The sequence below is a fragment of the Phacochoerus africanus genome, chromosome 6 (assembly GCF_016906955.1).
Source record: "Phacochoerus africanus isolate WHEZ1 chromosome 6, ROS_Pafr_v1, whole genome shotgun sequence".
NCBI classification, from domain to species: Eukaryota; Metazoa; Chordata; class Mammalia; order Artiodactyla; family Suidae; genus Phacochoerus; species Phacochoerus africanus.
The window spans coordinates 85,613,730-85,902,087 of record NC_062549.1 but is presented as its reverse complement, the minus strand read 5'-3'; the positions used below and the strand labels follow the sequence as shown (position 1 = coordinate 85,902,087).

General features: G+C 44.8%; 1 protein-coding gene across 1 annotated transcript; it reads right to left on the bottom strand.

Moving 5' to 3' along the window:
• Positions 1 to 75,451: 75,451 nt before the first annotated feature.
• LMX1A (LIM homeobox transcription factor 1 alpha) lies at positions 75,452 to 243,724 on the bottom strand. Its single transcript, XM_047782979.1, has 9 exons — positions 243,456 to 243,724; positions 242,585 to 242,682; positions 240,174 to 240,360; positions 127,203 to 127,435; positions 88,142 to 88,314; positions 84,372 to 84,449; positions 82,843 to 82,912; positions 80,499 to 80,669; positions 75,452 to 77,618 (listed from the first exon to the last, which is right to left on the bottom strand). Exons 2-9 carry the CDS (start codon positions 242,658 to 242,660, stop codon positions 77,458 to 77,460), a joined length of 1,149 nt encoding a protein of 382 aa, XP_047638935.1. The 5' UTR covers positions 242,661 to 242,682; positions 243,456 to 243,724; the 3' UTR covers positions 75,452 to 77,457.
• Positions 243,725 to 288,358: the final 44,634 nt, after the last annotated feature.

Below are 288,358 nucleotides of genomic sequence, written 5' to 3'. Positions count from 1 at the left end.
AGGTCGCAGATGAGGCTTGGCTTCTGAGTTGCTGTGGCTGTGGCATAGGCCAGCAGCTGCAGCTCCATTTTGACCCCTAGCATGAGAACTTCCATATGCCGTGGGTGCAGCCCTAAAAAGCAAAACAAACAAACAAACAAACAAATAAATAAAAGAGAAGAAATGTAAATCAGATGGGTTCATTCCAACTTGAAGGCTGAGGATGATATAAGCATATAGGACCTGTGCACACACTTATTCTCACACAAGCAATACACACGTGCGTGTCTATGATGAGTCCAATGGGGTATCTGTCCTCTAATATTCCAGGTCATCAGATATATTCCTAACAGCCCCTCCTATCATGCATTGCCTATTTGTCTGTACCACCTCCCTCAACTATTGGCAGAATTCTAAGGGGGGCAAGGATTGTGTCTTATCTTTTATTTTATTCCCAACAGTTAGCAAACTACTTAGCTTAATAAATATTAGTAAAATAAATAAACCATGAGCATGGCCACTCTCATCTTCCTAAAAGAGAATTTACCAAAGCATTAGAAACATAGCTCTTTTGCAGAGGTGGTTTGAACAACCCCTCTCAAGGATGATTTTAAAAACAGAGGAAAGGGAATCCTCATCATGGCTCAGTAGTAATGAACCCAACTAGTATCCATGAAGACACGGGCTTGATCCCTGGCCTCACTCAGTGGGTTAAAGGATCTGGTGTTGCCATGAGCTGTGTTGTAGGTCATGGATGCAGCTCAGATCCTGTGTTGCTTTGGCTGCAGTGTAGGCTGGCAGCTGCAGCTCCAACTTAACACCTAGCCTGGGAACTTCCCTATGCCAAGGGTGCAGCCCTAAAAAGGAAAACAAAAACAACCCTCCCCAAACCAGAGGGAATACCTCAGAGGTTGTGAGTCCCATTGTGTTAGAAGGAAGTGGCGTAGTCTAAACCCATGGACCATCTGTATCAGAATGAACATTGAGAATTTAGAAAATACAGATTCCTGAGCCCAAGACCTTGGGCTTTCTGAGTCAGCAGATCTGGGAAGTGGCCCTGAAATCTGTAGTTTTTAAAATTTCCATTGGTGATTTTCATACATCTCCAGGCTTCGGAATTACTAGACTAGGGGACACTAGGCAGCTCAGGGTGAGTTCAGGTTTTATTTGAAACTAAGTCCTTCTCTGTCTAGATTCAAGCCAGAAAAGCCTGCCTAGTTAGAGCTCAAGATGAAACGTAGATGTTGAGCAGTTGGCTGGTTCTTCTGGATTTAAATACTTGAGATTACCAAGTGGGGTTAAGCCTCTGAGGGGATCATGAGCTCAATCTTTCTCTGAGGCTCTCAGATTTAAAAAAAAAAAACAAAACAAAAAAACCCTCAAAACTCCCTTCAGAGCTCAAAACAGGTCTTGAGATGGAAGAAAAGAGGATGGAATTGGAGTTTTAAAATTTAAAAATAAGAGCTAAATGCACAGAGAAACTTCAGAAAGATAAGTAGCATGATTTTCTTGCAGTCATTTGTAGGGCACAAGTGGAATGATTACCTGTCACTTAAATTGTTCTGTATCCTAAATTTTTCCTCTGCATCCATGTAGGAAGCAGGGTTATTCAAAATGTCACAAAGGAAGAAACTCAGGGATGTAGAGGAGAAGTGACTCTTAGTTGTAAGCAAACCAGATAATGTCCTCTTTTTCTTTGCTATTATTATTAGATAATGATAAGCAGAGAAAAAAAATCATCTAGACGGAGTGTTTGGTCACATGGACCCATTATAATACTGACATGCCAGATTCAGTAGAGTATAAGTATTCCGTTATTCAGTCAATATTTATTTGACAATAAACTCTTTATGTTTCTCTCCAAATGAGCTCGCCTTTCAACCTTCCCTAGCTTAGTAAATGGCCTTTGCAAATTGCTCAGGTCAAAAACCTTGGAGTCATCTTGATTCCTTTCTTAACCCTCAATGCATTCAATCCTACTGGATTTACTTTTAATCTATATCTAGAATCTAACCTCTTCTGCTGCTACCACCTTGGTCTAGACCCCCATTATCTCTCATCTAGACAACAGCAGTAACCTCTTTGCTTCACTGTTAAACCCGTGTGATCTATTCTCAATATCTAGCTGGAGTTAAAGGACCCATTGAAATTTCTTTTTAAAGAACTTTCTGTAAAAGGTAAGTCAAATCAAATCACCCCTCTTCTTGCTTCCCTCCAATGGCAACTATTTGCTCAGGGTAAAAGCCAAATCTTTATACTGTCACTTTCCCCTTCCTGACCCGCCTTTACCCACTCCTCTCCCTCACTTCTGTGACAGAATCTCTGTTCAGCTACACTGATCTTACTATTCTTCCAATGCACTAGAAATGTTCCTGCCCCAGGACCTTTGCACTGCTTGTTTTTTATGCTTCAAATGCTCCTCCCCAAATATGTTCATGACTAATCTGCTAATCTTCCTCATCTGCTTCAGGCTCCCTTTCATAGTAAGAACTAGGCTGATTATTTAAAATTTCAACCTGCAACTCTCCACACATACTCTCAATATTCCTTTACTCTGCTTCACTTTTTTACATAATTCTCATTTCCTTCTTGCATATTATGTAATTTACATATTTATTAAGTTTTCTGTTCATTATTTTCTGCTCCCTGGGACAATGTAAATGCCCTGAGGCCAGGGAATTTTGGTCCAACTTGTGCACGGTGATATTACAGGCTCCTAGAATAGTACCTAGCCTCTGGGACTGTTGACCTATAAATGATCATAAAATGTGTGAGTAAACTTTACTGAGTGCTGGGTTTTGGGTTTTTTTTTCTGTCTTTTTAGGGCCATACCCACAGCATATGGAGGTTCCCAGGCTAGGGGTCGAATTGGAGCCACAGCCATAGCAACATGGGAACTGAGCCACATCTGTGACCTACAGCTCACGGCAATGCTGGATCCTTAACCCACTGAGCAAGACCAGGGATCGAACCTACATCCTCATGGATATTAGTCAGATTCGTTTACGCTGAGCCACGACAGGAACTCCTACTGAGTGCTGTTTTTAAGCATTGACGTCTTATCTCAGCATTACCATACCACACAAGGTTATTATTATCCCTACAAAGGAGGTAATATTATTTATCCTTAAAAATATAAGAGAACTGAGTTACAAAGAGAGTGAGTACTCAGCTCTGAGCCATTAGACTCCAGGACTATACACTTAGCCATTATAATGTAGTTGGAGTGTGAGAGAGGATTATGGAACAGCATGTTAAAAAGAAGTAGAGTCCAATTTAATGAAGCAAGAAAAGGAAATAAAAGGTGTACAGACTGGGACGATACATGCCTTTGATCACAGATGGCATGGATATGATCATCTTTGCAGAAAGTCCAAAAACTCCTGGAACTAATAAGCAAATAGAGCAAGCTTGCAAGACACATGGCTAATATACAAAAGGCAATTGCTTTTAGACATACCATAAAGACAAGCGGATTTTGACATTAAAACACAATACCATTTACATTAGAATTAAATGTGAATCTAACAAAATACATGCAAGATATATATGAGTAAAACTACAAAACTATAATGAACAAAATCAAAGTGTTAAATGAATAGAGAAATACTTTATGTATATGGATAAGAAGACTCACAGAATCAAAGTGTTAAATGAATAGAGAAGTACTTTTATATATGGATAGGAAGACTCAGTGGTGTCAAGATATCAGTTCTTGGAGTTCCCGTCATGGCGCAGTGGCTAACGAATCCGACTGGGAACCGTGAGGTTGCAGGTTCGATCCCTGGCCTTGCTCAGTGGGTTGAGGATCCGGTGTTTCCATGAGCTGTGGTGTAGGTTGTAGATGCAGCTCAGATCCTGCGTTGCTGTGGCTCTGGCATAGGCTGGTGACTATGGCTCTGATTTGACCCCTAGCCTGGGAACCTCCATATGCAGCGGGAGCGGCTCCCCCACCAAAAAAAAAAATATATCAGTTCTTGTAGATTCAATGTAATCTCAAACAAAATCTCAGTAAGTTTTTAAATGGATATTGACAAACTGAGGCTAAAGTTTACATAGAGAGGCAAAAAATCCAAGATAGCTGATACAATTTTGAAAGAGAAGAACAAAGTTAAAGAACAGATGCTCCCCAACTTCAAAACATAACATAAAGCTACAGTAATCAAGAAAGTGGTATTGGCAAAAGAATAAATCAGAAGATCCATGGGACAGAAGAGAGCCCAGAAATAGACCCACATAAGTATACTTAACTAATCTTTGACAAAGGAGCAAAGGCAAAGCCACAGAAGAAAGGTAGTCTCTTCAACAAATGGTGCTGGAACTACTGGATAGCCACATGCAAAAATCATCATCATTGTCGTCATGATCATCTAGACACAGAACTTACACCCTTCACAAAAATTAATCAAAATGGATTGCAGACCCAAAGCAAAATTCAAAACTATAAAACTCCTAGAAGATAGTAGGTAAAATTTTAGGTGACCTTGGATGTGGTGATGCCTTTTTAGCTAAACCCCAAGGGAGTTCCCTTCGTGGCTCAGTGGTTAGCAAACATGACTAGGATCCATGATGAGGGTTCGTTCCCTGGCCTCTCTCAATGGATTAAGGATCCAGCATTGCCGTGAACTGTGGTGTAGTTCATAGACTTGGCTTGGATCCCGTGTTGCTGTGGCTGTGGCATAGGCCATAAGCTGTAGCTTGGATTTGACTCTTAGCCTGGGAACTTCCGTATGACATAGGTGTGGCCCTAAAAAAAAAAAAAAAAAAAAAAGGCTATAACACCAAAAACAATCCATGAAAGAAATCATTGATAAGTTGGCCTTCATTAAAATTAAAATCCTCTGCTCTGCAAAAGACAATGTCGGGAGAATTGGAAGATAAATTACAGACTGGGAGAAAGTATTTGAGAAAGATACATCTGATAAAGGACTGTTATCCAAAATATACAAAGAACTCTTAAAACTCAACAGTAAGAAAACAAACAACCCAATTTTTAAAAATGTACCAAAGACTTTAAAAGATATCTCACCAAAGATACACAGATAGAAAATAGCATATGAAAATATTCTCCACAACATATGTCACCAAGGAAATGCAAATTAAAACAACGAGATGCCACTGTATACAAAATCAGAACACTCACAACACCAAACAGTGACAAGGATGTGGTGTAACAGCAACTCTCATATATGGCTCTTGGGAAGACAAAATAGCCACTTTTGAAGACAATTTGGTGGTTTCTTACAAAACCAGAAGTACTCTTACCATAAAATCCAACAATTGGGTTCTTTGGTGTTTACCTTTAGGAGCTGAAAACGTATGTTCACACAAAAACCTGCATACGATGTTTATAGCAGCTTTATTCATAATTTCCAAAATTGGAAGCAACCAAGGTGTCTTTCAGTAGGTGAATGGATAAATTAACTGTGGTACATCCAGACAATGGAGTATTATTCAGCACTAAAAATAAGCTACCAAGCCATGAAAAGACATAGAGGAAACTTAAATGCAGATTATTAAGTGAGAGAACAAGTCTGAAAAGGCTATGAATTCAACTGTTTGACATTCCAGAAAAGGCAAAACAATGGAGACAATAAAAAGATCAGTGATTTCAGGGGTTTGGAGGGCTGGGGGGAGATGAATAGGCAGAGCATAGATTTTAGGGCAATAGAAATACTCTGTATGATATTATAATGATGGACATATGTTATTATCCATTTGTCCAAACCCACTGAATGTACTACACCATGAGTGAAGTACACCCTAAAGTAAACTATGGAATTTGGGTGATTACAATGTGTTGATGTAGGTTCATCCTTGGCAAAAACATACCATTCTGGTGAGCAATGTTGAAAATGGGGAAGATGTACACAGGTGGAGTGGGGGTGGGGGTGTACCGGAAATCTCTTTTACATTTCTCTTAAGGTTTTGGTTAACATAAAAGTTCTCTAAAACTTATCTTTAAAAGGAAGAGGACTAGAGTTAGAAAGCTTATTTTGACACATAAGAACAAGCAGAGTTTCTAATTCTTCCCACAAGTATTGGTTTCCCAGGGCTGCTGTAACAAATTACCACAACGAAAACTGATTATCTCACCTACCTCAACATAATAAAGGCCACCTATGGCAAACCCACAGCAGACATCATTCTCAAGGGTAAAAAGTTGAAAGAATTCCCCCTAAGATCTGGAACAAGACAAGGATGTCCACTCTTGCCGCTTGTATTCAACATAGTTTTGGAAAGCCTAGCCACTGTAATCAGAGGAGAAAAAGAAATAAAAGGAATCCAAATTGGAAAGGAAGAAGTAAAATAGTCATTGTTTGCAAATGGCATGATACTATACATAGAAAACCCTAAAGATGCTACCAGAAAACTGTTAGAGCTCATTGATGAATTTGGTGAAGTTTCAGGATACAAAATTAATACACAGAAATCGACTTCACTTCTAAATACTAACAAGGAAAGATCAGAAAGAGAAAGTAGGGGAACAATCCCATTTATTATCACATCAAAAATAATAAAATACCTAGGAATAAAACTGCCTGAAGAGAAAAAAGACCTGTACTCTGAAAACCATAAGATGATGATGAATTGAAATCAAAGATGACACAAACAGATGGAAAGATATACCATGCCCTTGGATTGGAAGAATCAATATTTTTAAAATGATTATACTAGACCCAAGGCCAGACTCAATGCAATTCCTATCAAATTACCAGTGGAATTTTTCACATAACTAGAACAAAAAAATTTTTAATTTGTATGGAAATGCAAAAGACCCTGAATAGCCTAAAGCAATCCTGAGAAAGAAAAATGGAGCTGGAGGAATCAGGCTCTTTGACTTCAGACCATACTACAAAGCTATAGTCAGTGAAACAGTATGGTACTGTCACAAAGACAGAAACATAGATCAATGGAACAGGATAAAAATTGATTCTCTCAGAATCTGGAAGTCTGCAATCAAGGTGTCAGCAGGACCACACTCACTTTTATGGTTCTATAAAGAATACTTCTTTTGCTTCTCATGGCTGCCATAAATTCTTGGTTTTCCCTGGCTTGTAGCTGAATCACTTTGGTCTCTCTCCATCTTCACAAAGCCTCTTCCCTCTGTGTCTCTCTATGTCCTCTCCTCTTCTTATAAGGTCACCCGTCGCTTGATTTAAGGCCCACCCTCATGCAATGTGACCTCTTCTTAACCTTATACCTGAAAGACCCTGTTTTTCAAAGGTCACATTCTGAGGTTCTGAGTTGACATGAATTTTGAAAGGACATTATTTAACCAGTGCTGGAGCAGTTGTTGATTTTATGTTATTTTATCTTGTGAGGTTTGGTTTATTGGTCTGGTCTACCAGTGCCTTTGGGATTCTAATTTTCTCACTTAGCGTATTAGTTTTTGTTTTTGTTTTTTAAACTGACATGCAGCTGTAGGCCTATGCCACAGCCACAACAATATTGGATCCAAGCCACTTCTGTGATGTACACTGCAGCCTGAGGCAAATCCGTGTTCTTAACCCACCGAGCAAGGCCAGGGATCAAACCTACATCCTCACAGAGACAATGTCAGGTCCTTAACCCACTGAATCGTGATGGGAATTATGGCATATTAGTTTTTGTGGATAGTTTGTAACCATACTAATTTGTCAAGTATTTCATTGAATATCTGTAGAAATCCTTAAGAAGAAAGGAGATGAGCCTCCGGTATCACCTGTCCATAATACATTTATGCTCATTAATTCCTTGTCCAAGTGCTTATAGCTTTCCAAAGATCATTTATTTTAGGATCTCTCAAATTATGCAGGGTCTTTCCAGCCAGCTCATATGCAAGTTCTCTCCTCCTCTGAAAGCAGTCTGTTCATCTCAGGAGACTTGCATACACATAGGTTGTTTCTCCTTTACTGCTTCTCCCTCTCTCCAGGGCTTGCATCCTCTTCTAACAATGCTGATGTTAACCTTCACGGTTGTACAATCTTCTTTAAAAAAAGTATAGAAGCAAAATAGGTGTGGAGGAGTTCTGTTTTCTCTGTGACCTGTTAGGATTTCGACACTGATCTTCAGCAGAGGAATATCCTTTGTTACTGAATATTCTTGCTCAAATTCTAAATCTAAAGCATTTACCTTTTTATCATTTGATGCCTTTTGGTTTACTTGCAAATTCCTCCCCTCACCCCGCCCCAAGGTCAATGGCACCATGTTCTATGCCTCAATGTTTTTAGGCGCCTATCTCTAAGGGTTTTTATGTATGAACTTGCAGATATACTCCCCAAGGACCACCCAGTTCAGATTCCTAAAGTATAAGGTTCATGTCTAAATCTGCCCAAAGCTTTTTGGTGCCAGGAACAGTCAAGTGCCCACAATTTGCAGCTTGTAAAGTCGAGGTGGTCCTCACTCTTTTTTTTTTTTGTCTTTTTGTCTTTTCTAGGGCTGCACCCACAGCATATAAGAGGTTCCCAGGCTAGGGGTCTAATTGGAGCAGTAGCCACCAGCCTACACCAGAGCCACAGCAACACAGGATCTGAGCCACGTCTGTGACCTACACCACAGCTCACAGCAACACTGGATCCTAACCCACTGAGTGAGGCCAGGGATTGAACCTGCAATCTTATGGCTCCCAGTCGGATTCGTTAACCACTGAACCACAATGGGGGCTCTGGTCCTCGCTCTTTAGACAGGACCTTGGCTTTACATCACCCCGATCCCCAGCACCTGGAGTAGCAAAGGAATCTCCTCCCATCCCACAGGGAGGGCTCTCCTTAGCCCCAGAGGAAAGGCAGATCCTGGTGGGCTGAAAGCCCAAAAGAATGGCTCCTCTCTTCCCTTGCTATTGTAGATTTCTTTGCTCCGAAGCTCAGAGAAAACTATTCCCTGGTTAAAAACCTATGGTAATTTGCTTTCTTTCTTCTCTGTACTGTCCTTTGCTCAACTGCCACTTGCATCAGGGCTGAGGAGCCATGAAATACAGTGGCAAAGAGCCTTGCTTTGGAAGCGGACAGACATGAGGTTAAACACCAGGCTTTTTGAGCCTTAATTTTCTCATCTGTTAACAGAATCTGCCACAGAGGGATAACATGAGAACTAAATGAGCTAACACCTGGAAACCACTTAGCTCAGTGTCTATAAAATAACAAAAGCCAATGAATGCATGTCATTATCATTCACTGGAAATAGGTCTGTCCCATGTAACTGTGAGTGCTTGTGTCTGGTAATTCAGGCCACCTAAAAGTCAGGTCCAGCCACTGTGTGGTCCAGGCAACCCACAGTGGAGCATCCAGCCGTTACTGTGACAATGGAAGAAAAACAAGAAAAAGAACAGACTACAGAGTGGTAGGTTCTGTGATCCATTTAAAGATAATGATCTCATATATATGCTGCATTGTTTATAAGATATGAGGGCCAGAGCTCAGCTTGGCTTTTTCCATAGAGCTAGGAATCAATCCATCAGGAAAACTCAGTGATTCAGTTATTTGACTCCATTGCCCAGTTATTCCTGGGTAGTAAGTATATGGCAGTTTTTGGTGGAAAATATCCAAGTTGAATCAGTTTGCAGAGAGGGGAGGGAATGGTGAGGGGTGTCTTTTGTTTTTTAAATCTCGGCACACAGATGGATTGGAGAGAATAGAGTTGAGGAGGATGGCAAACACAGCTTCCCTTTGTCCATCCGTCAGAACTGGCACCAAGTTCTTGGCAACCTTTTGGGAGCCTCTGTGCTTGGGCTGGGTTAACCTGGCCCCATCCATTTAAGAATATTTGATTTGATTGCACAGCAAAATGCTTTTGAAAAGCGGGGCTATTATCCCTGAAATAGAAAAATTAAAAAAATTTGAAAAGCCCCTTTGAAGTCAGCTATCCAAATGAAACTTGTGACATCAGAGCGATGGCAGATAAGTGGGGGGCAGAACAAGGCCGTCATTGACTGCTGAGCGGGCCAGGCCGATGCCACACTTTACACCCTACCAATATAAGTCAAAGATGAAAGATGCTCCGGGCAGCTCGCCTGACCCCTGTGCCTCCGTTATCTCCAGTTGATTGCACAGGGTTTCGCTCTGAACAATCCCTCACTGTCTACCTGGTGCAGGTGAATCTCAGCAGGACAAGGGCTTGGGCAGCTTGGCCAGGTTATAGGGATGCCATGCATAGCAAAGGGGGCCAGAGGAGGGCTTGCTCGAATCAAGCACTGTCTTTATTACTCCTCTTGGCCTCTGGATACTGAGGACAGAACAGCTAAGTGCAAATCGAGGGCAGCAAAGAAAGCCCAGGGCGTGGGTGGTGACAGACAGGCAGCTCTCTCTCCAATGGATAGAACATCAGTGACTGAAAACAAACTCCAGCTGCCACCCTGCACCCCCCCCCCGGGGGCATATTTACCTGCAATGTACTAGAACTGGGTTATAGCATGATTTTGAACAAACCTGGATTGAATTCTTGCCTCCCTTAACATATAACAACTAGTTCCTGGAAAAGTTCAAGTGCTAAGAAGCATCCATCAGTGGTTCTCAAACTTAAGTGTACATCAGAATCACTGGGAGATTTGTTAAAAATGGACTGCTGGGTCCTGACCCCGGGGTGTCTGATTCATTTCTAACAAATTTCCAGGTGATGCTGCTCCTGTTGGTTCAGGGCCCACACTCTGAGGGCTACTGGTCTTTAAGGTAAAATCAGTCTTATGTTCAACAGCCTTATATTCAGTCTTATATTCTCTCCACTATATATGAGAGCCACTTGAGTTTAGTACAGTTCAACAAGAGTCAGGTGCCATACTAAGGGCTGAGGGTACAAAGGTGAATAACAGACTGCAGTTGAACAGTTCAATACAATCTAAGTTCTATCTAGAAAAAAAGTGAGATCAAATAAAGTCCATGGGGATCAAATACACCCCTATATTGAGTCTCTTTCCCCAACAGAGCTTTTGGGAATCAGCAGTGTGGGTTTGCAACTCTAACAGAGAAATAAAGATAATCGTGTGGCTATCAAGAACTGATGAAACATGCAGTTTAGGAAGGCAATTTGACAGATAAATGATTTACTCTGTTTAAAAAAAAAATTTAGGGAGTTCCCGTCGTGGCACAGTGGTTAACGAATCCGACTAGGAACCATGAGGTTGCGGGTTCGGTCCCTGCCCTTGCTCAATGGGTTAACGATCTGGCGTTGCCATGAGCTGTGGTGTAGGTTGCAGACGCGGCTGGGATCCTGTGTTGCTGCGGCTCTGGCGTAGGCCGGCGGCTACAGCTCCGATTTGACCCCTAGTCTGGGAACCTCCATATGCCGTGGGAGCAGCCCAAAGAAATAGCAAAAAGACCAAAAAAAAAAAAAATTTAGGGTAGAAATAGAAGTATCTTTGCATGCCTAGGAAATATATGTGAGAATGGAAACCCACAAAACTGAGGGCAGGGAAATATGGACGAAGATGAAAGGACAGAGGGAAAGAAGAAGAGTCATTGTCAACTTCACCATTAGATGGAGGACATAAATAAAATAATTCTGATTCCCTTTTCCACTGGAGTCTGACTTAGGCGCCCATGGAGATCAGGAGTCCCTGGGGGTCTTTCAAGCCTTCCTCGTCCATGCTCTTTCACCTTCTCTCACTGCCTTGGCTACTCTACACATCCCAGTAGCTTCCCTCCATTTTCTACGGAAGTTGAGCTAGAAAGGAAAATCCACTCTTAACCTGACGATAACCTGATAGCTCCCAGTCTTCCTTGTCTGAGCTCGCCTCCATGCACTCAGCAGCACCATTGAGGGAGTTCCCTGGTGGTCTAGTGGTAAGGATTTGGTGCTTTCACCACGGCAGCCCAGTTTCAATCCCTGGTCTAGGAATTGAGATCTCACATCAAGCTACTGCACATGGTGGCCAAAATAGTAACAAAACAACAACAAAAATAATAATAATAGTAATACCAACACCATTGAGCAGCTCCTGTGTTCTCAGTAGTGCGCTGAGCTCAGAGGGGGTAGGCTCTACACACAAGAGCATGTGACATCATCTCCATCTTCAGAAAGCTTACAGGAGACAAGAAGGTACTCCTAAGAAGTTACTTATCCTTGACTAGCAACTTCAAAATGACTCTAAGAGATGCTACAACATATAAGTGGTTAAGGGTCCTATGAGTAATTCAGAGTAGGAAATGTAGGGCTGTAGAAGATGGAAAAGTCTCTGCTAAGGAGTAAGATGGAAACACAAAGTGACAAATGAGTAGATATAATATGGTTGGAGAGGATAAGAGGGGAAAGAAAGAGGGAGGAAGAAAGGGAGGAAGGAAGGGAGGGAGGGAGGGAAAAAAGGGGGTGGAAATGTATGCAATCTACTGAAAGGCAATCACAGAGCTTGTCTCAGCAGAATCAGAGGGTTTAAACCACATAGGTCAAGTTAAGAAGAGGCCTCATAAAGCACTGAAGGCTGTCCTAAGGAATTCTGACATTATTTTCCAAATAATAGGAAATCAATTTTATATGTCATCCATTCCTCTATTTAATCCACACTTACGGAGTACCTACTGTGTGCCAAGAACAGGGTTCACTTTCAGGCTTAGAAACCAGTAAGACTAATCCTTGCCCTTTAAGTGTTTATTGTCCAGTTGGGAGACCCCCCAGAGTAAGATAATAACACAAAGCAGCAAATGCAAGGATTGATGCTTGAACAAAGACAATGGAAATCAGAGGAGATATCAGTGGGCTCCCCTTGAGGGCACTTAGGAGAAGCTGCTCAAGGCCAGACGTCTTGGTTGCTATGTCAGCTGGAAGCTCCATGACCCTTCCTTCAAAGCTTAGTAGCTAGCTTCTATAAGGTGAAAGAGGAGTTCCCATTGCGGCTCTTTGGGTTTCACGAGAATGTGGGTTGGATCCCTGGCCTCACTCAGTGGATTAAGGATCTGGCATTGTTGCAAGCTACAGTGTAGGTTGCAGATTCAGCTTAGATCCTGTGTTGCTGTTGCCATGGTATTGGCTGGTAGCTATAGCTCTAATTCAACCCCTAGCCCAGGAACTTCTATGTGCCACAGCTGTGGTTGTAAAAAGAAAAAAAAAAGGGGTTGAAAGGAAGGAGACGTAAAAGGTGAGCCCTCCATGAGTTCCCTGGTGGCCTTGAGGTTAATGATCTGGCGTTGTCACTGCTGTGGTGTGGGTGGCTCAGGAAATTCTGCATGCCATGGGCAGCCAAAAAGAAAAAAAAAAAGGTAAGCCTCAAAAGGAAATGTATCCTGCTATGAAAGCTAACCTAGGACCACCCTGCCAGTGAGTAATGGGAAGACTAATTTTTTTTTTCAAAGCAACTAACGTCTCAAAGCCCAGCAAACAATCTATCTGAATAGATCATTTCTGTGAAAGACAGACTTTCAACAGCTAGAAGATCAAAGGAGTGATTTTAGTTCATAAGTGGATTTCAACTTTCTTTTTTCATTGGTATATTCCATGAAGCATCATTCTTCAATCTCTTATCACCCACTCCTCCCCCTTCCCTAAGTGTAACCCTGCCTAAGAGAGGAGATAGATACGCTGGCCTGGGACTCTGAATTAAGGTAACGCAGGGGTTATGTGGCTTATGTACCCTCCCCCAGCAATTTTCCCTGTCAGTCAGTTTCTTCCTATTAGCAAGAAGGACCCCCAGTATGGCTGCTCCTGTGGTTGGATTCCAGGTCACCACTGTGCCCCGTGTAATTTAGGAACCTCTTTGATTATGCAGGTGAATAGCTCTACTTGTTTCCCCAGCAGATGTTTGGTTGAAGTTCCTTCCCTGTGATTATGATTTTCTTTGGTCAAAAGGAGAGTAACTTGAGAAAGCTGGTCCAGGAATGAAGAACAGGGAGGCAGCCACGAGATGAATTTTTGAACTCTTCAGACTGCATTTTTTGACCATACGATTCCCTGAACCAACCTTATTATTAAGTGTAATTACCAGCCCCAGGCACAAGCTCCAGGGCCCCTCCAGAGCACCTGAGCTCTCTGCTCTAGGTACCCCCCAAGTTAAACTATACTTTTTCATGCACAATCATCTTACCAATTGAGGGGTTATGAAGCCCTGGGTGATCATGGGGTCAAGGTGGCGCCAAATGCCCAAAGACCTTGATAGGATCCTAAAGAATGTAAAACATCCATCATTAATGAGAACCTGAAAAGTGAAACATATCTAGGCTCCACCCTGAAACGCTAAAGATGTGTTTAAATGAAACATTTTTCCCAATATTCATTGTTGGAAAATAACAAAAGCTTATCACCCCGAATTAAAAAAAAAGACATGCATCAGTTCCAGGCTTGTTAAGTTGATGATGCTCCTAGGAGATGGGAATAAGTATTGCTTTGAGGATTACTGGGCTCTATTTCATATAAGCCACAGTCACTAATCAGATAAATTGTTGGCCATGAGCTGCTGTTTTGTTCAATGTTAATAGTGAAAAGCATGAGCATTTCTGTAGTAGCACAGTATTTTCTCAATAAGGTACCTCAGGTTGCTCCATGGAAGTTTTCAAAGAGCAGAAGAGAGTGAGAATGTGTACCTCTGGACGATGAGAAGAATGCCAGGAGGGAATTCTCATCCTGGCTCAGTGGTAAGAACCCAACTAGTATCCATGAAGACGCAGGATCAATGCCTGGCCTCACTCAGTGGGTTAAGTATCCAGCATCACTGTGAGCTGTGGTGTAGGTTGCAGACGTGGCTGGGATCCTGTGTTGCTGTGGCTGTGGCGTAGGCTGGCAGATGCAACTCTAATTCGACCCCTAGCCTTGGAACTTCCATATGCTGGGGGTGCACCCTTAAAAAGCAAAGAATGCATGCCAGGATCCCGGGAATGTAAGCTGAACTACTCCTCCATAAGAAAGACGTGAGACACTTCTGTGAAGATGAATATTTGATCTTAGACATGTATGATGATATTATAGTCTACTTCCTAATACAACTGTGTTCCACCTCCAACAATGACTTCAATCACTTACACCCCTAGAATTGATGCTCCGGGAAGGTCTCTTTTTTCTTTTTTCTTTTTTTTTTTTTTTGTCTTTTTGCTATTTCTTTGGGCCGCTCCCGCGACATATGGAAGTTCCCAGGCTAGGGGTCTAATCGGAGCTGTAGCCGCCTGGCCTATGCCAGAGCCACAGCAACGTGGGATCCGAGCCACGTCTGCAACCTACACCACAGCTGACCGCAACGCTGGATCATTAACCCACTGAGCAAAGGCAGGGACCAAACCGGCAACCTCATGGTTCCTAGTCAGATTCGTTAACCACTGCGCCACAACGGGAACTCCCAGGAAGGTTTCTTATGTTTGCTCTGGAGCTACCCTTCGGTACCCCAGAGGACTGGTCCTCCCACTTGAGAAACAGAGTCACAAAGGACACAATGTCCTGGTGGGGAGACAGGCCACCAGCCCCATTCTTCTTAAGGGAAAGAGACCAGCCCAGGAAATTTTGACCTACAGAGGCCATGGTCCCCGAGTAGATATCTTAGCTAATCTTAGATATTTGTGGCCCCAGTCACTCCCTGCTGGAGACAAGTCAACTGGCGCATTCTAACTGAAGATGTGAATGTAAGAAAGTGATATTACCTTATTAACTTATTATACAAACCAGAGGTCTGGTGGTTCTAAAGGGTGATTGAGAAGGCGCGCGCGCGCGTGTGTGTGTGTGCGCGCGCACGCGCGCGTGCATCCTACATATGAAATCAGTCCCAGCAGTGCATTAATATACCACTGTGGCAAGAAATCAGTGGAGAACCTGAAGGAACCATGAACCCTGAGCAAAGCAGTGAAGGAATGAGGCAAGGGTAACAGAGGAGGAGTCCAGAGCACCATCTAGTGGCAGAAAATGGCAGGTTGGACAGGTCAAGCTGGGTAGGAATGCAGTGAAAGGGATGAGGATCCACAGTGCATTTTCTGGACTGTTGCAGAGATGACACACAGAGAGCACAGGTGATGAGGACACAGCCTCCAAAGGACAAGTTATTTCAAGAAGTTATAAGACTCCCCCTGTGGCTCATGACATAACTATTCAGTGTTTCTGCCACGATTCTGCAGGGAACTTCCATATGCGGTGGGTGCAACCACATTAAAAAAAAAAAAAAAAAGTTTTATTTACTGAGTACATTTCAAGCAAGGTAGGTATAATTCTTAATCTCATTTTTCTGTTGAGACAACTGAAATTTAAGAGAGTTATCTCATTTTCCAAATTTCCTTTCATCTTTTTTTCTTCCTCCCTTCCTTCTTTCTCTTCTTTACATTTTGTGTGTCCGTCACTGTTCTAGGCACAACAGAAAACAAAAAAGACAGTCCTGGCCCTTAGAGAGCTCACACTCTTGTGGAGCAATAACTAACTTTATATAGAATATAATATGTACAGCATACTTCCAGTAAAGAGAGCTATGGAGAACTGTAATGCCTGAGAGGAAGAGAGAGTGATGATGGGAGAAAGGGCTTTTATTAATACAGATGCTCAGAGAAGCGCTCTCTAATAAGGTGACATCTGAGCAGAGAGCAGAATGAAGGGCAGGAGGGAACCATTCTGACATCTTTGGAAAGGGTTCCCTAGATGAAGAGACTGGCAGGTGCACGACATACTTGTGGGCTTGAGGAAGATCGAGGAGGCTGCTTTTTTTTGGAGCAGAGAACAGGAGGGCCAATGAGGAGGGAAGAGGTTGGAGAGTAACTGGAGCATGTACATACAGGATCTTATAAGCTATGGTAAGGACCTTGGAATTTAAGTGCGATGAGACAGTATCAGATTATGGGGCAGAATAAGCTGTAAATGGACAATCGTGGAAAGGGATGGGGGCTGTGGTGGTGATTCAAGTGGACAGTAGTGATCCAGTTCTTGACTGGATCCAGGTTATATCCAGTAGGGCCAACAGGATTTGGCTTTAGGATACAATGAAGTCTAGCTTTAAACCTAGAAGGTGAGCCGTAGCCCTGCACCTATCCTCTGGCCAATACAGGGTGCAGTAGGCTGGCCTTGCTACATCAGCCCCCTCCATCCTCCCTTTCTCCCATTGCCTCCCTGCTCTTGGCTGCCACCCAGTGACCATCTGCCTCAGAATCACCCCAGCTTGTCCTGAGTGGGGGACTGGGACTGATATATACACATTACTCTATACAGAGTAGGTGGGTTACAGAGACCTACTGTATAGCACAGCAGAATTTACTCAGTACTATGTGGCAACCTATACGGGAAAAGAATCTGAAACAGAATGCAGATTTTATATCTGATTTACTTTGCTGTATGCCTGAAATTAACATAACTTTGTAAGTCAATTATATTTCAATAAAATTTTTTAAAAATTGTCACCTCTCTGGACCTCAGTTTCTTCATCTATAGCATGTCAGGTCTGATAATTGTCCTCTAAAGTCACTTTCAATTCTTATTTTCTATGTGCTGTGATCTATTTCCCTATAATGTAGGGAGGGGAAAAAAAAGGTAAGATTATGGATAGCTAAGGAATTTTTTTCCTTCAGGAGTATATTTTTATTGTTATTTATTATTATTAATATTATTTGCTTTTTAGGGCCACACCTTCTGCATATGCAGGTCCCAGGCTAGGGGACAAATCAGAGCTGTCACCACTGGGCTGTGCTACAGCCACAGCAATGCAAGATCCAAGCCACGTCTGCAACCTACACCATAGCTCACAGAAACGCTGGATCCTTAACCCATTGAAATGAGGCCAGGGATTGAACCCACAACCTCATGATTACTATTGGGATTTGTTTCCACCGCACAGCAATGGGAACTCCAGGAGTATATTTTTAAATACAGCCTAGATAATTCTTCAGTGTCCTGCTCTATTGCTCAGAAGGAATCAGGGTGCCATAGAATCATTAGGTTTTTTGTTAAATTTGTATTGATATGATTGAAACAATTGAATTGTAATTGTAAACTATAATTCAATTTGAGGTACTGATACCTGCTGCAACATGGATGAGCCTTTAAAACATTGTGCTAAGTGAAAGAAGCTAGTCGCACAAGGTCATATATTGTATGGTTCCTTTTATATGGAATATCCAGATTAGATAATCCCTAGAGACAGAAAGCAGTCTGGTGATCGCCAAGGGGAAGGGAGGGTGGAGATGGAAAGTTACTACTTAATAAATACTGGACTTTCTTTTGAGGTGATGAAAATGTTTAGAACTAGATAGAGGTAGTAGTTGCGTGACAATGTGAATGTACTAAATGCCACTGTATTGCATAATTTAAAATCACTCATGTTATATGAATTCCACCTCAATAAAAAACAAATCAGAAGTTCCCACTGTGGCACAGCAGAAATGAATCTGACTAGTAACCATGAGGTTGTGAGTTTGATCCCTGGCTTTGCTCAGTGGGTTAAAGATCCAGTCTTGCCATGAGCTGTGGTGTAGGTCTCAGACGTGGCTCGGATCTTGCGTTGCTGTGACTGTGGCATAGGCGGTCAGCTGTAGCTCCAATTGGACCCCTAGCCTGGGAACCTCCATATGCCGTGAGTGCGGCCCTATAAAAAGAAAAAAAAAATCAGTTTCTCAATCTCACTAGCCACTTTCAAGCACTCAGTTAAATTCCATCACTGTAAGAAAGTTCTATTGCATGGCACTGACTTAGACAATGCATGGTTTCTAAAATGATTTGTGGGGGAGTTTCCCGTCGTGGCGCAGTGGTTAACGAATCCGACTAGGAACAATGAGGTTTCGGGTTCGGTCCTTGCCCTTGCTCAGTGGGTTAATGATCCGGCGTTGCCGTGAGCTGTGGTGTAGGTCGCAGATGCGGCTCGGATCTTGCGTTGCTGTGGCTCTGGCGTAGGCCGGCGGCTACAGCTCCGATTCGACCCCTAGCCTGGGAACCTCCATATGCCGCTGGAGCGGCCCAAGAAATGGCAAAAAGACAAAAAAAAAATAAAATAAAAATAAAAAATAAAATGATTGTGGGGAGATTTCAGGAGAGGAGAAGAATGGGGAGAGCTGGATCCCATTCCCTTTGGTCCCTTCACTTCAAAGAAATTCCCTGCACCACGCCATTGTCTTGTGTATTCTCCATCACAAAGCAAGGAGGCCCCTCAGCGCAACATTGCCAGCCAAGTGCCCACCAGAGGGCACTCATGTACCCCAGAAAACAGCACTGAAAGAAGACCATAAGGATCAAGATATATTTTTACCATCAGGGCTGAACCAGTGGTAACAGAAATATATGGAAAGCAAACACTAATATGACAGATTCCATGTGAATGCTCCCATTTACACTTGTGAAATTGTTGGTAGTTGGGGGAAATTTTCCTCCTTGGTCATCTGGGATCTCAGCTCAATGGGAATTTGATGAGTATGTAGAAAGCTTAAGCTAAAGTAATATAGTGTGTTTTATATCAGTGAGGGAAAACATGCATACTGCACATTTATATGTGGATATACACAGGCAAATACTTCAAGCAGAGTGATGTGAGCACACACAGATATTGTGCAAATATCAAAGAGGATGTCCTATGGCATAGAAATTGTCCATTCCTACCCTCCACCAGTAAATACTCCCGGGAAACCCAAACACCTTGCTTCATCAGCATTTCCGGGAGATAACCCTCTAATTAAGACAGCAATCCCTTTGTAAACACATATCGCCTCTGGGATAAGAACTTTACCCAAAACACAATGAAAACATCTGAAAACCACCATCACTTTTGGGATGTTAGCCAGTGTAAGCATTTATGTTTCATTGTTTGAGCTGTCATGTGACTTATCTCACAGGAAAAGCTATTGTAATCAGAATGTTGACTAGGATCATAGTTGGGTGCTGGCATTGCTGTCATTTTGCAAGTCTCAGTGTCCAAAACCAATCTGTCCATTTTACACTGGCAGAATAACATCGCACAGGACCCATCTATTGCCTCTACCATTTGGCACTTGGAGGAACTAAGATCAATTTCCTCCTTTCCTGAATAGGAAATGTTTCAGGTTAAACATATAAACCCCCAAGCTTAGGAAAGTGGAAAAGCTGATCCTTGCTACAAGCCCATCAGGACAGGTATGTAAGTGTAACCTACCTTTATGGTGGTTGTTTGTTTTGTCCCATGGATATCAATGTGGGTTTCCTCCCTCCCGTCAGCTCATTCTCCTTCCCATTCTACTCTTTTTCCTTAAATCTGAGATAGAGTTCTCAAAATTGGAACAGTCTTCCCTAAATTTCAGCTCTCCAGAAAAAGTCGACAAAGCCAGACTTCAGTCTTACGTTAATAGTAGTCAATGGGATTCAAAGGGAAAAATTTCTATACCTTCTTCCACTGAATATTTAGAAATGATATGTCTCTTAAATGTCCTTTTATGTAGTACTTTTTTTTTTTTTTGCCTTTCTAGGGCCGCACTCACAGCATATGGATGTTCCCAGGCTAGAGGTTGAATGAGAGCTATAGCTGCTGGCCTAAGCACAGCCGCAGCAATGTGAGATCCGAGATGCATATGCAACCTACACCGTAGCTCACAGCAACACCGGACCCTTAACCCACTGAGTGAGGCCAGGGATCAAACCTCATGGATACTAGTCAGATTCATTTTCTGCTGAGCCACGATGGAAACGCCATACTTTACTGTTTTTATTTTTTGTAGGTATACAATTTTATCTTTACTTATTTTGTTAGCATACATGTTCTTTAGGTCTTTGAAATCCTAGATCAAAATGCCATTGAAATTCCAAAGGACCATCACTCTCTCACTTTGCTCAACCTTAGATATATCCCACTCTCAAAAGTATTACATAAAATCAGCCTCATGCAGGCCAGTCAGTTGGAATGTACTGTAAATCAGGGCATTATTGGCCAGCCCAAACCCATTTACACAGTCATAATCTTATGTCTCCTTTTAAACCACTTAAAACAACGCTTGCAAGACCGAGTAAAATATAAGCAGCATTTCCAAAAGAATGGTTCACAGAAAAACCAGTAAAGAGCAGAACTGAAGGAAAAAAAAAAATGCACTTAGTGGTCAAATAAAGACCTCCAAGATCTCTTTATGGTGCTTCATGCTCATCCCCAGCCTCTGTGTCTCTCAGAGAACTAGTGGGGGCCCTGAGAGCCAGAAGTATTGTGTTCATGTTTCCCTGGAAGTCTCCTGTGCAGGAGTTTGGAAGCCTAGCTCCTGGCCTTGAGGTAGGACAAATTCTGTCAAGTAATTTTAGCCTCAGAGTTGCCTGGGGTTGAGACTGAGGCTGAGACTTCACCTGAAACTATATAGCTTCTCCTCCTCTGACCCATTTCTTATCTCCATCACTGCCTTCCCCAGGGGGCACCTCCTTCATAAATTCCCACCCATATGTCCTCACCTCAGAGTCTGCTTCTGGAGAAACTGACCCACCATACTCTTTTTTTTTTTTTTTTTTTACTTTTTAAGGCCACACCTGTGACATATGGAATTTGCCAGGCTAGGGGTCGAATCATTTTAGAAATCGAGCACTAAGTTAGCTCTGTGCAATAGAACTTTCTTAGAGTGATGAAATTTAACTGAGTGCTTGAAAGTGGCTAGTGAGATTGAGAAACTGATTTTTTTTTCTTTTTAGGACCACACCTGTGACATATAGAAGTTGCCAGGCTAGGGATTAAATCACAGCTGTAGCTGCCCACCTACACCACAGCCACAGCAACACAGGATCTGAGCTGTGTCTGCAACCTACACCACAGATCACGGCAACACCAGATCCTTAACCCAAGGAGCCAGAGCTGGATTCTAGCTGGGTTGGTTACCTCTGAGCCACAACAGGAATTCCCCCACCATACTATTTAGCTTTCTCACTCAGGATTTTGTTTATTGATGCATTCATTCAACAACGTTTTACTGAGTTTCTGTTGTGTGCCAACATATCCTGAAAGTCCTTGACCACGAATGGCTAATGGTTGGCTGGTTTGTCCCAGCAATCATACACAGGTGAATTTTCTCTCCCATGCAGCATCTGTCCCATTTCTGGGAAACGAGACTGCCAGGGAACTTACTTTAGAAAATGCTGGCACAGAGAACTAGATTCGACACACATAAATCTCCCTCTTAAACTACAGTGTGTATTCTTCCAGGCAAAACTGTTGAGTGTATTTCTTTGTATCCATGTGAGTACTGTTCATGCTTGTGCCCTGAAAATACTGTGGACATTTAGTCAGAAGGCCTGAGTTCTCACTCACCGTCATGAAGTAAGGAGAAACAGGAGGAGACAGCTCACTGATTAAGATATGACACCAGTAAACTTGGGAGGGCTAATGTCAATTTTGTAGGATGAAAGTGATTTTGGCCATCTGGCAATTCTGGACACGATTTTCAAGAATGTTGAGTAATAATTTCTCCCAAGAAGCTTTGAGTTCATTCCCAGATGGGGTATAATCTATTTCCAAATATCCACAGGAAACAGAAAGCACTTCAGAAGCTCACAGTGTAGTTAGTAAAGGTATATCTGCCCAGGATTGAAACATTTAATCAATTCGTAGAACTTGGCATTCAAATCTGATGTTCCCCATCACAGAGGAAAATGATCTAGGAGTTCCCATTGTGACTCAGCCGTAACGAGTCTGACTAGGATCCATGAGGACATGGGTTTGATCCCTGGCCTTGCTCAGTGGGTTAAGGATCTGCATTGCTGAGCTGTGAGCTGTGGTGTAGGTCTCAGATGTAGTTCAGATCCCGCATTGCTGTGGCTATGGTATAGGCCAGCAGCTGCAGCTCTGATTAGACCCTTAGCCTGGGAACTTCTATATGCCTTGGGTGTGGCCCTAAAAAGAGAAAATACAAACAAACAAACAAAAAAACCAAGAAAAGGATTTAGGTGTTCTGAGGCTGAGTTGACTAGCAGAAAAGAATGTGGAGGTGGAAATTGAGTCAGGAGACATGTTTTCTGTCTCTCCTTTCTATCCACCCACCTTTCTCAAGTGAACAAAGAATTTACCACTTCATAGGAGTTCAGTGGTTTAGGATGGTGGCTAAACCAGGAACTAATCTTGGTCAGCAACGAGCAGAAGAAGGAGACCTGCTGGCTGATCTTAGGATGGACGCAATGAACACGGTGCCCAGTGCTGCAGACTGAAACTAAGCACTCTGTGATACTTTGTCCTTGGTCAGGGAAGATGGTTAAACAACAGCAACAACAACAAACAAAACCAAAACCCACTACCGGTTCCTAGTACTCCTAGTAGAGTTAAGAAGAAGGAGGTGATTGACATTACATTAAAATGGTATGTGTGTGTATCGGCATCTTGATTACATTCTCAAAGGTTAGGAAGGCCTGCCTCAGATAAATGGTGGAGGAAAAAGACTAAGGACAGATGATATGTGATTTGACTTGGGTGAGGGGCCCAGATGATCAGAGGATTAAACATTCTGAATAGCAAGACACTGCGGTAGGAGTAAGACCATGAAAAGCTATGTAGAAAAATCAAGGCTTACAATGGGCCTTGGTGGAGTTAAATCTGGGAAGTTTAGTCACAAGTTTACAAAATCTTATCCCAGGACATTCTCTGCCTTCTTTAGCCTTGATAGAAATACCTCTGAAATTCTAATCTTGACTCTTTCAAGCCAAAGAGTCTAGAACTATAGACAGTGTGAGTATTTTCTGGACCTGTACCTTAAACCCATCACCAGGGCCTGTAGTTGACTTTCCCATTGGCTCATCTCCAGCCCATCCACTTGCCTATGACCCTCACTCACTGGTAAGAGTTTTATTGCTTGGGATTGTAAGGCAGCTACATTCACCATGATACCACCAGGGCAATTACTTGGGATTGAAGAATTTGAAAAGAAAGGAGCTACGGAATTTAAGAAGCTAAATGTATCCCAAGCTGCTAGTCTTTTACTTAATGAACAGCCAGAAGATGTGGGCGTGTGTGAGGGAAAAGGGACCCAAATCTGTGTGTGGTAAAGTACAGCCTCTGACATGGGTGTGATCATCTACAAGATAAGTATTAAATAGCACAATGCATATGACACTGTGCTACACCTTGGGAGGGTCTCTTCCAAGACAGGTGCTGAGGTCAAAGTCATGACCTTAGTGCAATGAGGAAAGCTTGGTACTCCAGGTTAGAGTGTCCAGGTCCTGACCTCTGCAATTTCTAGTTCTGTGACTTTGAGAAATGCCCTTAAAGTATCTAACATGGGTTTCCTGTAAAATACTTGCCTTGCTTAGGTCATAAAACTGTTGAGAGAATCAGATGAGGTAACGAATGTGAGAGTATGTATGTTGCACGTGCTGAAAAAGTACACAAATGGAAGTTCTCTGAATATAATGGATAATTTAAATCCCCCCAAGTCAGTGTAAGATGAGGCAAAGATAATCATCATCATAATAGTTAAATTTTTTATGTTATTTTTATTTGATATACTTTCAAGTTATAGAAAAGTTATGAGAAAGTACAAAGAAAGCCACACGTCCCTTACCCAGATGTATCAATTGATAATAATTTGCCCCATTTGTTTTCTCTCTGTCTGTCTCTCTCTTTGTCTCTTTCGCATTGCAGACATCATGGCCCTTTATCCCTAAGTATCTTACTATGTATTGCCCGAGAAAAAGATCATTCTCTTATGTCATTAAGGTACAATTACCAAAATCAGCAGATTCAACCAATTGCAGATTATGTCATTGTTGCATGTATTCATAGAAAAAAATCTGTCTGTAAGTGGATCCACATGGTTCAAATCTGTGTTCAAGGATCAACACTACATATACACAGTGTATAGCATAATATACAAATAACGAAAACATGAGTTTATGCTGGTACTTCCATTCAAATAAGCATTCACTGTTCATTCTAGATCTCTCCCTTCCTACATTTATTTATTTATTTATTTGTGTTTGTTTGGTTTTTTTTTGCTTTTTAGGGCCGAACCTTGGCATATGGAGGTTCCCAGGCTAGGGGTCAAAGCGGAGCTACAGATGCCGGCCTTCGCCACAGCCACAGCAATGCCAGATCTGAGCCGCATCTGCAACCTACATCACAGCTCAAGGCAACGCCAGATCCTTAACCCAATGGTCGAAGCCAGGGATCGAACCTGCAACCTCACGGTTCCTAGTCAGATTCATGGATTCATCTCCACTGCACCACGACAGGAACTCCCCTTCCCATATTTGTAACTTCCTTCTCTGACAGTGAGTAACCTGGCTTCCATTCACAGAATACTTACAGCAGTTCCAAAGGGGCCAGTCCTATCTGGCTTACTTTACTTAGTATGATAAATATCACAATCACTTATATGTGGAATCTAAAAAAAATGATACAAATGAACTTATTTACAAAACAGAAATAGACCCACAGACATAAAAAAGAAACTTATGGTTACTAAAGGGGTAAGGGTGGGAGGGATAAATTAGGAATTTGGAATTAATATATACACACTACTATATATAAAATAAATAACCTACAAGAACCTACTGTATAGCACAGGGAGCTATACTCAATATTTTATAATAACCTAAATGGAAAAAGATCTGAAAAAGAATATACATGTATGTGTGTGTGTATGTAACTGAATTACTTTGCTGTATACCTGAAACTAACACAACATTGTAAATCAACCATACTTCAATGAAGAAAAAGAAAAAATTGCTACCCACATCACTATGTAAAACAAACCGAAGTAGGGTTCAATATTTATTTATGGTTCCTTTTGACTTTAGACTGAAGTTATATAGTGAAAATACTGTGGTCAAATCTTACTTGGATTAATTTTATTTCCTCCTTTGGTGTGATTATGTTTTTCATATGAAATGTAAATAGATCTATTTGTTTCTGTTTGTATTCCATTTTATGTTTCTTCCTCACCCTTCCTGATTTAATTTTTTTGCATAGTAAAACACTGACCTGGTTCCAAAAGTTAAAATCATACAAAGAAGTGTTTTTAAAGTGTCACTCCTCCTAATTCCTTGCCCGCCATTCCCACCACTTCCTGCAAACGACTAATCTTGCTAGCTTTTGGTTTATTCCCTCTGTGTCTCTTTTGGCAAAAATAAGCAGATGCATGTATATTTCCTTAGAATAATTAATAGGATTATTATTCCTAGTTTACAGAAAAGACACAATCCGTACACACCATAGAGTCCATCAGATCAGGTTGCATCTCCTACTGACTCGGAGGAGCCTGCAGGGGTCAGCAGGGGACACAGAGCAGCTCTCATGAGCTGAGTGGATATTACAAGTTCACTGCAGTCTGAACCCACATCCATCAACTGGCTGCTAATCCTTCTTGACAGACATCCCAGAAGAAACCTGATGTGTTAACTAGTTCCAGAGTTTAACGAGTGTGAAAGCCAAGGTTTGTGCTTTAGAGGCTGGAGGTAAAGTGATTTCTTTCTACATTTGCCTGACCAGGAGAAGTCACTAGGAAAGTGGCTAGACTCTATTGCTTCAGTGCTCTTGCCCCCGCACCCGCTCAGAAAAAGAGCCTACATTTTCAAGTTTCTTCCTAAGTTTGGACTTAGGAGACCCAAGACTCTCAAGCCCCAAGCCCGTCTTAAGATGCATTTGATATACCACCCCGTGCAGGCGACAATAGCAGGTCTGTCTGGCCGCCCGTCAGTGGGGCCTTTCAGACCCACAGGTGAAGAAAAAGGACGGTGGCTCCACCTGAGTGCACCTGTGCTCACCTGAGCAGAGTCAAGAATGTGAACAATTCAAGCATTCTCCAGCCGAGAAACTCAGCTGCGAGGCTGAGAGGCTCTGGATGCACTTTCGGGGAATTTCCCCTTTGTCTCCATTGCCTTTCTTGGCGGAAGAGCACAGTCTGTGCTGGATGGCAGCGGAGCGTCTCAGATGGCTGTGGAGCCCCTCAGATGGCTGCCTTGGCCCAGGTGTGCAGATCTACAGCAAGGGAGGCAGCCTCAGTTCTTTTGTACAGCCAGGAGAAACAGCCCACCTGGGAATAAGGGGACTCCCCGCCCACAACTCTGCCACGTGTGCAGAGGAGCAGGGCTTTCTCCTCCATCCCCACTTCTCCTTGATTTCTCGTTCAATTCATCCTTTTTTTTTTTTTTTTAGGGCTGCACCTGTAGCTAGAGGTCGAGTGGCAGCTGTAGCTGCCAGCTTACACCACAGCCACAGCAATGCCAGATCAGAGCCGAGTCTGCGACCTACACCACAGCTCACGCTCACAGCGATGTCGGGTACTTAACACCCTGAGTGGAGCCAGGGATCAAACCCACACCCTCATGGATCCTAGCCGGGGTCGCAACCACTGAGCCACAATGGGAACTTCTCATTCAGTCCATCTTGCTTTTCCCATGTCACTACACTGAGTTGAGAATTGTAAAGAGATACATACACTTAGGGTAGAGAAAAGATAAATTCTGCTCCTTCCTGATTCCAACTCAAACCCTCTTGAGGTTGACAGCAGCTCTCCTCTAGCCCCACAAGGCAGGGAATGGAGAATAGTGTGTTGATGGATGGTAACATATATGCGAGTACAATAATGTTCTACTACTGTGGCTCTTTCACAGAATCTAGGGTTTGGAAGGGGCTTGAGGTCACTCAGGCCAGACTCCTATCTTCCCAGCAATCCTTCTGCAACACCTTTTGACAGGTGGCCATTCAATCTCTGTCTGAACACTTCCAGTGATAAGGAATTTCATATCACTGAATAGCAGACTCCTACTCATCCTTCAAGGCCCTGATCAAATGTCATCTGCTAGGTGAAGCTTCTCCCAACTCCCCCAGGCAGATCAGTTGCTTCCTAATTTGTCATCTCTCAGCACTTTTCCTTCAGTCCATCAGAGCTTATTGCATTGGAATTTATCTGTTTACACCCACATCTGTCTCTCCTATTGGTCTCTGAGTTTTTCAAGGGAGTGAGCTCTACATAATATTCATCATTGCATCCTGAAATCCCATTACAACACCTGACATGTATATGATGGTCCCATGGTAGTTATTGATGATGTAGATGAGTTCATTCCCCTAGGATAGCTCATACCGTATTTGAAAAGCCACAATTATTTAAAAATCTATCCTTATGTTGAACCCATGTCTTCTTTCCTATATTTTCCACACAGTGATCCTTATTTTGAAAGGAACAACAGGAAACTTGAGCTTATCAAATTTTTTTTCTTTTCACAGCTGCATCTATGGCATATCGAAGTTCCTGGGCCAGGGATTGAATCAGAGCTGCAGTTGCCAGCCTACATCACAGCCACAGCAACACCAGATCCTAGCTGCATCTGCCACCTACACTGCAGCTTATAGCAACATTGGATGCTTAGCCCACTGAGTGAGGCCAGGATCAGATCCATGTCCTCACAGTCACTATGTCAGGTCTTTAACCCACTGAGCCACAATGGGAACTTCTAGAGCTTATCAAATTTCTACTCTTGGCTAGACACTCTGCTGGACAGCTTTCCATGAAGTCTGTTTATTCTTTCACTAACCATCCTTCTGGTTAGAGGCAGTCCTCATGTCTCCCATGATCCTCTCTATTTCAGGCTAACACTCTCTGGTCTCTTCCATACTTCCTTAGCTGACATGGCTTTAGAACCTCAGCTGTCCACTCTCCTTACTCTGCATGGGTTTGCCTTGGAAAAGCCTAAGAAACCCAGAACTGTGTGGTTAGTTTCATTATCTGTCTTAGGAAGGCATTGGCTTTCCAGACAGCCTATGACAGCTCTTCAGTCTTCAGAGGGCAGACACAAAGTCTTAGAAGAAGAGGGCAGCAGTTTTCTCAAGCACCAGCCATAGTACTTGAGTGGGACGACATTTGGTTTTCCAGCAAGCCAATCTCAAGAGAAGATACTTAAATCATCTCTGTGCCTAATTCTACCCCAAGCGACCACTCCTATCTTGGGGCCTGCACTGCATCTTTGTAGAAATTACTGTCCTTACACATGATTCAAATTATTTATTTGTACCAGTATCTCCCATTCTAATAGTCTCTGGGCTTCTTGAGAGCAGCAACTTGTTAAGTCTTAGAATTTCCTGGATCCAGCATAATCTCAGACATGTGGGAAGCATTCAGTTGGTGCTAATGAACTCCTTGTGTAATAGTCCCAAAAGTGCTGTGTCCGTGTGTGACCTCCTCATGCCAGTGGCTTCCAATCACCTAGAGAGTTTGTTAGAAATACATACCACAGGAGTTCCTGCCATGGCTCAGCAGAAACGAACCTGACTAGCATCCATGAGGAGGCAGGTTTGATCCCTGGCCTTGCTCAGTGGGTTAAGGATCCAGTATTGCTGTGAGCTGTGGTGTAGTTTGCAGACATAGCTCAGATCTGGTGTTGCTTAGCTGTGGCATAGGCTGGCAGCTGCAGCTCTGATTGGACCCCTTGCCTGGGAACCTCCATATGCCATGAGTGTGGACCTAAAAAGACAAAAAAGGAAAGAAAGAAATGCACATCACAGAGCAGGTGACTCTTTTTTTGGCAAAGTCTAGAAACGTGCACTTTCAGATAAGCATCCTAGGTGATTCTGATGATGGTTTTCCTCATGCCACACCTTGATGAGCAGTGATTAACCTGCAGCCTTCTTCCCCACAATGCTCTGGGTTTAGGGGAATTTGCCAGTTCATGCCCAAAAAATTATTAGCCTGGTGGGTCAGTGACAAATCGTAAATATCATATATCTGGCGTTTAGCAAGACAGATGCCAAAATCTCTTACTAGCACAATCAGGTAAATGAATAGCTGCTGAGACACTATCAGTCAGCATGGGCGAGGGTAGGCTGCAATAACAACCATACAATCCCAGTGACTTAATGTTACAAAAGGATACTTCTTCCTCAGTGGACTTGGCAGGAGACTTTGTTCATTTGTGGAGCCAGACTGATCGAAGTTTTGTATTAACATGTGTTGCCAGAAACCCGCTGCAGGGAGAAAAGATGGCAAGCCCTGCACTTGTCCCAAGGCTTTGGGCTGGAAGTGACACCTGATCATGTGTCATTAGCCAAAGCAAGTCCAACGACCACATTCAAACTCCATGGGGATGTGTGATCCTCCTACACATCTGGAAGGAGAAGAGAACCTAAAAACTAATAAATAGCAATGATGACTACCCACTCACTCACACCTAATATAAAACCAGGGAGATGGTGTCAGAGAGGCTCGCGCAAACTTCATGTTCAATAAATATTTACTGGATAAATAAAATGAGAAATTGTAGAACCCATGTGGGGAAACCACTATCATTATCTTTCTACTTGCAAAGTTAGTTGTATTGTTTTAACATACGTTGAAATGCATGAAAAATTGACATTAGAATTATCCATAAAATATTGTTGTTGGAAAAAGCCAGTTACAAAATTATAAGAGCAAAATGATGTTACTTGGGAGTAAAATTGTGTGTGTATATATAATAAAATATGCGTAAGAGTATGGAAGAACATATAACAAAATGTTTACCATGGCTTTCTCTAGGAGATGGGTTCACAAATAATTGCCATTTTCTTCTTTGGCCTTTTTGAATTGCCTTTTAAAAAATATAAATATTATGCATGTATTATTTTTGTAGGTAGAGAAGGAAAATCCTTTATTTTTCCTTTTATGGAAAAATTATGAAAATAAAATGCCACCCAGAAGCCTATGGAGATTAGAAAGAAATCTAATGTGTGTTTATGGCAAATTCCTAATGAAAGGAAGGTTAGTGAGGCTTTTGTAACATTATGGTTATGCCTTTGGGGATTGAATGCAGATAAACCTAGGCATTCTTCTGATCTTAAGTGGTTCCCTCATCCATAAAATTTTAACTCACAAGGTTAAATGAGAAATTCATGAAAAGCATTCCACCCAGTACTGAATTTAGTTTAATAAATACTAGCTATTATCACTTATTTAATCCTCCCAGCAAGCTAGTTAGGAAGCATCATGATTCCCATTTCTTATATGTGGAAGACAAGTCTGAAAGGAGTTAAATTATTTTCCCAATAAGAGGTTAATCCAAGATTTTCACCTGTTTGTCTGATAGGAGAGCCCACACTCATGGCACTGCACCACACTTCAGCTTAAGTCTGCATACCTACTGCAAAAGTCACTATTAATTTCCAGGGCATGGAAGAATGAAAAAAAAAAAAAACACTAGAGCATTTCTTGATATAAAAGAACTTATTCACAAAATAGAAACAGGCTCAAAGATTTCAAAACTATACTTATGGTTACTAAAGGGGCAACATTGAGGGGAGGAATAAATTGGGAGTTTTGGATTAGCATGTACACACTACTGTATACAGAGTAGATAATAAACAAGCACCTACTGTATAGCACATGGAAATCTATTCAATACTCTGTGATAGCCTGTATGGGAAAAACCTGAAACTTTTTGCTGTATACCTGCAACTAACACAACATTGTAAGTCAACTATATGCTAATAAAATTTATTTTTAAAAAATTAGAGCATTTCTTCCCTGCTTCTATTTTTAGATTGATGAAGGGGATGTCTAGAATCACAGAGTAAGAGAGTTGCAAGTGTGCTTAGAGACCTTAAAAATAAGGGAATCAAGATCTAAGAATGTCAATGGCCATTGCTAATGTCCCGTGGCTGAAACTAGACTTGACAGTCCATCCAACTCCATCTTCACTTCACCCACTAAGTCAGGTCCTCATCCTGATCCTGGTCTTGCACCTGGGCAGCCATGTGGGACCTCCTCCTCCTTTCCCCGGGGGAAAGAGCACCAGTTCTTTTGGTTTTCTTCTAGGGCATTTATCCAAGTCTTTCATCGTCGCCACTGGCCTCTCTGGATTTTTTTTTTCTCCTGTTTTAGCTTCTTAAGCTCAACTAAGGAGCAGTTTCATATAAAGAGTGATTCTTGAATTAGGACAGAAATAAAAATTCATCTATTCCTGGGCAGCTGTGGCGAGGGAAGAGGGAAACGCATCCCAACTGCCTCCCCCTAGGTCATGTCTCCTGGTAAGGGTCAGTGGGCATGAGGGCTGGCCAGCCAGGGGGAGTGGGAGAAGATATGAAATCTTAATTTCCAAAGAGCCTGGGAATAAAGCTGCTGGGGAAAAATGTGATCCTTGCGAAGATAAGACAGGCAGAGGAGAATCAATAAAACTACTCGCTCACTATGAAAACATCTGACTACTCTGTTCTCTACACAGTCTTCCCCAGCACACTTCATGAACCCCGCCTCCCCCTACCCAGAGCTGATCTTATTATCATCATAACAACACACTTCAACTCCAAGTATTTGAGAATTGCTCTCAGTGCTCTGAGTTCAGCTGGGCATCCATTCTTTTTTTTTTTTTTTTTGGTCTTTTTATGGCTGCACCCATGGCATATGGAGGTTCCCAGGCTAGGGGTCAAATCGGAGCTGTAGCTGCTGGCCACAGCAACGCCAGACCTGAGTCTCATCTGTGACCTGAACCACAGCTCATGGCAAAGCCATGATCCTTAACCCACTGAGCAAGATCAGGGATCAAACCTTCATCCTCATGGATACTAGTTGGGTTTGCTAACCACTGAGCCACGATGGGAACTCCTCTTGGGCATCCATTCTTGTCTGAAGGACACTTCTATATACATTTTCCCACTACCCTCCAGTCTTCCTAATCTAACCCCCATTAGAAAACCACTTCGTAATGAGGATGAAGTTAGTTAGGTTGAATTAAACCAAAGAGAAACTGATGCAGTGGTTTGATGGTTAGTAGAAAGCTCCTTGAACTAGAAACCGCCAGATTCAAGCTTTGTTTCCTCATGTCCTAAAATACTGTGATCTCAAGCCTCTACATAAAATAAGGACAATGGTGCAACTTTGCCACCTCTCCAGGTCACACCTGCCTCTACCAGAAAATAAGGATGATGGTGAAACTTTGCCTACCTTATGACAGGTGGCCACATAAAATAGATGAGTTTATGAATCCTTTCGTTCCACAGTTCATTTTTTTCTATATCTACTTTTTATTTGTTTTTAACTGCCTATTGAGATGTGATCAGCATACAATAAACTGTACATATTTAAAGAAAACAATTTGATAAGTTGGAAACATACAACTATGAAACCAGCACCACCATTAAGATAATGAACACATAGGACAACCCCAAAAGTTTCCTCTTCACATTTTGTAATCTCTTCCTCCTGCCACTATAAGATTATTTTGCATTTCTGAGAACTTTACGTAATAGGATCACAAAGTATATATTCATTGTTGTCTGGATATAGTTTATTTAGTCAAAAGTATTTCCCAAACTTCATTAGCTCCAGACTTGTGAAGCTAGTCCTTGTCCTCAAGGTGGATGGTGAGAACTAGAAGAAAAGAATGAGCAAGAAAGGGGATGAAAGGAGTTCCCATTGTGGCTCAGTGGGTTAAGAACCCAACTAGTATCCAGTAGGTCACAGATGTGGCTCAGATCTGGCATTACTGTGACTGTGGTGAAGGCTGGTAGATGCAGCTCCAATTCAATCCCTAGCCTGGGAACTTCCGTATGATGCAGGCGAAGCCCTAAAAAGAAAAAAAAAAAAAAAAAAAGAAAGAAAGAAGAAGAGTAGTGAGAGAATGCTATTCTTGGTAGGCTGATCACTCTGGAGCCATGTGGTTGTCTGTGGGAAAGCCAATCCAGGAAGCAGGAAGAGTTTATGAACTCCATTCTGCATATACTTCCAAAGGGGCAAAATGTCCTGCCAAAGTCTGCTTCCCTTAGAAACTCTAAAAGTGTGAAAGTGTGGTCAGCTCTGTCTTGGAAAGACCAAGTATTGAGAGTTAGGAAAACGGGACCCCTCCTGTCCTTGCTTGCTCCTTCTAGGACCGGTTGGAATGTAGCCACCTGTCTGTGGGCAGGGATTTTTCAAGAGCCCAGCTGCAAATGGGTCCTCTTTGTTCCAGCAGATCTGTCATGCAGAGCACCCTGGGGACAACCCTACTGGCCCCTTCCAGCTACTTGGGGATGAAGACACTTTTTCCAAAGCAACCCAGGAAAGCAAACTTCCCACTGGTTACTCCCCACTTGGTTCAAGAGCCATATTCTCTCATCCTCAGGCAACCCTGTCTTATCTCCCCAAGTGGCACTTATAAGGCAGATCACTTGGTGTGATCAGAAGAAAATAAACAATCAAGTAAAAAACCCTGCTTCAAAATTCTCCACAGACCTGCCCGTGAGTATGTCCAACATTCCTGCTATGTATCATTGATTTGAATTAAAATGGTGAAGACTTTTTTAAAAATGTAAATATGGGGAGTTTCCATTGTGGCTCAGCAGTTAACGGAAACTGACTAGTATCCATGAGGATGTGGGTTCGATCCCTGGCCTCACTCAGTGGGTTAAGGATCCAGCATTGCTGTGACCTACAGTGTAGGTCACAGACACAGGCTTGGATCTTGCATTGCTGTGGCTGTGGCATAGGCAGGCAGCTGTAGCTCCAATTAGACCTCTAGCCTGGAACTTCCATATGCTGCAGGTAGGGCCCTAAAGGGACAAAAAAAAAAAAAAGCAAATATGTGGGTTTCCCCTTGAGGCTCAGTGGGTTAAGAATCTGACATAGTTATATCTGTGAGGATGCAGGTTTGATCCCTGGCCTCGCTCAGTGGGTTAAGGACTCAGGGTTGCCTCAAGCTGTGGTATATATGCCTCTCAGATACAGTGTTGCTGTGGCTGTGGCTGTTGTGTAGGCTGGCAGATGCAGTTCAGATTCAACCCCTGGCCTAGGAACTTCCATATGCCACAGTTGCAGGTGTTAAAAACAATATATATGTATTTATATATTAAATAAAATACAATACATTATATATATTATGTTATAATTATATATAAATTATATATAATTTTATATAATTATGGCACAGTGTTGATAACCTATTATAGTGTTACTTGCTTTTAGTCCCTGTAGTGGGTTAGAGCAAATGGACGTTCATGTCTTAAGCCTGTGAGTAGAACAAGTGCCCCTATAAGAGAGAGAAGGGGCAAAAACACACACAGAGTACAAGGCCAGGTGAAGATGGAGGCAGAGAGGGGGTGACATGGCCAAAAACCGAGGAATGCCTGCTACCCGATGCTGAAAGGGGCAAAGAAGGCAACTCCCCTGGAGACTTCAGAATGTCAGCACCTGCCATCACCTTGATTTTGGACCTCTGCCCACCAGAATTGTGAGAGAATATTTGTTTTGCTTTGTTTTAACCTACAAAGTTGGTGGTAATTTGTTTTGGCAATCCCAGGAAATGAATACAACACCTTAGCTTTATCAGATTACATAAACTTCTGCTGCTCTTCTGGCGCTCGAAGCTCTGGGATCCGGGGTAGTTTCATGTTTCACAGGGAAGGGGAATGGAGCACGAGGATACATTGGTGAAGGGGACTGTGACAAGCAGACTGAGGTGGGGCACGTAATGTGGCAGAAGGGTCACATCGGGACACTCTGGAAAACAGAAGGACGTGGGCCCCATGGTGAGTGGTGGCAAGATGGGGCAGGCAGGGATGGGGCCACTGGGGGGGTGATGATAGCTGACCTCACAGCCTACACTTGATGTCCCTGCAGTTTTATGTCATTGTACCTTCTAACCCAAGGCTCAGAGAATGGAGCCATTCCCAGGATGGACTCCAGCTCTCCTCTGATAAGCAGTTGATCCAACTCCGTCTCCTTGGAAGAGGCTGTGGGCTGAGCTTAAAGCTTTATGATAAGCATTCTCAGGCTGCATTTCTCTGAGGGGAAAATCTTGTGGAATGACCTGACTTGTGCTCAAGGCAAAATCATGGCTGTTGGCTTCAGATAAAGAAGTCACAGTCAACCCAACCCTAGTTTGGAAGCCAGTTTGCTTGTGATTTGTCACCCCAAGAAGGCTCCAGGGACTAAGGAAGCATCTGGATTAGCAAGCTGGCGCAGGTCCAGCTGCAGGTAGGAGCACACACACAAACCCCAGGCAGCTGATGGTAGAAACATCTTGCCCAGATTCCTTTTCTCAGCCGAATTTGATGGTGGTGATCAAGCAGTCTCTTTGGGAAGCTCCTGGAGAAACTTCCTTTGGGATTTCCAAAACACTCCCCTTTCATGCTTGTTTTTTCCTTAGTCATTGCCTCCCTCCTGGCCTCCGGCACCGAGCCTGCATCCTGCTGCCCCAGGTAACCAGAGCCCTGAATGTGCACAAAGCACCACTATGCCCCAGTGATGTTATCAGGGCAGGCCTGGTCTGCTCCACAAGGTAAGACAGCGGCCGAGCCAGGGTGGCCGGACCCTGAGCTGAAACAGGATTCCCATGCTGCCGACGGAGGACAGAGTGGCCTTTGTGAGGGACAAATCATATTTAGGCTGGTTCCTTATTAACATTGCAGTCATCAGAGCATTTTCTTTACTGACTTCCAGTGCCAAAACTCTGTATAGGCGTCTATAGGATGAGGATCAAACCCTGGATGGAAAGGATGATGTGACCTTATGTCTTCTGTCTTTGTGGACCCATCAGGACGCTGTGTACATCATAATATATGATGCAGAGCAAACCTTGTGTCCCAACCATGGGACTTAATTGAAAGCTTGATAGAGCCGGGTTAGACCAGAAAAGACGTGGTCATTATAGAGGGAAAGAGTGGCTTTTACAGGAGAGACTGCAGATCTGGAACTTTATAACTTGGGATTACTGAGCCTTAAACTGACTTTCCCACTGACAGCAGAACTGAGCCTCCTACTGACAAAGATTACAGGCAGCTGGCTTCAATTCTATGAGTGAGGAAATCCACAGCATTCATGTCACTGATGGCTAGAAGCTCACTATCTCCTTATGGCTATGTGGGACCTTGATGGCTATTTAAAATCCCCTCCTGGCTGTAGAATCCTCTTATGATTCTGCAAAATGGCTAAAACTCATTGGTACATAAATGGTTAGGACACTTAACAGAAAATTTCATCCTTCATCAAAGCCCAGGCTCAAACAACATCTCTTCAGCCAAAGCTTCAACTCCCCCAGGTCATAATAGCCCAGTGTTTACACAATACAGGTGGTCAGAGCAGATCAGGTTGTCTGAGAGTAAGTTTATACAATTTAGGAAAGGTAGAGGTGAGGAAGGGACTGTTCAAAAGAAAGAATCCAAATTTACTTGATACAGTACTACAGCCATAATTTGTTCCTATAAGCATACAATTCAGGAATTCCAATAAATTCTACATTACATAATTCTCATTACACACCCATACCCCCCCCACATTCTCCATATATGTGTACAGTGGGTGTGTTTATAATTGTATATATTCCACCTTTAGATCCTGATCTAAAAGAAGTTCCTTTTTTTTTCTTTTGTCTTTTTAGGGCTGCATCCGCAGCATATGGAGGTCCCAGGCTAAGTGTCTAATCGGAGCTGTAGCTGCTAGCCTATGCCAGAGCCACAGCAATGCAGGATCCAAGCCACATCTGCGACCTACACCACAGCTCACGGCAGCACTAGAGCCTTAACCCACTGTGCAAGGCCAGGGTTTGAACCTGCAACCTCATGGTTCCAAGTTGGATTGTTTTCCGCCGCACCATGACAGGAACTCCGAAGTTCCATTTTGATCAGTCATTGACAAAAGCCAAGCCCTCCACTTCCAATCTGATGTTTGGAAGATTTTTTCAGAGACTAGTTTCTGGGTCCATATATTTCAAGTCTTCTTTGTCTCCCGCAGTCTACATAAATCTGGTGTTAGGCATGAGGTGACCTCTGTTCCTACATCTTTGTTTCACCAGTGAATTGGAATGTGGGCATATTCCATTTATGTACCTACTTGGCTAAATTCACAGTACACAGAAATGACTGTGGAAAGCACTAATCCCAAAACAAATGTAATCCCAATTCAACTTTCCCTTTGCCAAATCTCAAAATTGTTCTTGCAGCACCCCAACACTGGGGGAGATGGGATGGAAAGAAAGGCAGAATAGAAGAGAAGGTCTTAACTGACTTTCGTTTAAACATGTTAATTATGCAAATTTATCAAAATCCCATGACCACTTGAACATACCCGTAGAACTTCTCCAAGCCTCTTTGAAGGTACCCATGGAAATGAGCTGTCCTAAGACTGAAGATTCATTAGCTTCACAGTAAATCTATCCCTTTATTAATTAACCTATTTTATTGTTATTGACCATTACTCTGAATTTATGCCCTGACTTTACCCCTTACTACCTATGTGGGTTGAGTCTATCGACCTTACTGAGTTTCAGTTTCAAAAATCTGTACAGTGAGGGCGAATTAGAGAATATTCCTGGGGCTCTCGGGAGAATGGTATGAGATTCTCAGAAAGGGAGCAAGTAGTTCACATGCCCATGGCAGATCTGGTGATGAATGTGCCAATGGAAGTGTCCTTCACACTCACTGGTGATGACATAGGGACAAAGAAGCAAGCAAGTCTTTGAACCGAACTTGGATTGCCCTCAGAATAATAGTCAATTTAAAAAAAAAAAAAAACAAAGCTTATGAGGCTCTTTGTGGGCTGGCCCTGCTCAGATCTCCCACCTTGCCTCATCTCTAGAACTTCCCTCTCCAGTACCCACCTACTCCATTCTTGCTGCTGAACTTCTAGAGATTTCTCCACCATGCAACCTTTCTCTGGTCTTTGGGCCTGTTCTCATGCTGTTCCTTCTGTCTGGAAGATTCTTATCCCTAAACTCCTTCCTTTGCCTCACTGCCTTGTGATAGTCCTGCCTGACACAGCTGAGGTGACATTTCATCAAGGACATTGTCTCTGAAACCCTGGTCTGTCTCCCACGTATTTCCTAGTCCACATTCCCCTCCCCCACCCCATGGGTCCCCATTAGCATCCTGTTCTTCCTCTGTCTCCACACTTTGCACACTGATTATACTTGCCTGCTCGTTTATTAGCCTGTGGGCTCCCAGAGGACTCAGAGCACTTAGCGCAGTGGCTGGCCAAACACGAGGTGTTCAGTGTGTATTTTTCAATGAATATATAAGTGGAAATAAGAAGAAAAGCGGACCCTCCAATCCCTTGGTGGCACCTGGAAGAGTCAGCATAAGGATGAGGCTCCTCTGGGCTCCATGTCTGGGCAGTTGACTGGCTCAAGAGCAAAGTAAACTTTCTCCTATCTGATGACAGAAGGTGAAAGCCTTACTCCCTAAAGGCACCTCTTCAAGGAGCATGGACGCTATTTGCTGGAGTCATTGACCCCAGACCTCAAAGCTTTTGCAGAGGTGGTGGGACTGAATGAAGGAACCTTGTAAAGGTCAGGATGAGCTGTCCTGATAACAGAGGCCTCCCTGAATGCCAGGTGATCAGCACATAAAGGAGTTGCAGGTGGCTGTACGAGGTGTGGTATTTATTCAATGGCCAGCCCTGGGGCTATGCTGAATAGGAAGAGGGACTGTGCCTTCTGTGGGAGCAGCAGGAATAGAAGTGGAGGAAAGAAATGGGTCATTAAGCAGAAGACAATGGCCTGAGGTCAGCCTTCTTTTAACCCCAAAATTCATCTTGAAGACTCAGGATATAGCTGACAAGCCAACTTTTCTTCTGGAAAAGTGTCTAACCTATGCTTGAATAATGCCTCATTCTCCTATGCAGTAGGCAGAAAGAGAGCAGGAAGCCTCTATCGTGGTGTTTTTGGTTTTTTTTGATTTGTTTGTTTTCCTTTTAGGTGCAATGGGGAGGCTACTTTATCAAAATTAATTGTCCATTATGATCTGAAATTCCATAATTAGACATGCATTCCTTTGGCTTAGTATTTCCTTTCCTGTTACAAACATGGCAGCCTGTGCTTTGAAATGTAGCCATCATTTACACTTTGTATTACTTGATATAATCCACTCTTGACCTCAGGATTTGCTATCTGAGTCAGGGGAGTTGGGAGTGCTAAAGAGGATTTCAAGCCCCCAAATCACTGTCACCTCATTCTCAATTTTTCCCAGTGCCTTTTTCCTTACCCCAACTGGAATTCATATTAATTATTAAACCTTTAATACTCTTAACCATGGATACTTTTTTTTTCTTTCTCTGTGTTTTCTACCTCTCTCCCCCCATTATTTCTGTTCCTTTGTCCAATTTCTTCCCTGTTTTTCTCTCTACTTCATCTACTCCAAGTCTACAGAAATATTCATACTTATGTTCATGGTCATTCTTTAACACAGGGGCAGGGTGGTGTACGATAAACAGCACAAAACTTTATTTATCTAGCTTCTATTGTTTAGCAGCTGTAAGACTTTGGACAAGTCACTAGTCTTATTTTTCTCCTTTGGAAAATGGGCATAATAAGTTATACCAACCTAGCAGAGAGCTGTCAAGACTCAATATAGCCGTGCTGATAAGGTTGAGTCGCACCAAACCCTTTCTCCTTTCCCCTCTATCTTTATCGGGGCCTGACAAGAGCCATCAGTGAAACTATGGGCTTTGCTCAGCTATGGGGACTGGAGATCATTAACCTCTCTTGTAAGCCATCTTGCTATTATTTTTTCATTCTCCCTGGCTTTAACCTTCCTCCTATAATAGTGTTATTAATTAGGTTGCAATAAATCTGTAACTTGGCAGCCTGATCTTGAAAATACAGGTGCCCTTTCTGGTCAATCTGAATGGAAATCCCATAACTTTAGAGCAATGCTTCCAAAAGTACGATATTCAGTCTAGCTGCATGTGGATCTCCGGGAGGCTTTGCTAAAATTGCAGAATCTTGGGCCCTATCCCAGAGCTCCTAAACAGAGACCTCTGGAAATGCGACCTGGAAGCCAGTGTTTGCCAAGCATGTCAGGTGATTTACGTGTGCTCTAAAATTTGAAAGCTATTGTCTAACAGGTTAAGCTTAGTATCTAAACTAACTATTGCAGCCAAGAATAGATATGCACTCATTAAATCCTACTGACTGCTCATAGCAGTAAGATAACCTTTTTACACTGGCCTTTGGGACCCAACGTAATGACTTGCTGGAGTGCTCACAGCTGGTTGGGGATAGAGACAGAAGGAAACCCACCTTCCATGTTTCCAGGTTCAAGTCTGTCTCTATTGCACCATGCTATCTGACTCTCTGTCAGTCCTTCCTTCCAAAGAGTTCTCACCACTTAATAAAAGAGTTCCAGAATCTAGTCAAAAAGAGTAAAATGTGTGTGTATGTGTGTGTTAGAGAGACAGACAGAGAGACAGAAAGAGAGAGAGAGAGAGAAATCTCTTTTACTTCCTGCATTCATTAAATTTTCTCTTATTTTCACATTCATCATAAAGGTTAGATGCCTGATATGTTCTTTTAAAGTCCCAAAAATCCAAGTGCAGGTGAGTATAATCATAATTAAATTCCATTATGGGGAAGGAATGTAGATGACTAATGACATTTTTTTCTTGATACTGAGATTTGATCTATATGTCCATTTAAGTATCTTATGTGCTTCCTTATAGTTGGAAACTGTTCTATCAAGTTTCATGCTTCCACCTGATAAAAGATTTTTGGACCAAGGTAATCATTTAAAATATTAGCTATTATCTGGCAGAGAAATTAATTTAATGATGCCTCAGGAAGAGTGAAGTTGAAAGAGCAGTGATCTGAATGGCAACAGATGTTGCCCAAAGAATGAGCTTGGAACTCTGGGTAAAGTGGCTTATACTTCTAAGCCTCATTGGAAAAATAAGGAAATGTGAATGCTTCATGCACTGTGTTCTGCAGAACAGTGTTCCTTGATATATTAGTAATCATTCATGGGAAATGTTGCTATACACCCACCACACCCCATCTCTGAGAATCTTTGACATACATTCTTGTAATAAATGCTGTGAGAGATTCCGAAGAAAAGAATCTAGCTTGACTTTTTTCAACACAACATTCCCAAGCTCATTTTATTCTCCAGTCAAAAATCATTTACTGCGAACCTACTTTGTATGAGGCAGTGTTCCAGGAGCTAGGGATTAAGCAGGAAACAAAACATACTGAAATGCCTTCCCACAAGAAACTTATATTTTATTGGGGGAGACACTAAAAGTAAAATAAAAAAATTAAAATATGTAGCATAATCAAATATGAAAAGTGTTATGAAATCAAATAAATCAAGGAAGAGAGTTAGGTAGAAGGAAGGTGTGAATGATCAATATTCTTTAAGAATAATTCTATTAACTTCCCTGGATCTGACATTGTACAAAATTATAACTTGGGCAACCCTGTACTAGAAAGTGTCTAAGGGCCTATCTACACTGAAATCAGGTTTCTCTGTGATTGATCACACTGGGAAATTTGCTAATTAGTGGGAGGAGATAGAGTTGGTCTTTGGCTCCATAACTGGTTTGATATGATGATGTCACCTTGAGTGTAATTAGGTCTCCTACCCTTTGTTTGCCTAGAACTACACTAAGTGCTATTACAAGACACTAAAGTGTCTTGTCCTAAGGCAGCTAAGAGTCTTACTGGGTAAAATAACTGAGAAGATAATTCTAGGTCCATGTCTGCAGTGCAGTAGAATATAGTAGAGGAGAATTATTAGACAAAGAATTATTAGGTTTGTCACCTAGTGGCCATTCTGCCCCTAGTCAGTGGTTTTGTACCATCATGTCACCAGTCTTGGCTCGATTTTGTTACATTTAAAATTCAGATGTTGGACCAGATGGCCCCGAAAGTTGCTTACATTGGTGAAATGCTATTTTATTTATTGGTGTGAAATAGATTTATTCATGCACTTAATCAACATCTATTAAGTTCTCAGTGCTACTTGGCTCTGGGGCCAAGATAGATAATGCAAGAGTTCTCCTTTGGGGGAAAACAAACTCACAATGAGATATCACTTCATACCTGTTAGAAAGGACTTGTGGTTGCCAAGGGGGAGGGGGAGGGAGTGGGGTGGTTGGGGAGCTTGGGGTTAATAGATACAAACTATTGCCTTTGGAATGGATTAGCAATGAGATCCTGCTGTGTAGCACTTGGAACTATGTCTAGTCACTTACGATGGAGCATGATAATGTGTAAAAATAGAATGTGTACATGTATGTGTAACTGGGTCACCATGCTGTACAGTAGAAAAAAAATTGTATTGAGGAAATAATAATGACAAAATAAATTTGCACCAAAAAAAAAAAAAAAGAAAGGCTGTTATCAAAAAGACAAAAGAGGAAGTTCCCATTGTAGCTCAGTGGCACCCTGAGGCCTAGAGATCTAATGTATAGGCATGATGACTATAGTTAATAATACTATACTTAATGCTTAGAAATATGCTGAGAGGTTAGATTTCAGGTGCTCTCATCACATGACAAAATGATAACCATGTGAGGGGATGGTATGTTAATTATCTTGACTATCATAATCAGCTCACTGCATATATGTATCTCAAATAATCATGTTGTAAGCCTTATATATATATACTACTTTTATTTTAAATTACATAATTCAAAAAATTGCTCTGGAAAGTGCACAATAGACTACTCTCCAATGTCTATGTTTATTGGTGCCAACAGGCAGTAGAAACCCAGTGCCAGCAATTTCCCACCATCTGAAATTTAGCTATTGTTTCATTTTTGCAGGACCAAGCAGGCATCTGAAACCACAGAACAAGACCATTTTCATTCTGCCTAGCCAAACTGTCTTTATTTGTAAGACAAATTTATTTGTAAACCAAAATAAACTTGCTCTCAGACTAAGTAAATATATGCCAAATGTCAAAAAATAAAACCAAAACCAAACAGAAATCAAGGTCTCTAATCAACTGATCTTAAGAAAGGGAAATTACCATGGGTAAGCCTGACCTAGTGAGATGTGACCTTAAAAGTTATTGGGCAGTTCCTAAGGTGATTCAGAATATAAGAAGGGTTTATTCTTCATTGCTAGCTTTGAAGATGGAGGAGGCCACTTGATGAGGGAATGTGAGCAGCATTTAAGAGCTGAGAGCAACTTCCTGTCAACATCCAGCAGGAAGGCAAGAACCTCAGTATCACAGTCTCAAGGAACTGGATTCTGCCAAAAACCTGAATGAGTCTGGGAGCAGATTCTTCCTTAGTCAAGCATTCAGATAAGAACACAGCCCAGCCTATACCTTGATTTCAGCCTTGTGAGACCCAAGCAGAGTCTGAACCAGTCTGTGGTTCAGACTTCTGAAGTCTGTGTTCAGACTTCTGAGCTGCATAACTTTGAGCTAAGAAATTGGGGCTGTTTTAAATTGCTGAGTTTGTGGTGGCTCATTGTGCAGCAATGGAAGATTAACATACCCATTTTATAGATTAGAAAACAGAGACATAGATAAGTAACTTGAGTAAGATTGTACAGCCAGCCAGTGGCCAGGATTATGAACCCATGTCACCTGGTTCCAGAGCCTGTGTTCTTGCTTTATGGTGTGCTGTGCAGCAGGAAACTAGATCAGTAATCAAAAGCCTATAGTACAGTTTACTAAAAACAACAACTAGAATTAGTTGTTAAAACAATAGCAAGAATCCAGCATAGAGAGAGAGGACAAGATGGCGGAGGAGTAGGGGGACACGCTCGCCCTCTCCCACAAACACAACAAAAAAAAGCACATCTACAGAATAAATGACTCGCACAGAACAGCAACCAATCGCTGGCAGAAGAACCTAAACTCCAATAATGGCAAGAAGTTCGTGACATTACGGGGCAGAACGGGAGAAAAGAGGAGAGTGAGAGAAGGTGAATCCTAGCGGGAAGGGCGCTCCCGAAAGGGAACTGCGGAGGAGAAAGGGATCCCACACCCTGGAAAGTTACCTACATGGGGGAAAGATCAAACGAACCGGAGGAATCTCCAGATGCAGGGAAGAGTGTAGCAGTAAGTTGGAGTATGGAAAAGCCGATCAAGAACTGAACGGACCATATGAACTACGGGCACAGTCACCAAAAATTGAGATGCCTGGGTGGGGGCTGGGCACCGAGTCCTCGGCTCCAGAGGTTAGTCCCCGGGAAAGGGCCGGGGGACGCCTGGGTCGGGGCTGGGCACCGAGACCTCAGCTCCAGAGGTTAGTCCCCGGGAAAGGGCCGGGGGACGCCTGGGTGGGGGCTGGGCACCAAGACCTCGCCTCCAAAAGTTGGTCCCTGAGAAAGGGCCGGGGGACTCCTGGGTGGGGGCTGGGCACCGTCACATAGGCTCCAGAGGTTAGTCCCCTGGCTGGGGGGGCGGGTGGAGTGGAAACTGCTTGGGAGGTCTAGAAACCATTTGACCCGGCAGAGACTGCCTGGGAGACTAGAAAACAAAGCTGTTGCAGAGGAAGGGAGCAATACTCTAGGGGCGGAGAAGTGGAAAGCCACATCAGAGGGAACCTGGGAGAAGAGCCTGGTCTGCGCCCGTGCTGGGGAGGGGAGAGAAGAAGGGGTGGGTCCCCATAGAATACCCCCCACGCCACAGCAAGCTTACAGGCCCGCTAGCTAGCAGAAAGCTGTGCTTCCCAGTGCATCCCCTCCCCCCCCCACCCCCTACGCTCTCGCCGAACCTGAGGCTGCCTGCCATCCAGGAGGGCTGGCCTCAACAATTGCCTGAAGCCTACCCCCACAGGGGCTGTCCCTGCACAGGCCTGCTTGCCCTTTGGAGGGGCTACACTTCGCAGAGTAGCACCAAGCACCACCAGCCCCCGAGAAAAGGCCTGCAGCCCAGAAAAGCTAGAACAAGCCTAGCCAGGCAGTGAATAGATCTGCCTAATTCCCGGACGGTTTTTCTGAGTCGGGCTGCTCCGGGGAGGAGCCTCTTTGGTTTCCAACGGCCCTGCTACCCGCCCAAGCCCCCAGGGGGTGCCCTAGTGGATCAGCTGCATAGGACTGCCAGCTCCAGGCAGGACCCCCTACAGCCCAGAAAAGCTGCAACAAGCCTGGCCGAGTCGGGAAAAGATCTCAGATGGTCTTTCTGAGTCAGGCTGCCCTGGGGAGGAGCCTCTTGGGTTTCCAGTGGCCCTGCTACCCGCCCAAGCCCCCAGGGGGCGCCCCACTCCCGTGGAATAGCTGCTCAGCACCACCAGCCCCCTAGAAGAGCCCCTGCAGCCCAGAAAAGCTGCAACAAGCTTGGTCAGACTGTGAAAAATCTGCCTACATTCTCAGGCCATCCTTCTGAGTTGGGCTGCCCTAGGGAAGAGCCTCTTAGGTTCTCAGTGACCCAGATAGCTGCTCCAGCCCCCAGGGGGTGCTGCACTCCTGAGGAACAGCTGCCCAACACCGCCAACCCCCTGCAAGAACCCCACAGCCTAAAAACACCAGAGCAAGCTCTGCATGACCAAGTGAAATCTGCTACCATCGTGGTGTGGACCTCCCAGTCCTGTCTGCCCTCAGGAAGTCCTCCTTTGCTTCAAAGAAACACTGTTAGCCCCATCAACACTCCAGAAAAGCCACACTGTCTCAAAAAAGATTGACCAACAACGCCAGCCCTCAGGAAATATTCCATGGCAGTGACAAGGCAAACACTGCCCGATAACGGAGAGTACAACTCCCTCAGGAGAAAGAAAACAACAAGCAAGATGAAGAAGCAGAGAAACCACCCCCAGTCAAACCAACAGGAGAACTCACCTAAAACAGTCAACAATGAAACAGATCTCTGCAGTCTGACAGACCTGGAGTTCAAAAGAGAAATAGTGAAAATACTGAAGGAATTAAGAGAAGATATGAACAGTAATGCAGATACCCTCAGAAGGGAACTAGAAAATAGAAGGAGGAGCCAAGAAAAACTAGAACATTCATTTGCAGAGATGCAAACTGAACTAAGGGTAGTAAAAACCAGAATGAGTAATGCAGAAGAACGAATCAGTGATATGGAAGATAGAATAATGGAAATCACTCAATCCAGTCAACAGACAGAAAACCGAATCCAAAAACTGGAAAGCAATATAAGAGACCTATGGGATAATATAAAGCGGGCCAATCTACGCATAATAGGAATTCCAGAAGGAGTAGAAAAAGATAAGGGGATGGAAAATATATTTGAAGAAATTATCGCTGGAAACTTCCCAAATCTAAAGGATGCTGGGTTCAAGATTCAAGAAGCACAGAGGGCCCCAAACAAACTGAACCCAAATAGACCCACAGCAAGACACATCATAATAAAAATGGCAAAAATTAGTGATAAAGAGAGGATCCTAAAGGCAACAAGAGAAAAACAGAATGTTACCTACAAGGGAACCCCCATAAGAATATCAGCTGACTTCTCTACAGAAACACTACAGGCCAGGAGGGAATGGCAAGAGATATTTAAAGTGCTAAAAGGAAAAAATATGCAACCTAGAGTACTCTATCCAGCAAGAATATCATTTAAAATAGAAGGGGAAATAAAAATTTTTTCCAACAAACAAAAACTTAAAGAATACTGCAACACAAAACCCAGGTTAAAGGAAATATTGAAAGGGCTTCTCTAAACCAAAAAGAAAGTAAGGAAAGGGAAGAAAAAAGAAAAGAAAAAAAAAGAAGAAGAGGAAGAACTAGGACTGAGGAAACCGCAATCAGAGAGCAGTCACTCAAATAAGCCAGCATACAGATTTAATCATGAACAGGCCTCAAACAAAATAAAATTAAAAAGAAAAAAAGAAAAAAAGAGTCATCAAAACCATAAAATGTGGGCAAGGGATGTTAGGAAGTAAATAACCCTTTTTGTTTGTTTGTATGTTTCTCCTCTTAATTTTAATATAGTAATGAAGTGTTTGAACTTACAGGACCATCAGGCTAAAACACCCAATTATGGGAAGGGGTTAGCATACTTAAAAACGGGGCAACCACAAGCCAAAACCAAATATTGCATTTGCAAATAAATGAAGAAAAAAAAAATACACTCAAGCAGCTAATAACAGGAGACCATCCAACCAAAAAAAAAAAAAAAAAGAAAGAATGGAGAACCATAGAATCAACTGGAACACGAGGTTCAAATGGCAATAAATAATCACCTATCAATTATCACCTTAAATGTCAATGGACTGAACGCCCCAATCAAAAGACACAGAGTGGCTGAGTGGATAAAAAGGCAAAAACCTTCAATATGCTGCCTACAAGAAACTCACCTTAGGACAAAAGATACATATAGATTGAAAGTGAAAGGGTGGGGAAAAATATTTCACGCCAATAGACAAGACAGAAAAGCAGGAGTAGCAACGCTCATATCAGACAAAATAGACTTTAAAACTAAAGACATAAAGAAAGACAAAGAAGGACACTACTTAATGATTAAGGGATCCATCCAAGGAGAGGATGTTACTATCGTCAACATATATGCCCCAAATACAGGAGCACCCAGATACATACAACAAATATTAACAGACATAAAGGGAGATATTGATGAGAATACAATCATAGTAGGAGACCTTAATACCCCCCTCACACCAATGGACAGATCCTCTAGACAGAAAGCCAATAAAGCAACAGAGATCCTAAAGGAAACAATAGAAAAGTTAGACTTCATTGATATCTTCAGGACACTACATCCAAAAAAAGCAGAATACACATGCTTCTCAAATGCTCATGGAACATTCTCAAGAATCGACCACATATTGGGACACAAAGCGAATCTCAATAAATTTAGGAGCATAGAAATTATCTCAAGTATCTTCTCTGACCACAATGCCATGAAATTAGAAATCAACCATGGGAAAATGAAAGAGAAAAAACCTACTGCATGGAGACTAAACAACATGCTACTAAAAAACCAATGGGTCAATGAGGAAATCAAGAAGGAAATTAAAAACTACCTTGAAACAAATGATAATGAAGACACAACAGCTCAAAATCAATGGGATGCTGCGAAAGCAGTGCTCAGAGGGAAATTTATTGCAATACAGGCCTTTCTCAAAAAAGAAGAAAGATCCCAAATTGACAACTTAACCCTCCACCTAAATGAATTAGAAAAAGAAGAACAAAAAAGGCCTAAAGTCAGCAGAAGGAAGGAAATTATAAAGATCAAAGAAGAAATCAATAAAATAGAGATTCAAAAAACAATAGAGAAAATTAATAAAACCAAGAGCTGGTTCTTTGAAAAGGTAAACAAAATTGACAAACCCCTGGCCAGACTCACTAAAAAGAGGAGAGAAAGAACCCAAATAACCAAAATTAGAAATGAAAAAGGAGAAATCACAACGGATACAGCAGAAATACAAAAAACCATAAGAGAATACTATGAACAACTATATGGCAACAAGTTTGACAATCTGGAAGAAATGGACAATTTTCTAGAATCTTACAGCCTGCCAAAACTGAATCAAGTAGAAACAGACCAAGTGAACAGACCAATCGCTAGAAATGAAATTGAAGAGGTCATAAAATCACTCCCGACAAATAAAAGTCCAGGACCAGATGGCTTCACAGGTGAATTTTATCAAACATATAAAGAGGAATTGGTGCCCATCCTCCTTAAACTCTTTCAAAAGGTTGAAGAAGAAGGAATACTCCCAAAGACATTCTATGATGCCACCATCACCCTCATTCCAAAATCAGACAGAGATACCACCAAAAAAGAAAACTATTGCTCAATATCATTGATGAATATAGATGCAAAAATTCTCAACAAAATCTTAGCCAACCGAATCCAACAACATATCAAAAAAATTATACACAATTACCAGGTTGGGTTCATCCCAGGTTCACAAGAATGGTTCAACATACGCAAATCAATCAGCATCATACACCACATTAACAAAAAAAAAAGTCAAAAATCATATGATCATCTCAATAGATGCAGAAAAAGCATTTGACAAAGTCCAACATCCATTCATGATCAAGACCCTTGCCAAAGTGGGTATAGAGGGAACATTCCTGAATATAATCAAAGCCATTTATGAGAAACCCACAGCAAATATAATACTCAATGGGGAAAAACTGAAAGCCTTCTCACTCAAATCTGGAACAAGACAGGGATGCCCACTCTCACCACTGCTCTTCAACATAGTTTTGGAAGTCCTAGCCACAGCAATTAGACAAACAAAAGAAAAGACATCCATATAGGAAGAGAAGAGATAAAACTGTCACTGTATGCAGATGACATGATACTATACATAGAAAACCCTAAGGACTCAACCCAAAAACTACTTGAACTGATGAATAAATTCAGCAAAGTAGCAGGATATAAGATTAACATTCAGAAGTCAGTTGCATTTCTGTATACCAGCAATGAAACATTAGAAAAGGAATACAAAAATACGATACCTTTTAAAATGGCACCTCACAAAATCAAATACCTCGGAATACACCTGACCAAGGAGGTAAAGGACCTATATGCCGAGAACTATAAAACTTTCATCAAAGAAATCAAAGAAGATGTAAAGAAATGGAAAGATATTCCATGTTCCTGGATTGGGAAAATCAATATTGTAAACATGGCCATACTACCCAAAGCAATCTACAGATTCAATGCAATCCCTATCAAATTACCCATGACATTTGTCACAGAAGTAGAACAAGCAATCCAAACATTTATATGGAACAACAAAAGACCCAGAATCGCCAAAGCAATCCTGAGAAACAAAAACCAAGCAGGAGGCATCACTCTCCCAGACTTCAAGAAATACTCCAAAGCCACAGTCATCAGAACAGCATGGTACTGGTATCAAAACAGACAGACAGACCAATGGAACAGAATAGAGAATCCGGAAATAAACCCTGACACCTATGGTCAATTAATCTTTGACAAGGGAGGCAAGAACATCAAATGGGAAAAAGAAAGTCTATTCAGCAAGCATTGCTGGGAAACCTGGACAGCTGCACGCAAAGCAATGACACTAGAACACACCCTCACACCATGCACAAAAATAAACTCAAAATGGCTGAAAGACTTAAATATACGACAGGACACCATCAAACTCCTAGAAGAAAACATAGGCAAAACACTCTCTGACATCAACATCATGAATATTTTCTCAGGTCAGTCTCCCAAAGCAATAGAAATTAGAGCAAAAATAAACCCATGGGACCTCATCAAACTGAAAAGCTTTTGCACAGCAAAGGAAACCAAAAAGAAAACAAAAAGACAACTTACAGAATGGGAGAAAATAGTTTCAAATGATGCAACCGACAAGGGCTTAATCTCTAGAATATATAAACAACTTATACAACCCAACAGCAAAAAAAACCAATCACTCAATGGAAAAATGGGCAAAAGACCTGAATAGACATTTCTCCAAAGAAGATATACAGATGGCCAGCAAACACATGAAAAAATGCTCAACATCGCTGGTTATAAGAGAAATGCAAATCAAAACTACCATGAGATATCACCTCATACCAGTCAGAATGGCCATCATTAATAAATCCACAAATAACAAGTGCTGGAGGGGCTGTGGAGAAAAGGGAACCCTCCTGCACTGTTGGTGGGAATGTCAACTGGTACAGCCACTATGGAGAACAGTTTGGAGATACCTTAGAAATCTATACATAGAACTTCCATATGACCCCGCAATCCCACTCTTGGGCATCTATCCAGACAAAACTCTACTTAAAAGAGACACGTGCACCCGCATGTTCATTGCAGCACTATTCACAATAGCCAGGACATGGAAACAACCCAAATGTCCATCGACAGATGATTGGATTCGGAAGATGTGATATATATACACAATGGAAGACTACTCAGCCATAAAAAAGAATGACATAATGCCATTTGCAGCAACATGGATGGAGCTAGAGAATCTCATACTGAGTGAAATGAGCCAGAAAGACAAAGACAAATACCATATGATATCACTCATAACTGGAATCTAATATCCAGCACAAATGAACATCTCCTTAGAAAAGAAAATCATGGACTTGGAGAAGAGACTTGTGGCTGCCTGATGGGAAGGGTAGGGGGAGCGAGTGGGAGGGATCGGGAGCTTGGGCTTATCAGACACAATTTAGAATAGATTTACAAGGAGATCCTGCTGAATAGCATTGAGAACTTTGTCTAGATACTCATGTTGCAACAGAAGAAAGGCTGGGGGAAAAATGTAATTGTAATGTATACATGTAAGGATATCCTGACCCCCTTGCTGTACAGTGGGAAAAAAAAAATAAAAAACAATAGCAGTGATCAGCTCTATTGCAGGAATGAATCAGGGATGTCCTCTGCTGAGATTAAATACCCAAGACTTTGCTACCTGCTTGTTAACTTTTGGCTGCTTGAAATCGGCCATGAAGGGAGTACTAATGGGAATTGACAAACTCTACAAACCAAGAGTTTTTATTAAAGGGACAGCAGATCAACCAGCACAGAATTGAGTGGCTGGATCATCAGACACAGTACAAGTAGAGAATTAGCATCTATCCAGGATGGTTAGTATTCAGAGAAAAGAAAGAACCATTGCATGATGGGGTCTGTGTAGGACAGCATCACGAAAAGTAACTATAGCTGTATCTGGTTCATGACACACAGCAGAGACTGGGGAAGAGCACTTTAAACGGAGGGACAGCACATTAGTACTGCGGCACAGAGGTGGCGAGGAATGTCATGTGTGAGAGCACCTGGAGCAGAGGGTCATGCTGGGCACATCAGTCTCCATCATGAGAGGCTGGCACAGGATGGCGCCATGAGAGCAGAAGGTGCTCTGCTAGGGAGGGGTCTGGATGGATCCCAGAAACCTCCAGATGGGGTGGGGGTGGAGCGCTCACAACTGTCCATCAAGCAGAACCCAGAGGCCCAGGGCACAGTATACTGGAATGGGAATGTGGGGGATCGGGCCCCATCAAAAAAGAAGAGTGCTAATATGAACCCAGCTGGAAACTGACTCAAATCAGCTGCCACAGCACTGGGTGTAGCCACTCAATAGAACAGACACATTAACTGGACAATGGAGGCAGGAACTGCCTTAAGGAGTTCGATTTAATTTCAGTACTAAATCGACTGGTGGAAAGAAATGCAAATTTCTCAGCACTGAGTTGTGTACCTTTTCTCGGAGCCCTACAGCACATTGTCAAAGTTACTGGTTGAAAAGATTTCAACCCTTCAACCCAGGTGTATGGTGTACTGTATACAATGAAAACATTTACTGGAAAGTGTGTTTCATGTCCTCTGTTGGATGCCCCCTTTAGTATCACTTCAGCTACTCTTGACCTAATTGCGGCAACCAGCTTCACATAGGTCTCACTGGACAGTCCCTCCCCTCAGACCTCCACCACTCACTTGCCACCTCCAGCTTCTCTGTTGATGCAGTGCTTTGGGACACCTCAGAAAACCCCCTGGAGCCCCAGCCTACTCAATCCAGGAGCGCAAGAGAGTTAATACCCCAAGTGCAAAATTTGGACCATGTGATAGACGGGAGTCGGTGGGTAAATGCTCCCCTTTCCTCCCCACCGGGATGGACTTGAGATGCACTTCCACTCTTCCGAGGGCTCTGCAGACTGCCCAGTGGGGATCAAGCAAGTAGTCAGGTGTATTGGTGACCAACTCACTGCTCCCAAGCTTTGCTCTGCCTGTGCCTCACTCCTGCTTCCTGTGACCCTTTTCTTCTATTAAATCTTTTGCTCAGCTCTGCTATCTGAAGAACCCAAGGTGAGACATGTATAACTGAATGTGTTATCTTATAGACATAAATAAGAACAACAGAGATCTTAATGCCCAATCTACCTACCAGGAATAGATTGATAGAAAAGTTCTCTTTTTTGTTCATGCTTGCAGCATGGAAGTTCCTGGGCCAGGGATCAAACCTAAGCCAAAGAAGGGACCCTGACCCCAGCAGTGACAACGCCAGATCTTTAATCCACTAGGCCACCAGGGAACTCCCGGAAAACTTTCCTAATGAAAAGCTGCAAGTAGGTTTTTTTCTGATCCTCAGATTTCCCTTAACCTAGAGCTATTTGATTAAGTTGAATAACATGCAGCATCCTCACCATAGTTTGCAAGAGAGAAAATTTCAAAGTTTGTTGGCTAGGTTAATATGGATATACATACTGTTTTAGCGGGCATAAGAAATATCTTGTTTGGGGTATATTGGTAGCCATGTGCTCAGAGCAGAGCCACCAATACTGCTGGAAAGAGGAAAATATAGTTACATTACCCATCACAATGACTGAAAATCTCTGACATCACTAGTCTAAGTCTAAGGATTACTTGCTTATTTTCTATTGAATTTCATGGGTCATTCATTTTCCTCATTGTTTCAGAAATATACACAGAGCTTAATAACTAACTTTTTGGAGGGTATTTTTAATGCTCTCTGCACAATTTAGAGTACTATAACGGATTATCACTTTTAATATTTGCTACTCTGATGTGGGTACAGTACTATTAATATTACCCATTTTATAGGTAAGAAAGCTGAGACCCAGAGACATAAAATAACTTCCTGAAGATCACACAGTCCTTTAACACCATAGAATAGAGCTGAGACTTGGACCCAGTGGAGGCTGACTGCAAAGCTTGTACTCTTAACTTGGTCAACACACTCCCCCATATTTTGATGCCCTGCTATGTTCAGACAGAAAAGTAAATATTGTGTAAATATTTGGTGAGTTGGGAATTAACTCAGTTAATGTTTGACTTCGTTTTGTTTCTAATGGATTGGAAAAATCAATCATTTGTCAGGGTTGTATTGATACCAATCAATTTGATTTTAAAATGCATTAACTGATATGATAAGTCCATTTATGTCCATCCCTAACCAAACGTTTGGCATTTTAACCAGCTGTTTGGCTTGATTAGGATGCAGACACAGATCACTGACTGTGTAATTTATCTCAGCTTCTTGTCTAAACTGCTTTATTAAAAATTTTTTTTTCTATTATAGTTGGTTTACATTGTTCTGTTAGTTTTCTACTGTACAGCACAGTGACCCAGTCACACATATATATATACACTTTTTTGTCACATTATCTTTCATTATGCTCCATCACAAGTGACTAGGTGTGGTTCCCAGTACTATACAGCAGGATCTCATTACTTATCCATTATGAACTGCTTTAAAATGGTTACTGGCAAAAGCTGTATAGAACTGAGAAAAGGGTTCATCAACTTATGACTAAATCACACTAATCTGAGTATTCTTACGTTTGGAAAATTTTTTTTTCTGTTGAGAAAACTGAGTTCCTAAGCAGATTGAAATCTACTCCTGTGACTGAACTCCCTCTGCCTAGGACCATGTACTTCTGCAAAGGTCAAAGACTGGATCTTGAGAACACTGGAGAAAATTAATTCCTCTCTTATTTGTAAGAGTAGGAGAAATAAAGAATCTCACAATCCGTTTTTCTTAATTTTCCCAAAGAGCCGATATCCAAGAATCTGTGATTTTTCCTAGTTCTAAGAACCTCCAACAATGGAACACCAGGCTGGTCATGCCTCATATCTAGTGGGGGTGGGGAGTGGGGGGCCCATCTGTAAACCTATTTGCTCAATAAAATATAGAGGAAAGGGCCTTGGACTCAACTACAAGATTCCCAACTTCATAGTGTGACAATGAGCAAACCATGTAACTTTTCTCATCATCGTTTCTCATGCATGAAGTAACTGACACAAGGTGGTTGAGGGGATGGAATGAGTTAATACATATGAATATTGTTAAGGATGGTGCAAGGGGAAGATTTTTATGATATCCTTCCACGCCCAGGAGAGGATGACACACCCAGAGAGAAGGCACTTTGGAAGGTATGGTAGACTGACCGATGGCCCCAAAGATATCCACATCCTCATACCTGGAGCCTGTAAATGTGACCATATATGGCAAAAAACAAAAAACAAAAAAAAGCCTTTGTTTAAGTTCAGGATCTTGAGAATTATTTTGTACAACTGGGTGGATCCCAAATACAATCACAAGGTCCTTAGTAGAGGGAGTGAAGGGAAATTTCCCTAACAAAGTAAGAGATGGGACAATGGAAGTGATGGACTGGAGTGATATGATGGACCACGGAGTGCTCATTCATGACGGCAGCCTCCAAATTCTCTCCTGGAGGCTCCTGGAAGGAACCATCCCCACTGACCCCTTGCTTTTGGCCCTAGAAGACTCATTTCTGACTTCTGATCACCCGAGCTGCTAGAGAGTAAACTTGTGTAGTTTTAAGCCACCAAGTTTGTGATCATTTGTTGCAGTAGCAATAGGAAACTAATACAGAGTGCATGTGATCTGGCTTATGGTCCCCGTTGCTGCTTTCCTGCTCCCCTGCCAAAATGGGATACCCTGCTCTCATGTGTCTTCCAAACATGGGGCTCATATCATGCTTCAAAGCAAACCTTTCTGGATGTCGTACGGTTTTTCCAAGGAAAGCCGTTATTCCATTTAACTCTAACACTGCATATGCATACAAGAATCCAGTCCGGTTTCTCTCAGTCAAAAGGAATTTACATCAGGTGTAAAGAGAAGACACAGTTAAGAAAAACTCTAAAGTGCCGCCTGTAATACAGGTGGCGGGATCAAACAACAAATCAATTACCATTTGTTGGACAACATGTATGAACAGCTGTATATGTAGACAATTACTGTGCAAGTTAATAAAAGGGAGCACAGCTTTTACAAAGAAGGAAGCAATATGGGGGGGTGGGATGTGAGTTCACAATAAAAATATAGTCAAAAGAAGTCTTGCCTCTAACTGATCGTGTGGTTTTAGCAAGTCGCATCCTCTCTAGATCTTGGTTTCCTCTTCTTTTAAGAGTAGGAGGTGCACTGTAGATGATATTTGTACTTTGTGTCTTGCTTGCTATGTGAACTTCCCTGAATACCCACGAAAACACTCTAAGTGAAGTATTGCTATTTCAAGGTAAAGAACCAAGCCCTAAGTTCACCACACCTGCCAGCCTCAGTACTGCTCTGACTGTGGATGCCATGCTCCTCTCTCTGCATCACAGTGCAAAACCAAACTCCATCTCCAAGCTCCATCTCACCTTTAATATTCTGTAGCTCTCCCTGATTTTCCCCAAATAGTTTGTTCCCTCTGCCTTAAAATGCTCTTACCTAACCTTTGTATAATGAAGCCCATCATTTAAGGCCCAGTTGAAATATCAGCCTCTCACTTGGAGTTAATTCTCCCTTTGTCACATCTCATTAAAAACTTGCTTGACATTTGTGACAGCATGGATGGACCTGGAGGGCATTGTGCTAAGTGAAATAAGTCAGATGGAGAAAGACAAATACCATATGATATCACTTATATGTGGAATTAAATAACAAAAATAACAACAAACCAAGCTCATAGATGGACATATTGATGGTTGCCAGAGGTGGGGGGTGGCGTGGGAGAAACAGGTGAAGGGGGTCCAAAGGTAAGACCTCCAGTTACGAAATAATTAAGGTATGGGGATGTGGTGTACAACATGGGATTATCATGAATAATGCGGTAGTACATATTTGAAAGTTGCTAAAAGAGTAAACCTTAAAAATTTTCTTTATAGAAAAAAAGTTTTTGTAACTATGTATGATGATGGATGTTAACTACACTTACTGTGGTGATCATTCTGAAATAAATGCAAATATTGAATAATTATGTTGTATACCTTCAATTCATATAATGTTATATGTCAACAATACTTCAATTTTAGGAGTTGCTGTATGGCTCAGTGGCTTAAAAACCCAACATGGTGTCCGTGATGATTCGGGTTCAATCCCTGGCTCTCTCAGTGGGTTAAGGATCTGGCATTGCCACGAGCTGTGGCATGGGTCTGGGTTGTGTAGATGCCATTAAGATCCAGTGTTGCCAGATCTGGCATTGCTGTGGCTGTGGCAAAGGCCGGTAAGTTGCAGCTCCGATTCAACCCACAGCCCGGGAACTTCCAGATGCCTCAGGTGCAGCCACAAAAAGAAAAGGAAAAAAAACCCCTCAATTTTAAAAAGCATGTCAACATTTTACACTTTGTGCTCTTTATGAACAAACGCAATGGTGAGAGGCTTGTTCACCATTGAGAAGTCTGGAAAACTAAAATGTGATTGGTGTTTTGTAAGGATGGAGATGTTCTGAAGAGTGAGACGAGGAAAGTATTCTGAAAGGGACAGTGTCCATGGGAGGGTGGAATAAGCATCTTTAGGAATAAAAAGAAATAATGTTAACCAAGATCTCAGGAAAACCTTGAGGAGAGCTACCTTGAATTCTGACTCATTGTTCTTGAAAGAATTCATTCATCTACCCCTGATGCCTGGGGACACCAAATACACCTGAGTTACTACCTTAATGCAGTCTTAGGTTAAAGGAAAAAAACAAGGGGGTAAAATAGGCAAGGACCGCCCTTTGCAAAATGCACCATCAGGGAATGAGGTTAGGGTGCTGGGGGGAGCCTAAAAGAGAGGGGCCCTATTGTTTCCTGGGGCCAGGACTACATCTGAAAAGCAGTGATGTCTTAGCTGAATGTTGAAGGTTGAAGAGACGTTGGCCAGGAACATATTACAGAGAAATGTTCCAGAATTTGGAGCAGAAGGATCAAAGGCCTGAAGTGAATATGATTGTGGTACCTCTTGAACACGAAATTACTGAGCACCCTTCCTCACAGCTGGAGCAGAGGGTGTGAGGTGGGTGGGGTGAGAGATGAGCCAGGAAAATCAGGAAGGGCTGAGGTCATGATACACCTGTGTGTCCCTAGAGGGATGTCACCCAAACTGATAGGCCAGGGAAGCCTCAGTCCAAGCCATGGTCCTCCTTCACCAGAGATGCTGTGATTGCATCCTTCCTTTCTTTTTCCTCTGCAAGCTGTTCCCACAGAACAGCCAGGAAAGACCCCAAACCCCAAAAGCTTGCTTGAATCTTTTTTATGGGACTTATTTAAGTCTACTTTGTAGAGAAATGTTATGTAGGGGGTTAACGTCCCAATCATACTATGAGATCAGGGGGTGATTCTCCTTGTACCTTCCCAGCACCAAGCACCAAGCGTCATAGTTTTCACCTAGGGTATGTTCATTACCTCTTGAAGTAAACATACAGCTCTCAGGACTCAGAATTAGAGTGCCTAATGTCTAGACCACCAAATCGCATGACTTCTCTTGTGGGTGTTATGCTGTTCAGTGTATTCACGGACTTTGCCAATTCCTTCCGTGATCCTAAGGCCTGAGTTTTGCTGATTCCCTTTGGAAAGGGGTGTGTGTGTGTGTGTGTGAAAGAGAGAGAGAAATGGGTTGAGAGAGAGTCAAAGGCAGCCTGTGGCAGATGGGACTAATATGTATTTATGGAACTCTAAGGAATATCTAATTAAAGGCTTATTTTTGTTATGTTCCAATTGTGAAATTAAGAACTGGTTCTTTTCCTCTGACTGCTATTTTGCAGAGGCAATATAAACTCACTAGAATGAGTGAAACAGGAACCAGAGTTACAAGTTCTCACCACACCAGTGGGAGTACCACATACACTGACATCAGTGAGAGGTTGGGAGGGAGGTGTGTGTCCTTCCAGTAGCCAGAGCATCCCTGTATGTGTCTTTTCTAATTAGACAAGGAGACCCACAGGGGATTCTGGATTATAAAATAGTAAGGATTGTGTGTATGTCCCAGGGGAACCATGGTGCTCCTTCCCTTATGGGGCTCATTGGACATACTCATGACTCTTAGTAAATGTGAGCAGGAAACATCCATTTCAGACAGCATGGTATACTAAATAAATTGTATAACCTCACCAAAAATAACCAAAAAATTGTAGGAATATTTTTAAGCACCTTGAGATGCATTCAAGAACATACAGGAGAGTAGGGAAGCCTCAGAGGTGAAAACCTAAAGGAAAGATGTGAAGAGATAAGCAGTGCTCTGAAGCTGACATTTTCTCTGAAAGCGTTTGCCTAACCCTGGTACCCATGGGTTTTAGATCATATACCACACAAAGCAGGGAGGACAGGAGACAAACCTGGGAGTGTACAAGCTGGGGAGACCAAAGACCCTAAGAAAAGCTGGAACCACTGATGGTTATAGCCTCAGTGAAGAATGTGATAGAACTTCCCCCACCCTGGGAAAAGGAAGAAAAACTCATGTTCCAACATGGGAAGTAGGTAAAGGAAAAATTTTCTCTCCTGAAAACTTTTAACCATTAGCCAACCCCCATATTACCAGAATTGGCTGAACTTCTTAAGTCAAAAATTGCATTAGAAAGTAAGCTCAGGTGGGTAATGTACCCTATCACCTGTTAGAAGGATATATTCCTACCCTCCTTTTCAACTCAGGCCTCAGATAATCCCCCCAGACATGTTCCCAAAAATATAATCTCGTAGTGAAATATATATATAATCCTACGAGAAAACAAGGTACCATGAATGAATGCCTGTAAAAACAGACTCTCCATTCGATCAAGACTTTAGCTGCTGGAATTATCAGGGGCAGATTATAAACTAAGTATGTTAAATATATATATTTAATAAATAAAATGAGAGCAAAGAGTAAGAGACCATTTACATTGCCAAACAGACTTGAAAAAAAGGTAAAATAGAATTTGTGGAAAGAAAATATAATGTGACATGTTTAAGTGGTTTTCATTTCCAGCAGCATGATGGATTATGTATCTGAACCAACCCTCCCACTAAATATAACTAAAAATGCTAGATGAAAATCTCAATCCTTTTAAGCGCATTCATGAACTGGTAAAATATGTAAGGAAGAGTCAGTCAATATCTAAGTAGAGGAGAGAACTCAAAACAGTAAGGGGAGGGCAAGTTTTGTGAATTTGAGCATCAATTTTCTCAGCTCTTTTAAGAACTGAGAAACAGTTTGAGAGAGGGTCTACCCAAGTTAGACAATCTAACAGAAGATGCCTCCAGAGAGTCACATGCTTAATGTAAAATAAAATCAATTGTATCAAACTCTGGATTTGAATGGAAGTGGGGATAATTATCACCCTTAAACATCAAAGCACAGGCAGATCCTCTTTCAACCTGGATGGTTAAAGACCCCTCAAGGTCAGAACTCAGTTTGGTCCCAGACTGACAGAAGTAAATGTAAATCCACTCCAGAGAAACCCGCCCTCTATCCTAAGCTCCAAATTTCAAAGAACAAGTACCAAAGAAGAGAAAGTGCTTTTGGTGAAAAATTATTGAATTAACATGGAAGCAGGCACCAGTTTGTGGAGATGAAAGCCCAGGCTCTAAACTTGAGAAACTTAGGCAAGTCAGCCAAGTATTGGGAATCAATTTCTCCCAGTTTAAAGGGAACAGGTCCCATCACATGACAGTGGCAAGAGGACCAAGGGCAGCAGTGTTTGGAAAGTGGCTGGTCACCTACTAAAGCTTTATGCAAATGTTAGTTGGTCCTGAATGCCTTGGCCCCAAGGTCTTAGACCTCCCTGTAAACATGTTTCTGGATCATTTGCTTCTGGAGGCCTCTAGGGCTATAAACCCTTCCTCTCCTGCTGCCCTCTGTCTGTACCCCTTGAATGGCAGACGAAATCATTCTCCTGCAATCAAAGATAAGGATACAGAAAGGGTGTTGACAATAAGCTTCACCTGCCTCAGGTCCTGTATCGCTGAATGAGTGTGAATGAAGAGTGTGATGAGGGCAAAGATACCTGCTTCCCTCGGGGGCAGAGCTGGGTCATGCCTGGGCCCAGGTCAAGAAATTGAGAGGGCCCTGGGGGCTGGGGGTGCACTGAAATGCAAAGCCATTGTTCACTCTAGGAGACAGGCCTGCCCCCGGGCCACTCACTGACTCTCTCCCCCCAGTCTAAAAGGTTGGAGGTTCAGGAATGTCATCTAACCTGAGCATAGGCACAGTCAGCAGGCATGTGGGCCACTAGGGACATAGGGACCGGAAGACGGCCTTTGCTTCCATACAGTAGAGGCCATGTCAGAACAACTGGGGCAGCCCTCCCAGCATCATATGAGCAGAAGCCCACCTGCTCCTAGGTGATCTGCCTGAGGCCAGCAACTGGGTGGAGACAATGCTGGAATACCAGCCCCACTCCAACCCCCACCAGACAGTGCCTGTCCTGGGACAGCAGGTGTGCTTCAGACCCAAAGGGCCAGGAACTGGGACAGGGCTGAGAAGCTTCCAGGATCCATGGGATCAGGCTGCCATGCTGTGGCAGCAGTAACAATGGCTGGAGCTCAAAGTCCCCAGGAGGGCAGGATATAGAGCTACCTAGAGGGTAAGTCACCTGGAATTCCCATCTTGGCGCAGTGGAAATGAATCCGACTAGGAACCATGAGATTGCTGGTTCGATCCCTGGCCTTGCACAGTGGGCTAAGGATCCGGCATTGCCATGGGCTGTGGTGTGGGTTGCAGACGCGACTCAGATCTGGCATTGCTATGGCTGTGAGGTAGGCCCGCAGCTACAGCTCCGATTCGACTCCTAGCCTGGGAACCTTCATATGCCACAGATGTGGCCCTAAAAAGACAAAAGACAAATAAATAAATAAATAAATAAACAGAGGGTAAGTCACCTAATTCTTTCACCTTAGGTGTAGGCTCTGGCTGTATCCCCATTGTCCTGAGGCACAGAGTGCTTTGTAAGGTCATGAGATAAGTCCCGAGCTAGTCTTATGAGCTCAGGGTGACTCCAGCACCCACTCCTCACCATACTGCTCTTCTGCCTGTTGAGAACAAAGATCTGTTTCTATGGTTGCTTTTCTTTTTCTTTTTTTTTTTTTGTCTTTTTGCTATTTCTTGGGCCGCTCCCACGGCATATGGAGGTTCCCAGGCTAGGGGTCGAATCGGAGCTGTAGCCGCCGGCCTACGCCAGAGCCATGTTAACCCACTGAGCAAGGGCAGGGACCGAACCCACAACCTCATGGTTCCTAGTCGGATTCGTTAACCACTGCGCCATGATGGGAACTCCTATGGTTGCTTTTCTGATCTGAGACCACAGGGTACCAGACCCTGAGATTATGAAGCCAAGAGCAAGGCAGAGCCAAAATAGGGACAGGACAAACCCTCACATTTTGGCAGTCCTGACACCAACTAGGAACAGGGGGAGTGGCTGTTGTGGCTCAGCAGGTTACTAACACAACTAGTATCCATGAGGACATGGGTTCAATCCCTGGCCCCTCTCAGTGGGTTAAGGATCAGGCATTGCCATGAGTTGCAATGCAGATCTTAGGAGCGGCTTGGATACAGTGCTGCTGTGGCTATGGTGTAGGCTGGAAGCTGCAGCTCCATCTCAACCCCTAGCTTGGGAACTTCCACATGCCATAGGTGTGGACCTAAAAAGAAGGGAAAAAAAAAAAACAAAAAAACCAAAACCCTAGGAGATGGGCTACAGAAGTGAAAGACAGACTGGTTCCTCCCTTCCTCCAGCCCATGACACAGTCCAGTGGAGCTCCGAGAGCCCGTAAGGAGAGCAGAGGCCTGGACATGGAGGGAGGGTCAGTGGGCTTCCCGGAGGATGTGCTATCTAGTCTGAAACCTGATGGATGAGTGAGTAAGCCAGGTGTGTGTGTGTGTGTGTGTGTGTGTGTGTGTTGTAAGACAAATAACCTATGCAAAGACCTGGAGGCAGGAGAGAGCAGGCAGGCTGGAGGAAGTGGAGGGCTGGGGACTAGAACTTGGAGGGCAAGGGGAAGGGGGAGAAAACAAGGCTGTGGATATTGACATCCAGCAGAGATGATGTCCAGTTTGGTCACTCTGGCTTCAGGACACACAGAGGGAAAGAGCAGCCTTCCCAGCTTGCATGGACAGTAGGAGAAACATCCCCTTTAATTATGGGTGCAGGGGCGGGTCCTCAAAGCAGGGTCTGGGGAAGGGTCCAGAGAAGCCTGGCAGAGCCTCCTTCTACTGCGCTACCTGACAAACCAAGGCTCTAGAGCACACCATTCGGGAAAGTTGGACCAGGCCTTTTGGCTAGAGGCTCTCCGGCCAAGAACCCACAACCTGCTTTGTATTTATTGAACCATGTGCCCCTTGGCAGGTACACAGGCAGGACCACACTGGGACAAGTCCAAACTGTGCAGAGGGCAAGCCCAGAGCAGTTGTTGAGGCAATCATAGCTTGCGTCTCTTCCCCTCTAATCTATTCTCCCTGTGGCAGCCAGAGGGACCTGGTCTGTAACATATTCTCTCATGTTACTGCTCTGCTTAAGACTCTTACCACTGCTAGAGTCCTGGCCTGAATCAAGGCCACTGTGTACAAGCAGTCATTGCATTCTTCACTTCCACACATTTTTTTTTGTTTTGTTTTGCTTTTTAGGGCAGTATGTGTGGCATATGTTCCCAGACTAGGGTGGCCTACGCCACAGCCACAGCCTTGTCTATGACCTACACCACAGCTCAAGGCAACGCCGATCCCCGACCCACTGAGTGAGGCCAGGGATCGAACCCATATCCTCATGGATACTAGTCAGATTCATTTCCGTTGCACCACAACAGGAACTCCCCACACACTCTATTTTTACTAGTAGTCATTGCATTTTTCACTTCCACACATTTCCATTTTTTTTTTTAAAAAGCCACTTTCCCTTGAGAATGTAATAGGTGAATTGGTGAAAATGATTCATTTCATTAAATCTCAACCTTCACGTACATATCTTTTTAAGATTCTGTGTGATGTTATGGGAAGTACACACAAAGCACTTGGCTGCTCACTGAAGGATGTATGTCCACACAAAGCTCTTATGTGATTGTTCAAGTTATGAGCTAAACCAGCTGCTCTTCCAGCAGAATACCATTTTCACTTGAAAAAGTGACTGACAAACTATGGTTATACCTATTTAGGTATTTGGTTTTTGTTTTTTATGTGTGTATGTATGTATGTATGTGTTTTTATGGTCACGCCTGCAGTATATGGAAGTTCCCAGGCTAGGGGGTCGAACCAGAGCTACAGCTGCTGACCTGCACCACAGCCACAGCAACTTGGGATCAAGTCACATCTGTGATCTATGCCACAGCTTGTGGTAACACTGGATCCTTAACCCACTGACCAGGGCCAGGGATCGAACCTGCATTCATATAGATACTATGTCTGGTTCCCACAATGGGAACTCCCCTATTTAGGTATTTGTTAGATGTTGTCTCAAAAATGAGCAAAGTGAACTAGAGGTTAAAAGTGCAGGTAGGGAGATTATGTCTTACCAGAAACAACTAGTTATGTTGATTTTTGTCCCTGATCTGACTTCCATAGTTAAGGGCATCCAGGACCAGTTTACATAGAATAATCAGTTGCATGCAAATGTAGCCCTAATCCTGGAATATAAATAGGCCAAGGAGCAAGCAATTATCCAGTGAATTTCAAAAATTGTAGGCAGTTACTCTAGGTATGAGATGGAGATAATATTATGCAGACTGGTGGTCAGATTTACCTAGATTTAAGAATTTTTTGCTATAATTCCTCTTCAATAATGATACACAAACTTGATGAAGTCCTTGTTCTCTCAGTACTCTAGCTTTTTTTTTTTTTCCTGGCAGGTACAGGGTAAAAGGAGGTAGAAAGAAGAAAAGAGAGAGATGGTACGAGAAAGAGAATTCAACTTATGGTACTCTTGGCCAGGAACATGCAGCTAAATGCTAATACATTGCAGTTACAATGGAGCCATTTTTTCAGATATCTCAAACTAGAACCACAACAGCTTCCTTTTTGCCACTTACTCAGTATCTAAAAATTTTTTTGACCCCAAAATTATCTAGATATGTGCTGTCCAATACCTTAGAGACTACCCCAATGTGCCTGTTAAGCACTTGGATCGTGGCTAGTGAGGTGTGTTGAAAATAATACTTGGAATATACTAGATTTAATGAAATACATTATTCAAATTAACTATCACCCATTGCTTCTTACTTTCTTGAAAACCTGGCTGGTGGAAATTTTTAAATTACACAAATGGCTCACATTATATTCCTAGTGGACACTGTAATATGCTGCAGCCCCCCTTCATCATCTGACATTCAGGTCAGCAGAGGCCCTGGTTCAAGTCATTTCTCTGCCCCATAATGACCATTCACTTGGCCAGAAACTCCTCCATTTAACTCCAAGCCACAGTCTGCCTGCCTCCGCAAAGCGAGGTAATTAACATAGGATCACTTGGAGCAGGCTCTGCCCTCTCTTGATAACATCACGTGGAACTCCCCACCTGAAAAGTAATCTCCCAGCCAATCTCAGGCTGGCCATCAAGCAAGATCTGAGGACAAAGGACAGATTGTTGATGGAATGTTCCAACCCCTACAGGAAGGTCAATCCCAAATTCATCCTTTCTCCTCTCCCTACCCTCCTGCACCAGCGGAGACCTTCATTTCCCTTTGAAACTCCCCGAAAACACCCCCATCTCTGGGCCTCCATGGCTTCCTGCTCTGCCTGAGTTCTCAGCAGCAGCCCTGAAATAACAGCAGGCACAGAGCAGCCTCCCCCAAAAAACTCCCTCTGAGTGTCATGGTTTATGCAAGCAGGTCAGAAAAAGAATTTTCCAGCATAGCGAGGTGAAGAGAAAGAAGAGTTTATTGAGATAAGAGATGCTGCTAGCACAGCAGCATGACTTCCTGATAATCAGGGAGAGCTGATTCTGTGTTCATGTCTGTTCTTATAGCCCAGGAAGAGGAGAGCTCTTGCAATACACCTGCAAACCTGCTGCTTGGTTGGGGGAGTATAAGGTCCCCATAGGGGCTGGGCGAGCAGTGGGCCACATAACTTTCCTAGCAGGGGGTTGCTTTGGAGGAAGTTGCTCAGGTTGCTCAAAGCAGAGAGGTGAAATTACAATAAGACAGAGATGATGATAAGGTTCTGGTAATTCTTGTCTTTGAGTTCTATCTCCTTGAAGGGGCCTTTAAGTCCAACACTGAGCTGCTTCACTGACCAGGCTGAATCCCAGACTCAGAGGCCTGACATCCTATACAGGCTGGTTCAAATCCAGTTGCATGTTCTGAGTTTGTATTCATCAAAGGCGATCTTCCTTCATGAAGGAAGACAGGATGTGGTAAGATTTACTTGGTGTTCCCTATTTTTAAAGGTATCACCCCGTTTCCATTTACTCAGGCCACCAAATGTCTTCAATCTCTCTTTTTCCCTTGTCCAATCACTGATCAAGTCCTCTGACCTTTGCAACCAACCTGGTCCCCCAAGTAGTACCCTTTTCTCCCCTTTCCCATCCCTCTGCACCAAGCCATCACTTTGCCTAGAGCAACTCTAATAATTCCATGCTGCTACTGATCTTATGCTTCCACTGCTCATACCAATCTGTCAATCAGGCATCTTTATCCCAATTTAGTGACAAGAAGCAAAGATTTGAGGAGGGACAGAAATGTGTGGCTGGAAGGGGCAAAATAACAATGTAAACACATTTGAGTCCAAAGTACTGTTGTGCTCTTTCTACATTGGTTTCCCCAGCTCCATGCAATGAGAAATTAAGAATTGAAGTCATGTCTGTCTAAACTGTGTCTGTTTCTCCCTTGATCAATGTCTGAATGAAAATTGAAAAGTATAATCCATCACAGTAGGTGCTCCAAACATTGACTGTTGGGGGTTGTAGGACCCAGTTGGCTGACGTGTTGTCCTGACGTGGGTCTTGACCTGTTGGGATCTATACTTAGGTCTCTGTTATGCTTTACATTTATATTATATATTATCTATTTTATATTTTATTTTGTTTTGTAGCTGTCTTACGTAGATTGTTAAACACATTGTCAAACATTTTCTTAAATAAATAGACTAAATTGACCCCTGGCCTTGCTCAGTGGGTTAAGGATCCGGCGTTGCCATGAGCTGTGGCAAAGTTCTCAGATGTGAGTTGGATCCTGTGTTGCTATGGCTGTGGCATAGGCTGACAGCTGTAGATCCAATTCGACCCTTAGCCTGAGAACTTCCATATGCTGCAGGTGCAGCCCTGAAAAGGGAAAAATAGACTAAAAATATTAAATAATGTGTCTTGCCTCCTTACTCACCTTTCAGCCTTATAAGGACAGAAACTATGCCTCTATTTTCTGGCATCCCATAGTTGTGCCTCTTTCTCATAGGTGCTCAGGAAATGTTTGTTGAATAATTCCTGAGGCCTGGTAGATAAAGTCCCATCCATTAAGGAGGCATCTGAGGTCCTTCCCAGTTTCCATGGCCATAATTTAATTTCACAGCCCTGTGTCAGACAATCCCCAAACCCTCTTCCCCTGCCTCCAGTATTCTAGACCCAGTAGCCTTCTTCCCCTTAAAGACTGTGTTCTGCTCTAATTATTTCCTCTTTCTGGATTGTCCTTCCCTGTAGTCCTTGCATTCTCCTCATTGGATGGAGATGATGTTCTGATGAAATATCACCTCCTCTATGATGTCATTCCTACCCTCTTGCTCCACTTTCTCTCTCTGGAACTCTGCATACACCTTTGTTAGAAGTCCAATTATATCATAAGGATCTATTTACAAACCTTTTCTCACCAGCTAGAATTACGCTCCATGGAGAAAAGATTAATTATTTCTAGAACCTAGTAAGGCAGGAAAATATGTGGCTCTTAATTATTGTATGATAGGAGAATTTTTTAAAAGACAAAAGAGTAAGGGTTCAGGATATGGAGAAAAAAATGTCTTGATTGAACACACAATGAAGGAAAGCTTTTACTCAGATTAAAAAGGGATCCCTGGCTTAATTAGGAGAGGAAGAAAAGGTGTGAGACCATACAGGCTTCCTAGTGATGTTATCAGAAGATGCAAAACAAATCACTGCCAGGTGAGTCAGGACCATGACAGCTATGAGAAAGATAAAGATGGTTTTGATGGTAATGGCACCTTGAGATGACAGCATCAGATGGGCCCCTTCCTCTTAGTCTTCAGCTATGTTGACTCTGCTCAAGACCCAAGAATATAACATGGTTGGGGAGGGAACCCAGCCTCATGGAAAAGGGACTGAAACTAGACAAAGTTTCCATATAGAAAATAAGTCAGGCTTCTTATAAAGCTGAGTTTTCAAACTAAAATCCATACTCACTACCCTAACAGTGACAGGTGCCAAGACAGTTCTAAAAGAGTTTGTTTTAAATGTTGGGTGGATGATCGTATAAATAATTTATTAAATTTGCCACACAATGCTGAACTTTTTATGGTAGGTCTAACGGGTTGGAGTTTGGGGGAATAATACATAACATCATTGGTTTTGCTTCCCAGCTCTGTAACTAACTGGCAAATATTACAAAGGAATCAACCAAATGGAATTTTTTAAAATCAGCTCTATTGGTAAAACTAATTAAAGGATGAAGCTTAGATCTGAGGCCATATTCAGGATCTTTAACACAATCCTCTTGAAAGGAACTATTCCTCATACTGCATTTCTGTCCCAGTAACCTCCCGCTTGGATGAACAAGGAACACCTAACACTGAGTCCAGGGCACAGAGAGACACCAAAGACCCACAGACTCAGTAGGGCTGAGCCATGCATGCTCGGCTCCTCTCCCCAAAAGGTCAATCAGATACTTTAGTCCTCCTCCTTTCGGGAGAAGAAAGTTAGGGGAGGAAAGAGGCCAGGAGTGTGTCTCTAGTGGATTCTCCTCAAGAAACATGAGACCAGGGTTCCTTCTGAAATCAATAGATAGCTTCTTGTTGGTGTCAAGTAAGGCTTGTGATGAATCAACTTCACTGGCCTTTCCAATGCCTAAATCCTTTCCTAATCCTACCAGACTGGTCCTCCACCCAAACCTATCTGTTGAAGGCAGAAGCTGGTAGACCTGATGATTTAGGCATCTTTATGTCCTTTTTCTTACTTCCTTAGAGTAAGAGCTCAATCTCCTGTTTTCTGCTTTCTCCCCCAGATTATAATAAGCATAAGCATATCATAGGAAATAAAAAGAACATTTTGATTTTCTTTAACCCCCTCATCTCCTGGATCCCCAACACGCATATATAACCATTCTCAGGACTTGTCCAAATTATAGTTTAGGGCTGGGATTAAGAGAAAACACCTGGCCAGCCATGAGAGTGTGACTTCTAGCCAAACCTCCTTGTAAATATACATGTATATTTACATGTGTATACATACTATGTACATACATATATGTATGTATATAATGTAGTTATAGGTGTGTATATACATATATATATGCATGTATATATATACACATAGATATATATGCACACATACATAGATACATATGTGTGCATAATTTGGATCATGTGTGTGTGTGTGTGTGTGTGTGTGTGTGTATAAATGATTTCTAAAGTTGCACTACGGCTAAAACTGGGGTATGAAGGAAACAGTGTGTAGAATTGCCGGAGGCTGTGTAATCTGATCAAGTTCCACATTGGTTGTAGACGCCCAAATATATGTAAAATATTTAGAGAAGTTTTTGATGAGGTGAGTAAACAATCCAACCACCTTGACATCCTTTTTTTGTTTGTTTGTTTGTTTGTTTGTTTTAACGGCTGCAGCACAGCTCACAGCTGATACTAGTCGGATTTGTTTCCACTGTGCCACAATGGGAACTCCTCGACATCCTTTTCTTCAAGGGACACGAGAACCCAACACTAAAGTTTGTGCTTTTTAGATTATCTGTATATTCTAATGTCACAAGATCATCATTCCACCCTTTATCTGCCTTGTTTCTGTTGACTATCATTATCTAGAAATATATTGCCTAACATATTGTCTGGACAAGGGAACAAAGTGGGCCTAGATTTCTTCCTAATTTGGTTAGAATTAGATTTGACTTTGAGCCAAAGAAACACAAAACAACAGTAACTCATAAAAAGAAAGAAGTTTATTTTTCTCTTTTCTCCTATATGTTAGGACGTAGATAGTTCCAGGTTTGGCTCTCAGAATTCATTAGGAATCCAGACTCCTTCCGCCTTGTGTCACAATGTACAGCCTCCATTCACAAATTCACCTCATGACCTCAGATAGTTTCTCCAGTTCCAGCCATTGCATCTGAATTCCAGCCAGGAAGAAGAAAGTGACACAGAAGAATAATGGATGGGCACATGCCAGTTATCTTTTAAGGAAGGTACTTCAAAGATGCCATATGACACTTCTGCTTAATCTCACTTGTCAGGATCTAGTCCAATGAACACACTTAATTGCACTGGAGTTTGAGAAATGTAGGCTTTATTCCAAGTTTTGTTGTACCACCTAAAGATGGAGGTATTATTTTTGGAGAGAATCGATTCAAAGGAATGACTAGCAGCCTCAGCCACACCTTGAAACAGGATGTCTTTATCCAACAGTAAGTCACTGGCAACAAGCTCCTGTTGCTAACACCTCCACCATAGCCTCATTCAGTGCCTCAAATTCCACCATTAGTCAACTCTCCACTCCAACCAGAATGGTTTCTACGCATTTGCACTGGGACATCTGGGACATGTCTTGCATCGTTTCCTTCATACTAGTACCCACTCTGGTCTTTTGTTTAGACTATCCTCCCTCTTTCTCGCTACCTTTCTAAATTCTACCCATTTTTGAAGGCTTGCTGCAAGTCCCACCTTCTTTGTAAAGCCTCTTCTCTCCTTCCCTTTCCCCAATAACTTCTCTCTTTTCAGATGCCCAAAGAACACATTACCTAGGCCAGTGCCCTGACACCTGGCATGTACAAGCATACATGCTGAGTTCATTAGCACATCATTTACCTTCAACCGAATTGTAGGGTCCTTGGTGGAGAAAAGATATCATGACTTCTCTGTACCTCTCACAGTCCCTGGGCATGCATGTGCTTCTAAACTTCTGTGCATCCAGACACTTAGAAGCCAGTGTTGGGGGAACAGGCAGAAAATTACAAGCCAGGAGAAATGAATTAGAAACTGAACTCTGACCCTAAACCAGCTCTACAAACTTGTGTTTAATTTCTCTGAGCTGTAAGTTTCTTATCTTTAAAAGAAAGGAAATAATACCAGCCCAAACTTGTCCAGAGGGTTGTAGTAAGGACCACACACACACACACACACACACACACACACACACCCTTTGTGCAGTGCAAAACACCACACAACTTGTAAGTATGTAGCTTTGGCCAGGGTGTTTTGGCTGCAAGCAACTGAAACCAACTCAGGCTAACTTGAGCAAAAAGGGTCTTTATTGAAGAAAAAGAAGAAGAGCAGAAAAGAGCGCTCACAGAATCATAAGGTTTCTGGAACCTAGTCTTGGCCACAGATGGGGAGCAGGGCAACTCTGGAGTCCAGACAGCAGAAACTGTCCAACCATCTCGTCAGGAGCTCCTCCAGAAATGAACTAACTCCAAACATATTTCCAACTTTGTGCCACTCCCTTGGATGTGAGTCCTAGGTAGGGGTGGGGGTTGTTGGCCCAGCTTTTGTTATGTGTCCCTACTCCTCGCTTACAGCAGCCCAAGTCACCCTGATTTACATTCCTACAGAGTCTACACAGGATGGAGAAGGTCAAAGCCGTGAAAGAAATCAGAGTGATAATATCAGCAGAGTGGATGGAGGCTGGATGGCCAGAAAACAGCAAATGTCCACAGTCGGCTTAATAAACAGTGTTGACTGAGTGACAGTGGCCCATTCCTTTGACTCTGGAGATATTTTGAATTATAAGATACTATAAGCAACTTCTTTAGACCTTATCAGTGAACACCTTGGAGGGTACTACTTTATCAGATTCTTCCTACACGTGGCAGTTCGAATAAGACCTTATAAACAGGAGACACAGAAGTACTTACTTGGGGGGTGGGGGAGGGCTCTAGGGGAGATGAATGAAGTCTTAGCTCTGTCATCACTTGTTCAGAGACACCTTGTCTGACTTTCCCCGACTAGGTCATGCCTCCCTGTTTTCAACTCTCTTACAGCTCCTGGTCTTCTTGATGCCTCTTGATATGATGTGAGTTACATTTATTAGCATTTTTGATTATTGGCTATTTTCCCATTAAGTTGTAATCTCTGTGAGGGCAGGGCCAGTGTCTCTTTCTGCTCACCTCTATCTCTAAGATCCTTTCCAGAACCTGGCACATTCTCAATAAATATTTACCGAATGAATTAAATATATAAATAAATAAGGGACTAAAAGGGCCAGATTGGTCAGTTGCCTAACTATCTAGGGAGGGTCATTCCCACCACCAATCAGGAGCAGTTTCCACTTTTCCCTTCCTGGGTACAGAGGGTGACAGGTAGGAGATTAAAAACAGTGACAGTTTAGCTGGGCCACTCCAGGTTATTTTTGCTTCCACAGAACCCTTCTCTAGAAGCAAGAAAGCCCATCGGGCAGTAGCAGAAGTAACACACTGCTTCTGGGAGAGGAAATAAGATAATCTCACTCTGATCCTCCATTCACTGTACTGATAACATCACTCTGGTTCCCTTCGGGGCCTTCGCTGCTGGGGACATCTGCCCAAGCAGAGCACTGCTCCTGTGGGTGCCACCATTCCTAAGTGGTCCATCTGCAGGTGCCTCCTGAGACAAGATGCTAAGAAGCCCTCCTATTTGTAGAGCCCTTCATGGTCTACAAAGAGCCTTCCTAATTATCTCCTTTGATTGCACACACAACCAGCCCATAAGCACTGACTCCACTTTACAGCTAAAGAAATGGAGGCTCAGAGCTCTGCTCAAGGTTATTTAGGGAACTTCCAATATGGCATAAACTGCCAGGTTAGGGAATCTCCAATTGTCCACATCATCCATGTCTGGAGGGACTATATTTTTATTTTTTATTTTTGGCTCTTTTTTTTTTTTTTTTTTTGCTTTTCAAGGTCACACCCACGGCATATGGAAGTTCCCAGCCAGCTACAGCCGACAGCACATGCCACAGCCACAGCAACTCTGGATCCAAGCCATGTCTGTGACCTATACCACAGCCCATGGCAACACAGGATCCCTGCCCCAGTGAATGAGACCTGGGATTGAACCTGCATCCTCATGGACACTAGTCAGATTTGTTTCCACTGTGCCACAATGGGAACTCCTAGAGGGACTATATTTTCAGCATAAACATCTCAAAGTTCTTTTTTTTGAGCCCTAAAGATAGGTCTCTCCTTTTTGTTATTGAACAGAATGTTGCAACATGATAAACAAAGTGATGCAGGAAAAGGAAGTATAGCAATGCCCATAGCATGTGCAAGTTCCTAGGCCAGGGATTGAACTGGAGCCACAGCAGTGACAACACCAGATCCTTAACCCACAAGGCCACCAGGGAACTCCTTCATTTGGTTTGCATTCTAGTTAAATCATGTCAGTTTCTAGGTCAACTTGGATCAACTGAATATATATGTGTTTGTATAGGGGGTGGGTGGGAAAGAGGAGAGGAGAGAAATATTTTGATTTTACTTGAGGTTCAATTAACATTTTATTTTGTCTTTGAGTTTGAAATTGACAAATTCATTCCACTTGCTTCCCATTTTTCATTCATGTTAGATCAACTCAGAACTCTCTAGTCCAGTAAAGGCTCAGCCTGTGAATCCGGCTCTCACTCTCATCTCAGTTCTAACGTCTAAGCCATCGAGCAACAGACAGCTAGAGAAATCACCTGTGGCCCGACTGCTTCTCCTTGGAGGTCAGAGTTCTTCATGTGTCTTTGGAACTAGAATTTTATCTGCATGCCTCTAAAACAAAACAAAACAACACAACCAACCACTCCCCGACAACTGTGAGTTAGGCTCTGAAAGACCCACACTGAAATTTAAAGAAGCCGTGGGCCATGGCTAGGAACCTCCCTATCTCAGGTAAACCAAAATGTGTTCTTTTTTTTCCTCAAATATGGTCTAAGACTCCCGCAAGCCTTTTGTCAATGACCAAACCCCGGAAGCAGGGTCTGGCCCCTGGCACAGCAGCTAACACACATTGGGCACTCACCATGTGCCCAGGGCGGGGCTCAGTGCTTTGCCTGAGTTTTCTCACTTGTCCTCATCACCCCTCTAGCAACAAGTACCCTGTCTGTCCTGTGGATGAGGAATCAGAGGCTCTGCAGAGGAAGCAGCTCACCCAATGCTATATAGTTAGTAAGGGGAGGAGCTGGATTTGTATCTAGACATGCCTACTTTCCACTAGAGAGGGAGAGAGTAGAGAAGAATGGAAATAATCCATGCCTATTGAAATCTTGGATGGAAGATAGGTGCCCTTTTTCTTTTTCTTTTATTTTGGCAGTGCCCATAGCAGTGGGGATCAAACCCACACCACAGCAGTGACCTGAGCCACAGCAGTAACAATACCAGATCCTTAACTGCTAGGCCACCAGGGAACTCCAAGAGGTGCCCTTCTCACACCAACTCCCTTCCGGGTCTTTCAAATGAACACAGTATATCAATTTCTCTTGCGTTCAAGCTATGATACAATTGGGAGGGGTAGGCACAGCAGGTAGCATAGGCTCCGTTCCTCCACCGTGGTACCTACCCCAGCTTTGCAGACTTCTTTGAGGATACCAAGTCTGGGCTGATGCTGAAGGATAAGGAGTTGGCAGGTAGGCAAACATGACAGTGAAGGTCTCACGCCTAAGTTCTCTCTGGAGGCTGGAGATGAAACCAGGGCCAGCCCAGTGGATGGCAAGCAGAGCTAGAGGCTTCCTGGGTGGGCTCCACCCTCCCTCCCCTCTTTCCTTCCACCCTCAGTGAGTCAGAGGTGGAGATGAAGGGTCTGAACCACTGCAGGAGGGTGAGGAAACACACAAAATAATGGGCTCCCCCTTGGAGTTATGTCTTATGGTCTTACAGCCATACTGTCTCCTGATTTCTTTCCTCCATAAGCATAATCTTCGCCCACCCATATATCCTGTTTTAAAACTGTTGAGTATTTTAGGAGACTCTATCAGGGGAGCCACTGTCTGTGGCTCTGACCCTGCTCCTGGCAAGGCATCTGCCTTCAGTCCTGCATGAAGAATCTCTCTCTTGTCCCATGACTCAGCTCTGATTTCTCCACCAGTGTTCTCACAATGCATATCCCAAGGTACTCCGCCTTGAGCAAACTTGCTGGAGAGCGTGAAATGTTCTCATCTGGAGCGGTGTCTGAAAGGACCAAAGTCTCTGAGTCCATCTTGGCAGTGGGGCAAGAACCGCCTTCTTCTCATGTTTTGCTGTAGTCAATTAATCACGCTTTCCCTTCAGGTAAAGCTTCCCCCATTATTGACAAAACATCTCAAGTTCCCTGCCCACCACCCCTGCCCCTGAATAAACACCAGCTCATTTGTAAGAGGTTTTTAATTTCATCTTGGTATGCCATTAAGGAGTGGAATCAGGATCTCTATTCATTTTCACTCACATAGTATCTGCTACTTTCTCCAAATGATCCTCACCATGGAAGCCGGTGGAACCATACAGTATCTGCACCAGTTTCACTCACCAGACTGGTTTGGGTTGCTCGGTGGTTTGCATAAATTATTTAAAAACACACACACACACACAAACACACACATACACAAGTCACACAACATAGACTCTACCATGAGGGGGCGTGTTCTCTCTGGCCTTGCAGAGAGTAATGGGGACCAGTTGCTGTGTCTGAGGCTCTGATGACCGGTGATGACCCTAGGAGTGAGGCCAAGCCTGTCCTGGTCCCTCTGGGAAGAGTCCTCTGTCTTCCCCATCACCTGTTTCTGGAGGCCTGCTAGCACAGAGGTAGCCCCTCTTAGCACCACGATGGGAGGACAGGGTGTGGAACTGTCCCTGCGCACAAGGGCAGCTGGGTTTTCTGTGCTCAGCATCAGAAGGAGGCCTGGGTCTCCACTCCCTGCCTCTTTGAGCTCCAAGAGGCTGTGTGCAAACAGACCCTCTGGAACAGAGTTCAGCAAACGTTTTATGAAAAGATCCAGACAGTACAGATAGTAACTATTTAGGCTTTCCAGTCCATATGTGGCCTGTTGCATATACTTTTCCTTTTTTTTTTTTAACAAGACTTTAAAAATGTAAAAACCCTTTGTAGAGGGCAGGCCATAACACATAGGCCTGCAGGGTGTAGTTTACTCATCCCTGGTTTAGAACATGCCATGATCATGCCCTCTCCAACCCATCAGTCACAGTCTCCTCCCCGCTGAAGGCCTCTGGCATCTTCCCAAGCTGCCTTGAGCTGCTACCTGCAGCCCAGGCTTTGCAGAAGGGACCAGGGCAGGCAGGGTTGCCCTCAGGTTCCTGCTCTACAGCCCCACGTAAGTCTCTGCAGACCTTTGCCAAGAGACTGGTCTGGTTGTATTTTAAGCAAATATCAGATTATTAGTCTCAGCCCTGCTCATGTGTCCTGGGGGTGAATCAAGCCTCAGTGTCCCCAGTGAGGTAGGTACATACTATCAGCCTCGTCCCACCCTTGCAGATGCTGAAGTTCAAGAGCAGAACTGACCTTCCCACTGCTGCCTAACGGCCACGTGTCCAAATTTCCAAAAAAGCCGAAGGGTCTAGGCTTTAAATTTTCTAAGGATGTGACCAGGAATTGCTCTGACCCACCCAAAGGCCAGTGATTCAACCTCAAAGAGCAAGAATCCACCAGTGAAAACTGTCAGCCACACCGAGTTCCTTTCCAGTCCTCAGTGACACTCTCTGAAAACAGAATTAACTCAAGCACTCAAAGCTATGGGTCTCAGTGGAGCAGCGCTCTCTGCCCTGCCCACAAGTCTCTTCAAACTAAAAATAAAGTTTATAAAAGTAAATTATCTCATTTTATAACTTAAGTGCATCAAGCATTTCCTTAAATATAGTTCACACTGAAAATAAAGTTACTTTTTGCTGTACAGTTGGTGTCTGTTATAATTAGGAATAAACTTTGATGATACAGTATGGAAGGGTACACACTCACGCACACATCTAGCTATCTGTCTGTCTGTCTATGGGTGTGTGGACGGGTGGATGTTTGCACCTCTAGACAGGAGCTTCCCCTCAAAAGGTGGGAAGTTGTTAGGGGTCTCTAGGTATCTAGTTTGCATGAGAATGCCTATATTAAAAGTCCCTGTCCTTAAAGATAAACACATCTTCAGACCTAACACTAAGACTCTTATTAGAAACATTAAACTATGCAATCCGTAATGTATTCGGTCTTTGGAAATGCCAAGCTACACCATATCATTGTACAACAGCATCCCCAACAAAACTCCCTCCCCGACCCACCTCTTCCCTGGCCTCCCCACCTAGAGCTGGCCAACCCCTCATAGAGTAAGGCTGTTCCAGACCAGGAGCCCAGCCACTGAACTCCAGGGGAGGGCTCAAGAGGTGAAGTAAGAATTCTGCATGGAGTACAGGTGGTCAATGGGGTTTCCCACTCTGGACTGCAGGGGCCCAGCTTCCGACGTTGCTAGGAAACAGTCACCCAGGTTACTGAGGGAGGTGTCATCACTATCCAGGTCATGGAAAAGGGGCTCAGCACCTGAAATGGAGATGAAACACTGGTGTGAGGGTCTGGAAAAAGCGATTCCCTCAGGGCTGGTACATTCAGCTGAATCCAGCCTGCATGGTCTGAGCACACCCCTCCAGGGGAAGCTAGGGAAGGGGTGGGGGTAAGAGGAGAGCTACCTACAAGAGGAGAGGGGGCATAGTCCCAGTGCACAAAAGATCTATGTTCTCCTTAGGGGGCTGATGTTTAAAGTGCAACAACTGAGGAGTTCCCGTCGTGGCACAGAGGAAACCAATCCAACTAGGTTACAGGTTTGATCCCTGGCCTCGCTTAGTTGGTCAAGTATCTGGCATTGCCAGGAGCTGTGGTGTAGGTCACAGACGTGGCTTGGATCCTGTGTTGCTGTGGCTATGGTGTAGGCTGACAGCTGTAGCTCCGATTGTACCCCTAGTCTGGGAATCTCCATGTGCCACGGGTGTGGCCCTAAAAAGCAAATAAATAAATAAAGTGCAACAACTGAAAATAATATAAATTAGGATATGACAAAGTACTAAATTGAGTACAGCATAAGCAAATGTCAGTGTCTAGACAGTGAGGGTGGGGAGTGGGCAAGATAGCACCACAGGCTGGAGACACAGGTGTAGGGCTCCTACAGGACTCTGGCCACAAAAATGGTTTTAAAGGAGGGATGGTCAGAAAACAAATATCAGCTCTGCAAACAATGCTCCAGAAACCTCTGGTGACAACACTTGGCCTATTTTCAATTAGCATAAGCATATGGAGTGGCAGCTATTTCCCCTAATTTGTACTGCAAAGGTAAGGAAGGTTAGGTGTCCACACTCAACTAATTTATGTCTTTGATGAAGAAACCAGTACTGCAAATTGAGGAACAGCTGGGGGGCCACTGGGAACAGAACCTTGAGGCATGTACACTTCACTTCCACTTTAAGGAAATGAGAGAGATGAAAACTGCAGTTTATAAGACTTGTCATATGGCTTTAATTATTCCTTTTACTAAAGGGTTCATCACAGGAATCCCTTATGTAACAAGACCCCTAGGACACTGAAAATGTAACAATTTGCAAAAAAAAAAAGTCATGGGCCCTGTTTCTGCATAGTGGTGAAGACTGGGACAAACCTTACACGTGTCTTCTAAGGGAACAGAGGATGGCTGTCACTGGAGTGTGCACATGTATGTTTATGAGTGAATGAATGAGGTTGGTGCGTGAAGTCCCTGCAAAGGGCGGGATCTTAATAAACGTGTGCTGAACGCATCACATGGGAAGATAGGGCTGATTTAACAATATAGATACTTTTTTTTTTAATGAAGGCAAAAAAGAAGTTGACAGAATCTGCGAGCTGAGGGATATATTTGCTGATACTAATGTTTTGAAGACTGGTTGATTAAAACTTTAGTCTTAGCTGTCAGGGTGACTGATTGAAGATTTCACAGTACAGATAAATGTATTACACAGGCTACCTACCTTCTCCGATTAAAAAGGTAGTGGCCTATATTGGGCCCTGAGATTGAACTTCAGCCTTCCATTCTAGAGCTTGGCCACCCCAGATCCTATCCATCAACACAAGCAGCAAGCCAGGCAAGTGGGGGAGCCTCAGCTGTCCCCACACCTAGCATTTAAAGCAACCCCAGTCTGGCTGGGGTGGAACTTGGGAGAGGATACTTTTTTTTTTTTTTTTTTTTGCTTTTTAGGGTTGCTCTCGAGGCATATGGAGGTTCCCAGGCTAGGGGTCCAATCATAGCTACAGCTGCTGGCCTACACCACAGCCACAGCAACATCAGATCCTAGCCATGTCTGCAACCTACACCACAGTTTATAGCAACGCCGGATCCTTAACCCATTGAGGAAGGCCAGGGATTGAACCTGTAACCTCATGGTTCCTAGTCAGATTTGTTTCCACTGTTCCATGACAGGAACTCCCGGAGGTGGGGGGTTACTATTAACTTCACAAGTCAATTTATGTTTTGGGAACTACATGAGAACACTGACTAATATCCATAATCAGATAATATTTGGAACATTTATTTTCTGTGCTTTTCTATATAAATTTTTTACTATGTAAGAGTTTACTTAATTAAGGCCTCTGCTTATATCACTGCTGATAATGCTTATGAACATGTATGTGTGGTATCTGGCATAAAATGAAAGACTTGGGAAGTTCAATCCCAACAAATGGGTCTACAATGAAAACACAACCTCCTATGCAAACTAACAAATAAGAAGCTTTGAAAAGGGGAATAAATGTCCAATAAATTTTTTTTTAAATGCAGAGCTTCCTTATCTGCCTGCGTGTATCCCTCACAAGCATCCTCTCTTAATAAATCTATTTCTTGCCTATCAAAAGAAATTTTTAAAAAAACTCTTTGAAATACAAGAAGAGGAGTTCCCTGTGGCACAGTGGGTTAAGGATCTGGTGATGTCACTGCAGTGGCTTGGGCCACTGCTTTGTCATGGGTTTGATCCCTGGTCCAGGAACTTCCACATGCTTTTATTTTAAAAATAAAAGTAAAAATGAAACACAATAGAGACTGGACAAAAATCACAACTGTAGTAAAGATCTTTCTTGAAAGCTGACAGACCCAATGGACAAAATGTAAGGTAATAATACATTTGAAAAACACAATTTGAACATAATAATCATTAAACAGTTTGATCACATATGTTAAAAAAAAAAGAAAAGAAAAGGGAAGTACATGGAAGCATCACTCGTGGGCACGTGGACTAGTCTTTCTTCTGTAGCCATCAGGGGATTCAAGCCATATTTAGGGGGACACTTATTCTGCTTTGGAGCTTCAGTGAGCATCTAGGAACTGTGTAGAGGTGTCTGGGAGGGAATGAAAAACTCACGCAAGCAAGCTGTGCGAGGTCCCTGCGGGGCTTGAGTCCTTCTTACCATAGGGGTGCATGTGGTCTCCAGGCATCTGGGGCGGGGTGAGACCCTGTCGGAAGGGATCTGAGTTGTAGACGCTCTGCTCAATGGCCAGGAGCTGCTGTGGGGTAGGCAGAGCCGTGTAGGGGTTCATGATCCCTTCCATCCCAGCGCTCCCGCCACCATTTGTCTGAGCTGCGAGACAAAGAAGAAGGCAGATCACTCTCCATGTGCAGCTGTGAGGGAGGGCCACTTCACATTCCCCATGTGACCATGGCCAATATCATTTTACTTCCTGGGTCTTGGTTTCTTCATTTACAGAATGGATGGGTTAAGGTGACATCAGTGGTTCCCAGCCTGTGCCCTTCAAGGGATGACTTTGAAGGACAGGGATAGGAGAGCAGGTGTTGAACTTGGAGAGCTTCTTTGCTTCTTTTTTTTTTTTTTTTTTTTTGTCTTTGTAGGCCCACCCCTGCAGCACATGGAGGTTCCCAGGCAAGGGGTCGAATTGGAGCTGTAGCCGCCGGCCTACACCACAGCCACAGCAATGCCAGATCTGAGACATGTCTGCAACCTACACCACAGCTCACAGCAATGCTGGATCCTCAACTCACTGAGCTAGGCCAAGGATTGAACCTGCATCTTCATGGATACTAGTCAGATTCGTTTTTGCTGAGCCACGAAAGGAACTCTGCTTCTTTGAACTATATAATTGAAACAAAGGCATGTGATGCTACACATGGGTTTGGCAGCCAACAGAGTGGATGCATCTAAAGATCCTTCCAGCATTACTCTACTAGGAGCCCATCAGTCAAATAAGGTTCATGACCCAGCAGACCCTGTGGAACTGATATAAAGACTCCATGAGATGGTATCTGCTTTGAAACTACAACCTGTTCTGCTTATGTACAGAATTTTATCAGAAAAGGGGGACTCAGTCCCTGTTTCCACATCCTGCTGTGGTTCTACTAACATGGGTCCATTAGTTCTCAAAGACTCTTTCTTTCACCAGCCTCTGCCTTTCTAAGTCTTCCCTAGGAAGATTATCTTGCCATTAAGATACGGTTTGGCCTAGAAGGTAAGAAGCTACAAGAACATTTGGCTGCAAGAATCAAATTCTCAATTGAGCCTAACCCAAGTATCAAATACAAGGCAAGATCCATGTCAGATAAGGGGCTCTGCTTAAGGGTCAGACAACCAATGTCACATTCCACAGCCTTCCAAGTGTGGTCCACATACCAGCATCAATGAAAGCTTGTTAAAAATGCAACATCTCCAAGACCTCAGGAACTGGAACCTATACTTTACCAAATACCAGGGGACTTAGGTGTACATTAAAGCATGAGAGTCCCTGTTTAAAGGTGCAAACAGACTGCTCAGGAAATTCTGCTGGATAGCTGAGTTGTGGGGGAGGGAACATCCCTTTAAGAATGACAAGGTTCTAATATAACTATTCTTGCTTTTTTTCTCTTAACTTCCTTGAAGGGCCCCCTAAGTTGTCCCTCCTCACGCTCTCCCCAGTCCTCACACCACCCCTATTTTTTTTTCTTTTTTGGCTGCACCTGCAGCATGTGGAATTTCCCAGGCCAGGGATTGAAGCCCAGCTTCAGCTGCAACCTACGCCACAGCTGTGGCGATGGCAGATCCTTAACCTGCTGCTCCACAACAGGAACTCCACATCACCCCTATTAAAAACAACAACAAATGGAGGTACATGGACATAGGGTGCAGTTAAGTGGAACTTAGCATCAGAGGGATGGGTTTCAGCTCTGGCCCCAGCTCTTACCGATCTAGGACCACCGTCAATCTCACAGAGCCTCTATTTGCTCATCTGTAAGATGGAAATATTAATAACTTCTTGGCTCACCTCCAGGGTTTGTGGTTGTGAGTCAGGTCAGCATGTGTGAGGGCTAAAGTGCTCCACAAAGCAGGGGTTGACGGCTTCACTATCATTAGTTTTACTGTGTCATGTTACTTGGGAAAGGGGCAAATCACTGTGGTGTCATCTATGAAACTGATTTGCCCAGTAGGAGGAGGACCAGACAGGATGAGCCCCTGGGCATGTCTTTGACTTTGCAGGTAGTCCTGGCACAGTCCCCTGTTGTGGTGGCAGGGTCCAGGCAAGGAGGCTTTGGATAGGGTTAGGGCCATTTGCAATCTTCAATTCTGGGTCTGCAGCTAGTGCCTCCCTGCCACCCTCTCACAGAGCTCACGGTTCAGTCCTTCCTGGAAGGTCCCATCTCCCACGTGGGTATGGACTGGACTTTGTGGAGCCCAAAATATCATTCCAAGAGCCAGGTGATTGGAGGCCTCTGGTAGGAGAGGCCTGGCCTCAGCAAGGCCTGGCTGGGTGGGGCTGCCAGCTTACCAGAATTCAGCCTCTGTGTGTTCTGCTGATCTTGTTGCTGCTGTTGCTGCCGTCGAGCCAGTTTCTTCATCTGATGAAGAGAGGACCACAGGATTAGCAGTCAGGGGGCCTGCAGCAGGTGTCCACAGCAAGGCATTGTGGGTAAAGCAGAGGGACCACTTCCATAGATTTTACTCAGGAAAGAGGCCATGCTTAGGGAACGGCGCCTTGAGCCTGATGCATGGTGGCTGAGGGCCTTTTACCAGGAGGCCGGGGAAAGACAGCTGGCTGGGAGTGTAGCTGGTCTTAACAGGAACAGGGATATCTTCTCAGCGAATATAACTTAATGCTTGTGTAGTGACTGTTTGATGTGAGCTGGGAGTGAGGGGATATGGGGTCTGCAGCCCAGCTCAGATGTGCAGCAAGGGCCTCCTGACAGGTGGTGATTTGGGATGAGCCGAGAGGCTGTTCCCTCCCCCTCCCCTATCTGCCGGCCCTTGTGGTGGAGGCAGTACCAGGAGACACCTACCAGGGAGTCGGGGGCGGGGAAGGTAAACGAAATGAAATGTGCCTCTAGGTACTCTAGGGAAGGAGCTTGTCTCCCAAAGCACCCTGTTAACACGTAAACTTCCTGGAAGGAAAACCTCCACCCAATGTTACTCAAACTGTATTCTGTGGAATACAGACACTACTAGATACTTTGAATGTGTGTGTGTGTGTGTGTGTGTGTGTGTGTGTGTGAAACACTAGATTTATTTACAGGTTCTTTATTGTGAAATTCCTCAGACCTTCAAATATGCTCTCTGCTTATGAATCCACAGGCTATAGGTCCTTTCAGACCTACTGAAGCAGGAAATCCTTTCATGGAAAGGACCTCAGAATACACACTGTCAGCTTTGGTTGGAGGAACTGAGTTAAGAAAATGGTAACTTAACCAATCATGATCAACTAATGAGATGTATCACCCACTAAAGGTTAGGACTCTGGAGAAACTGGCCACTAACAGTATGTGTAAGGGTAGGAAAATAAAGGTCTAAAATAAATAAAAGGCTGTAACAGGGAGATAGAGACCTTGGTAGAACCCAGAGGACAACATGATGGGTTGGGGCTATAATAGGATGGGGGGTGGGGCCCTGAGAAGGTGAGTGAGAGCATCCATTCCAGGTGCCATAATGTTGTCTTAGATCAATCATACAGGGGCAATGTCAGGTTTGCTCTGAAGTTTAAAGGGCACTCTGGTATCTGGGTCAAATGGATGGGGATTAAAGAGCCTACTTTTACCAAAAGACAGAGAAAGGCATTTCTTCCTGCACATGGCTGGCCAGAATCACAGTCATGGCCTCTAGGAAAATAAAAGCCATCTCACTAAAACAGAGGCCCCATCTCTCCCCTTCTGTGGGGCTACTCTGGCTGCAATGATTGCTGATCATAGAATTTTTGAATCAAGAGAGCTACTCTATCTAAGGTGAGAAAACCTGCTGGCAAGTACAAGGTCCTTTTCTTGTTTCAGGAAACCAGCCACACAGGGACAGACAGAAGAAGCAGATTACCTTAGCTCTCTGGTTCTGGAACCACACCTGAACAACACGGACGCTCAGCCCTGTCTCTGCAGCCAGGGTCTCCCTCACCTTGAAAAAAATGGAACATTAGAAATACAGAAGCATTGGCCTCTCAGCATAGGAGGCAGAACATTTCCTGTGTGGTACATGAGGAGGCCAACAGGCTACATCTTACATAGGAGGTGGCTAGTGTTGACTGTTTAGGAAAAGTCCAGACATGAGAACACTGCTTCCCTTGGGTGGTGAGAAGGTCCTTCCCCAGGTACACAAAGAGAGGAATCAGCATTTATTTAAATGTGTATTCAAAGAGGTGTTTCTGGGTTTCTCATTCTCTGGAAATTAGGCCCTCAGGTGGTTCTCAGACATTAGCAGTCTACTCTGTCTTAGCTGTATGCCAGGTACATGCATTTACCTACACAGGAAGGACCGAGGGTGAAAATCACTTTGCAAAAACAAATGGCTCTCAGGAGTTCCCTTTGTGGCTCAGAGGTTAACAAACCCAACTAGGACCCATGAGGATATGGGTTCAATCCCTGGCCTCCCTCACTGGATTAAGGATCCACCATTGCCATGAGCTGTGGTGTAGGTTGCAGACATGGCTTGGATCCTGTGTTGCTGTGGTTGTGGTGTAAGCCAGCAGCTGTATCTCCAATTGATTTGACCCCTAGCCTGGGAACTTCCATATGCTGCAGGTGTGGCCCTAACCCCACCCCCCGCCACAAAAAAAGGCTTTCTCTTGCTGTCTTCTCCAGTCTAAAATCACTGATCTAAATTTTCGGTTTTGTCCCTCCTAGCTGACTTTGGGTGTTTCATGAATAGTCATATTTACTGTGAACCCCATGCAAAGAAAATAAGACAAGAGCCATCTGGGATGCAAGCTCAGGCACCAGGGCCATGCAGAGAAGGTACCATCAGGGTCCCTAATAGGAAGAGATGTGTCTAAATGTCTGCCCTCCAGATAGCCACACAGTGAGGGGCTGGCAAGGTGGCTAGAAGGGAGGAGGGAAGAAGCACGGACTCTTCTCAGTGGCTCTGAGAGACACTGCCCCCTCTTGCTTAGATGCTAAAGAGGAGATGAAATCAAAGGAGCTCTTTGAATGAACACAGAAGTAGAGCATACTGGAGGCCTTGGGAAGTACTCACCTTTATCACACTACTCGGGCTGAGGTTTAGGAGAAGTAGGATGACTAGAGCAGATTTTTAAAGCACATCCTCTGCTAAGCCAACTGAAATAGCAGTGTGCCTAGGGGCCCACGTCCACCTGCTGAAACCCTATCCGTCCTACAGGGGCCCAGCTCAAAAGCCACCTGTTCCACAAAGCCTCGCCTGATTCCCCAGATAGAACTAGCGACCTTTCCCTTCCTGCTGCTCCTGGCTGCCCCTCCCTTCCAGTCCTCAGAGCTTTCTCCCCGCTGTTCCCGTGCACACATCTCCTCCCTGCTGGGGCCTGGCAGTGGCCCTGGGGACAAGTGAGCACAGGCCACACAGAGGCTGGGAGTTTAGTACAGGGAGAACGAGTAAGCCAGTGAGGGACACAGTCACTGGTCCTTGTGCAGGCCAGCTTTGGGACTATTTCACTTTCTACTGGCTCCTCCCCCCCCCCCCCCAGCTTAGAGGGCAGCAGGCACAGAGAAAGGAAGAGTCCTACCGGTAGAATTTTTTAAAAGTCAGAAGTGGTGGGAGACTGCACTACTGTTTAGCAGATATCTGTCCTTCCCAACCCTGCTCCCTGGGCCCTTGCACCCACAGTAGGTGTGGCCACATGACTTGCTTTTGGCCCAAGGCTTTGTGGAACAGGTGGCTTTTGAGCTGGGCCCCTGTGGACAAGAAGTGTGCTATGTCCAAGGACAGACTTTTAAGGAGCCTACCTGGTGGGACTTGGCCACTTGCCATCTGACATTGTCATAAAGACCATGTGCCCCAGGTGGCCACTGCTCCTTTGGCCTGGACCCTTTAATGAGAAAAAGGTGGGCCAAGCCTAAGCCTAAACCTGAGCGCAGCTGGGCCCCAGCCGACCCACAGCCCAGGAGCAGGAAATAAATACTGGTTGGGAGCTGCTAAGATTTTGTTATTGAAGCAAAAACTGATTCATACAGAGAGGGAGGCAGGAAAAACAATGCTAAAAACTTAAAACGTTTTTCTTCTATGAATTTCAATTCGATTTCCATTTTAAGGCAGGGTTTTTTTTGTTTGTTTTTTGGGTTTTTTTGTCTTTTGTCATTTAGGGCCACATCCGGGACATATGTAGGTTCCCAGGCTAGGGGTCTAATCGGAGCTACAGCTGCTGGCATACGGCACAGCCACAGCAACCAGATCCGAGCCGAGTCTGTGACCTACACCACAGCTCATGGCAATGCTGGATCCTTAACCCATTGAGCAAGGCCAGGGATCGAACCTGCAACCACATGGTTCCTAGTTGGATTCCTTTCCGCTGTACTATGACAGGAACTCCAGATTTCTTATTTTTATTGCATAAAAGGCTGTACCCTGCATATGGCAGTCAGTCAATACACAATAGGCACTTAAGAAATGAATGCAGCTATTTGTGGCAGAGACTACTAATTGTGCCCAACATCCATTGTCTCCTTCCTCCTATTAACAACTGAATCCCCAAATTCTTGCAAGGCATAGGGTCACCCAGATAGACTCATTTCTAGGTCCTCTTGCAAGAAGTGTAAACATGGGATTAAACTCTAGCTAACACATGCAAATGAAAGTGATGCAAAAAATCCCAGGGTAGGAGTTCCCATTGTGGCTCAGCTGGAAACGAAGCTGATTATTATCCACAAGGACTCGGGTTTGATCCCTGGCCTCACTCAATGGGTTATGGATCCGGCACTGCCGTGAGCTGTAGTGTAGGTCACAGACATGGCTCGGATCTGGTGTTTCTGTGGCTGGCAGCTGCAGCTCCAATTTGACCCCTAGCCTGGGAACTTCCATATGCTGCAGGTATGGCCCGAAAAGGCCCCCACCCCCCCCAAAAAAAAATCCCAAGATATACCTTTAAAAAGGCAGCTGCTTGCCACCAACTTCCTCTTTTTCCAGCATAGTGGCTAGAAAATGAAATAACCTGGAACAACCCCTTGAACCCATGTGATGGAGAACAAAGCTCTCACCCCGTCTTGGGTTGCTCATCTCTGGACTTTGATATAAGAGAGAAATAAACTCCTATCTTATTAGATCACTATTATTTTTTACCTAACTGTTCAGAGCAGCCCTAACTATAACAGCCCCACACTGGAAACAACCCAGATAGAAATAACCCAAACACCCATCAACAAGTGAATAGATGAACAACCCATGGTCCATCCATGGAATACCATTCAACAACGAAAATGGATGAACTAGCACATGGATGAATGCCAAAAGCATCACCTCAGGCATAGCAAAATGGACCAAAAAAGAATACATGCTACAAGCCACTATATCCTTCCTCTGTTGTAACATCTTGGTCTATATCCCAGCTAGAAACTCTCATTATTTTTCTTTCCATTGCTCTTCATGAAACGGAAAGTATGAGCAAGTAGCCGATTGCAGTGGATGTGCATGCACAAAAACACAGGAATATTCTACCATAGCCGTGGCCACAGTTTCTGTGATCCCTGGAGTCTCCAAGGGGCCCAAGGCCACCTGCACAGACTCTGTCCAAACAGCGTCCCCCACCCTGACCCCCAGATACCCTTCGACACCCTGGGAGGGGTCCAGGATACACACAGAGAAGTGGGGCCTGGTCCCGTTTCCTCCCTTCCTCCCCCCTGTACCTTCCTGCATGGCTTGGAGGATACTTCAAAAGAAGCCTTGAATGCTCTCCTCTGTTGGGTTGTCAAGATGGTTCTGGGACGTTTGGGGCGCTTATGGTCCTTGCCATCCTCAGGGGCTCCTTTCCCCGCCCCATGGGCTGACTTGCAAAGACTTTCTTCATCATCACTTTTGCCTGAAAGCAGTAGAGAACAGGTTTAGTCCCTCAAGGCCCCTTGCTGGAGCTGCACATTATTCCATAACAAGACACCCAGGTCCGTGTTCTGAGGATGAATTTGGATATGAAGGAACAACCTGTGTGGTATTGATCCGAAAGCCCCTAGGGAGGGGCTCAGGAAAAAACCTTCTAAAACCCAGAGACAAGAACCAGGAAATCCTCCATCGCAGCTGAAGACTTTCTCCTGGGATACTGTCCTAGCTCCACATTTTCTATCTGTGTGACCTTAGGCAAGTGACTTAACTCTCTATTTCCTTATCTTGCACAATCAGGATATAGGAGAACCTACTTCATCAGGCTTGCTGTGAGGATTAAATGAGTTTATCAAGAAGGCATTCAGAAGGCTGCTGAGCATATATAAATGCCCAGAAAATCTTGGTGGCTAATATTATTTCCTAGATGTCATTTTTCAAGTCTAGACCTGGATAAGCTATGTATAACTTCCTAGATACTATGTCTGAAATTCTAGCCACTGCCAGGAGGTACAAAACAACGCTGTTTAAAAAGTCACAGGAAGGAGTTCCTGCTGTGGCTCAGGGGGTTAAGAACCTGACGTAGTCTCCATGAGGATGCAGGTTCAATACCTGGCCTCGTTCAGTGGGCTAAAGATCTGGCATTGTTGCAAAGTGCAGCATAAGCTCAGATACGGCTCAGATACTGCTCAGATCTGGCATTGCTATGGCTGTGGCATAGGCCTGTAGCTGCAGCTCTGATTTAACCCCTAGTCTGGGAACTGCAATACGCCATGGGTGCTGCCGTAAAAAGAAAAAAAAAGTCATAGAAGACCAGCATTAGCCTACATGCAGGTACAGATAATTGAGAACAGACAGATCACACAGGCAATTAATCAAAATTGGTTGTCTGTAAAATAATTAACTCTATAAAAGTAACTATTTATATGTATGTGAATTACTTCAACACTATAAGTGATAATCAATACAATTTCCTGCAATAACTTTTGAAGGAGATAAAGCCTCCAGCATACATCACATTCTTTCCCAGGCTGCCTCTTGCATCCCACAGACTTTGCTCTCCTGAGAAGATGCTTCTAGGGTTTGGGAAATACCCATGTGAGAGACGCCTTCCTACTTTCAGCATTAAAAGCCATAGGCATTGAATGCTCAATTACCCTAACAAGACCCTTGTTTCTCTCTGGGTCCTCACAGAGCTCAGCTGCCTTCTTTCCTCCAGTGGAAACCTCTGTCCTAGGAGTTCCCCCCAGCTCTTGTCCCCTGATTCTGGTCCTCTTCTGGCCACTTCAAGAAATCCAGGATGAAGGGACCCTCTGCGTGTGAGTTACACATCCTTGTTTTTCATCCCGCCTTCCTCCAGAAAAATGCTCTTTGCAGACAATGTCTGAGTTTAGACTTTAGTTGAGTTCTAATTTTTGGCTCTGCCAGAGCCAGAAGATCTTGTTTAATCTGAAAGGACAATGGCTAAGATTCTGTCTTCTATGAACCTATAGGCCTACAGTTTGAACATGAAGGAAGATGAACCTATGACTTCCTTGAGGGCACGACCCTTGCAATGTAACTGAACAGGGTCTGATGTAAGCAGAACTGGAGCTCCATTCAGCTCTGCCCCTCCTTTTAAGTACAGTCCTATGCAAGTGATTTCCTGCACTGAGCCTGCTCTGGTGATGATATTACCCACCAGGAGTAGTGCTGCTGTGTGCAAAGCAAACAACACAGCCCTGGGAAAGAGAAGGCTCCTATTAGATATTGTGGAAAGAATGACTTTCCCCCTCTGCCTCATTCCCCTCCAGAGTACAAAGGAAAAAAAAAAAACCCAAAAGATGAAGAAGAGATTAAAGAAGAATCCTCATGGCCAAGGATGGCCATTCTGGCATCTTCAATTCTGAGGCTGCTCTTTCCACGGGGGAAGTTCAGTAAGTTGATTCTCAGTCAGATTTCAGTATGGAAGGGGTTTTAGGATCTTCCCAGAAGAAGGTTTTCAGAATAGCAAGGAAGAAATAAAAGTCTCAGGGAACTAAGAAAATGCCACAAGAGAAAAGGTAGCAAAAAGTAAGCCACTGACCATGCAGCTTCATCCTTGCTGGGCCCTGTTTCCTGCTGCTTTGAGACCACCCACACCACCCAGCCACCAGAGCCCAGTCTTTAGTGAGGCCAGGAATTCTCTCTGCTGGGGGACTCCCTGGCATCTGAAGGATGCTCTTCTGTACTGGTGATGACCCCAATGATACTTCTGAGGAAATGTGGCTGACACCCCACCCCAAGGATTGTATAGATCTCCTACAAGGCAGGTGATTACCAGGGGCTGAGTCTGGAACAAATGAGTGGGAAGTCCAAAGTACAGAATCTTTTATTTTATTTTATTTTATTTATTTTTTTGTGGCTGCACCTGTGGCATATGAAAGTTCCCAGGATAGAGGTCAAATCGGAGCTACAGCTCTCAGGCTACACCACAGCCACAGCAACGCAGGATCTGAGTCACATCTGCACCCTCCACCGCAGCTCAGCTATGCCAGATGTTTAAGCCACTGAGTGGGGCCAGGGATCAAACCCGTATCCGTCAGCCAGTATGTTGGATTCTTAACCCAGTGAGCCACAATGGAAACTCTTAGACTTTATTTTAAACCACAATTGTTTCATCTTCAGAAACCACATGTCTTCTGCCAGTTTTGTTCATAAAATGGTACTTGCAGATGCTCTACAGAGTCAGTCTGATTCTTTTACAGTCATTCCTCACACTGTTTGATGTAAGTGTGTACTGATGACTAATATAATGTAATGAATGAAGATGCAAAATCTACATAAATGCCAGCTTCCATGATAAGGGCTCATATATGTTGATCCCATTCAGGAAAGTGGCACGGTGTCCATAAGCGTGAGCTCTGGTTTACAAACTCGGGTTTCAATTCTGGCCTTGCCCATTATGATGTGTGATTCTGAACAAATCCCCAAGTCTCCATTTTCTCATGGGAGAGAATAAGTGTTGCCTGAATTAAATGAGATGACATACGCCATGGGTTTAGCGCTGTCTAGGGTGTGATGGGTGCTTAGCAAATCATCACCGTCATCATCATCATTTCAAGAGACGTGTTCTCAATCCGAGACACATTTGCTGTTAATAATAGCTGCACGTTGATGGGAGTCTGAGTTAAGGCTTTACAATGCAAGCACTCCTTCCTCTCTCTTTGTAGACACGACCCCAGTTCATATGGAGAGCTGGTTTTATAGACAGTGAGCGTGTGAGTAAGGAAGAGAGAAGGAGAGGGGGTGGCGGCTGGTTCCAGAAGGAAGATGGAATTTCCCAAGTCTGTTCAGAGCCCCAGAAGTGGATGGCTGAGGCCCCTGATGGCTTCTTACTGTCTCTGGACTTGGCCTTGCCTTGAGCACATGTGTAATTCCCAAGATCTACTCTTCCATCATGGAGCAGCAGTGGTGGGGAGAGCTATCTCCTAGGGCAGCCCTTGGAGCCCATTTTTGGAGGATATGAAGAGCACCACAGGCAGCTGCTTCTTCATCCTCTCTCCTCCCTGAGAGAAGAGAGAGATGAAACCATTTGTTTTTCAGGGGTCTGGGTTGGGGGAGGAGGGGCAGGAGGTGAAGCAGAAGGAGGATGAGATGAAGATTTATCTCTGAGGGTTTCTATCATTTTTTCGTGGTGCATTTCTCCCTCTGATTCTTCCTTGTCGCTATTTAATATCACACTCTCTCTTCTGTCTCCTCAGGGGCCCCATTTTGCCTTCCAAGAAGCACACTAGAAGCTCTAGACCAGGCAGCTACAAACTTGTTTTTGTAAAAGGCCAGAGAGTAAAATATTTCACTCTTTGCAGGTCATACAGCCTCTACTGCAACCACTCACCATTGCCACTGCAGCACGAAAGCAGCCTCAGACAGTATGAATAGGCACGGCTGGGTTCCAATAAAACTGTATTTCACAAACAGGCACCAGGCCAGATTTGGCCTGCATACCACAGTGTGCTGACCCCTGCCCTAGATCCCTCCTGACCTGCTCTCCATCAAAACTTCCACAGGCTGCGTTCCAGGCTTTCAGGCTCTGATTTGGGGGGTGGGGATGGGGAGGAAGCATTGCTAATCTGATATACTGAGGAGTCAGTGATTAGCTGGCATCCTTTTCCACAGTCAATACCACAGAGAGGTTGAACAGGAAATGCCTCCAACCAAACAGTCACCACTGCGGAATTTCAGGTGTCCTGGCAGATCTGAGCAAGAGAGATTCTGAAGAAGGAGGTATGGAGGGCCTCTGGGCACCTCTCAAAGTACAGACAGATGCAACCCAGCTGCCAGGTGGGATACAGACCATCCCTGACCATCACCTGGCTTCTGTCTGCTGGGTTGTATATCAGGGGCATAGCGGTGCCCTCTGACTCTCTTGGGGAATTTTCAGGCTGCTCCTGGGAGCTTCACTGAGGCTCCTACCTCCTCTGCTGGGGGGCAGGGCTGCCTCTGATGCCAACATCTCCATGACAGTACACAGTGCCTGAAATACACACTTACCGATCTGTCCAGGAGAAAGAAAAGTTCTAAACGAGCCAGGAGATTTCTCCCCGAGCCAGCAGGAGTCCTGGACAGCAGAAGGGGAAGGAAAACCTTCCAACAGCAGAGATGATGAGAGAGAGGAGGGAGGGGTGGCCTCTGTGTATCACCAGAGGCTCCCACACCCAGATGCAGGCCAGAGCGATCCCTCATAATTTAAGCTGACACCCCTCAGCGGAGATGAAAGGAACACCACTTGCTGTCTCCAACAACAAATGTCAGCATCCCTGGAGGCCATTTAGACACAAACGCCGCATAAATCTGACTCCTACAGGGGAGTCCAGAGATTAAGCTCCACGCACAGCCTACCAGAGTGAAATGAATTTGCTTGGCACAAAGTTGGAACATGTTTCTCAGGGCCTTTCCTTCCCCTTTCTTGTTAAAAAAAAAAAAAAAAAAAGAAAGTCTGGAATGGCTCAGGGGCCATTGCTTCCCCCTTGCCCGGTCCTCCCACTCGTTTATGACATAAGCAATGGCAGATGAAAGACCCAGCGATGGTTTATGGCCCTGAGACAGGCTGTACTACCTGTGGGGCCTCACAGATTCATTTCAGGTTGCTGGAAAAATCCCAACAGCCCATAAACAGGGCAAGAGATATCTGAGCCTGGTGCAGGAGGTGAGGGCAAGGGAGGAGGACCAGAGACCCTCATGCTAGGGAAGGGAGAGGCAGGAATAGGTCTCAGATGCTTCCCCCGTGATGGGCCTCATAAACGTCCTTCAGGCCGGGGGAGTCCAGGAAGGATCTGGGACCAGTGATGGGTGGAGGGAGGAGGGAAAGAAGGAAGGGAGGAATTTATGGGGATCTATATGGGATACATAGGAAGTTATTTCAGTTGCTGCCCTGCACTATCGGATCAGAATTCCATTCTTCTGGAGAATACCCATAGTCAGTTCTGGATGCAAGGCAGCATTTCACGTTCTAGAGGCAGTAGCTAAAGTTCTCTAGAGCAGCAAGGTCCTGGCAACTACTGTTTTGAAACTGTATTACACATTGTCCTTCGAGGAGGCCTCAGCTCAGACCCAAACTAGGTTCCCATAAATGACTCATCTTGCAAGCTATTCATCTAATCATCTGCTCAGTAAGCATTTGCTGTGGGCTTGTTGTTGGGCATGGCACAAGGATAATTCTGAGCTACAGAGATGATGAAGATTCAGTGTCTGCCCTAACAAATCCCAGGTTAATAGAGGAAAAAGATCCAGCACCAAAATGATGCCTCTGCTCAGAGGGGTAAGTGGAAGGGACCGGGAAGGTGACATAATGCAGGTGTCACTTGAGGTGAAAGTGAATGATAGACACTGAACACAAGTTTCCAGGTAGAAAAGGACAAAGAGGGTGCTTTATGCCAAGAGAGAGCTTCTAATGGCATGGGAGTAAGACCTTGACCTGGAAAGGGGAGCACATCTAATATAATGTCCTCTTGCATGTCCCTAGGTACTCAGCACCATTTGCTGCACTGTGAGGTGATGACAAAGATCGGAGAGGATCCCTTTTGCTCTCAGGGAACAGAACTGTGTTAGAATTAGCATGTGTGGAACAGCAAATATAAAATAGTATTTAGTTATGTTCTTCAGGCATGGTAAAAAACAAAACAAAACAAAAACAAAACAAAAACAAAAACAAAACCCTGACAATAAAAATGCAGGCCTAAGAGTTCCCGTTGTGGCGCAGCAGAAACAAATCCGACTAGGAACCATGAGGTTGTGGGTTCGATCCCTGGCCTTGTTCAGTGGGTTAAGGATCTGGCGTTGCCGTGAGCTGTGGTGTAGGTCGAAGACGTGGCTCAGATCTGGCATTGCTCTGGCATAGGCTGGAAGCTATAACTCCAATTAGACCCCTAGCCTGGGAACCTCCATATGCCATGGGTGTGGCCCCAAAAAGACAAAAAAAAAAATGCAGGCCTATAGAAGGAGAAAGGGGGGTAGGGATAAATTAGGAGTTTGGGATTAAGAGATACATACTCCTATATATAAAATGGATAAACAATAAGGTCCTGCTGTATAGAACAGGGAACTCTATTCAATATCTTATTAACCTATAATGGAAAAGAATCTGAAAAAGAACATATATGTGTATAACTGAATCACTTTGCTATACACTTAAAACACATTATAAATCAACTATACTTCAGATTTTTTTTAATTTATTTTTGTCTCTTTTTTGTCTTTTTAGGGCCACACCCATGGCATATATGCCACAGCCACAGCCACAGCCACGCCAGATCCAAGTCACATCTGCAACCTACACCATAGCTTATGACAACACTAGTTCCTAGTCAGATTTGTTTCCACTGTGCCGTGACGGGAACTCCAACTTCGATTTTTTAAATGCAGGCGTATAGGAAAGAAGAGTGTCAACTAGCCAGAGAGGTTAGTGAAGGCAGGAGCCTAAACTCAAGGGAGGAGGGGGAGTGGATCTGAAAAGGCAGAGGGGAGCAAGCAAGGGTTCCGAGAAGGGCTCAGCCTCAGGCTGGAGAAGAGGGAAGAGAATGTGCATGCAGATCAGAAGAGGACCTCGGGGCTTTGGCAGAGGCTGCACATCTATGGGAAGAAGAAACACAGGGTGGAGAAGCCATGTGGGGCTTACTCCAGCCATCTTGCTCTTCCAGAGCCCATGTCATCATGAGATGACAGCAGGGATGAGACCTGGCCAAGGTTCTGTGGCTGCAGCAACAGAGGAAAAGTGTGGACCCAGAACAAAGAGCACTGTGGACCAGGAAAAGCACAGACACTAGCTGCTAGATGGCTGTGTCCATGTGTGGGTGACACCACCAGGCCACCAGGTTCACTTTGCAGACTAGGCTAAGGAAATCTCTTGGAGCTTAGCACTAGACAAGGGCCCTGAAAAAGAAGAAGAAAATATCCACATCCCAAGCACCAGTTGTGAGCCAGGCCCCATGTCTGGGGTAAACAATTCATCTCATCTTCATGACAACCCAGCATGGCAGGTTTTTGTTTGTTTGCTTTTTGGGGCCACACCTGCCTATGGAGGTTCCCAAGCTAGGGGTCAAATCGGAGCCGCAGCTGCCAGCCCGTGCCACAGCCACAGCAACGCAGGATCTGAGCCACATCTTTAAGCACACGGCAACGCCAGATCCTTAACCCACTGGGCAAGGCCGGGGATTGAACCTGCATCCTCATGGCTGCTAGTCAGATTCATTAACCACTGAGCCACAATGGGAACACCAGCATGGCAGATATTAAAGGAACTCCTCTCCCACCTAAGGAATAAACACAGCCTCAGAGAGGTTAGGAACCTGTCCCAACACACAGGCCCTGCCTGGCAGGGCCAGGTTTTGAGACACTTCTGCAAGGAGCAGAAAAACAGGCTTTTTAACCAAGTCAGGCATCAACAAATGACAGTCACCTGTGCATGTCCTGGCCCAGGAATGAGGGCCATCCAGATGCTATGTCATCAAAGACCATGGCAGGATCATTCTTTCTATCAAAAGGGCACACAGAGCAGTGGAGAGGAACTCTGGCCATGAAATATGAGACCTGGATTCTAGTTCTAATTTTGCCACGAAACTATGTACCTCTGGATGAAATTCCTCACACTTCTGAGACTCAATGTCTTCATCTACAAGATGACATAAAAAGCCCTTTGGCTTACCAAATATACTTGATATGGCTTCACTTGACAATTGCCTTGTTTCACTGTTTCTGTCAGAACACTAGGAAGCCAGAAATGCATTATCCTTTCCTTTTTTTTTTTCTTTCTTTTTTTAATATCCTTTCCTTTTTGAATTGCAGATGGGTAAAGCAAGGCCCCAGGGTGGAGGGTGATATTTTGCCCAAGGGAACTCAGCTGGGATGCTCTGTTTTCCCCTTTTCTGCCTAAGCTGCCTCAGGAAGATTGGTGTTGTTGTAAAGATCCAAGGATCTTGAGACTTGCAGAATATCAGGTGAGGCCCAACTGCAGGCAGCATCATTGTTATTAAAGAGTGAGGAAAGAAAAGGTCAGGCTTTCTGGGGGGATGGATCATCCACTCTGAGCTCCTGCTGGAAAAGCCTTTCTTTTCAGTCCAAAAGGGACAGAACTTAGCTTTTTTTTTGGGGGGGTGGAGTCTTTTTAGGGCTGCACCTGCAGCATATGGAAGTTCCTGGACTAGGGGTTGAATTGGAGCTACAGTTGCTGGCCTACACCACAAGCAAGGCAGATCCAAGCCACAACTGCAACCTACACTGCAGCTCATGGCAACACCGGATCCCTAACCCACTGAGTGAGGTCAGGGATCAAACCTGCATCCTCATGGATCCTAGTCAAGTTCTTAACCCACTGAGCCACAGTGAGAACTCCTACAGAGCTTATTTTAAATCCTGGTTCCTCCCTACTCCTTGCCACCCTCCCCAGGAACACCCTGCCACTGCAGCCCCACTCTGGGACTATCCCTAATCAGAGGGCACTAAGCATTTCATTTCAAGGGCAGGACAGACAGGCCATAGGTAAAAGTATCAAGAAAGACACCTTTGTTTACGGATGTCCACTGTGAATGGAGTCTCCTGTGCCAGGCGGAGGAAGGGGCCAGCAGGTTAGAGCCCTGGCCCCCAGCTTAGATGTCCAGGCAGACCCCCAAGGGAAGCTGAGTCTCCACTCTGGGAGTGCTGGTGCCCGTCACAGCCCGGATGCTTTCCTTGGCTGGTTGGTGCCCCTCCCTAAAAGGGAAACCGTGTACCTGGGAGGTTTGTAGGGAAATGAGACCATATTGGGACTGACTAGTAGAATTACTGAGAAACTGCATCAGGTTGGGGTCTTTTCACATTTGAAAAGGCTTTATGCTGACATAGACCCAGCCTCCCTCCTTCTCCCTTCTATACACACATACACACACACACCCTGCATCTTTATCTCTCTGAGTTTGTCCATCTCTTTCTCTTCCCCTCTTTCATGAAAATGTGGCTACCTGCCATCCAAACGGATAAGCAGAGGTGTAAATGCTCAATGCACCCAGGCTTGGGTTTGTCGTACAGGCAATACTGATAATTGAGATAACAGAAAATGCCTCTGTACCAACATCGCTGCATTCCAGTCAAGCATGGACACATATACTCGATAAAAACCGTAACTTGTTCGTTTTGGTTCAGTCAGCCTCAGAGAAGGGGACCAGAAGTTCATAGCAAGCCGAATCAGATGTTCTGGGCTCTGTGCTCAGTCTCCACAAAAGCTCATTAATCCACCAGCCTGATGGTTCACTAGGCGAGGGGTGTGACATGCATGACATTGCATTTGGTTCCTCTGAAATACGGCTTGAGTGTGTTTCTTCTGATTTAGGAACTGATTTAAGTGGATCGAACACCCTATCTATTTCTTTGGAATAGTCCAATTTTGCTGCATTTATTACTAGACTTCAGGAGGATAAAATTATCTGAGAAGGAAGACAAAGGGTCAATTATCTAATTATCTTTCCAAGTGAAAAAAGACCCAGACTGACAATCCCCTAGGTGACCAGGGAGCCGGGTGGGGGCGGGGGGTGATTTGGCCAACATGCTAAAGGTTATCTCGGAAGTGAGTTCTCCATGGGCAAATTAATTGTGATTTAATCACAGAGAGAATTGGCCTGGAGGACCACAGCTGACCTGAATGCCTGCCCCCTGGGTGGAGACGGTCTGGTTCTGTTGGGCCCTCTGCTGGCCTGGAGAGGCCAGCCGGGGCCAATATCCAGCCAGGTCTGTGCCTTCAGACTCTAGTCCATTCTACAAACCGCTGATAGGCTCAAAAAAGGAAAAGGGAAAGTCAGACACCTAGCCTCTGTCCTTACATATACTGGTCATCACTCACCCGCTGTGTGACCTCAGGCAAATGACCTAATCTCTCTGAGCCCGACCTTCCTAATTTGTAAAATCAGGAGGCAATTCCCTAGTGGCCTAGTGGTTAAGGATTTGGTCTTGGCTTTGCTGGGGCTTGGGTTCCCTACCTGGCCTGAGAACTTCGGCATGCCACAGACATGGCCAAAAAACCAATAAAATAAAATAAAATACAATGCAGCCCTCCAAGGTAAAACAAAATTAATTGTTCCTTAACTACTAAATAAATAAATAAATAAATAAAATCAGTGGAATAAAGACCTGACAAGCTACCCTGATAGGACAGTTAGGAACTCAATGGTGGGAGGAGGTAAAAGCACTTTGAAAAAATGTTGTAAAATAGCCCCCAAATGTAAGATATTTTAAATATTTTTATTTTGATTATGCCTCTTCAGTGCCCATGAACTTACTGTATGCCCCCACTGACTACAAAACTCACCCTCCTCATAGGGAAATCCTGTCATTCAATAACGACACCGTGAGTGTGCATACGATGTACAGGTACCTTTCTCGACACAGGATAGGAGTAGCAGACAAGCTCCAGAAACCCTCTGCTTTCCTACCTTTAGTGGGTGAAGACAGACAAGGAGTAAAGAAAAAAATCATTTACTCTTTAACGATGTCAAATGCTAAGAAGAAAATAATAGGGAGCAACAGGCCAAAGAATGACTGAGGGCTGTGGGGAAAGCTTCTTTTGGTTCCATAAGCTGTACCACCAGAAAGATCCAAATCTATCTTCTGAAGCCTCCATTTCTTCCCATGTCAATTTCTTCCCTCGCCCCAAACCCTGAGCACACATTTGTTCACCTTAAATGTTTTAGATACTCAAGTATTTTCAAATTAGAAGACAATTTTATATGTTACCTTACATTATTCTCCAATCATTTAGCCAAAACCAATATTACAAGTTCTAAGATTTTTTTTTGAAGAAAAATATTGTACTGGGCTAATATAAAAATTCTGTTATGACATATCCTGGAGGTGGTATAGCAGGGCAGTTAAGAGCAGTGCTTCGGACTTAAATATTCTGCTCAATTACTTATTAGCTAGTAGTCTTGGCCAAGTAGCCTCTGTATTGTCTTGGTTTCCCATCTGTAGAAATGGGTTAATTGTATCTAACCAATATGATAATTACAATAATTATATAAATAATTTATGTACAGTATTTATGGTGCTAAGCTCATGATAAAAACTTCATAATTATGATGGCTAATTATCATCATTATAATTTTTTGTATTTTCCTTTTTTTTTTTTGTCTTTTCAGGGCTGCACCTGCAGCATATGGAAGTTCCCAAGCTAGGGGTTGACTCTGAGCTGCAGCTACTGGCCTACAAGCCACAGCCACAGCCACAGCCATGCCAGATCTGAGCCATGTCTTCGACCTACACCATAGCTCACGGCAATGCTGGATCCTTAACCCACTGAGGGATGCCATGAATAGAACCTTTGTCCTCATGGATGCTAGTCAGATTCGTTTCCACGGAGACACAATGGGAACTCCAATTTTGTGTACTTTCTATACAGCAGGAATAAGCTTCTAGCAGATGGAGACAAAATCTAAATCACTTTTGTATCCTCCATATACAATACAATGCTGAACACTCAGGAGATTAATGATTAGTTTTAAGGAGTTGATGTCGAACTGATACAGAATGAGGTGATGCCCTGCATTACCAGGCAGGCTGCAGAGCCCTGGTTCCATTTTTTTCAACGGATTTATTTGCCAATGCCAACCAAGTTCCAGTGGCTATAGAAATGATTACAGAATTATTAACTACCTCCATATATGGGAGTCAGCTGGGATGCAATTTACTTCCCTTAAATGACAATCTGAATTTCTCTTGCATGTTGATGTGCATGCCACCGATGGTCCACTGTTTCATCAGTACTCATCCAGTTATATTTCCAGGAGGAGACCAGGAGGGCAAGCCATGAAAAAGAAAAACCCAAAATACAATAACCAAGGATAGAGAGAGAAAGGAGGGAGGCCAGAGAAAATGGAAATGGGACAGAGGGGAGACAACACTGGGGGCAGATACCATGATGCAGTTTGTCCCCCAGCCATTCCTCAGTTAAGTAGAAGACAGTCTCCAAGGGAAGCTGTGGGAAGGAGGGGGCCCTTGGCCAGGCGCCCCCCAGCCCCTTCCTGAGAGTTCTTCCACCGACATTCCCACAGCCTCAGTTCTTCACGAGACTGGGCGAGGAAAACAGGTATTTACTGCAGGAAGAGCTTTCCCTAAATTAACTATAAACCAAGTATAACTGTGCAGGGAACTCCATCACAACTATATGTGAAGTATTTATGGTTATTACATGTAAGCGCCATTGAGTGGCCCAAGATGATTCTGATGCTGATGAAATCACTGCTAATAGCACCATCATAAATGTTTTCTGTAATTAGTTAGCCTTGGATTCCTTTTTTGTTTGTTTTTTGGTTTGGGTTTTTTTTTTGTCTTTTTGTCTTTTCTAGGGCTGCACCCTCACCATATGGAGATTCCCAGGCTAGGGGTCTAATTGGAGCGGCAGCTGCCAGCCTACATCAGAGCCACAGCAACTCAGGATCCGAGCTCGTCTGCAACCTACACCACAGCTCACGGCAACACCGGATCCTTAACCCACTGAGCAAGGCCAGGGATCAAACCTGCAACTTCATGGTTCCTAGTTGGATTTATTAACCACTGAACCACAACGGGAACTCCTAGCCTTGGATTTCTAAGACTAAAAACTCTTCTTTGCAAACCTGTCATTATCTGTAGGGAGTTTACTATTGAAACAAGGATGCGAGGAAGAATGCTGTTATTCTGAACCTAAGACCACTGTACTTCTAGTCTAGACACTGGAGCAGTGGTTCTCAAATTTGAGTATGCCTTGGAGTTACCTGGAGGGCTGGTTAGATGCAAACCGCTAGCCCTACTCCCAGAGTCTCTGTTTCAGTAGGTGTGGGATGGAATCTGTGATTTTTCATTTCTAATGATCTCTCAGGCGAAGCTGATGTTGCTGGCTCAGGAGTCACACTTTGAGAATCAGTGATCTAGAATGTTCCTCCCTCTCCCTTTCTCCAACCCTACCCCTGCACATACGCACAGGGAGGTCTAGTAATCACAACACATTCTTCCTTTCAATCAACAGAGGCTTTCATACTTTTTCAACTGCTCCAAATCTTCAGAGAGATTCCTGCCAGTTTTGATGGTTAGGAGAGACTAAAATTATGATTAAAAAATATTTTCCTCTCCAAAAATAATGGTGTGCATGGAGGAAAAGCATATGGTGACCTGATTGACATGAGCAGGGACAACCCTGGGTATGCATCATCCTAAAGTGCCTACCAAGCATGGGGTTGGATCTTCCTTTTTTTGTCAAGTATAATGGCTACTATTGCCAAAGCCACAGATACCTAAGCTTCTAAGAAAGCAGTGAGCCCTTGAAAGGACTCAGTGGGACTATTCAGCTTCCCTTCACCCTTGTGTTAAGTTGCTCTCTTCTCATTTATTCAGCATCGCCTCTTCCAGGATTGACGCAAAAAGCTGAGCAGCCCCCTCCTGCTTGCCACACCCCCAAGATGCAAAGCTACGTGCTGCTCACAAAATTCGAAAGTCATCAGACATGTCCTTTTAGCTTAATGTCCTAGACCAAGTGGTTAAATGAGTCCTCCCTTGCAATCAGCTGTTTCATCTCCACTGATGACAGTGAGAGCTGGAACAAGACATTATCAGGAAGCTTGCCAGCATAGAAATATTTTGCCATTATAGGTACAGCTGAGCTTCAGGAAAATGCAGGTGGTTGATGAGCTATAACAGCAGCTGCAGCTTAAACTTGCTGTCAGGTTCTAATTTAATACAGCTATACACTAATGTAGTTAATATAGTTCTATAACTCCTCTTTATATCACACATCTTGTTCTATATAATGGATGTGCACTTGAGAAGTTGTGCATGGATCGCACTCCCTAAAGCTAAATTTTATTCTCCTAATGGAGAAGATTTCTTAGTTTCATATATGCTTTATTTTCAGGGATAAATAGACTTTTTTTGTCTTTTTAGGGCTGCACCTGTGGCATATGGAGGTTCCCAGGCTAGGGGTCGAATCAGAGCTGTAGCCACCGGCCTACACCACAGACACAGCAATGCCAGATCTGAACTACATCTGCAACCTATACCACAGCTCAGGGCAATGCCAGATCCTTTAACCCACTGAGTGAGGCCAGGAATTGAACCTGCGTCCTCAAGGATGCTAGTCAGATTCATTGTCGTTGAGTCAGGACAGGAACTTCAATAAGTAAAGATTTTTCAATATGCAGAGAGGTCCAGATACTTCTACTACTCATGTATTCATCTAATTTTTAAAATTTTTTAAAACTTAACGGAAATACAATTGATGTATAACATTGTGTAAGTTTGTTTTTTTTTGTTTTTTTTTTTGTTTGTCTGTTTTTTTTGTCTTTTGTCTTTTTTTTGTTGTTGTTGCTATTTCTTGGGCCGCTCCCGCGGCATATGGAGGTTCCTAGGCTAGGGGTCGAATCGGAGCTGTAGCCACTGGCCTACGCCAGAGCCACAGCAACGTGGGATCCGAGCCGCGTCTGCAACCTACACCACAGCTCACGGCAACGCCGGATCGTTAACCCACTGAGCAAGGGCAGGGACCGAACCCGCAACCTCATGGTTCCTAGTCAGATTCGTTAACCACTGCGCCACGACGGGAACTCCAACATTGTGTAAGTTTAAGATGTACAACAATACGATTGCCACCGTGGCATTAGCTAATACCTCTATTGTGTCACATCATCATCGTTTCTTTTGGTGGTGGGATCAATGATGATCTAGTCAGTTGGCAACTCTGAAGTTTAGGATATGGTACTACTGATTCTAACCACTATACTCCGCAGTTGATCTCTAGGACTCTGTTCCCAGTTTGTATCCTTAAACACTATCCCCCCAAATCCTCCATCACCCAGCCCCTGGCAACCATCTATCTTGGTTAGCTGGGCTTCCTCCTTCGCTCTCCATTGTACTCTCTCTCTCTTAAAGTGTTTATTTTGGAAAGTGCTTAGCATATGTCCATGAACAAAGAGTCTTGGCTCAAAGAATATACAATCTACTAGAAGAGATGGCAGGTAAGCAGGCATTTACAAAACAGCAGGAGTGTTTTGATGGGGCAAATTCCCCATCAGAGTGTAATACTGGGCAAAATTCAGTGGAGAGGTATCAAATGTGGCCACTGAGGATGAGGGTGGGATTACTCAAGAAGACTTGTGAAAAGAATAGGCTGGATTTAACAAAAATAATTGTAAAACAAAGGAGGATGAGACAAGAATATTCTAGACACAAGAGAGCAAGTAGGAGCATGGCCAGCCAAGGAAGAATAAGTGCAGCTGACCAAGATGGGTCCCTTTATCTGCCAGGTAAGAATCTCCAGACACTCCATCTCACTAGCCATATGGAAACCCAAATCACCCTCTCTCTTTCTTTGTTATTTTCTTTGGAACTAGTTTGGAAAGCTTCTGCCAGAGTAGCAGTTAAGTAATAAGACAAGGCAATTATTTACCCAGGATTTAGACTTTAGATACTGGATTTGCTGGAAATCAGGAAAGTGTTATGAGCAGTCAGCACCATGGCCAGATCCAAAAGGCCACACACAAAAACTGGAGGCCAGGAAAGACTTTTATAGAACTTTATTTCAGGGACAAGAGAGATAAATTGGACAGCTTATGATTTTTGCTTGTGAACTCTCTCTTCAACTTGTCTCCAATATCTATACTGCTATGTTGCATAGAAACCAAATAATTAAAAGGCTATTGCTTGCCACATGCTGCGACAACTCTAGGGATACTTAAAGTTGAAATAACCCCTAAACTTGGAAATTATCTACCATATTTCATCAAATACAAGATATGCTTTTTTTTTGTCTTTCTAAGGCTGCACCTGAGGCAAATGGAGGTTCCCAGGGCAGGGGTCCAATTGGAGCTGTAGCTGCCAGCCTACACCAGAGCCACAGTAACCCAGGACCCAAGCCATGTCTGCAACCTACACCACAGTTCATGGCAACACTGGATCCTTAACCGACTGAGTGAGGCCAGGTATTGAACCCACGTCCTGATGGATGCTAGTCGGGTTTTTTAACTGCTGAGCAATGATAGGAACTCCACGAGATGCGTTTAATGATAAAATATGTCATTATGGACCACCAAGAAAGAAAACAATGCGACCAATTAAACTTTGATACAATGCTTTCTCATCACATCAACTGTGAGTCACATCCCAATTTTGGATGTGTTAAAATGCAACCAGTAAAAGTATCTTAGAATATGAGATACAGCATTGGCTCTGCTTTAGGCACCTAAGTTTTCTTAACCAGAGAAACTAGCTAAAGGGCTAGTCATGCTCAAAATCTCTCAGGCTCAGGGCTTTAGGGAGGGCGTCGTTAATAGAAGTTAAAGATAGCCCTCCAGTCATTTAAATTATTAGTGCCAAACATCTTTTTGACCATGTCCATGAGTGAGCCCAGCCGTGGGTGAGAGAGAGACTCATACTAAATGTGCCTCTGCCAGGGAGTTCCCGTCGTGGCTCAATAGTTAGTGAATGTGACTAGCATCCATGAGGACATGGGTTCAATCTCTGGCCTCGCTCAGTGGGTTAAGGATCCGGCGTTGCCATGAGCTGTGCCGTAGGTCGAAGACATGGCTCAGATCCTGTGTTGCCATGGCTGTGGTGTAGACTGTCGGCTACAGTACCAATTGGACCCCTAGCCTGGGAACCTCCATATGCCTTAGGTGCAGCCCTAAAAATACAACAGGACAAAAAAAAATGCGCCTTCTCCAATAACCACAGTGTAGACTTAGTCAAGGCACTTGACTTCAGTTTCCTCAACTATGAAGTGATGATGACTTAGATTCCTTCCAACTCAATCGTCTATGCTTTTATTTTAATTTTTCCATGCTTTTAAATGAGAGGAGAAAATGCTAGCAAATCTGCTGTCTGGTGAAGATCACTCAAATGACCAATGGTTTTCAATCAGGAATGTTCTGTCCCTCAGGGTCATCTACAAATGCATGGTTGTTTTCCTGGGTGTTACAATGACTATGGCCTTACTGGCTTTGAGTGCATAGAGGCCATAGACACAAAACAGCAAACTGTCACACCCCAAGTGCCAATAGTGCTCCCATTGAAAATGTGGACTGTGGACCATGATGATGCAGGTTTGATCCCTGGCCTCGCTCAGTGGGTTGAGGATTCAATGTTGCCATGAGCTATGGTATAAGATGCAGATGAAGCTTAGATCTGGCATTGCTGTGGCTGTGGTGTAGGCAAGTGGCTATAGCTCCTATTCAGCCCCTGGCCTGGGAACCTCCATATGCCTCAGATGTGGCACTAAAAAAAAATTAAAACATTTAAAAAAAATTTTTTTAAAGACCAAAGGAAAAAAAAAAAAAGAAAAAGAAAATGCTGACTGAGACCTTCTGAGAAGGTGTTCATGATGGTGAACAGAAACCTCTGTGCTTATGTCCTGTTTCCATTATGATTTTTTTTCTAACTTTATTGTAAATGATTGAATGCCAATATCTGTAGAAGGGAAATAGCCAGACTGTCACTCAGGCAAGGCCCAAGGACCATATTTCCTCCTAAATTTCTCTAGATGACAATCTAAATCTTAACATTCCCCCATGAACTTTTCAGGTTTCACTTTTCCTAGTGATGGGACCTGCCCTCCAAACGAGGCAATCACTCCCTGCCTTGGCTGAGAGAAGTGAAACAAATAGGTTTCCCACTGCCCTGTTGCACTGTTCACAATTCAGCTCATAAACATCGTGTTACAACTTACCTTCCAGCTGCCCCTTGGTGGAATATGCTGAGAAATAGGTCAACATCAAATAATAAAGGAATTTGGGGAGTTTCCAATGTGGCACAGTGGGTTAAGAGTCTGACTGCAGCAACTCAGGTCACTGCAGAAGTTTGGGTTCTACCCACAGCCTGGTGTAGTGGGTTAAAAGATCTGGCATTGCTGCAGCTGTTGCGTAGATCACAGCTGTGGCTTGGATTCAATCTCTGGCCCAGGAACTTCCATACGCCATGGCATGTGGTCATTTAAAAAAAAAGAAAGGAAAAAAAAAAAAAAAGAATAGGAGGTCCCTTCTGTTCTGGCACAGTGGAAGCCAATCTACTAGTATCCATGAGGATGCAGGATGCAGGTTCAATCCCTGGCCTTGCTCAGTGGGTCAGGGATCTGGCGACGCTGTGAGCTGTGGTGTAGGTTGCAAATTCGCCTCGGATTGCTGTGGCTGTGGTGTGGGCTGGCAGCCGTAGTTCTGCTTGTACCTCTAGCCTGGGAACTTCCATATGCCACAGGTGTGGCCCTTAAAAAAGAAGGAAAAAAAGAAAAAGAAATTTGGCAAATGTCTAGATCAATGACTTCACATTACAGGGAAGAAACTGAGTCCCAGATAGATAAAGGAGCTTGTCTAGGATCCTACACCTAGCAGGAGAGCCCCCAGTGTACCCTCCTGGCTCAGAGTCTAGCTCTTTACCCCTGACCAGTGTCCATCTTAGGTGGTGAGAGAGGAAAAGTCCTTGACAGTTCGGAGTCAGGCTCCTGCTCAGCAGGCAGCTGAACAGCTGAACACCTCTGTGTAAAACTTTGTTGATCCACTAGGGAATAGGCTACACTTTTTTCCCCTCTAAATTCTTTAGTATTTCCTAAAATAATGCTATCCTTGCATAACTATAATAATGGTCAGTATTAAAAAGTCACATTAATACAGTACAAATTTGAATCTTCATCCAAATTTTTTTAATTGTCCTTCTGACAACCTCCTTCTGATCCACAATTTAACCCAGGAGTTTGTAGACCCAAGCAGTCGTTTTTTGTTTGGCATAGTTCTTGATCTGTTTAGTAAGTCCTAAAGGGTACGTTTTAACCTCAGGATCTGCTTTATACAATTGCAAGGGTAGAAGCAGAGAAGATTGGGCTGAGTGGAGACTATCTCTGAAAAATCACTTTCCCAAGGTTGTTGCTTGACATAAATCTTGAATATCCATTTATTTTCTGTTTAATTCATTCTTTATACTAAAGGAGGGCTTCAAATGACATTCTGCTCCATTGAGAGTTCAAGTTAGTTGTGTTCCATGAATCTATGTTTGACGCCAAACTACACTGTTACTATATTTGAATAATCCTTTCCTCTTACTTACACTGATATAATAGACATATTTTACCTATTCTGAAAAATCATAAATTCTATAGTGTTTAACTTGAGAATTCTAGCCTTTGAGATACTCTGATACAACTCTCCCAACTTTCTGGAAACCTAAGAATTATAAATAAATTGTAACCAGGAATTTGCCTATACAGACTATGTAAATGCACTGAGGGTATCACAGTGATGGAAGCCAGTCTGCTGTAGGCATCTGGCAAATGAATCTCAAGGATGAGCTCTCAGACAAGAAGGACAAACCTTCTAGCCTTCTGCTGTCCCACTGGTCTTTGGGGGCATACAACGTCAATGCAAATGAACAGTGGGGAGGGGGCTGTGAAACCTGCCTCCATCGACCATGGTGTAGGGAAAGCTGGCGACATATCCCTGAGCTAGGGCAGCAAAGGGCTCCTGATGAGGGTATGGAGAGGCCTGGGGGAGACTGGCACTCTGGGAAGGTGTCCAGCTCTGCTTCCCAGCCATTCCCGTTGGGAGTTAGTACCTCTGGGCTCAAAGACCCTGAGTTCATCAAAGGGAGGGGGGCATCTGCTCCCTTTCTTAACCCAAGAAAGCACCAGAAAACACCAGTGCACAGTTCTACCAGCTTTTGGAAGGGAAAATCTAGTCTCCGAGGATCTCTTTTACAGATAATATGGAGTAGACATATAGCATCCCAGAGAACCAGGAGATGCAAGCAAAGGAAGGACTGATGGAGGGTGAACACCTCCTTGTATTTTTTTTTTTTTTTTTAGGGTAGGAAACATCTGCTATCATTGCCTCATCTGCTTTGGGTGAGCCACATACTTCTGCAAAGATGAGAAGGTTCCCAAGTTGTAGTTTGTCTATGAAAACAAACAAACAAACCATAATTCAAAACACAATGTTCCAGGAGTTCCCATTGTGGTGCAGCAGAAACAGATTTGACTAGTATCCATGAGGATGAGGGTTCAATCCCTGGCCTTGCTCAGAAGATTAAGGATCTGGTGTTGCCATGAGCTGTGGTGTAGTTTGCAGAGGTGGCTCGGATCTGGTATTGCTATGGCTGTGGCATATGTCGGCAGCTGTAGCTTCCATTTGACCCCTAGCCCAGACACTTCATATGTTGCACCTGCAGCACTAAAACAACAACAATAACAACAACAACAACAAAAAAAAAAAATGAAAAAACCTCACTGCTCCATAGGCATGAATCTTAATGAATTCTTGGGGAAAGTGCTAGAACCAATGTCACATTCCCTTTGGCATGTTCCACGTTGCAGGGTTGTGTCTGGTGTCCTTCGCCCCTCCTCGGAGGTCCTGAATTCCCTGCAGTCACACCCCAACTGCTAGATTAGGTAATGCCAGCTGTGGTTCCTCGCATCACTGTCAGGCTGCCTACCCATAGCTTCTCAACCATAGGAAGAGGGCACAGTAGCAGGTCAGGAAGATGTCCTTGGAGTGTCACCACTTCTTGGATTTTCTTGCTCTCCTTTGCCAATGTAGGAGGAGGATGTTAAAAGGACCAGCAAAAGTCCTCAATGCATAGAGGCAATGACAAATTCTCTTTATCGAGTACTTACTTTGTGCCAGGCCCCACAATAAACACTTTACACCTATTATCCTACACTAGTCTCGCAACAGCTCATTTTACAAGTGAGGGAAGGGAAGCCCAAACTGCTTCCCTAAGGTCACCAGCTATCAGGCGGGAGACCTCGAAATTAAATCCAGATGTGCATAGCATTAAAGCCTTTTTTTTTTTTTTTTTGTCTTTTTGCCATTTCTTGGGCTGCTCCCGCAGCATATGGAGGTTCCCAGGCTAGGGGTCGAATCGGAGCTGTAGCTGCCAGCCTACACCAGAGCCACAGCAACGTGGGATCCGAGCTGCGTCTGCGACCTACACCACAGCTCATGGCAACGCCGGATCACTAACCCGCTGAGCAAGGGCAGGGATCGAACCTGCAACCTCATGGTTCCTAGTCAGATTCATTAACCACTGCGCCATGACGGGAACTCCTAAAGCCTTTGTTTTAAAACAAGGTATTAACTGAATCACTGACTACTCCTAGCCATATCAGTTACTCTCTTCTCTAAAATCATTCAAATATCTAGAATGTATATCAAATCATTGTCAATTTCTTCACAAACATTAATGTACTACCTGGTAATCGATTCAAGTGTGTCAAAGTCCATCTGGACCATAGAGGCGGTGTCTTTTGGATCTTTTATGTTCCCTAGGTGAACAGTCTGAGGCTGGTCACAAAGGATGGACTCAAGTGTGGCCTGAATGAATGACATTGGAGGTGACAGTAATAAATAGGGACTTGTAGAATGGGTGTGTGTGTGTGTGTATCATTCATACCATCGAATCAGAGTTAAAAAGAATTTCAGAAACTATTTACTCAAGCCTTATCTGATGCCCAAGTCCTTTCGTGCCCATTCATTCATAGGGTGGTTGGGGATACAGAAAAAACACAGACAAACAGAAAACTGCATTCATCAGAACTGGGGGCAAATGGGACAGGGTAGAAGTTCCACCATGTCACAGATTACACAGAATGAATAAATTGGGAATCACAGCTTAACACTTCAGGGCTTGATTAATGTCTGGGTCTATGTGCGGGAGTCAGAACAACCTCAGGTGTCCTAGGATGAGATCAGTTTCTATAGAAAATGGTCCTAACAAGTACAGATGCCCACTGCCCATGCATGGGCTACAGTCATTACAGCTTGTATCTGGTGGGTTCTGCAGGCTGCTCTACTCCAGTAGTTCTCAAACTGTACAGGGCAACAGTCTCACAGATTTCTGGACCCACCCCTGAGCATCTGGCTCAGGAGGTCTGAGTATGGTCTAAAGATTCACATTTTTAACAAGTTCCCAGGAGAGGCTAATACTGCATTCCCTGGGACACACTTGGAAGACTGCTATTGTATTTGATGTTTGCTATTGATATTTTTTGTTTGTTACTTGCTTTCCCATAGCCATGCAAACTCAAACAACTGGAGAGTGGAAACACGGGTGAAAAGCTACCTAATTTTAAATGCTCTGCTTTTCCATGACCTCCCCCTTGAATCCTAGATGGATGTGTTCAACCTTCCAGCAGACAGCCACATCCACATGGCCCACCAAAACCTTCAAACTCAACATGTCCCACCTGAATTCATTATCTGTCTAGCTCTTTCCTTTGTTTCTGAATTTTCCATCTCTGTGATATCGACATTCATTCCAATTAGAAACCTCAAAATCATCCTCAACTTCAGCTTTTCCTCCTGTATTAATGTCATTCAATTCCAGAATTTCAGCTCCCCAATGGTGGATACTTAGCTTGTCTTGTTTACCATTATGTCCCCAGCATACAGAATGATGCCTGGCATGTACTAGGGATCCAGGAAGTAGTGAATGAATAAGTGAAGGAATGAATTCTCTGAAACCTCTCTCTAATCTGTGCCTTGGTTCAAGCCTTATCCCCCACCTATAACACTGTAATAACCTCCTACCCAGTTTCTCTGCCTGCAGTGTTACCCTGACTCAAATCCATCCTCCATACCTCTTTGTTGAAACACAAGTTGAGTAACATCACAACTGTGTTTACAGACCTTTTTTCCCCCTTTCTCTTTTGGGCTGCATGCCAGGTATATGGAGATTCCTGGGCCACGGACAGAACCCATGCCACAGCAGTAACAATACTGAACCCCTAGCCCACTGAGCCACCAGGGAACCCTGCAAACTTCTGATCAGACTTTGCCCTAACCATCAGCATAAAATTCTATATAAAAACAAATAAGCTTCTCTACAAAACACTTCACATCTTGGCATCACTCTTGCCACTCAGCACCCCAGGATCCCAGTCCCCCAGAAGAACCCCCACCTTCCAGCCCTCCTCTCTCGCCTGGATTCAATCCTATTTTTGCAACTCTGCACCTGTGAAGCTACGCTATTCTAATAATGTACTCATCTGCCTTTCGTCATCTAAAAATGACCTCCTCTGTCAAAACCAAGCCACAATGTCACATCCATTGTGAGCGCTTTTTTAAACAGTCCCCGATCCCTCTGCCCCACTACACATATACACACTCCAAGAGGCATTACTGATCCCATCTCTACGATCACAGCACTGTGTACCTCCACTGTAACATTCACACATATTTTACTGCAATTATTTTATTACAGGAGTTTCTCATCCACTGAGGAACCTGAGTGCTTGTAACACAGAGACTGTTTCCCTTCCTCTCGTAATCACTAGAATCTAAGCCAGAGTCTGACAGATAGATCGGCCCCCAAAATGTTTGCCGAATTGGCCTCAATTTAATTTAGTTAGCATCAATCAGAGAGTAAGGAATAAACAAACAGTCATGGACTTAGGGAGACTAATTCTCTGAAGTCTTCACCACCAAGGCCAAGCTGAAAATTGAAGTAATTACTTGGGTAGATGATTCATGAAAGAAGGAAAACCATTTGCATTTGAATGATCTAGTGAGGATTTTCTGCTTGTTGATGTTTCTGGAATTTTTCAGATAATGGCTTCAATTCTTTGATTCTTTCATGGGATAGAGAGGAGGCCAGAAAGTTAATCTATCAATCACTCTCCCATCTGAAACCAGGCCATTTTCAACCAGTTCTGCTGAACAGAAAGCATCCATAGAAACCAAGTTTTTAAGAGTGCCACCAAGTAGAGGTTGAAGGGCCTGCAAAGGTTCAGATATAGCACTCCAAAGAGCTCCTAAAGAATGCCAGTTGGTGTTGAGTTGCTTTCCTGCTATTTAAATAACCTCAGATATGGCTATCATTTATTTATGCTCTTAGAATTCTCAAAGTTGGTTGGGGCGTGAAGGAGAAAGAGTGAGCATCAGTAAGTGATATCTGTAGTCCAGTATGCCAGGTATCCTGAGTCCCAGGAACACAATCCAATCCAAGATGCACAGACCCCCTGGGAGCCCAAAGGAAAAGCCCAGTTCAGGTGGCATGTGCCTGTGCGTCTGTCTGTCCTGTTCTGAGAGCACTTGCCAGGGGTGGAGGCACAGGTGTTGGGGGGAAGGAATGGTGGGGTGTTGGAGGAGGATGTAATCTCAGACTGCAACATGCCCCTCCCTCTTAAACACACACACACACACTCACATACACACTCACACGCAAATCCCCAGCACCTGCTTCCCAAAGCCCTCCCTCCAAGGCTGGCCCGAAGGCGAAGGCGGCTCCACCAGAGGAGAGCGGCGGATTTACCGTGGCATTACTTTTAATTAACTCTGCTGCGGGTGCAGGGAGCGCAGGGTGGGCCCTAATCCCGGGCCCGCCTGACGTCACCTGGGAACGAGGTGGCGCGGGGCGGCGGGGACCAGCGACGACCTCGCCGCGACCCGGGCGCGCCTCCGCCCGCGCGGGACTTTGCTCGGCGGGAATTAAGGGAAGGCGAAATGTTAGTACACTTTTAATTGGAAACCGAGTTCTGCTTTCAGAGCGGCTTGTTTACTCAGGACCGGGCATTAGAACTCAGGGGAGGCTCTAATTGAAGTGACGGCTTTGGAGATTATGGGGAACATATGGCCCTACCGCCGGGCTCTTTATCTGCATTTTCTCATAAAACTGCCGACCGTGTGTATTTCTGCGCTCACCCTCGTACATTTCTAAAAGAGCCTCAGAGGAGCGGACGAACACGGGGCTCCAATGAGATGGGCTGGGGCTCGCAGCACCTTGCGCTCCCTCCAGCCTGATGGCACCCGGGGGCGGGAGGGCGGGGGGAGAGCCCCGCCTCGGCTCTGGCTGGTTCGCTTGAGCGCTGAGAGGGGAAATGAGAGAGAGAAAGAAAAGAAATCCGGACTGGTGAGCGCCTAGCAGGCGCAACATTCAAACTGTGGGGAGCTAACGGCAGGAGGGAGTTGCCAAGGTAACGGGAGATTTCCCACTCACGCCTTCCTCTAAGGCCCAAGAGAGGGAGCCTCCTGTGTCTGGTCCTGACCAAGCCCGCACACAGATGGGAAATGGGAACTCAGTGCCTTGGGAGAGAATTACATTTCTATCAATCCAGCATCAACCAACCGATCAATCAATCGTCTATTTACACACCTGTGCAGTCTCCAGCACCCATCACTATCCTGTTGGTCCCTCCCTCCACTCCCCACTAGATTTCTCACTATATCTAGAGGTGCCAGATAAAATATAGGACACAGAGCTGAATTTCAATTTCTGAGAAACAATTTTTATATGGCATGAGAAACGGTTATTCAAATAAAATTACTATTCACTATTTATGGGAAACACAAGTTTAACTGGATTTTTGTTTGCTAAATCTCACCACCTTTCTCACTTGAACGAAAAAAAACCTGCCTTCTGTCTTAATTCCAGAATCTCTTCCGGGGAGTTCCCTTCGTGGCTCAGTAGTTAATGAATCTGATGAGCATCCATGAGGATACAGGTTCGATCCCTGGCCTTGCTCAGTGGGTTAAGGATCTGGCATTGCCGTGAGCTGTGGTGTAGATTGCAGGCACGACTCAGATCCCAAGTTACTGTGGCTGTGGCATAGACCAGTGGCTACAGCTCCCATTCGATCCCTAGCCTGGGAACCTCCATATACTGAGGGTGCAGCCCTAAAAAAAAGACAAAATTAAAAAAAAAAATAGAATCTCTCTGATTCAGTACCAAAGCTCTGCAATTGAGCGAAACAGCTGATTGAGGTGCCCCAACTCCTCCCCACCCACCTCCCCAAGCTTTACCTTTGGCTGGATTAGGAGTTCTCAACCTTGGCTGCACACCAGACACATCTGGGGAACTTTCAAGAAATCCCTGAAGTCCAGGCTGCACCCTAAATCCATTAAACCTCAAGGCCCATTCCACAGGAGTCCAAAGTATTTTTTTAAATACCTAAGTAGAATAATTTTTACAGGGTGACTACTCTGAAGAGTAGCTTTCATTTGAACATAAAATCTTGTTTATCTATTTATTTGGTTATTGACTGTCTCCATCCATTAGAATGTTTTATAACAGCAGCACTTTCATTCTGCCACCTGTAACATGCCTGCTATCCAGTCTGGACTCTACAATATTTGCCAGTCAAAACTCATAATTCTACATGTTCCCTCATGCCCCAAACCCAATCCTTGCATGATGCAGGTGCTCAGCAAATTCCTGTGGATGGAATGGATGCTGAGTTGGTTCAGCTACTGCTTTCCCATCCATATGGGCTCCTAAGAAGGAATGCCTGGATAACTTACATTGAACACTAGCTTGGTCCACATGCTCCTTAAATGCCTGCTCAAACCCCTGAGAAGAAAGAAGCATGGCTCTGGATCCCAATGCACAAACCTAGATTTGGGCCACTAAGAATTCAAATGGTTCTTAAATGATCCAGTCTTCCACATAGTTCTACAGCACCCAACAGCAAAGTCCTCAGAAGAAGCCATAACCTGCCAATCCTTAGAAAACTAGGCTTTGGGTTTTTTTCGCAGCACCGATACTAGGGCACAGGAAAACACTGGAGATAACGGACTAAAGCCTCTTCATGTCCATTATAAAACCTCCTGGTTGGAAACCTAAAAGTTGATGGGCTTGGTTGGAATGTCCATACAAGAGAACCAGAATGTTCCCTATACCTCTTTCCCCATTTTTCCTACACAATAGTGAAGTGAGTCTCTGATTATTTAGTTCAGGTTATAAAAGGTCAAGTCATGGGTTGGCTCTGCATGGTCAGAGATTTGACTCCTAACATTCACCAGTCCAACTGCAAAGCCCTGCCCTTGTACCCAAAGAGGATCCAAGATAGAGATGGGCAGACAGAAGCACAAATGTCATCGCTGCTACAGGAAAAACAAATTGGAGTGCATTTTCTCCTGAGAGTGGGGTTATGACAGATGGCAGGACATCCCAGGTCAGCCTGTATAAGCCTGTTAGAAGTTTTGTTCTGTAGTGATATACTCTGCTGTTGTATTTTTATCCATTTAATGAATGAGGGCTCCAGTTTGCATGGCTGATACCTTTCATCTGGACAAAAAGAGCAACTGGTTTTTCGGGCTGTCATCAAATAAGCCGCAGGAGCAGAACAGATGTTTGTTAAGTAATTGTGAAAACAAAACAAAACAACAAAAATCAGTAATAGTACCTTACACATACTTTTAAAGTACTTCCATATTCACACACCATGTTGGCTTTGGATCCTTGGAAAGCCTCTTACTTCCTTATAAGAGATGCGCATGGGAAGTATAGAGATAGTGAGTAATTATTAAGGAGGAACCAGAAGTTAGAACAGAACCTGTGATTGATTTGAAAGGGAGCGAACACTCATTTCAAATCACCTTGTTTTCATTGCTTTAATTGTATGTGAAAAGATTCTTCAGTCAGGGTTTCTCAGGTAGTAGTAAGTCTTACTGAGTACCTGGAGCACTGCCATAACCAGCAGGGAGAGCTGTCAGTGAAACATGAGAACAAAACGCCAGGTCTATTTTAACCTACGAGTACATTTTTATCAACAGGGCAACACCAAATAGTGCTTAATGAATCAGGCTGAGAGCTGGACGGCCTGCTGCTGTTTGAACTCTGGCTCTTTTCATTACTAGCTGTAGGACCTTAAGCAAATTAATAATTATCTCTATGCTCATCTGCAAATTAATTTCTCCATGCTCATTTCTAATCTGTAGAATGGGAATAACCATGCCTTCTTCATTAGCTTGATATAAAGGTTAAGTTAGTTCATTCGTGTAAAATGCTTAAGGCAATGCTCTGTTCAGAATAAGGGCTCAATAATTGTTAACATCATCATCATCATGCAAAGAACACAACGATCAACTGTCCACTTAACCAACTGTTTTTCTTGCAGGGATTGTGCAAAAGAAATGGATGCACACAGCACACTCTTGCAGATTAAATACGCTCTGAAGCAATTGCACTAATTTTAAATTATGGTTTTTATCAAAATTATTAAGTGTGAACACATAACCAAAATTAAGTTACAGTTCGGTGGAAAAGAGATGATGCATTGTCTGAATCTTTATATTGCCTGTAACTTTTCAAGCACCAAAGATAAACTCTACCCAACTCTCAATTATAGCAAAGGCTGAGTATCAAGTGTCCTGACTTGGTAATTGGTAGAATTAAGTTCTTATTCTGGCTTATCCCTGACTCAAGTATCTTGTGTCCTTATTTCTCCATCTATAACACGAAGACAAAACAAATACTCTGGAAGACAAAAGTTCACAAGAGAAGAAAAGTGCTGAGCCTCAGACTGAGGGCAACAAATAATTCTGGTAGTCAACTTCATAGTTGTGATAGTAACAAGAGATAAAACTTGATTTTGGAAAAAATCTGAAGAGGCTCAGGCAATTACAACTGTCTCTTGCCTAGTATCCAGAGACGCCAGATTAATAAACCAAAAAATTTTCATGAAGCTCTTTGTGCTAGTCATGATATAAATATGTGTGCTCCTCGTGTCTCTTTAATAATGCCAACTAAGATGAAAATAGATAACAGTTATTGCATGTTTACCCTATGCAGGGCGCTGAGCTAAGTCTTTGGGGCCAGATGATATCTTCTGTGTCTTTGGTTTTAGTCTCAGCACCTGACACAGTGAAGGTATATGCAGAAGATTAAAACATATTTATTACCTTGAAATTTGAGGAATATACACCAATTCCAAAACCTGGGCATAAGTTTTAAAGTAACTGCTTTTTTTTAAAAGCAGTTTGTTATTATTATTATTATTCTATGTTGCTCCTTTGTTCCTTTCCTTTTGTGTTGCATGATTTCCTTTTATTTTATGTTTGTGTACTTTTCAGTTTTTGTGCATGTAATGTTTGGTTTTAAGTACAGTAGAAATTGACAGAACATTATAAACCAACTATAATTGAAAAAATAAAATCATTTTTAAAAAGTGTTTTTTTTTTCTTCAAGCTTCAGGTCGTGATCCATTAATGGACTATGAAATTAATAGAGTGCGCTAAGACTAGAATTTTAAATTAAATATAACGGATAATATCAGCATGTGGAGTAAGCAGCCAGTCAACCTAAGTTTGAAATTTTTATTTCATATACACACACATATATGTGCACACTAGGGCATGATTTATTTATTATTTTTAATAAGACTTTAATTTTTTCTATTAGAATAGATTACAATGTTCTGATAATTTCTGCCATACAGCAAAGCAACCCAGCCACACATATCTATCTAGATATATATATATATATATATACACATTCTTTTTCTCCTATTATCCTCCATCATGTTCCATCACAAGTGACTAGATATGGTTCCCTGAGCTATACAGCAAGATATCATTGCTTATCCACTCCAAATGCAATAGTTTGCATCTACTAACCCCAAACTACCAATCTATCCCATTCCCTCCCTCTCCCCCAGGCATGATTTAGAAAACATACTTTTACTGAGCTACACTTAAAATTTTCTGGAACATGCTCTTGGAGAGGAGTCTTTGGAACACAGTGCTGTAGAAGAAAATACAAAATAGGATTTAAATATACTTCTTAACAACTATAATGTTTATCTGAGTATTTTAACACCTACCCAAGGTTTTTTGTTTTGTTTTTTAATGGCTCACCCCACTGTTTCTGAAAGGAAAGGCTGACAAGACTGATCTCCAGGCTAAGTCCCTTCTCCTAGCTCTCAGTCCTTTTATATCAACAAAGTTGGCCTCACTGTTCCCTCTCATATTAGGAGGTTGGCTTTAAGATGTTTTTCTGGATGGTGTTGCTCCCTATTCACTAAGTCCTCTGCCCTTTTTTTCTGCAACTAAAACTCAGCCTTTAGCACAAAGCCTGACACAGTGTAGGTGTCTGTGGGAAATATCTGTTGGATTAAAGGTTGGCAATATGGCTGCCTGGAAGGATGGAAACACACTGTGGTATGTAGCAGAGAAATGCTAAGAGGCATCTGCAGGAATACAATGCCTTCTGTAATGGGTAACTGTCAGGTTCATGTCCTTCTGGGATACAAAGATGAGTGTTGCAGGAGAGGATGGGGCTAAATTCCACACATCCCTCCCATTCTTGCTTGAAATTCCTACTGAGTCCCAGAAATGACTATAAGATTCTTTTCTCCTGGTCCCCTGCACTGACTTTCCAGGGTGCAACCCTAGCTCTAATGTTCAGAGCTAGAGAGCACCTCTGAGACATGCAGACCCACAGAAGGATTCGGTCCCTCTCCAGTTCCTACACCCTAGCCACCCTAAAGGAAAGGCCCTCTCTCTGACTACCCTGAGATGCCCTCGGGTCAGCTATCCAGAAGCATCTAAAATAGAAGCACAAAGACACAAGATGAGATGTTTGTGAAATGATAGATCTTTGGGTAAACAAGCTTATAAGCCATGCGCTACCCAGAGGTACACTAGCTCAGCACCAGGAGATAATAATGACACCTGCCATTCACTAGGCATCAACCAGATTTCAGGCCCTTGACACCAATTACCTGTGTCCTTACAGAAACCCACAAAAGAATTATTACGATTTGCTTTTTCTGATTAAGAAATAGAGTCCCGGCAAGGAAAAGTACAGGCAGACCTCATTTTATTGTACATTGCTTTATTGCACTTTGCAGATATTACTTCATTTTTATTTTTTTACAAATTGAAGCTTTGTGGCAACCCTGCATTGAGCAAGTCTATTGGCATCATAGTTGCCAGAGTATTTGCTCACTTCATGTCTCTGTGTCACATTTTTGGTAATTCTCGCAATATTTCAAATTTTTTCATTATTACTACCTTTGTTATGGTGATCTGTGATCAGTGATCTTTGGCATTACTATTATAATTGTTTTGGCATTTTTAGCAATAAAGTATTTTTTAAGTAAGGTATGTACATTGCATTTTTAGATATAATGCCATTGCACACTTAATAGACTACAGTATAATGTGAACATGACTTTTATATGCACTGAGAAACCAAAAAAATCTTGTGACTCATTTTATTGAAACAGTCTCTTTCTTAAGGTGATCTGGGACCAAACTTGAGAAATCTCAAGGTCTGTCTGTATCTTTTCCCCTAGGTCACGTGCCTATGAGTGCAGGCAAGACTTAAATTCAGACCTAACTTTAGATCCCAAGCCCTTTGTACTACAATATGGAGCATGAGACATCCTCATTCCTCCTGCTGACTTCCTTGTGTTTTAAAATTCATGACTCTGAACTGACAAGATAATCCCATAGGACAGTCAAGCATTTTCCAGAAGTCATGAGGTAACCACTGTCTCTCTATTCTAATTTATTGGAGAGCAAGGAGAGTTCCAAGATAGGTTGAAATATTTCTTCAATGAAAACAAAACAAAACAAAAAAACCCACCTCAGTTCCAAGGTTGTAGAAGGAAATTAAAACCAGTATCTAAATATCAGTGGTAATGAACCTGACTCAGACGAGGAGGATTATACAAGGAGAACAAGAAAGTCATCAGGATCATTCAAAGCAGCAATATCCCATAGCCTAGGAAAAATTAAGGATGCAAATACTCTGGTATGTGTGAGGAACTTCATTCCAGTTCCAGTAGGAAGAACATCATTCTGGAGGTGAGTGCATCTCTCAGAACCACAGAGGTAAACATGAACAGGACAAAGTTCACTTAGTCACCTAATAAACAAGCATTTACTGAGTGCCCGTTGCCTGCGGGCACTGCGCTAGGGCCAGGTGAGTGCACACCATAAGGAGAGAGGCAACATAAGCTCCAGTGCAGTCCAGACTGGCCAATAAACAGAGGCCATGGAACTGCTGTAGTCATCCCAAACTTAATACCTCTTCTACAGAAAGGACCGTCATGATGAGACTGCATGACCCAGGCTTCCTCTGGGAAAATCCCTTTACAAAAGCGGAACATCAAAAAGAGTCCTGTCCTGGGCTGCTGACAGTTTTAACTCACAGAAGATAAAGGAAAGAATGCAGAGCCAGCTATTCGTGGACTTTGGTCTGACCAAGGAAGAGCTGGTAAGCCAAGAGAATGGAGTGGTTTGAACCCTGGGAAAAAATCATAGCCAAGGAATAAGCCCTGGGCACAATCGAAAATGCATTCTTGAACTTCTCTTGTGGCGCAGTGGGTTAAGGACTTGGCATTGTCGCTGAAGCAGCTTGGATTGCTGCTGTGGTGCTGGTTCTATTCCTGACCTGGGAACTTCCACATGCCATAGACTGGACCAAAAAAAAAAAATTTTTTTTTAAATGCATTCTCTGCTTCAGCTAAGAAAATCTTAAAATGGTAAACAAACAGGAGTTCCCGTCGTGGCGCAGTGGTTAACGAATCCGACTAGGAACCATGAGGTTTCGGGTTCGGCCCCTGCCCTTGCTCAGTGGGTTAACGATCCGGCGTTGCCATGAGCTGTGGTGTAGGTCGCAGACGCGGCTCGGATCCCGCGTTGCTGTGGCTCTGGCGTAGGCCGGGGGCTACAGCTCCGATTTGACCCCTAGCCTGGGAACCTCCATATGCCGCGGGAGCGGCCCAATAAATAGCAAAAAGACAAAAAAAAAAAAAGTAAACAAACAAATCCCAAAATAAATAAGCAGAAAAAGATGCTGATCCCACAGTGAGAGATGCGGAAAGGAAATAAAACATAATAGATACTGCTGGAGAAATGGTCAAAAATGAAATTCTGACCAGGCATTTCATGTGATCCCCAAAATGAAGAAAAAGGTGATTTAATAGAAATATAACATAAAACTAAATGCAACATGGTATCCTAGGTTGGATCCTGGAATAAAGTCATTAGTAGGAAATCTCTTGAAACTGAATAAAGTCTCTAGTTAATAGTGTTGTACCAATGTTACTTTCTTGTTTACATGGTACACTTATCAAAATGTACATTTAAAGTAAAATATTGACATTACAAGGAGTTGGGTAAAGAGTATAGGAACATACTATACTCTTGGGTAAAGAGTTAGGAACATCTGTCCCTCTTTGCAACTGCCATATAAATCTAAGTTTTTATTTCAAAATTTTAAAAGTTTAAAAGTGCTAACAAGACATTTGCAGATGACCTCAGATGTTAAAAAAAAAATGTGAAGATAAGAGGGCTAGATAATTAAGATATGCAACATGGACCAGCCAGGAGCCATGACTGCCTGTCAGCTCCCAAGTCCCCTGGTCAAAAAAAGCTAATGAAATCATGAAATCATCAATAACATATGGTGTTCATGACAAGTTGTAATAATAACATGGTGCTAGTTCAGACCGCATATGGAAGATTTTATCCCCTTCTGGGTGGTACAGTCTAAAGAAAAGATAGTATTTTTACAGAGGGAGCAAAGAGCTTTTTCAAGGGATAGTTAGAAGGATGAGGAAGAACTAGAAAGGAAAAGAGAAGACTTGGGGAATAAGGGTCCCTGTCTTCAACTCGAAGGGCTGCCTCATGTCGGGGAGACTGATGTGTTTTGTGAGTTCTTGAAAGCCCAAAGTCAAGGCTTGGGTTCCAGGTGGAGACAGACACTGGGGCTCAATATAACAAGTCTCAATATAACACTCAGAATGTGAGGTCAAGAGCTCCCCATGGCTGGACAGGCTCAAACAGAGAAAGTGTGCACTGAATAGCCTCTCATGTGTCTACAAATTATTGCAAGAGCCTGTGATTCTCTGATCAAGAAGGCACAGACATGAATGTTGCCAGGTCTCTCCTGGAAGCCCTGGGCATCCAAATTGTCTGATAAACCCAAAGAAAAACGGTCCAACTCTGGCTACAAATATCATCCTGATGCTTGGGAGGATGCTTCAAGGCCACTGGCAAAGCAGGGACCATGACAAAACAGGGTTTTCTGGCCACACAAGAAAAGAACAATCAGCAGCTGAATATCTCCTGAGTTTGGTGTCCATATAGCTCTAAATGTGTCACATGCTTTTGTGTAAGTTGGATAGTCATCATCATGAAACCACATGTTCTAGCATCCTAGATTTAAGCAGCCCAGAGGTCACTAATCCAGTCTTCCACCAACTATAATTAAAAATATTAAAAGACAAGCAGGTTTATTTCCTATAAAGGGAGTCTAGCCCACACATTTTTTTGGACACATTTCTACTCTATGTTGAACCAAAGTCTGTTATCTCACCTCCCAATCCATGGGTCTGCATCCTTGGGTGTGACTCTCATATTCCCCTTAGCCTTATTTTTACAAAGTTAAATAAACCAAGTTTCTTCAGCTATATATCATTCACAAGCTAATAAATAAATAGCTCCCCTCAAGACTTTGTCTAATTTGTCAGTGACCTCCTAAATTTCATCATTTAAAATTAGACTAAAAATCCTAAATGTGCTCTGACCAATGCAAAAATTATTGGAACCATAATTATATGTTAGGGACGTTGGTTCTATTAATTCAGCAAAGGTCCTTTTGGCTCCCACTGACTTTACAGTCAATTAACACCTCATGTGAAATTGCATCAAAAGAGGTCCTATTCCATATCATTACTGTTGAATTTTGGAACCCAGTGGTTAGAGCTCATCCTGCTGACTTTGCGCTGTTCTGTTAGCTTGTCAAAATCTTTTTGAACATTGAGAATATCAGTTGCCACGCCAGCATTCCCTGCCAGGTTTGTGTCATCTGCAAATCGAATAAGCCTGCCTTCAGCGTCTTCATCCAAGCCATGGATAAAAATGTTAAAGGAGACAGGTCATTCAATCATTCACTCAAAAAATATTCATCAAGCATTTACAATATGTAAAGCACACAGGACAGAAATGAGAGGAAAGACTGTATTTGTATGGGGACAGATCCTAAAATAAGTTTGCTTTCTGCAAACACCTTTCTGGACTTTTTTTACCTTGAAGACTGAACTCAATTCATTAGGTATCTATTGACCACTTACTCTTCCCTTGGCATCATGCTAAGCTTTGTTAAAGAGAACAAAGGAATTAAAAGCTACAACCTATTTTCTAGAAGTTGGTCCTATCTCTACTGAGGCTGGCTCTGTCATTTGATGCTGCAAGACAGGCAACATTTATATAATTGAAAAAATGAGTGGTACAGACAACATATTTGATTCTGGTTGAGATTTTAATGTCATTTCATTTAAAGCTGCAAAAACAATGATAGACTTTTAGTGTTGAAAGAGACGACACAGGTCTTTGGGCACCCTCCTCCCCTCCCACCTTGCCAATCTTAGTTTCAACAAGTGGGGGTCTATCTCTTGGTAGTTTTTCTCTGTTGGATCGCATAATTAGAATGATATCATAACATTTCCTATGTTGAGTCAAAGTTCCTTCCCTTTACCTTTTCCTCTACTGTATAAATATACAATGATTTTGCTAAAGAATTGAATGACTTCTGAAGTTAGAAAAACAATAGGTCTGATCCAACCATTGGAAGACAATAATTAAGTCCTCATTTAGTCTTTCCTTTTCTAGCCTAAATATCTGCAATTCCTTCATTTAACATGGGTTGGCAACCTCCTCAGTCACCCCATTCTTGTCATTCACATCATGACACCATGTCTGGCATAAAGCAAGCACTCAAGATATAGCCACTGAATGAATTCATGAATAAGTGAATTGGAAAGCTCCAGTTTGTCAACATCAGCCTCAAAAAGAAATGCCTGGAACTACAGAACATACTGCTGAAATGTGATCAGAAGAGTGGACCTGTGGCAGTTTGCTTATTCTGAACATTATACTTTAAAAAAATTATTTTATTGAAGTACAGTGGATTTATAATATTGTATTAATTTCTACTGTACAGCAAAGAGATTCAGTTATATACACAATTTTGTGTGTGTGTGTGTTTATATACATCTTTTCTGTATTCTTTTCCCTTATGGTTTATTACAGGATATTGAATATCCCTGTGCTATACAGTAAAACTTTGAATATTGTATTTTTTATGCTACTTAGAGTCAACTTCTTTTTGTCTTTGCTCATGGCGAGGGGACAACACACTAATGACTCTAATTGTCTGTAACCAGTTAAAATCTGTAATTGGAAAACAGTGGGCAAGACCCACACTGTGTACCAAGAAAGGGAAGACCCCAGCTTTAACTTCCATGTGAGAAAGACGAGTGTGTCCTTCTGGGCATGCATGTCTTTCTAAGGTCATGCTGGTATGCCGATCCCCACAGCACCTAAGCCCCTTGGGGAATTTGAAGATTTTGCAACATTCCGCAGAAGAGCCCTAGTGGGTGGGCACAGCATGACACCTAAAGGGAGAGACAGGATGAGCTGACCTATTTAGTGGAGGCCAGGAAGCTCAGTTTAGAATGGACCCAATTACCCCTGAAGGAGATGTTCAGTACGTCTGTGGTAGTGTTCCCAACAAGGGGGAACTTCCCTCAAATTTAAACATCCAGGAAAACTTAAGACCAAAGAATCCAATAGAAGTTAGGACTGTCCTGGTGTCCGCTTACTTTTAAGGTCACAAGGGGAGTTGGGCAAGAGGAACCCAGGGGGGAAAAAGAAGCAAAACACAGTGCGATGAGGATGCCAACACCAGCAGGCACTTGGTAAGCATCAGCGTTTATCTACAATTCTCTGTTATTCCCCCCCAATAAAACTATTAGGTAGGCATGATTATCACCACTTTACAGTTTTGGAGACTGAGGCTTAGAGAGGTTCTGAAACTGGCCCAAGTCACACAGATCTAAGTGGGGCAGCCAGACTGAGGCCCCCACCTGACAGCCTCCCGTGCTCCATCCTCAAGCACTGCAGGCGGGGCTCCTGTTACATGTTGTTTATTCATTCTTTAACACGGACGCTATCAAGCACCCTCATTGTTCCAGGCTAAGCCCTGCAGATACGGTGGTTAAAAACACACGCAGAGTCCCTCCTGGGGCTTTGTTAGCACTCTGGCAAGAACAACAAACAGCCAAACAAGCAACCCCATCAAGTGGGATCAGGGTCACGGCAGGAGAGGTTAAGGGTAAACTCACCCGGCACATGGGAATACGTCTTCCTCAGTGGGGTAGGCCCTAGAAAGAAGCTGAAAGTATATGCTAGGGAGACAAAGGAGAGAGGGAATCAACTCTGAAGATGTGGAAGTGAGTGTGAGACGGGGATGTGTGTCGAGTTGCGGGAGGGGAGGTTTGTTCGGAGGCTCCCCACAAGGTTGAAGAGACAGGCAGAGTGAGATGCCAGAGGCCTTGTAAGCCGTGTTAGGGGGTTTGGGACTGGACTGGAATTGGCAATGGCAAGAACTCAGGTCACATGGATATCGCCTCATTCAATCTCACAGATTCTTGGGTGGGGAAAGGAGGCCAGGCTAAGACCAGCACTGCCCTGTGGGACAGACAGACTGGAAGACATTTCATGCTTCACTTGGGAAGTTTTCATTTCTCTGGCCTTGTGAAACCCGCTCTAAAATGTCTCTCAACTGGACTTCCCATTGTGGCTCAGCAGTAACAAACCGACTAGTATCCACGAGGACTGGGGTTCAATCCCTGGCCTCGCTCAGTGGGTCAAGGATCTGGCATTGCCATGAGCTCTGGTGTAGGCTGCAGATATGGCTTGGACCCTATGTTGCTGTGGCTGTGGTGTAGGCTGGTAGCTCTAGGTCTGATTTGACCCTGAGCCTGGGAATCTCCATATACCCCAGGTGCAGCCCTAAAATAAATAAATAAACAAATAAATAAAAAGTCTCTGAATGTCTGCCATCCCCTCTCTTTCCCCTCTCCAGGGAGCAGGGGGTAAGTCTTGGGTGGGTGGAACAAGTATATTCTAGACTTTTCTTTATGTGACCCACCAAGTCTCAGATAGATTCCAGTTTTCCTACTTGTCAAGGAGAAAACAAGGACTAGAGTAGTTCAGAAACTATGGCAGATGGAATTACTGGTTCTAATTCATCATTCCCATTAATAGTTTTATGTGTCTCTCCCCTGTCAAGGCTTCATGGTACAGTGCACTGCCCCTCCCCCAACTTTGGGTTTCATCTTCTAGTTTGATTTGGCCAGTGAAATAGGAACAGATATGATATGAGCAGAGGTTTGAAATGCGATTGTATGGTTGAGCACGCCTTCTTGCACTTCTGCCACTGCCAGGAGACCACACCCTGTAGCTGCTACTTCTCAACCCTGGACCTCAGAATGAACCCCATAGAGCAGATGTGAACTCAGTCTACAGCCCAGAGCTATGCTTAGCTCTCAGCAGAGCCCAGGTGACAGAAGGCCTTCGGTGTCAAGTAGAGTCAATTCCATTAACCCAGAGACTTGTGAATGTGTGAAGAAGCATCTATGGTGGTATGCCATGGGATTTGGGGGTTAAGTTGTTACACAGCATCATCATGGCAATACCTGACCGATAAGTGCTTACTCCAAGCATACAAGGAAACTTCCTGGAATGAAGGGCACAGCCTCACCATTGGACCAGGTTGCCCTGGGACTGGCTCTCTAAGGAGAGAACAAGGCAGACTGCCACTGCATCCCACTCTCCTACCCCCCTCCAACCCTCCCACCCACCACACGGCACTCACCTGAGTCTGATGCTGCCGGGCTCACCAGGCTGAGCAGCTCCCGCTCCTTCTCATAGTCCCCTTTGCAGAGCAGCTGCCCCTCCTTCAGGACAAACTCATCGCCCTTCTGCAGCTGCCGCTCACAGACACAGCAACAGAAGCAGCTCAGGTGGTATACGCTCTTCTGGGCCCGCATAACAAACTCGTTGGGTGCAATGGCCTCAAAGCAGCCCCCACATTTGACAGCAAACAGCCTGGCAGCAGGGAAGAAAGCAAAGCAAAGCCTGTGAGAAAGATGACTGAGGCCCAGGTCAACCACAAGAAGAACTTCCAGAACTGGGGCAAGGAGTCTTGGAATGAAATAGGCTTAAATCCAGATGATTAATTCCCTGAGGAGGTTGAACCAAATAATTCAGTTTGAGACCTACTCTCTCAGAGGCTTAAGAAAAGCATACTGAGAGGCACTGGAAGAAGTGTGAGCTAAAAGCCAGGGTGTATTTGGTGTGGCCCATGGCATAGTGTTCTCAAAGGATGTGCTACAGACTGGAGTCAGGCAGGCTGCCTGGAATCCCTGGGGGACTGGTTATTTAAACAAAATGATAATAATCATGCCCAGCAGCATGCAAAAGGGTCGGCTCCAGAAATTTGAATTTTTAATAAACCCCCCAGGGAATTCTGAAGTGTAACCTAGGTTTTGAGAGATAAACTGCATCTCAACTTTTTTTTTTCTTTTTAGGGCCACACCTGCAGCATATGGAGGTTCCCAGGCTAGGAGTTGAATTGGAGCTGCAGTGGCTGGCCTACGCCACAGCCACAGCAACGCAGGATCCGAGCAACCTATGCCGCAGCTTGCAGCGGCTTGCAGCAATGCTGGATCCTTAACCCACAGAGCAAGACCAGGGATCGCCCTCCTGAATACTTTTAACCCGCTGAGCCACAGTGGAAACTCTCAACTTCTCAGCCTGACTTTCAGTGGATTCAGCCCAGCTCTAAGGACTTAATTCTTATCTCATTTCACTTACTTTCCAGCAACCACGAAGAGGATGTCCACTTATGCCAGGCAGAGATGGTAGGTGCTAATGATATAAAGGTGAATTGTAGGTACTAGTGATATAAGGGTGAATAAAAGAAAAACCCTTCCAGAAATGAGCTCAGGCTGATTAGAGAGGCAGACATGTCGAATAACTAAAGTAGTGGGTTCCGGGAACACAGAAGAGGAAACAACTGTCAGGAAGTCAGTGTGTGTGTGTGTGTGTGTGTGTGTGGGTGGGTGCATTTTTATTATCTACTCAGTCAATCTAGGTCAAATGAAGACAGAAAGATGGGCAGGTTGACAGGCAAAAAGGGGTGGGAGTGGGGATTCCCCACAGAGGGAATAGCCTATGCGAAGGCCGGAAGCTGTGCCAAGTGCATGCTATGCTGGGTGCCCTGTGGAGGCCGGGTGCCTTGAGAAAGGTGGAAGGTGAGGCAAGTCATGACCGGATTGGACCCTGGGTCTAGACAGCATCTGACAAGCAACAGGGAGTCCCGGACCCATTTTAACACAATAAGAGCCTGTTTTGGAAAATGAACGCTTCACCATATGAAAGGTGGAGGGGACGTGGTGTTGGAGAGTGAGTGAGGGAGAGCAGCTGAGCAGCGACAAGGGCGGTGCTGGGGCAGCAGCAGGGGAGCCAGACAGAAGGGGACAGACTCACAGCTTGGAGACAGGAAGCACCGGCACATAGCCTTCCCGATTTCCTACCTCTGGGGGCCTTCTGATGCTATACCACCCTCCTGCAAACTCCTTCCTTCTCTGTTTAATCCACCTGAATCTAAGCCGCCCTTCAGGACACAGAAGCTCCCACCTTCTCCTTGAATCCTTCCAGACCTCCCTGCCCCACTCTAGAGCCACCACATCCCCTCTGAACACATTCACCATGTCCTGTCTGTGCTGGTCATTGGCCAGTTATCTGGAGCTGTACAAAATATAGTGGATCTGGAGTCCTGGGCTCTGCCAACCACTCTGTGGACAGCTGTCTGACAAACCTCAGGCACAGTTTCTCCCCTTTGCACCTCTTTTCCCTAGCTATTGTGAAAGACGTGAAGCCAGACACCAAAGTCCAGCTCCCAAAGTCCCAAGATCATTGTTTCCTAGAGCTGACTTAAAACAGTTTAATCTTACTTTATTATTCAACTTCCGCATGTTTATAACTTATCTTGCCAACAGCCTCAAGAACAAGGCCTGTGGAATATTTATATGCCCGGCAACCACTTCTACATGGCGGGTACTCAACAAAAGTTTATTTGCTTTGACCTGTGGATCTCGCCTGCTCACCTGTTGTGAAACAACATGTGCAAAGAGCCCAGCCTTGGAGCTGACACACAGCAGGTTCCCAGTAAAAGTGGCCCTTCTCTTCCCAGTCACCCCAGATCAGTAAGAGTTCAGGATAGTTCGTGAAAGACTAACATCTAAAGCAGATCTCTTGGTTTCTCTTTTTCTTTTTTAAATTGCCTCATGATAACAGAACTGCCTTTGTCAAAGCCTTTGGCATAAGCACAGAAATAACAGACCCTTGGAGTTCCCTTCGTGGCTCAGTGGTTAACGAATCTGACTAGGAACCATGAGGTTGCGGGTTCGATCCCTGGCCTTGCCCGGTGGGTTAAGGATCTGGTGTTGCCGTGTGCTTGCAGATGTGGCTCAGATCCTGCGTTGCTGTGGCTCTGGCGTAGGCCAGTGGCTACAACTCTGATTTGACCCCTAGCCTGGGAACCTCCATATGCTGCAAGAGCGGCCCAAGAAATGGCAAAGAGACCAAAAAAAAAAAAAAAAAAAAAAAGAAAAAAGAAATAACAGACCCTAAAAATATCTCTGGGATTCATTCATTGTAGCATTCATTTTTCTATTTCCAAAATAAAGAGTTATTTTCTTTAGAGCAGTCATGCAGGGAGTTCCCATCATGGCTCAGTGGAAACGAATCTGGCTAGCATCTAGGAGGACACAGGTTCAATCCCTGGCCTTGCTCAGTGGGTTAAGGATCCAGCATTGCGGTGAGCTGTGGTGTAGGTCGCAGATGCGGCTTGGATCTGGTGTTGCTATTGCTGTGGCTGTGGTGTAGGCCTGCGGCTGCAGCTCCAATTCAGACCCCTAGCCTGGGAACCTCCACATGCTGTGGGTTTGGCCCTAAAAAAAAAAAAAATTCCAAAAAAAATTAAAAAATTTAAAGTAGTTGTGCAGTGGGGTGGAGGGTATCTCTCTCAAACACTCTGTTTGTCCCTGAATATCAGAGTGGTCCCTGGATCTGGAAAGGTGGTGTAAGGAAGAGGATAGTGCTGAGCAGGGGCAGAGTGTCCCATGAAGCTCCACATCCCTCCTTGCTTCATCAAGGCAGACAAAGCTGACTCAGGATTTCCAGGGAGCCGAAGGCACCTTGCTCTGCTTGCAAGCCCCACCTCGGCAGGAGCTAGAAATATAAGGAACTGAAGAGCATTTTTTTCTGTCCACCATGATGGCCCCAGTATGGCTAAGCCCATCTCAAAAGCACACTTGCACATTCTCTCACTTATTTAGTCTTTTGTTTGTTTGTTTGTCTTTTGTCTTTTTAGCACCGCACCTGTGGCATATGGAGGTTCGCAGGCTAGGGGTCTAATTGGAGCTGTTGCTGCTGGCCTATGCCAGAGCCACAGCAACGCCAGATCCGAGCCGCGTCTGTGACCTACACCACAGCTCATGGCAATGCCGGATCCTTAACCCACTGAGCAAGGCCAGCGATCAAACTCACAACCTCATGGTTCCTAGTCGGACTCATTTCCTCTGTGCCAGGACAGGAACTCCCTATTTAGTTTTTTCATGCATTCTGTCATCAATTCAGAAGCATCCATCGTGCCCTACACCAGATACCCTGTATCTTAACAGAGATGGGGAAGGAAATTCCCATAGCGGGGATCATGGAGATAATGTTTATAATCAAGTTCATGTGGAGTGTCTGTTATGTGCCAGACACCAATGTGGGCACAAATGATACAAAACAAAGTCTGCATCCTCCCTGGAGATCACATGATAGGGAGAGAAACAGCACACAAAGAAACAAACAGATACATAATGTCAACCCATAGGGATTTAACTTTGAAAAACAGAATATAAGGCTACAAAGCACTGTTTCAGGAATACAAAATAAAATGGCATGAAGCCACAGTCTGTTTATGATATTTAATCACTTCTCAGCTCTAAAGCTGTACTGGTTGATGGCTAAGCCTACACTCCACGTGCACAGCATGTTTATCTTGGAAGCTTCTGGGAGGAAGGGAAGAGTTTTGAGGGTGGCCTGGTAAGGGGGAGGGAACTGGCATGAGAAAAGGAGGCCATTCAAAGTCTCTGAGTGAAGGAAGCCAAGGCTTGGAGAAGGGTCTGAAGCCACCTCCTGTGAATCTACTGGAGAACAAGCCTCCCTGGACAGAGGCCAGCCTGCAGGTGACCCGGCATGGCTCCGGATTACACACACACAGGCAGTCTCACTCTTAACCCAGACCCTGGGCCCCAACACCATTGCTTCCTGCCCTTGGCCATCAGAAGTGCATTAGAAACACCTATCCTGGCATGCCTTCCCCTTGCCTCTCAACTTCAGAAAGGGGGGTGAGGTTGGAGGACAGGTCAAGGGCTAGCGTGGCTCTTTCACCACTAACGAGGTATGTGACAGCCCCCCAAACAGAACTCCAGGTACCACCTGCCCTGTCCCTGCCTTCTTCCTTCCTCCAGCTGCCCCTCGTGCCTTTGCTCTCCACGTCTGAATCTCAGGGCACACCAGGCCCTTGAACAATTGCCTTTACTCCCGGCCCCCATGCTGGATGTTGTACATCAGACAGAAAATCCACCCAATTCCTCCCTGGCCCCAAAGTCCCTAGACACTGTTTGCCAACCTGAGCAAACTAATCACTGCTTTAACAGGAGCCAGTCAAAGGCCTTTTGTCCCCAAGCCCTCCTTCTCCTCCCCTTCCCCTGGAATGAACTGTTAAACAGACTCTAGGCAAACGCTTCCAGGAGTCAACAAGCTCTCAAGAATCCACAGCCGCAGGTGGTGGCATCTGTGCTTGTCTAACTCCAACCCTGTTAATCTCCTCCTCTTCCTCCTCCCTTCTTAATTTCATCCCCCACTCCAAAACTTTCCCCCAAGTTGGAGAAGGGAGGGTTAGGGTGAGCTCAACAAAGAAATCCCACCGTGTTGACTCAGGAACGGCCAGAGGAATTGGCAGGAGTTGTCTGGGCTCAAATCCTGAAATGGTCCTGGTTGGTGGGGACACAGACAAGGGAGCAGGGGGCAGTCCTATTTCTCTCCATCCTCCCCATCGGCTGCCCCACTTTGGATAAAGACCAGGTAGACCTCACCTTACTGTTCTGGCTCTTGTTACCCTCACTCACCCCAGGGCAACCCAAGGAGAAAAGGCACACGCAGTCCCGCCACCTGTGTGCCAGATGTGTACACAGCTGTACGGGTACCACTGTGGACCCAGCTGCCGACTCCACACTTCCCACAACTTGTTTTCTCTAAGGCTCAGACAAGTAGAGAAAAGGATTTGTTCGAAAGTCCAGGTCGTAATTAAAACACAGCCTGTCTCTGCCCAATGCCCTGGATGGTGGCCCCCACGGTGAATTCCCTCTCTGAATGCTAATGAGACCTTGCTCTGGGTTCAGAGCCTGGCAGCCTGGCTGTGCCCTGGAAAGCTCAGCATAGTTTCCAGAAATGTCCAGCTCTTTTAGGCATAGAGAGCAACTCTCAACTTGGCCCACCATTCAAAATTCACCTACCCTGGAAAGCTCTTCAAGTGATTCTTTTTTTTTTTTTTTGTCTTTTTTAGAGCCACACCTATGGCACATGAATGTTCCCAGGCTGGGGGAGAATCAGAGCCGCAGCTGCCAGCCTGCACCACAACCACAGTAACACTAGATCGGAGCCGAGTTTGCAGCCTACACCACAGCTCACAGCAATGCCAGATCCTTAACCCATGGAGTGAGGCCAGGGGTGGAACCACATCATGGATACTAGCTGCGTTTGTTACTGCTGAGCCACAGTGGGAACTTCCTCTTCAAGTGATTCTTTATCTCTTTGTTGCATCTCATTCCCTCACCTGTAAAATAGGAATGCTGGGATCTAGCTGGTGGAAAAGCTTCCCATGCAGATCCTGCCCCAGAGCCTACGGCCTCCATCAGGGCTCTCCTCCCTCTACGGCACATCCTCCCCAGAGCAGGCATGGGGACAGGGTGGTAAACAACCTGTCTTATGTATTCAGGGAGCTCACACTCTCCAGCAGGCAGCAGGCTCTGAGCAAATAGCCACATCTGCTGAGGGTGTATCTGGGGTTCGTAGGAGGGGACTAGCCCAAAGCAGAGCCCCATCCGCTTGGTTTAGGCTCAAGGTCAGCAAATCTTCCCTCTCTTCTTTCCCTTCCTCTCTGCCCATCCCTTCTCCTCCTCCCTCTGGCCCCTTTCCTGCTCTCTCTACCAGGCAGGGAAGCAGAGGCAGGTTGAAATTCCATTCCATGCCTTTCTTACCCCTCTTGTACAGGCACAAGCTTAAAGATGCAAAACTTGCAGTTTTGGTGAGAGAGCTGGAGTTGGCCGGCTCTGCCACTTCCAAGCAGTCAGCGAGAATTGAGCTCATCACTTAATTATTTGTAGCCTCCATTTTCTCAGATATAAGAGGCAACAATGATGCCTACACTCCTGGATTACTGAGGGTTAAATGAGAGCAGGCATGAGAATTTTGTGACCTACATGGCAGAGCACGATTTTCAGTCACCTTTATGGCCCCATTTCTGTCTCTTGACATTTTGTGGATTTTTTTTAAAAAAAATTTTGCCCCAAAGGTGGCTCTCTGAGCTTAAGAGTTTCCTAAGCCCTATCCTAAGAGGACACTTCCTCCTTAGCAGCAAGAATCCTTCTGATGATTCCTCCCAGCTTTGATGCTGGCATGATGTCCTCTCCAAAGGGCACAGCAGGGGCCCAGGAAATGAACCCAGGGATGCATTGCTGGTGGGGCTGCCACAAAGCACACGCCATAGACAAAGCACATCCTCCCACCACAATGTACCAAGATAACACAAGGGAAGCCGCGTTGCCTGTAACTGCCCTATATTCAGTGCCATGGAAAGCAGCGGGGCAAAGGAAAAGTGACCCAATTTGAGGAAAAAGCACAAAACTTGGTGTAGGAAGGCCTGGGCCCAAGGGTTCTTCTTTTAGCTGGGGGCTTCTGAAAAGTCACCATCTTTCCCTGGGCTTCAGTTTTCTTATTTTTAATGAAAAAGTACTGCCCTAGATCAGTGTGTTACATCAAGAACTTAGAGGCTGCGGAAGGAGTCAGTCTCTTTCCCCATGCCTCCTATATCACACCTTTCAACCAGAGAGGCCCCTCTGCCCGAACCTAAATCCAGGTCTCCAGACAGTGTTTCAGCACGACAGGCCCTTCCTTGCTATGGAATTCTCCCAACAAGGTATTTTCCAGAACCATACCATTCACAGTTATACAAGTATGTACATAAAGTCACATATATATATATATATATATATATATATACACATACATATACATATAAGTACCGCATGCTAACTGATTGCGCCACTGGAGCTCCAAAATTGCATGTGTATAAAATTTACATACACACACACACACCCCCAGATACATATACAGCTAAGGTCAAAAGAAATTATACCATATATATACCGTATATAAGGACACACAAACACACAAAACATACACATAAATACACACCAGCTAACACTAACCATTCACATAATCCCTCTCTTTCTATCTATATTGTAAAATACATATGTATTTTCAGAAAGGATTTACATTACACTTTTTTTCTAGAAAAGATTTTGTTGGAAGAAAGCAATTTGCTCCTAAGGCACATCTGCAACCCCCTAGGCTGGATCATTTCTTAATTCGCTCCCATTTTTGTGATTCATGTTTTGCTTACACGGTTGGGGATCCTCCTCTGCTGCTGAAGAGACAAGACTGTTTCCAAAGCAGACATGAAAGCCTGACACCTGAGAAACTCCTAGAGAGCAGGCCCATGGTGATCAGGACAGAGGCCAGGCCTCCAGAAGCCACAGCACACCCTGCACAGCAGGAGCTACAACAGAAGGATGGTGATGTGCCAGGACACCGTGTGGACACCTGGACGTTGGTGCCAGCTTTATGTCTTGAAAAAGTCATTCCACCTTCTTCTTTCTTTTTTCTTTCTTTCCTTTTTTTTTTTTTTTTTTGGTCTTTTTAGGGGCCACACCCTCGGCATATGGAGGTTCGAAGGCTAGGGGTTGAATCGAAGCTGTAGCTGCTGGCCTACACCTCAGCCACAGCAATGCCAGATCTGAGATGTGTTTGCAACCTACACCACAGCTCACAGCAACACCAGATCTTTAACCCACTGAGTGAGGCGAGGGATTGAACCTGTATCCTCATGGATACTAGTCAGATTCATTTCCACTGAGCCACAATGGGAACTTCCCACCTTCTAAATGTTGGGGTGTTCACCACTGGAATATATTTCATCCCCCAAATTATTTTACTACAAAGAGAAAGAAGCTTGTAGAAGATAGAAAAAAAGAAAATTGGTCTTTATTCAACACTCACTGGGTGCCAGGAACCGTGGTGTTTCTTATATACATTATATCACTAACTTTGTGGAGTAAGAAATAGAACTACATTATGAGCTCAAAGAGAACCTCAGCACATTTCAGCCCAGCATGGTTTGTGACATATCTCTTGCATGAGAGAGAGACTCTGGGATGGCTGATTCAGAGGCTCTTTTTTATTTAATTAATTTATTTATTTAGTTTTGCTTTTTAGGGCCATACCCACGGCATATGGAGGTTCCTAGGCTAGGGATTGAATCGGAGCTGCAGCTGCTGGCCTACACCACAGCCACAGCCACATCCACAGCCATGCAGGATCCAAGCCATGTCTGCAACCTACACCATAGCTCATAGCAGCACTGGATACTTAACCCGCTGAGCAGGGCCGGGAATCAAACCCTTGTCCTCATTGATACTAGCTGGGTTGTTTGTTTGTTTGTTTGTTTTTTACTGCTGAGCCACAACAGGAATGCCAGAGGCTCTTTCTTACATATTCTCTCCAGCACTCTTTCCACAGGAGAAATAAATAGGAAGATCAAGCAGCTAAGACGCCGCCTCAGCTCATGAGAGGTTTTCTGGAGGTGCCGTGGCTTTATAGGGGGTTCCAAGACTCTGCTGCCATGTGCAGATGAAAAGCAGGGGTTAGGAACCAAGTTGATCCCTTCAGGTTACCTAGCTTGGGCCCCAAAGGATCTAATGGGATCCCAGAAAGAGGTCTGTCCTCTATGGATTTAGGTTCAGAACAAACAGGGTCTGGGAAATGGTCTTTGACCCAGCACCACCATGGCCAAGAGTCTACTTGATCCCAAAAAGACTGGGAAGCAAGACAGTTCTTGCCATTCACTGGGGAATTTGGTGGGTCACTGTTTTCAAGGTATAGACAGAAAGGCAGGCCAGTGGGGCTGGACCCAGAAAGACCCAAGGAAGCCCAGCCATAGAGACTGAGCTGTAGAAAGAGCAGGACAAGGAGGCAACATGGTGCGATCAAACTTAGATCCAAGTCCCTCCACCACCACTTATTAACTATGTGCTCTTGATCAGGTTATGGCAGCACTAGTTTACTCACCTATATAGTGGGAGTAATAAAAAGACCTGCCTCATAGTGTCCCAAGAGGAATTCATTGAACTGATGCCCCTAGAACCATTTGGCATAATGCCTGGCACCTGATAAATCCTCAATAAAATAGTAACTATGATGATGATGATGATGATGATGATGATGATGGAGCAAAAGAGCTAGATATGAAATATCAGAGAGAAATTTACAGGAAAAAAAAGGAGAAAGATGACAATCTTAATGTCAGAGACTTGGAGAAGGAGGAGGAGATAAAGGAGCAGGGAAAGAGAAGGACTGAGACAAACCATTGAGGACGAAGGCTGTAAACAGCACAAGAGGAGTTCCTGTTGTGGCACAGTGGAAATGAATCTGACTAAGAACCATGAGGTTGAGGGTTCCATCCCTGACCTTGTTCAATGGGTTATGGATCCGGCGTTGCCATGAGCTGTGGTGTAGGTCGCAGATGAGGCTCGGAATCCTGAGTTGCTGTGGCTGTGGTGTATGCCAACAGCTATAGCTCTAATTAGATCTCTAGCCTGGGAACCTCCATATGTTGCAGCTGTGGCCCTAAAAAGACAAGAAGGAAGGAAGGAAGGAGGGAGGGAAGGAAGGAAGGAAGGAAGGAAGGAAGGAGAGAGGGAAGGAGGAAGGGAGAGAGGGAGGGAAGGAGAGAGGGAAGGAGGAAGGAAGGAAGGAAGGAAGGAAGGAAGGAAGGAAGGAAGGAAGGAAGGAAGGAGAGAGGGAAGGAGGGAGGGAGGGAAGGAGGAAGGAAGGAAGGAAGGAAAGAAAGAAAGAAAGAGGAGTTCCCGTCGTGGCACAGTGGTTAACAAATCCGACTAGGAACCATGAGGTTGCAGGTTAGGTCCCTGCCCGGGTTCGGTCCCTGCCCTTGCTCAGTGGGTTAAGGATCCGGTGTTGCCGTGAGCTGTGGTGTAGGTTGCAGACGCGGCTGGGATCCTGCATTGCTGTGCCTCTGGCATAGGCCGGGAGCTACAGCTCTGATTCGACCCCTAGCCTGGGAACCTCCATATGCTGCAGGAAGCGGCCCAAAGAAATAGGAAAAAAAAAAAAAGGCAGAAAGACAGAAAGACAGACAGACAGACAGACAGAAAGACAGAAAGAAAGAAAGAAAGAAAGAAGAAAGAAAGAAACAAACAAACAAACAAACAAACAAACAGTGCAAGAAAGTCAGCAATCAGCTTTTCAGTGGTACTGGCTGTGGACATGGGGTCCAGTCCTGATACTGTGATGGAACCCAGGTCTGAGTTCCCACTTTTTTTAATGGCCTCAGGCTAGGGTTTGCATGTAGCCTATCCACACGGGATTTGTCTGCATTTACCCAACTAACAGTTCTGGCATAGCTGGACGAAATGCATTCTTGTTCTGGATCAGAGAAAAATCCAAGAGGTTAACTGAGGCTTAATTTTCTTCTTAGTATCAATACATCTGAATTTTTCATGGCTCCCTCCACTCTCTCCCCGCTTCCTGCCGCATCATACTCTAAAAACCAGACACTAGATGGTGTGTTATCCCCACATCTACCCTCTAGGCTGATGACATAACATCCCATACACAGGAATACTGAAGAATATGGCAGACTCGAGCGAACCCACGTCAATGGCTTTGAGACCCATGAAAGTGCCATAATGGAGCCCCCATTATGACACTTTAGGAGGTTCCTGAACCAAGAATATATTTGGAAAGATGAGATCTTCATTAACCTTCCCCCAGAGAACTGCAGACCTCAAAGGGAACTTCTCAAAACCTCCATGCCATAGATGGAAGGATGAAAAATAAAATAAGCACTCAAAAAACCCTAATTCCAACTTGAGGCCAAATGGTCATGGTTTTTTCCCACCACAATATGAAATCAGAGCCAGGAGTTCCTATCATGGCTCAGCGGAAACGAATCCGTCTAGGAACCATGAGGTTGAGGGGTTGATCCCTGTCCTCACTCAGTGGGTTAAGGATCTGGTGTTGCTGTGAGCTGTGGTGTAGGTTGCAGACATGGCTTGGATCCTGTGTTGCTGTGGCTGTGGCATAGGTCAGCAGCTGTAGCTCCGACTGGACCCCTAGGCTGGGAACCTCCATATGCCGTGGGTGCAGCCCTGAAAAAAAAAAAAAAAAGCAAGAAATCAGAGCCACTTTTAGCTTTGGACAGCAGACAACCAAAGATCATGTCACCTTTCCACAGGCACTGACAGCACTGGTTTTAATCAGGTATATGAGCCTTTTGGTCTAATAAGTAGGACAGGATCTTTGTATACATACTCTTTAGGAAGAAGACCGTACTCTGCGTACCACTCAGTTTCCACCCTCTCCACCAGGGGGCAGCATAGCAGCATGCTTTAAGTGCCATGTTGACTTGGTAACTGAGGTCATCCAGGCAGGGAGACAGAGGTTGGCCATATGCCAAAACTGTCTGTCGGGGAAAATCTGCTGCTGGGAGTCTGGGAGACCATGTGGCTAAAAAGAAGGAGAGATGGTGAGAGAGAAGAGCATTCAAAAGTATTGGGAACCAAAAGCATGGCTTGTGGCCTTAGAAGTAGTGACACAAGCAACCTTGTCAGCTGGCTCAAGGTCTCTGTCCTTGAGGCTGAGCCAACACCACCACAATAAGCAACTGAGCCCGTGGGCCTGGGGCGGTGGGAAAGTCTGCGGGGACAATAGGAGTGGCAGGATCTTCTATAGGAGACAGTCTCGAGACTCTGCAGTGAGGAGAAAATGGAAAACAATAAGTGGCTGGCAGAGCCAATCAGAGCCTCTGTCTCCTGGAGGCTCCTGGGGAGCTGTAAGAAGGACCATACAATAGGATGGGAACTGCTAAGTGTGATGTCTGCACCTCCCAGAGGCTCCGTGGGGCACTGGCTTCACCGAGAAATGCAGGGAACACACACGGCTCATCCCTGAGGGCAATGTTACTGGCAATGGGCAGCTTTTACCTTGAAATGGTGGATGGTGTACTTTTCTTGTTCTCACAAATCATCGGTTCCAGAGTCAGCAGGACAGAGTGGGAAAGAGCCTGGGTTTTGAAGTCTGATAGAACCTGGATTCAAGTCTTGATTCCACCTTTGAGGATGTGAGCAAGTTACAGACTCTTTTGGAGCCTCACTTTCTTTATCTATAAAATGAGATCCTATCTATCTTATGATAGGAGTTTCCTAGTGGCCTAGTGGTTAAGGATTTGCTGTTGTCACTACTGTGGCTTGGGTTTGATCCCTGGCCTGGGAACTTCTGCATGCTGTGGGCACGGCCAAGAAAGGAAAACAAAAAACAAAAAACCTGTCTTACAATATGTTTTGGAGATTAAATAAGATAATGTATTTGAAGGAGCCAATACATACTAGCTGCTCTCAGTGAGAAAGAGCTATTAACCCCCTTTATTGAAATCAATTTAACATGTCTGCCCATGTGAGTATTTGTATAAGATCATTTATTTCAAGACAGCCAACTGAGCCAAAAACAGAACTTCATGTGCCCATCAAGGCTCCATTCTTCATTACTATCACAAATTAAATCAAACTTCAACACCGTCTTTCATATGTTATTGGAGAAGAGACCAACAGACAAATACGAAAGGACAAATACTTGAGAAGAAACAGGGTACATTTCATTCAGGCGGCCATGGCTATGGTCTACCCTAACCCAAGGTAAATATTGACATCAGCCAACCAATGCTGACCAACACCCACTTTCACTGCCTAACACCCAGCATATGTTCAGGAAGTCGGCAGCTCCGTATTTGACCGGCCAGAGCCAACAGTTGCTATTTGGTTAATGCTGACATTATCTGACAAATATTTGGAACAGACCCTTTCCCTGTATCACTTCAGTTCTCAGATGACTGCTTCTCACTGAGGTTGCTGACCCCCTGTTAGGACCTACACTGAGATGCCCGTATTTTTGCCTTGTGCCCTTAACAGTCAGACCCAAGAGCTCACTCCAACTCTCCTCTCATTTTATAAATGGAAGGAAACCAAGGCCAGAGAAGGAGCAGCAACGACCCCTGACCACAGAGAAAGTTAAGATTTTTGAGAGGACCAGCCAGAGTTTGAGGCTCAGTTAATGATCATGGAATAAGAGAGATTATAACAGCCCAACCAGTGTCTCCCATGTCCTTCAGCAGCACCCCAGTGAGCTGAATGAGTAGAGAGTGCATCACTCTCTCTCCTTCCCCTCCCCCTCTTCTTTGCCAAAACCTGGGAAGCTGTCTATGAGTCGAGCCATAGAGCCAAAGACTGTGGTCAAGGCAGGGATTCCAATAATCTAAGCCAAGGTGGCATGATGTATATTATAGACTTTCCAGACTGTTGCACAGACGTGCAAAAATGGCAAGAAACATAAAACAGACACACAGAAAATGCATGTTTCCTTTTCAGGGAGTTAAACGTTTGGTTTCCTTTAAAAATGTCAGTTTTCCTTTCCCTTCATCCTCATTAGCCTCCAGGGACACTCTTAAACATACCCAGCAAAGAACAGAGGAGGGGGGAGTGAGGTATTTTTAGCTGATATTCTGGGCACAGATTCCTATTGTTCCATAATTTTTGGCTTGACTGGATGGCACAGAGCCAATACAATGTATATGCTTACAAAGAATGTATGTTTCCTGGGCTGTGTGTGTGTGTGTGTAATAACAATAGGAAGGACAAGAACATTATTGATGATGTTTTGATGGGAAAGATTTTGAGATCCCAGCAGGGGGCAACACTGAGTTCTCCAGGATGGTGCTTTTGTCACCATTGATTTTCATTATTATCTCTGTGCTCTACGTCCAATAAATAAATAAATAAAATCCATATTCACTACCCAAGAGTTCTTCATAGAATCTGCAGATAACAACAGAACTATATCAGGAATGAGATGCCTTCTGAAGAGCAGTGATTATGTTCCTAAATTACCTGGGGCAATGTCCAGCACACGACCACATTGAAAACATTTGCCAGTTGCTGCTACCCTTCTTCTCCTCAAGGATCATCCACTCTTTGGGGGAGACAGGGAAAGACAAACATTGGCTGACTATTTGAGTAAAAGTCTCCCATTGTGGCATAAACCCAAAGGGAATGTCATGTAGGACTTTCCCTTTTCATAGGAGGGCTGGAAAATATCTGCAGATGATCTGAATTTCCAGCATGCCTTTAGTTCAAAGGTTTCAAAGCATGTGCAATCTTGTGTAACATCTCAGCTGTGAAGTTAAGTGGGGCGTGTGTGTGTCAGATTTTACTAACTGGTTCTCTTATCCTCATCACACGAGGGGTGAAACTGGCACCACAGCGGGGTGTGGTACTCCCCACACACACCCCCAAACCCAGCAGTCATGGAGCCTGGAGTCAAAAAGCCAGGTGACCTGAACCTCTGGTACAGCCTCTCTCCCACAAGATTGTGTTTCCTTCCTTTCAAGTTAGACTCCAGGTGTCTTGAATGTTCCAGAGGGGTTTCAACAAAGTCTAACCCCATGGAAGTAAGACAGTTTTTATTTTTACCCTTCGATAGTGTACCTTTTTTATCCTTCACCTCTCTCTTCACCCAGTGAAAAATGGAAGATCCCACACCCATTAGGAGGGCTACTATCAAAAACAGAAAATAGCAAGTTTGGCATGGATGTAGAGAAATTAGAACCCTTACACACTGTAGGCTGCACAATGGTGCAGCTGTAATAGAAAACAGCATGGTAGTTCCTCAACATATTAAAAACATAATTACCATATGATCCAACAATCCCATTTCTAGAGATACGCCCAAAATAATTTAAAGGAGGGACTCAAAGAGAAAGCAATTCACATCCATCAACAGATGAATGGATAAACAAAACATGGTATATACATTGGAATGTACTGGAATATTATTCAGCCTTAAAAAGGAAGGAAATTCTGGCACATACCACAATGTAATGAGGGTATCATGCTAAACAAAATGAGCCAGTCACAAAAGGACAAATATTATATGACTTCATTTGTATCCAATAACCTGAGTAATCAAATTCACAAAGACAGAAAGTAAAATAGTGGCTGTCCAGACCTGGAGCAAGGAGGGTATGGGAAGTTATGGTTTAATGGATACAGTTTCAGTTTTGCAAGATGAAAAGAGTTCTGTGGTTGGATGGTGGTGATGACAAGCTCAATGATGTGAATGTACTTAATGCACTGAACTGAACACTTAAAAATGGTTGAGACGGTAAATTTTATGTCATGTGTATTTTATCACAATTTTTAAAAATAATTAATTAAAAAAACTGAAAAACACAATTTGTTCTTACCCTACCTCCTGTAACCAAAATCTAGGTGCCTGTGTTCCAAGTTAAAAATCTCACCTGCTCAGACTCCCTTGCAGCTAGGAGTGGCCACATAAGGCAGTCCATGGGATTCTATTGGGTGCGAGCAGAAAGTTTTGGAAAGGCTGTTGTTCTCTTGATAAAATAAGACTCAGCTGGTGCATACACTTTGCTCTTCACCCTTTTCTTTTTTTTCTGTCTGGAATTGAAATACAACATCTGAAGATGAAACAGCTGCCATGGTACCAAAAGGATGAAAGTCACTTCTTAAGGATGCAAAGCAGGAGGAGAGAAGCCTGAATCCTTTAAAACTTTGTGAGCAGTTACACCTTGCTTGGATTTCCTACTTCTTGACTCCCTTTCAGTGAGAAAAATAAAATCCCCTTTTAATTAACCCACTATCATCTGGATACCGTTATATGAAGCCAAGTGTTATATGAAGGACTTCCCCACCCCATTCAAGGTCTATCTAGGGCAACTTCTCCACTTAGACACTAACTCCATCCCTGCGAGCTTACTCAAAAGCTACACCATATATTTTTCCCTCCATGTAAATATTTTTACATATTTTTTTATTTCTCCCGTATTAGAAAAAAAATTATCCTTCTCATGATCCTACTTCTCTACCATCTATGTCCTCATTTATGTGATAGCTTTGTAGAAAATTTCAAAAAGAAATTACTTCTTTTTTTAATCTCCAGTTGCTCTCCTTCTACTCTCTCAATAAGATTGATCCAGTCAGGCCTTGTTCTACTTGTTATGCTCTTTCTAACACAGCTTTCCTGTGAAGGTCATTAATGGCTTCCGTATTTCTCAATCCTCGTTGTGCTGAGCCCAGCAGCAGCATTTGACACTGGGATCACTTGGCTTCCAGGACCATTCACGCTCTTGGTCTTCTTTCTGGCCACTCCTTCTTGGACTTTTTGCTAGTCCCCCCTCAATTCCCTCACCTAGAAATATTTCATCCTCTTCTCCATCTATCCTTACTACCCTTGGTGATCTTACCAAGTCTCATTATTTTAAGTATCATGGATATGCTAAATTAGTTGGAAATTTTCTACCTCCACCCCAGATCACTCTCTTAAATCTAATTTATATACCCATACAATATCTTCATTTGGATTTATAATTTCTAAAAATCTCACACTTAAAGATTCTCATTGTGGATCAGTGGATTAAGGATCTGACTCTGAGGATATAGGTTCACTCTCTGGCCTCCTTCAGTGGATTAAGGATCTAGTATTGCCACAAGCTGCAGTGTAGGTCACAGATGAGGCTCAGATCTGTATTGCTGTGGCTGTGGCGTAGGCCTCAGCTGCAGCTCTGATTTGACCCCTAGCCTGGGAACTTCCATATGCCACAGGTGCAGCCCTAAAATCAATCAAATCAAATCAAATCTCAAACTTAACAAATCTGAAATAGAATTTCTGATCTTTTCCTACCCACCTCATCCTGACTCAAATCTGCTCCATCCAACCACAGTTTCCACTTTTCTTTTGATGAACAGCACCTACATTTTTCCTGTTGCTCAAGACAAACATTTCCTAATCATTCTTGACTCCTTGCTCCCACACACCTCACATTCAAACTGTTAACAAACCAATTCTGCTCAACCTTGAAAGTATAACCAGAATCTGCTAGTTTGTCTCCACTGCTCCCACTGTAGGCCATGCTTCCATAATATTTTCCTTGGATTATGTCAATAGCTGCCTAAATGGACCACCTGCTTTTTCTTGCCACCTGTCAAGTTGGATTTCCAACACAGAAGCCAGAGTGATCCATGAAGACCTAAATAAAAGCATGTCACTCATCTGCTCAAAACTTACTCCCATTTTACAGATGAGAAAACAGAGGCTTGGAAGGTTTAAGTAATTAGGGGGAGTCCAGGATTTAAATCAAGTCTGTCAATACACAAAGCCACCAAAGATCCATTATATCATTGCCTAACTCAGATCTCAAGGTTGTCATAATCAAATGGTAGGACACTACTTTACAAGGTAGTCGGTGTGATGATAAGGCAATGCTGCCACCACTATCAACCCAAGCTACTAATCAAGTAGATCTGGATAAATGATGTTATCAACTATATTGAAATCTTTTGCCTAGGAAGGAAAGGCCAGGTGTTACCCTCTACTTATTAAAAGAGAATCCAGGCTCTGAGATCAAGAACCCAGGCTGGGTCTAACCCAGAGTAGCAACAACCTCGAGACCTGTGTAAGAAACAAGCAAGTGAAAACTGGGTAGAAATAGAAAAACCAGGAGGAATGGTGGCAAGTATGCAGCGCCAGCCAGCACACCGCCCCTGCTCCCAACCACAATATTCATGTGCAAGTCTGGGATATAATTTCCATCTTGGATGCCATTCATATGGCTCTGTTCCCCGTATCCAGCTCCATTCAAAGGATTAGAGAACAGGGACAGACATGAGGAGCTAAAGAACCACAAAAGTCTCTGTAAAACAGGATGCCTGACTTAGAATAACAGTGACGAGTTTTGTGTCCGAGTTACACGTACAAATGGGTAAGTGGGCACTTTGTGTGTGCATGTGTACACACACGTACACACATGCTCTCTTAAACTGGGGATCCAGTTTGGTTTCATAGCATACTACAGCTAAAAGTTCAAAAAAATAATTTATCACAATCCCTTTCTACCATGGAATAAATAATGACAAGCTAAGGTATCCCCAAACCAAAGAAAGTCTTAAAGAAAACATGAGTTTTTAGGGGTGTCTCTTTTCTGCTCAGGGCAGTGAGCCCTCAGAATTTATAAGAAGGGATCAGAGGGAGGGTGCTTATAAAGTAGTCCACTACTTTCTTGCTTCTTGGAGACCTCAGGCCCTCAGTTATAATTTTCAGAACAATGAGGAAGTTGAAAAGCTATTCTTCCAAGGCAAAACCTAAAGCTAAAGGGTCCTCTTGCCAGTTGTAGGAGAAACACTTGCTTTCATCACTGGGTGCAAGGCAGATGACTATACCTCGGCACAAAGGCAGGGTTTTTTTTTTTTTTTTTCATTTGGGCAAAGAAGTAGGCAAAAGAGCTTTCATGAAGCTGCCTCAAAAAAGACATTGCTCCAGTCCACTGGGAAGAAGGGGACTTGTAAAGCAAAGGCAAGAACTGCTCTGCACTCAAACACGAGCACCCCTCTGAGCTCTGCTCATTTCTCCACCATAAAGGAGATGCATATTCCAGCATCAACTTCCATCCCAACTGTACTAAAAAGAGCCACATGGGAAGATCATTTGGTCATTGTTATTGCCACTGGAACATACTGCTACCAAGACTATAGTCATGGGCTGAATCCCTCTAAGAACAGGTCAATACCTCTATGAAAAAACATATATTCTTTGCCCAAACTACAGCCATGGGAAGGGCAGAGAAAAAGAGGGTAGACATATACCACAACACATCTTCACCAACCAGGAACCCACTTAAAGGTTGTTAACAACTAATTCAAGGAAAATTATGAATTTTGCAGCATCCCTCACAAAGGGACAAAAGGTCCTTACAAACTAGAAATACTGAAAATTTGGGAAGTCCAAGGTACAGACCATTATGGAAAGAGTTTTATTCATATATAGAATATAAAATGGTTGAGTCCCTACAATTCTAGCTGCTAATGTTGAGGCACTGTTCTAGGTGCTAGAATTCTGAACAAATAAGGCACAATCTCAGCCCCTGAAGTTTACATCTGATTGAAAACAGACATCACATAAAACATCAGATGAGTGCAGTGGATTAAAAAGAAGGCATAAAAGAGGATGGGAAGTGTCAGCGTGGGGAGTTGTAATTGTCACTGAGTAGCTGATGGTTGAGCAATAATCAGAAGAAGATGGTAAGGAGTGGACTTTACCACTATCTATGGAGAAAGCCTCCCAGGCAGAGAGAACAGCAGGTGCAAAGGCCCCGGGGTAGAAGCATGACCAGCATGCTGGGGAAATAGCATGGTCCAGGCTGGCTGGATTTGTGGACAAGGGGAAGGAAGAGTGCTAAGAGCTGCGACCAGAGAAGTCAGGTGGGGAGAGGCTGGACAGGCGAGAGAGGATGCTGCAGACAATGGCAGGGAATGGACTTTTCCTCCAGAAGCCATTGGAAGGTGTTTAGCAGAAGAGTGATGTGCTGGAGGAAGTTCTTTTTTCTTTTTAATTTATTGAGGTGAAATGCACATATTTCAAAGGGAAGGATTCACGGGCATTTGGTACCTTCACAGTGCTGTATAAACACCACATCTAAATTGTTCCCAAACATTTCTATCACTCCAAAATAAAACCCCTTACACATTAATCAGTTTCTCCTCCATTCTTGCCTGTCCCCCAAATATAGGCAACCACCAATCTGTGTTTTGTCTCTACTGATTGACCTATTCTAGATACTGCATATAAGTGGAGCCATACAGTATGTGTCCTTTTATTGCTGGCTTCTTTCACTTAGCCTGTTGACTAGCTTCTCTCACCTTGAAGCATGTATCAGTACTCCATTCCTTTTTATGGCTAAGTAATAATCCATTGTGTGGATATACAACACTTATTTATCTACCCATCTACTGATGAACCTTAGGCTTTTTCTACCTTTTGGCTCCTGAGAATGATGTTACTGTTAATGTGTGTCCATAAACTTGACTGAGTACCTGATTTCAATTATTTGGGGGTATAGGAGGGAGTTTTTAAAAAAAACTTTTAGAAATTTTCATTTGGCTCAAAATATTTTCAAACTTATCCTTTAATTCTTCTTTAACCCATTAAGTAGAAATGTGTTGCCTAACTTTTCCAATATTTGGAAGTATCGGGATAACTCTTCCAATTTTTTTGCTAGGATTAATAGTTTTAGAAATATATTTTACATTATTTTTTCTTTTCTTTTTTATTATTATTAATTTTTTTTTTGTCTTTTTGCCATTTCTAGAGCCACTCCTTCGGCATATGGAGGTTCCTAGGCCAGGGGTCTAATCGGAGCTGTAGCCGCCATCTTACACCACAGCCACAGCAACGCAGGATCTGAGCTGCGTCTGCAACCTACACCACAGCTCATGGCAACGCCAGATCCTCAACCCACTGAGCAAGGCCAGGGATGGAATCCGAAACCCCATGATTCCTAGTTGGATTTGTTAACCACTGAGCCATGACGGGAACTCCCTTTCTTTCTTTTTTTTTTTTTTTTAATTCATTTTATTGAAGTACAATTTCAATAAAATCAATTTATTTTATTGATTTACAATGTTCTGTTAATTTCTGCTACACGGCAAAGTGATTCAGTTACACATACACTCTTTCTTTTTCATATTCTTACCCATTATGATTGACCACAGGATATTGAACATAGTTAACTGTGCTACAGAGGAGAGCCTTGTTGTTTATTAGGATGAAATCTTAATGGGAGCACTATCAGCTCTGTGTTGAGAGCATGGTCAAAAGGAGGAAAGCCAAAAGGAGGGTTTTTTGTGGGTGTTTTTCTTGGTCTTTTCAGGGCCACACCCAGGGCATATGGATGTTCCCAGGCTAGGGGTTGAATCAGAGCTGCAGCTGCCAGCCTACACCACAGCCACAGCAACGCAGGATCTGAGCCACATCTGTGACATACACCACAGCTATGGTAACACCAGATCCTTAACCCACTGAGCAGGGCCACGGATCGAACCTGTATCCTCGTGGATACTACTCGGTTTGTAACCTTCTGAGCCACAACGGGAACTCTCAAAAGGAGGGCTTTGAAATAATCCAGGTAAAAAGAGACAGACACCGAGAAGAAGTGGTCAGGAAATGGCAGAGAAAAAAACAAAACAAAACAGGAAAGTGAAGTGGAAGCTAAGTGAAGGGAGTTTTCCCTGGAAACAGGTGGGATGAAACCCATACAATGCTGCTGACAGATGCAAGAAGGTAAGGACTGAGCGCTGTCCTCTGGGCTCGGCCACGTGGAAGTAAGGGAGGGTGGACGGCTGGGGAGGAGGCTCAGTGGCCTGGGGGACATGGAGACATGGGAATGGACAGCTCTTCCAAAGAGTTTTGTGACAGGGCACGGAGAAAGGGAGTGATAGATGGAGGGGGGCGTAGGACCAGAGGGTGGTTGTAATGGGAGTAATTGTGGAATGTTGCCAGTAAGATTGATGTGGGAAGAGGGGAATCTTTAAGATGGGCTGAGAGGTAGCCGAGAAGTGCTGGAACGACTAACATGGTGTAGGAGTAGGGACCCCATGGGACCCCGCGCACACAGGAAGTGAGCACTGGCCTTAACTGAGAGCAAGGTAAGCCTCTGGGATGCTGCAGGTGGAATTCTCAGGAAGTCATATTGAAAGGAGCCCAAGTCTGGACCACTCTGGATTGTTTGATCTAATCATAAGGGGAGCCAAGCTTAAGTCAAAACATCACACATCTCAAAAGTGCTAATATTTGACCCTGAACATGCCCAATAATTTTCTTTGCCTCAGATTTATGCTTCTCGTGATGTGCTTGGGCTAACATTAAAGCCACAGTTGTGAATGGTGGGGCAGCTGGCTCAGGAGTGAGTAGAAAGATGGGATACGCTAAGCCTTGCACCTTATACAACATGCAAAATATCAGGGACTTAAGAATGGCTTTGAGAGATATCATTACCCTCAGTAGGATCCCTAGTAAACATTCCCACATCTACTGCCAAGATGGACAACTAGGAAGTAAAAGGGAAGTAAGAATGGTAAAATATCTCTTTTATAACATCATTTAAGGGACAGTGATGGTACAATGGAAACAGCCATGAAAGGCCTGGGTTTGAGAGCCCATTTGACCACTTATTTATCTGTGTGACTTCAGTCAAGCTAATTCATCCTCTGAGCCTGCATCTCTCAACTGGGAAGAGGGATTAATGATACTCACAGCACCAGTTTTCAGCAGCAAATGAGAGGACACCTCTAAAAAACAGTTTATAAAACAGACCCTGGTTATCCATATAACCTGGCTTTCATGGTTTGGATGCACTTCATATTTTTACAAAGAAATTTGAAAACTATTGCAAAGACCTTTTTACAGGCCATAAGAATCCCCAGAAAGGGAGCCATGCTTTCTATACACTGGACCCAAAGTCAAGGTGGCATGACATTAGAGAAAGAAATCCCCAAGAGCTCAAGCACACAGCCTCTTGAAGAGACTCATTATATCCCTGGCTAAGGCACCCGAGGCTCACCAAGAGCTACTGAGCGATGGATTTCCTGCTCCTTCGTGTGCTCCCATTATCTCTTCAAGTACACCTCAGTCCCAGGAGGGTTTGAAATCATAGAGGGTGAGATGCTGAATCTGCATTTGGAGACTGGCTCCAGAGAGTATTACCTAACCACATGCTGAGAGCAGAGCTCCATGGGAATATCCTGCGGAGAACCAGCTTCTCCAAGGCCTGTTTGTTCAGCTCCATGTTTCTATCCTCACACTAGAAATCACCAGGTCAGAGTTCAGTAAACTAATAAATGTCAGAACTTCCCCCACACCAAAGGACCTCAGGACTTCAGCCCCACTAGACACCTCCCTGGGCGACCCTCCGGATCAGCACAGTCCAGCAGAACTCTCTGCAATGATGTACATGCCCAATAACAGTGTTGTTCAGTATGGTAGCCAATTTTGCATGCTTCTGGAGAAAGAGTACCAAGATGCTTAAAGGTGATGCAAACTCAGGAATGTGAAGACAGTGGTATCTTCTTATTCCCAGTCTCATCCTGGCCCCCTGGCTTTTTCCTCTAAGAAGCAAAGAATGAAGAAAGCTCTAGTCCTAGCCCCTTCCTTCTCACTTTGGGCACCATCTTATGAGGATGGAAAGCCACCCTGCAGGAACTGGGTGACAAGCAGGACAATGAAATCAACACACGCAAGATAGAGGGTAGGAATTTGGACAGAGGTTGGATCCCTGATGCACGGTTGAACTGCCAACACAGAAATACATCCTTCTCCATTTCTGGGTAAGTGGACATCACGCTCTTATTGGTTTAAACCCCTGCTCATCCACTTTCATGTCGCTTGCAGCCCAAAACCTCCTAAGGTATAGAGTTCACCTAGGATTCGGTCACAGAGCCCATCTAGGTGTCCTGCTGTGTGCCGATCAAAACCTGAGGTTCCTGCAGGACAGCCCTATGGTGGAAGGCCCAGTGTTCCAAGAGCACAGGAGCTAAGCAGTGGCCAAAACTGAGAAGCAAGGGTCACCAAGGCCAGTGGCAGCTGACCCCATAATAAAAAGGAAAAGAACCACACTTTACCTGGCTTCTGGGCAGGCAGCAACACCTGGGAGGAAGAGGATGCGCCAAGCCAGGGGGAAGGCTGGTGGCCCCAGCTGACCCATCCAGGACCACTTAGTTTCCTGACTGTCTCAGCTGTAAATTGAGTGAAGTGATTCCGCCCACCAGCTCGGCCCAGGGCGTGACAAGATGGGTGCGTTCCCTGCCAGATCCTCACTGCCTATCATGCTTTCCGGACACAAAAACAAATTCCACCATATGTTAAAGTTAATTGCAAACATTTGCTGCTGAAGAGAACTCCATTTTTCAAGAGCCCACAGAGATCTGGTTACACCGGTGGCTGTAGCACCAACCAGCCTCATTCGCTCATGAAAAGCAGCAGGGCCGATGTGAGGGTGGCAACTAAATTGTGGAAAGGACCCTCATTCATTCCTCTGTCTCCTCCTGTTCCGCCTGTCCCCACCGACCCTGGGCTCAAACAAGTGTACACCCCAGGTCCAAGAATGTGCAACCCCTCCATCCATGCAGACCGAAAAGCACTGTGGGGGAGTTGGAAGGTCCAGGGCTGTGGGGGTGGGAAGAGATGATGGCAGGAAGGGGCGGAAGGATGAGGATGGCCTGGGAAGTGAGTTGGCTGTGTTCCACTGTCTGGTGAGTGGTGAAAAAGAGGCACAGAGAAACCCAGAAGCACCCCCCCGGAGGCCCAGAGCAGTCAGGCTGGTTTGTGAGGGGGTCCGCCAGGGATGTGAGTGATAGTTATTGATGGTGTGGTTTGGGAAGAGGCTAGTGAAGGGTAAACCGGGGGCTGACAAGGCCCTCGGCTGAGAATGCAGCCTGGGGAAGTCCCCAAACAGCATGACGGCTGGGAAGAAGGCAGGACTTAGATCTCCCGTGAATGCTTTTCCACAGGCAATGGAGAGGCATTTATAGGCACATCCCTGGCAGTGTGGAGAGAAACCAGGAGGGCTTTCTACAGATCAACCTATGCACTGCACCCACATTCCCCACTGTCTCCGGGGGAGCATTTCGTGGTTTGGATCTGCACCAGCCCAGCTGGAGACAGGACGTGGGAGGAGCCATAGCACTAACTGCTCTGGCTCAGGTAAGAGCACTCCCCACACCCTAGGGTGTGCAAGAAGCACTCCCTGCACTAACCATCTAGGCAAGTCCAAAGGAGCTGCCTCTGGCTGCCAGAGAACTCTTTCTGAGCAAGTTCTTGGAGGAAGGATCGTGAAGCCATCAGCATCACGGGGTGACCTGTCTTGCCTAGGGACTCAGCCCTAGGCCTTTCCAAAAGGTGAGTTGCCTGAGTGGTCTAATGAGAAGAGCCTGTTTGGCCAGCTTCACAGGAGCCCAACACCACCCAGTGGCCCTCCTAACAGCAAGCCAGGAGATACAGTGTGTCTATGGGAAGAACATTCAGCCAGCGGATACAAATGTGCAATTGACCCAAAGGGGAGAAATCTGTCAGGAAAGGTAGGTCAACCCATCAGGGATCCTTTGGAGCCCATCCAGGGAGGTAAACCTCAGCTTCTTGTCTGGGCTCCTAGACAATGAGCCCTTACCTGCCTAACTCTTCTGTTTTGCCTCTTTTGATGTGAAAGTTGCCCTCCATCAAACACACTGCAGTACTTTGTTCTATACTATCTTATTTGTAATAAATACGTATTTATTGGAGTTCCTGTTGTGGCTCAGTGGTAACAAACCTGACTAGTATCCATGAGGATGCAGGTTCAATCCCTGGCCTCACTCAGTGGGTTAAGGATCCAGTGTTCCCGTGAGGGGCGGTGTAGGTAGCAGACTTGGCTCAGATCTGGCATTGATGTGGCTGTGGCTACGGCTCCAATTTGACCCCTAGCCTGGGAACTTCCATATGCCATGGGTGCAGCCCTAAAAAAGACAAAAAGATTGTATTTATTAAGCAGTCACTGTATTGAGCCACCCCCAGGCCACGAGTGTCACAAAACACAGATTGTCCATTCTGTAGGGAAGCATAAGCATGAGGAAAAACTGAGTGATGATATAAGGGTTAAGAGCTCAAGATGAAGATGTAACATTTAATGGACTGCAAATCCGGCACCTCTGCCAGCGCACAGAGGACCACGAAATGATGTTACGGGGTAGCACCAACCAGCACTAAGAGCATCACGCTCACCAAAGTCTTACATGCCCAAGACACTCCTTGAGGTGCTTGACAGAGTCACTTACTCCTCGTCACCACCCCTAGTCAGACACAACTATTGTCCCCATCTTACAGATTAGGAGATGGGGCGCAGAGAGGTTAAATGAGCGTACCCTCACCCTAGCCTGACTGGGATGCATCTGCCCTGAATCCTGCTCAGTGCACCCCTGCCTAGATTCCTGGAAGGGCTTTCTTCTCTCTTCTCTGTTTTTTTGTTTTTTTGTTTTTTTTCAGGTCCAATTATGGCTTCCCCTGGCCAGCTTCCATTCCTGTCCTCAGCACTGCTGCATACATATGCATTTGCACTTTCATCTTCATGTCCTAATACTTGACACATCCACTTTGGTTTATGTCACTGAATTTAGAAGTACTGGCTTCTATCTGTCTCCCTCACTACACCGTGTTCCTAAGGAACAATATTCACTTTTTGTGTCTGTGGCACATAGCATCATACCTAGTGACATACAGTATGGTAGGTACTGCATAAACGTTTGTCAGATTGAATTCAACTGAATTGAATTGAATGGATTTGGGATTTAGGTTTGGGGGGCATAGAAGTCAGAGCTTACTGCTAATTCTCTCTAAGAACTGAGGAATGACCACACCGCCCTTAGCTAATCTACCTTCCCAGCGCTGGCCTCCAGGGGTGAGTATTTACTGCAGAAATCAGCAGTGGCAGCAGGACTGATGGATGGCCAACCCCCTCATAAAGAGCTGTGGGATGCAGTCTCCAGCCACTGCCTCGGGGCTGCTAAGTCCCTTGAAACTTTATGGCATTGTTGCCATGGTGGTCACGGATGTAACGTGCCCTGGAGGCAAAAAAAAAAAAAAGAAGAAGAAGAAGAAGAAATTCCCCTAGAGGTGAAACACTGGTGGGAACCAAGTCACAGACAGGAGTGAGGAGCTTAACCTCCCTGAGCCTCAGTTTCCTTATCTGTAACCTGGAAGTGATCTCCTATGGTGGTTGGGAGTATTAAAGACAGCAATAGCGGAGCTCCCATCGTGGCTCAGCGCTAACGAACCTGACTAGGATCCATGAGGATGTGGATTCGATCCATGAAGATGCAGGTTTGATCCCTGGCCTTGCTCAGTGGGTTAAGATCTGGTGTTTCCATGAGCTGTGGTCTAGGTCGCAGATGTGGCTCAGATGCCATGTTGCTATGGCTGTGGAGCTATAGCTCCAATTCAACCCCAAACCTGGAAACTTCCATATGCCACACCTGCAGCCCTAAAAAGCCAGAAAAGAAAAGAAAAAAAGACAGCAATAGAGATGGAACACGGTACCTGGAGCCTAGTAGGCCCCCAATAATTGAAAGCATTTCCCACTTCCTCACCTGTTTCTAGGAGTTCTAATATCACTTCATCTTGCCAGAGTGAGGTTTTGGGGGTCTTCTTTCAATCGCTAATTTCAACACACTAGACCAGGCTTGGTAGGAAAACTGAGGTTAATGGTAGAAGGAACCCTATGGTCTCCAATAAATGAGGCTTCTCAGTGATCAAACACAGTCAGACTGACATCTGAAATTGCCACTGAAGAACCACAGGACTCAACACCTCCCAACTTCACAGCCCCTGATGGCCCTGCACGGGGCGGGGGCTCTACGAGGCAATCAATTTGCTTCTGGATCCCTGCGGTCACTGGTTTGAATTTGTTGGTTAATATACTGAGTGAAGTTACTTATTAGCAAATGCGAATAATACCCTCCAGCAAGCAGCAGTCTGGACTCTGCTAGAGAGCCTAATGCAACCGCATTCGCATTTCTGAGAAATAGCACAGTGAAAAAAGCCACTGGATGTCACAGTAAACTGACCTGGGTGACAGAAGTCTACTCACTTCCAGGTGTTTTTTGTTTTTTGTTTTGTTTTTTTTTTGTGCTGTGCTTCTTAGGGCCACCCATGCAGCATATGGAAGTTCCCAGGCTAGAGGTTCAATTGGAGCTGCAGCTGCCAGCCCACGCCACAGCCACAGCAACGCGGGATCCAAGCCTCGTCTGCAACTGATACCGCAGCTCACGGCAATGCCAGATCTGTTACTGCTGACCCACAATGGGAACTCCCCAGGTGACTTCTAACCCTCACATAGACTCCTGCAGGCCCCCTCCTCTGTTCTCAGTATCAGGCCTGTGCCCCACATCCAGCTTCTCAGCAAAGCCCTCTCCTTTTTTATATAATATCCAGACATCAAACGTCCAGTCATCCTTTTCGAGGGACACAGGAGGTGCTACAGAGAAGATGGCTAAGTCAAATCCTCTAGGGGTGGGAGCTGGGGACGAGGGGAGGAGGGGGAGATGAAAGGGTAGGAATGAAAAGGTACAGCATCCAGGAAAGACAACTTGGAGAACTGTGCTCCCGCCCCTCTGGCTTCTAGAACCTTCATGGTGCTGGTCTCTGTGTGTCTGTGTGCATGTTTCCTCTCTGTGAGTTTGAACACCAGCCAACTCAGAGAATAAGAGCAGACTGGGGCTAGGCAAGGAGCTAATCACAGCTGTGCTGGGACCGTCACTGAGGTTTCACAAAAGGGAGCTGGAGCGTGAGTGATGGGATGCAACCATCAGAGAGGTGGGAGGAGGAAGAGGGAGGAGGGGGGGAGGGGACGTGAGAGGTGTCTTGGAGGAGGGAGGAAAAATCAACAGGGCACTCCTTCCCACTGCAGTCCTGAGAACGCGTTTTCTGATTCTCCACGCCACACTTAAACTCCCCGGTCACAGCTTATCTTGGAAAACCCTCTCTGCCTTTTCCTGCCCATCAAGGGGTCTTTAACGCTGAGACAAGCCCCTCCTTCTCTGATAACAAAAGCCTGCTGGGATTTTAAAATCAGACCCTTGCCGATGAAGAGCTCTCGAAACATGAAAAGATTCCAGCCAGACTGCGCTGCCCAAGAGGCAGCTGCCCCTCCACCCTCGTCCGTTCTTGCAGTCCTTGCAATCTTTGGCTAAGCCTGGCCCCAGCCTGCAGCCGTGGGTCCCAGGAAGAATGAGCAGGGATGACTTAAGAGGATGAGCAGCGATCGGCCCCCACAGCCTTATACTCCAACCCAGGGTGAACACAGGACTCAAAAGCTGAGGTTATAATCACTCTCTCACAACTGCGGTTGCTAAAATCAGCTCAGACAAGGTTGTTTTACATTTGCAGTGAAAAGAAAAAAAAAATTTTAAAGTGTGACTGATGTCAAGCTTCTTTGGTTGAAATAAATTCCTCAGCTCTTAAGAGAGTGGTTGGAAAAAAGCACACACCTATGACTGAAGATGGAGGATGATATTTAGTAATATACCGCACGTGAGCATGCTTTATAGAGGACACGGAAACTCCATGCATGTCACTTGGTATTGTAATTGTTCTCGTTGATAACTCCAACTGACAGGAGGAGAAATGAAGCATTGAGCAGTAGAGAGATATAAAGACGTAGAGGGGAATTCCCACCACGTCTCAGCGGAAATGAATCCGACTAGGATCCACAAGGATGTGGGTGCAATCCCTGGTCTCACTTAGTGGGTCGGGGATCTGCTGTTGCCGTGAGCTGTGGTGTAGGTCGCAGACATGGCTCTGATCCTGATGTTGTTGTGGCTGTGGCTGGCAGCTGTAGCTCCGGGTCGACCCCTAGCCTGGGAGGTTCCATATGCCATGGGTGAGCCCCCAACCCTCAAAAAAAGCAAAAAAGAGGTAGAGGTAAGTGCCTCTACTGAGCCCAAGATTTGAGCACTAAAATCTTTTTTAAATTATTGTATTGTTGTTTATTTTTTAAAATTTTTACTACAGTTGATTTACAATGTTCTGTCAATGTGTGCTATACAGCAAAGTGACCCAGTTATCCACTTTTACACATTGTCTCACATGATTCTCCACCATGTTCCATCATAAGTGACTAGAATTTATACATGTTCTTTTTCTCACATTATCCTCCATCATGTTCCATCACAAGTGACTGGATATAGTTCCCTGGGCTACACAGCAGGATCTCATTGCTTATCTACTCCAAATGCAATAGTTTGCATCTACTAACCCCAAACTCCCAGTCCCTCCCCTTCCCCCTCCCTCCCCCCTGGCAACCACAAGTCTGTTCTCCATGTCCATGAGCTTGGTTCTTTTCTGTAGATAGGTTCATTTGTGCCGCATGTTAGATTCCAGATATAAGCGATATCATATGGTAAAATCTTTAATCAGTCAAATTCAAGGTATGCCACCACTGTGTTAATGCTTCCTAGCAATGCGCAGAGAGGGTATGAATGAGCATTAGAAACCGCAAGGAGGGTGCAGCAGTTTAAGACCTAGATTTGACTGTCTGGGACAGGAGTGGTGAGCGCCAGGTAAGAGTTGCCAGTTGGGGTAGGTGTGGCCATGGGGCTGGGGCTGCTGGAATCCTGAACTCAGGGCTGGCCTGAGTGGGAAGGCACTGGTAACAGGGAGGGGGTTGGTCAGAAAGGCTCTGTGGGTGGCACGTACACTCGATGAAGTTGTCTTGGCATCTGCCCACCCCTCCACTCTCCGCCAGGGCTCACTATCAGGAGTGCCAGCTTCAAGACGACATCTCTGCCAAATCCTCCGCTCAGGAAGGGGCATTCCAGGGCTATGGCAGTGGCTGGGAGACTGTTCAGGGGCCAAAGACAGGGTGTTCGGACCTGGGATAACGTCACTCATCGGGTCCTCTTCCTCTCATTCTCCCTCTCATGGTGGGCAAGTGGTATGTTTGGATCAGAGGCAGATCCAAATCGGGTTCTCACAGCTCTGCATGAGACCCGTAAAGCACCTGGCTGCCAGGAAAGCCAAAGTCCTCCTTTGCTCCACCAGCCCTCTTTGGACTTCTGATTCCTGGATTCTGTCCCCACTGCATCCACTGTGGCCACAGGCATGTCTCATGCTCCTGTTGGGTGCACCCCACTTCTACCCCCACAGCACCTAAAATGCTTCCTGCCAGGATGGCAGAGAAAGCAGGGAATCTGTTGTCTTTCAGCTCAAGAATCCAACTTCTTCTGATTGGCTAGGGGACATACATGAAGAAATTACTAGGATTCTTATTCAGGGGTCAATGATTGGGCAGTAGGTTGTCTAGGAACCACTGGAAATGTATGGTTTTGTGTGTGGGTGCTTAATGTGAATTTTTGGGAATAACTGCAATAGCTAATAGTATTAGTTCTCATGCACTAGTTGTTATTTAAGGGTTTAACACATATCAGCTAATTTAGTCCTTACACGGGAGATACAAACTGCTTTTATTCTCCTTTTAAAGGAGTTCCCACTGTGGCTCAACTGTAATGAACCCGACTCATATCCATGAGGACGTGGGTTTGATCGCTGGCCTTGCTCAGTGGGTTAAGGATCCAGTAGTACCATGAGCTGTGGTGTAGGTCACAGACGTGGCTTGGATTTGGCCTTTGTTAGTGTAGGCCAGCAGCTATAGCCCCAATTCGCCCCCTAGCCTGGAAACTTCCATATGCCATAAGTGCAACCCTAAAATAAATAAATAAAGATGTGCAGGAGTTCCCGATGTGGTGCAATGGGATCAGTAGCATCTCTGCAGCACCAGGACACAGGTTCTACCTCCTGCCTAACACAGTGGGTTAAAGGATCCAGCATTACTGCAGCTGCAGTGGTTCAGATCTGATCCCTCGCTCTGGGAACTTCATATGCCATTGGGTGGCCAAAAAATAAAATAAAGATGGGGAAACAGAGGTAACCAAGAGGCTAAATAACTTGCCCAAGGTCAGTGGTGGAGCCGGGGATTCAAACTAGGCCATCTAGTTTCAGAGCCCCCTCTCATAAATCCACCCTGATGTACCATCTATTTACATCACATTATCAGAGAGGTCCATGACCTCACCATGCTTAGCTGTTCTAGAGGCCTCTGGCCATCAACATCTAGCACAGGGTCGTGACTTGTTAGTCTTTGTAATGCCGAGAATCTATAACTGCACCTGGCACCCAGGAGACACTCAGCAGCCGCTCTATGAAAGAATGAATAGTGACAACAATTCAGGCTCTTGTGTGGCAGCTTCCTCCTGCCTTTCACAGGAACCTCTCTTTCACAGCCTCTCACTTTCTCCCAGCATGGCCATCACACCCAGCCCTTCATTAAATACCTGCAGGCACTCTCTCTCTGCTCTGCTGCATCCTCCCTCTAGCCATCCTCCATTTTCACCTGCAGTCTCTTCGAACCTCATTGGTTCCATAAACCCTGGCCAAGCCCACACTACCCAACTGGGGACAGGCAAATGTGGTGGGGTTTTTTTTGTTTGTTTGTTTTTTAAGTTTGATTTTTCTTTTTTTTTAAGATTTTAATTTTTTTTTTGTCTTTTTGTCTTTTCTAGGGCCGCACCCACAGCATATTGAGGTTCCCAGGCTAAGGGTCTAATCGGAGCTGTAGCCGCTGGCCTACACCACAGCCACAGCAACACAGAATCAGAGCCACATCTGCTATCTACACCACAGCTCACGGTAACGCTGGATCCTTAACCCACTGAGCAAGGCCAGGGATTAAACCCACAACCTCATGGTTCCTAGTCAGATTCGTTAACCATTGAGCCATGATGGGAACTCCAGATTTTAATTTTTTAATTATAGTTGATTTACAATGTTCTGTCCATTTCTGCCATACAGCAAGGTGACCCAGTCATACATGTATGACATGTTCTTTTTCTCACATTATCCTCCATCATGTTCCATCACAAGTGACTGGATATAGATAGATCCCCGTGCTCTACAGCAGGATCGCATTGCTTATCTACTCCAGATGCAATCGTTTGCATCTACTAACCCCAAACACCCAGTCCCTTCCTCTCCCTCCCCCTCCCCATTGGCAATCGCAAGTCTGTTCTCCATGTCCATGACTGGTTCTTTTCTGTAGATAGGTTCACTTGTGCATATATTAGATTCCAGATATGTGATATCATGTGGTATTTGTCTTTCTCTTTCTGACTTACTTCACTTAGTATGAAAGTCTCTAGTTGCATTCATGTTGCTGCAAATGGCATTTACCAGCAGCTGGATAGGAGGTGGCAGGATTGGATGCAAGTCAGCACATGGGCCCGCAGGGGAGATTACAGCATTAAAAAGCCTTCACGGAGAAAACTCACCTGCCAGGCAGCAGTGCCAGGGCCTAAGGGAGGTACCAGAGCCCAGGACCTGGTGCCAAGGGCCCCGAGGGTGGGGGCGAGTCTTCTTACCTGAGGCCCACAGGGAACCTCAGCCCCAAGGGCAGCAGGTAGGAGCACAAAGGAGGCAGCCTCCTCTGTCTGGGAGGGCCTCTTCTGGAACAGGGGCTTGAGAAGCTCAGAAGTTAAACTTCGACCACCAGCTACATCCCATGGGCATTCTGTGCATTTTCCTGAGTCCATGAGCTCCAGACCAGAATTAGGTGTCTTTCCATGGTGCGCTGCAAATTTACCAGAATTGTCCAGTCATGGCTGAAGTCAGTTTTTCCCTGATAGAGGCTCCATGGTCTGTGCAAAACAAGCAGGTAGAGACTCCACCCAGTGGGCAGAGGCCTCGTCCCTGGAAAGCAGCACTAGTCGGCCAGCGCTGGCCTGAGTCTGCTTCCTGTTCCAGCAGAGCCTTGGAAGAAGAACCAGAGGGCTCAGTTCAATGCCCTCTTTTTGGGGGGGGAGGGGGGACACTCCCCGGCGTGCAGAAATTCCTAGACTAAGAATCAAACTTGTGCAACAGTAGCAACCCAAGCCACTGCAGTGACAACACTGGATCCTTAACCCACTGCACCGCAAAGGAACTCCAGTACCCTCTTCCTAAAAGTGGTCACAGAGAAGTCTTTCCAGGACTGAAGGGTATGTTAGCTCTCCGTCTTGCAGTCTCTTACACTGCAGGGGAACTTGAGAGAAAAGCTCAGAGAGACATTGGCATTAAGCCCATCCACCATGCTACCCTCCCTCAGGAGAGGAGGGGGTGCTGAGGTCTGATTTATCTGTTTCTTCAACACAAGAAGTTCACCTGCTTTATGCCTCAGTTTCCCCTTCAATGGGGTCCATGCTATCAGTCCAGAACCACATCAGTCAAATTAGTCTATCTAACATGCTCCAGAAGTGGCAGAGGGCAAACCTATCCTCCGATTAGCATCTCTATGATAATAAAAATAATTTGTAGTATTAATTCTGACAAACGACCACAGTTTGGGCCTATGCAGTGGCATCTCCACATCAATAAACATATCAACTGACTCTCACGTGGAGATTTGGGGGGAGGGCTGGAGGGAGCCGTTTACATGACCCCTTTCCATCTCACGGTCCCCCCTCTCCCTGGGGCGGGCAAGTGCTCGTTTTACTGCCTGGCAACCAGACTGGGACTAAGCTTGCTAAAATATGAGTGTTTTTTTGGCTGGAGTACCAGAGAGCCTGCAGCCCTATGGAGAGAGAAAAATTGAACACACCAGGCCGTGGCTCCAGAAAGGGGAAGAATTAGACTTCACACCGAGCAGGCTGAACCATGGCATTCTTTAGATAATGCTTAACAAACCCCCAAACAAAGGCAGCCAACTTAGCTGCATGTTCGTAAAATGTATTCTCAGCAGATTTGGGCTTATTGAAGCTCTGAGTTGCTTTGCAGTCAGGGTCCCCATCCTAAGCTTCCCGTTTTTCCGTGCTGTTCCTCTTGTCTAAATTCCTAGAGATTCTGCCAATCAGAATTCCTCACTTCGGGCTCAGGGGGGCTTAGCAACCAAGGTAAATGGTGGTGCTTTTAAATTGGATCCTAACCCTGAGGAACAACCAGCCCCCTCCACCCCAAAGTCCCCCACTCTAAGGAGCCATCATCTGAGGCCAGTCCTCAGTGGCTTGATGGCTTGATGGCTGACCGCTGGAGAAGAAGAGTGTGGAGTTCAGGAATCGCCTCCACGCCTCACCATTTTATTTTAAATGACACCTCTCACACTGATTTGAGGCTGTGCTAGGCTGCTTATGACCAGGATTATGAAAGTTCAAATCTGAGATTATTTTTGGCGATACCGCTGTCAGTGTTACTAACAAACACATAGTTAGCACTAGTGTTACTCGCATTTGTGTGCCCACATAGAAAGCCAGCTTGAGAAACTAGTAGGCATGCTTATCTAGTCTGTTTTTTGTTTGTTTGTGGGTTGGTTTTTGTCTTTTTAGGGCCACACCCACAGTATATAGAAATGATCAGGCTAGCAGTCAAATAGGAGCTGTAGTGCTGGCCTGCGCCACAGCCATGGCAATGCCAGATCTGAGCTGCATCTGCAATCTACACCACAGCTCATGGCAACACCAGATCCTTAACCCACTGAGCAAGGTCAGGGATCAAACCCGTATCCTCATGGCTACCAGTTGGGTTCATTACCGCTTAGCCACAACGGGAACTCCTAGTCCATTTTTATATTGCAGAATATGTAGGTTTAGGGAGAAAGGGCAAAAGGTGCAGATGCAGGCTTATATATCTGAGATCAAACATAAACATCATTGAGTTCCACAGTTACTCAGTACAGCTTTCACTCCTTTTTACCCCCCTGGGTTATCCCATTTATCCTGCACCCCAATTCCCCAGGATCGTCTGTGTAATTTAAGTGGCCCTTTTATAACAGTTGGTGGAGAACAGAAATGTAAAGTATGGAGACCGGCTTGGGGTCCTTACATATGGACCATCAGCAAATGTAATGAGAACAATACTTTTCATGCAGGGGAAAGCACCTCTTCACTCCAGGATGTGGAGACCTGGCCCCAGGGGCCAGAGTCCCAGAAGCATTCACTGCTGACTCTGTGACCTCCAGGAGGATTCTTTGTCAGGGGCCTTCTTCATAAAGTGACAATAACAATTCAGAGTTCCCTGGTGACCTAGTGGGTTAAGGATCCAGCATTGTCACTGCTGTGGCGTGGGTTCCATCCCTGGCCCAAGAACTTCCACATGCCGTGGGCACAGCCAAAAAAATGAGAATAATAATTCCTACTCTCACTGAACTTCCAGAGCTCTCTCAGGGGGAATGGAATATGGAGCAGAAAATATATATATTTTCTGTGTGTGTGTATATATGTGTGTATACATATATATATTTTTTTAATTGTTATTTCCCCAGTACAATTTTTTTCCTGGGTACAGCATGGTCACCCAGTTATACATACATGTACACATTCTATTTTCTCATCATAAGTGACTAGACATAGTTCCCAGTGCTACAAAAAATATTTTTAGTGTCTCTGAGAAAGATGATGTGGTGACAAAAAAAAAAAAAGCACAACCTAAAGTTGAAAATTATGTTTTATTTGATGGACTTACTGAGAACTTAAGCCCTGGAAGCAGCCTCTTAGATGGCTCCAGGGAACTTCTCTGAAGAATTAAGGGAGGGGCCAGGATATACAGTTTTTGCTGATATAAGGGAGGAGCTGGGATATAAGATTACTATTAATTAAGGAAAAAAGACATCTCAAGTTAGCGAATTTAGCACTTTCCTATGTATGGGAAGATGCAAGAGTCTGAGCTTATTGAAATCATTCCTTGGTATACACCTTAACGATCTAGGGTCAGTATCCTGCTTTTCTCTCCATCCTGAATCCCCTCAGAGTGCACAGCTGGGGGCAGCCTCAGTGGGTGATGGCTTGGTGGCCACACCATCCTTTATTTACTGATATGGCAGGTGACATTTTTTTCATCCACAACTGAAAGATATTAACCTTTCTAAAAAATCCCCAAGACTCCCTAGTTCTTGAAGATTCTTGCATGTGGCCTCCGTGAACCCTCATCTCCACTGAAGAGGTGCAACTGTGAAGCTACATCTAACTCCAAAGCACAGACCAGGGCCTCTGATTTGAGAGCTGAAGTCTGCTTGGATGGGTGACCTAAATGTTCACAGATTCAGGTCTGCAGATTTAAGAGGGAACCACGGCAAACCTGGAAGCCAGGAAACATGTCAAACACAGAGCTGAACAAGACAATCCAGCTCCATTCCCAGGACTCAGAAGAGACTCTGGGATTGCTGGAGGTGAGGACAGGGAACTTTCAGTCTGGCCCCAGACAGAGCGGAAAGTAGGCTTTACATAGGATGGCTACAGCTGTGCATTTGTGCATTTATGTGTACACAGTAACTGTCTGCCAAGGACTGTCCACTCAGGCACATGGACCCACAGGTAGTACTACCCACCCGTGTGTGTGTGTCTGTGTGTGTGAAACCACAATGCACTGCCCTCTGACAATGAAGCTATATTGCCTAGAATATCACCTAACCCATAGTAAAGGTTCAAGAAGTTACCTGTTGACTGATAAGCAATGCTATAGAATTTTAGATTATCCAGATAATCTAAGGGTTTTTCCCCCCAAGAGACTGTAATGTGTTTTTACTGATAAATTGACCTCTCAACCAGGCCACTGAGATCAATGGCCCACAGTTGTGAAACCACTGATAATGGTTCTGGCAATGAAGAGGAGGTTCACAGCATATTCTAGCCCCAGCCTTAAAACTCCAGCTTCCTGCTGGACACTGAACCCCGGATGCCAGGCCTCTGCTTTTTCTCTCTCCACACACTCTATCCAAGACATCCATCCAAACCCATAGTTTTAACAGAAAAAAAAAAAATCAACAACCCAATTGAAAAATGGGCAAAAGACCTGAATAGATATTTCTCCAAAGAAGATATGCAGATGGCCAACAGGAACATTAAAAAAATGTTCGACATCACTAATTATTAGAGAAATACAAATCAAAACTACTATGAGGTACCACCTCACACCTGTCAGAATGGCCATGATTAAGTCCACAAATAACAAATGCTGGAGAGGGTGTGGAGAAAAGGAAACCCTCCTATACTGTTGGTTGGAATGTAAATTTGTACAACCACTATGGAAAACAGTATGGAGATACCTCAGAAAATTCAATATAAAGCTATTATATGATCCAGCAATCCCATTCTTGGGCATATATCCAGACAAAACTTTCACTGAAAAAGATACATGCACCTGTAGGTTCACTGCAACACTATTCACAATAGCCAAGATGTGAAAACAACCTAAATATCCCTTGACAGATGAATGCATTAAGAAAATGTGGTATATACACACAATGAAATGCTATTTGGCCATAAAAGAGAACAAAATAATGCCATTTTCAGTAACTTGTATGGAACTAGAGACTCTCATACTAAGTGAAGTAAGTCAGAAAGAGAAAGACAAATATCATATGATATCACTTATATCTGGAATCTAATATATGGCACAAATGAACCTTTCCACAGAAAAGAAACTCATGGACATGGAGAACAGACTTGTGGTTGCCAAGAGGGAAAGGAAGGGAGTGGGATGGACTGGGAATCTGGGGTTAATAGATGCAAACTATTGCATTTGAAATGGCGAAGCAGTGAGATCCTGCTGTATAGCACAGAAAACTATATCTAGTCACTTGTGATGGAACATGATGGAGGGTAATGGAAGAAAAACAATGTATATATATATGTGTGACTGGATTTTTCTGTACAGTAGAAATTGACAGAACACTATAAACCAACACTGCAAAATTAAAAATAATTATTAAAAAGAAAACCCTGTAGTTTTCATTTTCAGTACCATCTACAGGCTGATGAATCTCAAATCCCTACTTCTGACCACTTCTCCAAATGCCAAAATTCATTGGCAATTGCTGCTGGACATCTCCACTTGGATATAAAGCATACATCTCAAACTTCACATGGCCAAGCAGAATTCTTTGTCCCCATCCACTCCCCAATTGTCCACAGGGCAATTCGTGGGGTCTCCATCAGCCTCGGAGTCATCTTCTCCTCCATGCCCTCAATCTAGGTCAACCAGTCCCCTGAGGCCCCACATCACGTCCAGAGCTCTTCTATTTCTCACTGTCTCCACGGCTACCTCCACCTCTTGCCTTTTTTAAATTCTGTCACATGGCAGCCAGAGTGACCTTTTGAAAATGTAAATCAGACCTCACTCCCCTCCGTAAAGCCCTCCAGGGATTTCCCAATGGATTCAGAATAAAATCCCAAATCCCTATTCTGATTTACTAAACTTCCAGCCAGTTGGAGTTCCTTGCCACCAACTCCAACCCCACATCATGTCACTGTCCCCTCCTTCACTCAGCTCCAGCCTTCTTTCTGTACTCCAACAGGTCAACTTATTCCCAACATTGGGCCTTTTCACTGGCCATATTTTCTTCCTGGAACCACTAACACACCACCACCTCTACCCCTCTTCCTCCTCTTGCTCCTCTTCCCCCTCCTTTAGATGGATGGCTCCTTCTGATATTCATATCTCAGCCCAAACAGGCTCCCTAATCACCCACCCTAAGGTACCCATCTGGTCACTTTAAACATCACCCTACTTATCACTGTTTTTCTTATTTGCATCTTTAACCCTGGTTTGTCTCCTCCAGCTCTAGTGTAACTCAATGAACAGAGAAATCACATCTGAGTGGCTAGAACAGAGCCCGGCATGTAGCAGGTTCTTGTTTTTCCGACGTATGGCTCTTCTAACAAATAAAATATACACAAACACACACTCCTGGTCCCAGATGTTTAGGTGGAATTTTCCTCATCATTCTCACGGTACACAACACAAGCCTATGCTTACTTTATATCTAATATCCTTTTTGTTGCCAGGAGGCAGAAAAAAGAAATTGCTGAATAATCATCGCCTTGATTGGCAGGAAATTTGGAAAAGACCCAACGTGCTCCCCCCCCCCACGCCGGTCTCCATCATGACAAGCTCTATGGTCCATCTGAACACCAGTATTTAAGAAACAGTTTTGAGATCAAAAGACCTAAGTTTGAATCTGGGGCTCAGCCACTTACTACAGAAAATGCCAAACCATCCTCCTCTTCGGCCTTTGTTTCTTCTCTTCAGATGGATGAACATGATATCAGCCCAGCCCACCTGACAGGGTTGTAATGAGGATCAATGAAGTGTGTAAAATCACTTTGCACATTGTAAAATATAAGCCATACATGTAGGGGTTTGTTGGCATTACTGAAATAAATGATATTTTCAATGACTGCAAAGATCTACCCGATTATTTCATTTGGTACATCGATCACCTTGGCTCAGTGTGTGCTGTGTATGTGTGTTTTGGGTTGAAATAGAGGCACCAAAGAAAGGCTGCTAACGATGAATTTTAACGCATCCCAACAACAAACACCGAAGGCTCATTCTGGGAGTCAAAGCTAATATTAGGACCCAGTGAGCCGGCAGGCGGTGGAGGTCAGAATTAATTACAGCCCGCGGCGTTTTACATGGTGCCTACCCAGGCCCCCTCCACTGGGAACACCACATTCTAAATCCGAGCTGGCTGATATTAGTGAGCAGTGATTAGAATATGCCCACAGGGCCTCTTAAACTTTCCTCCTCTTTTAAAGCGTTTGTTTTCAGCAAGATTTATGGGCGCCTCTGTTGAGTGCTAGCAGGTCTGCCAACACGGAAGTCCTTCCCTTTACAAAGCCTTGGCTGCGGAGGTTACTGCGTGAGCGCCCAGGTTGGGAGAAACGCTGGCTCCATCTGGATGAGCTTCCTTCCCCCAAAGAAGAGCGTGCAGGGACCTGGCAGAAAGTGTGCAGATTTCCAACGGGCCCTGCAATGGCCCCCAGAACCAGGAGCCACCCAAGGGCAGGGTAGGGGAGAAATACCTACGGCTGTCTACTTTAGGAGAACCAGAGGGCCTCAGTCTTTCCATCTATGAAATGGGTGACAAGAAAAAGGCCATTGACCTTGCCAAGCTCTGACAGTAAGAAGTACAGGATATTTGGAAGAATATCCTTGAGACCCTAGCTATGCACCCAAAGAAGTCTTCTTAAAAAGAATAAATGGGAGTTCTCTTTGTGGCTCAGCAGTAACGAACCAGACTAGTATCAACAAGGATGTGGGTTCAATCCCTGGCCTCACTCAGTGGGTTAAGGATCCAGCATTGCCGTGAGCTGTGGTATAGGTTGCAGACTGGGCATGGACCCCGCATTTCTGTGACTGTGGCACAGGCCTGCAGCTGTAGCTCCAATTCGACCCCTAGCCTGGGAACTTCCATATGCTTTGGCTGTGGCCCTAAAAAAAAAAAAAAAAAAAAAAAAAAAAAAAAAAAAAAAGTGTTGCCATGATTTACATATTCATGTAGAACAGGCAGCAGGATCTCCAGCCAGCATGCAGGGATCCAGTGACGAAAAAAAAAGAATTCTCATCTCCACTTCAGAGTTATGGCCCATTGCACACCTAGAAGGAAATCCTCATGGGGGAGAAAGTTCTGCAGGAACTCTCAACCCTAGTACCCCCCAGTCTGGACCCTGTGGGATGAACTTCCTGTGTAAAATGCCATGTGAATGAGACGGTGTGTCACATTCCTTCCAGTTCTACACACACATGATTCCATAACTCTTCTCGTTCCTTCCCATGACATCCACAAAACTGGGACCATTCTGAAGAGAAATCAGGGACACCTCCAAGACGCTCAGGCCTTTTCTGGTCAAGAGCTGCTCTGTGTCTCCAGGCTGCTGGGAAAGGCAGTCTTCTTGCCCGGAAGATGAGAGAAGGCTTAAATTTCCAAGGGGAATACATGCATACGGGCTTCCTCGTGAAGGGTTAGTACAGAGCCCGTGAGGACCAGCTGCTCGCCATCTCCTCTGAGGACCAAATGAAAGGGAACAGGCTCTGCCCAAGGAGCTGGGCTTAGGCTACAAGTGGGAAAGCATTCCTAGCCAGGATGGGTCATTAAAAACAGCAACAGGTTACTTAGAGAAGCACCGTAAGTTTCTCTTCCAAACCCCTTCTCTGGCCATGTGGGCCCTTGTCTGTCTGAGGTGGCTAGTTGTCTGGGAATGAAAGTCAAGAGGAAGGACAGGGGCCACAAGATAACACATGGTTGCCGGCCATGTGATGCTGCTCCCTGGAGTCAGGGTATAGAGCAGCTAATTGTAGAAATGTCAGCCCCTCTCCTTGGCCGGTAAAGATAAAACACAACAGAGTTCCCCTCATGGCTCAGTGGTAATGAACCTGTCTAGGATCCATGAAGATGCAAGGTCAATCCCTGGCCTCGCTCAGTGGGTTAAGGACCTGGTGTTGCTGTGAACTGTGGTGTAGGTTGCAGATGAGGCTCTGATCTAGCATTGCTGTGGTTGTGGCGTAGACCAGCAGCTGTAGTTCTAATTCGACCCCTAGCCTGAGAATTCCATACATTGCAGGTGCGGCTCTAAAAAAAAACAGAACAAAACAAAAATAATACACAAGACTCATCCAGACCCAAAGCCTGAATCCAAGAGGAGGCAGGACCCCTGAGCAGTTGCTGGGCAGGGGGAGGTGAAGTGAGCAGCATGGCCACTATCTCAAGTCCAGGGATTTGGGTTAACTCCTCCCTTTACCACTTACACTATCTCTGTGATTGCAGATGAATGACCTAAAATCCCTAAACCTTAATTTCCTCATCTATAAGACCTAGGCTCAGTAATTTCAACCTTCGAAGTTTCTTGCATCAGATGAGTTAACTTATGTAAAAGCACCTGCTATGTGGCCACTCAAAGAAATGTGTCCTTCTTTTCCTCCTGGCAGCCCCTGGATCTGTGCAGGAGGTGCCCTGATTGACCTTGGAAGTCTCACCAGGAAGACAGGAGCCAAGGAAGAGCCAAAGTGTGTTGAACACCTGCCAGTTCCTTTGACCCATTTCATGATGGACCCTCTACAGGTCTACATTACCCCAACTCTGTGCACCCTGAAATGAAAGCATACAGCTTCAAAAACCAGAATCTGAGTACTTCACAATCAGCTTTGCCTTGATCAAATTCCTTTAACCTCCCTGTGCCTCAGTTTCCCTGATTCAGTAAAATGGGAATGAGGGTTTCCAGGGGGAGGAGACAGTGCCCACCATGTATCAGGCACTAAACTTAGCACTCTCCGTACTTTCCTTTAATCCTCAAGAATCCTGCAGGGTTATTACTATTGAGTCATTTTACAGATCAGGAAACAGAGGTTTAGAAAAGTACAATGCCTGAGACCACACAGATTTTGAATCAACTGGGATTCAAATACAGCCTATCCAGCTCTGAAGATAAGCCCTTTTGCATTTTTTAAATACCTCTAAGAGATGTTCTGAGCATTTGCAAGATTATGTCTAGAAATAATTAGGAAAAAGTAAATAATAATATTACACTATAAAGAATGTTTGATGCTGGAAGGGGACCAACAATTCCTAAGTAGTGCAGAAGCCAAGGTACATCTACCTTAAATTCTCCATCTCTCTGCCCCCTCCCATCACCCAACTAGGTTAAAATCTGGAAGATAAATACAGTGGGAATTAATAGTAAGACTAGGTTAATAGAAAAAATAAATCAAGGATGTCCCGTTGTGTTTGTCTTGATAACAAGAAGCATAAACAGAGGAACTTTAAGAATGCAAACTACTAGTTGTCTAAAGGACCTCCTAGAAAAGGAAACCCTCCTATACTACTGATGGGAATGTAAACTGGTGCAGCCACCATGGAAAATAGTATAGAGATCCCTCAAAAAACTCAAAACAGATCACAGTTGCCATGTGATCTAGCAATTCCATTCCTAGGCATGTATCTGGACAAAACTGTAATTCAAAAAGATACATGCACCCCTATGTTCATAGCAGCTCTATTTATAATAGCTAAGACGTGGAAACAACCTAAATGTCCATCAATAGATGAATCAATAAAGAAGATGTGGTACGTATGTACAATGGAATACTCCTCAGCCATAAAAATGAATGAAACAATGCCATTTGCAGCAACACAGATGGACTTAGATATTATCATACTAAGTGAAATAAGTCAGAAAGACAAATACCATATTATACCACTTATATGTGGAATCTAAAACATAGCACAAATGAACTTACCTATGACACAGAAACAGACTCAAAGACAGAGAGAGAAGAGTGGTTGCCAAGTGGGAGGAGGAGTAGAGGAGAGATGGATTGGGAGCTTGGGTTAGCAGATGCAAAGTATTATATGTAAACTACATAAACAACAAGGTCCTACTGTAAAATACAAGGAACTATATTCAATATCCTATGATAAAACATAATGGAAAATAATATGAAAAAGAATATATATACATTTATATCCTCTGCTGTACAGCAGAAATTAACACAACGTTGTCAATCAACTATACATCAGAAAATAGAAAAATAAATAAAAGACCTTCTACTTCTCTGCCTAGCCAGCAGGTGGTGTGGGCTGGGCTGCCTTCTATAAAATCCACCCCAATCTACCAGACCCTAAAGATGATTCTGGTGGCAGAAATCAGTGCCTTGAGAAACCCTCTTCACATACGTGAGAGTCCATTTCTCTCTGGGGCTCAGAGCACTGAACTCCTTTTCGCTCCATTCCTGGTAGGTAAATTGAAGCATAGACTACACACTTCCTTAAAGGTAGAAGCCAAATTCAGAAAGTGATTTGCCCAAAAAAGAAGAAGTGCTAAGATGTGGTTGGAACTAGATGCTCAGAGTGGGTTATGTCTGTGAATTCTTTTGTTTCTTCATGTTCTAGAGCTGATAGCCTCCAGTTGTCTGTCTGGGAAGGGTGACGCTGGGTCTTTCTGCTCAGGTCTCCCATCCCCAAATTCCAGGGGCTAAGAGTATTGTTTCATTCAACTCCCAGACAACACCTCCTACAAGGGCCATACCTGCCCCCTGAGTCTTGAAAAAACAGTCTTATTGGAGATCTCATTGTGGCTCAGTGGTTAAGAACCTGACTAATATCCATGAGGATATGGGTCCAATTCCTGGCCTTGCTAAATGGGTTAAAGGATCTGGCATTGCCTTGAGCTGCGGTGTAAGTTGCAGACACGGCTCAGATCTGGCACTGCTGTGGCTGTGATGTAAGCCATCAGCTGCAGCTCCGATTCGACCCTGGCCTGGGAACTTCCATATGCTGTAGGTATGTCCCTAAAAAGAAGAAAAAAAAGGTCTTATTGAGGAAGAGTCTATTGCTAACAAATCTACAAAAAGTCAATTAGGGAAACAAGTTATCCATATTCTTGGTTTTGTTAACAGCAACAAACAAATAACAATAACAACAAACCAACTGATGGCTCCATTCCTCTAAAAACTCTTTTATTTCCAAAATCTGACATATAGCCAATTTTCCAGGAATGCCACTATTGTGTAAATCGAGGTACGGCTGTCCTAAAAATGAACTCCCAGCCAGGGTGCCTTGTTTGGTTGTATAGCCACAGAGCCAGACTGAGTTATTCATTAACTTACTGCATGAAAACCGAATAATAAAACTGAAGTGTGTTAAACAAATCCAGATGAGGGGGTTTAAATCACCTCCAAGTCACTAGGCTTAAAACCGCTGTCATTTCCCCGGGAACAAATACGCTCTACCTTGCGCTAGCGCTATGTTATTAAATAGAGATAACAATATTTATGCCCATCCCAGGGGGTGACTGGATGGACAGCTCTCCTGGGTCTGGCAAGTACCGAGGAAGAACTGACAGGCCGTGGGGGAACAGTAGGTGTCCCCCGCCCCCAGTCCCCTTCCAGCCTTGTGATTCCAAAACATGAGCAGAGGTTAAGGGCAGAGAGGTGTCTTGGGACGAGCAGTGCCTGTCGTGTGGAACAGCCAGAAACATTTCCGTGACTAGCCATGGGAGTCAGAGCCTTCGCCCCTTTGTAACAACCACTTAGCTCTTATTTCTCCCCAGGGATTTATGTGTGAGTGAACAGCAGGCAGCTGCCACCGGGAACCACAAGGCAACGGGACGCCTGCGGGAGGAAAGGCCTTCCTGGGCTGCTCCTGCAAGCAGCCAAGATGCGGTTAAAGATTCCAAGTCTGGTGGGATCCCATGTCTCCTAGGTTACAGCTGAGGACAGTGTTTTCCTTTATTACAACAGAAAATGTGTGTTCTCCAGGGACTGTTCAAACATCTGTATGAGGTACACCGTGTGTGTGTGTGTGTGTGTGTGTGTGTGTGTGCACGCGCGCACGCGCACATGTCTGTGCACACATGCGCTCGGGCAGCCACAGCAGCCGTGACCCAGCTCTACAAATAACCCTCTCCAGATATTTAAAATGCATGGGGCCTTATTGCTGGCCCAGCAGCCAGTCTGCTACAGATGTGCAGTGGTGCAGTCTCAGAACCTTAATTAAAACAAAGGAAGTGATCTCCTCCTCAAATTTCCTTCAGCTTTAACTCCATAAAAATCACTAGGCAATATCCGATTGGCAGGGCAAAATCACTGGCGCTAGCAGCTGGGCCAAGTGGACACAGTAAACAGCCTTCTGACCCCCCGTGGGGGGGTGTCTTTCAAAACGCCCACACCAGCGACTCCCGCTCCTTGTCCTGTGCCTTCGTCTAATCTTCTGTGGTCACATTTATGAAGTTATGATTATATGTCCATCTGGAGTTAGACAGGGGAGGGGTATTGTTGACATATCTTAAACACCACAGACCCGAAGTCACTAGAACCTGTGCTTGATGACTTTTCTCTGACTGCTGATGGACAGGGACAGCCAGCAGCCCTGACAGTCACACCAGCAAAATGGCACTTCAGATCTAGCTGTCCCCAGAGCAGCATCCTGTGTGCCGTTGAGCATGCAAACACGTGTTTAGGGCCATGCGTCACCCAACCCCCCCCCCAAAGATTCACATGCAAAGTGTCCCAGGAAACGATGTGGCAAGGGACTTGAAATTCTTTCTGCAGAAATATCACTAAGTCTCTTTGGCCTCAAAGCTCACCGACCTTGTCTCTCAACACACACATTTTTAAGTAATTCAATATCTAAAAATGTTCCTGTTTCCAGGGTCCAGAACCTCAAGTGCTGCTTGTACCGTGTGCCATGTCCTCAGCCCGGACAATCCACACGAATGTCATTAGGTGCACACAATCGCAAACGACTACTTGGGTTGGGGATGTGGCACACGGTATAAGGAGCACTGGCCATGGGTCAGAGGGCTGAGTCTGGGTGTAGGACTAGCCACTCTGCATCATCTAACTTCTCGGCCTCGTAATACACCTGGAAAAAGAGGACTGTACCCAGCCTGACTGCCTCAGAGGGTCACGGTGGGGCTTCAACTTGATAGAAGTACTTTGCAGACCTGAAAGCTTCTCTCAGTCAGCAGTCATCACAAGGATGAGCCAGCTTCTGTGAAGAGCCCAGTCTCAGCAGTTTCAACCCTGGCTGTAGATGAGAATTGCTTGAGGAAGTTTTTACAAAATAAAAAAGAAGAGGCCCCATGGCTGGCCAATTCCAATTGAATTGTTCTAATGAGCAGTTGGGAGTGAAAACCACCAGGCTGGTGGAATGGAAACTCAAGTAGATGACAGACCTGGGTGTCCCTTGCAGTAAACATGTAGGTACACTTGGACCAGATACATCAAGCCCTCAGTTTATGTATCAGTTAAATGGGGTGTCCTAAGGCCTGCATCCAACTCCCCTACTCATTTCATTGCTCTCTTTACTGAATACCCACTATGCTCATTTCTTATGAACACTGTAACAAATTAGCACAAACTTGATGGTTAAAAACAGCAGAAATTGGATTTCCTATTGAGGTTCAGCGGTAATGAACCCAACTAGCATCCATAAGGATGCAGGTTTGATCTCTGGCCTCACTCAGTGGGTTAAGGATCCAGCATTGCCACAAGCTGTGGTGTAGCTCGCGGACATGGCTTGGATTCTGTGTTGCTGTGGTTATGGTGTAGGCTAGCAACTGTAGCTCTGATTCGACCCCTAGCCTGTGTTGCTGTGGCTATGGTGCAGGCTGGCAATTTCCATATGCCATGGCTGTAGCCCTAAAAAGCAAATCAATCAATTAAGCAAGCAAGCAACAGAAATTTATCTTCTCATAGTTCTCAAGGCTGGAAGCATGAAATCTGCTTCACTTGGCTGAAATGAAGGTGTCAGCAGAGCCACACTCCCTTCAGAGTCTCAAGGGAAAAAGCCACTTCTAACTTCTGGTGGTTGCTTACATCCCTTGACCTGTGGCTACATTACTCCAATCTCTGCCTCTGTCTTCACGTTGCATTTGTGTGTGTGTGTGTGTGTGTGTGTGTAAAATCACCCTCTGTCTTTATTATAAGGACACTTGTGATGGCATTAAGGGCCCATTTAAGCCACGATAATCTCATCTCAGATCCTTACTTTAATCACATCTGCAAAGACTCTTTTTCCAAATAAGATCACATTGACAGGTGGCAGGGTTTAGGACCTGATATCTTCGTGGGGACATCTTCAGTGCCCTGTGCCTACTCTAGGTCAGACACTGTGCTAAGTGCTGAGAACACAGCAAACAAGGCCCTCTTGTGCTCTCAAGGAGTGTTAAGAATTACAGACTCTTGGACTTGAAAAACACACTCGAGCAGTGGTTCTCAAAGTGTGGTCCCCGGCCCATCAGTATCACCTGGGAACTGGCTACAAAGCTTAATTCTTGCCCTTTCCTCCCTTCCGAATCAGAAACCCAGTAATCGATGTTTTATCTAGCCTGTTTTCTCAAGGTAATTCTTTTTGGGCCACACCTGTGGCATATGGAAATTCCCAGGCTAGGGGTCAAATCATAGATACAGCTGCTGGCCACAGCCACAACAACACAGGATCTGAGCCGTGTCTGAGACCTACACCACAGCTCACAGCAATGCCGGATCCTTAACCCATTGAGAGAGGCCAGGGATCGAACCTGCATCCTCATGGATACCAGTGGGGTTTATTAACCGCTGAGCCACAACAGGAACTCGACGAGGTGATTCTGATACATGCTGATACTCAAGAACCATTGGACTAGAGGTTGTGGAGTTCCTTTCCTCCAGCCTTCTCATTCCAACATCTCCACTAAATTTATAACCAGCTTCTACTTAAATACCACCACTTTATATACCCGCCTCTCCCATTGCTCATAGTCAAAACACTCAGAAATGGCTTAAAGTTACAAACATAGGATGTAAGGAGTGATCTCACTGTTCCCCTACACATTCCGGACTTCGCCAATATTCTCCACCTCAGCAGTAACTGCAATTTTCACAGCCCGGGCTTGAGCAATCAGCAACCAGCTGATGCCAAACACCAATTTCTGGTCTACAGCACTGTCCTGGGCACTGAAGGAGGCAAAAAGTGATGTGACACGCACGTGGTGGCTTTAAGGATTGACCATCAGAATGGGGAAACCGATCAAACCAATAAAACATATGTGCAACATCCGTATACAACAGATGTTCCCCCTTTCAACCCCATGAGGTCGGTTCTATCATCATCTCCATTTTACACATGAGAAACTGGTTAGAGAGAAGAAAGAACTTTCCCAACATCACACAGCTAGTAAGCGGTGGAGCTGGGATTTGAACCCATACTGTCAGCCACTCTGCTCTACGGCTGCGCCCAGCAGACTAAGATGGGCAGGGATGTCTTCACAAAGGCAGTCATGCTCACTTTGGGCTTCGAAGGACAGACAACAGAAACCAGCTATAAAAAAGCAGGATTTGGCATCAGGTTTCTGCAAGATTCTGAGGGTTTTCTTTTCTTTTCTTTTTTTTTTTTTTAACAAGTAAATCAAAATAAGCACAGCTACTGGGAACTTTCACAGCAGCTCTAGACTCACAGCTGCTCATTCTGGAAACACTGTTTTCATTTTAAAAGCTCTGAGAACCACACCTCAAAGTCAGTCTTAAAAGCTGGAAGCAAGAGGGAATTTCCTGGTGGTCTTGTGGTTAGGACTCTGTGCTTTTGCTGCTGTGTCCCAGGTTCAATTCCTGGTCTGGGAACTGATGTCCCACATCATGCCATAGCCAAAAAAAAAAAAAATGTTTTTTAATCAGCCTAAAATAAAATAATCAAGCAAAGCTCAGAAAGTGAATCAGCAGTAGGATTAGATGTTATATACCAAAGGGTAGAGAGGGAAGGAAAGGTGGTCCAAAGGCCCATTTGGAGCAGAGCAGGCCACCTCTCACCTAGAAGGCCACCTGTGCTGCAGGAGTGCTCAGATGGTGGCATTAATCTTTACCTACCAGTTGACTTTAAAGAACCTGATGATGAAAATTATTCCCCTTTAGTTCTTTTTTTTTTTTCTTTTTGGCTTTTTAGGGCCACACTCGGCATATGAAGATTCCCAGGCTAGGAGTCCAATCAGAGCTACAGCTGCCGGTCTACATCACAGCCACAGCAACATCAGATCCGAGCCACATCTGCAACCTACACCACAGCTCGCAGCAATGCCAGATCCTTAACCCCCTGAGCAAGACTGGGGATTGAACCTGCAACCTCATGGTTCCTAGTTGGATTTGTTTTGGTTGCGCTACAACGGGAACTCCCCCCTTTAGTTCTTCTATACATATAATCATTTGCTGCTCATTCTTTCAAAATGTGTGCAAAATGTTGGGTCTCAGAGATGAATAAGACCCAGGGAACTTGGACAGACAAGTGAATACAATCCAGAGATACAGATGACCCCCTCTACACAAGTCTGGTGTCTTGGGATTTATGTCTTTTTCACACTCATTGTCAATATCAAAAGCACTTACTGGGCCAAGGTATATTCAAGACACTGGATAAGATGTCCTTAGGGAAACAGAGGGCTTAAGAAAAGGCCATCGAACCAAACAGAGCTCTGGTTAGCCAATAACTATTGCATTTTATTTGCCATGGGCCATACAGACAGGGCACAAATAATTAACATCAGATAAGTGTGAAGGCATATAAAAGAACTTTACACTCGATATTTGGTCTTCAAAAGAACCCTCTAAACTAGGAGGCATAATTACCCCTGTTGCCATGTAGGCAAGTCACATCACCACCCCTATCCCTGCTGCATCATCAGTAAAATAGGACATGTGGGCTGAAGATCATTAACACCTTTTCCAGCACTAAAGGGCTATGATTCTCAACATTACAGCTAAGACTCAGAGAGAGGAAGTGACACATCCAATAATGATCGGTAATGATTCTTGAGCACGTGCTCTAGATACTAAGCTAAGTGCCATTCGAGGGTTTTCTTACTGGTCTTCACTAAAGCCCTGCAAATGAGATGGGCACTAAGGTTAGATCCTTATTCTCTAAGTGTCAGAACTGGAGCACAGAGAGCTTATACACCCTGTGCAAGGTAAGCACAGGCACCAAATGGAACACAATCAAGTCTGAGCCTGGCGACCAAGTTCCTACTCACCACACTGTCTGGTTCAAGCAGCAACAGACAACACAGAACACAAACCTGGATCTTCTAGTTACAAACCCAGCTTTTTTTATGCTGAACCTTGGCAACACCCTCAGATTTTGGAGCGGCTTTGACTGTGAAGTAGCACTAACTCTACAATGCATGAGAGTAAATGACAAGCAAAGAACCAGTACAGCTAGCAATAACATGATGAAAAATCTCAAAAGGGATAATGCCTAAGATTGTCCTGATTGGTCAGGACTGGCCAGGATGCAGGGAAACTGGCACCTTAAGCTACTGCTGGTGGTAGTGTACAGACCACTTAGACCCAGTACTTTCTCTTCCAGGAATTTACCTTAAGTAAATATCTTCTCTATTTTTGACCCTTCAGCAGTTAAGCCTTTGAGTATCTAATAAAAGATATGGTCCTTCTCCCCATAAAAATCAAATGCACGTGAATGTTTGCATGCAATTACAGAGGGTGCATGAATGTCAATCTGAAACCTACCTATGAGTTTCAGCTCTGAATCCCTAAAGAAAAAAAAAAATCAATGATGTCCAACACCTGAATAATATGTACAAAAATTCAATTTAACATTAGGCAGCCCTTTAAACAATGTGGGAAATGTGAAAGAACTTGGAATGACCTGGGAAAGAGCTCATGATAAACAGTTAAATGCAAAAGCAGATTATAAAATGTTATCTATAAAGTATGATTCTTACAAAAATACATAGGCAGAGAGAAAACAAACAAACAAACAAACATGGGAGATGGGAGGCTAGAATCCAAACATTAATAGCAATTTCTGGATAGTGAGATGACAGATGATTTTAGTTTCTTCTTTATGATGCTTTATATGTTCCAAATTCTTTATAATAAATATGTAGTCCTTTTAAAACCAGCTAGAGTGACTTTTTAATGAGAAATAATCTAATGACATCACCTAAACAAGCTTAAAGTTTCATTTTTTCCCCACTCCTATATATAAGCTCCCAGCCCTGCCAAGGTCAAGGGCATCCATGTCAAAACCAAAATCGGAATTTGATCTGTGAAGTTGCCTCCTGCTTCTCCATTCTTTGCTACTGAATAAAGTTTGTGCTGTGTTGGGAAAAAAACAAAAACAAAATCAAATCAAATCTGTGGATTAAGAGTAAATTCCACCTACTTGTGTGTAAAAATGGAGGTACTTTTCTTCTCAAGAGAGAGGATGAAACTCTGGATATCAAACCCATAAATGCAAAGGCAAGGGGCCCTGGCTCTTTAAGGCAAGGACTCTCTTAGTGGCAGTTCCTTCAGCCACAAGTCCTGGAGGAAACTACCTCCCTGGGGGCAGATGGGAGGAAAGCCGGGATAAACAGAAGAACACAGCGCTGGTAGGAGCAAATCGAACAGATGGACCTGGAATCTGCACACCAGGTCTGAGGCACCATCCTAAACAACAGGAGAGAATATTGCACACTTATTCCTCTCTCCATCTAAATACTTGTTTGGCCAGAAAAGGGTGGTTGGAAATAGCTGAAACCTTGACAGAAATGACTAAAAATCCAGTTTAGCAATCCCTCTCAATATATAACATAAATAGAACTGATAAATTGAGCTTGTTTATGATTCTTTTAAATTGCTTAAACACACACGCACATGTACACATGCATGCTACATACATTTGAAAAACATGGTTTCTTCTCCTTATTTATAACTAGCTCCAAAATGTCTTTCTAATTGAGAGAGATTTACTGAAGCCATCCGATGCTCCACGTTGCCATCGAAAGCGCAGTTTTTCTCGTCTAAAACAGATCTGATTACATCATAGTATGCTGAAAACTCCACACCAGAGCTCCAAGTTTAGAACACCCCATCTCAGCCTCATACACCAGCCTGAACAAACTCTGTGCCCTAAGGCATGCTGGGCTTGTCAGTCCTTGAGAACACTCTGTCCTCTGTTGCTTACACTCTTTCCCTTTGCCCCCCCCCCCCCCCCCCCGTCAAATTCGGTCCATCCTTAGAGGTGCCTCTCTTCAAAAGAAATGGTGAAACAGAGAGTGTCAAACGTGTACAGGATGTTCCTCAGCTGTAACAAAATCTTGGTGCAAAAGAAGGGGTCTGACCATAAACAGGAGTCAGTTGAGAAAAGTGGGAAAGGCATTTCAAACAGGGAAGAGCATACCCAAGGCATAGAGACACACACCGGAGCACAAAGAGTGAGGCAAAGAATGGCAGGAGAGGAAACTGGGAAGGTCCTGCAGGGTGCTCTAGAGTTTATCAGCAGACTCTGCCAAAAGCAAACATTGTGTCTGATCAGTCTCCATAATACATGTGTCTGTGGCTCAGAGGAGAAGAGCATATTCTTAGACAGCCAGTTCCAGCATCAACCTGACTGTGAAGCCTTCTTCAGTCTCTCTACTCAGAATTAACTGCTGCTTCCCCATGTGGCCTTAGAGCATTCTCTTTATACCTCAAGGGTAGGATAAATAGCCAATGCCTGCTCCCCACCATAAAGTTACTAAATCAGATCTGGAACAGTGGGGTCCAGGCCTCAGACATTTTTCTCTCTCACACATGCTCTTTCTTGGATGAATGAGTAGACATCTCAAAGGACAAGGCTTCCTGAACTGGCTGGTATTACAAGCAATGTTATCTTTAGGTCTTTGTTTTGTTGTGTTTCTAAAGAATGTGCATTTCCTTTCTATTATTGTGTGGTTTGCAAGAAAGGCTGTGGGGTTTGACTTTGCTTGATTAGGTAGGAGGGTAAATCCACATTTAGCAAATGTGTTAGTCAAAGGATTTTTGCATTTATAACAAGCTCCTTGGGTGATCTAAACGCGCATAGAAGTCCACAAGCACCTAACAAGTGCCCTGGTCTGGGCTAACCCAGTTAATTCTCTGTGTGTCTATCTCCCCCATTTTTCAGTGAAGGGGCAGGGTATTTTAGATGTGTCTAGAACCCCAGTATCCAGCACAGTGCTTGGAATCAGGTCCTGAATGAATGAATGTGTAAACTCCCTGTCTACCGCTACTCACTCAAATCTTTCCCGCTTCTCCCCTTGTGTCTGCCCACATACTAGAAATTGCTTTCTTCAGAGGTTAAAAAAGAAAGGTTATCTATCCCAGTCACTCATTAGAATCACCAGGGGAGTCTTGAAAACTGAAGATGCTCAAGCCACACCCCTACAGATCCTAATGTAACTGGTCTAGGACAGGACCCAGGCATCAGTATTTTCTAATACTTCCCAAGGATGCCATGCTGTGTCTTTTATCTCCACAGGCAAACACAGACCTGAAAGTAACTCTAGAAGTCTCGACTCCTGGTGATGCTAAAATAGTCTAAAAAAAATATCTCTGGATGTCCTCAGTTTGCACTTAAGGAGCAGAACACTCAACACTGAAAAGCAAGATGGTGGACAATGGTCTTAAAGCCTCTGCACTCTGGATGAAGACAGTGGGGGTCAGGGTGAGCTAGTGGATGGATGCTGGTTGAAATAGGAAGAGGTTCCAGGAGACTTGAGGCCCCAACTTCAGGCTCTTATTGGGACCTATAAGGTGGAGTCCCAAATGATCCTGTCTGAGACCCTATATAACCAGTCTCCAGGGCAGCTAGAGAAGCCAGGGAGAGGGCTCAGGCTGCTCTACCACCTCCAAGCCTTGGAGTCAGCAGAACTGAATCCCATTATCAGCATCAACACTTTATAGCTGTGGGAACTCTAGCAAACCATTCAACCTCTCAGAGCCCAACTCCTCATCCATAAAATTCCTCCATCTGGAAAATGGGAATAATAAAAACCCAGCCCAATGCACTGAGCCATGGGGAGGCTTCAGTGTGACAATGCAAGTCAAATGTCCATCCCATTAAAAGCCAATTCCCATTTTGTAAGCCAGGAAAGCAAAGATATATGATGCAAAGACAATTCGAGGTGACCCTTGAAGAAGCAGCGTTACATAACTTGAAAGAGTTAGACTTGAGATAAGGGTTGACACTGAAAATGTCCCAGAGTAGCATCTCCTTGGATGCGGGTACTCAAGCTCTCGGCTGACCTCCCAGACTTTCGTGGGAGTGTGCACGCGCCTTGGCCCACGCATGCTCTTCTCTGGCAGGGCTGGTTTGCACAAGGCCGGCTCAGGAGATGAGAGCTGGTTTACAGCCAGCGAGGACTTCCATCACTTGAAGACTAAAATGACTCTGGAGGCTCAAATGCAACTTTCAGCTTAAAGGCGTGTGGCCCAGGGGCTGAGGCTGCTGTCAGTGGGAGTCAAAGGGAGGAATTCTGCACAGTCAGCCAAAGGGCTCTAAATAGACAACAGGACGTCCCTGGTGCTGCAAGCAGAGGCTGCAACACATAAAGCTGGATGACCCAGCTGCAGACCATGGGGCCCAAAGGGCCAGGAATGACATTCCAAGGACCATTCTGAACTTTGGTGGCCGGACCTCTGGCCAGGGTGAGGTAGCTGGTCCATGTGAAATGCTGCCATGCCAGCTGAGATCACCTCTCTGCAACATGTTCCAAAGGAAAGCAAGGCAGCAGTCAAACTGTCCCTGAAACGGGAGGCCCCAAAGCCCACAGAAGGAACATTAGGAAACAACCAAAATGACCAACAAAAATAAGTGTAGCAAATGACCATCCACAATACCAGACAGCCACTAACAATGGAGAAAAGAGAACTGGCAGAATCGAAGAAAGTGCTTGTTTTCTAAGGTTGGTCAAGTGATGCCAGCACTCTGATCTCAGTGATGTGAACTGTGTCTGCCCACGGGAAGGGGGCAGTGAGCATCTATTCTATGCTGAGCTCCTTACAAGAATAATTTTAACTAATCCTTACAACTTCAAGAGATTTTTATTTTTCACATTTTGTAGATTGAAAAAAAAAAAAGAGACTCAAAGAAGGTGAATAACTTGTTCAAAGGCAGCATGTTTCAGATTCGTGATTTTTTTAAAAAGCCAGTGTCCTTCTGGTATATCGCAATCTCAGACACCGTGTCCTTCTTTTTCTCTTCAATATCTGCTCTCTGTCCAGAATGTGGTACTGGACACTTACATATCCATGTGAATTTAAGCCATTACTTCTCTCTGGACATTTAAGAGTAAAAATTTACAACACATACAATATAACCAAAGAGTGTTGCAGTAAACCCAAAATAAATTGCATCTAAATGACTTTGTTAAATGTGTTTATACTGAAGATTCTTTAGATTGAATCAGCATATATTTACTAACTTTCTATTTGTAAAGGGTTATAAATTGTATAAAATACATATTCCTAAACTGGATTGTATAACTGGTTTCTGTTTTACGCTATTAATTAAGAGACATGTTACGAGTCTAATAAAATATTCTTTACACCTGCTTTAAAAGAAAAAGGGTAAAATGAAAAGGTGAGTTGCCCTGTTAATGGATCCAGTCTTCAAAGAGCAGCTAAAGGAGGCATTTGCCCAACAGGGAGTCTGGCACCCTCTCCATCCTTGCAGTCCTAGCTGCCTGGCTACCTGGGGGTCAGGCAGGGAGGGCACCAAAGTCCTCTGACTTCCTGCCAAGCCGCTGGCCATGGGGTCAAGCTCTCCATCATGGAAAGCCCTTAGTACTACAGTATGGAAGGTATCCTCTGCCTGAAAGATATCATTATTGAATAAAAGGGGAGGCAAAACAGAAAAAGGGCATCAAAGCCTAAACAAATAACATCAGCATGAAATCTTTAATGAATGGCTCATCCAACACGATCTACTAAAATCCAGAAGGTTTAGTAAAAGATGCCTTAAACCCAGTTTATACTGCAAATCAGCCATGGAGAAAAGTCAACACCAAGTTAATCCCCATTTAATAATTCAGTTTCGGGATGTTAAAACATATTTCTCTTGGAGCTCCTGCATGTATGACTGATAATAGGGCAACCAAGAAACACACTGGGGGAAAAAAAAAGAGAGAGAGAGAGAGAGAGAAAGAAAAGTATTCTTTTGGGAACTATACTATTAGTAGCTTCCAAGAGGTGGCAGTTAGCCCTTCCTGACTCCGGACTTCATCTCTCAAATCCTTTCTTTTCCCACCTTAGCCCTTCTCCCAGGCAGGAACAATCTAAGTCCTGCTTAGGGGCTTAGCCTTGACTGAGGATGACTGCCAGATCACTGGTTCGGACATCAAGGCCAGGCTGCCCAAGAACCTTCTGTGGGACAAAGGCTACTAGGTCAGAACACTCTTTCCTCAGGGCCTTTTGGGAAGGGTCAGTCACATGGTGATTCTGATTCACCAGAAGCCTTGCCATGCGCAACACCAATAGGTGAGAGCAGGCCAGCAGCCCTCTCCCCAGTCCAACCTTCCCAACCCATCCCATGCTCAGCTGACAGCCTAAGTCCTCACCAAGTCATTCCGAGCTCAGAGCTATCAGAGCCTGCCATCAACTAAAAGGTCCTTCCGGAAAGGCTTCTCATTGCTTATGTTCAAGTGGGTTGGGGCTACTTGCAGGGCCTTCCTCAAGGCGAGAAAATGCCCAACACAACCTTCCTCCCCATCAGAACCTTGACCTGACCCCAATTAAGTCCTCTTCTCCCCTCTCCCAAACCTCCCTCATTTCTAAGTGCAGAGAAAACTCCAGGGTGAAAGCAGTTCTTATAAGCTCTTCTCAGAAGGGCTGCCCTTTACACTTTACTCCCACATCGTGCAGGAAGACCCATCTTCAAGGCCGCAGCTGACCACAAAGCAGTCTCAGCTTTTCCCTCCCATCCCCTGCTCCCCCCCCGCCCCACAACAGCTCTCCCATGCTTCCACGGTACTTGCAACTGCACAGAAGAGAAATTAAAAGCAAATTTGCATCACCTTTGCGCAGTGCTAGAGCGCTTGATTTTAATTTGCATTTTATTTGCACAGCACTTGCATATAATATTGTAGAAATGCCCCGAACTCTCCTCTCCCCCTCCCCTCCCCACCCCACCTGCTTCTCTGCATCCACAAATCCCAGGATGTCTATGAACCCAGGTAAATTACAAAGGAACTAAACCAGAACAGCTCTTGGGTGGCATCTAAGGACGAGGGAATCTGAGGGTCAGGAGTTTGATGGCAGTAGGTTCTGACCCTCCAATAAATTAGAGCCTAGATGTCTAGATATCTGCTTTCCTTATATGTGAAATCACGGTAAAATTCTCCTCCTGCCCACTGGGCAAATATGCATGCTGCTGACTCAAAACTGCCAACTCTCAGGACCGGCTTAACACAATCCCAAACCTGGTGAGAAGCCGTGGGACAGCTACCTTGTGCCATCTGTGGAACCCCCCCACCCCGTGGGCCGTTTAATATCCCTTCCCCTTTAATAAGTGAACTTTCTACGGCTCCGGTGCTATTGGGTGTGACACCCACCCGCCTGTCCACCCACCTGGCACCTGTGTGGTTGAATACTGCAACCCCAGGGGAGCCCACACACATGCACATACCCCAAACTAGCCTGAGTCCAAGACACACCCCCAAAACTTACACTGTTCTGCCAGTGCAATACTATAATGTACTATGACTTCCGTAAGACCTGGAGTTTGCGTAAAACGCACACACACACAGAGGACAAGAAGGAGCTAGGAAATGCACCGCGGCACATCATGTAACCATTCTCTGCTTGCTCAACACCCGTGTGCCCTCTTCCCTGTTTACACCGACAAGCAGCTTCCAACCTGATGGAATTCAGCATCAAAAAAAAAAAAAGGTGAGAACACTTCGCTAAATATGCTCCCCCAGTGTCAAAAATGACAGCTAGCTCCCAAAAGGTACTTTAAGAAGAAAACAAACTTAGGAGCAAAAGCAATGGGATAGTGGGATAGTGAAGACAGGACCGAAAAAGAAAGAACACAGATTAAATCAGTTCTTTTCCTTTCCCCTTTGTTTTCATCTGTTGCCAAGTTATTTATCCCTGGAAAGCCACTTGCTTTTTCAAGGTGAAGTATTTCTTTGTGAGATGACTCATTTCACTTGGTTCCACTTAAGTTTATGGCTCTCAGGGAAGGAGAGAGGGGGAAATACCAAATCATAGAGGGCTTGGGTACAAGGGAATCTTTGAAACATCATCTGCCCTCTCAATTTATAGAAGAGGAAACTGCAAAGCCCGTATTTTGTTCGACTACAGTTAAGTGATTTTCCTAAGGCCACACAGACAGATACTCGGACAGCAGAGACAAGAGGAAACCCTCAACTCCCCCTTCTGCGTTCCCTCGCACCTAGTAATGAAAGAAGAGAATGTTCTGAGATATCCATGATGCTGCTCAAACTTCTCCTCACTCCCTGACCACCCTTGACAATGATATCACATGTCCTTGCCTTCTGGGTCCTCTGCTGCCACCAAAAATATCTGTACCCAGCTGCTTTTGACTTTACCTGGGGCCCATGAAGATGGATGCGGTAATAAGCAGTTCTTAGAGAACTGGGAGGAAAGGCATTTTTACAATATTTACTGCCCACTGAGTTGCCCATTGCCCCTGGGATAATCATCCCTATAATTCCTTCTCCTTGGAGAAAAGCACCAGGGAACTTTCTCTCCCCAGATATGCGGGGAGGCTGCCAGGGGCCAGCACTTGAGCCCCACGTAATTCAGAACAGTTGCCTTCCCCCTGGCTTCCTGGATGTTCAGAACTAAGTTCCACATGTTCACCTGAACCACCCTCCTGAGCCTGGGTTTTCCGGAACACCTCTTGCTCCACACCACCCTTGTTCTCCTTCTTTTATTCTTACTTCAATCATTTTATTGTATCTTGGTCATCTTAGTCAGTTCAGACTCCATAACAAATACGAGAGACCGAGGGGCTTAAACAACAAACATTTGTTTTCTACATTTCTGGAGGCTGGGGAATTCAAGATTAAGGTGCTGGCAGATTTGATGCCTGGTCAGAACCTGTTCCCTGATGTGCAGATGGCTCCTTCTTGCTGTCTCCTTACATGGTAGAGAGCATGAGCTCAGGCTCCTCCTTTTCTCTAAAGGCCCCTCATCCCACCATGAGGTCCCCACTCTCATGACCCTGTCTAACCTCAATTACCTCCCAAAGTCCCCATCTCCAATACCATCAAATCAGGGACCAGGGTTCAACACATGACTGTCCTTTCCCCCCAGATTCATTTAGTCCATAGCATTCGATCTTATTATAAGTTGCCTGAAATCATCTTTGGATGGGTATCATGTAAATAATAATGAAACACTCAAGCTCTGAGGAGAAAAATAATGTATAATTTTCATACATCTTGGGCCAAAATCAGGAATGCAGAGCTGGTGAGAACATTCCTTTTATGCCAAGATGACAACACCAAACAGCAGACAGAGAACTCCAAGATGCTCCCAACTGTGAAGGTGAATCTGGGACAGGCTCCCTGTGCACCCAGCTTTCCATAGCCCTGCAACATTTATCCACACCCGTGATCATCTCCTTTACAGCTCACAAGTGGAGGGAGGCTGGGAATGCTTCATGGTTGGCTGACCTTATACCCACGCTGGAGCTTTGGGCTGTTCATGAATCCTCATCAAAATTTACAAAAGCATACGACAGACGAGAAGGAGGAAGCACATTCCTCAGCTGGAAGAGTGGCCAAGTAACCACAAACTGCCGGCCCTCCTGGGATTGTGCTGGTCACGGACTTGGCTTGTGCAGCCCAATGACTTGTTCTTTCAGACAGCGCCTACGCCTTCTCCTCTCCGGCTGCCAGCCCTCCAGGTCCCAAAGAGGGAAAGCATGATGGAAAATAGACAGGTAGGAGTTCCCATCGTGGCTCAGAGGAAACAAATCTGACTAGTATCCATGAGGATGCAGGTTCCATCCCCGGCCTCGATCAGTGGGTTAATGTGGTGTTGCTGTGAGCTATGGTGTAGGTCACAGATGCGGCTAGGATCTGATTGCTATGAATGTGGTGGAAGCTGATAGGCTACAGCTCTGATTTGACCCCTAGCTTAGGAACCTCCATATATCACAGGGGCAGGCAGACAGAAAGAAAGAAGGAAAGAAGGAAAGAAAGAAAAGAAAGTAAATAGGTGCCAGATGGGAATGTCAGGAGCCAAGGTAGGACTGAAAAGGAAGCCACTTCATCCACATGCAGTGCCCTGCTGGATTCTAAGACCCCGCTACCTAACTTTGGTCCAAGATATGGAGCTCAGGGTGGATTTCAAGGCAGTAGTTACAGAGTGTAAAGCTTTCTATGTCTTCTACATGGGATGTCCTGTCTGGTACCTGAGTGGGATTATCCCACACCAGACGTTATTTTCTTAAAACACAGAGTTTATCACACCTTCCTTCCAAGGTGTGGGCCTGAAGGGAGGAAGGGGTTACAGGTCGCCACTGTGCCACATTCTGGTTTGAAGCTCAGATCTGGAGGTGGTCAGAGCTGAGGCAGAGAAGCTAGGCTTCACTCTTTCCTAACTAGGTCACTCTGGGGGATTTACGGAACCTCTCCAAGCACCTCTCAAATGGGAGCAATAATGGAACCCACCTCATGGGATTGAGAAGAGGACCATGGGATACATGGGGTTCAGGGCAAGTGCCATGTAAATTTTAGACTCTCTCAAAAAAAAAAAAAAAATCCTCCAAGATTATAGCCCAGTTTCAGAAAGAAAAAGAAATTCAGTAGCCATTAGAGTTGGTTCAGCCTGGAGTTCCCATCATGGCTCCGTGGAAACGAATCTGAATAGTATCCATGAGGATGCAGGTTAGATTCCTGGCCTCACTCAGAGGGTTAAGGATCCAGCATTGCTGTGAGCTGTGGTGTAGGTCACAGATGTGGCTCAGGTCTGGCATTGCTGTGGCTGTGGTGTAGGCCAGTGGATACAGCTCTGATTTGACCTCTAGCCTGGGAATTTCCATACGCAATGGGTGCGGCCCTAAAAAGACAGAGACACACACACACACAGACACACACACACACACACACACACACGTTAGTTCAGCCTTCTCTCGATTATTTGCAAAAAGTCATATTTCCTGTTTGGGGACCATCCCACCAAGCTATGCCTCCTCTACACCTGGTCATCTGGGGCATGCAGGACTGGTTTGGATGTGCAATGAAAGATGGGCATTATTTGTTATTAAGTCTATGCCTGACTTCTACTCTCTAATCTGAGATAATTAAGACTCAACTGGACATGGTTCACCCTTTTATAAACACAATGCAGATCTGACCCGTCAACCTTCTCCTCATCACCCACCAGTCCCCATCTTGGATACTAGTCAGATTCGTTTCCACTGCGCCACAATGGGAACTCCCTCCGGTCCCCATCTTGACATCTCAATGCAGCACCGCTGAACTGCTTCTTTCTTTCTGGTGCTGAGTATACTCTTCCTGCATGATGCCTTGACTTATATGGTCCCACCAGCCTGGGAAATTTCTCCTCTCCTTTTGCCCATTCGTCTCAGGCATTACCTCCTCCTAGACACATTCCATGCACCCCACCCCCAACCCCAACAGCAGGCTGGGGTAGAGCCACTTTGCCATCGAGTTACACACTATTTGCACACTATTTCACAGCTACACCACTTACCACTTTTAACTATACTGATCTTTGTTTCTTGCCTCTTGGGTCCCCCAGAGTGTGGAACCCCTAAGAGCAAGAACTGTGTCTTGTGTGTATGACTCAAGTGCCAGCACATAGTAGGTGTTCATGGAAGGGAGGACAGGGAGGAGGAGACAGAAATGTGTGGTTGGATTACTGGTCTACAGGTAGAACCACTGCAGAGCACACTGCCCAAGTTACAGGAGCTGATGGTTTCTTTGCACCCCAGAGGTGACAGGGCCCAGGAGAAAGGGTTCCTCTTCTAGAAATTCATGACGGAGCAAGCAAGGAGAGGAGAAGACGAAAAACTTCTGACATGTGACACTATCTGGGTTGAAGTGTTCTATAAAACTAGCACAAGGGGAAAAAAAAATTCCAAAAAAAGGGAAACTTTAGGGGTTAAGTTTACAAGGACCTCGCAGACCAAATTATCACACCTAAAAAGAAATCTCTCCATTCAGGACTGAGGCAAGAACAGGTTGCTGGGTAAGTGTCGGGAAGCAGAGAAGACCCTACAACCACTCTACTGGCCAGCTACACATTCCACAGCAGAGTGGCCAAGTTGGATATTACTTGTTACTCAAAAGAAATACATTTCTCAGTATCCAAGGGGGACTGGCCCAGCCCCTCCTACCACCCTCTGCAGCTACCAGAATCTGTAGGTGCTCAGGTCTCTAATCTAAAATGGCATGGGAGTTCCCACTGTGGCGCAGCAGGAATGAACCCAACTAGTATCCATGAGGATGCAGGTTCGACCCCTGGCCTCGCTCAGTGGGTTAAGGATCCAGCATTGCCACAAGCTATGGTGTAGTTGCAGATGCAGCTCGGATCCCGCATTGCTGTGGCTATGGTGTAGGCTGGCAGCTATAGCTTTGATTCTACCCCTAGCCTGGGAATGTCCATATGCCACGGGTACAGCCCTAAAAAGCAAAAATAAATAAGTAAATAAAATGGTGTAGTACAGTCAGCCATCTGTATTGTAGGCATTGAGTCCCCGGATGGGTAACCTATGGACACAGAGGGCCAACTGTACAGAGGTACAGAAATCTAACCCAAGTGCTGGCCGCATCCAGCTCAAACCTGGTTTCTACCTTTATTATCGGTCTCAGTGACCGGCATAAAGCCCATGTTGGAAGCTCCTTGAAAACTACAGCAGGGTAAGCACAAAGACTCTAGATTTAGAGCCTAAGAGAAAAGGAAGAGTGTACAGGACAAGGACTGGCCAGCCAAGAGCCATGGCCCCTGGGAAACCAGCACAGCCCCGTCACCCAGACACATCTACAAAGAAGCTAACTTTCTCACTACCCAACTCCTGCTTGGACCTGTACCCCAGCTACATGCAATAAACATTCACTCCTCTTCCACCACTTCCCTTTGAGATCAAGTAAATATCCCACCCCCCCATTGGCTTTGGGCTTCACCATATGCATTGTTTGGCCCATGGAATGTGAGCAGATGTGCACATATAGTTTGGCTTCTGTCATCGTCCATGGGTACGTGGTTAAGGGGCTGTTGATCCAAAGGGAATGTAGACAAGACCCAAATGCAACCTGAAGCCTGGAGTCAAGTCCAGGTAGCCCACAGCCTGAAACAGATTGATTCCTCCTGCAGACCCAGAAACCCAAAAGTGAGAAAAATAAATGCTTGGGTTTTTAAGACCCTGAGTTTCAGGATGCTTTGTTATGCTGCGTTCCTACGGGAGTGGCTAACCAGTACGGTAAGAGCTAATCTTGATCATCTGCTTGTTCTTCCTCCATTTGTCTATATCACATGGTGATAGCTCCTTCCCAAATTCAGTCAGCGCAGATGGTCTCTAAACCTCACCGCTAGCCTGCTGGTGGCTCTCGCACCATCACACATCCAGGATGTGGTTCCTGATACTGCCTAGAGATGAGATGGCTGGTGGTGGCTGCCTCTGCCTGACTTCCCACCACCAGCAGGATTTCCACTCCATCCCTTATTGGAAGCTGTGGGTACCATCCCACCCTCCTCCCCCTGCCCAGGCGGCACACAGAGTGAAGTGGCCAGCAGGAGACAGGGCTCAGCCCTGAGCTGCTGGCAGCCACTCTCCCTGTGTCCTCCCAGGCAGAAGACAGATGCTGTGTCTGTGCATATGGGCTGTGGTAATGAGAACTCCCCATGGCTTCATGCAAGGGAATCAGGCGGTGTAGGCAAGGCAGGCCAAACTTCCCTGCTCGTTCCAGAAATGACAGTGAAACAAATGGCAGGAGATTCATTCTGCTGACCAACACGGGAAGCCATGCCAGGGCACAGCTCTGGAAGAGGGGAAGAGAAACGATAATAGGGAGCAAGAGACAAAGAAAGGGAGAGAGAGAAACTCTACTTTTTCTTAAAAATCAGTCCATGTTACATCATTGGCCTTCATAATTCGGTCCATCCAAGCCTGACCTGATCTAGTTCCAAAGAGGCTGAAATCTTACAGATATTGGCCATTCAGAAAACTGGGCTGCCATTCCACAGGAATTTTGGAGAGCTCAGGAGCCAGATAGAAATTTCAAAGGGGTGGGGGGAGGGGCTGGTTTGAACAAGCCCAAGGCCATAGCACAACTTGAGAGTTTTATTAGCTACAAACATGCCTGTGCCACAGAAAGAAGAGAGAAGATTATCAGGGTCTCCAACCCCAGGATCATGCTACACCCAGAAGGAGTTTGGGGGGATACGTAATGTATAAGTGCTTAATAAAGAGTCTCTTGAGGAGTTCCCATCATGGTGTAGCAGAAATGAATCTAACTAGGATTCACGAGGACACAGGTTCAATCCCTGGCCTCGCTCAGTGGGTTAAGGACCCAGTATTGCTGTGAGCTGTGGTATAGGTCACAGACATGGCTTAGATCTGGCATTGCTGTGGCTGTGGTGTAGGCCAGCGGCTACAGCTCCAATGGGACCCCTAGCCTGGAACCTCCATATGCCACGGGTGCAGCCCTAAAAAATAAATAAATAAATAGCAGAAAAAGATTCTGTTGAGATGCTAGGTGATTCACCTGTAACCTCCAGACCTCAGTAATACCCTTACGACAGATCCTTCTGAGTCTGTAACTAAGCATCCACCCTGTGCTAGGTCAGCTGCTCCTGGTGCTCTGCACACACCTCTAGGGAATTACCATCCAGAGGAGCCTGGCCCACGCAGGGAAGGACCAAGAAGTATGGCGAGTTAACAGCATGAACCTCATTCCACCGATGGTATTTGAAACTGACATTTGGACTCAGGCCTTAAATCAAAATAGTCCCTGAGCAACAGCATATTTAAAATTTTAACTTAAAAAAAAAAAAAAAAGACAGCGAAGACAGCTAACCATGGTTAGGCATGCCTGCCACTTCCCCCTTCCTCCTTAATAAAGGTTGAGACACAGAACCACATCTGGAGGTCAAGCAGCCAGAGAAGGACTTCTGGAGACTGCTTGCCAGTGGGAGGGGGAAAGAAGGAAAGACAGCCCCTATGGAAGAAACAGTTTTGAGGAAAAACCAGCCAGCAGGTTCATAAAGCACGGACTAGTCCAAGTAGGAAATAGATGCATCGACACTATTGTATTTAATGCATCCTCAGTGCAGGAGTCCGGGCCCTTGGCTATGAGTGGGTTCTCAGTGGCCTGGGACCACTGCATGCCTCGGGGGAGAGCTGAGAATACACGGAACACCAGCCATGTGGCTCCATCACTCCAGCTTAGCTCGCCTCAGGTTCCTCACTGCAAATGGATGCAAGTAAGAGTTGCAGTAAGAAACAGATGAAATAGGAGTTCCTATTGTGGCTCAGCAGTAATGAACACAGCTAGCCTCCTTGAATATGTGGGTTCGATCCCTGGCCTCGCTCAGTGGGTTAAGAATCTGCCGTTGCAGTAAGCTGTGGTGTAGGTCACAGACGTGGCTCATATCTTGGCTCATATCCTGCCTTCATCCCCTAGCTTGGGAATTTCCATGCCAAGGGTGTGGCCCTAAAAGAAAGAGAGAAAGAGAGAGAAAGGGAGAAAGGGGAAAAGAGAGAAAGAGAGAAAGAAAGGAACAGATGAAGTACTTTTGATAGTTTTGAATGCAAGAATGCTCCAGATGCATTTTGGATATGACGTTTATGCATGACTCTGTAAATTGTGTGGTAAGAACTGAAGAAAGCAGGACATCTAAGGTAAAACAATTGAAAGACACTGAGGAGTTCCCATCGTGGCGCAGTGGTTAACGAATTCGACTAGGAACCATGAGGTTGCGGGTTCGGTCCCTGCCCTTGCTCAGTGGGTTAACGATCTGGCATTGCCATGAGCTGTGGTGTAGGTTGCAACGCGGCTTGGATCCCGCATTGCTGTGGCTCTGGCGTAGGCCAGTGGCTATAGCTCCAATTCGACCCCTAGCCTGGGAACCTCCATGTGCCGTGGGCACGGCCCAAGAAATAGCAAAAAGACAAAAAAAAAAAAAGAAAGACACTGAGTCTCTCGACTTTTTAAAAACTATACTGAGCACCTACTTGGTGAGTCCCACTTTCTCGAAAGTGTTATCACTCAGTCCTGGCAACAATTCTACAAAATAAGCATTACAGTCCCTATTTACAGGGAAGAAAAATCAAGGCTCAGAAAGGTTTGGTGACTTGGTTAAAATACATAGCTAGTGAGGAACAATGTGAGTTTGGTCCTCGGACTTGTGATTTGGATTCCCTTGCACTATGTTCCACAACTCTGGTCTGTGCGTGTGTGTCGCAGGTAACTTTTATAGCGTCCGTCTGTCATTTAGAGACAGACTTTGTGTCTGTGCGAATACTCTGACAAGTGCTGCTACAGAAGATGCTTGAGACAAGAGGTAATGGTCATTTCTAGAGGGTGAGCCACTCATCCTAAAAGCACCTCCCAGGTCAGACGATGGGACTTGACACTGCCCTGGGTTATCCGTCCCTCCCCCTCTGTCCTGTTGTCATGGATATTATTATAGATGATGCTAAAAGAGGGCTCACAGGCATCTCATATTCTACCATTGGTCCCGTTTGGAAAGAGGAGCTGCTCGTGGAAAACCTCCCTTTCCGTCCTGAGTCAAGGCATTCCTTGGGTGATTGGAGGGGAGCCCCCTCCCCACCCCACAGCCATTTGGAAGTGATTACCACCGAGATACCCTGACAGAGTGAATGATGCTGAGGGCTCGCTCCTGGATGCTGAGTGGAGAGCTCGCCGCACGTCCCCACCCCCAACCCTTGGCACACGCTGCTAGAGAGAGCCTCGAATCCCACTTGGATGCCGATTTCCAAGGCTTGCTTTCCACTCTCTGATACATGGGATCAACTTTAATAACAAAAACCTGGCAGGGAAGGCATCACTGCCTAGCAAGAGCCCCCAGTGGCAAAACCAAGGAAGTTCTGATGGGAGGCTAGAGGGCAGGCTGTCAGCTCATTTGTTACCTCTCAGCCCGAGATGCAAGGGCACCCTGTGACCTTTTCCCAGGCCTTCTGCCTTGGATCTAACAACAGCCATGATGGTCTGCATGGTGGCTTCTTCCTCTATTCCTGGAGGAATCCTCCTTTCCTCCCCCCCACCCCACCTCTGTCCAAGTTCCACCCAATTCTTCCTATAGGTTCAGCTCCTACTGCAAACTCTCAGCATAATTTGCACTCCTTGCATGGCTCTCAGAGGCTTCCCCAGGGAGGAATCTAAAACTACTGGGGACCTGACATTGCCAGCTTCTCAATAAGATCAATGAACCATCCACCTTCCTCATGACCTGTGGAAACCATTGCTTTGTGTGTGAAGCTAGAAGCTTGTTGGTAGGCTGGTCTTGGCAAACCAAATCAGAGCATGCAATCTCTGCAAAAATCACTGCACTGAAAAGACCCAGAGAGACAGCATATCCCCTCTTGCTGCCTGGAGGAGAAAAAAAAAATAGAAGTGAGAAAAATGCTTCTCTACCTATACAGAATGGTCACTTCTCAAAGCTGTGTCATTAGATATTCACAACAATCTTATGGCACATATTCTCCCCGTTTTATAGATGGACAAAAGCTTCAGCAAAGCAAGACATTGCCCAAAGCTCTACTGCCAGTAAATGAACCCAGGTCTGGTGACTAAAGCTTTTTCCTGTCTGCCTGGTTCAATTTCAGGCTCTTGGAATTCTTGTCTCTTATAGTGTCCTTGGAGGCAGAGATGCTTTCCATCTGCCCCACCAATTCATCCTAGCTTTATGCAATATAAACTCAAATTCTTCGTCGGTGGTAAGTGTCTATGATATCCGCTTTCCGACCCAGACTTGATCTATTGGTCCTTCTCACTTTCTATTCCCCTTCGCCCAAGCTCTCTTCCTGGAATGGGAAAAAGTGGATGTGTTTCAGGTTATAAAATAAATGAAGAGGGTGAAGGAAGAAGAAGCACCTCCTCTGCCTACTCCTTTTGCTTCTTAAGCAATAGAAAGTCACCAGATAGAGCATTTCAAATGCAAAGCTGCCTCCACTGACATCCAGAGACTACCCAAAGTGGAGCCGTAAGTTAGAGTCAGTTAACAAGGGTACCTGGACCTCATCACACCCCCAAGGGAACCAGAGAAAAAAGCAGATCAGTGTCTGTGTAAAGTGAACAGTTAACAGAGGGGTCCTGCACCCAGCAGGGCAGAGGTGTAGATGTGGTCCCCAGCCTTTCTCTGCACCCGCCTTTCCTTCTCTCTGCCCCTGTTTTGTTGGTCTTGTCTTATCTTCATGAGTGATTTGGGGAGTTATACGGGCGTGGGGTGTGGGTCACTGAGATCTGTTAGAAAGTAATAATAGGTGAATGGCAGAACCAAGACTTTGGAGAGCAGTCCATTTCATCTGTGTGGACTCAGGTACTTGGCATACAGAGGAGATACTTCATGGATGAGGACTTGGGAAAGACTATTAGATTTGACTAGGACTCCTAGAATCATCTTGGATAAATCTAATCACCTACAGCTTTTATACAAAAGCTGCCAGTAGGATGCTATTTGCTATAATGTCCCCGCAAACCACGAATCTCTTTTCTATTCTGACTTTCCCACTTCCTTTAGTTCTGACATTCAAGGAGTTTAAGACTTAACTGGAAACTCCTCCACAGATGTAATGGAATCCCAAAAACTAAGCATTTCAATCAACAGGACTCACATTTTTTCTTTCCCCCGGGTCCCTTCCTCTTCCCTAGGAATGCTTGGCTGGAATCAGAGTGGACAGAGAGAAATGCATCTATTCATCTGAGTTTTTCAACATGACGGGCACGTGGGCCTGCAGTGATATGTACTTTATCAGAGGTTCTATCACATGAAAAGTACCTCCTAGGTGTCAAAAGAGTTTGGGGCCCAGTCATGCTTGAACCACATTCCTAGCTTCACATAGATTCGTACAGCAAGAAACGTCCACTCAAGCAGATTCTCAAACCCACAGAAGTTCCCAAGCCCATTCTGCTTCCAACTCAAAGAGGGCAGGATGGGAATAGCCTGCCTCTCAGAAGCCCAGGTACTACAACTGACAGATGTAAAGGTCCACTGGCTGGCAAATAACTATCTCATGTCCCTGAAATCACTGTATAGACATGCCTGAAGATAGAAACTCTATCCCCAGTGCCACACTGAAGGGCTGTATGCACCAAAGTTTGGAGCTCATTAACCTCTTTCCCAGAATCGTCATCAAAGGTTAAGCGTTATCATCCTGGGGTGGGAAAGTTCGAATCTGTAGACCCTGCACTGAGGGAGAAGGATGCTTGCCCCAGAGGCTCCTGGGAAAAATGAGCTCTTCATCTTTGGACTCTGTCTGCACAAAGGCATCTAAGCTCTTTAAAAGAAAATGGGATGGAGTTTCTGTTGTGGCTCAGCAGAAATGAATATGACTAGTATCCATGAGGACACGGGTTTGATCCCTGGCCTTGCTGGTCAAGGATCCAATGTTGCCATGAGCTGTAGTGTAGGTCGCAGACGCAGTTCAGATCCTGTGTGGCTGTAGCTGTGGTGTAGGCCAGTAGCTACAGCTCCAATTTGACCCCTAGCCTAGGAACCTCCATATGCTACAGGAATGGCCATAAAAAGATAAACAAACAAACAAATAAATAAATCAAAATAATTGAGGATGGTGGCAACTGTTCCTATGAGGCCCTACTACTCCAGGAACTTCTCAGAGGTCACATAGCATGTGGCATGCCATTCATGAAGGCTAAGGGCTTTAATCTTAACTCATAATCTTAACTCATAATCTTAATTTATAATCTTAACTCAAAATCTTAACTCAAAATCTTAACTCAAAATCTTAACTCAAAATCTTAACTCAAAATCTTAACTCAAAATCTTAACTCAAAATCTTAACTCAAAATCTTAACTCAAAATCTTAACTCAAAATCTTAACTCAAAATCTTAACTCAAAATCTTAACTCAAAATCTTAACTCAAAATCTTAACTCAAAATCTTAACTCAAAATCTTAACTCAAAATCTTAACTCTGGTGACCCAGAAGATGACTCCCTAGAACCATCACGGCCATTCTAGTAGGGGGTTTTGGGCTACTCACTAAAACACAAGGCTCCCAGGTACTGCTACATCTCCCCACCCCATCACCTAATCAACCAAGACAAATTAGAATTGCTTCTGTTTTTGTGCTTTTGCTATTTTCCAAATGCCTAGAATCTATTTCAGCAGTTCAAAACAAAAGTGCTGGAATATCTCCCTTATTACCATTCGAATGAGCTTTGAGGTTGAAAACTGGGGCCATGAGAACAGAGAAGAGTTATTGCTATTTATTAGATTATGCAAAATAGCAGTATGATACGCTAGACAGAGCATAGTCTGGGAAATCAGGAGCTTATAGGCCCCGAGTCCAGCTCTGCCCCAGGTTTGTGGTTTTTCTGAGAAAGAGGTCACTGCATTGTTGCCTTGAATTTTTTCATACACAAAATAAGTATGCTTATTGTGAAAGATTAAAGGTATCCAATTGTAAATTCCTTGACTCTCTTCCTATCAAGACCTGGGACTATATCTTCTCACTGTGGATCTGGGTGGGTGCTATGGCAGTGGAAATGACAATAGAAGTCACACTGTGTCAGTTTCTGGGCCCAGAGTTTTGAGACTGGCAGCTTCTACTTCCTGTCTCTTTGATAATTCACTCTTGGAAACCAGCCACCAGGCCTGTAAGGAAGCCCAAGCAACCCTGTTTAGAGAGGCCCAGATGGAGAAGACCTAAGCCCCCTAGCTAACAGCCCCAGCTGAGCAACCAGGCAAGAGCCAGGACCAAACTGCCAGCCACCTGGGTGAGCCATCCTGGAAACAAGTCCTCATCTCCAGCTGAGCCACCCCAGCTGACAGTGAATCCAACAGCAAGAAGCCACCCTTGCTGAGCCCTAGCCAGATTGCAGATTCATTAGCAGAATAAACAGCTGCATTGTCTTAATCCACTAACTTTTGGGGTGGTTTTCCATGTAGCAATAAATAATGGGAACTTACTCTTTTGGGGGGGGGGCACTCTCTTGGCATATGGAAGTTCCCAGGCTAGGGGTCAAATCGGAGTTACAGCTGCTGGCCTACACCATAGCCACAGCAATTTGGGATCCAAGTCGCATCTGTGACCTACACCACAGCTTACAGGAACACCAGATCCTCAACCCACTGAGTGAGGCTGGGGCATGGGTACTAGTTGGATTCATTTCTACTGAGCTGCAACGAGAACTTCCATATTCAACTCTTACGTGGAGAAAGAAGACCAAACAAAACATAGAGGAATCTTATCTTCTATGACTGCTCTCCATCTCAAAGAGGCTACATACCAGGGGAAAAAAAAAAAAAAAAAAGACTCCTGAAGAAGCAACATTCTAGTGACACCATAGCATCCCCACTGCTGGCTGAGGATGAGTCCTGCTCAACTTTTGAGGTTTGGCGACAAGACAGACTCCATAGGCAAGTTTATGCCAGCAGGACTAGCATAACTTACAGGGTCCAGTGGTAGAGTGAAAATGCAGGACCCTCTGTATGAATATTAGGAATGATAATTATTTAAAATTATTAAGAATTTCAAGATGGGCCATCAAAGAATTAAACCAAGCATGGGACCCTTCTGAGCACAGGGCACTGTGTGACCACATGGGTCACCCCACCACAACGCCGGCCCTGTGTCCTAGATGAATGTCCTAGCTTGTTGACATCACAGGCACATATATCCTAAATCCTAGAAAGTCATCTCCTCTGCTCCTTACTGCAATTCACACCAATATTTTCATTTAGAAAAAAAGCCAGACAAATCTGGCAGAACAAGCTGTCTAGTGTCAGGAGCCATTTTAGAAATGACTGACCCACTTCCTACTTAGGCAGACACCCATATCCTTTCCTTTTTGTTGTTGTTGGGTTAGGTAACACAGAAGAAGTTTTTAGGTTGCAGACACAGCTTGGATCTGATGTTGCTGTGGCTATGGCCTAGGCCAGCAGCTGTAGCTCCATTTCAACTCCTAGCCTGGGAAATTCCATATGGCAAGGGTGCAGCCCTAAAAAGCAAAAAGAAAAAGGAAGGAAGGAAGGGAGGAAGGGAGGAAGGAAGGAACGAATGAAGAAAGAAAGAAAGAAAGAAAGAAAGAAAGAAAGAAAGAAAGAAAGAAAGAAAGAAAGAAAGAAAAAGAAAGAGAAAGAAAGAAAGGGAAAAGAAAAGAAAATCTCCCCTTGTTTTCATTTAAGATTTGAGCTGAGCATCGCTGGAGGAATCCTCTGTTTGCCATTTCCCCAGCTGCCCTCAGAAGCCAGGGCTGGAGTGGGTCACTGAGGCAATGCACACAGTGAGTGGTTATGCGAGAACTGGCCAGGGCCGGCCCTCACCCCACAGCCATGAGGGTTAACAGCAAACAGAGAAAGGCCATGAAGCCAGCAACTAAACGAGGAGGCAAACATCTCCACAAGCTGACACCTCCTTGAGAAATAAATGCTGTCTCAGCCATCTGTGTGGGGGATGCCTGGGGGATGGGAAAACAGTCACCACATGTGAGTTTTCTGAGCCTCAGAAACACACCATCAGCTTGTCCCTTGGAAGCCAAAGCAGTGAGTATGGCCAAAGGGATACAGAGCTTCACTGAGTCAGCCTCCAAGAATCAAACGGCCTGGGATGTTTCAAATTGGTTCAAGCAACTTTGTTTTTTGTATTTGTGGGTTTTTTTGTTTTTGGGGATTTATTTTGTCTTTTTTTTTTTTTTTTTTTTTTTTTAGGGCTGCACCCGAGACATATGGAAGTTCTCAGGCCAGGGGTCAAATTGGAACTACAGCTGGGGCCTATACCACAGCCACAGCAATGCAGGATCCAAGCTACATCTGCAACCTACACCACAGCTCACGGCAATGCCTGATCCTTAACCCACTGAGCGAGGCCAGGGATCAAACCCATGTCCTCATGGATACTAGTCAGATTTTTTACCGCTGAGCCACGATGGGAACTCCTATACTTGTGTTTTAAATGCAGAGTGCCTCCAGGTCTGCAGTGGTATTTTCCTAAATCCCTCTCTCCTGATTTGATGATCTGACAGGGTGCAGTAACTTGAAGGTTATAGAACAGTCTGGCCACCTTTCTAGCTAGTCTAGCATCTTGGCTTTATCTTTGAAAAATATTTTTCCCTCCAATATCTTTATTTTTCTTCTTTACCTCTCATTCTGAGATTCACTCCCTTTTCTCTTTTCCTTGGCCTATCAGCTCTTAGAATAAAGAGCATAGATGTCCATGGTTTCCAGACCACCAAGACTTCTAGGACCTTCTTCCCTCAAGTAAGACTGGCAGGTTCTCTTTTCTCCAGTTACCAAGCCTGTTGCCTCGCCCCCCAACAAGCACCCAATAATCATGAGCATCAGTGGACTAAGAGTGCAGCCAGCAGGTAACAGTCAATGGTGTCCATCTCACATCGGCTAGGGGCGCAGTGACCCCAGGCTCCTCCAGACAGAAGTGCTGGACATCAATCTTCAGAGCCTCCTGGTGGACTGGCTACACAGCTCCATTTTCTGTCAGCCAGAACCTTCTGACTGATCAGAAACTCTGCCCTAGAAAGGACAGCCAGGAGATCCCCTGTTTGCCTCTCTTGACATATCCAATAACACATGCCTATCCATTAATTCCATCTGTTAATAGACTAATTTTCTTTCTTCATCTTCCCCTCTCATTCTGTTCTCTACCCATCCCTGTTTAGTGAAAACCAAGGTTCCAGTCAACCACAGCCTGTTTGGAAGGTGATGTCCCACCCACAACTCCCGGCTGGTCCTCCCTCTGGCCACGCCCTCTTTGGGCTGGCCCCACCCACCCTCCCTAAGGTCCCCCAACAGCCACACTAACCAAAGTACACTCAGAAAAAGCCCTGTTCCCTTTCATCTCCACTAACTCCAACCTTGGTTTAAAGCCCCCTGGGATATCAGCGGAGGAAATCCTAGTCCTGGCTTTGAATCCCGCCTTTGAAGTATGTGCTAACAGCTGTAATTGGCATTATGGAAGAAGGTTAGAATAAATGACTTGTAGCTAAGGAGCCAGCAAGGAGAAAATTATCCAAGTCAACTTGTATTTGGTCCTTAATCCAACACTGTAAAACTAAATCCTCGTCACCCTGACTCTGTTAGTCTGAAGCACAGTGCACTTACTCACTTGACACCTTCAAGATCTGGTCTGTCTGGCTGGCAGGGACCCTCGCTGGAAACTTAAAACCATTAAGGGGGCACAAGAGGCTCTGGAGAGTCCCCTCCACTCCTGACACCACCCCTGACACATGTGACCCCTCAATTACCTCTGCCCATCTCTTATCGAGACCTGACTCCAGCTGCTGAGAGTTAATCTTCACCAAGGTACTGCCTAAGTAATATTCAGGGAGGGCCCCTCTCAGCAGTACTTCTGGTACATCAAGAGTTCTGAAAATGGGGAGTCAGAAAGTACTAGTGCCTCAGACACAGTCACAGGGTGGGTGGAGAGCTGCTCAGGTGAGGACCTGCCTCCGTCTCTCACAGCAGAGCCAGAGGCAGGCTGTCATGGCCAGACGCCCCTCACCCATAGCCTATTTATGTGTCATGGTGGCATGTTTTGGTTTTTGATTTAAAAAAAAAAAAAGGACAAATACCATATGATATCACTTATATCTGGAATCTAATATATGGCACAAATGAACCTTTCCACAGAAAAGAAACCAACTCGTGGACATGGAGAACAGACTTGCGGTTGCCAGAGGAGTTGTGGGGAGGGAGTGGGAGGGCCTGGGAGTTTGGGGTTGGTAGATGCAAACTATAGCATTTGGAGTGGGTAAGCAATGAGATCCTGCTGTGTAGCCCAGAGAACTACATCTGATCACTTGTGATGGAACATGATGGAGGATAACGTGAAAAAAAGAATGAATATATATGTATAACTGGGTCACTCTGCTATACAGCAGAAATTAACAGAACATTATAACTCAAGTATAATAAAAAGTAAAAGTAAATAAATAAGGAAGGCTTTTCTTTTTTAGTTGTGTGGCTTAGTTACGGTATCTCGTACATATTACAAACGTGTATGTGTGACAAAGAAAAAGAGAAAGGGAGAGAGACCACACACACAGGTCTGAGAGAGAGAGAGACAGGCAGGCACTGGGCAATGGAAGGGGTCCCATGGTGCCTGTGCCCTTCCCAGCCCCATGAACTGGTTCTGAGAGCTGACAGAGAGATGGGCGAGGGCTGAGTGGAGCTGGTTGCAAGCCCCAGTATTCCTGCTTCAGGGCCCAGCGACAGAGCACAACATGCAGCTTCTATGTGAACCCAGGACCTCAGCTCCCCTTGAGTGCTGGCTCCTCCAGGGGCACCTCCCCAGAGGCACCTCCGGTGGGCACCCTTGCCAGCAGAGCCTGTGACTCTCCCTCAAGCTGTGTCATGAGAGCACTGCGGAGAGGAAATGGAACAATCAGAAAGGTCTGGGAATTCTGCTCAGAGATGGGGGCTGACAGGCTGCTACAGAGTCACAGACAGGAACACTCTGGAGTGTGTGTTATGTGGGGAGGTGGGGGGTCAGGAGCGGGGGAAGCTGCAAGGTCCTAAAGTATGTGTAGTGGAGCCGGAGTAGGGAAACTATAATGTTAACATGTCCCCATTTGCATCCACATGCAGGTGGGGCTCCAGGGATATCCAAATGACACACAGGAAGCTGACAGTGGAGCCAAATGTGTGTGTCTTTTTACAGCACATGGAAACATGGACATGTAGGAGGCAGAGCCGGAGGGAAGTCCAGCGGCCAGTGCGAGTCAGCACCTGGGTCCCAAGGTGTGCCAGGGACCTGGGCAAGGCTTCTACCTCCCCTCCTACTACCCTCAGCAGGACTGAGGTGGCCCTTCCCCTGGCATAGTTGTACTCCTGACACTCAGCTTCACCGAAAGTGAGTTTAGAAAAACCAGGAGGAAGAAAAAAAAAAAACCTCAAGAAAAAAACAACAACCCTGATAGGATCCTTTATGGAATTGATATTTGCAAAGACCCAAGAAGAAAGGGAACTCTTGGAGTTCCCATCATGGCTCAGCAGAAATGAAACCCACTAGGTTCCATGAGGAAGCAGGTTCGATCCCTGGCCTCGTTCAGTGGGTTAAGGATCTGGTGCTACAGTGAGCTGTGGTGTAGGTTGCACATGTGGCTTGGATCCCGCATTGCTGTGTCTGTGGTATAGGCCAGTGGCTACAGCTCCGATTTGACCCCTAGCCTGGGAACCTCCATATGCTGCAGGTATGGCCCTAAAAAGACACATACACACACACACACACAGATCAAACTCTCTCGTACAATTCTGAACCCCACCCCACTGCCACTGTGCCCAGCACATATGTCGCACACAGCCCTCAGTCATTATTCTATTCCTCAAGGGGGGCTCTGAATTTGTGAAACTCAAGCAGAGCAAGGAGAGTAAAGAGATGAAACTCCCAAACAGTTCCAATTCTAGTTTTTAAAACTAACAGACATACAGCTACCCACAAACACAACTAATACACATACTCCAATTATGCTATGTTAGGATGACACCCTGAATTTCTTACAGGAGAAAGTTATAAAGAAGGCAGGAGGATGGATAAACTGACATATTAAACTTACCTTTCTCTTTCTATTAGGTAAAATCTTGAGCTTTAGAAAAAGGCAAAATTGGAACTTATTAATACAAATTAACTATCGAAAATAGAGGCAGGAGTTCCCGTCATAGCACAGTGGTTAACGAATCCGACTAGGAACCATGAGGTTGCAGGTTCGGTCCCTGCCCTTGCTCAGTGGGTTAACGATCCAGCATTGCCGTGAGCTGTGGTGTAGGTTGCAGACGCAGCTCGGATCCTGCGTTGCTGTGGCTCTGGCGTAGGCCGGTGGCTACAGCTCCTATTTGACCCCTAGCCTGGGAACCTCCATATGCCGTGGGCACGGCCCAAGAAATAGCAAAAAGACAAAAAAAAAAATACAGTTTTCTTAATAAAAAAAAAAATAGAGGCAAAGGGAACACCTTCGGAGCAAGACTTTTCAGATGTGCCAGTTCAGCATTTTCACCATGTGGGAGAAAAATCAAGCCATTCTGAGAGTCACTGGGACACAGGTATGGCTCTAAAATGTGCAGCATGATGATACAAGAGGATAAAATCCTTCTGAGTGGGGCTCCTGGCCCAGAAAATTTCTGCAAACTATTATCTAATTTGAGTCCCCTCATTGCATTACAGGCGGATTTAAAACACATCACCTCCAGCTGAAATGGGTTCTGGTAAATTTCTTGAGAGCTCTCTCGGATCTCACGTCATCCTCCGGGTTCAGGGTCAACGCTACATTAATGACCCACCATTTATCCGCTGGGTAATTCACTCCCTGGCAACCTACTTTATTTATGCTGCACAAATTCAGGAAGCAATTAATAGTTGCCACAAAGCAACATGACTGAGGGTGCTTTTCCCAATAAAACTTCGAAGCAAGGCACTTCTCTCACCCCAAGGCAGAGAAGTGAGGCAAAGCAGACTGGGGCAAAGTACCACATAGGCCTTGTTACAAGTTCTATCAGCCTCTTCCCCGGGTTGGGCAGAAGTGGAGATGGCATGTTTTTCTCTTAGCACCTTTTTTCCACTCCCTTTCAAAGGAATCAGACCTGGGCTAACAGCTGTCCATGCTACCTTTTTTGAAACCCTGTTTGCCTCCTGGTTCTGTTCAGGCAAAAGCGATTTAATAACTAATAATAACTAATAATAAAAGTGTTTAATGATAACGTAAAAATCCAGGAAAAGAAGTTTACTCACTAACCCCTCCAAAGTTATCCTAATTAAAAAAAAAAAAAAAAAAAAAGGATGAAAACAGGAGCACTTTCAAGATTGGACTTCATCCTAGGTAGCCAAAGCGTATATCACCTCATGAACAGAGAGGTTAAGTGACTTACCCATCCCGGCACAGAGGGTCAGAAGTTCAAATTCCAACAAAATCCAATGGCTCCCTGCTCAGAGTGCTGGCTAAGACATTCTAACTTTCCTCTTCTCTAGGGGCTCCAAGCCACTGCTTCCAAGCTGGGGCACTGCTGTTGCTTGGTGGACGCAACCCACGTACTCAGGCCCTTCTCCCAATGTGTGCTGTTAAGGGTTGCCTGTCTGACTTAATGAGATGTAAGTGAAAGCCCCTGGGTGGCTCCTAGGAGAAAAGATTCAGCTGGTATGGACCCTTTGGGCTTTCGCCCCGCCCTTTTTAGCCCCGCCCTCTTCCTCTTCCTGCCTTGAATGTAATTGTGAGGCTGAGCTGCAAGGTCTTTCTTGGCCATAAGGATAAAGGCCTATGAGCTAAGGATGGAAAGAAGAAAGAGACTGACTGCTGTTGGCACTGATGAGCTGTCACACTGTCTCAGGGCTGCCTAGCCCCAGATTTCTTATATATGTAGGAAACAACCTCCACTTAGGTTTAAGTCCAGTTAATTGGGTCTCTGCTACTTGAAGCTAAATGTAATTCAGCTGAGATCTCTCTCGCTCTCCCTCCCACCTCCCCCCTCACACACACGCACACACCAGTGCCCACCAACCCTTTCATAGAAAGTAGAGCTATTCCTTAACATGATAAAGAATGTCAACCTTACATCTACAGCCAACATCATACTTAAAAAATGAAAAGTCATTCACTTCCCCTTAAAATCCAGGGAAAAACACAAGAACGTTCCATATTACCACCACTATTTAAACATTTAAGAAATTCTGTCTGAAAAAGCAGATAAGACAGACAGAGACACAATAGCTAGAAAGAATGAGATACCATAGTTATTATTTGACAATGAATAAGACCCAGAGGGCAATGAAAAACTTGAAATTAATAGATTTAGTAAAATAGAGACACAAGACAACATGTAAAAATGAATAATTTTTCTAGGGTGTTAATAACAAAATTTATGATAGAATGGAAGATTTTACTCACAGCAGCAGGAAAACATACAATATCTAGGAATAACGTTTAAAATAATATGTGGGCCACTATGATGAAATTCAACTTCACTGAAAGATGTAAAAGATTTGAATAAATAGAAAGAAATGCCCTGTTCCTTAATGAGAAGAGTGATTTACTAAGGCAATAATTTTCCAAAGGGCCAGTCAAAATCATCATCATATTTATCTCTAACTTGACAAAATGAAGAAAACATACAGCATGAAGAATGAAGTGAGGACAACAAAAAAGTCTTTATTAAAAAAAACTATGATGACAAGGGTGGTCTTACTCTACTAAGATATTAAAACACATATTATAAACCAACCAAAATTACAATAGTATGACACTGGCAGACCTAGAATGGATAGGTATATAAATAAAACAATTTAAGTCACCCTTGAAAAATACTCCCCTCCTGGATATGAGTCCAGCTTATGATAACTAAAGTATCATCAACAAATGGAGAAGTGAGAAGTTCTTCTACTAAAGAGATCAAAAAAATCGAATAGAGGAGAAAAGTAATTTCTTCACGTGATAATACACAGTAATATAATTCTAGATGGATGGGAGAGTTAAATGTAAAAAACGAAACCTTAAAGACAAGAATAAAGTATAGACGACCTCAGGAGTTCCAAGTTCCATGAAGACAGAGACCATGTCTGACTTTCACTACAATTTCTCTAGTGGTTGGCACAGTTCCTGTATCAAGAGAGAAGGGCTTCTGTACACATTTGTTTACTGAGTAACTGGCATTGATGCCATGAAAAAAATCACAAAAGAAAAGGAATATTTCATTATAAATAAAATGTGTGTATATGATTAAAAAGGTATAAAGCTGATTTCAAACTGGGGAAAACATATCCATTAAATTCAATAAAGGGTTAATTTATATATACACATGAAAGGGAGTGAAAAGTGTGTTATAAAAGAAGGACTAAGAAAAGCAGAGAAGTGGGGTTCCTGTTGTGGTGCAGCGGAAATGAATCCGACTAGGAACCATGGGGTTGCAGGTTTGATCCCTGGCCTCACTCAGTGGGTTAAGGATCCGTCGTTGCCATGAGCTGTGGTGTAGGCTGCAGATGCAGCTCAGCTCTGGCGTTGCTGTGGTTCTGGTGTAGGCCGGTGGCTACAGCTCCCATTCAACTCCTAGCCTGGGAACCTCCATATGCCGGTGCAGCGACCCTAAAAAAAAAAGAGACACAAAAAAGGAAGTTCTGATACCTGCTAAAACATAGATAAAGCTTGAAAACACTATGCTTAGTGAAAGAAGCCAAACACACAAAAAAACTGCATATTGGGAGTTCCCGTCGTGGTGCAGTGGTTAACGAATCCGACTAGGAACCATGAGGTTGCGGGTTTGATCCGGCGTTGCCGTGAGCTGTGGTGTAGGTTGCAGACGCGGCTCGGATCCCGCGTTGCTGTGGCTTGTTGCTGTGGCTCTGGCGTAGGCCGGTGGCTACAGCTCCGATTCAACCCCTAGCCTGGGAACCTCCATATGCCATGGGAGCGGCCCAAGAAATAGCAACAACAACAACAACAACAACAACAAAAGACCAAAAAAAAAAAAAAAACTGCATATTGTATGATTCCACTTATCATAAATATCTGCAACAGGTAAACCCACAGAAACGAAGGAAATTAGGGTTTTCCATGGTTTAGGGGGTCATGGATAGGTAGTAGATACTAAGGGGGACAGGGTTTCTTTGGGCAGATGATGAAAATGTTCTAAAACATGAAAATGGGAATGAAAGTTGCACAACACAGTGAATATGCTAAAAACCACTGAATTGTACACTTTAAAAGTGTATTTTACATTAAGTGAATTGTATCTCAATAAAACTGCTAGTTTTAAAATTAATTATATGGTTCAACCCTTCTGTCCTCCACAACATGTTCATTATTTTTCTCCCAGTTTTTCTATTTCATTGGAAAAATAACCGCTAGAATAATCTTCCCTATACCACCCCTGGGAAACTTTTTGTTGTTAAGAACCCACCATGTCTTGGTTCACACCATATACAAAAATTCACACGAAATAGACCCAACGACCTAAACTATAAGCACTAAAACTATAAAACTCCTGCAAGAAAACTCTTACAAGAAAACATTAGAAAACATAGGAGTAAATTTTCATGGCCTTGGATTGGGCAATGGATTCTTGGCTATGACACCAAAAGCACAAGCAGCAAAAGAAAAAAATAGGAATTGGATTTCATCAGAATTAAAAACTTTTGTGCATCAAAAGACATGTTCAAGAAAATTGAAAAGACAGTCCACAGAATGCAAGAAAATATTTACAAATCATATAACTATCAGGGTCTATTATCCACAATATATAAAATCTCTTAACAATTCCACAAAAGAAAGACAAAAACCACAATTTAAAAAGTCTTGAATAGGAAGTTTCCATTGTGGCTCAGTAGGTTAAGGACCCGATGTTGTCTCCGTCAGGATGTGGGTTCAATCCCCAGTCTCACTCAGTGGGTTAAGGATCCAGCGTTGCCACAAGCTGCAGTGTAGGCCCCAGCTGTAGTAGCTCTGATTCAACCCCTAGCCCAGTAACTTCCATATGCTGTAGGTGTGGCCATAAAAAGAAGGTCTCGAATAGGTATTTCTTCAAAGAAAACATACAAACGGCTGATAAGTACAGCTGACCCACAGGGTCAGCCCAGAGTTTAGGAGATCCAACCCTCCAAACAGTCAAAAATCCACTTATAACTTATAGTCAGCCCTCTCTCCATATAAGCAGTTACTACATCATCATATTCAAGTAACTGAGGATCACATAGTATTGTAGCATTCACTGCTGAAAAAAAAAATGTGTATAAAGCAGATTTGTGTAGTTCAAACCCATGTTGCTCGAGTCAACTGTGTATAAAAATATCATCATCAGGAAAATACAAATCAAAACCACAAGATACCACTTCACACCCACTAGGATGACTATGATTTGTTTTTTTAAAAAAAGGAAAATAACAAGTTGTTAGTGAGGATGTGGAGAAAACAGAATCCTCAGACACTGCTGGTAGGAAAGAAAAATGGTGTAGCTGCTATGGAAAACAGTTTGACAATTCCCCAAAAAGCTAAATATAGAAATACCATATGACCCAGCAATTCCACTCTGAGGTATAGACCCAAGAGAATTGAAAACAGGTTTCAAACAAAACTTGTACATGCATGTTCATAACGATATTATTCATAGCAGCCAGAAGATTGAAATAACCCATATGTCCATTAACTGATGAATGAATGATAAAATGTGGTACATCACACAATGAAATCGTATTTACCCATAAAAAGAAATAAAGTAATGATATATACTACAGCATGGGAAAACCTTGAAAACATTAAGTGAAAGAAATCAAATTATATGATTTAATTCATACGAAATAGCTAGAATAGTCAAATCCACAGATCCATAGAAACATAAAGCAAAGCAGTGTTTGCCAGGGACTGGAGAAAGAGAAAGAGGAGTGTCTGCTTAATGGGTACAGGGTTTCTTTTGGGGATAATGGAAATATTTTGAGATAGACAGTGGTGACCATTGCACAATATTGTGAATGTGCTAAAAAGCCACTGAATTGCCTACTTTAAAATGATAATTTCCATGTTACATGACTTTTACTACAATAATAATAAGTAGTCCACCATGTTCTCTTAACACCTAGTCTTTGAAAATTCTCCAATTACTCCCCTCCTTATCTTTCCTGATTTTTCAATGCACATGTAATCATGTCCAAATGCAGCGCACCAGTTTCTTGCCATACTCAGTAGATCAGACCACAATTTGCCAATTCTAACTCCATTCCTTCAAATGCCATGCCATTACCTGGAATACCTCCCTTACTCTTCTCCCATGGAATAACTGTTCCATAACCAAGAGGTCCAGGATCGGATTCCAGTCTGCTACTTATTAGACATCTCATCTTAAGTAAGCCAACTTCTCCAGGCTTCATTTCCTTACATGTAAAATGGGTGCATACATATTAAACTTCTAGGAGTTCTCTAGTGGCTCAGCAGGTTAAGGATCTGGCATCATCCTTCTGTGGCATGGGTTTTATCCCTGGCCTGGGAACTTTCACATGCTGTGGGCCCAAAAAAAAAAAAAAAAAGTGAAGCATAAAATTTCCAGTTTCTGCCAGGGTAATATTGCCTGCCCAGTCTATGAAAGCAGGTATGATGATATACCACATAAAGTATATGCAAATGTTTTGTAAACTCTAAAGTACCAAACCTATGTAAGGTAATGAAAACATCTCTACCAGTGTTTCCTAAGCTCCAAGAATTTTTTTTTTTTTTTTTTTTTTTTGTCTTTTGTCCTTTTAGGGCCGCACCTGTAGCATAGGGAGGTTCCCAGGCTAGGGGTCTAATCTGAGCCGTAGCTGCTGGCCCCTGCCACAGCCAGAGCAACGTGGGATCCAAGCTGTGTCTGCAACCTACACCACAGCTCATAGCAATGACAGATCCCTAACCCACTGAGAGAAGCCAGGGTTTGAACCCACAATCTCATGGTTCCTAGTCAGATTCATTTCCGCTGCACCACGCCAGGAACTTGGTTCCAAGAATTTTCATGTCACAGACAAGGTTTATGTTAAGCGTCATACCACCTGTACTACTGAAACCCGTTATTTATTTTATTTTATTTTATTTTTTATAGCCACACCTGTGGCATATGGAAGTTCCCAGGCTAGGTGTCAAGTTGGAGCTGCAGCTGCTGGCATATGCCACAGCAATGTGGGATCCAAGCCACATCTGTAACCTATGCCATAGTTCATGGCAACACTGGATCCTTAAGCCACTGAGCAGGGCCAGGGATCAAACCCACATCCTCATGGATACTAGTCAGGTTCTTAACCCACTAATCCACAATGGGAACTCCCTGTAACCCTTTATTTGTAATCAATTCACTTATTTTCCTTAAACAGATTTATTTAAAAATATAAATTTTATATCACTACCCTGACACCATTGGTTTGCTGTTATCATTTTTCTACACATGTTAAAAGTAAAGACAGTAGTCTTGCAGTACAAAATGTACACCAGGGTGCCAGGTAAACTCAACTTTTTGTACCACTACTGGAAGTACATCTGGGAAACACTGCTCTCTGCCAACTGTTTTCTTAAAGACCTGAATCAAAACTTACCTCGCCTAGAAAACCTTCCCTGGCTTATTTTTCAACCTGTTTTACTGACCCCTTTGTGCTTCATGATAAGCCCTTGCATGTTTAATTTATACCCCATCACTTTTGCACTTGTTGATTTCACTGTTCCCAATACTTTGCCATCTGTGCTTTCAACTCCTTCACTGGATCAGAAAACACTGAAAGACCAAGATCTTGTCTTATCTCTTTTATTCTCTCCCGTAGGTCCAACAATAGTACAGCAAACATTTAAGGTTTCAGTGAATGAAAAGGGCCCACTAAATGCTTGTAGTTTTCTTTGTATCGTCTCTTAAAGATAGAGCAATATTCACCCACATCATTTCCTAGTCTACAGAGTAGCCGCGCCAACAGCCTAATTCAGATAGGCATCTGTGAGAAGGATAGTTTGTTAAAATAAGACTCGGGCCTGGCAGAGAGCAGGCGTTCAGTAGATTTGGGGGAATAAAGGTTGAATAAGTGGGATGATTACTTAGGAAACCCTGCCTTCTCAGACCACCTGCAGAAGGTAAGAGGGATGAGCACAGACTAGTCCATGTGAGAAGACGAAGGCCCACCTGGGGCTGAATGTCCGGAATTGATCAGAGCCTGGACCACATGGCTCAACCCAGGGCTCTGGCTTAAGCCTTCTTCCACCAGCCCAAGAGTGGTTCTACCCTGATGAGGGGCCCAGTTCTCAACTTGATACTCTCCTAATTAGAAGTAAATCCCTGTAATACAGGAGAGCCTTTGCGTGTCCACAGCGCGTTTTGGCCATGAGACTCAAAGCACTGACAAAGGAAGCTGCAAGCGAAATTACTGATTGAATACATCCAGACACAGAGCAATCCCTGTGTCAATGTTGACAGAGCAGCTCTTTATCGTCCAGCTCCAGGAGGGTGAACATAAAGCAAAACCACCAGAGATGCTGGGAGAAAAAGAATATTTGCACCTAGAGCCGTGGAGCCTCATATTCATAAAACAACAACTCCTAGTAATAACAACGAGCATCGTTTCTACTCTTAAAGGTATATAGCTCTTTATAATCCACAATGCGTTACTCAGATTTCATTATCTCCAGCAATCCTTACACTAACCCTGCCAGAGACATAATTTGCCCCATTTTTATACATGAAGAAACTGAGGTTCAAAGGGTGTCTTAAATGGGGCTTTTCTATATCCAAGTCCAGGGTCTTTTGATCTCAAAGTCATCTCATTAAGCCAGTTTTCTTTTTTGTACTGAAAGAGAGTAGATTGTAAGTATATATTCAATATAAGGATTTTTAATGCCTTCTATGCCACCATCATAATAAAGGACTGACTCTAAGTTCAAAGGCAGGGTTAGAACTTCCCATGTGGCTCATAACAAAAGCAGGGTTAGAAGTTCTTCCTTAGCTGAGCTGAACATCTTTCCAAGGAGCTCATCCCACTCCTTAGCCAGAATGCCCACCACCCCTTCATCACCAGCACCTTCCAAAGACAATCCTGCAGCCTCCACCCACCAAGAGAATCCAAGGAAATGCTACTTACTGGCTGCCTAATCCCAGTACCATGAAGTCAGCTTCAAAATACTGAAAATTTCCCCCAAGATCCCTCTCCTCACAGTATTTCTATTAGAAGTTTTCAATCTGACCTCCCCAGACCTGTATAATCAGTTTCTTCCCTTATTGAGTGATTATTCATACTAGAGAATAATTTCAGGGACAGAAACTGAATTTCCAATTAAACACTTCCTTTTTATTTGCCTTTTTCCTTTTTGACATGTTGTACCAGTGGTAACTAGAGGAGGAAAGGTATGAATCCTTCCTGCACTGTTCAGTTTTGATCTCTCTCTTTTTTAAAGTATTCTTTCCAATGCTGCCTTTTCACATTCTATCCAGAGCCCCCAAGATGAGGATTATCTGTGACAGCCCCACGGTTCTCAGATGAGAGAGAACAGAGCATCGGCTTCCTTCCCTCAGTTAATTACCATTTCTTGCCTGTGCATTTGATTTCAATAAAGTCTCTCTAATTACTTCAAATATCACCACTCCTGCCTCCTCCCCTCTCTCCCGTGCCCCTCTTTCTCTTGGATTGCGGGAGACTGATGAACTCAAACACAGCCGCCAGCCTCGGGCATGTGTGGCAACCGGCAAAGACTTCTCCAAGTTAATAAGCCAGGAGAGTTAATAAACCAGACTCCCCCAAGTTAATAAACCTGGAAAACACAATTATTACTATTTTTACTACTATGGAAATATTGCCATTATTATTGTTGTTGTTCTTCTCAGCTTCGGTGGCCCCTCTCCTAAGCCCCTCCCCCTCGCCAGCCTGCCTCCCCTTCCTCCCCCCACCCTCACCGGTGGCAGTAATATTGTGTGAGTAATCCCAAGGGGGCTCCCCAGCACTGCCCTGTTGGAGGAAGCAATATTGGAGCTCCTGCAGCCCCCAGTCCCTTCAGGCTCAGCTCTGCCCTTTTATATTACACACTGTTCAGTCAAATCCATCACCGGCCTCCCAGAGCTTCCCGATAGGCTGGAAGAGGCTGGATGGAAATGATGATTAAAGGAGCCAGAGAGAGGGAGGAGGGGGAGTGGGTCGGTGAGATGGGAGGGGAGATATTTGGGTTTTGGACATGCCCGAGTTGTCAGGGAGGCTGATTTCCATATGATGGCTTCTCAGGCTCAGGTATTTCTCTGCACCCTCTAGGCAATGCGTGCTTCTCTTAGGACCAGCTAGGAATACCTGCAAATAAAGGCAATATGAACCCCAGTGCCTTCCTGCTCCCAACAAGTGTGTTCCTCCTTCACCTGTTTTCCTTCCCATTGAAGGAATCGCTCCATCCATGAAGAAGGCAGCCTTTTGGAATTGGCCAGTGAAATAAAACAAGTGGCGAAAGAGTCACAGGGCAGCAGAGCCTTAACATTCATGCAGGAAAACCCCTCATTTTATGGATAAAGAAACTGAGGCTCAACTAAGTCAAGGGACTAGGCTGGCTGGTCAAGAGGAGCACCCATATTGGACCCCTGGCCTTTTGCTATTCTTTCTGCAAGTCACTGAGTCTTCCTTTAATTTTTTTCAATTCGTATGCATGTTTTTATTGCAAAGACTTATGAGAGAGTGGTCCAAGATTTTCAAGCATCAAAACATGGGCTGCATCTTTCTTCCCTCGTTCTTCCTAGGCCCTCCTTATCTCCTTTGCCACCAATACCCTTGGTATTACATCTCTTAACACCTAACTCATCTATTTCCCCAAACCCATTCAGTTCCATGTGGTCCCTATTTCAGTGACTAGTAGCACTTACCCTGGTGGATCTCACCTGGGGGTTTAGAGATGTTTAGAGATACTTTTTTTTGTCTTTTTTTTTTGTCTTTTTGCCATTTCTTGGACCATTCCTGCAGCATATGAAGGTTCCCAGGCTAGGTGTCCAATGGGAGCTGTAGCCACTGATCTACGCCAGAGCCACAGCAACGCGGGGATCCGAGCCAAGTCTGCAACCTATGCCACAGCTCACGACAACGCCAGATCCCTAACCCACTGAGCAAGGCCAGGGATCAAACCCACAACCTCATGGTTCCTAGTCAGATTCGTTAACCACTGAGCCACAACGGGAACTCCAAGATGTTTAGAGATATTCTTGATTGTCACAGCTGAGATTGGTACCTAGTAGGTAGAGATCAGGGAAGCTGCTAAACACACTGAGTGTGCAGGACAGGACCCACAACAATAAATTACCCAGCCCCAATGTCAACCGAGCTGAGACAGAGAAACCTTACTGCAACCCCTGGTTCAACAACTCAGTTTCAATCTCCTTGCTAGATCATTGAAAGCATGAGTCCAGAAATTAGCGTAAAGGTCAGCTTTTAGGTTTGGAATTCAAAAATCACCCTCTGAGGGATATCAGCTGCAATTAGGGAAGTGGATGCTTTTATGGGTTGGGAGAAGGTAGGCAAGAGAGAGAAAGAGAGGACAATGGGAAACGACTACTGAAGGGGAGGCAAGAGAAAAAAGAAGCAGCACCCAGAGGAGAGCAAAAACCCCGAAACCCAGGGCTAACATGACTTTTGCACATGATCCAGAACCTACTAGAGGCCAAGGCCATGTTTAAGGGGCTGCTACAGGGAGTGCCCTGGTGGTCTAGTAGGTTAAGGATCCGGCGTTGTCACTGCTGTGGCTCTGGTCACTGCTGTGGCGCAAGTTCGATCCCTGGCCCTGGGAACTTCCACATGCCATGAGCATGGCCAAAGACAAAAGATAAGGGGCTGCTACAGTAGATATGGACACCCAGAAGAAGCTCCAATTCTTTCTGACCCCAACAGAGTCAAGCCTGACTTCGGAAAAGAGAGCCGAGGACCACCACGCCAGCCCTCTGGCTGTGCAGGACCACCAGGGTGCTGTGAATACTGGAGCTGAGCACTGAACTCCAAATCCTATCCTGGCATCCACCTAAAAGGGCACCAGGACACAAAGGCAGTCCTCATTTACTGCTCTGAGCACTCCACACGGAGCACTCACCTCCCCACTGACAGCCTTGGGTTCCTCTGTCTGAAGTACTCACTCCACGCCAGGGAGAGAAACTCAGCTGGACATCAGGGGCCACTCAGGATCTGGACACCACGCTGCCCAGCCAGGGAGCGCCTCCCACATTGCTCTCAGCCCAAATCCAGTCCTTTTTCAACAAGGTAGCTACTGCCAGCAGGAAGCTTTGGAAGGAGTCAAGTGTAATTAAAAGCTGTGAAAGCAGCATTGTCTCAATCGTAAATCCTTCTCACTAAGAGGCCTTGACTGGGGAATTCTCAAAGGTGGGGAGAGGCCAAAGCTGCTGCAGCCACCACCTCTACTTAACGAGTCCAACAAGGAACTTAAATGGAAAAATATTTCCATCAAATATGAAGGCCTGGAAACTGCCTGGCTTCATTCATGCTGGCTCTGGAGTGGAGACTAGGGGGAGAGGAAGGGCAAGGAGAGAGAAGAGCCTAAGACACAAACTGGAAGAAAGGAAAACTCATTAACCAAAATGGGAGCTGTGCCCCCGATCAGCTCTTTCTCACGATTTCCCGTAGAAGCCTCTGTATTGTGATCAGTTGCCCATGGGGCCAAGTATCTGCTCCTGCAATTAGTGCTGAGGACTGTGGGTTCACTGGGCTCAATGTCAGCCCCAGCTCCAGTAACCACCTCTCAGTGGGTGACTGAAGCAGGGCACGGCGGGGATGTGCACATCTGTCATCCTGTCGCTGGGCACAGGGTTACCTCCCACCTGTGGACAAGTGGGTACAAGTGAGCCCAATATACACGTCCCATGGGCTGGAAAGCAAGATCCCCACTATCCCTCCACCGTGCCCCACGCAGCTGCCAGTCTGTCCGGGCACCTGGTCAGGAACCTGGCAAAGACAGACAGGTGATTCCCCTGGGGCCACCTCTAGGGCTTGTGCACCTGTGCCCATGATGGCCTGCTGGAGGCACCACTCTGAGGATGAGCCTGGGGAAGTGACAGAGTTTATGCAATTCAGTCACACTCGGCAACAGCGAGAGCAGACCTTACCTTTCCTGATGAGTTCTTTCTTTCCCGCTCAAGAACAAAGGGAATGTATTCCTTCACTCTTTGGGGTCTCCAGTTTTATCTCAAACCCACGTGGAAAGAAAATGGTGCCCAGGAACAATCTGGGCTTAGAGTGCAATTGTCAGGAGGGAAGCAATTTGTTTCTCTGGGGCAGAAATTTCAAAATACAAAATGACACACATGACTGTATCAAGGTGCATCCAGGCAAATCTCACCCCTTGATAAGAGAGCCCTGAGCTGAGAATGACAGAGGCTCCCACCCACACCTCTACGGATGTGCAAAGACCTGGCTTTATTTCTAAGCAAGACTGGGCCTTTCTGTTCCTAAAACAGGGCAACAACCCAAAGGCCATTGAGTGAAGGGCAATAAGCATGGTATGGGGTTACGAAGGCTAATTCATGCCCAGAGTAAGGAGTGGAATTGAATGGTCCCATTAAATGGGAAAAGAGAACAGAGCAATGTAGTTAAAAGCAGTGAGGGCCCACAACCCCAAATAACTTCCCCACAAAAGCCTTACAGTGATGTAGGTGAATAAAGGGTAACAAAATGGGAAACAAAAGTTTGAATGGAGTCTGACAGAAAAGGCTATTATTAGTAAAATCTATCAGACTGTCCTATCACCCACCTATCTCAAAATAAATCATTCCCATGGAAACACAAAATAACTTATAAAGAGTTCTAGCATACTAAATAATTGAAAATGTTATTGACATGCAAATACATACCTCTAAGGCAGCTGTATTTCTTGTGTTGTATACATGGGGTATATAGGCAGCCCAGGTGGAGGTTAGGATTTCAGTGCTGGCTCTGCCACCCATCAGCTATATGACTTTCACAGATGCTAAGTGAGAAGGCGGGACTCAGTATTAACCACAGCTAACATGGTGCAATTTCTCTGCCAGAAATAACTCTAAGTGCAATTACTGTGCTTATTTCCTTTCCACAACAATCTTGTAAGGTAGATGTTATTACTCCCTTTTTACAGACAGGAGAACTGAGGCATAAAAGGCAGCAACCAGGTCAGATGGTAAGTGGCTAAGTCAACATCTGAAATAAGGTCCCTCTTCAGCAATGTCAGAAACTCTCAACAAAATATTGGAAACAACTCTGCGAGGACACCAGACAATGACTGAAAACAGGCAGACACTGAAGGGACGTCAGCACATGGAGGAATGGACTAGAACAGGGTAATTTTCCTGTTTTTACAGCTTTATGTCACACAGACTGAGAAACTCAGATGAAAAAGCCACAGTCTTCCTGGCTGAAAGGACCAAAAGGCAGAATTTAGGGCAACCACAGCAGCTAAAAGTGAGAAAAAAAAACCTGGAACTACCCAGAGAGGGGGAGCCCCAAATTCTATATATAAGCTCTGCCCAAATCCCTGAATCCCATGTGTGCTAGGTAGACTTTGAGATGCCCAAATAAGCATCAAAGAACTGAACTGAGAGTCCAGCTTGCAGCCCAGCACAGGGAAGACAGAGTTTGCAGTTTGGTTCATCCAAGTTAACCGCCTACCACAAATCTCTTAATATACAAATACTCTTTGAGAGAACATAAGAATTCAGATTATCTGGAGTTCCTGTCATGGCTCAGGGGGTTAAGAACCTGACTAGTATCCATGAGGATGCTGGTTCAGTCCCTGTCCTCACTCAGTGGTTAAGGATCTGGCATTGCTATGAGCTGAAGCATAGGTTACTGACATGGCTCAGATCCCACATTGCTGTGTCTGTGGCACAGGCTGGTAGCTGCAGCTCCGATTCTACCCCTAGCCTGGGAACTTCCATATGCCTCAGGTGCAGCCATAAAAAGAAAAAAAAAATTAGATTATCTATAATGTATCATGTCCAGGATACAATGTAAATTATTAACATTACCCATACTCAAGAGAAAAGAAAATCAACAGAGATCAGCCCCAAATGATCCAGACATTAGAATTCACTGGCAAGGATTTTAAAATACCTATTATAACTATGCTCAAAAACATAAAGAAAAATATGTTCAAAGAAAATGAAAATATAGGAACTAACATGACAGAAATCCAAACTGTAAAAAAAGAACATTATAAATCAACTTTAAAAATTAAAAAATAAAGTTTAAAATCAAACAAAACTAAAAAAAAGAATCAAATGGAGATTCTATAACAGCATTTCCAATACGACTTTCTGCAAGGATAGAAATGTTTCATATCTTTGCTGTCCAATACAGTGTCACTAGCTACATGTGGCCACCAAGTGATTATAATGTGGCTAGTGCAACTGAGGAACTGAATTTTAAATTGTATTTAATTTTAATTAATTTAGATTTAAATAGTCACATGTTGCTAGTGGCTACTGTACTGGGCAGAGCAGCTCTAGAACTAAAAATTACATTATCTGAAAGAAAAATTCACTGGATTGGGCTAACAGCAAATTGGAGATGACAAAGTGTCAATGAACACTTTATTTGAATGCATGTTATGAATATAAGTCAATAGAAATTATCCAGTCTGACCAACAGAGGGGAAAAAAAGACTAAAAACTATAGCAAAAAAGAACCAAGGGAAAGAGTAAATGGATGTATACAGTAGTTGAACGGTCCTTACATGTTATGTGCAGTGGCACAATATTAATTCTAAGTACACTGAAAGTAGTTATGTATGCATATTGTAATCCTGGGAGCAACCAGTAAGAAAAAGCTAATAATAATTAAAGGAGGTATAATTAAAAACCCAATAGGTCAATTAAAATGAAATTCTTTTTAAAAATCCCATTAACCAAAATACAGCATTAAAGGAGAAATGGAGAATAAAAATCAGAGTGCATAAATAGAAAGCAAATAATAATAATTAAAATAGTAAATGGTAGACAGAAATCCAACTATATCAATAATTATGTTTAAATATTAATGGACTAAACACTTCAATCAAAAGAAATAGGGTATCAGAATGGATAAAAAAGCAAGACAGCTATATGCTGTCTATAAGAATTGTACTGTAAAAATAGATTAAAATTCAGACAATCTGTTAGAAATCTCCTGTTTTTAACTATCCATCCATGACTTGTGAAGTACCTTCCTCTCTGAAATCCAATCATTGCACATGTAGAAGTATATACACATATACACACAAGTACACTTACAATATCTATACAATTTTTACAGTCAGAAAAAATAATGTACACCCAAACCCAGAAGAAATGATAGAAAAGACAATTTACCGAGTTAACACACCCATCATTGATGATTTTGTTTCTAAATCAGTGTTCATTGTATCAGGTAATTAGATGGAGTTTTTCCATTATGGTGTCCAGAAACATCACTTCACTTAGTCTCAGAAAGTGACTTAAACCTATATACTCAGCCACAGAACTGTCCTAGAACTGCTTGAATTTAAATCTTCATGGAGAAATTGACACAACCTTTCCACACAGCCTGGTGATTAGAACAGGCAGCATCTCCAGGGCTTTGCCACCCAGACAAAGCAGCTGTGATACCGTGCTAAGAGCCCTGGACTTGCCATTAGAAAGCCTGAGCCTGATGCCCATCTATGCTGCATAGAAGCCATCTAACACTGAGATCATCATTTAGCCTCTTTGAGCCTTAATTTCCTCTTCTCCAGTGAGACTGTGGTAATGATTACATGATACAGATTTTCTAGGTTTTTCTCTCTTTTAGGCTCTCAGGGCCCAGTGTCATTCATTTTGCATGGTAGCTTCCAAGTAAATATTAGAAGGGCTTAGAGAAACCATAAGGGATTTTTAAAACACAATGCAAAGTCAAAGATTTTGAATTATCTCCTAAAAGCTAAATTACACAATATATGCATAAATTAGTGTCTTAGATAGATTTGAAAATTGGAGTATATACCCTTCACAAAATTACTATGAGCAAACTGATTAATTAGGGTCCATTCTGTGGCCTTGTTTAAGAAGTATGATCTTAATAAGTCTCATCACTACCTTCTGAGAGAGATTGAGTCTCTATTAAATATCACACAAGACCTGGAAAGTTCATAGGTTTGTGAAATTCAAATGCATTACTTCCCCCTGACAGCTGTAATAAAGTCAGTAGAACTCAGTTCAACCTTCGGTTGCCAACAAATGATCATAATTGTTGGCAAAGAAGGGAAAACATAAGCCTACTTAACAAATTTGCTAATTATCTTTCAATTTAGGATTAATGTAACAAATAAATATGGATGCCTGTAGCTTATCAGGCAGTTCATATAAACCAACAAAGGTAAGTAGATTTTTATCTGTTTTAAGGCTCCTATTCTCAGACCAAGTGTTTCTTATTCTTAATTTTTCTTTCTTGAATCTGATGTGTGTGTTTACTTCACAAGGCAATCTGCCTTTATATCCTTTAAAATGTTAGGTATATCCACTGAGAATCCTTAGAAAAGTAATGCTGAGGTTTAAAAGTCATGAAAGAAATAAACCAGGTATAAGAATAAAATTGCCCATATGGGCATAATCTACAATTGTCTGGCATTAAAGTAAATTATTACTACAATTAGTTGCCATCTAGTGAGGATCTTTACTAAATACTGCATAAACATACATAATTTTAATCTTTATAACATATGTAGAGAGATAGTTTCTGCCTTTTAGAAATGAGGAAGATTCCTCAGAGGTTAATTTGCCAAGTAACAGAGCTGGGATTTGAACCCTTGTCCATGTGGAGAGTCAGGGGAGAGGCAGGTATGTCTGTTTTCCTGATGCCCTTTTTTTTGCCTTTTTTTTTTTTTTTTTTTTTTTTGCTTTTTAGGGCTGAACCTGCTGCATATGAAAGTTCCCAGGCTAGGGGTCAATTGGAGATAACAGCTGCCAGCGTACGCTACAGCCACAGCAACGCAGGATCCAAGCTGCAACTGCTACCTACACCACAGCTCACAGCAACTCCAGATCCTTAAACCACTGAGTGAAGCCAGAGATGGAACCACATTCTTATGGATACAGGTTGGGCTCCTTACCTCTGAGCCACAATGGGAACTTTCCTGATGCCCATTCTTACAGTGTTATTATCTCTACATGAGAAGGTGCTCGATACTTTCCCTTTCTTTCAGATCATTAACTCAACTATTTCAGGGTCCGAAGCAGATTCCAGGATCTGATAAAAATCCATGAACCCTCTCCCCCAGAAACACATACACACATATGCACATGCACATGCACATGCATGCACATGTACACACACTTCTAGGAAAAGAATTCAAGAGATTCATGGATATCCTGAAGCAAAACCCAGGTGGGTTTTTTTTTTTGTCTTGTTGTTGTTGTTGTTTTAGGGCCGCACATGTGCAGATAATGGAGGTTTCCAGGCTAGGGGTCAAATTGGAGCTGGAATGATGAGCCTACATCACAGCCACAGCACCACAAGATCCAAGCCATGTCTGTAATGCCAGATCCTTAACCCACTTAGTGAAGCCAGAGACTGAACCCTCATTCTCATGGATACTAGTTGGGTTTGTTACCAATGAGCCACAAAGGGAATTCCCAGTTTTAAAATCTCTCTATTACAAAACGAGTTTCCAAATATCAACAGAGCTGGGTTTTTCACTCACTTGTCTCATTTATGCTTCCCCTTCCTCTCCTGGCTTCTGTGCAAGTCTCTAAGGAATACAATATTGGAGCTAAGAGGCAGATATGTTATCTTGTTCACCTGCCCCCACTGCCACCCCCCCCAAATCTCAAATTCAGTAAAGGTACTCAGCTCAGGTGGAATATCTGGGAATCATTCTCTTGTCCTCACTTTTATTCACCACTGGTATAAGACAGCTGTATTGATGAATCAATTACTTCAACCCTTTTACAATGATCAGTGGGTACCTATTATAATCTAGGCATTAGACCAGTAAACAAAACTATGTTCCAGGCTCTCACTGGTGAACAAAATAAATACCAGTATACCTCAGAGATATCGCAGGTTCAGTTCCAGACCACCACATTAAATTGAATATAAAATAAGTCACATGAAAAAATTTTGGTTTCCCAATACATATAAGTTATATATATACTATAACTGTAGTATATTAAGCATGCAATAGCATTACGTCTAAAAAATGTGCATACTTGAATTTTAAAATACTTTATTGCTGAAAAGTACTAACCATCATCTGAGCCTTCAGCGAGTTGTAGTCTTTTTGCAATAATAACATCAAAGATCACTGATCACTGATAATCAAATAATATGGAATAATATGGAAATCAAATAATATGGAAAATTTTGAAATATTGCAAAAGGAGTTCCCATCATGGTTCAGTGGTTTAACGAACCCAACTATTATCCATGAGGATGTAGGTTCGATCCTGGGCCTTGCTCAATGGGTTAAGGATCTGGCGCTGCCATGAGCTGTGGTGTAGGTTGCAGACACAGCTTGGATCCAGTGATGCTGCCGTGGCTGTGGTGTAGGCTAGCGGCTACAGCTTTAATTCACAGCCCAGCCTGGGAACCTCCATATGCCATGGGTGCAGCCCTAAAAAGACAAAAGACAGAAAAAAAAAGAAAGAAATATTGCAAGAATTACCAAAATGTTACACGGAGACACAAAGTGAGCAAATGCTATGGGGAAAATGGCACAGACAGACTCGCTTGATGCAGGGTTGCCACAATCATTCAATATGTAAAAAAACACAATCTCTGTGAAGCACAATAAAGCAAAGTGTTTTATTAGACGAGGTATGACTTGTATCTCTGTTGTCATGGGGCTTACATGCTAATGGAGGAAACAATATATTGGCATAATAAAGAAGTAAAATACAGCATATCCTAGAAGGCGACACGTGGCTGGAGAAAGGAAATATACCAAAGTTAAGGGCAAATGGCGAGTGTTGGGGTGGGTTGCAATATTAAATAGTAAACACAAGAAGGAGGAGTCAAACTCCAGGAGATCTGGGGCAAGACAGGTTTTATTTGTTTATTGTCTTTCTTCCCCTCTAGAATGTAAGCTCCGTGAAGTCAGGGACTCTCTCTGTTACTGTTCACCACTCTACTCCAAGTGCCTACAGCAATGCCTGGCACACAGTAGTCACTCAACAAATATTAGCTGAATAGGTAAAGTAAATAAAAGAGTTAAAATTTACTTTCAGGGTGGCCGAAACAGAGGGCTAGAGCCATAATTTAAATCTTACCCTGCATATATCAATACCTTTAATTAAATGGTCAATTCAAAGCAAAGAGAAAAGAAACTGAGTCAGGTTGGGTTCACCTTTATAAAGGAAAACTGAAAACTGACTATGCATGAAAAATGATAGTCATCTGAATTCTAACTTAAAAAAAAAAATAAGAAATGGGCTTTGATAGGATATCCTATACCAAATAGGGGTTTTAAATTAGAAATGACCCTTGAAATACAGGACTCCTACATGCTGAGTGATTCCTCCACTAGGCTGTCAGTGAGGTACATGGAGACGTGGCAGGTAAGACACAAGTCACCAACCTGGGAAGCGCCAGCCACTGTGCTACAATGTCCCCACCCCCAGCTGCATGTTCTATTACAGACTTGCATATGCAGATCACTCTCTGTGCCCTGATCCCCTTGGATCTTAAGTTTGGCTGTGGCTGATTAGCTCAGTTACTTATCCCTTGGTGCTGGTGAATCTGAGGATATGGGTTGGGGCTCCATGGAAACCAAGAGACACTGATTCAGTTATCTGGCCACAAGTTACACCTGTGACCTTGCCCAGTGATCCCATTCATGTACATCCTCAGTTACACAAAGGGACAGAGTGTGTCTGTGTGCGTGTTACTACCTCAAAAAAGAGCAACTCAAAGTACATGCTTCATGTTCAAGAAGGCTACAAATGACCACGGAGGACCAGGGAACCACTCCCCTCCCCATGCATAATTACAATATCAAACCAAGACCCTGGATACAAATCTCTCCATTCGCTTTCCCCAAAACACTGTTTAATTCTGAGAAAGAATAAGTGCAATCTGGATGAAAACCACAACGATCAGAGGGCCAGAGAGGGCCATGTGCTCCCTCCATCTTGTCCGCAGAAAACAGCTCAATCTGGTCAAAAGTCAGGAGTATGAACTGCCCTAGATTCTGTGGCATGTGACTTTATTGGTAGGTCTCACCACATGACAGGTAATGTGAGCTTCAGAACTTTCCTTCCTCTCCGATTAACCAGCAATGTCAGCGTGAAACTGCAATCACTTCATCGTAACAGCTCAACCTCTGCAATACCGCACATCATTAAATTTTTAAAGGCGTTCATTGGGGAAGTCCTTTAATCCTTTAATAATTGAGTTGGAGGAAGGGGCCAGGGATGAAGAGCATTTACCTGAGCTGATATTAACTAGGTTTGGCTACTAATGGCTTTGTAACAATCCCACTGTGTCTGTGTTGCCATTTTAAAAAGTACCTTCCGTTTGGCCCTTGCTCTTTAACTGTCAACAAGGAACCTGAAAAATAATACAATATTAAGTATCACCATTTGTATACGGTTTTCCACCCAGGTCTCCCTTCAAGCACTACTGAGTTCAGTCCAGACTGAGCTCTTACAATCAGTTGACAAATCAAAAAATTCATCTCATGAATCAACTGGGTGTTGATCCTATCCAATAACCCATCACTGATGCATTTTCCACTGACTTTACTGGCCACAAAGGCAGAGTCATTGGGAAATACTCAACCTTCTTAGTAGCACCAATTTTAGTTTAATTCCTTTCTAAGTTAAGAGGACTGGCCCCTCATGACCCTGTCACCTGTTCTCTCTTAGGGTCACACAGATATGACCACCCTAGACCTAAGCCAAGATTTCCACTTAACCATATACTGCTCCCCCACTCCTCATCAATACATTGCTGCTCCCCCACTGCACACATCAGGCTGCTGGTGGTCATGAGATGCCCTCAGGGAGCTCGCAGTAAAGGCACTGAGGCGCAAGAAAAATGGACCCACCTTCTGCCGGTCTCTGTTCTGTGGTGACCAGTTCCTGCTAATGCAGAGAGAAATGCATAATATGAATGGTTGGGAAGGACCAAAGCCGGAAACATGTGCCCTTGATGTCTCCCTAACCTTCCCCAAGACTTCTCCTCTATCAGTTGGATCCCTTCTCTCCTGGGACCTTGATCTCCTCCCTTTCCTACTTCTTCAACTTCTTTTTACTGTAAAACCAATTAAAATGCTATCCTATCCCCTCCAAGCTTCTAATGAAGCTACTCTTGGTAAAGTTTCCATCAACTAACTGCCAATTCCAAGAGCAAATAGGTGGCCCTACTTAATTTTATTTATTTATTTATTTATTTATTTTGTCTTTTTAGGGCCATACCCACGGCCTATGGAGGCTCCCAGGCTAGGGGTCAAATTGGAGCTACAGCTTCCGGTCTACACCACAGCCACAGCCACACAAGATCCGAGACCCGTCTGTGACCTACACCACAGCTCACAGCAACATCGGATACTTAACACACCGAGTGAGGCCAGGAATCAAACCCGCAACCTCATGGTCCCTAGTCAGATTCATTAACCACTGAGCCACGACGGGAACTCTGTCCTACTTTTTTAAATTCCCCACCTCTGCCCTGTCCTCCAGAAGCTCATTCACTCTTGGTATTCTCTCCTGCATCCATGTGTCCATGCCATTCCATTACAGCCTCTTCAAGGGCTCCATTTTTTTTTTTTTTTTTTTTGTCCCTCACCCACGGCATGTGGAAGTTCCCAGGCCAGGGATCGACCCAGGCCACCACAGTGACAACTCGGGATCCTTAACCTGCTGCCACACGAGAGAACTCCTCCCAGGGCTCCTTGAACCCTGGTATCTCCCCAAAGCTCCATCAGTAGCCCTCTTCCCATTCTGTATAGTATCCCCTTGGGCATTTCTCATATTTAGATGATAAGATAACCTAAAGCTTCTTATCTGGTCTAGTTTCTAGATCTTATTCCTGGACATGTCGACATGAATGGTTCACGTCCCCTTTCACGTTCTAAGAGCGAATTAACGTGTCACCTCTTCCAGGAAGCCGTTTCAACAACACCATGCAAGTCATTCATTGACTAATTTATCTATTCAAATAACATATATTTGTCTAATGCCTATTATTTGTCAAGAACCATGCAAGATGCCAGAGATAAAGGAATTAAAAAACAAAATGAAACAAAAAGAGAATGGTCCCTGTCCTCAAAGAGCTTATGATCTAGTAATTCAAACAGACAAAAAATATCTATTCAAATTCAAAAAATATATATTCAAATTATGACAAGCACTATAAAGATAATGCACAGCACATAGTAATAGGGAACAAAGGGATTTAGCACTTGAGTGGTACTCAGTCCCACTGGCCAGGCCTCTCTTAAAACACGTTTTCTCTTCTTTTAAGCATCTGTTTAATTTATGTCTCTAAGCAGTCTCTGTTAGATTGTTAATACATCAGTGCTTTGTTTTATTCATTTTTACATATCCGGCACATACAGGAATTTAATAAGTCTGATGATTAAAGGAATGAATGAGTAATTTAATTAATGAACCAACTGTTTATAAGATTCCATTTAATTCTAAATTTGAAAAATCCACATACAACTAGGTAAAGTGCATTCCAATTGCCAGCGTATTACCTGAAATCTCTAGTTTCATTAAACGCCAGTTTACAGAGATTAAATTCAGGCATACTTTTCATCTCTCTAAAATTGACTGCAACCACTTTTAAGAGAACAAAGTGTCGGCAGTGGTGAGAGAGAAATAATACAATACAGGAATACTTAATTTCCTCAAAAACCAAGATTCTATTATCCCCTTTTCAATCCAGCCAGGCCAAGGAATAAACAAGAGGGATTGAACAGTTTTGGAAATCGGCCTCACACGGGGGCACAGTGGGACCTTTCCGAACTGAGGCTGGGGCTTGTTTGAAAATACAACAGAGTTCAGAAGAAAACTTGGAAAGGGGTTATCCGAGGAATGGATGGACAGCTGCTGGCTAGTCCCAATGAAAGTATGTCTGGAAGGCTCCAGAGCTGATATTTAACAGTTCTGCTGCCAAATGTGCAGACAGGCTCCCAGAAAAAAAGTCACCAAGAGCAAACTCTGGGAGCTGGAGAGAAGGAAAATGGATGCTTGTCTCTCTTTGTATCATTCTTCCGGTACAGAAGAGCAGAGAGGCTGGCGGGACCATGGAGACCAGTGCAGTTGGGATGGGATGGGAAGGATGAGAAGGATGGCTTTGCACTTGTGCAAGAGTTTGATAAACAGGAGTGATGAGTGTACACTTGCAGCTTGCACACACACACACACACACACACATACACTCAGGCATTCCCCAAATCCAAAAAAACTTCCTTGAAAAACCACGGAATATATAAACAGCTGACCATCGGAAGCCTGCCGGAAAGCTCAAGTATCTAGCAGGTGGGGACTTGTTTTCCAAGAGCTGGTTCAACAGGACAAACTGAGAATTGTGATCTCACCGGGGTGTGAACACCAGAATTCAAGGAGCAGATGGTGTGATTTAGTGGAAAGGCCATTGGACCAGGAGTCAGCGGCCGGGGAGAGAAACCCAGCTTCTCTCCTTACCAACAGCATGACCTCGGACAAGATCTTAGCCTCTCTGAACCTCAGTTTCCTCGGCTATGAAATGCTAAGGAAAAGACATCCTCTTCTCATCTAATTTTCTAAATTGTTGTGATTGTTGTCCAATTGAGATAATGTCTGTGAAGTCTCTTTGAAAATTGAAAAATATACTTTTGTTTTTATGATTTTTAGGGCCGTACCCATGGCATATGGAGGTTTCCGGGCTAGGGGTAAAATGGGATCTGGAGCTGCAGGCCTACGCCACAGCCACAGCCACAGCAACTCTGGATCCAAGACACATCTGCGGCCTGCACCGCAGCTCACAGCAACACTGGATCCTTGACACACTGAATGGAGCCAGGAATCAAACCCGTGTCCTTACAGATACTAGTCGGGTTCATTACCACTGAATCACAATGGGAACTCCTGATACATTTTTTTTCCAACACACCCTCTTACGGTATTTTCTATAAGCCAAGCACTAATCTGCATGCTTTATAAATGTCAACTCGAAATGACCCTATGAGGTTGGTACAATTTTTCATTCCAGTTTTACTGAGATATAATTGACATAGAGCATTGTACACCTTTAAGACGTTCCGCGTCATGATTTGACTTTTACGCACATCATGAAATGATTACCACAATAGGTTTAAGTAAATATCCATCACCTCCTATAGCTGCAAAATTTTTAAACAGGAAAAAATATGTTTCCTTGTGACAAGGATTCATATATAACATACAGCAATGTTAAGCATATGTATCCTATTGTACATTATAGCCTCAGTGCTCATCTTATAACTGGAGGTTTGTGAGGTTGGTACCATGATTATCTTCATTTCAGGGAGAAGAAACAGACACAGAGAAAGCATGACTTTCACCCAAGGTAACACAGCTAGTGAGCAACAGAACAAGGATTTGGTCCCAGACACTCTGGCTCCAGAGTTTATGCTCTTAACCACTAGACTGTGTTGAGTTACTGTAAACAGCTCCTGAAAATATGTATTTTTCTATTCATATTAAAAACAACAACAATAATAATACCAAGTCTGCAGAGTTCTCTGTATTTCACCAAAAGGCTCATTACCTTATTTAACTCTTACAATAACCCTATAAGGTTGTTATTATTCTAGTCCCTTGTATAGATGAGGAAATTGTGGCTTGGATATCTCTTGACAGTAGGACATGTGTTTCCAATTATTTTTTCAGGATGGAGAGAGTTGTAAAGTGCCCAGACCATTCATATCCACCTGTCCAACCCCCTTCCATCTATGGACATGGCCTTTTAAAACAGAAGATCCCAACCAATAACAGAACACAAAGAAAATAAAACCCAGGAGTTCCCGTGGTGGCTCAGTGGTTAACGAATCCAACTAGGAACCATGAGGTTGCGGGTTCGGTCCCTGCCCTTGCTCAGTGGGTTAAGGATCCGGCGTTGCCCTGAGCTGTGGTGTAGGTTGCAGACACGGCTCGGATCCCACGTTGCTGTGGCTCTGGCGTAGGCCGGTGGCTACAGCTCCGATTCAACCCCTAGCCTGGGAATCTCCATATGCCGTGGGAGCAGCCCAAGAAATAGCTAAAAAGACAAAAAATAAATAAATAAATAAATAAAATAATAAAAGATAAGATTTCTTCAAAAAAAAAAAAAAGAAAAGAAAACCCAGAAGAAAATGAGTGGGCGTGACAACGGGGCCAGCTTCACATACAGACAAACAGAGACGTGCCCTACAAAGTGATACTTGCGTTCAGCCTAAAATGACCATCTTTGCTGGTCCCATTCTAGGGCCTGAAAACATATCATCAGATAGTCCTTCCTTTCATTGGACCCCCTTCCAGTTAAAAAGTACCTTTGGAAGAACACCACATTATCATATATATCCCTATGTCAATTATTTCATAATATCTGCCCCATTTCGACAGCTGGCAAAGAGCAGGCTCTAGCCTGCACACAACATAATTTGAAATTTAAAAGGTCGTAAGATGGGTTCAGCATATAAGACAACCAAGAAGGCAAGGCTGAGGTGAGAGCCTGCAAATGGGGTTGGAAAACTGGTGCTGTGGTTGAATTCAGGGCTTCCAGGGGCAGAGCACCCCAGGGGAAAGATAAGTGCAGAGACCAAGCAACGCTCTAGCCAAAACAAACAAACAAACAAACAAACAAAAACACATGTAGGAAGGGGCCACCTAGGATGTTCTTCCCCTTTGAATTTCCAGAGTTGACTTCGGCGTACAGCCACCAAGGCACAACCATGGTGACACTTTTGTCTCTGAAGATCGGGGCCCTCACCCCTGGCAAGATGGTGGCCGTCACAGCGCATGACTCCTGGGGACCGTGTGCGTGCACAGTGGGAATCCCTGAGATAATACGAGGAGGGGCAGGAGGAGAAGGGGTGGTGGGGAGCCAGCAGCAGGGGAGGAAACTCTCGATGGTTATGTTAAAAAGGATTTGTTCCACTGTCAAAACCAAAAAGCTCTCCCCAAGAGCCCCCTTTAAGGAAGGAAGCCTGAAATGACAGGGGTTGAGGGGGGGAGCGATGTATTAAAGAGGCCCTTTGGAAAGGAGGCCAGGCCCATAAATGAGAGAGCATCAAGCAAAGGCAGGTGTGGCTGTAAAAATCCACCTCTGGAAGGCAACAAGCCCCTCTGGGGGCTGAACAGAAACTCGGCCCTGGTGTTTCTATGGGGTCCCATCCAAAGGGATCCCAAAGCCACTCTGACTCTCCTGAAGATCCTTTAAATCTCACCCACTCCTGATTCTCCCCCATGACTGGGAGAGAGAGTCCAGTGACTACTGAGCTCCAAGAAACTGTACAAGCCATACCTGCCTCACTCACCTGCCCATTCCCTTCTCTGGGCCCCAAACTGTCCCCAGCGACATCAATACCTTCTCCACCCTGGCGCTGAGGGCCCAGGCCAAGCTGGCATTAGCTTCTACTCAGGTTCAGGCTGTCGAGTACTCAAACAAAGACATATTGGGACCCTCCTGCAGAGAGAGAGGGGACCGTTTCTGGGCCCAGAGGGAGCTGGCCTTAATCTGCTGCACAGTGAATGACAACAATGTTAAGAATGAAAATATGGTTTGGGGGATAGTCCCCAGGAGCCCAACATTTTGGTATTTAAAGGAACTTTAATGAGCTTAAGAGGCTAATCTGGAGTTCAGGAGGGGGTGTTTTGTTTTGTTTTGTTTTGAAAAATCCTTTTAAAGGTTCCTGAGGCTTGGTGGGGAGGAGGCAAGGGAACTGTGGGTCCAGGAGTGGCCACGGTGTAACTGAAGGGGCCAGATGAGGCAAGAAAAAGAGGCTGCTCCAAGGACCCCTTCTCACAGCAGCAGAACCTGATGCTCAAGAGAGAGAAAGGATGGTTCTTTCCGGGTAGAAGTGTGATGTCCAGAGAAGCAGCAAAAAAAGTTGAGAGTGAGTACCTGCTACCAAGATGCTAGCCAGGCTTCTCACCCCATGATGCCTTGTCCTGGTTTACTGGTTTACATCCGACACAGGTGCTTCTCTGACTCACTCAAAAACACCCACCTATAGTAGGAGAACATAACCCAGCATCCATAAATGTGCCAGGCATACTCAGAAAGATGTTCAGGGGCCCCTAACTGGTCACCCAAAGACTGTGGTCATGGGATCATGCAAACCTGAGCATAACACCCCCTCGCCAGTTATTACAGCTGAGCCCTGCTCTATAACTGGGTAGCCCATTATTTTGTGCATCTGAAAGATGAAATTGTTTCCTCCAAGTGAAAAAAATGAAGACCAACAGTCCATAAGATTGGCCCTTGAAAAAAAAATGAGGCAGTTGATGAGATGATATTTAAGCACTATCTTATGCTTGCAAGAGTCAAGCTAACAAAATTCCATAGTACGTAGGGGAGTGAGGAGAGGAGGCAGAATGGGGTGGGGTAGATGTGAAGTCAGATGATCCATTCTCAGTGATGCTGGATGTCAACGATATTTTCTATATGAACAGGGTATAACTGTCCCAAGGGGGTCCAATCTAGCTATCTATCAGGGCTTGTCCATTAGAGGGGAAAGATGATAAAATACAAATCTAACAGGGTAGCAAGACACTGGAGGCCTAGAGTGTTGGAAAAGCCAGACACATTTACTGTTATCCAAAAATAGGATCCCCCGACTGGAATCTTGAAAGGCTGGAAGAGACTGAACTCTTTCATGTGACTTTGGTTACCGACTGGGAAAAGCACAGTCCATTTTGTATTTTTAGTTGTTATGTCATTATGGTGCAATAATGGGGAATCTGGCAAAGGTTTCATTAAATTCTAGCTAAGCCAAGCATGGCAGCCAGGTGACAAGCTCTACAGATGATGCAGTTGCCTTGGTTCACCACTGAAAAATACAGCACTGGGGTGGGTTTTAAAAATCCTTTTTTAACTACCCAGATGAGGCTATTTGTGATGGGACCAAGACAACCCAGAAGGTAGGAAACCAATGTTGGGCCACAGTTTTATTCCTCCCGTAATGTCTTCACTAATACTTCAGTGTTTCTGCTGCATTCCAATTGCATCTGCCGTCTAATGCCAAAAGAAACTTAATCCCTGTCCTAAGTCTCATTTTATTTATTTTCAGGAGTGTGAAAACAAACATGCAGCAAGATTACAGTGTTTACACCTCCTTTTTAGCTGATATAGCTCTAAGCCTCCTGCTAATTAATGCCAGGGCCATAGCAATTTTATTAATTTCATCTTGGTTAAAAATATAGAGACAGATAATTGTGCTTGACCAAAATAACAATTTGACATTTGGAAGGTGTTCGCTTCATTTCAGCAACACTGTTGGCTGGGTTTCCTTTAATACACGACAAAGAGACACAAAGCTGTGGCTGACATTGGTCAATGATGACATAACTAATGCTAATTGTAATAAATTGATTAAAACATCCCCCATCACGCGCGTCGAGGAGACGAAGGAGAAAACCTGAATCACGAGGTGAACTGATTTCCCGTCGGTTCCAGAAAACAGGCACAAGGGGGAAAAAGGCCTCTTTTCTCCAGAACCTTTTCTACATTTTGCTCCTAAAATTACCAATTTCCCCAAACTGAATCTGAAAAGGCCGCTGGCAACACTATTCTGCACATCCGCTAAGAAACTTTCAGAAAAACATTACAGGGCCTTCATTCCTAGGGGGAAGCCTCAGGCATGCTGGCAACAGGACAGAGCTCTCCCTTTTAGGAATCTTTTTGCTTCTGCACAGAATATGGGAGACACACTCCCCGCCCCAGACAGCCTCCAATCGTCCTTATCCCGCCCTGCAAATAAATGGCTTACCAAGAACTCCCATCATTTAAACATCCACATTAGAAAGATATTTAAAAAAAAAATTTTTTTGAAAAGCATTAAAGCAAAGCTAACCTTCTGTAGTTAAGGCAGAAATTATTTTTAAATCTTTCCATGGTAGGTGTGATTGCATTTTCTACCCCACGGCTCAATTCCCAGTATTATACAAACTATGCTGAACAGTCAAGTCAATGTGATTCAATGTTGGTTTTTCAAACTTGATATAATACAACAATGACATTTTGTATATGAGTTTACTCTCAGAAGCTTTAACCAATTTCTGGTAATATAATGAGTATTTTAAATCCTTGTCCATTTCCTCACTAGGACCCACACAATTTCTTTGACCATAAAAATAAATAGCTGATAATTGAATGAACAGAATTGCTCTCATTAGAGAAATAGTACCTACTCATTAACTCCAAAAAGTTCTCAGAATTAAAAAGCAACAATAAAGAGGGCTCTCTAAAATTAGTAACCATATTTTGGGTAACACAAAAGTTATAAATACGAAAAAATGAAACTAAAAAAGCTATCAGAAAAGCTCTTGTCACTGAAATCTAAATAGCAAAAGCAACTCCTTAGCCCGGTAGATGACAAATTCCTTGAACTCTACAGTATGTAAAAAACCAAAGTTATTTATCCAATAACTTTTTGCAATGTGCTCCATTTATGCTAAGGATCAAAAGAACCCCACAAGCCTACTCTGGAAAGCAATGTTCATATCTAATTCCCAGAATACTATTAATATCTCCTCCCGCTCTCTAATTTGATTTCAACATTTTAAGTCTGAGATTCAGAAAGTCCCGTCTAGGGACCAATACATATAAAAAGAGAAGACACCTCTGAACAAGGACTGTTTCCAATCACCCTCTAAATAAAAAAAAGAGATAAGTCAGCCTACACAAACACAGCCACAGTCTGTGGACAGTGCTTATCCCAAGCTAAGCCCTCCTGCAATTTAATGCAGACATCAATTTATTACCTAGCTGTGTTTGATTTTTATATTCTTTAAATTTTATTATGCCAGGAGCGGGGCCAACAGAAGATAAAGTAGAGGAAAAAAACCTAACAATTGCCTCTGTAATTTCATCTATGGGCTTCTTTTATGAAGAACTGATGCCCAATTCTGAACTCCAAGTAATGTCACAGTAATAAGAGCAAACTAATCCTCCTCCCTACACACACATCCTACACTACCTTGATAAAATGCAGTATTAGTTCATTATCAAGCCTAATAGATTTCATTACCTCAACCATTTTTCCTTAGGGCTGCCAATCGGCAGGTCAAAAAGAAAGATACCAGGAAAACTCTGAGTGGGGGATATGCACTTGGCTCCACTGGAGTCCCCTTCTTAAGAAAAATTGGTCTGCTCCAAAAAAGGGGGGAGAAAACACGGACCGACCCTCTGAGAGAAGGTTTCCCAAGGCCGGTGATTTGCTGACATGTGGGGAGTTACGATGTTATAAGAGCAGCCCTGATGACAGCAATACTACCCCACACTGCTCCTAGGATGTCCAGAACAATCTAAGGGATAATGATAAACTTCGTATGTGAGGAGAGAGGGCCCCGCCCAACACACGGAGCCACCAGGCACATGAAAGAAACCATATAAACTTGATTTAAATGTGGGGTCTCTTCCAGAAGGCTTAATTATCTATTGTATTACCACATTCTTGTTATTTAGCAGCCTCTTCTGTCTCCAACTTAAGTCCGACTACGGAATTTTTTAGGAACAACTTCAGGGAAAACTCCAAACTCACCAGATCCCGGCGGACTCAGTTACATAGGAAACAACAGTGACGTAAGTAGAAATTCCTTAGGCTGAAAAATACTTTGTTTTTCTGCTAACTTTCAGGAACGTTAAAGACAGGTGAGTCCAATGTTTAAACATTCACACCTAGGGCAGCCTGATGTTTTATACAACACGGTGCCTGCTCATCAGTTCTAGACATGTACCCTCCCACAGAGCTAGCTATTTTTCTTTGATGACATGTCACAAACAATAAAGGTCACCTCCAGCTCTTAATTTCTGGACATTCATAAATCAGTTTTCTACATGCCAGCCTTAAACGCTGCTTTGTTTTGGATGATAAGAAGATAAATTATTCCTAAGAGTGTCACAGTATATGTGACAAATATTTAAAAAAACACCCTGAAGTCTTCAAATGAATGGCTGTATGTTTTTAAGGTACCACTGACAATTCAATTTTTTTTTAAATTAGACAAATTTGGTGTTTGATATCAAGAGGGTGTAACAACTAGTGGATAGTGTAGAATTTTCACTTTTTAACTGACTGCCTGACACCATGAAGAGGTAGCTAATAATTCAAATGCAAACCTGCCCAGTGGCCAGAAATGCACATACAAATGCCTAACATAAATATGATAAACTCACTTGGTTAATATTATGTTTATGGCCTTCACTGAAGACTGTACATTAGCTATATGTTGTTTTTTTTAATATCTAAAAATAGCATTTGAACGCCATGAATTGTGTAAACAAAGGCATTGCCTGACTATTCATTTTCTATGAAGTGCTACGTGCTTTACCACCATCATTATCCTAACATTTTAACTTCCATCTTATTTTTCTCTCCACTTGCCTTGACTTGGCCTCAAATTTTTAAAAAGGTCCAATGAGAAAAGCGCAGTTATTTTCACAAATTTCTGGTCATTCCAGACAGCTCCCATTCAATACTTACTTAATCCTGCAATCTAAGTAGAGGAGGAGTTTGAGAAATACTCCATAGTTAAGATAACATAGATGGGAAAAGTGCTAGGCTGTAAGTCTCCTGAAGGCAGGCTCTGAGACTTTTTCTCATTCATCACCTAGCCCAGTGCCTTCCCTGGAGAAGCTCGAAAAGCTTGTTGAATAAAGGAATTTGTCTTGAGCCTAATTTTAAAACAAACAAACCAACACCAACACCACCCTCCTCCTCTCCTACAGCAACTACCACACAGACTAATGCCAGTAAGATTACCAAATATATAAAAGCCCTGTTTTGTTGGAAAAAGAATGGGATTGGGATCGGGGGATAGAGGAGAGAAATAGGAATAAAATTAATCTAAAAAAACAATGGAGGCGCTGGGCATAGACAAGTGCTGACAGTGCACGAAAGAAACCAGCAACTCCATTTTGGACATCTGTGTTTCCAAAATATATGTAAAAAAATCAACATTTAAAAACCCTCATTGTAACATCAACACCTCTCTGAACAATGCAGCTCATAGTACTCTGTAAAATCTTCTTGGTTCTGGCCAACAGCTGGCAAGTTGATCCCTGCAATTTTCCCTTTGCAGAAATAGCTTTGTGCGGGGAGAACTGACCCTAGTGGGCTAATAAGCCCAAACCGAGCCAAACCTGGGAGGCTGAAATGGAGGGGACATTGTTGTGTTAAGTACTTTACAACAACTGTTTCTTCTCCCCTTGACATGGCCTGACTTCCTTAAAGAAGATTTGACTGGCCAGACAGCTGTGTTGACCCTTAAGCCTTCTTTGATTCGTGATTTTTTTTTTCACAAACAGAATAGAAATTCACAACCCAAATCCCTTCCTAAGCTCTCATACTTTTGAATTTGCTAGTGTTGTGCCTGAAGGATGTGGACATTTCAGTAATCTATAAGCACAAAGATAAAGATTGGGTCGACACAATCCCCAAACCTTCAGACGAAAAGCAAGAGGGGGGAAAAAAAACGAGCAATCAACCAGAAGTTTTATCCAAAGGTGGTACTTTAAGTTTTGTGGGCAAAAATCTGCTTAATAACCTAAAAATTGCACTTTTTGCTCAGACACTAGACCAGTAAATAATCAAGAACAGACACAAGCATATCTTCTTAAAAAAAAAAAAAAAAGTTAAACCATAATTACCACTTAGGGAGATGGTCATACATTTTCACCTCTTTCTGTATTTCTGAACTGCCCAGCTCATCCAAAATCAAACATGTACTTTTCTGGTGCTAAAAAATGGAAAGTTATCTTTTCAAAACAAAACCAAATGCCCAGGATTCTATCCACATGGGGGTAAATTTCAAGGAGTGTGCACAGCAGAATTTTTGTGTATATGGTCACTGGATCTGATTGCTTTGTCAGGTTTTAGTTAACCTCACAGCCCAAGCAAATCAGAAAAGAAGAGATTTCTATTCTCTCTTGGAGCTTTTTGTTAAATTGAGGCTTTGCCTGCACACCTCCTTTCACTGTGTGTTTTTAATAAAGTGATGGGAACTGCTTTTCATGAACACTAACCCTCCCTTGATTATCCCCATATAGTGCTGTCCTTTTTATTCACCAGTGACAAATGCAGAAATGTTCCCCAAGCGCACTTCATCGCATATACCAAAAACGGAGGCCTTGGATTCAGCCCCCCCCCCCCCTTTTTTTGCTTCAATACCCTCCACAGCTCTGTTAAGTCAGCATCCCTATTATTAGTCAGTCTGACCAGGAAAAGTAACTCCCCTCTCCTTAGCTCTACTAAGCAACTCCGGACCAGGAAATCCTTCAAACACCCACTTCTCGGCCTCATCGAGGCTTTCTGCATTACAAACATCTAGAATCAAAATAATCCACTCTCTTAAATACCTGCCTCCTAATTCTCTTCAAAACACACCAGAGAGTTCACCTCCACGGGAAGGAACTGAACCTGCCGCGTGAAAGAAATGCCTGCCCAGAGGGGAATTAGGGAGGAGGCGGAGGGCGATGGACGACTGGGCTTCAGGACAAGCTCCAACTTCTGGCCTTACCGCCCCTGACCCCAGGGTTTTAGAGAAGCCCGGGAAGGGGGTGGAGAGAGCACATTGGAGGTGGAGGGGAAGCAAACCGGGTGTGAGCCTCGGAGCACAGAGGGTCCGCAGCGCCTTTTCTGAGCCCAATCTGCCAGGATCCCCGCGGACAAAGCCAAGCGAGGGACAAGCACGGGGGCCCAAGCTTTGGAATCAGCACAGCCTCAGTTCTGCGCACAAGCGCGCTGGTGGCGCAGACAGGTGGGTGAGGTGGAGGGGGATCTGGGGAGGAGAGATGGGCCACTGGCAGCCCCCAAGGGCACCCCAGTGAATAGGGAGGGGATACACTAGGTGGATGGGGTGTGAGCGCCCACAAAGGAGTGTCCTCCAGGAATGGCCAGGTCGGGAAAACTGGGCTAGCAGATCGCAGAGGGAGCCATCTCCCGCGCTTCTTCCGCGGTGGTTGTGCGCAACCGCGCGGTTCTCGGCTACCCAGAGGGTATACAGGAGTGGGTGAATGTCCACCTGCATCTCTAGGCACGCATGTGCATCTTGCGCCTTCCAGAAGCAAATGAGGGGGTAAAGAGGGGCAAAGTCTCCCGCGCCCGCCAGGCTGATGCAGTGTGTGGGGTGCGCTCCGAGGCGCGGTCACTTACTTTTCATAGTCATACTTGCAGTAGAGCTTCTTGTCCCGGTAGAAGCAGGTGGTCTCCAGGGGCTCTTTGCAGGAGGCACACTGAACGCACTGCTCATGCCAGAAGCTGTCGTTGAGCCGCAGCAGAAACCTGTCCGAGATGACCCGTTGACAGCCCTCGCAGACAGACTTGGGGCTCACAGCTCTGCCTATAGCAGCAACAGACGTTGGCCGGTGAGCGGCGCAGGCCCAGCATCCCGGCGAAACCCAGCCCGGACCCACTACGGATCACTCCATACCCACGGATTTATCCCGCGCCCCTCACCCTGGGAAGGCCCCTGCCCAACAATCAAGCCGACATTTGGAGAGCAGAGGAAAACCAAACCAAATGGCGTTTCTGATAAACACGGACTATGTGAGAAGGTTTAAATTCTACTAGGGGAGGCGGTAGAAATCAATAAGTGGCCTTTAATTATCAAACCTACCCAGGTATGCGCGCAAACATGCTCACATCTAGTAAAATTAACCTAGGAATAAATTATCACTCACAGGTTTATAACCTAATCATGAAATCATTCACTATGCATGTCTTTATTGTCTGTTATTAAAACTGAGTGTGTAAAAAGAATTTTCTTTTTTCGTTTGGTTTTGTCTTTTGCTAAAAGATAATTCTGTTCTTTTTTTTTTTTTTTTTGAGGGAAAACTAATTTGTTTTTTTTTTTTTGCTCCCTAAAAAGTCCCATGCAAACAGAAAATACAGTCTCGCCCTGGACAAATACAGTGTTGTTCAAATCAATGAATCCCAAACTGCCGGCCAGGGGCAGATTGCAAACGGGTTTGTGGTTTTTTTTTTTTTTTTCCCATAATTAAGAAGCATCAAAATGGAGAGAAGAAAAAAAAGGAGTTGGGGAGAAGCAGAACTCAGAAATGCCGGGGAGAGTCTGGCCAGGATTCCGGGAATCAGGCAAGCTCAGCAGCCACGCGTCAGGGTGAAACCGAACCCAAACACCCAAACCAACTCTGCTAAAAAGGGAATCCTTTCTGTCCTTCCCTTTGCACTTGTGTCAGATTTGTTCCTTTAGTTTCTGGGAGTGGGACCGGGGACACTTTTTTTTAGGGTGGTGGGATGCTCTGCCGCCTTTGTCATCACATTTCACATCTATTTAAAGAAGACCTTGTCCTTCTATAACAATACCTTTGTGCATGGTGTCCCAAAGGGCCTGACCCTTCCCAGTTTCCCTGATACACTCCAGTTGCTTTCCCCTTAGGGAACCTGGCCACCGGCTCAGGAGTGGGCTGGTCACGTTGGGGTTGCAGGCGCGGAGGGCTAGAAGCAGCGAGATCTTTAAAATAGTCTCTACTTTTTCTGCCGTCTCAATGTCCAGGGTTACCTCCCAGGTGCAGGGAGTGGAGGTGGGCCTGGGAGGATGCGCAGGGCCAGTGGCGATGCCCCAATGAATGCAGTAGTGCACGAGCACCCTGGGACAGGTCAGGGCCAACTCTGGTCCCCTGGTTCTTCCAAGGGTGAACTAAGTTGGGAAGTTTCCCACAGGGCGGTTGCAAGAAGAGAACGCATTGAGCACGATTTCGTTTCATCTGGGGAGATTCCTCCCTGAGTCTGGTTTCTCCAGCCTACCATCTCATCCTCAGCCTTCACTCTGCTCTAGCATTTCAAGCGAGGGAAAGGGGCTAGAGGTTGAAATGACAAAACGGAAAACCCTCCCGCTAAAAAAATGAAAACACCAATTTACCAAACTTGAAAAGCATCGAGGGCAGAGGAGGGAGTGGGAATCTCTGGCCTCAACTCGGTTAGTCTCGCGTGTGGATTGTGGCCCTGGGCTCGCTGCTCCTCCGTGGTCGCTGAGAAGGATTTGGGTGGACCGGGGGAGAGGGGGTAAGGAGCGGCAGAATCCGCGATCCGTCTCTAGTTAATTAAAGCCGAGAGGAGGGCCCTGCCGAGAGGGCTAATCCCAGCGCAGCGCTGCCCACCGGCCCGGAAAAGCCTCTCGGCGGTGCTGAGATTGGGGCTGGAGTTGGTGGAGGCGAGAAGCCGCCTCAAACTTGGGTGCTCTGGGCCTCGGGTGTGTATGCTCATCCCTAAGCCTCCGAGAAGAAGGCGGCATTTATGAGACGTCGATCAGCTCTGTGATTAAAAACCAGCCCTGGGTATTTTTAATCACTTGCCACTCAAATGCCTCAGAGCAAGCTCGCCCGCCCCTCGCGGCTTTGGGGACTTCAGTGCCCTAGCGCTTGAGGCCTGGGGCGGCTTGTCAGTTTAGGTAGGAAGGACCCACAGGGACTGACGGATAGACAGGGAGTGGGCTCAATTGAGTGCATGACGCGGGGCGCCAGCTCCCCTCTTGCCGACCGGGTCCCAGAGCTGGGGCCAGGCAGAAAGATGGTGCTCCCGAGGCGCTCGGCTTGAACACTCACCCAGCAGCGAGGAAAAAGAGGCCGACGTCTCGATGGCGCTTTGGAAGTTCTCCTCCATCTTCAAGCCGTCCAGCATGTTCGGGCCGGGCTGTGAGAACCTGGTAGATGAGAGGAAACGACGCTTTTGGCGTCGGTGCCGTCTGGGACTCGGCGCCCGCAGCCGCCTCACTCTTGGGAAAAAAACAGAGGGAATGTCCAGGATGACCAGAACGAGCTGAGAGGGTAGAGTCCAGCCAAGAGAAATGTGGGATGGGAGGAGAGAAACGAGTCACAGCGAACTGCTCTGACTGATCTGATTTCACTCGAAGTCAACGCGTTAAGTACTTAGGCCTCCGCCCCCCAACTGCGCTTCTCCTTCCCCTGCCCCCCACCCTCCCACTCTGTCCCCAGCCCCAGGTTTCCCACTCCAAGAACGACTCCGCCCCAACTTATACTAATGGGGGCCCTAGGGATGCCTCTGCAGGAACCCAGCTACTGGGGTAAGCTGGTGATAAAAAGAGTGGGTGCTTTCCCTCGCGGGGGCCGGGCCCAGACACGCGTAACTACGAGGTCTACAGCCCGCGCCTAGACCCGCCGCGATGCGTCCCTCACCTGCCCCGGCCGCGGAGGGGCAGACTAAACGATCTGGAGAGCGTCCCGCCAGCTCCCGGATTCAGGGCCCTGGGATCTGCTGGGGGCGCGCGGGAGCTGGCGTGCGGGGCTCGCGGGGAGGTCCTCCCGCCGGTCGGCCGGTGCCGGGAATGTCTGCAGGAGCGAAGTCGCCTCGGGGAGGAGCCGCGGCTGGCCCTGCTCACTCTTGGATGCATTTCAAATCAACTTTCAGAAACACGCCCGCCTGGGCTGGAGCCTAGGAACAGGCAGCCTTCCTTACCTGATGGGCGAGCTCGCTCCCCGTGGCAGGAGCCGAATGAAGTTGCCGGGAGCCGCGGGAAGCTTGGGCCGGGGGAGGCGTAGGCCCTCGAGGCTGCAGCCGGAGCAGCCGCCCCCGGCTCCGGCGCGCCCGGGAGGGAGCCGGAGCGAGCGCCGGCCCCTGGCTCCGCTCCTCGGCGCGCTCGGGCCGGGCCGGGACGTGGCCGCGGGCGGGCGGCCTTCTCGGGACGTCCTGCCCGCCCGAGTCGCTCCTCGGGAGGAGGGGAGGGCCGGATGCTTCTCCCAGGCTAGAGGGAAGGCGGAGGCCCAGGGTCCTGGGTGCGAGTCGGGCCCTGCTTGGCTGGGGCGGATCCGGCCGCTTCTGACGGGGGCCGCGGCGCTGCTTGCGCGGCAGAGGGAAGGGGTGGGGTGCGCAGGGAGGGGGCTGGGAGCGCGTCCCGTGGAGGGCCCGCGGTGCTCCCTTCCCAGCTTGGCGGCGCGGCCCACCTCGCGGCCACCGCCGGGTGCGCCCCTCAGCCGCTTCGACCTCCCGGGCATGCAAACTTTCCTCCCCTCCACGTGTAGCTGCAACCTCCGGGCGCGCTGACCCCTCCGCCGGCTGTCCCGCGCCCCCTCTGCGCCACCTGGGCTGCGGCGCTGGCACACCGGTTCCTGGCAGCTCTTCAACCACTGCGAGTGGTAAAAGCACCGCAAACCTCACTCGGGCTTCGGGAAAAGCCAAGAAGCTATTTGCCGCTCGTGGCTGTGGGACCCTGCGGCTCCGAGCTACAGAAAAACCCTTCTCCTTCACCCGGGTTTCCCACAGGTTCCCAACTTCTGTTAGGCTCCGAACCCATTCGCCTTTTCAGTTCGAAACCCGCTCACCGATGGGATATGCAGATGCCATGGGATACAAGGCCAGAGCTTGAATCAGACTCCTAGTAGAAACTAGAGGGGCTCTCAGAATAATACTGTGCAGGAAGTCAGCTAAGGGGGCATTCTTAGGGGAGCAAATTGTCTGGGGAAAATATTAACTCGCTACGCTTCCTAACCTCAGCCTCCAGTAATGGAACTGTAGCCCCTGCAGGAGCAGAAAGTTTTCTGTGTATCTCAAGAGGGTAGCACCGTGCGGAGCCCAAGTGCATGCTCAATTCAAACAAACAAACAAACAAAACAACCCTGGCTAACACTTATCAAACATTTATTTTGTTCCAGGCTTGGTTACATAGTTAACTCATTTCATCTTTACAAAAACCCTGTGAGGTGGAGACCTATTACCCCAATATTACAGGTGAGGAAAACAATACGGAGGGCACCTAAATGCTACAGGTAGGTTCAGTTCAATGGGGTTCTCTGGGCGTCCCTCGGTTCCTGAATGGAACAGAAGTGAATTGTAATTTCTGTGCACATCGGCAAGGTGAACCTGAGCAGAGGAGATGCCACATAGCAAACGTTTTCTATTACCTGCTCCAAGGACAGGACCACTTCCTTATTTTTAAAGAAAAAGGGCTGGCAGCACTTGCTCCAATGTTCTTAGAGGCAGTGACCCCATTTTAAGTACTTTCTGACAGCAGGCACAAGCAAAACACCGAAGATCACTTAGAGAAGCAAGGGAAATGGGCAAAGAGTTTAATGCTTTACATTTGATTGCTGCTTAATACTGTTCAGGGCAGTTTCACATACATGTTTTGCTTGATCTTTACAACAAACCTGTGAGGGAGGCAAAACAAAGAGTTTTATCCATAGTTTCAGATGCATTTGGGGGACTTAGCAGGGCTGGGAGATTTCTCAGATGTTGCACCGATGGCTAGTGGGGTACCCACTGACACCTGCCCTTTGTCTTTTCTGACACCCCAAATAGAGCAGGGAGTGAAAAAATATATATGAGTTACAAGTATTCTTAGGAAAGTATAGAAATAGAAGTTAGACAAGAAAGAAGTTAGGCAAACACAATGATAAAGAATATTTTTAAATACCCAGCAGAGCTTTGGTTTCACTGAAGGTCTTGAATTTGTGAAATATGTTAACTAGTAGGAGGAATTTTTCTGTAAGAGAATATCCTGAATGTGAATAGATTCTCATCTGATCTGGGACCCAACTCTTTCAAGTGTTTCTTGCCTCTGGAAGGAAGCCTGCTTAGTGTACATTACACAAGTGTTTGGAGGGAATGTCTTTCCCCAGCTGGCACCTCCAGGATGGAGATGTATTTCATGATACATTATAAGTCATAGGGTCCTTGGTCAGAGCCAGGCACATATATGCGATCAACATATACCATTTATGGAGTCCCCCCTGTGGCATGGTGGGTTAGGAATGTGACTGCAGCAGCTTGGGTCACTGAAGTGGCAGGAGTTCGATCCCTGGCCCGGCGCAGTGAATTAAAGGATCCAGAGTTGCCACACCAGCTGAGGCATAAGTCATAGCTAAGGCTTGGATTCAATCCTTGACCCCGGAACCCTCATACGCTATGGGTGCGGCCATAAAAACAAAAAAACCAAGTACCATTTACTTAACTGATAGATGAGGGATGCACTCACGGTATTGGGAGGGGGGCAGAGGAGCCCTACAGTAAAAGTGAAAGCAGAGAAAGTCAGGAATCAAAGGACTTCACTTTCGTTCCCTGCTCTGCCACTCAGTTGGGCCATCAGTTCACCTCTCTGGGCAACAGAATTTCCTCTCTGAAATGACAAGGCTATCCTACAGAGTCTGTACAGCCCTCGCAGACTAAAGTTTGTAGAATCACACTGATTTTGTATGGGATGTGCCGTAGAACCAGTATATACTTATCATGTGCTTTGCGGAATTTGTCCATGTGTGGACTAAGTGACGTGTCTAAACCAATAAAGATTCACATTGTTTATTCAGAGTTTTCTTGTGTATGATTTATGACTTACCTCTCCTAATGAATTTGGGGATCATGAGTCCCACCTCTACCCCAGTATCCTTTCACTGTGGCCTTAGTCAACCCAGGGTCATGGATGGGTGAGCAGGCATATTTCCACTGTGAACCACCCTGCTGATCAGGCCTTGTGGTTTTTGTTTTAAACTCAAACACCATTATTTTACCTTTTCAATGAAAAAAGATGCCACAGAGCCACCATCCATAAGCTCTTTATGAAAAATAAGCCATGTTCTCCCTTTTATCAGAAAGAAGTATTTTTTCCCAAGAATTTGGGAAAGTAAGATAAAACAAGTTTTAGAAGAGACTCCCCAAATAACAGACTTTAAGAATTGGAAGAGACCTTCAAGCTCATCTGGTCCAATTTTTTTCACTGATGTGGTCAAATTCGTTCCCCTAGAGCTGCCACCTCTGTCCACTGATTGCTCCGGGCTGGCCACTCACAAGGTCAAATCCTAGTTCCAAGACCAGGCAGATGTGGGCAGAGCAGCCTCCTCCATCCCATTCCCTTTTCTCTGAACCTGCTCCATTTGTCTCTATCTCATAAATTGTGGCAGCCAGACCTGTTGCAACTTTCCAGTGAGTCCGTGCTCCAGGCCTCCTCTCCCTTCTCTGGCCATAAAACACTCATGAGCACGATCTGATGTTATGTTCACATTTTCAGTGGCTGGCTGCCCTTGACTCCTGCAGAATGTGTTATTAACAAAACCCTCTCAGCTCTTTACTGCATGAGCTGCTGGTAGGCCACATCTTCCCAAATTGCAGTTATCATACAGTGGGTATTTGGCCTCAAGTGTGGAAACTTACATTTATTCCTGGTAAGGGATAGGCAGCTGTTCCAAACATCAAGAATCTGGCAACTTCGAGCAGATTCCAAAAGATCCAGGGACGGTGCCTAGTACTCTGTTTTAAGGAGAAAAAGTGGAGCCCTTGCCAGGCTGGTCCAGAAGCTGCCATCCCTAGGGGACAGGCAAGGGCCAGTGAAGGAGGTGTAACCATGGGGCCCCAGGAGGGCATGCAGGAACCTCCTAACCTGGGGGTACATCTTCAAGTGGGAGGTGCCCTGATCCCATTCAAGCTCTCGCTCCTCATCTGTCTCCAGTCAAGTAGCGTTCAGTGGAAGATGGGAGTGAGACACGCAGACTGGCTATGGTGCTCCCCCCTTTTCTGTGGCAGAAAACAGACTCTGAGACTCGTGAATCTTCGTGGCTGAGATTTGGGGAGAGGGTAGGGATGGAAGAGACCGGTGCTTGGTGGGAGGGAGGCAGAGAGCGAGGGAGGAGGACGTCCCGCTACAGAGTGGAGATGACAAGAACATGTTTTTTTACTTTCCTTTTCTTGCTCTCATTTCTGTGTTTTATTAAGGGAAACACAAAGGGAAAATTGTGTTATTTGTTAAAAAAAAATGTCGAAGTTCATTTCAAGAGAGAGGAAAAAAAGCAGACACATTACTGCCTAGACAGAGCAGGCAGTGCTGTAACAGGGCAGCCAGAGCCCAAGGTGATGGGGGACATGCTGGAAATGCAGACTTTCCTGACCACTGGATTCTTTTCCTGGAAAGCTCCTGTGTTGACATGCAGATTTCTTGAACGAGCTGGAGGACCAGGTGACTTGGCACTTTTGGGGGTGAAGGGGGGCATCCCAAACCAGCTATCAGGAAAGAAGCGAAATCAGGGGATGGCCAAGCCAGAGCCTCCCGCCATCGTGACAAGGACAGCACTAGACACAGAGGAGACTCACCCAGACTAACAAAGGCACCATTTAAAGCACCACATTCTTTGGATCTTGTAGCAGAATCATCTACGTGCCCCCTTTGTCTCCCTGTCGGTCTGGAGGCTCAGAAAAGGATCCATGTCGGATTCATTCTGTGTTTCTCCTGTGGCTGGCACGATGCTTTACCAACCAAAGAGACCCAATGGGTATTGCTAACTACATCAAGAATGCCCTCAGGTTTTAGTCTGCTCCAGGGTATTGCTGGGTATACTGGAAAGAGTATGCCTGGGCTGTAAAACCAAGAGGCCTGAGTTCAAATCCCAGCTGGGACATTTGTAATCTGGTTAATCTTAAATCACCCAACTTCTCCTTTTTCAGTTTCCTTATCTGTACAAGGAAAGGGATAAAATACGCCACAAGAGTTAATAGAGATGATGGATATGAAACATCTAACAATCTATCTGGTTAACTTGATGTTCAAACAGCCTTTAGGTTTCCCTCGAACCTTCCCACAAATAAGCAGATACAGTTTCTCAAGGAACATTGTCTCAGCTTTGCCTTATTCTCACGAGCAAACAGGAGCCAGGCCAGCACCTAGAGCCTGTGTGTCTAATGACAGCATTGTCACTGGGCAATTGAGGTGTTTCCGTACCTGGGATAGGTTGTGCTCTCTGACTGGGATGACAGCAAGGCGGGTTACAGGATGGGTCCTGAGGTCTCACTGACCTGAGATTAAGCCTTGACTCTGCCACTGATGATGGCTTTGGGCAAATTCCTTAATCTCTCCAACCCTTGGTTTCCCCATTTAATAAACTGATGAAATAACTGGAGTGTTCCTCTGTATGTTAAATGAAATAATACATACACAGTAACAGGTACATAGTAAGAGTTCAAATTTCAGTTATCCCCCCACCACCACCACCAGCAGCAGCATCATCACCATCATCATTAGACAATAAGCACCTCTAGGGCCATGTTTTAAATACATCTGTAGCCCTAGCACCTAGCACATAGGTGGTGTTTATCCAGAGAATGTAACTTGAATTAAACCAAACTGAACTGAAGACAGTCTTCGGCACTGAGTCAAGTTCAGGTGCTACCTGCCCTCGGTTCCACCCACATTCTGAGAAAAGATTTCTTTGGGGACAATCCCGCAAGCTTCTAACAAGTCTCCAAGCTTCCTGCATGAGTCCCTCACTCCTGGACTCGCATGAGCCCCATTTTTAACATCTATATGTTATAACTCACACTAGATACCAGGAACCTGGATATAGTGGGAGATGGCTTGGGGGCGTGCAAGGGGTGAATTGCCCAGGCAGCTACACAGAGATGGATCTATGAAAAGACCTGGTCTGTTATCCTGGGCTTGGTCCCCCTGCCCACCACACCCCAGCTGCCACGCACTGAATGGTGAATTTCTTTGTACTGAGAGGAGGGCTCTGGACACAGGGGAGGAGCTAGGGGGTCTGGCTGAAGCCTTTTACAGCACTGGGGCGTCCAGGTGCTAGGGTACAGCAGTTCTGAACAAGCCCCCATGCCGGCAATGCCTAGAGGAAGCACTGTGCTGCATGGGTACAGCAACTACTTCCACCAACCCAAGAGCAAGACCCCAACTACTGACAGGTACTTTCAGGAAGGAAGGGACCTGTATTCCCCCCCCTCCGCTGTATGCCCACCCATCAAGGATATGAGACCAGAGTCACCGTTGCCTGAACAGGGAGGATGTTCCTTTCTCCTTAGCCTATACTCCCTCTCGTCTCTTCTGATGATATGCCCTGTTTATTCAACTATTAATTTATTTACATAATATATCATCTGTAGTTTCCAAAAAAGATTTGCGGTGGCATACGAATACTATCAATATTGAAATGGATTTTGTAAAAATTAAAATTTCATGCTGGGAACAGAAAAGCAAATCACCCCCAATATAATAACCCGGGGCTAATCTTTTGATCATGATAGACTGTTAAATGTCACTCTGAGTTTACAAGGTAAAACAGAGAAGAGTAAAGCCCTACAAAATTGCTCTGATCACATGTTAACTGTGTATCAATTAAATATATATATATGTCTAGTTGGCACAATTGCTCTGATCACATGTAACTGTGTATCAAAGATATTTATATGACTAGTTGGCTTTAGGAGAAAGTCTGCAATAAAAGAACAAAACAATATAACTCACGGTGATAAGAGATCAAACTTGAGACCTCATTAACAGAGCTGGAACAGTTTTGCTTTTATATATGGACCAAATCTCTTTTCTGAAAAGAATTTAACATAAAACTGAAGATGTATACAACAAACCAATAAAAAAAAAAACTATAAGATCAGGAATAGAGAAAATGGATAATGCAGATATGCTAAATATGAGTTAATATTTGCCTCTTGAGGGCAAGAGCTGTGTCTATATTGCTCACCTAGTTTGATCTAACACTGTTCTGGGTACATTCTTGGCACCTGTTATGTGTGAATGTTTATATGAGCAAATGAACACTGTGATCGAGCGTTAAATTTGCCTTTGAGCTTCCTGGCAACTAAAGCAAAAAGGGAAACAGGCACCCTGCAGATATTTTTGCACCAGTGTTAGAGCCGAGATTGTGGGTTTGCTTGAGTAAGTCAAAAACAAAATGTATCCTTTATTCTCGTAGCTCTAGATCCTTGTGCCCAAATGGGTAAACAGTGTATTTTCCACCCCAATCCTCAGCAGGTTTCTTGCACAAAAATGAATATTGGCTACATGAGTACATTAATGAGATCATTTAAAAAAGAGTCTTTGATGGGTCTAAAATATAACCATTTCCACCCTTCAAAACCTGTAAATAATTTATCTACCATCTTTTTTGAACCTGGCAGAATTGGGGGCGGGGGCGGCACTTGTCAGGAGGTTATGGGCAGTTAAGGCATCCCCGGCAGACAGCAGGCTTGAATAAAAGCACAGAGGGCAAAAAGCCAAGGTGAGTTGGAGGGTCTCTGTGAACACAGGGAAGTGAGGCGAGCCAGGAGGTCTGAATCCTGGACCTTAGAATTTATTACTCCATAAGAAGTATAAAGCCTTTGCAAGTTTTGGTCTGGAGGAGTCAAATACTTAGGCAAATGGTCCTAGGTGACAAAATCTGGTAGCCGCTGGCTGATAATTCCAAGGAAGAAGAAAGGAGAGGTAGAGCAGATAACCTTCATTACTCTGGTATAAGTAAGAAATCCAGGACCCGCAGCAGGGCAGGGACAGCAGACATGAAATCAAGGAGGACAAATGTAAGAGACCTCTCTCTCAGAAGCCCAGTCAGCAAAGCTCCGTGTCTATTTAGTCATGGAGTGAGGAGAAGGGAAGCAAAGGAATGGAAGAAGCTTGGGGTAATGGTGAGACAGTAACAGAAGTGGAAAACGCAGGAGGAAGGGCAGCTGGATGGGATACAAGAAGAATTTGGTGACTTTTCCAAATGTTTTCGCATTTATTATCTCACTGATTTCATATGCAAGTGGAGTGAGACCCGCCCTAAACGTCAGCCTGAAAACTACGCTGCCCCTGTTTGGAGCTGCCAAGTCTCAAGGACCAAACCTTTGCCTCCGATCCAGCCTGCAACAGCAGGGCACCCTTCTGCAGTGACCGTACCCATTCCAGGCAGCCTTGCCCGAGGACTAAGCCACCCCATCTGGTTCCGGGCCAGCAGCCGCTCCAGGGCAGGTAGTGCAAACACTCGGGGCTGCCCTGCTGGCCAGGAACGCAGATGGGTGTGCCCCAGAGTTCAGCCAGAGTCTCCCAGAACATCTGGGCAGGGAGGGGAGGGAGGGGCACATCCATCGGAGTTTGGAGTTTCTTTAGCGTCTCATCTTTCTTCCCATGGGGTAGCTAGCAGGCTTTGGTTTCACCACTGACTCACTCCCAGGCACAGGCAAGTAAGTGGCTTCACCCCAGGCTGCATCTTCTCTCCAGCAACAGGGCAGAGAGTGTTTCTCACCTCCTGAGGCAGTAGGGCGTTAATGAGAGGTGTCCCTGGAGCCTCAGCTGGATGAGGCTGGCGGTCACACCAAGAGAAGAAACACCAACCTTGGTCAGGGAAAAAAAATCAGCCCTGGAAAGAAGGGATCCCTGGGCTCAGTGGATCCCACTCCCACCTCCAGGCTGTAGCTGCTGCCCCAGCCGTCAGTCATTGTAGTGTTCAGACCTGCATGTGGGGTTCTCTCTCTGATAGATCCCACTGTCCCAAGAAATGTCTCAATTTCTTTTTTCTTCTCACAAACTGGCCCCAGTCGACTTCTCTAGCCTCATCTCTCCTCTCTCCCTCTTCCTTGCTTTCTTCGCTCCTCTCCCCATGCCCTAGTTCTCTGCTCCCACCAGTACCTCTGGTGTTGTGGCAGACATCTCCCCAGCCCACCCCTGTGCTTGGGTGCAGGCGGTGTCCTCAGGTGGGGGGGGGTCCCCCACCCCATCCTCCTCTGTGCCTGTTGAAAACCTATCTCTTATGCTCTCAGACAGGTAACGAATACTTTCTCTGGGCTGTTCCAGCAGCTGCTTAGAATTTGCCCCCTGATAGGACCAGTTTTTCTTTAGATGCCTGCCTCCTTCGCAGGAAACACATACCTGTGTGTCCTGCAGAGCTCTGTGTCCTCAGAGCCTGGCAGAGTCAGGCCCTGCTGACAGGTGGGAAGGAAGAGTGGAAAAGGCAGAAGCTGATGGGGCTCAAAAAGCTGCCCCACCCCCCACAGTTCTCCCCAACATCTACCAGGTATTCCATTCTTCTGTATCCTTCCCAAGGGCTTTGCACACATCAAAGAAAACACAAGTACAGATCCTTAACCCTGCCCTTTGTAACCAAAAGGGTAACACAGCTCGAAATTTTCTTCCCACCAAAAATCCCTTTAAATCCTTCAAAGCTCTTCATATTCATCCTGTCTCCATTTCAATCTCCAACTTGTAGATTTCAATAGCCATGAAACAAACAAGACCACACATTTAATATAAGTTACAGTACAGGTGCAACTTGCTTTTCAAAAAGGGTTGAGTTCTGAGGAAACCGTTAAAATCACACTGTCATAAACCCATCATGTTTTTGGTGCATGGAGGTGGTAGGTTGTTTAAAGATATCCAGACATGATTCTTCTTATCGATAAGGAAATTGGATACTATGGCCCCCCCTCAAACTACGTGTTAGGTTTAGATTTTTAACACCTCGACTTGGTAGAGCCCAGAGACACAGTTTCCTGAGAATGAGGTTCTCAGTCTAGTCAGAAAAAGAGTTAAAAGGGTCTTTCCCATAGAAACCCCCCTCAAACCTCTAAAGAGGGAATCAAAGACTTGGCTGGCTCCTTTGCCCATGGGATCCCAGGGGTGGGACCCTGTCAGTGCACAGCCACTTCCTGCAATGGCAAGAAGCTGCTTCAATGAGTTTAGCTCACAATAGCACCACCCAACGACTGAACTGTTGAAAACTGTAAATTAAAGGGTCCATCAGCTCCAGCCACGGACCCAACCCAGCCCACTGCTTGTTCTCGTAAGCCTTCAAACTAAGAACGGTTTTTAGAACGGTTTTTACATTTTAAGTAAGTATGAAAACCACGGCATTCCCATTGTGGCTCAGTGAGTTAAGAACCCGACAGAGTATCCGTGAAGATGCAGGTTTGATCCCTGGCCTTGCTCAGTGGGTTAAGGATCCAGCATTGCCACCAGCTCTGGTGTAGGTTGCAGATGTAGCTGGGACCTGGCATTGCTATGGCTATGGTGTAGGCTGGCAGCTACAGCTCCAGTTCCACCCCAGCCCAGAAACTTCCATATGCCTCAGGTGTGACTGTAAAAAGAAAATAATAATAATAGTAACTTCATAAAATGAAAAGGAAAATAATATGTCATGATGTGAAAATTACATGAAATTTAAACTTCAGTGTCCCTAATAAAGTTGTACCACAACACAATTGGCTCTCTTGTTTGGTGACCATGTGTGGCTGCCCTCACACTACAATGGCAGAGCTGAGTAGTTGAGACAGGGAAGATACAGTCACAGGCTTAGAGTATTTACTATCTGACTATTTACAGGAAAGCTTGCCAATCTCTCTCTCTCTATTTTTTTTTTTTTCGGTCTTTTTAGGGCCACACCCTTGGCATAGGTTCCCAGGCTAGGGGTCGAATCAGAGCTATAGCTGCCGGCCTACACCACAGCCACAGCAACGCTAGATCTGAGCTGCGTCTGCAACCTACACCAAAGCTCATGGCAAAGCCGGATCCTTAACCTGCTGAACGAGGCCAGGGATCGAACCTGAGTCCTCATGGATCCTAGTACGGTTCGTTAACCACTGAGCCACAATGGAAACTCCTGCCAACCTCTGTTTTAAAAGATACTCCAATTGGAGTTCCCGTTGTGACTCAGTGAAAACGAATCCAACTAGTAACCATGAAGTTTTGGGTCCAATCCTGGCCTTGCTCAGTGGGTTAAGAATCTAGCATTGCCATGAGCTGCGGTGTAGGTGGCAGATGCGGCTTGAATCCTGCATTGCTGTCGCTGTGGTGTAGGCCAGCAGCTGTAGCTCTGATTGGACCCCTAGCCTGTGAATCTTCATATGCCACAGGTGCGGCCCTAAAAAGCAAAAATAAATAAATAGATAAATGATACTCTAAGACCCAAACCAGACATCTAGGTGAGATGGGCTTGTCTCCCTCAGCCTTGGGTATCTGTACGTGGACAAACAGACCATTACATTTGTGGGGCCGTGGATCCAGATTTCAGTGATGAGACCTTATTCCTTTTAAAGAAAGTTTTCATCGCCATAAACCAGTGCTGTGCGCTCTCTCATCTGCATCAGGGCATCACACTGACCTTTCCCAGCTGGTCCTTCCTGGAATTCAAGGTGGGCAGGCGAAGCCTCCAGCCAGCTGCAGGTCACATCGCCCTCCTGCAGAACCTCAGGTGTCCACAAGAGGGCGGCCACTCTCCTGTCTGCAGTTTCTCCCATGACTTTCCCAGCTTTGGAGAGTAGCCCTGGGAGATCTCAATGCCTTGCCAGCTTCCATGGAACTTTCTCTAGATTGGTGGTCAAGAATGGGGATCTCAGATCATTGTAGATACCCACAGAAGCCTCCTGGTCCCAGGCAGCTAGTCTGACATCTTAGTGGCTGATTATCAAATCTGTTAATCTTGAAGTGTCAGCAATAAAAAAGAAAAAAAGAAAAAAACTAGTTGAGTCCCTCTCACATCTTACTGAGTCCTGATCCCCCTCTGCTAATCCAGTCAAGCACCCTGTGCCAGTTTTTAGGCTGTTCTCTCTCAGCTCTAAACTTAGCCTTATGATGCGATGCTGAGACGCTGGGGCTAAGAGGCTAAGAACCACATTTCTGTTTTCCAGATGATCCCATGTTAGATGGTGAAAGAAGGGCTGCACCTCATCCCGGAGTTTGCTTCCCTGGGCTACCTTACCCTTACCTGTTCTGAGGGACATCCCGGCAATACTTCCTCACCCCGGTGGGAGAAATGGCTTCCCCTGAGAGCATCTGACTCCAACTTGCATCTCCTTCACCCTGCAGAGCCAGCTCCCTGGTGTCCACTTCAGAGACACTCACACCAGCTGGCCATGCCCCATCCTCAAAAGTTGGGGTCCTGGGTCCTTCAAGTCTCTCCTCCAAGGTCCTTATCATTCCATCTTCTTTGGTTTGTCCGGAGAGCCCTGTGGGTGGTAGAGCCTCCTGCAATTGCTACATTTATGATAACCTAGTGTTCTCTTCCTGCCTCTTTCAGGGATGTAATTAACAATGTGATGCCTAGTTAACTATTCTTGATATTAACTTCTCACTGTTTAAGTAAATGGGGTGGCTTCTCTGTCCTAACTGGACTCTGACTAATACATAATTCTTCTCAGGTCTAAAACTAATGAGATATTCAACTGTGATTATTGGGCTGCTAGAGCCCACCTGAAAAACTAAGTCTACAGATGCCTAATATGCACCTACATGGGAAAGACACTGGTCTTGAAGCTGAGAAATGGATACCACCAATTATCCCAAGTCTCACTCTAGGGACTCTCCTGGGACCCTACCTCTATCTGATCTCATCCAGCAGGGCACCTCTCATCTGGCAGGGCACCTCTGAACTCTGCCTGGGCGTGGGGGTGGGGTGGGGAGGCCATAAAAAATGCAGAATAGCTGGGCTTCGTCCCTCTCGCTTACTCTCACCCAGCCCCACCATCCTGCCAAAGGAACCCAGAAAAATAAAAAATACCCAGCGCCTACAATGGCCTAGTGAGAGAGAGTCAACTTTAGCTTTGAACTTATTTCTGGTCTGGCAGAGAGCCCTAATTCTCAGACATGATTCCTTCCAGGCAACACCATCACTTAGGAAAGAGAAAGAAGCTGCTTTGGGCAAGAGAGGAGAGGGCACGGAACTCCCCACGTGCTCAAACTTGATGAAATGCAACTGATGGTTACCACTTAAGAAAGATAAGACTGCAAAGGAAGAAGGAGCTTACTGCCAGGAGCAGGTTTTATACTTGATAGGCTCTCAATAAAAATTATTTTCCTGTGAAAAATAAAATTTAAAATAACAACACCTGATGGCAGATTTGGATCAGTGCTGGGGGAAGAGAGGGAAGAGGAGGCCGGCAGGGACTGAGCAGGGAGAGAAGGAGGTCATGGTCAAGGTGCCTCTGCTTAAAACACAGCAGACCAATGCGACCAGGGGAGTCAAAACCCTCTCTTCAGGAGCCACTGAAACGACAAGCAGTGCAGCCTATGGCATTTGGAAAACCTCTTCTGCTGTCATCACCGGGATGCACAGACTCAACCAAATTACTTTACTGGGATCCCTTTAATGAAGTCTTTGCCCCTCCTTTCCCAAAATGCCACCCACCCAGGTTCCAGCCACACCGGGCATTGCTGTGAACTTGAGCGCCCCCTTGTGGCAGATCGCTGCAAAGGCATGAGGGCCATCTTCCCACCCTCCATGCCCACAGGAGCGCGAGTGCGCAGCAGCGCTGAAGATGAACCTTGCTTTATCCAAATCTTTATGTTCTTTGTCCACGTTCCAATGAAATTACGCAAATTTCGGCATCCTTGTCTCCCTCTTCTTCCTGATTTTTCTATCCAGTTCTTAACTCCATTTGGCCGCTGCCTTCCTTGACCCACTTCAGCCCTGTTTTTGTTTGAGGACTGAGTATTGAACCCATCTAAGTCTTGGCTCCTCAAACTACGAAGAGTAGCTCTTGGGTCATTGATGGGAGCGATTGTATTTACTGGAGGGGTGGGGTGGCAGTGGGGAAGGGGCGTATCCTCCAACTCTGACTTTCTGGTTTTAGAGGCCTGTAAAAAAAAAACAAAAACAAAAACAAAAAAAACAGAAAAACAACCAACCCTAAGGACTAGAGCACTGAACTTACATTGGGCACATCATGCCAGGCCCACTCTTCCACCTGACCTCAGGCTCCAAGATCCCAGGACCAGAGAAGCTAACTGGTCAACCCCTCTCACCCCTTCTGAAGAGGTCTTTGCCTGGGTAAACACAGCCCATCCCTGGCAGACATAGGTATGGATCCCTGTTTCAAGAATTCATTTCCTAGCAATAAGAATGCAGCTTTCTTGCTTTAGTCTTCTTCCCAAGAAAGTTGGATGGATGCAAAGAGTTCTTGAGCATCTCTCTGCTCCTCCTCTGCCCTCTTTGCTCCCTCTTCACTCTGGCTGCCCACGTGTAGGGTGTCGGTGTATGCAGTGGCCAGATCAGGGTGGGGTGGACACAGGGCTGAAAGGACAGGAATTACTTCTCCTGGAGGTACTTATCTCCCCATGTTCCAGTGTCAGCTAACAAGGATATCTCTTGGAAACTTGAATATAACACAAATGCCTTCTCTTGAGACGGTCCTACCTTCAAGATGACAAATAGGAGGCCTCCTTTCCAGCCCACACACCTACACACAGACACACAACTGAGATGCAGTTCAGATCCCTGATGCACAGCAAGCTCCAAACAGCCACTTTGAATCATTTGGATATGACAAATGAGATAAAACCTTCCTGCTGATCTTGGCCTATTTTAAAGCATAAATGTAAACCTAAAAGTGTGATTTATGGTCATCTGGAGCATTCAGGATTCCAAATCTGAGTTCCAAATTTGCTTAACTCTAACCTTGTAGCTATCTCAAATCCATCCCCACTCTTTTTATTTTTTATTTAAATTTTTTTATTATTATTATTATTTGCTTTTTACGGCTGCACCTGTGGCATATGGAAGTTCCCAGGCTAGGGGTCGAACCAGAGTTGCAGCTGCAGGCCTACCCCACAGCCACAGCAACATGGGATCCGAGTAGTATCTGCAACCTACAGCACAGCTCACAGCAACACCGGATCCTTAACCCATTCAGTGAGGCCAAGGGTCAACCTGTATCTTCATGGATACTAGTCGGGTTTGTAAACTGCTAAGCCACAATGAGAACTTGCCTACCCTTTTTTAAATATGAGTATCTTAGTTCCTTCCATGAATGTGATCTTGATCTTGAACATGATCTCACCTCAGGGCCTTTGCACTTGCTTCCCTTCATATCTGTCCTGTTCTCTCCCTGGAAATAAAGCAAAAGTGAATTACTGGAAAGTCCAGATTGTTAAAATTGTTAATGAGATATACTTTTGTTATTTTTTCAAATTCAGGGGTACTCTCCTCATTCAACACTCAGATGCTTAATATCTCAATTCAATTTAATTCCATTTAACTGCCAAGAAAAGCCACAAACCCAGAAGTAACCAAAGAGTCCTTCAGACACCGGCAGCAATGAAAGTATCCCCAAATAGCCATAAGCAGGAAATTCACTGAGATTCGGTTATCTTGTTAACCAAAAGGAAGTGGGACTCTCATTGACTGTCAATGCCTAGAAAATGAAACTGCCAGCATCCAAATCAAGAGCAGGAGGAAGTAGATATAATAATGCTGATAATAATAATAACATCAAACAACATTAACAACTAACATTTATGTAGAACTTACTACACAACAGGCCCTACTCCAACTACTTTACATAAATAATCCCTATAACAACTAAATCAGACAGGTATTATTATTAGCCCCATTTTACAGATGAGGACACTGAGGCCCAGAGAATACAATAATTAAGAAAAAAAAACAAACAGAATGCAAAGGAGCCAAATCTTATACCATTTTGACTACAAAAGTTGAAATGACAACTTAGATTAGAAATACATTGTTGGGGGAGTTCCCATCAAGGCTCAGGGGAAATGCATCCAACTAGTATCCATGAGGATGTGGGTCCAAACCCTGGCCTCACTCAGTGGGTTAAGGATATGGTGTTGCCGTGGGCTGTGGTGTAGGTCACATACTGCGGCTCGGATCCTGAGTTGCTATGGCTGTGGTGCAGGCCGGCAGCTGCAGCTCTGATTTGACTCCTGGCCTGGGAACCTCCATATGCCGCAGGTGTGACCCTAAAAGCAGATAGAAAGCAAGCAAGCAAGCAAGCAAGAAAGAAAGAAAAAGAAATACATTGTAAATCGAAGGAAATAACAAGGGAGAACAGAGGTGACCAAAAGGGGAGAGAAATCCCATACATCAATCACAGGAAGCTCAGAGCATTCGGTGTTGGGACCCCTGAGTTACTCAGAGGCCACACTGTTCTGTTGGCCAGGCCAGTAATGAGCCTCCAAGTCAGCCCTCCATCTCCCATAAAACCTCCAGCGTCATCCCTAAGGCGAGAGGATGCTCCATTTGTTTGAATTTCCATAAACCAATTATCCAGAAGATTACTTATCTCAAATTTCTCAGCTAGATGGATGTACTGACAACTCCAGTTACCAAAGGAGCTGTTTTAAATTTTTTGAACTGTAACCAGCATGTTTAATTTATGCAAAAAATACCTTTAAAATATCTTGAACGTTACTTGTTCTCAAGTCATTCAAGCAATCTCCCAGAATTCTATCTTGGTATCCACCTGCCTTTTCTCTTACTTCTTCCCTGTGAAGGTGGATTTCACTTGGGAACATTTCTGCATGATCGCCTATTCTGAGTGTGTGTGTGTGTGCATTGCATGTGCGTGTGCGTGTGTGTGTGTGTGTGTTTCTGTCTGCAAACCTAGGTCACCCAGAATCCTCTGACAAGAGCTAATATATGGTCTGCAGGCAGGAACCACCCTCAAAAGTTAATTTCTCCACTGCTCTGGAGAAAACTGGGACAGGGGGGTGATAAATATGGAAGTTTAGGGAGGGACTAGTGGACTTTCCCATTCTTACAAAAAAATCCATCAGTGCTCAGCCTGGGAATGTGAGCAGGACAAGTGAAACTTTCTAGGTTGCCATGGTTCTTTCCAAGTTGTTCCTACAGAGTCGATGCACAGGCTACAATTATTTCTGGGAAACACCCTACACAATCCCTAGAAGAAGCCCTTTGAGCCCTTACATCTGGTCCATAGGTGTGTTGAACATTCTTGCTTTTTTCCTCCAGGTTTCTTGGAGTAACTTGTGAGGCACCTCTCAGTAATTTCTTCTATTCACAAATTAGTCTCAGTTGTTCCCCTAATGTAGAGTGCGGCCCCAAAGTACCCCATGTAAGCCAAGCCTCTCCCCTACACATGTCACAAGTACTTCAACATCAGGATGGACCCCAAGCCAGAAAGTATCCATTTGCTCTTGGAGGATGTGGATAAGAGCAAACTGTGTCTGCAGTAAGACAGGGGTCTCAAAGCTGCAGGAGTCCAGCTGGGCCTGATCAGTTTCACAAGGTGCTGGAGTCTTCTTTCCTATCACAAGTCAGGACTTAGGACTGGTCCTCCAGCCATCACACCCAGTGGGGCTAAATCAAGCTATGGATATGCCATGTCTTGGTTGCCTTGAGGTGCCTCAGTGCCCCCCCCCCCTTTTCTTACTCATGTTTCCAAAGGCTTGTGTCCTCTTTTCAAACCCTCTTCCCCTTAAGGACCTGAACTTGGGGTGTCACTGCCCCTTCCAGTGGCAGAGGGCCTTGGCCCTCAAACCTACTTGTCCTTCTCAGGGGGGACCAAACAGAGGCCAGAGAACCTAGCTCACTCCCCAGAGTGCTGCTGACTCTGCTGGGGACCCGCAAAGTGTTCCAGCCTCCAAAGGGCAGAGCCCAGTGAAGTCCCATGTCCAAGCTTTGTTTAGACATCACTTTGGTGTGGTTTTGCATGATTCGAACACTTTTGCCATGATGTCACCTAAGGTTATCAATGGTTAAACTTTGAGTTAGAACGACTTAGAATGATTTTTTCTCTCTTCCACTTACTTTTCTGTGAACACCAATTTTTTTCATGTATATGTGTTACCTTCAGAAAGAAACACATCTTTCTGTAATAAAAAGAAATGTAGAGAGTTTAGATTTGCTATGAATGGATTCCCTGGGTGGTTTAAAAAGATTCTTTCAGTGGTTTATTCCAAGTCGGTGTTATTTAAAGGTTGATATTTATTTTTCTAATTAATTAATTTATTTTTTAGGGCCACACCTGCGGCATATGGAGGTTCCCAGGCTAGGGGTCAAATGGGAGATGTAGCTGCTGGCCTACACCACAGCCACAGCAATGCAGGATCCAAGCCGAATCTGCAACCTACACCACAGTTCACTCGCAGCAGCACCAGATCCTTAACCCACTGAGTGAGGCCAGGGATCGAACCCAAGTCCTCATGGATGCTAGTTGGGTTCATTAACTGCTGAGCCACAAAGGGAACTCCAAATGGTGATATTTATAGTTAAAAAATTGGGAGTTCCTGTTGTGGCTCAGTGGGTTAAGAACTCAACGTAGTAACCATGAGGATGCAGGTTAGATTGCTGACCTCGCTTAGTGGGTTAAGGATCCAGTGTTGCCAGAAGCCAAGGCATAGGTTGCAGATGTGGCTCAGATCTGGTGTTGCCATGGCTGTGGGGTAGGCTGGCAGCTGCAACTTGAATTTGACCCCTAGCCCAGGAGCTAGGCTAGTTCCAGGAACTAGGAACAGTCTGCAGGTACAGACTTTAAATTAATGAATTAATTAAAAAATTAAAAAACGACCCATTTATTTGGAAGATCCATGATTCAGCTCTGCCAGCAGACTTGCTCCCCTCCATCCACCTGAGAGGGAGGGGTGTCCCCATCTCTCCCTTTCCTAGCCAGCTGTCAATCACCAGCATGGCAAAGCACAAAGCCTTAGACTTGGCCTGTTCTGTCCATAAATCTCCCCATGGGAAATTCTGTAAGTTTATATTTTCCCTCATCCTGAGAGATGCACAAAGGCCAGGCACAGTAGTTTCAGCTTTTCAGATGAGAAAACCCAGCTACTGGCCGTGAAATCCCCTTGGATTTCCCAGTTACATGAAGTACTGACAGTGGGTCTCAGGTTCACATCTTTTAAGACTGATCTCCTGGGCCATGATCATCTGATAGATTTCCCAAACTCCCTTTAGGGTCGTCATGGGTGAGTTCCATCAGCTGACAAGAGAAGGGCTGAAAACATATTTCATGAACTCTTCAAAGTTACCCAAATAGATTACAAGATGAGCCTGGCAATAATTAGAGCTTGTTTCCTCTTGAGTCAGTCACACTAGCAAAAATTCCACCTTCTTTGTACTTACCTGACATTGCCAGGATGTTGCAGCCATTCTGTATTTGGAGAGAAGAAAGGGGAGGAGAGGGGACCATTTGGGTATAAGATCCTCTCCTTTTAGCACCCCCCTACACACACCCCGTAATCACTGGCAACGCCCATCCATTCCTTCAGTAATCAAATGGTCCAGCAGCACTTTCTGTGGCTCTGAACGGTGCTGCCTAGTGGGCTGCAAGGTTGCCTCCTGCCAGCCTCCACCTAACCCTAAGCAGCTCACAGACTAGGGGCAGACAGCCAAGGAAAGCAGATGTTTCAGAACAAGGCAATGGGTGCTTCAAGATAGACACAGGTGTGGTAGGAGTACGGGGTGATGCCTCCAGGTAAGACCCAGCCAGGTGTGCTTTCCAGTCATTCCAAAGTGGCATGGAATGACGCCCTCAAAGACACTGATGGTGGAATCCTTGACACATGGCTTTGCCTTCTAATATTTTGCGTTAAATCCCCTTCCTTGGCATTGTATCTTCATTTTTCAACCATCCTGTTTGTCTAGTGAGTCCAATTTTATAAGCCTACCAGAGAACGTTCTAATTTTATGGGTTTTTTAAATTGTGCTTTGAATTTTATTGTTTCTTAAAATACCAAGTATCAGGTTTGATGGGTCCATGATACCACATACATAATCGATAGAAAACAGCATCGTAAAACGTTCTAAGACATGGTAGCATGCAAGTCCAATGTCAGGACAAGCCAGCACTAGAATGGACGAGAAGACTCCATTGCATTCAAGCCAGTTGCATCCCTCCTATTACCTACCACGGTCGTACTTGACCGTACTCATACAAATAGTGATATTAAATACTAGTACTTGTTTACTACAAATCACAGTACTCAGAGCTTTTATAAGTCTTTCTGCATTTGAGTTGGACACTAACCCTGTAAGCAGGGCGGGTTCTATCACTCACATTTTACAGATCAGGAAGGAAACTGAAGCTTGGCCAAGCCATTGATCTGCCTTTGATGGACTGAGACTTGGCCCGTGCCCTCTGCCCAGGGCGGTTGGCTGGTGCGCAATGGCCAGCGCCGGGGACGCAGCCTTTCCCCCTGCGCTGCAGGAAGGATCACCCCTACCCCCACTCACTCCCGGCCCCCACGGTGGGCAGGCGCTGGCGGGACTTGGGGCTCCCCAGGGGCGCCCGGCCCCGCCCTGCCCGCTCGGCGGTTCGGCCCTCAGCACGCGGCGTTAGATAATCTCCGGGACAGCCAAGGCGCTTTTCTCTGCCAAACCGCAGGGAGGGACGAGGCCGAGGGAGGGAGGGGGCTGGAAACTGTTTGTTGTTGCTTTTTCTGAATTAAAAGAAATCCAGGGAATCGAGCAAGAGAGGGAGCAAAGTTCAAGGGAGAATCTGGCGAGTCACCTTGGGCAGACCCCTGGACCACTTCCAGAACTCGCTCTTGGAAAGGGTGAGGCTGCCGAGTGTGTGATGAGTGCTTAGTGAGTATTCATTGTAGATGATGGATGACTGGCCTGGAATCCTTCCACACCACAAATTTGTTCCTCTGTACACCCAGGCAACCGAGCAGCCAGAAGAGGTGGGGGAATCCAGCGCTGCCTAAACTGCACTTTCACTCCGCTGCCGCTCCCGAGCCTCCCCAGCTCTGAGCCCCGCCCTCTCGCATCCGCTAAGACTCTGGTCCTTCCGTCCGTTCCGGCAGAAAGGTCCTTTCCCAGCTGGCCCCTGGAAACTGGGCTTACTTAACTTCCTTCTTCGTTTGCGCTCTCAAAGCCCCAGACCCACCCCAGCCTCTCCAGGCAGAGATCAAGGCTAGAACTAGAGAGGATGGCCTCCCTGCCTCCAGCCCCTTCACTCTGCTGCTCCCCTGCCTCCCTCCCCCCACAATCCACTGCACCACTGCCAGAATGGCGTTTCCGTTCCCTGGTTTTGATCATGTTAACATCCCCACTTGGAAGACCCGAGTGAGTCCCAATGGCCTTGTGTGTCAAGTCTCAATTTCTAACCTTGAGCATTCAGATCCTCCCCCATAGCCCCCCATCTTGCCTGCCCCCCCGCCCCACCCCCGCAACCGCCTTCTCTCCAAACTCTTCCAGTGCAAAACTTCTCAGATTATTCAAAATTTTGTAACCACTCCCTCCCCTGCCCCATGGCTTGGTCTTTCAGCCAGTATTTATTGAGCATCTACAGAGTAATGGTGTGAACTATGAGTTGCAAATACGAAAAAGAACAAAAGAAATCACGCTACCCTCACAGACTGTAGGGTCAAGTGATCAGACTGTAGGGTCAAGTTAAACAAGAAATGAAATTTCTTTTCTTGCTCCCAATTGCCACTGAAACAACATAGCCCATATTTAAATCTAAGCACAACTTTGGAAAATAAACCAATAAACAGACGTGCATAAGTCAAAGACTGAAAGGAGATGCACTAATATAATTGGTCCTGGACAGCTAAGTATCCAAAAGTATCTCCTTTCTTCTACATTTAAGCAGTTTTCAAAATTTCAATACTGATCACATATTCATTTTGAAATAAGAAGCAAACTGTTTAGTGACAACAGTTATCAAAAAAATAAAAACTAAAGGTAAGAAATTACCTTTTTGTGATTAAAAAGGCCATGTCATTTCTTTTAAGAAAATATTGAAACTACAGAAAGCATAAATAAGAAAATGAAAATCATCCACAATTTAAATATTAATACATTACAAATATCATTTTCTCTAATATGACACAACCACTGTCATATTTTTCCCCAAATTAGTCTCATGTAGTGTGCAATGTCTCAAAACCTATTTTTTACTTAATATAACATTTTATACATAATTTCCCATGGCATCGAAGTGTTCCACAGCATAATATATGACATAATATATGACATGTGAACCATAATTTGTTTAATCTATCCATATACATAAATCATTGTGCTTGTCCCCAAAGAGGGAGAAAATTGTGGAGGATGGAAATAGGTTTTAGAATCACTCAAATATGGATTCAGATCCTGGCTCTACTACTTTTTCACTCTAACTTTAGGCAAATTCACTAACTTTTCCTAGGTCTCATTTTTCTTGCACACAACAGGGAGATAATAGTATCTCCCATATTGGATTATTGTGAAAATAAAATTACAAGATGCACTAAAATTGTTTTGGCCATGCCTGCACCTAGGCAGTTGTTAGCTCTGATTTCTTGGAGTACATTCCTCAAAGTAGAACTTTTGGGTCAAGTGTTTTGATCATTTTGAAGTTTTTCGAGGCATACTGCCAAGTTGCACCATATAAATTTTTTTTAAAAAAGTATAGATTTCACTTAAAAGAAGGAGAAGATAGGGAAAAATTTTTTAAGAATCTAACTTGCCTTGAGCCCTGTGTGCCAATGTCATGGGTGCAATTCAGGAACAAGGGCGAAAGCTCTCATCCTTTCAAATGTCATCATCTGGCTAGTCCCCAGCCTTTTTTCCACCAGCACCAGTCCCTCCCTCTCCTAAAAGTTTCCTCCTCTGTGGAGTATTCCTGGATGGAGCTTCTACATCTTCCTCCAGGGAATTCTTCTTTAAGACTCTTCTCTACTGAACACCTAGCTGCTTCTTCACTGTGCGTTGCTTGAGATTTTTGCAACCTCTGCCTCATGCCCCTACATCTCCTCCATCAGACTGTAAACTTCTGAAACCCAAGACCTAAGCTAAGGTAGGGAAACAAAACTGCTTGTAGCTCTTTTGTTAACCATTTGCTGTCTTGAAAGAGAATAAACTGCCCCATGTCAGAAGTATTCAGGAAGAGCTGACTACATGGAAGTGCCTTACTTAAAGATGCCACTTCACAGATGTGAAAATGGGGGGCTTCAATAGGGGCTGGGCCCTTCCCAATGTCCCACATGAGCAGAGAGCCCACTCTGCTGACATTCCCGGTCACTCAGCATTCTTCCTACCATCGGGTCACCTCCCACTAGTTTGCATGTTTTATTGCTCAGCCTAAGCCCTGTGTTATCCACCTTGCTATCTCAACTTGAAAAATCTTGCCCTTGACTCTTGCTTTCATGCAGCCCGCTGCCCTGCTATCTGTCCAGATCATTTCTGCACTTGGACACCACACTCCCACCCACCACCCTTCCTTGAACCGGAGAAGATAACAGAATCTGTACCCACCCCAGCATTCCTGCACATCCCAGACATGAAAGCCGTTGTGAAGCACACAGCATCCTCCCCAATTTATTTCTTTTTACCTTACATCCCTTCTACTTTGATGTCAGGAGAATATTTGCAAGAAAAGACTCTAACCTGACCTACTACCCTGGAATGCCAAGAAAAACAATTACTGGGACGACGGATCGCACTCAGCAGATGGTGGATGTGGATGCGCTGGGCAAGGATGGGTTTATTTTCTGAAATCCTGTTCCATCTCAGGGGTGACCAGCAGGACCTTTTGCTGGGAGCTGCCAGAGCTCCCCACTTATGGAGGTCCAGGGTCCTATAGTTCATCCAAAGATGAGGAACCTCCTGTCTTTCCCTCAGATCCCTAAGGTCTTAGCAAGGCTCAGTAAGAGCCCTGGAAGCTTTCCAGAAATAAAGTAGATTCAAAGACACTGAGCACTCTAAGGCTGGGTGGTGGATCGGGGTGGGTGGAAATGAGTAGGGTGGGAAGGAGTGTCTACCCTCTTCCCAGGCCAGCTGCCAAGTGATGCTAAAATGTCTCCGGGCAATACTGAGGGTCACTGCAGAGCTCCACTCTCTCCTACCCACACCTCCAGGGCCTCCCAAGACCATTGTCTCCACTTGTAGAGCTTATGGTAGCTGTGCCCCTTTGTACAACAGAGTAGTGTTGGGTGATGAGGCAGTATGGGCTTTGCAAAAGGCTATACTTTGGGGCATCAGAATTTTACCTTACCAAACTCCCTCCGACACTGTTGGTGGGAATGTAAACTGGTGCAGCCACTATAGAAAACAGTATGGAGGTTCCTTCAAAAACTAAAAAGAAAGTTACTATATGATCCTCCAGTCCAAGTCCTAGGCATGTATCTAGAGAAAATTCTAATCAAAAAGATACATGCATCCCAATGGTCAGTGCAGCACTATTCACAATAGTCAAAATATGCAAAACATGGAAGCAACCTAAGTGTCCTTAGACAGAGGACTGGATAAAGATGTGGCACACACACACACACACACACACACACACACAGAGAGGAATATTACTCAGCCATAAAAACGAATGAAATAATGCCATTTGCAGCCACATGGATGGACATAGAGATTATCATAGTAAACGAGGTAAGTCAGACAGAGAAAGACAAATACCAGGTGTCACTTATATGTGAAATCTAAAAAAAAAAAAAAAGATACAAATGAACCTATTTACAAAACAGAAACAGACTCACAGACACAGAAAACAAACTCAGGGCTACCAAAGGTGCAAGGGGGTAGGGAAGAAATAAAGTAGGAGTTTGGGATTAGCAGATAAAACTACTATAGAAACAACAAGTTCCCACTCTATAGCCCAGTGAACTATATTCACTATCCTGTAACACACCATAATGAAGAAGAATATGAAAAAAGAATATATGTGTATAACTGCATCGCTTTACTATACATCAGAAATTAACACCACATTATAAATCAACTATACTTCAATAAAAAAAGAAAGAATTTGACCCTCACCATGTACAACAGACCCTTTCCTCCCCTCCTCCTCCTCTTGCTTACTAGGTCATGGGATCACTGCTACTTTCTCGTTGGTCTTCAAACCAGCCAAGCTACTTCCTGCCTCAGGGCCTTGACACTTGCTGTTACCGCTGCCTTATGACCTGTGGAATTTAATACCCCAGGTATGTGCCAACCTCACAAAATATGATGGCTTATAACCTGCCCTGCCTGTGGACATTGCTAAACACACACACACATTCATACACATACACACACTTAAATGCTTATGCACTTGCACACACTTATACACACATTCACACACATACTAACACACATACACACACTTAAACACTTACACACACATCCCCTGGGTGGAATACTATGGTGCCATATCTTAGCATTCCAGGCACATTCTCTTCACCCACCTCTCTGCTCAGCAGTCTTCTGTTCAAGAAGTCTTTCCTAGCCATTCAGTCTAAAATAACGCTGCCTCTGCTCAACACAGAGCACTTTCTCTTCTCTTACCTTGCACTATTGTCTTCCTCATGGATGCTACCTAAAATAGAATTCTCTGCTTATGTTGTTTTTTTGTTCTCTTCTTTTCCTAGAGTGCAAACTCCCTGAGAGCAGACTCGTCCCACCCACTGGCAAATCCTGAGACCTCAATCAAAAGCTGATGCAGCAGGAGCTGAATATAATATATTCAGCCATCAGTCACTGAAAGAACCTCCAGGTGTGTTTTTGATCCCTGGGGAAGAATTTTATGTGAGCCAGGAGAGCCTCAGTTGCTGAATCTCACCCCTTTCCCCCCTGAGCTTTTTGATTTTCTTTTAATTAATCAGTGTTTCAATAGACTTGCTGTCTGAGTAGCTTCTGCAGAGCTGGGACACCCCCCAAAATCCAGGGCTCCCCCAGTGAGAATGGTGAAGATTCTTCTGGAGGAGGCTGGCTGAAAGAGGAAGTCTTTGCAAATGACTGCTCAGGGACCCATATTGTAAACTTACACCCCCCAAGTCAAAAGCCTGTATTGAGGAACGATATATCTTTGGTAAGACATACCTCAAATTCCATTGTTTACAGAGGAAGTACTATTGCTGACAAGCATAAGCCATTTAGAAATATGACAGGAGTTATGAACCCTGCAAGAAGGAACAATCTTTGAACTAGAAGACTTGACTGTGGAATTTCACTCTATTTGCTCAGACATTTTTGTAACCCATTGGAAATGTTTCTCTCCAGCATGTGACTAGAGGAGAAGCAAATGACTCAGAAGACAGAAGAGTTCGTTCCACAAAAAACTGCCCATCTGCAGCTGCGTGATCCAGGGAATGAGATTCAGCCTCCGAAGGGAGCCCAGGAAGCTGGGTTCTAGTTTTTTTTCATTTGTTTGTTTTTGTTTTTTTTTTTTAATTTTTGCTTTTTAGGGCCACCCCTGTGGCATATGGAGGTTCCCAGGCTAGAGTCGAATTGGAGCTGCAGCTGCTGGCCTGTACCACAGCCACAGCAACGACAGATCCGAGCAGCATCTGCTACCTATACCACAGCTCACAGCAATGCCAGATCCTTAACCCACTGAGAGAGGCCAGGGATCAAACCCATATTCTCAAGGATACTAGTCAGGTTCTTAATCCACTGAGCCACAACGTGAACTCTGGGTTCTGGTCTCAGTGTGGTCAAGCCTCTTTCTGACACTGGGACAATAATAAGTCCTGATGCACAGGGGTGGGTATGACTCGTGCTCACCAAGGTTTAGGATTCTCTTCTTCTGACCATACCCCCCTCAAAGTTAGATGTGTTCTTGCAGCTTGCTTTCGCCAATGAAATGCGAATGGAATGATGTACGTTCCTCCCCGGGGGGAAACATCACAGAGCTGGCATGTGATTTTCTGTGTTTTCCCTCCCTGGCACTGTGAACCCTGAGGCCAGACGTTGGGCTGGTAATGGAGACCCTGGCAGCCTAGAGCCCTGGGTGCCCACCATCGACAGACTCCCACCCTTCACATTCCTCCCTGGAGCAGACAGTGTGGGGGAGAAACAAGCCTGGTCTTAGGCACCTGTTACAGCAGCAAACCCAGCCTATCCTGACTAATATCATCCACCTAATAAGCCCAGGGCCACCACCTCTGTGAACACTTGTGATCACACGGAATTCCTGTGAGCCTCATCTTACACTTGAGGAAAAACTAAAGCTCAGCGAGGCCGGGATTCAAAGTTCAGGCTCAAAAACTGATTCCAAAGCTCATTCCCTCCCCACACTACTCTCACATCTCCTACTCTGGAAGAGAGTCAACATTTCTGTTTCTCCAGACCCCGTGGGGCCCACAGCCCTTGTTCTGGAACCATGACTTAGAGTTTGATTCGCTGTGGTCTATGGCCTCACGGGCTTTATGATTTCAAGAGGGAATAGAGAGAGAAGTAAACACTTTTTTTCCCCCCTAAAAATCAGGTTAAAGAGCAGGCACAGTATGAACCCATGGAAGAGGAGCCCTGAGCGGCTGAGCAGGCCCAGGGCTCAAGAAGGGGGGTGCTGGGGTTGCTGTATGGGTGGGCCTGCAGGCCTCGGCCAGGGAAGCCTGACTGTCACGGGTGATGTAAGATTGGCCTGGGTGCTGGAAGACCCAGGATCCAGGCCTGGCCCCGCCAGTCTTGGTGAGTCACCTTTCTGGGCCTGCCGCCCAGATGTGGAAGAAGCATCTTGGCTTTGGACCCTGCCTACACATGAGCCTCACCTGGGGAGCTTTAAAAAGACAAATAGCCAGCCACCCTCAGAGATTACGATTCAGTGGCTTGGGCAGCACACAGGTCTCCATAATTTTCAAAGGCTTTTTTTTTTTTAAAGGACTTGATGCATGGGTGGATTTGGGTATCGCCAGACCAGATCATTCCAGGACACTTTCTCTTATTTTGTAGCCACTGCATGAGCACTGCTGGGTCTGCTTTTGGTCAAGGATGTTCCAGCCATTTCCAGAGCCCACCTCAGACTTCTGGGAGAAACAGATCTGAGGCCTCTGTCATACTCTGGGGGCCCCTCAAAATCAGAGGTGGCCCAGGAGCAGTGAGATCCCGAGGGGCTCCAAACCTACTTCTCAAGCCATAACTTTGAGAAGAAGGCCTCTTGTTCTGGGTTCAAAAATCTGGTGGGGCTGGGAAGGTTAGCAAGCAGAAGGCTACCTTGGGTCAGCACCTCCACGTGCATGGAAGGTAAGGCTTCGAGACCAGAGAGGTTTCATCGTGAAGATGGTCCTTGTGTTCCTGCTTGGACATTGCTCTCTCTCTTGGATCCTATCTCCAGGCCATGTTTCCCCGACCTACACAGAACTAACAGCCCACCTGCAAGGATCTTCAGCTCTGATTCTCAAAAGAGCCCTACTCCAGGACCTCCATCCCTTTACGTCTCTCCTCCTGACCCAGTGGCTTAGTTAGAGAAGAAACCACAGCAATGCCAGGGAACCAGCAGAGAGGACGTCCAGCCCTCCCACAGCCTCTTGGCAGAGCTCAGTGTGGCCTCTTGGCTGGCATGTTGCAGCCAGCTGCTGGTTACCTGCCCAGCCTAGGGCCAGACCCCACAGTCGAGGGCAGGGCATGTGGCTGCTTTGGTGTGGGAGTATATTCCTTGGCCTGGGAGTCTATTAGGATCATGCTACAAATTCACCATCCTATTAAGGCAACCAAAGGCTAACTCCCACTTCATTAACACAGGCGGGACTGCTTAACATAACAGAGAAAAAGCCTCATCTGGCCCCCACATCCTTCACTGTGGCTCCTGAGCCACATCATGAACATCAAGGGTGGTGCCATAAGTGGGGTCTTTCTCTCCAAGGCCAGTCTCTCTCGACTGAAGGTACTTAGGGCATCCATTGGCTGCCTTTGCTCCTCTTGTTGGCACAGCAACCTCATGCAACCTCTATCTCCTCCATGCTACCCAATATTGGGGAGGCTCAGGATTTGGACATAGTCCTGGTGCCACAAGCCACACCTATATCTTGGACATTGCCTCTGTGGTGTGACTTGAGGAGCATCAAGGAAGCCCATGGCCCCAAATAACTTAATTATCTGCCCACCATGTTACCAAAGCCTACCTTCATTGCCCACTTATTTAGTTTCTACATTGTGCCAACCTCCAAAAAAGCTTTGAAGAGACTACCAGAAATGACACAGTTACCCATCAAACTATTAAGAGAAAGGAAGGAGGCCAGGGAGCAAGTGTTGAAGAGGCTAGTGTGAAGGGGAAGGATAAGAAAAATGATGGTCAGAAGACCAACTGGAAGATGTGCTCACCATCTGGTGCAAAAGTTGACCCTGGGCATCTTCTGGTCAACATCCCTGGGCATCTTCTGGTCAACATGAAAAATAGGAACACAGGTATATTACAATGTCCTTGGTTGTCTGTAAGAGAAAATATATCAGAGGGTGTGCATTTCCTAGCTCTGAAAAGATGAGAACATTTTATTTTCAAGATCTTTGTATAAATATCACTGAACAGTAAAATAGTATCTCCAAAAGCAGTTCCACCATAATGGCCCTGTCTGAAGGAATCATCGCAAATTGTCATTTTGTGGGGATTTTCTACAAGAAGCTAAAGTAATGTATTTTAGACTTGATCTTAGCTTTTGGCTTTTGGCCAAGAAGCGATAAAGTAATGTATTTTAGGATTAGAGTTTGCAGCGATTGAGCTGGGTGATATTATTATTATTATTATTATTAATTTATATTTAAGGCTACTACAGAACTTCTGTGGGGTCAAAACAAGGATTGTAATCTGGGTTTCAAATTGCACAAACCCTCAGAAGCTGGAAGGTGCAAGCAGGTGAAGCAGAGGAGAGAATAGCTGAGGATGGTTGAGGTATGAGTGTTCAAGAGCCGTTTCCAACCAGGGACACGTCATCTTTGTTCTTCTGGGGACAATGCTAGCATAGAAGCACAGGAGGGCCACGCCCAAGTCTCCCTGGCAAGGCCTGCAGCGTCTTACTTGCTGACTCAGCTTCCCCTTTGGGCTTCCCTGGCTATGTACGCTCTTTCTTCACCTCCTTCACTGGTGACTTCTCAAATGTGCATATTCCCCAAAGTTCTGTCCTGAACCTCCATTCTCATCATAGGGAAGATCTTAAACTATTGCGTCCTCTCTTCTCCCTGGGGTACCAGGATGCCCCACCAGCATCTCTAAGTCACCATCCTTTCTCACCAATCCCGGTCCCACCCTGCAGGTCCCGTGAATGTCAGTGGCTCAGGCTCAGAATCTCAATGTCCCCGCAGAGCCTCTGTGCAGTTAGCTGCCCTCACCTGCCAGTTCTGCCTCCAATTCTCTTTCCCATTCTCTCCTTTTTCCTGTCGACATCCTACTTCTGGTCCTTCTGTCCTCTGATGAGATCCCAAATAGCTCTTCTGCCCCTGCTCTCACATGTGGTTCTACCAAGACGATCTCTGCAAGTCACAGCTCTCAGCCTGCCACCCCTAAATTTAAAGGTGAAACAAATTCCCTGTCATCCCTGTTGTGGGTTAGGGCCTCTGGAAATGGATTTAAATGGGAGAACTGCACGCAGAAGGTTTACTGGGGAGTCCTCTTGGGAGACAAGAATGTAAGGAAGTGAGGGCAGGTTGGGCGAGGAGGAGAAGCTGGCCCATATGCAATGGTTCCTGGGGCCTCCACTGATTTCTTTTTTCTTTTTAGGGTCGCACCCACAGCAGATGGAGGCTCCCAGGCTAATAGGAGCTGTAGCCGCCAGCCAGAGCCACAGCCACAACAACACTGGATCCAAGCCGCATCTGTAACCTACACCACAGCTCATGGCAACGTCAGATCCCAGACCCACTGACCGAGGCCCGTGATCTAACCTGTATCCTCATGGATGCTAGTCGGATTCATTTCAGCTGTGCCACAGTAGGAACTCCCCTCTGCTGATTTTACAGAACATTCTGGAGTTGGGATGGCTCTGCAGAGGATCCAGAATGGAGGCAAAGGTCCAGATGTCAACCAGTTCTTGGTCACAGTCTACCATCTGGAAGGGGGCATAACTTTGGGCAAGAGAGGGGTGCAGCCGACAGTTCCAGCAGCCGGGGACAGCTGTGTGGACATGGAGGAAGGCTCTAGGCAGGGACCCCATCATCCACTCCATCCTCTCAGCTTGGCACCCCACCTCCCATGCTTTCCTTTCCTTTTCTTTTTTAAAGTTGTAGTAAAACTTGTATAACATAAAATTTGCCATAGTACCCTTTTAAAAATAATAAGAGTATATTTTTATTTTTTTATTTTTGCTTTTTTGGGGCTATACTTGCGGCATATGGAGGTTCCTAGGCTAGGGGTCGAATCTGAGCTACAGCTGCTGGCCTCGCCACAACCACAGCAACGTAAGATCCAAGCTGCCTCTGTGACCTACACCACAGCTCACAGCCATGCCAGATCCCTAACCCACTGAGTGAGGCCAGGGATCGAACCCTCAACCTCATGGTTCCTAGTCAGATTCCTTTCTGCTGCACCACAACGGGAACTCCTAGAATTTATTTTTAGAGCAGTTTTAGGTTCATCACAAAACTGAGCAGAAGGTACAATGATATCCCATATACCTCCCGCCCTCACACATGTATAGCCTCCCTCATTATCAACCCCCTCCACTAGAGGCGTGTATTTGCAACCATTGTTAAACCTGCACAGCGTTGTATGTCCCTTATGCGTCCCAGAGTCCATCTTGGTGTCGATAAATATATAATAATATGTACACTGTAACCATTTTTTAGTGTCCAATTCAGTAGCATTAACTGTATTCACAGTATTGTGCAACCCTCATCACTGTTTCCAAAATGTTATCATCTCCCCAAACAGAAACTCTATGAACATGAAGCAGTAACTCCCGACTCCCCAACTCCCCCAGTCCCTGTAATCTCTAACGTTTCTGTCTCTATGAAGAACGTACTCTAGAGATTTCATATATGGGGAAACATACAATATATGTCCTTCTGCGTCTGGTTTCTTCCACTTAGCATCATATTTTCAAGGTTCGTCATGCTGTCACATGTACGAGAGCATCATAACTTCTTAAGGCTGAATCGTTTTCCATTGCATCCGTATACTGTGTGGTGCTTATCCATTCATTTGTTAATGGACATATCTGTTGTTTCTTCTTTTTGGCTACTGTGAATAATGCTGCAACGAACGCTGACATACAGCTATTTGTTTGAGTCCCTGTTTTCAAATTCTTTGAGTATACACAGTTGTCCCTCAGTATCCTGCAGGATTGGTGCCAGGACCCCTCACAGATACCAAAATACAAGATGCTTAAGTCCCTTATATAGAATGGTGTAGGATTTGCCTGTGACCTACATACTTCCCTCCATATATTTTAAGTCATCTCTAGGTTACTCATTCATACCTAATATAAATGCTATGTAAACAGTTTCTTGCACAAAACAAATTCAACTTTTGCTTTGGGAGTTTTCTGAAATTTTTTTTCTGAATATTTTCCATCCCTGGTTGGTTGAATCTGTGGATGCAGAACCTCCAGATGTGGAGAGCTGGCTATGCTAAGACATGGAACTGACACCTTTTCCCTTTCATACACCTAGGTTTCCATTGAACAAACTACCTACCAGTCCTTGAGTATGCCTTGTGATTGGCTGTTTCCAGTGCCCACTGTATGCTGATCTCCCCACCTAGAACACCTTTCTTCTCTTCTCCATCTGTGTCAGACAGAGAAAATGCCCCCCAAAGATGTAGTCATTTACTAATAGCTCCTTTTTTTGAACTCTTTGCTAATCCCTCTTTATGAGACTCATCATAATCTGTGTGGCCATGTGGTTATAAGCATGGATGTCTGGATTTCAAAACCTTTAAGAGCAGGCACCAAGCCTTACATACCAAAGTATTTAATTTAAATTCACTCATTAAGGAGTTCCCTGGTGGTGCAGTGGGTTAAGGATCCAACATTGTCGCTGCTGTGGCATGGATCTGATCCCTAGCCCAGGAATTTCAGCATGCTGAGGGCAGGGCCAAAAATAAAAAATAAAAAATAAATTCACACATGAAGTATTTAGCATGAGCCAGGCTCTGTTCCAGACTTAAAGCCCTCCATTTGGAGTGCATGTATTTTTCCAATTTTTTAATTTTATAAGTAATTCATTCATTTAATCCCTGAATATATATTGAACACGTGGTGCCTCCGCACTGGTTCTGGGGGTACAATGGTAAACAAAACAGGTGCCCCTCACCCCAGTTCTTGACATCCTCTACATGGTTTCCTTTCTTCATGAGGGAGATGGAAAATTAACAACTATGTATACATTCGTATGTACTTAATGACAAGAAGTGACAAATATCTTGAAGAATTTCTGAAGTGACGTATGAATGCATGCTCCTTGTGAAAAGAAACAGAGAAGACAAGTAAAAAGGAAAAGTACATTTTAGCACCACCTCTAATTCGATTCTGCTCCCAGAAGTAACCATCATTAATAACGCGCATCCGTTCTCTTTGCCATGCATTTATATAGACCACATAAACTCATATGGTTATTTCTTTCCCATAAATAGAATAGTACTTTATGCCTCCCTGCTTACTGGGATGGAACTTCCTTTATTTATTTATTATTTTTTAAGAATCAGCTTTTCAATTAATTCATCAAGTCTACAATTCTTGATTTATTAATTCATGAGTTGCTGCTTTTATTTTTATTTCTTTTATGTTTTCCTTGGGTTTGTCTTATTTTCTAACTTCTTGATTTCTTTTTATTTACCTTATTTTTTTCTCTTTTTTTAATCTATAATGATTTTTTTTCCATTATAGATGGTTTACAGTGTTCTGTCAATTTTCTACTGTACAGCAAGGTGATCCAGTTACACATACACGTATACATCCTTTTTTCTCACATTCTCATGCTCCATCATAAGTGACTAGATATAGTTCCCAGTGCTACACAGCAGGATCTCATTGCTTATCCATTCCAAAGGCAATAGTCTGCATCTATTAACCCCAAGGAATTTCATACAAAGTAAATATTCTACCTATAGTGGATTTTGATGAGTACTAAATTTCTTTTTTTTTTCTCCTTTGTCTTTTTAGGGCCACACCTGTAGCATATGGAGCTTCCCAGGCTAGGGGTCAAATTGGAGCTGTATCTGCTGGCCTATGCCACAGCCACAGCAATGAAGGATCTCAGGCACATCTGCAACCTACACTGCAGCTCCTGGCAACACTGGATCCTTAATCCACTGAACAAGGCCAGGGATCGAACATGCATCCTCATGGATGCTAGTCAGATTTGTTTCCACTGAAAAAATTTTCTGAGTTTTGAGAGTATCTTAAGACTTCTCAAAAGGCCCACCAGGTCCTTCAGGCCCCTCTGAGAATGGGCACATGCTCTGGCAAGTCCCTTGGGTACCAAGAAGGGGAGTAAACGGGCACCAGTCAGCCACCTGGGGAGGTTTGGGTGGCTCCTCCCATAGGGCACCCAGAACTCTGTGATGACAAGTCTTTTTTGTCTCCGGCTCCAGCACACCATTGCTGCATTCTCTCTGGAGAGGTGGAAGACTCTGGGTTAAAGTTATGGGACAGCCCCAGAGAAGAGCCCTTCGCCCTGGTCTGAGAAGGGTCCTGTATTTCCTCACAGACATTTGCAGAGGAAGTGATGCGCCAGCTGTGTGCCAGGCTCTGGCCATGTTTGCAGAATATTCCTAAGAACAGAGCAGAATGGCATATGAGGCAGATAAAGATGCAGAAGTCTGCATCCTGTTGGCCATCTGGCTTCGTCTTCCCTGGACAGACACGGAGAGAAAAGAGTGGCTGTGACATCTGTAGAGGCTACGATTGACACCCTCATAGATGAGTGGAAAACCTGATCCGGCCCTGTTCCATTTGGTGAGAAGTTTTCTTATTCCCGCCTATGTCCTCCCCTCTCTCTCCTACTGCATCTCAACTGCAGCAGCCTGGCTGCCTAAGTGATTTCAGTCTGTGTGCACGTATGTATGTGTGGGTGGGTGTGTGTGCACAGACCTGCCACACGCTCCAAACCCAGGCACCCATGGTAAGAGGGAAAGGCCTTGCAGAAACCTTGAGTTGGAAGGACCCCCAAAGCCTTTCTTTGCCTCCAGGAAGCCAGCGTCTAGGTCATGGACGAGAGCTGGGTGTTTTCCAGCTCTTAAAGCTCTTTGAGGAAATTGAAACATGTCTGATCCCATCCTGGACCAAATTTCAACATACATTTTTGCAGACAAATCAACTTGCTAAGGTGTCCCCTGACTTCCTCCTAAACCACACCGTCTCCTTGCATTGACCGCACGCCCCTATATACAAGATTTTGCCTTCTCGTCGTTACTGAAAACCGCTCAACTTGGCTTCCGGCTCATTCCTCATATAGGACTTATTTATATTAGACGTTTGACAATTCAATTTTGAAAGGAGAAGTTCAAGTCACTCTTAAAATATACATGAAATATGCGTTCATTTTTGTTCAACTTTTACCTTTGTATATTTCTACTCCCCCCTGCCCTGCCGTTTGTGAATTGATCCTGTGCAACCCAGCTGATAGGCTCCTGAGTCAGCGTCACTGTTTCTAATTATCAAACATCTAGAAGCAGTTCCAGACAATTGCTCAGCATTACGTTCCCACCACCAAAACCTGAGGGACAGGATTCTTGGTTACAAAATGCCAGAGCTCAGGGTTGAAAGACAACATCTATTATAACCTTCTGTTTTCACTCACTCATAATTGTCCCAAAATTGTCCTTTTGCTCCAAATCATTCCATGCTCTGTTTCCACCCCAGGGATGAAATTGCTTGGAAAGTTTGAACAAAAGTGGTGTAGCCAGTTTGGAACCAAGCAACTTGAGGGGAGAGAAACTTTCTTCAGCTTTAAAGCAAATGAGATGTGTCTCTGGCTATGGACAACCCCCAAACATCTGTCCCGTTCTAACATCAGAGCTCTCTCTCTCTCTCTCTCTCTCTCTCTCTCTCTCTCTCTCTCTCTCTCTCTCTCTCTCTCGTGGGTGGTCGGCTTTCTCCGAGGGAGGAAGTGTCTGTGAAGGGAGCGGAAATCCAGAATTTCAAAGCAAAAATCATAGGCAATGAAAGTGTGGATTTGTGCTTTCTGTTCTAGGACGTGGCAATGAGGGGTAGGGGACGTATATTATCTGCAGAAGCCAAGCGGTCCTCTTCCCCTGGGATTAGCTGTCTCATTTCCAATAGCATCTACGTAGGGGCGAATGGTATGTGATTTAAGTGAAGGCGTTCCTGAGTCTGAGTTTTGCGTTCCATCCCTTATTAGCTATGTGGCCTTGAATTAGTAATAGACCTTCCTGGAGCTTTGTGATCCTCATCATTACAATGAGGGTCATGGCAGTACCCACCCACACAGAAGTGCGTGCAGGATAAAGTGAGGTCATGTTCATAAAAGCCTGGGCCCCACGTCTGGCATGCCGTGTGCACCCAGCATAGGTGCCTGGGAGTAAAGAGGAGGCAGTCATAGAGAAATACACATATGGGAGTGCAGCTTGAATGATGCCTGCCGTGTTGACATCTTGCTTTGTTGGCCTCTCAGCCTCCATTCCCACCACTTCTGGTGACCAGACCTCATTTTTTCATTTCATTTCAGGAATCCACCCCTACGCTTTCTCAGTCCCTGTGATTCAGCTGTTGCTATTCCTACCACCATCCCCATGCACGTATCTGGAACTCAAGTGGAACCAATGAGAGGTTGTGAGCACCTGCTCCAGGGTTTCTATTGGACTATGGGGAGAGAGGAACTCTCTTCTCTTTCTGCCAGGGTCATTGGTCACCCAGGAGGCCGATGTAGAGACCCTGGTAAGTCATCTTTGGTCATGCTTCCGAGAATGGCTCCAACACAGAGAAAAGCAAATCCAAGAGATGGCACAAGGAGTTCCAAAGACACCATCCAGGTGCCTGGATCCTGCTATGCCTGAAGCTGGCCCTGCCTTTAGACTTTTTTGTTTTGGGAGACAATATATTCCTTTTTCTGCTTAGTTTGAATTGAGTCTCTGCTGTTTACACTGGTCCTCTTCAGAACAGAAGCTCGAGGCTAAAAGCATCCAGCAATAAGGCAGAACCCTCCATGACATGTTTGGAAGACACTAGCCTCTGCCTCTGACTTGCTGGCAGCTTCGGACAAGTCTCTTTTCTCTCTGGGTTCTCACCAGTAAGGTTCTCCATAATAAGAGCAGGCCACTCTGACAAGTGACCTCTGATGCTCCAGTATCCTGGGAGTCTATGATTTGAGGGGGACAAAGCATGGAGGGGATCAGAGTCCATTCCTATGTTCGGGGTCACAGAGGAGAGTAAGAGCTGGTTTGGAATCTTGGCTATACTGCTGGCTGTGTGACCACAGACAAGTTATCAACCTCTCTGAGCCTCCCTTTATCTGTAACATGAAGATATTCAGACTCTCTAGTGAAAGGAATTCTTACACTTTTCTTCTCTTCCTCATCTCACATTTCCATCTCAGCCCAAAGTTGAAAGGCTTCTGCTTCTCTGCTGGAGACAGAAGTACTGGAAACCCCTTTCAGCTTCCTCCTCTGCCTGTCACTTGCTCATCCTCACAGAAGGGAAGGTGACTAGTCCGAGTGGCGAGAATGGGGCCAGCGGACGTTCCGCTCAGGAGAGGTGAGGAAGCACAGCCCTGATGTGCTGCCTGCTCCTGCATATATTTTAAGTGCAGCGAGCCCCGGGCTCCCGGAACCCACGGGTTGAATGCTCAGGCAGGGCCACTCTCTCCCTCCACCCACGGTGCCCCTTCTCCAGCTTCTAAACCTGGGAAGGCAATGGGATAAATCACGCCAGCCCAGCACTGAGCACCTGGACACCTTTAATTCAGGAAGAAAGGCGTGTCATGTCTCCAGTTCAAATCTACCCTTATGAAGCAAATCCTTGGACCCTCACATGGCTCCTGGAGGCTGCGGTCAGGTACATTTCCTACACACTTTATTTAGAAGGAGAACATGTTTCTCGAACTTTGGGACAGAGGAGATTTATCCAATAAGACTTCAGAATTGCAAACTATAAAGTGGGGGGAGAGGATGGATGGATTATGATTATAGAAAAATTAAAGGCTTTTTTTTTTTTTTGTCTTTTTAGGGCCACACTCACAGCACATGGAAGTTCCCAGGCGAGGGGTCGTATCAGAGCTACAGCTGCTGACCTATGCCACAGCCACAGCAATGCAGGATCTGAGCCACATCTGCAACTTACACCACAGCTCATGGCAATGCCGGATCCTTAACCCACTGAGGGAGCCCAGGGATTGAACCCATGTCCTCATGGATACTAGTCAGGTTCGTTATCTCTGAGCCACGACAGAACTCCAAAATTAAAGATTCTGTTCCAGTTAATAAGTTATGCTAGATATGGAGAAGGCACTTATAACATCTATAGCACTCAAAAGTGTAACATAGAAAATATTTAATCCTGTTAATCAGTAGGTAAAAATCAAGAAACACAGTAGAAGGTGGAGAAAGGACAGATATACCAGGCACTTGCAAAAAAAGAGTGACACCGGCTTCTCTGCCAGCCGGGCCTAATTTTTTTTTTTTTTTTTTTAGTCTTTTTGCTATTTCTTTGGGCCGCTCCCACGGCATATGGAGGTTCCCAGGCTAGGGGTCGAATCGGAGCTGTAGCCACCGGCCTACGCCAGAGCCACAGCAACGCAGGATCCGAGCCACGTCTGCAACCTACACCACAGCTCACGGCAACACTGGATCCTTAACCCACTGAGCAAGGGCAGGGACCGAACCCGCAACCTCATGGTTCCTAGTCGGATTCATTAACCACTGTGCCACGACGGGAACTCCAGGGCCTAATTTTTAATTAAGACAGACAACAAAGCAGAAACTTCGAAATAACTTTCAAATTATAATTTAGTCATTGCTTTATTCTCTGCCCAACACACAATCATTCAACACTGAGATTTACAATCTGTATTTCAGTCCTCTTCTTGAGATTTCTTTTTTCCTGTGCCCAAGCAAAAGTGGACCCTTCCCCAGTTTTAAGAGCCTTACCTGCATCTACATGTTCACTTCAGAATGTGAGAGATGGTTATTCCAACACCTTCAGTAGAAACGACTGGCAGGGGTAATAATTAGGCAAAATCCCACTGGTCACTTGAGGCTCATTAAACAAGCAGGCTCCTCCCTGTTCTTGAGTAGCTGCCGTGAAGAGCAAGCTGGTCCAAGTTTTGAACCAAAATTTCTCATAGGATCTGTGCAGGCATGATGTCTTCTGTCTGTTGCCAAGACATGAAATGCATCTTTCAGAGGAAGTTACATATAAATCTCGCTGTGATTTATTTGAGTAAAGAGATAAAAGGAAAAATTTACTGAGCCCATTGGTTTCCTATGAGAAAGAAAAATATATCGTCAATTTTGGGAATTTTAGGGGGACTTTGAGTCACTAAGAATTTGGTCACGTCCCCGAGAACACTATTAATAGATAATTCGTGGAAGAGGAAATCTGAAAGAGTAATAACGATGCTGAGAGGAGCTCAACTTTTCCAATAATAAGAGAAAGGCCATTCAGGGAGTTCCCATTGAGGCTCAGCAGGTTAGGACCCTGGCATAGTGTCCGTGAGGATGCGGGTTGGATCCCTGGCCTCACTCTGTGGGTTAAGGACCCAGTGTTGCCACAAGTTGCCACATAAGTTGCAGAAGATGTGGCTCAGATCCCATGCTGCTGTGGCTGTGGCGTAGGTTGGCAGCTGCAGCTCCAGTTCTCCCTCTAGCCCTGGAATTTCCACATGCCGCAGGTGTGGCCATAAAAAGAAAAAGCGAAAGAGAGAGAAAGACAATTCAGAGAAAAGTTTCACCTGACTGTGCAACACACTGACAAAATTACTCATGGGACCAAATGCTAGGAAGGCTGTGCAGAAAAAGGCCACTCAAGCCGTGGTGGTAGCATATATCAGTGACAGTCATTTAGGGAGATGAGTATGCGGTTATTCTGCAATTGGGCAAGTCCTACTCCTGGGACACACCCCAGAGAAACTCCCAGACAGGTAAATAAGGAGACTCCAGCAAGAGTGTCTGTAATGGGAAAGAATTCCAGGCCACCGAGCATTTTACTGAACTAGAATGCAGCAATGAGAAGGAGCTGGCTAGAGTTACACAGAGCCTCATGGATGGATCTCAAAACAAAGAAAAATGAATCAATAGGAGATTAATAGCAAAAAAAAAAATCATTCAGATGCTTTTTTTTTTTTTTTTTTTGCTTCTTAGGGCTGCCCCTGTGGTAAACAGAGGTTCCCAGGCTAGGGGTCTAATTGGAGCTACAGCTGCCAGCCTTAGCCACAGCCACAGCAATGACAGATCTGAGCCACGTCTGCGACCTACACCACAGTTCATGGCAACGCCAGATCCTTTAACCCACTGAGGGAGGCCAGGGTTCAAACCCACAACCTCATGTTTCCTAGTCAGATCATTTCCACTGCGCCATGATGGGAACTCCCCTTTAGGTACATTTTTTTAAATGGACAAAACAATACTACATAATTCCCACAGATGTCATATGTAGATACAACAAATGGAAAGTGGATTTTTGAAAACTTACCAGAAATACATAAGAAAAGGGTGCCTTTGGGAGGATTTTGATCTTAGCAGATAAGGGAGAAAAAGTGGTCTTCTTTGCCATCAGCTGAGAAGGATAAACTCGATTCAGTCCACCGGGGTTAGAAACCAGCTGTAAAGCTCTATCCTTTGATAGAACATTAAAACCATAGCAGGTGCAGGTGTTCAATGTAACAATTTTTAATCTTGTAACAATGTAACAATGTTTAATCCTTTCTATAGAATAAGATTTTTCAGAGATTTTTCTGGAATCAATGATGAGAGCCGCTGCTTCTTCATAAGGTCATGGAATAGAATATCCATTTCTAACGGCATTGATTCAGTGAGGCAGAGGAAGCTTAGGGATCATCTAGTTAGAATCTTTGACTTTGCCGAGGAGGGATCTGAGGTCCTGAGGGGACAAGTGAGTGCCAAGGTCAGACAAGGAGCCTGTTGCCTGACCATAAGGGGACCTCGATCCGACTCCTAAGCCTCTGCTCTTTCCAACAGGTACCCTGACCTTCACACTGCCTCCTCCAAGCACTTCATATTGCTCTGAAGGCCCATAACTGGCTCTGTGCATTTGGGAAGGGCTGCACTTCTACACTCTACACTGCAACCAGCTCACAGCCTTTACAGAACAGACCTGAAAACACAGTCCCATTGAAAACTCACATTCAGTTACTCTCAGAATGCAATTGTCAGTGTTGCCGGGGGAATGTCCAGTTGATACACTGAATAGTAACTGGATTTTCACCAGCCCTGATGTGGCCTTGTCCTTGGACTTCATGTATAATACTGGTAGTTTAGCAGTTACAGGTCTGTTCTCTCTTTACCAGAAGACGGTTCCTTCCCAGCCTAGGCCGGTTCCCAAGCTTTCTCCATGAGACTGTCCATTCTTTCTCCTTTGAGATTCTTTTTCTGAGCCCATTTACTCTGAAGCTAAACCTCCATTGACTGTCTGTTTGACCTTCTGAGTCCATTTGAGGTTCATTTTTCAAACTTTTCTTTTTTTTCCATTAAAAAATATCCCCCCTTCCCGGAAGCCGCTTTCCCTGGGAAGGTGGCTGTGATGCCCCGAACGGCCAGCAGAGGGCGCCCATGCCTAACAATCTTGGCACCAAGCGTCCAGCTGGGGCTGGGCGCCTAGCAAGTATCCCGCAGCTGCGCTGACCTCGAGGATCCTGCCCTGGGGGCCTGGACCGGGGCCAGCTCAGCGTGGTCGGAGATGGCTGTGCGCTCCAGCACGGTCGCGGGAGACATGTCCATGGCGGGGGGGCGGGGGTGGTGAGGGGGTGAAAGCTGCTCTTCCCTGGCTGGGAAAGAGCTTGGTCTCTTCACAAGCTAGCAGAGGATCCTTTCCCAGATCCATCTTCCCTGCCTGCCTTGGGGAAAGGGGCGGGGGGAGTGTTTTCTATTCTACTCCCGGCTCAGTCCCTCCCAGGAACGCCCTAAATTAATCCTGTATAAAGGGCCCCAGCCTTTCTAGGGGGCGGGGCGGGGCGGGGGCGGGGCCGTGGAGAGAATTTTTGGTTTATTGCCAGAAGCCTTGAGATCACTTAGGCGAAGGATCTTCCAGGGCCTGAGCTCCACTGTTTTGAATTACATCAGTGGTGACAAATTAGCACTCACAGAGGGTATATTTGATTTTTTTTTTTTTTTGGAAGCAGCCAAAAAATCATTCAGAGTCAAATCTATTAAATAAGAGATGAAATATAGCTGGAGGGTATGAAAGTACAGAGCCCAGGATGCAGTGTATAGTGGGTTCTGGGTAGAAGGAGTGACGTAAATCTGGATCTGCGGGTAGTTATTGCAGTTGTTGTTATTTAATGAGTTGTTGATATAGAACCACTAGACCATTTTTCTTAGGTGGCCTTAACCAGCTCTGAAGACAAATGTAAAAGAGAACAATCCAAAAAAAATATCATTGCAGCAAAAGTCTTGAGGATTCCAAAGGTAAATGTGATTTATTTGCCCAAGTTCCACATTTTTTTTTAAAGAAAACCCTTCCTTATTATTTTATATTTGCTTATTGTAGATATCAGTCTCTTAATCTGTACATATTTCTTGGGCATCAAGTATAAAGGCAGTGCTGAAGATATAGGACCAGAGGTCCTGGAGTTCAGTGGCACTGAGGGTGGCTGAGGTCCTCATACTGCCCACCAAGGGGTCCTGGGACAAGTCAAGATCTCTAGAGTCTCAGTTTCTTCATCTTTAAAATGGAGATACCAATAGCTCCCTGCTTATTTCTCCAAGGCCGGGTTAGAGTCACAGATCTTTATGTGCTTTGTAAACTCCAAAGTGCTATAGACACATCATTTCTTGGTATTCTTGTGCTTTCTACTTTCTCAGGTACAAATTCCTTGAAGGTGAAGAACATGCCTCAATGTCTTTGGTCGCTGCTTACTGTGCCCATGAAGAGTAACCCGGAAGACAGTGGGGATCTGATACCTTTTGCGAACAGTCTACCCAAGGCTGGTTTTCTGGCGCATGGCTCCTATGGGGAGGCTGCTGGGCTTGCTGTTCTACTTGCAAAGGGCTACCATCTATTGGGAATGAAGCCAAAGTTACCAATCCCATTTAAGCACATCTTATGAATGCCACCTTGTACTCTGCTCAGAGCTTTTGTGGATACACAGGTGACTCAGACATGATCTCTGCCCTCTAGGACTTTACAAGTCAAGTCAATAGTACATACAAATGGCCAATAAAACAAAGCACCATATTAGATGTACACAAAATGGAGGCACAGAATAACCACAAAATCACAAAGATATAGAGACCAGGACAAGCTTCCTAGGGATGTAGCATTTGAGCTGGATGAGTAGGCCTTGGATAAGTGCAGCTGGTGCAGAAGTCAGGCCAGGAAGAGAGGACAGTCTGAACAAAGACATTGCCAGCAGGTGGTTGAAGAAAGTTTACACTGGTGGGAGGGGAGCACTGTGGGATACGTGAGAAAGAAAAAGCTGGCAAGTTTTGCTTTGGGGACTGGCCTGGGGGGAGCCTTGACTGTCCTGCTAAAAAGCCTGGTCATCTCAGAAGTGAAATGAAACTGTTACAGCTGATGTACTCAGCTGAAGGGCTCAGATGGGCCATCTGGGTGGACTCCCAGAGTGAAGTGGGCATAGCATTGCCAAGGCAACCAAAGAAGGCAGCGTCAAGGTGGTGTGTGCCCCACTCAGGGCAATAGTACTTCGAAGGCTCTGAAGTCTGTGGGATGGAGACAGGAAAGGGCTTTCTTTTTCCTCCAGCCACAGACTCCAAGCCCTGTGGTATCTCCCCTCTTTGTCCATTGATGGTGCCTCAGGCAAAGCTCAAAATATCTCGTTTTGGTAGCTAAAACATCCAGTCAAATCCAAACTCCAATCTCATTAAGTTCAAAACCCCTCCCCATCAGGGACCACTGGCCCAGGGATCTGCACTGGGAGGAAGATGCAGGCAATTCCTTCCCTCTCCCTCCATCTTCCCACCTCCTTCCTCTGTTGAGTTTTCCTTCTCTCCCGCCACCAGGAAGAAAGGGAAAATTCTTAAGGATGGAGGGCTATTGAAACCAAGCGGGGCCCAGTGGGCTCTTGGGCACACGAGCCTTTCTCTGACCCCCCCCTCATTTTTTTTTTTTTTTTGTCTTTTTGCTATTTCTTTGGGCCGCTCCCTCGGTATATGGAGGTTCCCAGGCTAGGGGTCGAATCGGAGCTGTAGCCACTGGCCTACGCCAGAGCCACAGCAACACGGGATCCGAGCCGCGTCTGCAACCTACACCACCAACCTACACCACAGCTCACGGCAACGCCAGATCCTTAACCCGCTGAGCAAGGGCAGGGACCGAACCCGCAACCTCATGGTTCCTAGTCGGATTCAGTTAACCACTGCGCCACGACAGGAACTCCCCCATTTCTTGTTTTTAGAGAATAAACTTCAGCCTCCATGACCTTCCCTGAGTTCCGAAGGGCAGGTTCAGTTGCTAGTCAGGGACGGGAGGGGATGCAGAGACCAGAGAGGAGCAATCAAGAGACAGTAGTGCAGCTTTGGGGGCAGGGTCCCGCCTTGAGGACTATAGATAATAATATCTTTGAGCTCTTCCACAGAACTAAGCTCCCAACAAATGGAAGATGTTAACGAAGCATTCTTTATTCCGGAAAGAAGCTCACCAGGCCATTGAACACCAGCTTTGAAAACGATGAGAGCTTGCTTCTACCCTGATCCTTATCTGTGGCCCTATTTTTCACTCCCCAAACTAAAAAACTACCTCCTGATCTCTCCTAAGGGAGGCATTAGCTGGCTGTGACCCTTCTTTGCCTGGCAAAGCAATAAAGCTATTTTCTCTCCTTCATCCAAAACTCTGTCTCCACATTTCTATTCCACACCGGGAGCAGAGGCACAGTCACGCTGCCCAGTGACTAGATGTGGGCAATGCGTGCTCTGCTTGACCTCCAGTTTGAGATGATGTCAACCTCTATTTGACCCCTTGGTCACTGCCCACAGTAGTTCAACCCATGGCCTCTACTGCGGGGGTCCCCTGAAAGTGACTGGCCATTCCTTTGGGCTTGGTACCTTTAAGATGTTCTAAGTACAACTTTCTTCCAGGGTTTTCCCTTGACTGAAAGAAAATACTGCGTCCTGACCCAGCCAAGTGC

What these genes read in the sequence shown, in the direction of transcription:
- LMX1A (XM_047782979.1), bottom strand. Translation starts at nt 242,660, where the DNA reads ATGCTGGACGGCTTGAAGATGGAGGAGAACTTCCAAAGCGCCATCGAG. An exon ending in TGCAAGTATGACTATGAAAA is followed by an intron (nt 127,436 to 240,173) that starts GTAAGTGACCGC and finishes CCCTGCTGCCAG; the next exon opens with GCTGTTTGCTGTCAAATGTG. An exon ending in CACACAGAGGCTGAATTCTG is followed by an intron (nt 80,670 to 82,842) that starts GTAAGCTGGCAG and finishes TTTGTCTCGCAG; the next exon opens with CTCAGACAAATGGTGGCGGG.